Source organism: Diabrotica undecimpunctata, chromosome 4 (assembly GCF_040954645.1).
Source record: "Diabrotica undecimpunctata isolate CICGRU chromosome 4, icDiaUnde3, whole genome shotgun sequence".
NCBI classification, from domain to species: Eukaryota; Metazoa; Arthropoda; class Insecta; order Coleoptera; family Chrysomelidae; genus Diabrotica; species Diabrotica undecimpunctata.
In genome coordinates, this window is record NC_092806.1 from 24099653 (window position 1) to 24388010 (window position 288358).

The 288358-nt window shown below is 33.3% G+C and overlaps 8 protein-coding genes across 9 annotated transcripts in view; 6 read left to right on the plus strand and 2 right to left on the minus strand.

Moving 5' to 3' along the window:
* Positions 1–266: 266 nt before the first annotated feature.
* On the minus strand, positions 267–49736 carry pns (DENN domain containing pinstripe). Its single transcript, XM_072529166.1, has 19 exons — positions 49409–49736; positions 49247–49356; positions 46823–46999; positions 40890–41131; positions 39480–39552; positions 39196–39418; positions 37588–37722; positions 34096–34295; positions 27113–27418; positions 24887–25268; positions 24497–24693; positions 19297–19670; positions 16932–17182; positions 16702–16841; positions 5055–5173; positions 4007–4218; positions 2567–2746; positions 2318–2513; positions 267–1344 (listed from the first exon to the last, which is right to left on the minus strand). The coding sequence occupies exons 1-19, from the start codon at positions 49482–49484 to the stop codon at positions 1146–1148; spliced, it is 3792 nt and encodes a 1263-aa protein (XP_072385267.1). The 5' UTR covers positions 49485–49736; the 3' UTR covers positions 267–1145.
* Positions 49737–51758: 2022 nt separating this feature from the next.
* On the plus strand, positions 51759–86331 carry pasha (microprocessor complex subunit partner of drosha). The gene is made up of 4 exons (XM_072529160.1): positions 51759–52562; positions 68159–69003; positions 77925–78140; positions 80364–86331. The coding sequence occupies exons 1-4, from the start codon at positions 52333–52335 to the stop codon at positions 80723–80725; spliced, it is 1653 nt and encodes a 550-aa protein (XP_072385261.1). The 5' UTR covers positions 51759–52332; the 3' UTR covers positions 80726–86331.
* Positions 86332–89872: 3541 nt separating this feature from the next.
* On the minus strand, positions 89873–162496 carry LOC140439321 (G1/S-specific cyclin-D2-like). The gene is made up of 4 exons (XM_072529161.1): positions 162195–162496; positions 161172–161387; positions 139174–139330; positions 89873–97148 (listed from the first exon to the last, which is right to left on the minus strand). The coding sequence occupies exons 1-4, from the start codon at positions 162390–162392 to the stop codon at positions 96856–96858; spliced, it is 864 nt and encodes a 287-aa protein (XP_072385262.1). The 5' UTR covers positions 162393–162496; the 3' UTR covers positions 89873–96855.
* Positions 162497–185806: 23310 nt separating this feature from the next.
* CCT4 (chaperonin containing TCP1 subunit 4) lies at positions 185807–201389 on the plus strand. Its single transcript, XM_072529162.1, has 10 exons — positions 185807–186047; positions 186184–186236; positions 186295–186384; positions 186442–186609; positions 187930–188083; positions 189133–189440; positions 194236–194467; positions 194958–195250; positions 200653–200832; positions 201241–201389. Exons 1-10 carry the CDS (start codon positions 185939–185941, stop codon positions 201256–201258), a joined length of 1605 nt encoding a protein of 534 aa, XP_072385263.1. The 5' UTR covers positions 185807–185938; the 3' UTR covers positions 201259–201389.
* Positions 201390–206039: 4650 nt separating this feature from the next.
* TBC1D23 (TBC1 domain family member 23) lies at positions 206040–217126 on the plus strand. 2 transcript variants are annotated; one of them, XM_072529163.1, is made up of 5 exons: positions 206040–206195; positions 206325–206433; positions 208484–209498; positions 214888–215345; positions 216639–217126. In XM_072529163.1, the coding sequence occupies exons 1-5, from the start codon at positions 206167–206169 to the stop codon at positions 217029–217031; spliced, it is 2004 nt and encodes a 667-aa protein (XP_072385264.1). In that variant the 5' UTR covers positions 206040–206166; the 3' UTR covers positions 217032–217126. The 2 variants fall into 2 exon arrangements, with proteins under 2 accessions (XP_072385264.1, XP_072385265.1); XM_072529164.1 differs by lacking the exon at positions 206040–206195 and having other exon boundaries at positions 206353–206478.
* Positions 217127–229264: 12138 nt separating this feature from the next.
* LOC140439324 (uncharacterized) lies at positions 229265–239539 on the plus strand. Its single transcript, XM_072529165.1, has 4 exons — positions 229265–229419; positions 235547–235669; positions 238090–238265; positions 239302–239539. The coding sequence occupies exons 1-4, from the start codon at positions 229347–229349 to the stop codon at positions 239401–239403; spliced, it is 474 nt and encodes a 157-aa protein (XP_072385266.1). The 5' UTR covers positions 229265–229346; the 3' UTR covers positions 239404–239539.
* A 6994-nt stretch (positions 239540–246533) lies between these two features.
* LOC140438171 (uncharacterized) lies at positions 246534–267841 on the plus strand. The gene is made up of 4 exons (XM_072527882.1): positions 246534–246707; positions 255647–255769; positions 264067–264242; positions 267644–267841. Exons 1-4 carry the CDS (start codon positions 246635–246637, stop codon positions 267740–267742), a joined length of 471 nt encoding a protein of 156 aa, XP_072383983.1. The 5' UTR covers positions 246534–246634; the 3' UTR covers positions 267743–267841.
* Positions 267842–283953: 16112 nt separating this feature from the next.
* LOC140438173 (uncharacterized) overlaps positions 283954–288358 on the plus strand; it is an 8773-nt gene continuing 4368 nt past the window's right edge. The window contains exon 1 of the mRNA XM_072527884.1: positions 283954–284106. Coding sequence (XP_072383985.1) covers positions 284034–284106 — 73 coding nt within the window. The 5' untranslated portion in view covers positions 283954–284033. The remainder of the gene's footprint in view (positions 284107–288358) is intronic.

Sequence of the window (288358 nt, forward strand, 5' to 3'; positions counted from 1 at the left end):
TTTAGTTAGTTTTAATAGGCTCAGAACTTCTTAGTGAGTCTACCATAGTAACTTGGTAAATGCAATTAATCACATTTTGAACTTTTATCTGTAGAAAGCACTTCTTATTGATATTTTTGATGAAACCTATGTAGTTATTAATTCCTGCATTAATATATATATATATATATATATATATATATATATATATATATATATATATATATATATATATATATATATATATATATATATATATATATATATATATATATATATATATATATATATATATGTGGCAAACTCACGTCCACTTTTTTATTGCCAGAATCATCAAAATTCAGTTCATCATTTATCTTGATATCATTTTAAAGATATCCTGCTTCTTATAATATTATAATATTCTGCTCATATTTGAACGAATGATTCTGAGAAGAATATTCGGTGGTATCTGTGAAACCGATATTTAGAGGAGGAGGAGGAACCATGAGATATACCACAAATTCAAACAGATGTTTGGTGTTATCTCTCATAAAAATAGGCAGACTAAGATGGACAGGACATCTAGCAAATCCTTCTAGATAAATCGGTATTGACTGAGGGAAGAATATGGAGCCAGGCTGACTGGCAAAATAGATTTGGGGCGGTACAGCTTCTACTATAGTACTGTAGCACCATTGATGATGATGATCATTTTAAAGATTTATAATTTAAAATATATCTTAGACAGTTGTAAGTATATTGAAAGCAAATTATATCTAGATAAGATGAAATATTACAGGACCCGATAGATAAGAGAGAAATTCCTTTTTTTCTATATTTTAAATTTAGCCGACACTATTCTCAAAAATATTTTAAAAGGATAAGACATAGATCATACTTTTAACTTGCACATAATAAATATTTAATAAGATACACTAAAACAAAAACTCTAGTAAATTATAGATATTAAAAAATATTGTATATAAAATAAATTTAAAAATCCCTCGATTTTTTCTTCCTTCCTCTTCTCATTCCGTTAAAAAAATTTAAAAGTAATTAATGTTTTGGACAAAATTTTTACGACTAAATTGGTAAAATTTAATTTAAAATATTTTCCACGTCATCACCGAATAACTTAATATTAAGAGCTGTATTTGACTTTCGAAAAATTTTACCCAACTAACTTAAATATGGGAAGACGGCGAAGATATGCCATCGGAAACTGTTTTCTCAAGAACCACATCAAGTTCATCCAATGGTAGTAATATCTGCCATAAAAACGTCAACAGACCTTTTTTCCGAAGAAACGAATTTTCCTCGTACATCTCTTGAGTTACCTTACATTTTGACATGGGCACTAACATTCGGTGCAGAAGATGTTCTCTGAAAAGAAACGATATATTAATGTAGGCTCCTTTTTTAAAAATGTATTTTGGTGGTACAAACTTATTATATTAACTGCGAGTGAAAAAACGAACCATGGAACGTGTAATGACGAGTGAAGCCTATGAGACCATAAATATGAGGATTGTAACTATGTGCATCGCCAGCTATCGCCACCGGTCTGCACCCAAGCACTCTTCTAGGCAACAGTATCAAAACAGCGTACGCTGCAAGAGAGAATCGAGTTCCGCCAGAGTGCTGATCTAGTGGGAACTTCACCGGACCTTTGGATGTTGACTGGAGTTCTATCAGACTATTGATCTGGAAAGAGCTCCACTGGCCCTAGGGTGTAGTGTAGACTAAAGGCCAACTGCTGCTGTTAGAGTGTTGATCTAGTGGCAGCTCCTTACCGGTCTTAAAGTGTTGATCTGAGACAGACCTGTTCCGTGGGTAAGTGTTGATTAGTCACTTCCCGCTCCTTGCCGGATCAAATGTTGATCGAACCATCATTCTTTCTCTTCGGCGTGTGTGTACTAACACACCGTATTTTCGTTTTGATTTTTATGGCATTCATTTTGCAGGTACTTAACAGTGAGTCATCGCATAGCGCCGTTAATGGGATTGACATTTAAATTTTGTATATATATTATATAGGATCTAATTTATTTTGTTATTTATTTATTTCGAATATATTTTTATTTAAATCAAAGCTGAGTTTTACTGAGTTTGCTGTCTAAGAGAGCTGCACGTCACAGTGCATATACACATCATCAAGCCTGGCTGTAATAGTTTTCTCTCCCTTTCGTTCTTAAATTACCAATCGGCAGAAGAAATATAGGACGACCGCGCAAAAGATGGAGTGACAACCTTCCATAGAGGTATTAATCCGCCAATGAACAAGCAGAATTGCTTATAAAGAGGAAGAAGAAGATTAATATTCGTCAGATATAAGGTTTAAAGTGTAAATACTTACCTAACACTGAGACAAATAAACTGTTGAAATTTTCCATCTTTCCCAAGAGTTTTACTGGTCTGGTTTATTTCTTCAATAAGATGGCAGTAACATCTCCAAACGGCTACGGTTTCCTGGTGATTTCTCTCCAAACTGTGCGTCCGGTTTCCAGATACTTCTTCCAGTAATTCCATTTCAAACTGTTCCTTGACTCGTACTAAAATAATATTTTTAATCAATACGCCAATTAAAATTTATTGCACAACTTACCAAAATAGTCCCAAAGATAATGTTTTCCCATAAACAGTCTCGCAGATTTAAAACCAAGTAGAAAAACGTTTTCTAAACAGAAAACTAGGCCGTTGTCACTACAAAGAAGGGCTGTTAGCGTTGTATGCCGTTCTGATGTTCTTCTATGGTGCCATTTAATGATTTTGTTTACACAGTCACCTGCAAGAATCCATCAGAATGAAATAAAAAACCATGGTAAAAAAACCAGATACTTATCATCATAAAACTCTATGTACTCATCAACGTAAACTACAACTTAAAGTATAATGTAAATAAAAATTAAACGTACAACAAATCCCAATTACAAGGTGAAATGACGTATTTTCTCCTCGAGTCGCCGGACTCCTTCCACCGACGATACGTTTGGAAGCTGGTCATTCATTATGTGGCGTGTCAGTGAAGTTTTAAATGTTTTCCCCCTTCAGTACATTAAAAAAACTTATATTACCTAGATCGTGGCTGTTTCGTGAAGCGAGGTAAACTTTTACAATTAAAATCATTATTTCAACTTTGCAACAATGCTACAAACACCTAACAGTTCTTTCTTCAAATATTTCTTTTATCACAAATTATTTTCTTTCTTCTCCTCTCCTTTCAATTTTCGCATTATTCTGATCTTAACCTCTCATCCGTGTCAATTCTAACACCGAACACCAATAATATGCTGATAGTAAAAAACCCAATATTTTGTTTCAGGTTTATCTGTCTGAATTAACAGTAACAATATAAAAAAAAAAACACAGCAAAGTCAAGAAGGCTGAAGAATACATAAAAAAGAAATACATTTTAAACTTTTGTGAATTGAATAAATCATAGTAAGACATTTTCAAAGACTACAAATTACTGCTTACAACTGATATTCATAAGAGAATCCTCTAATTTCACGTTATTTATGTTTTCATATCTTGTGACATTTACTTAGTGTGACAAATGTGACAAAAAAAGCTGTGCGAAGAAAGAAATTAAAATCTAAACTAAATACAAGTTAAAATGTATTTCTTTTTAAATAAATAAAATAAAATATTGGGCCGAATTTAAAAATTTAAAGACTAATCTATAGGGAATTGCAAGGGTTTTACAACTATCTCATTTGATCAGGATAAGGTGTCAAGGTAAAATACAAAATACAAAATCAAATAGAAAAATAAATAAATAAAATAAAATATGTCGCAGTTTCTGATCATGCCTCTGTTTTGTTTTCGTCCGACCACTCTGTATATGCGCATATTCCACATTTTTTATAAATACATGTATCATAAAACATGAGAATATTATAGCATAATTTGATACAGTATCAGAATATTACCACAATAACATTACTTACAGTATATAAAAAAATAAGGATACTGTTATACTTATTATACCCATAAAAAGTTGACACCTAGGATGTAGTGTGTCTAGAAAGGAGTTTATATCTACCTAGCATATGTTGAATCTGCGATGGTTTCATCTCACTTCTTGGAGCAATAGCCGGCGACCTGGATCTTGGAGTTGACCTACCCAAACTACCACCACTGGACTTTATCGTAATTTCTTCAACTTCTTCCTTTCTGGACATTAAACTACCAACTAGAAGTCTTTCTGTCGAGCCATCATCCACTCCTCGTCCCAACCAACGACCACACGGAAATCTATATTCCAAAGAAAAATACTGAGTATAACTTCATAACATACAAAATATATATAAAAAATAGTGTAAGGTGCCGTGGAAGACACTAAAACCTTTTTATGATCTGTATATAAAATTGAATGATCTATAACGGCAAAAATGTAAAGAAAATATTATACAAAGGACAAACACATAATAAGTAAAATAACCCGAAAATAACTAGAATGGTATGGGCACATATAGAGGATGGGAGACCAAAGATGTTCAAAGATAATATTAGAATCTAAAACAGTAAAGAAACGAAAGAGAGGACGGTCAAGAAAAAAGCTGGATAAATGGAATTATAAAAGCAGGTAAAGCCAGATTGATGAACTACACAGAAATGAAATGATATCTAGAAATAGAACAGAATGAAAAAGAGAATAGGTACCAATACAACAAATAATCTGACACCTTAGGGGTAAAAGGAGTTCAGAAAAGAAGAAGTATCATCATCATTGGCTCTTCAACGTATAGTGGGTCTTGGCCTGTTCTAGGATCAGCTTCCTTCCTATCCTTCGCCTTGGTTTTCCAATTCTCTCCTCTCCTCTTTTAAAATAACCGATTATTTTTAAAAATGTAGAAAGAGGAACATTCATTTTGCCTAGAGAAGGTTTTCTTATTCTATTTTATTTTAATATTTAAGAACATAAGGTTAGTTAATTTATTTAATGCAGTAGTTTTATTAACCAATACAGATTTATCTGCTCTTGAAAAAAAAAATAACAAAGAAAGCTCGAGCAATAAAAAATAGTCTTCTAACATCATGGACAACATAAACATTTTCTGGCATACAACAAAATATATTAAATTACTTACTTGTAAGTGTGGCCAGATATGTCATTCCTTACGATGATGTATTCAATCATCCACTTGGCATAAAGTCCTGTATTGTCATGGCCGATCCTCAATGTCGTTAGAACGCCCAAATTTTGATGCTAAAACAAAACGATACATGTTATAAAAAACTTCTGACGTTTGGATAAAATAAAATGCCATTATTTAATCGACCGTTTCGAAACTGTAAGTTCTCAGAAATGATAGTGACCTTTTAACATTCTGGGCCTTTCACCTGTGTACAAACAATTTCACAAAATGTTTAGGCAAAGCTACTTATATTGAAGAAACTTCTGCTTATATGTATGTCATTTGAACAACTAAATTTCAAGAAAACGCGGTGCAATGTGCATGCAGGTAAATTAAAAGGGATTATTGATATATTTACCACAATTGAACAAAACCTTTATATAAACAGGTTAGTATAATTAAACAAAAATTTCTAGGACTATTAGGATATCGTTGGGAGACATTGTTCCAAAAATGGCTCAATAAATTAAAAAATGGGGAAAAGAGGTTAGTCTTTGTATGTGGGTATATTTTATTTTATAAAAACCCTTAAAAGGGCAACATTACAAGCACGAACGTTTTCGGAACAACTGTTCCATCATCAGGTTAAAATACCTAAAATAAGTATAAACCATTTAATTACAGCAAACGTGGTTTAAAATTTTGACTAAGGTTAAAAAACAATAAAATGGTTATACTTACAGGTTACCATGCCTGAGCCACCAAAATATATGGGTAAAAACCCTTTAAAATGTTATGTGTTACCAAAGATTGTACATGTTGTTGATAATATTATATGATGTTTAATATTTTAATTAGATTTTACTTCAGGTAACATACACCCATGCTTAAGTGAGTTCCAGTGTCCGGAGAGTAAACCTCTTCAAACGGACTACGGCTGGTAACTGATTGATAAAATACCAATGAATGGTGTCAAAAACAAAATGTCAATGAACCATGAAACAGTGTTAGTTAAACATTATATTACTACAGCCAAAAGATTAAAAAACTTTGATGATGTTAAAATGATAACAGCAATCCAGGTGTTGGGATTTAAAAATTTTTCTATAATTATTTAATATTGGATATAAAATGTAAATTACTGGTGTTGTTTAAGGTCATGTTTAAGAGGATGACGTATGCATTAGGCAGCTTATGTTACTCTTTATCGTATGGAGTGTGGTCTAAAAGGTGTAATTTGTGAAGAATTAGCTGAAATATATAGAAATGTCCTTTTATGTTGCTTACATCTAGGACAAGGAAAAATAAATAGTATATATTTGTAGCTAATGTAAGACTTCATATGTAGATGAAATTGTTTAATACTGCTTGTATCGTAAAAAATTTTTAATATAAGTGAGTCCAATAGATTGAGAAAAGGGATTGAAAATCTTCCGGCTGAAGGAATTAAAGTTATAATATATGTGATTAAATTTTAAAAATTTTTTTGGAAAGACTGAGATCCTCAGAGACTTGGCAGGAATAAAAGTAAATGGAATGACTAAAGAATAAAGGAGAGTGGGTCAAAGGGAAATGAATGAGTTAATCAACAAAATTAGAGATGATAGAGGTCCTTCATGCTTAAAGCATCTAGCACCCTGAAACTTTAAGCATGAAGGACCTCTATCATCTCTAATTTTGTTGATTAACTCATTCATTTCCCTTTGACCCACTCTCCTTTATTCTTTGGTCATTCCATTTACTTTTATTCCTGCCAAGTCTCTGAGGATCTCAGTCTTTCCAAAAAAATTTTTAAAATTTAATCACATATATTATAACTTTAATTCCTTCAGCCGGAAGATTTTCAATCCCTTTTCTCAATCTATTGGACTCACTTATATTAAAAATTTTTTACGATACAAGCAGTATTAAACAATTTCATCTACATATGAAGTCTTACATTAGCTACAAATATATACTATTTATTTTTCCTTGTCCTAGATATAAGCAACATAAAAGGACATTTCTATATATTTCAGCTAATTCTTCACAAATTACACCTTTTAGACCACACTCCATACGATAAAGAGTAACATAAGCTGCCTAATGCATACGTCATCCTCTTAAACATGACCTTAAACAACACCAGTAATTTACATTTTATATCCAATATTAAATAATTATAGAAAAATTTTTAAATCCCAACACCTGGATTGCTGTTATCATTTTAACATCATCAAAGTTTTTTAATCTTTTGGCTGTAGTAATATAATGTTTAACTAACACTGTTTCATGGTTCATTGACATTTTGTTTTTGACACCATTCATTGGTATTTTATCAATCAGTTACCAGCCGTAGTCCGTTTGAAGAGGTTTACTCTCCGGACACTGGAACTCACTTAAGCATGGGTGTATGTTACCTGAAGTAAAATCTAATTAAAATATTAAACATCATATAATATTATCAACAACATGTACAATCTTTGGTAACACATTACATTTTAAAGGGTTTTTACCCATATATTTTGGTGACTCAGGCATGGTAACCTGTAAGTATAACCATTTTATTGTTTTTTAACCTTAGTCAAAATTTTAAACCACGTTTGCTGTAATTAAATGGTTTATACTTATTTTAGGTATTTTAACCTGATGATGGAACAGTTGTTCCGAAAACGTTCGTGCTTGTAATGTTGCCCTTTTAAGGGTTTTTATAAAATAAAATATACCCACATACAAAGACTAACCTCTTTTGTTATACGTGGTATACAGCCAGCTACAGGAATTATTTTCCTTGTGGATTTTTTTAAATTAAAAAATCGCTTTGCGCTTTTTTTGCAGTTAAAAAAACTTCATAGGTTGCATCGCAGCTTATTTTATACGCATTTTACCTTTTTTGGGAGATCCTGATAATAATGTTTCTCTCGTGCTTTCACAGATTTTAAAAGATTATTGACGAATACATTCTATGAAAACATTTTCGTTAGGGATCTTCCCTACATCTTGTCTTAAAGGTCTTTGTAATCTTTGTTGTTCTTGCTAGTTTTTATTAAAGAAAAATATGCAACTTTTACTGACATTTAATTAAGCAGTTACTTTACTTAAAGACCAATTGTCTTCTAGTTTTGCTATATACCTCGATTTTTGAGCCTCAGGTAAATGCTACATTAAAAAAAAATTGACAACAATTTTTACGACCTGTTCAAATTTCAATGCGACGAAAGAGTATCTATGATGTATAGTCTAAATTACATCATTAAATTTTGTTGTTCATATGTCGATTTCGTCAACTGTACATGTAAAAGATCGTTTAACGCCTTATCATTTGATAGCCTGATTTCTAGATCCTTAAACAAAGAAGGGATGGGTAACCAAATTGACCAAAGTACAGAGATACTTAAAGTTTAGTGAGCAGTGAAGAGATTGTTGAGTTAGCCACGTTTAGTGTTGTAAACAGTAGTGAAGGGGAGAGCAGAAAAAGTAAACGCTATTTTGCACATTTTTCGATGGGGTAAAAAAAAGTTATATCAGACATGTATTACGGAATATGCGAAAGGAAAGTATGTTGGTCAACGATGTTATTCTGTTTAGCGATTTAATTGAAACAAGAGGGGGTATAACAGGGTCAAATCGAAAGATTTCAGTCGCACGGCATGAGCTGTGTGGTACGTTGGGCCGCCCTGTTCAAACAACATGTTGTTTATGTCCATATCATCCAATTCAAGCCAAAACAGGTTGGTATTCATCGACCTATAATGCTCGCCGTGATTTGACTAACGTCGTTCTCAAAGAAACATGGACCCATAACGCCGCATGTCCAAAATTCACATCAAACATTGACTTTTTCGGAATGTATTGGAAGCTTTTGAATCTCATCTGGATTGGTGTCGTTCCAAATTCGACAATTCTGTTAATTGACGTACCCATTTTAAAATTAGGATCAGTTTCCAACTGCTCCAGAGTCCATTCAGTGAATACAGGTCATTGTATAATATGTGCTATTTGCTGGACCAGTTGAATTTTGTATGGATACATACCAGAGTGACGACGTAAAATTTTTTAAGTTAGTCTGTAAAATGCGGGGTTCTCGTGAACTACATGTGGAATCGACTGTCTCGGATTCTACTTTACACTCTCATGGACAGCGGCGATGTTTTCGACAGATCTTGCGTTTCGTCGACATACATATCTTCCGTTTCGTCGACGTACATGTGTTGGTTGGGTGTTTACTCAAGACAGCGAACTCAAATCTATTAACCACACTGCGAATAGACCTCTCAGTAGGACTATTATGGCGACCGTAAAATAGGCCAAGTGCGAGGAACGTTAGAACAGAACATCCATTTTGATAAAACAATTTTATTATTTTTTAAAATTTTTGACAACTGAAACTAAAATGTAATAATAATAATAATAAATTTTATTATTTGCACGTGTTGTGCGCTATAAATAAATGTGAATAAATTACAGCCAATTTGACAGATGTAACTTCAACAATATGGCCGCTACCAACAGTCAAAGTTCGGAAGTTCCTATTATACTCGGTTAATAATAATAATAATAATAATACTTTATTTCCTTTTTGACAAATACAATTTGTATAGGATCAGTCACAGTTTAGAAAACAAAATAAGTAAATATAAATGTAAATCTAAAATTACGCTAAACCTAACATTACAAGACAAACACAAATAGAAAATGTAAAATTACTAACATATACTTAAAATAATGTCAACTACTAAAATATTCATCAACAGAATAAAACGTATTCTGCAATAAAAAATCTTTTAAAGTTAATTTAAATATTTTCATATTCTTACATTTTTTTATTGGCTCGGGTAACTTATTATATATTCTTTGACCTATTATTGCAGGTGAGTAAAAATGCATATTTCCTTTAGAAAAAGGCACATGTAATTTTTGATTCTGCCTTGTATTTATATTGTGAATTTGACTATTAGTTTTAAATTTCTCAAGATTTGAATGAATAAAAACACAAACTTCAAAAATATATAAACACGGCACAGTTAAAAGTTTATATCTAGTAAAGTAACTCTTACAGCTAGTGATTCGAGAAATACCAGCAATACAACGGACTATTCTCTTTTGAGACAGAAAGACTTCACCGAATTTACAAGACCTACCCCAAAATACTATGCCATAGCGCAAACGAGACTCCACCTGAGCATAATACAGCATAATTAGCTGTTTTTCACTTAGTATATCTTTGAGGTTTCGAAGTAGGTAGCATGATGAGTTTATTTTGGAAATAATATCATCACATTGCCTTTTCCAATTGAGACATTCATCAACATACAAACCCAAAAACTTTAGGCAATGAACTTTTTCAATTTGTTTAGAATATATTGATAGTTCGATATCTAACAGATGTTTCTGTCTATTGTGGAAATGAATAGCATGCGTTTTATCCGCATTAAGATGTAAGTAATTCGAGGAAAACCAATTACTAAGATCACACAAAAGTTCGTTACATTTATTTTCAAGAGATATATGTGATTTATCTGATATAAGTATTGAAGTATCATCTGCATAAAGTGTAAACTGTACAGCAGAATTTATTGAGACAATATCATTTAAGTAAATAAGAAATAATATTGGGCCAATTACAGAACCTTGAGGAACACCCATGTGAATGTAATCTGATTTGCAAATATTTACTGATTGTTGGGATACATCTGTTACGGAGACATACTGACGACGTTCTGATAGGTAGGATTCTATCCATTTTAGAGAGAGATCTTTTATTCCAATATTTTCTAACTTATTAATGAGTAACGTATGATCGACACAGTCAAATGCCCTACTGAGATCACAAAAAATCCCGACAGGGCATTCATCCGTATCAATATAGTTAGTTAAAGTCTCATAAAATGAATGAACTGCTGTATTTGTAGACTTACCTGCCTGAAAGCCATGCTGATATTTACTAACAATACCTTTCTCCAATAAATAAGAGTTTAATCTGTTAAGTTATCAGTATTCGAATATTTTTGAAAACACTGAAGGGACAGTTATTGGGCGATAATTACTAATATTCTTTGGATCACCTTTCTTATGTACAGGAACGACTTTTCCCACCTTTAGATAATCCGGGAAAATACCATTGCAAAAAGACAAGTTTATTAGAAATGTTAAAGGTGATAATATGAATGGAATTACTTTTTTTAATAAAAATTGAGGTATTTCATCAAATCCACACGATTTTGAAGATTTCAATTTTCCTATCAATAATTCACTCAGCTCATTTGGAGTGTAAGGACATAATTGTAAAAAATTGTCATTTTCATTATAAGGCGGTTTCCAGTACTATTTTGATGACTGGGAATTTTAGAACGTACCTCAATTGGAGCATTCTTAAAGAAAACATTGAACATGTTAGCAACAATAGGGCATTCCTCTATTACACAATTTTCATTTGATTTTAGACATATATTTTTCCTTCTATTATTGTCAACATTATTAGTCACGTCGGCAACAAGTCTCCAGGCACTTTTTGTTGGATTATCTGATGATGAAATAATATTCTGGTAATAATTTTTCTTTGCCAAACATAAAAGTTTCTGGTGTTTCTTTTTTTCTAACTTGTAATATTCACGAAGACACGGACAGGATCTAGATAAAACATGCAAGTTTTTTAAGTTACTACTAGATAAGCGTACTTCAGTGTTTACCCATTTTTTACGATCATTTATAATATGTTTATTTTGCAATGGAAAATTAATGTTAAAATAATACGAAAAAATATCAACAAACACATTAAAAGCCGAATTAATATCAAGTATACCATAAACAAGATTCCAATCTTCCAGCACAAGACTCGTAACAAAATTATCTATCCCACTCTCGGAAAAATATCGCTTTTGACAAGACATAGGCAATTTCGATATATCGATTTCAAGTTCGACTAGGGTTCAGGTTCGCTATCTCCAGTCCGAACTGTCTAGTGAATTTAGTAATTATTTTTTTGCGAAGTTAGTTACTTTTTGACAGACTCGAAGTGGCTGGAAATTACTATACAACCAAGCACACGTACTTATAGCCAATATTAATAGTAAACAAACTAAATAGTATATAAAATAGAACTTTACAAATCACCGACAATCAATATTTATTTATTTGCACCATATATAATAATTCTGTTAATTGACGTACCCATTTTAAAATTAGGATCAGTTTCCAACTGCTCCAGAGTCCATTCAGTGAATACAGGTCATTGTATAATATGTGCTATTTGCTGGACCAGTTGAATTTTGTATGGATACATACCAGAGTGACGACGTAAAATTTTTTAAGTTAGTCTGTAAAATGCGGGGTTCTCGTGAACTACATGTGGAATCGACTGTCTCGGATTCTACTTTACACTCTCATGGACAGCGGCGATGTTTTCGACAGATCTTGCGTTTCGTCGACATACATATCTTCCGTTTCGTCGACGTACATGTGTTGGTTGGGTGTTTACTCAAGACAGCGAACTCAAATCTATTAACCACACTGCGAATAGACCTCTCAGTAGGACTATTATGGCGACCGTAAAATAGGCCAAGTGCGAGGAACGTTAGAACAGAACATCCATTTTGATAAAACAATTTTATTATTTTTTAAAATTTTTGACAACTGAAACTAAAATGTAATAATAATAATAATAAATTTTATTATTTGCACGTGTTGTGCGCTATAAATAAATGTGAATAAATTACAGCCAATTTGACAGATGTAACTTCAACAATATGGCCGCTACCAACAGTCAAAGTTCGGAAGTTCCTATTATACTCGGTTAATAATAATAATAATAATAATACTTTATTTCCTTTTTGACAAATACAATTTGTATAGGATCAGTCACAGTTTAGAAAACAAAATAAGTAAATATAAATGTAAATCTAAAATTACGCTAAACCTAACATTACAAGACAAACACAAATAGAAAATGTAAAATTACTAACATATACTTAAAATAATGTCAACTACTAAAATATTCATCAACAGAATAAAACGTATTCTGCAATAAAAAATCTTTTAAAGTTAATTTAAATATTTTCATATTCTTACATTTTTTTATTGGCTCGGGTAACTTATTATATATTCTTTGACCTATTATTGCAGGTGAGTAAAAATGCATATTTCCTTTAGAAAAAGGCACATGTAATTTTTGATTCTGCCTTGTATTTATATTGTGAATTTGACTATTAGTTTTAAATTTCTCAAGATTTGAATGAATAAAAACACAAACTTCAAAAATATATAAACACGGCACAGTTAAAAGTTTATATCTAGTAAAGTAACTCTTACAGCTAGTGATTCGAGAAATACCAGCAATACAACGGACTATTCTCTTTTGAGACAGAAAGACTTCACCGAATTTACAAGACCTACCCCAAAATACTATGCCATAGCGCAAACGAGACTCCACCTGAGCATAATACAGCATAATTAGCTGTTTTTCACTTAGTATATCTTTGAGGTTTCGAAGTAGGTAGCATGATGAGTTTATTTTGGAAATAATATCATCACATTGCCTTTTCCAATTGAGACATTCATCAACATACAAACCCAAAAACTTTAGGCAATGAACTTTTTCAATTTGTTTAGAATATATTGATAGTTCGATATCTAACAGATGTTTCTGTCTATTGTGGAAATGAATAGCATGCGTTTTATCCGCATTAAGATGTAAGTAATTCGAGGAAAACCAATTACTAAGATCACACAAAAGTTCGTTACATTTATTTTCAAGAGATATATGTGATTTATCTGATATAAGTATTGAAGTATCATCTGCATAAAGTGTAAACTGTACAGCAGAATTTATTGAGACAATATCATTTAAGTAAATAAGAAATAATATTGGGCCAATTACAGAACCTTGAGGAACACCCATGTGAATGTAATCTGATTTGCAAATATTTACTGATTGTTGGGATACATCTGTTACGGAGACATACTGACGACGTTCTGATAGGTAGGATTCTATCCATTTTAGAGAGAGATCTTTTATTCCAATATTTTCTAACTTATTAATGAGTAACGTATGATCGACACAGTCAAATGCCCTACTGAGATCACAAAAAATCCCGACAGGGCATTCATCCGTATCAATATAGTTAGTTAAAGTCTCATAAAATGAATGAACTGCTGTATTTGTAGACTTACCTGCCTGAAAGCCATGCTGATATTTACTAACAATACCTTTCTCCAATAAATAAGAGTTTAATCTGTTAAGTTATCAGTATTCGAATATTTTTGAAAACACTGAAGGGACAGTTATTGGGCGATAATTACTAATATTCTTTGGATCACCTTTCTTATGTACAGGAACGACTTTTCCCACCTTTAGATAATCCGGGAAAATACCATTGCAAAAAGACAAGTTTATTAGAAATGTTAAAGGTGATAATATGAATGGAATTACTTTTTTTAATAAAAATTGAGGTATTTCATCAAATCCACACGATTTTGAAGATTTCAATTTTCCTATCAATAATTCACTCAGCTCATTTGGAGTGTAAGGACATAATTGTAAAAAATTGTCATTTTCATTATAAGGCGGTTTCCAGTACTATTTTGATGACTGGGAATTTTAGAACGTACCTCAATTGGAGCATTCTTAAAGAAAACATTGAACATGTTAGCAACAATAGGGCATTCCTCTATTACACAATTTTCATTTGATTTTAGACATATATTTTTCCTTCTATTATTGTCAACATTATTAGTCACGTCGGCAACAAGTCTCCAGGCACTTTTTGTTGGATTATCTGATGATGAAATAATATTCTGGTAATAATTTTTCTTTGCCAAACATAAAAGTTTCTGGTGTTTCTTTTTTTCTAACTTGTAATATTCACGAAGACACGGACAGGATCTAGATAAAACATGCAAGTTTTTTAAGTTACTACTAGATAAGCGTACTTCAGTGTTTACCCATTTTTTACGATCATTTATAATATGTTTATTTTGCAATGGAAAATTAATGTTAAAATAATACGAAAAAATATCAACAAACACATTAAAAGCCGAATTAATATCAAGTATACCATAAACAAGATTCCAATCTTCCAGCACAAGACTCGTAACAAAATTATCTATCCCACTCTCGGAAAAATATCGCTTTTGACAAGACATAGGCAATTTCGATATATCGATTTCAAGTTCGACTAGGGTTCAGGTTCGCTATCTCCAGTCCGAACTGTCTAGTGAATTTAGTAATTATTTTTTTGCGAAGTTAGTTACTTTTTGACAGACTCGAAGTGGCTGGAAATTACTATACAACCAAGCACACGTACTTATAGCCAATATTAATAGTAAACAAACTAAATAGTATATAAAATAGAACTTTACAAATCACCGACAATCAATATTTATTTATTTGCACCATATATAATAAATAGTTATGTTAAATTATAACAACTAAAATATATCTTTTAAATATATATTACCCAAAATGTTATGGGTTTAGTATACACTTCCACTATTTAGAATAATTCTTCTTTTTTCAAAGAAAGAAGTCTGCAATAGTAGTATACTTGAGCTATTAATACTGAGAAGTAGGAATTGTTGTGTTGTAGGTTTCCGACAATGAATCTGTCAAAATATGCCCGAGCTAAGCGAATGGAGTTTAGCATGATTGAGTAGCATCTATACGATTATTTTTTTGAGGTATTAAGAAGACGTTTGTTGATCATCTGTTCTAAAAATTTACAATGTGATTGACCTGTAAGAGTTGAGATAATTTGATAGGAATCAGTTAATTGGTATATTAATATTGACGTTGACAGATAGCAGGAAATTCTTATTACACATCTTATAGGACTTTTCATAAAAAAATAGTGTTAGACATTTTTTTCAAACAGACATTTTGTAAACAAACAAGTTAGGTTAGTAATATAAATAATATAGATAATAAAAAAAATACCAAAGAAAGGCTAGTTATTAAAAAAAATAAACATGCAACAATTAGCAAATCAATTTTTTTAATCGATTTTTATACCTGTACGAAAAGTAACAACGAAGCAGTGTTGTTATGGAATATGTAATTCTTTATTAAATAAAAAATATTTATTTTTAATAAATATTTCTCCATAAATTTATAAACCAGTATACGTAATTGTCAAATCTGACTGTAAGAAAAACATGGCGACTGATGAAAAGCCCTATTATAAGTTCGAGTAGTTCGGACTGCATTGTATGATGAACATGTTTAAGAAATATTGACGCAATATTATTCGGTAAAAGGGAGAGTTATTAGATTGGAATGAGATAAACATATACAGTGCATTACTGTTTGAGCATTGAAGTCAATGTTTTCGATTTTGTCGTGAAAATATTGTGCGAGTACGTTAGATTTGTTGATCGTCTATAAAAACATTGGCTTAATTAGTGCGGTGATTCTAGATGTATTTATATTCTTCATCTGTATAATTTTTACTCATACTAGAGCAGAAGAGGACTCTGTTGAAATAGAACTCACAAATGTTGCACACAATGCCTTTTTGCTCTAGGTAGAATAAAATAAATTGTACAAGTTTATAATAATTATATCATATTTTATCAAATATCTTTACATATTCAGAAATAGCAGAGCCAAACACAAAACGATGTTTACTCGTTTAAGTACACGCTAGAAATCTCGAAACTGTTAAATAGTTTAACTTATTATAAATACCTTATATTCAAAATTCAACGTTGCTTTTGGAATTACGAGTCGATTCGTTTCTGAAAGAGTTCCTGACAGAACCATCCATACATTTGCCGACGACGTTGTACCTTTCTTATTTGGTACAATCACAATCCGGTAGGGTATCACTGAAAATATAAGTCAAATTTATTCCATTTAACAAATCGATACAAAATCATCGTCGTTAGAAACAAAAAATATTAAATAATTTATATTACCAGTTGTTGGGTAAGTGCAGGTGAAACAGAAATAGTCCACGGCGTTCAGAGAGAGCAAATGGTAAAGGAATTGTTCGCGTTCTTCTTCGGATCGTACGAAAGCTAGTCGTTTGTACAGGGTCCTGAGCAAACTTTGATCGGACAGTAATGTTCGAAAATGTTTAGAGAGTTGTTTCTTTTCTAGTGCTAGTCGTACCCAAGCCCTGGCCATACCTATTGCCGTTTTTACATCTGTCATAGCTTGAATGTTCCTAAAAATTAAATTGAATGTAAAATATTAAAATGAACTTTGTAATAAGACTCTTTTGTAACTCTTATATAAAGTTCCAAGATGTAAAAGTACGCAGGTGTTGATCAAGCGGTACTCATTATTTACTGAAAACGAAAACTACGACACCAAAATGAAGGTGGCGCGTTGTATACGCATCGCGGGGCTCCACCTCTCCCGTAGTACCTGTGTTGCGATTACCTCACCCGTCCGTTATCTCTTCCCACGGGCGGATAGGTGACGCAGACAGAGGAATTTCCACCTCGCACGTAGACAGGTCGCCGCCGAGGATCTCTCCTCTACCACTCTTAAATCTCCAGGCGGGTACGTGCCGAGACACCGACGCCCCTATTGGTGGTGTAAGGCCAAAAGAGGTGTGTAAGGGCCCAGCTCGTTCAACCTCGCCTGGTTCTCTTGGAATGAGAGTAGAGTGGTCCCACGAGAGTCTCGTCTCGGATACTAGGAGTGTAGACCGGTGACCGTGACGCCTAAGCGCCTCGAGTGCGTTTCTACAGACCCGACACCTCAAGCGACGGCTCTCCACCTCTCAATTCCTACCCATTACCTCCTACCATTGCCTCTTACGACAGGCAGGGCCTTCTGACCTCGGCCGTATTATTATTTCTGCGAGCCGAACGGAGAGACCCATTATACAGAGAAGAAGAAGACCCAGAACAAGGTTCCTTGATAACATCGATGAAGACATGAGAAATATTGTAAACTTGCTTGGCGGAGGAAGGCGATGGATAGGGACAATACTACGGTAAATTTAACGTTAGGAGCTCGATCTCGTCGGCTTTACGGTCAGGGAAGAAATGAATTAAGGTCGATTTATACATATCCGTGCCGTGTCCGTTCCGAGTCCGGGTATATTTAATTTTATATTTACATACAACCGCGTTGTGGCAGTGTGCGTACCGGACCGAATAAAAGAGGAAAACTTTATTACATATTTCTGTGTAAAAGATAGTTGAAAATATGGCGGCTTGGATAGAAGATCTCACCCTGGTGGCATTATTAATTGATGAAGAGGAAGAGCAAAAGCAGAAAAGGCGGAAACAAAGAAGATCAGTGTGCATGCTATGTGGAAAAAAGACAAACCGAAGGAGAATTCAAAATGTACAGAAAATTATTGGACGATGAAACAAAATTTCACGAATATTTTAAAATGTCGCAGTACTCTTTTTTTCTTTTCACTTTAATACATATACAAATCCATAACATACTAACCGCACATATCCTGCCGGTCTGTTTACCGGCACTCGCGTTCAAAAAATAATAAAATCGTATCTATACAAGTCAGTCCGGTCCGTGTCATTTCCGTGCATCGCCAGTGTCTAAAACAAAAATATCGTTTGGGATTCATTTCAGGCCGGGCACGGACGGACCCGTCCCTAAAACGCCAATATATAAATATACTCATAAGAGTACATTATTGTTTTTTTTCTGCCGGGCACTGTCATAACACGGAACGGACACGGCAAGGACATGTATAAATCGACCTTTATGTAATAATAAAAAATTTTGTTTTACGCGCAACAAGTCACTTTTCGACTGTAATGCTTAAAAGTATCTAAAAGTTAATTAAAACCTAATAATATATTCTTATTTATCATTTTGAAAAATAGTTTCTGCCAAAACTGGTGGATTATAAGCGAAAATATATTTTAGTTTTGCAAGTTTAACCCTCTGCAGTTCAGAAACGAGCATTGTTGTTAAGTATCATGTTTTTTTTAACATGATACAATTAAAAATGTCGATCGGATAGCCAAGCGGGCTGGGCGGCTGGCTTCTCCTTCGCTTCACTGCGAGAGATGTCAGTTCGATCCCCAGCTCGGTGACAGAAAACAAAAAGGCTAACGCAGCAGTTTAAAATTCTAAAATGAATCTGCGGCTTAGTCTAGAATATGCTGGTATCTGATCGGCCTATGGTGGAGCAGTACGGCAAGAGATAAGGGCTTGCGGCTCGGTGATACTCCTCCATAGATCCCTACCGGAAGGGCGTGTGCCGCCTAAATACCGGGTATATATATATATATATATATATATATATACAATTAAAAAAAAACATTTTAATATAATAAAAAATTGTCTTACGTTATATCAAATAATATAGACGAAGGCAACTCGGGTAACTCAGATCTTAATTTAGCATCTTCCAAATGTCCACTCCAGTTCTCCAAATTAGTGGTTAAACTCGAGACGTCATTAGTGCCGAAGTGATTTTCTTTCTTGTTGAGATACTGATATTTTTCTTGGTAGGCAAGTAAATGAGACCACAGCGCTGATTTGCTTCTTTTCTTTTGTAGTCCATGGGACCAAACTCTTTCCAGAAAATCGCACAACGATGTGATTAACGTACTTTCTTCCACGGCACCAAAGCTGTCCACTGCGTTGTTACCACTGGATAAAGTGACACCTTCGGCACCCAATTTGGCTAGTAGCATTCTTTTAGTTTTTGCTTTACAGTCCTATATTAAAACAAATTTATTATAACACAATCATTGTTAGTAAATAAGATAAATTAATATTCGGGGTGTTTCCAAAATACACTAACTTGCATAAATTTAGGGTCAACCCATACTTTATGATTTATTATGGGGTATATTTTGAAAGAAGTGGTAATTCACGTATTAAAAAGAATTGAAATTATTAAATAATATGTGAATTATTATTCCAGAAACAATTAATGAATAATTTGAGATTTACGAGACACACAGAAGTTATTTTTTTTTGTACAGATATTAATATTTCATAATGCGAGTACAGTTGCGCTGAGTAACGTACTGGATGCGAGTTAAGACCCATCAGCTGGGTCAATTTCAAATTACTGTATTTTCATTTAACATTATACTAAATTTTTTGGTCTTATACCATCCAATAATCGTTATCAACAAATACCATTTTTTATACCCTAAAAAGTACATTTTAAACTTATATAACTTCGTCACATCACAGAAAATAACGATTATACTGCAGAAATAAGAGTCAGAATTAAAAAAGCACGTGCCAACTTAGTGAAAATGAAAAAGATTTTATACAGCAAAGATCTGACATTGGCCCTCAGAATAAGGCTAATTAAATGCTATGTACACAGTGTACTCTACTATGGAGCTGAATCATGGACATTAAACCGAAATACAATAAATCGACTTAACGCGTTTGGAATGTGGACATTTAGAAGATTGTTAAGGATTCCATGGGTAGATAGAGTCACGAATACAGAAGTGTTAAGGAGAATAGGCAGAGAGAGAGGGAAATGGAAAATACAATAAAAGAAAGGAAATTGCAATATCTCGAACATGTGATGAGAGGCGAAAGATACAACATCTTGAGACTCATAATTCAAGGAAAAGTAGAGGGTAGGAGAAGCGTAGGAAGAAGACGCGTTTCCTGGTTGAAGAACCTGAGAGAGTGGTTTGGTTGCAGCGCAAGGCAATTGTTCAGAGCAGCTGCCTCGAAGGTCAGAATAGCCATGATGATTGCCAACCTTCGTCGCGGAGATGGCACTTAAAGAAGAAGAAGAAGAAGAACTTCGTCAAAAATTGATAAAACTTAATTTTCCAAAATTCATTTTAAAAATTATAATCATAGCTTTAAAATAAGGTGCTTTAAATATTTTTAAGTTGAGCACAAGCAAAAAAATAAATTTACAATACTTCTAATGGACCGATTTTAATTTTTCAAAGTTTGTTTGATTTGGTTTAAAAAAAAAACAAAACATGATTTGAAAAAAGGGTGGATATTTATTAGTTTATTAGTTATAAGCATTTAAAAAATTAAATTTGTAATAAAAAATTGCTGTAGACCGTGAACAGTCCTGTTTGCTATTGCTATGCGTCTGTTTATTTCGTCGCTTGTGTTTGTTGCATTTACTAGCGATCCAAGATAAGTGAATTCTTTGACTTGCTCAAAGGTATGGTGGTTAATTTGAGTTCCCTGTTGGATATTTGGGTTTTTAGAAACCAACATATAAACTTGCGTGCATAGAAATCGGCCCACTGTAAACTTTTGACTTTAACTATATTTTTTTCAAGAAATATTCATCAGATCACAAAAACAAATATACTGTTTGAAAGACAATTTAATATGCTTTAATGTGAGTATAAATTTATGAAAACTTATTTCGGATTCCTATGTTTAACATAGTGAAATGAATTCATTAAGCAAATTAAGCTTTTTTATTATTAACATAAATAGGGTTATTGACAATTTAAAACTTAACACTTAATTTTTTAATAATGGGTATGACCTCCTCTTGCCCTAATAACATCTCTCATACGATTAGGCATAGATCTAATCAAGTTTGCTATTGTTGCTTGTGGGATGTTAAGCCACTCTTCTTCTGCTGCAAGAATAAGCTCTGGGATCGAGTCTGGGGTATGAAGTCTAGCTCGAATTCTTCGTTTTAGCTCATCCCATAAATGTTCGATCGGATTTTGGTCAGGACTGTTTGCTGGCCAGTCTATAACCTGAAAACCGACTTCTGCAATGTAATCTTGCACGATTCTTGCGGTGTGTGCCCTTGCATTGTCATGCATAAAGATAAATTCGTCTCCAATGTAGTCGACGTAAGGTACCACATGAATTGCTAAAATCTCCTCGATATATCTGGCAGCCGTTAAACCTCTTCTTCCGTGAACACGGTCGTCCCTACGAATGAACTCAAGATCGGTTCGTGCTCCTATAGAAATTGCACCCCAGATCATGCAGGAACCACCCCCATAAGCACTCCGCTCTTCAAAGCAGCATTCTGCAAATCTCTTTCCTGGTCTCCGGTACACTTTCCTTCTTCGGTCGTTACCATAGAGGCATATTTTGGTCTCATCTGAGAACAGAACAGATCCCCATTGTTCCAACGTCCAATTCCGATGATCCTGCGCAAAACGCAGGCGTGCTTGCCGATGAGCTGGAGTAAGTTTTGGACCAATCGCAGCTGTTTTAGGGGTCAGGTTATTTTCCCGCAGTCTTTGTCTCACTGTCCACTGACTAACAGCCACTCTTCGCACCTCACGGAGCTGTCGTAGCACCTGAAGGGCATTAAGGTGACGATTTCTTAATGTTGTTGACACAATAAAGCGGTCATCACGAGCGGTTGTAAATCGCCGTCTGCCTGTTCCAGGTCGCCTATGAAAGGATCCAGTCTCCTCATAACGTTGGCACACTCTTCGAACCGCTGCGCGTGTCATATCCAATTGTCTAGCAACAGCTCGCTGGCTAAGTCCATTTTCGATTAGAGCAATAACTTGGGCGGCTTTTTGTGGTGTAGTATGCATTAAACTAACACACTTGAACACTGCTGAGATTATGAAAAACGAATAATATGCAAATTTCACTTGCAAAGGCAATACTTTTACAATTAGACAAATTTGTTATTTTCGTGACGATCACCACATAAACACGTTTCATTTGTTTACCGGTTACTACGCATGTAAACGATAAGCCTTCTTGATAAATTTATACTCACATTAAAGCATATTAAATTGTCTTTCAAACAGTATATTTGTTTTTGTGATCTGATGAATATTTCTTGAAAAAAATATGGTTAAAGTCAAAAGTTTACAGTGGGCCGATTTCTATGCACGCAAGTGTATTTGGTTTTTTCCTCGTTTACCACAAGTCCTAATTCACTTGCCGCGTCCGCAAGCCTTCTAAAACACTGCACCATGTCTCTCATACTTCTGCCTACTATAACTATATCGTCAGCGAATGCGAGAATTTGCGTCGATCTATTAAAAATAGTTCCATTCAATATATAATAATTGTCTGATTGTCTTTTCCAAGACAATATTAAAAAGGAGACACGCCAGCGCGTTCCCCTGTCTTAGACCATTATTAATGTCAAAGAACGTAGAGTTTTCTCCTTCAGTTCTAACGCATGAGCTTACGTTATTGCTTACGTTTTGCATTGTTAGTTGGGTTAACTTAACTAACATAGGTGGGATCCCAAAGTCTATTATTGCAATATATACTGCAGTTCTTTTCACACTGTCATAGGCTGCTTTGAAGTCGACGAAGAGATGGTGTGTATCTATGTTATATTCTAGTGACTTTTCTAGAATCTGCCTATGTGCTTGAATTTGATGTGTAGTTGACTTTCCAGCAGTAAATCATCATTGATATTGACCAACAATATCCTTTGTAAAATGTTGTAAGTCTTTCAAACAATACATTGCCAAAGATTTTATATGCAGATGCTAACAGAGTAATGCCTCTATAGTTCTTACACTCCAGTTGATCACCCTTTTTATGCAACGGACATATTATTCCCTTTGGCCACTCTTCTGGTACCAACTCATTCCCCCATATAAGTACTATTAGTTTATGGATTGCTGCAAAAAGTTGATTACTACCTTTTTTTATACATTTCCGAACAGATTTGATCGATTCCTGGCGCTTTATTGTATTTGAGTTTAGGATGGCATTTGACACTTCTTCTCTTGTTGGGTCTTCACTGTGTAGTTGACGTAGATTTTGTTGATTGTCTATGTTGTAACCTCCTTCAATATCGTTTATATTTAGATGATCGCTGAAATGTTGGAACTGAGTTTTTATTATGTAGACGTAGATTTTCACCGTTAGTGTCTTTATAAATTTTTAATCGTGGTTTAAATTCTCGACGGCTATTATTTAACGATTTGTAGTATTTCCTCGTTTCATTGTTATCGAATAAACTTTGTATCTCATTGAGAGTGTCCTGTTCGTATTCCCTCTTCTTACGTCGGCGTCGATGGATACGTTTTTCCTCTCTTCTAAGACGTCTATACTCTTCTTTTTTTCTCCGTGTACAACCTGCGTTAATATGCTGCGTTCTTTCTATTTGCGGCCATTTCGCACTTATGATCAAACCAATGATTTCTTTTTTCTGACTTGGTTTTACCCAATAATTCAACCGATTTCTGTAATAGACTATGTATCCTGTTGTGCTGGACAATTTCTCGATCTAGTGTCCCATTTTCCGTTATGTAGGATCCAAGGTATTTAAATTCTACTTGTCCTAATTTTCCCCCAAACAATGTCCCCCACCATTCCTGTTACTCTCAACTACAGTTACTTAGTTTTCGACCTGCTAACCTTAAGTCCTCCCTCTTTAATAGCCCTTAAGGAGTCCCCTCTCTTACCCCTTTTTCTTCATAAAACGTGTATTCTTGATATTCAGTTGTTCTAGTATTAGCTCATTTTATGTTTCATCAAAATATACATCCTATACTCAGATATTATGTTGTATAACTGCTTTATACATGAAACCATTAAATATAATGAAAGAAAAGATATACCAAAAACATTTTATACTTACTTTTAAAAGTTTTTCGACAAATGTCCAGTTTGCCTGTGCTATCACGGCGGGTGAAACGTCTTGATTATTAGAACTTTTCAAATTTTTATCATTAGGCCCAACAGGCGGCTTAGAAAAACTAAGTCCCTTTTTTAAAGCACTAGCCCTCGGTATGCTTCCTTTGTTTACTATGGGAGTTTTGTTCAGTATTTCGTTATCTGAAAATATGTTTTTATTAAATAATTGTTTTTTTTTATTAATGTTATAGGAAGTACTGTTAATGGTACAAAATCTAGAACGGAAAAATATTCAAAAATAATTATTTTAATAAAAGTTTAGAAAGTTTTTTTTGTCTCTCGCTTTATAACGATTATCGCAATAGAAAAACAATAATTTTAAAATAATTATTACCTAAAATAGGAAACTGTCGACAAGCAATAATTCTGGAGCTCAGTATCTCCCTAGGCAGTGGAGACTCGAAATCGGGATACGCCAGTCTTCTATCAATCGGTTTTTGAGTATCGTGAGCGTTAATACAGGGCTCGTAGCATACCGATCTCATTTCGTTTCCAAATCGTTTCTTGAGTACTTTTATTCTATTATCGAATATCGTAAGGTTACAGTCGACTTCTCCCCATATAGACAGAATTTTATTATCTATAAGCGTTGCGAACATTTGAGATTCGAGAAACCTCCACAAAAACATTCTGTCTTGCTCGGGTTGATCTGATAAAAAAGAAGCTTTGTCAAAATTTTGCATGGAGTCTCTATTATTAAACCAGTCTTCTTTGTCCTATAATAAAAAGATTCATGAGCATTCAGAAATAATATTCTAGCTGTAAACTAAACATTTAAAATATACAGGGTGTTTCAAAAAAGGTAACCCCGTCTCTAGGGTAGGTAAAAAACTGAAAAATAATTGGGGTTTGCTTAGTAAAAAATTTTTGTAACGCCATCCGTTTTCAAGATACAGGGCGTTGAAGAAAAAAAAATTTACGCATTTTTTTTAAGATTTTGCCGAAACTACTGGCAACATTGTAATTAAATTTTATACGAATATGTTTTGGAAGCTGATACATCCCATGAATTTGTTTTTATATCTGATTCTCATAGAGGGCGCTAGTTACACGGATTGTACTAAGTATTAGTCAATATAACTTTTTTAAGAGTATAATTATTAATCAAAATTTCAAGTAAACTTAAACATCATTCAATTTTACACGAAAAAGGTACTATTGGTAAAACTCGATACTGTGTACCGTTTTCGGAATATTTTGATTTGAAAATTATGAAGTAATAATTTATGCTGGTAGTAATGATAACGTTCTAATAGGTATACCTCTATTTTCTCCAAGTGTGCCATGGAAATCTGGCATTTATTGATTGTTATGACGATAAATCAACAATAATTAGAGTTTTGAAACCTTGTTATTTGTAAAATCAAATCAAAATGTACTCAAATGTTGAATACACTGACATGTTATTAACCTTAGGCGAATGTTTAGGATGTTCTAGTGCAGCTGTGACACGTTATGCAGAAAAGTTTCCTAGAAGAAACTTACCAAGTAAAAAAACATTTAGAGCCGTTGAACGACGTTGTCGAGAAACTGGGAATGTGAGACCAAATAAAATAAATTCTGGTAAACCAAGAACAACAAGAACAATTAATAAAGAAAATAATATTTTAAATTTACTTGATCAAGATCCAACAGTTAGCGTAAGGAATATAGCAAGACAAACAAATACTTCTTCTTCAAGTACTTGGCGGATACTGAAAGAACACAATTACATCCTTATCATTACAGACAAGTCCAAGAGCTCTTGCCAGATGATCTACCGGTTAGAGTGGATTTTTGTGAAACATTGCAACAAAGGACAGCCCACAATCCAAATTTTTTAAAATGCATTCTTTTTACGGACGAGGCCACCTTTACGCGACAAGGTATGTTTAACTCCCATAATGCACACTACTGGTGTGATGAGAATCCACGAGTTAAAAGGGTATCACATTACCAACACTCATTTAAAGTTATTGTTTAGGCAGCAACTTTAGGTAACAAATTAATAGGTTATCATATTCTACCTGGAAATTTAAATGGTGATATGTATCTTGATTTTTTAAACAATTCCTTATTCGAGATATTAGAAGATTTAACGCTAAACGAGCGAAGATCTTTATTTTTTATGCACGATGGAGCTCCACCACACTTTGATAGAAGGTGGCGTAATTGGTTGAGTAATCATTTTCCGAATCGATGGATTGGTAGAGGTGCAGAAGCTCCGATTCATTGGCCTTCCCGGTCATGCGATTTTAACCCTTTGGACTACGCAGTTTGGTCGTATATTAAGGAAAAAGTCTATGCTACAGAGGTAAATTCACGCCAAGAATTGGAAGAAAGAATTCAACGTCAATTTAATGACATCATAGCTGATCCTCTACCGTTAAGAAGGTTAATGGAATCTTTAGAAAAAAGAATAGACTTGTGTATTCGCGAAAACGGAGGGCATTTTGAACACTTACTGTAATTTTGTAAGTTTTCGAAAAACTCATTATTTGCAATGTATTCTCATTCCAAGCCATAATGATATGGCTTTAATCAAACTTAATATTTAATAAATAAAACATATACAGCTTACCTGATTAGGAAATATAACAAAATTCTCATAGGATTGAAATATGTGCACAAATCTATTTAAAAATATCTCTCTAAGTGCATTGTTGAATCTGAGATCTTCAAAATAGGAATCTGAGGGTTGATTTGTTTCGTTTGGCTCTAAAGTTACACCAGTCCTGCGAACTATGTCCGCTATTCTCTGCAGAGCCTCCGATCTGGCTGAACCAGGAGGAGAAGGAGGCCGTTCGTTATCTAGAGTATCATGAATTGACAGTTTTCGCAGGTTGTGTGGACGACCCGGTAATGTACTGCTTCTTGAGATTATTTCCTAAAAGTAATAACTTATATGAATCTGATAGTCGGGAATATACTATAACAAACTTTTGTTTGAATACATGACCAATAAAAATAGTATGAACTATTAGAATTACAGTTATATCGAATTTATATTGAAGGTAAGAAAAACCGTAAATAAATGCTAAATCTACACAATTTGCACCGGAAAATGAAAAAATTAAAACAAAAAAATAATTAACAAGGTGAAACAAATTGTAATTCGTTTTATATAGAGCGGATTATTAAACACCATAAAGCATCCATGTTCGCTATAAAAATCTTTTGATACTACATGTTTCGGTCTACATTGAGTCTCGTTAGGTAGCGGTATAAATCAAAGACAGCCTCTGAGAGATAAAGACATCCATTCCGTTTAAAGACACCCTCTTTAAAGGGAATTCCAGAAATGTTTCTGGAATATATATATATATATATATATATATATATATATATATATATATATATATATATATATATATATATATATATAAATATATAAGATATATATACTTCAGCGGTTGATAAGTAATTGAGAGACACACAGGATCTGTCATCCAAAGTAGATGCCGCTGCGCAGTGTGTCCGTTCTGTACAGTGAGCCTCTTGGATAAGAATCCTATATTTTTCTCTCCGAGCCTGCCTTCGATTTTTATCTCTACCTGAAGAGACCCAATATACACCGAAAAATTTATTATAAATGAACAATTTGCTTTTAGAGAGAAAAAATAGTTACTCATACTTTCAGATGTATAACACTCCGTATTTTATAAAGATAAATAATAAAATGATATTCAATGATCTTCAGCAGGCATAAAATCGAGTCTGTCGAGAAGTTTTGTAACAAGCAAGAATCAGAAAGAAGTTTTTTTAAACTTGGCATACTACTTACTACAGTATACTCCCTCTATAACCAACACGGTTATTACGAGGTTTCGCTTATAACGAGGTATATTAGATGTCCCGTGAAATTTCTATTGAAGTATAACCCTCTATAGCGAGGCAAATTTGGTTATAACGAGAGAAAATATAAGATCGAGAAACGTGTTTTTTTACGTTTTAGACCCGGCCGTGGTTATAAATAAATACTCGTTTTAACTGCCCCGCAATAAACTTAACTGCCACCCGCAATAAACTTCTTTACAATAAATACAACTGTTTCACATCTTTAGAAAATATGATAGATAGAATAATACTGGACAATTTAAAGCAGTCAAAAATGACAGACTTCTTCCAATTGCAGAAGCAGTAGTTTATATTATCCTTGAAAATACACGCTTTATACAGATTTTTTGTTTTAACGTATTTCATTGACAATAAAAGTAAACAACTTTTTTTCAAAACGCCATTCAAACAATATTTATTAGCATCTTATATTGCTCCGAATGGCTTCACTATAGGAGGTTAATGTTTTAAAAAACTACATATTCATATGTATGCACTGATTATTATTGTTGTCTGATATAACGAGATCGGCTTATAACGAGGTAATTAGTCTGCCAGTTCTCGTAATTTCAGTTCTCGTTATAGAGGGAGTCTACTGTAATTTCTGTTAAAAAATATTATTTTTTGCAGCATTAACTCGAATTTCACACACAGTGGCAGTTCACGATTATTTCACGTCTATAGCTCATCCAAAACTACAGCTTGCCGCTCTATTTTCATGGAGCACAGTAAAAAATAGCTCACTAATTTTTGGTCGAACAAATTTTAGGTAAAAATTGTGCGTTTTGACACTCATATATGGATGCTTCAGAAGTCAAACGGTGTAAGTCACATTCTCCCTAAAAATGACTTATGAGATGTAACACATATAAAATGGTCAAATGTTTCAGTTGCCCATACACATAAGTCACTATTTTAGATTTTATTGGATAGATGGCGGTATCTGTTCTGCCATGATATTCATTTTCTAATATTTTCAAAAGTCAGATTAAGGAAGTCATTATAATATAATTAATAAATTAATTTTCTAATATTTTCAGAAGTCAGATTAAGTAAGTCATTCAAATTTAATGACTTACTTAATCTAACATCTAAAAATATTAGAAAAATTATTTGATGCCATAACAAATATCGCCATCTACCATCTATCGACTTGCATGAAAAGACCTGTGAAATATTTGGATAATTGTATTATCAGATTGTGATCCCTATTCCGATAGTGGTTCAGAATATAAACCAGAAAGTTCTTCTAATGATGGTAAGTACTTATTTACTAAATTCTAACCTCAAAATTGTATGTAAACTTAGCACTTAAGTTAAGATTTGACAGTTTTAGATTATATTATTATTGAAATTCGATATAAATTTAACGTTTTTTCAGATACTTCTCAAGTAAATGTAACAAACCAAGAGGACGTTGCAAATGATTTGGAAAATGTTGAAGAAAATGGGCAAGATAGAGTTCGAGATAGAAAGCGTAAGCGTAATGAGAATGAATGGAAAAGAACAGTTAACAAATCTAAACGAAGTTGTGGCAAACAGTATGTAAATAGAAATGGCAATATTGTGAGTGCCAAAATATTCAAAAACGCAGATTTGTAATTGTGCAAGGCGTTGTTTTCAAAATGTTAACCCAGAAGACATATTATTTTCAAGTCATTTTATGGATTGGGTAACAAAACATTTACCTTCGAGGAATCGTTCACACTACGAATATTAAGCAGCGCCGTGCAAGGAACTGCTCCAGGGTTCCAAAAGCAAAATCATATAAATATTTCTTAACAACAACCAACATGTCTATACGTGTCTGCAAAAAATTCTTTATGGACACATTTCAGGTTAGTGATCATCGAATCTATAAAATATCTGTTGTTCGGAAGTATCAGGGTGTATTGATAAGAGCACCAATAAAATTGATGTGTCAAAAGTAAAAGGGCATATAAAGTTATTTCCGGCATATCAGAGCCATTACACAGGATCTGATACACCCAACAGGAGATATCTACACTCTGACTTAACCATTAAAAAAATGTATATGTGTATGTAGAAAAGTGTGTACAAGAAGACGTAGTTCTTGTTAAAGAGTTTGATGTAGTACCATGTTTTCTCTACTCAGCCCAATTTGCAATTTAAACTTCCATCAAAGCATACATGTCAGCTGTGACATTCACTACAGATTAAGTTAATTTTTAAGCAAACTGAGAAAGAAAAAAAGAGTAGCAAATTTAGATAAAGAACTACATTTGCGGAAGGCAGACAGTGCAAGAAATTTCTTAAGCGGAGATAGAAGTGAAGAAAATTACGTTTTTACGTTTGATTTAGAAAAAGCACTTCCTTTTCCAAAATTGAGTGTGTCAGTGGCTTATTACAAACTGAACATGTATGTTTACAACTTGGGCGTTCATAGTTTTAATGATAATAGTGGTTTTATGTACGTGTGGAATGAAACTGAGGACTCTAGAGGGTCCCAGGAAAGAGCAGCATGCCTTGTAAAGCACCTTAAGCAACATGTTTCTAAAGATAAACACATAATCATGTATTCCGATTGTTGTACAGGCAGAATCGAAATATAAAGTTATCCTTAGCCCTCCAGAAACTTGTACAAGACACTGACATGAAAGTTGATTATATTGATTACAAATTTCTTGTCAGGACACAGCTATTTTTCAAATGATGCTGATTTTGGTGTCATTGAAAAAAGAGCAGAAAAGAAAGAATTTATTTATGGTCCAAATGACTGGATTGATATTGTAAAAAATGTTAAAAACAAAAGTCCGTTTCTGGTCACTGAAATGAAGAGAGAAAAATTAATATAAATGGTCAAAAAGTGAACTTGTTACAAATAAAATGGTTAGGGTACAGCAAACATAAACCAAACTCTATATTTTATAAACAAACATTGCAGGTATCGTTCATAAATATAAATTGATATTTCAAAACCAGCATCAAAGGGAAGGCCTCGAATTTTGTTTAATGTAGTTCAAGATCTTTTGTATTCTGAGCGTAGACCAGTGAAGCAAATTAAAAAGAAAGGCATGATTGATGTCTTGAAATTTATTCCACCACATTATCACTCATTCTACAGAAAGTTGCCAACAATAAATCAAACGAGAGCTGCATCAGCAAGAGAAAATGATTCAGAATTATCAGATGCTGGAGAATATATCAATTAAACAATACGTACTCAGTTATATTGTTCTATTTCGTGTGGCTGTTTAAGTTAAGTCATGAGAATATTTAATTTTTTTTTTGAAGTTATACTTCTATACGCACGGTCGGCGTTGGAAATTTGCATGAGAGTGAATCTGTGAAACCATTACATATGTAAGATAATGAGTAAGAGAGAGACAGAAGATATATTTTCTCTCTCTTCCTCTCTCGAGAATAAAAATGTTTCTTTTGTATATATATATATTTAATATTATATATATTATATATACAATATTGTATATATATATATATATATATATATATATATATATATATATATATATATATATATATATATATCTTTAAGGAATATGACCGTTTAATTTAATATAAAAAAATGTGCACTCGTAAGTGAATGGGATGTTTTCGGTCAATTTGGAGATAAAAAAGACAAGAGTTGTGCTACTTTATCTATTTATTGAAGACGTTTCGCCCATTGTTCAATAAGCATCATCAGTTCATCTAAAAGAGTGTTATTAGCGATACATCTAATATGAAAAACAATTAAGTAAATGATCTTACCTTTAAAAGATCTGTAGCATTAAAATGTGGTTATTGCAAAGAAACATCAAAAATTAATATACTAAATATATCAGCAAAAACACAGAAACACAGAACGCCGGAAGATTCCCAATTTAACTAATTTTATATTAATTTGTTTTAAATTTCACTTTTGAAAACATTGATTAATTAAATCTATCAAAAAATATAATTGTCAATTTTGAATTGTTATATTAACAACGGCACGGCTAGGGTTCTTGACTGTTATGATCATATCATGGAAATGAAGTATTTGAAAGCTCGACTGTCAGAAATGATAATCAGCTGGTGAGATTGAAGGAAAAGTTTTATAGATGTCAACATAAATGTTATGATATAATAAAAGAAGTTGAAGAAGAAACCAATAATTAAAAGTAGAATACGGAAGAATCAATTTTGTAGTATTAGTGCATGGTAAATTTGGCTTAAGTTGCTGATATCAGTTCTCTTATTTAATGCATTAGGTTGTTTCAAAATATGACACATCTCCATAAATTGTCTCTTATTAAGGTTACGTTCTCTACAGAGAATTCTAACATCATCAAAATTCACAGTATGTTTGGTGTTGATTGCATGTTCTGCAAGGGCACAAGTATGTTTAGAAAGTTTAATGTCACTACGATGTGAAGTAAGGCGTCCTTTAAGGGAACGGCCAGTCTGACCAATATAACATGCATCACATTCAGAACAGGGTATGTGATAGACTACATTCACTTGTTCCAAAAGGGAAAGAGGTGTTTTAATTTTAGAAAACAAGTTCCTGACAGTCTTAGCATTATTGATAGCAATCTTAACCGGGATATTGTTCTGTTTGTACAATTTAATAAGCTTTTCAGTAACATATGGGAAATAGGGTAGTGAAGAGTAATGGGTGGTGGAAGTTGCAATGTTAGGAGAAAGTAGAGTACTGTTGTTAATAATATTATTAGAAATCATTCTTAGTTGATCACCATCAGGTAAATCATCAATAGAAGACCCAAAACTTGTTGAAAAAAGGTATTTATTTATGAGAGATGTAGGGTAAGAATTGTCAGATAGTATATTTCTGAGTAACAAAAGAGAATCCCTTTTGTTATCAGGATGTGTTAACCTATGTAGCCTACAGCTGAGTGCTTTTATAAGATTTATTTTGTATTTGAACGGATGGCAAGAATGATAGTTAAGAAACCTATTACTAGCCATAGGAAACCTATTATATATATAATATAATATTATATATATATATATTATATATATATATATATATATATATATTATATATATATATATATATATATATATATATATATATATAATATTATATATAATATAATATGTATTAATATTATTATTTATGTGATATGTTTTGTATTATTTAAAATTAAACGTTTCAAATTATTTTAGGCTTTTGTATTTCAAAATAATCACTGTTTTACCGAAACAGTGATTATTTTCTTTTTTTTTTTTTTTTTTTGAAATATTTAAAAACCTCACGTTAATCTTATTAAATATATGTAATATACGCAAAAAACATAAATTTTAAAATAAAATTAAAATTTACAACATATATACAACGCTCTCTCTTACCTATAGCATTACATATGTAATGATTGTGCAGATTGACGCCTATATAAATTTTTAACGGCGAACGCGTGTATAGAAGTATAACTTCTACCGGCAGTCCCACTGAACTGCCACACCTGTTTTTTTTTATTTTCGATGGACATTTCACATAAGTCAATATTTTTGGTGAAAAGTTGTTATTTTTCAAAAAGAATGAAAGTTTTTTAATTTCCTTGTCTGTATTTATAAATATAACACTTATATTATGACAAATAAAGACTGCTTATTTATTTCTAATGACTTTTTATTTTTCTGCAACTGCTTTCACAAACATCTTATTATCTCATTTTAAAGATTTATTGACTTACACCGATTGGCTTCTGAGGCATCGATATAATATAACACATGTAATAAAATATAGTCTGACTTGTATACCTGAGTATTTCTGGAGAATTCACTGTTAGGTACATGCACGCTGTACTTATCAAGAACAGACCAAATTTCAGCAGTGAATGGCTCTAAATGCGGAAATGCTGCCATCTCTTCGGGTAGCTGTACTTTACATTTATCTATATCTACATAACACAGATTAGCCTCTGACGCCACTTTGAGATTTTCCGATGTTGCATACAACCCTAAAACAATTACTTTTGATTAAAATCGTTTGTGATAGTAAAGTATTTCATAATATTACAATGTTGCAGTTTCGCAACGATATATAAACATTTATATAATATTAACAGACTTTGTGGTAGTTTTGATTCTCCCCGTATATCAAGATTCCATGTACAAGGGTGCATCTGTGTTAAAAACTACTAATTTACGAGACGGGCCATCTGCAAAATGACACAGATGTGTATTTGAGATAAGAATAGTCATAGTCGAATTTTATCTTCGAACCAACACAGATGTGTATGTGTGCGTTTGGGTTAAGAGTACCTGACACTTGGTATCGGTCTTGCGGCCGAGAGAGTCGTAAAAATGCAGTAAGGTTGCATTATCAATTTTGTGTGGTTTCTGTGCGTCGCTGAAGACGATTTTGCGATAGCGGTGGTGCTATCATTTCATGGGGCAAAGTACACCTTATAATATTTGTTGCCAAAATTACATTGCTGCATATATCGAGTACTGTTTACTGGTATATGCATATTGTTAAGAAATTCATCTTGTGTGCTGAATTAGCTATTTCGTATTTGTGTCGTGATTTGAACTTTTAAAATAACATTTTACGTATATATAAACATTCATTTTAGCGTGTTGCGTGTTTACTGTATAGTTTAATTGTATATTTTATTTTACTATTAATTGATATGTGTAACTATGCTTATTACTTATAATATTGTCTGGTTTGTTTGCCTTTATATATACACAAAAGTATTCTATTGAATTGACTTTGGTAGTGCCTGTCGTATCGTATTCTAGCATATTCCTGTTTGTGTGATGTATAGATAGATATCCATCGTACCATATTTAGTTCCAAACAGTGTGTTTTTACGTTAATTCGTTCACCATTCTTAACGCACTTGTCACGCGTATTTTAAATTGAAGATATAAGGGAGTTGTTGTAATTAAATGTATATAATTTGTTTACTGATTTTACTTATTTTTAAATAGAATTTCATACGATCGTCTTGCTTATTATTTCTATGGGGATTTACATACACAATCCGAAAGGGGGAAATCAGCGAGTTCTAGATTGAACAGAATATCTTCTCTCCCCTTCAGGATGACCCCAATTGTTATATTGAGGTCATCGTATGTGCAGAACGCAACATTTAATCAAAATATATTTTTATTTAATTTTAATGATTTGTCTTAATTAAGTCATGTATTTTTATAACAAGAATATCATATTACTGGTTCATGTTGGAATCGGTTCTTCTTTTTATTGAAGTGTCATTAAGTTAAACAGTTTTTGACTGTTCAATCAAAATATAAGTTCTAGATATCATTTGTATATGTACTGTTAATTTAAAGAACAATCTTCACAATCCAATTTTGAGCAACTTATAATACAGTATTGTCTAGTCATCTAAGATTTTATTAAAAAAACAATGTGATAGATGCATTTTCTTTCTCTTTTAGTACTTAGTACTTTCATAGAAAAATAGGAGTTGGCTAATTGAATCTTTTATGCAGTGAACCTTTTATGCAGTAAAATGGGCAATAAAAACTTTCGAAATCTATGAATCATCTGGATTATATATACAATACTTCTTCAGAAAGGTATGGATCTTCTAGTGACACCTCTTACGAGGAACTCCACAGGGCATCACTGGACCTAGGACAATCCAAAAACAATGTGATAGATGCATTTTATTTCTCTCTTAATTTCTTCCATAAAAGAATAGTGTTTTGAATTTGTGTTTTCCACCAGCGTGATGGTGAAACTTTCCTGACAGGCTTTGCATGGTCCTTCCAAGATGTTATTTGTGAATATTGATGCAGTCTTCAATTAATGGTCCTCTTCTAGCTGCTGGAGAGTTTCGGGTGAATTTAGGCAATTCCAAGTACATCTGCCCAATAAATCCCACAAGTCGGACGCAAGATATGTTCGCCTAGAACATTATAGATATACTGTTGACCCTTTAGACTTTTCTGGGATACTACAAGTTCGGTTTTTCCTTTGAGACGTCCGACCACAAACCGTTAGAAAACTTTGAACCTATCTTATTGAAGCATCAGAGTGGTGTTTGTTTGGTGCAGGAAGTTTGTAAACGTGTAATCGAATATTATAACGTATAAGGCGAAATCCGTTTATCGAATAATCGAATTAATCGATTTGCAACCCAAGGAGCAACATAAGTTCCACATTTTTCTTCTTCCTTCTTGTATATAGGCTATAAAGCCTGTTCCTTTTTCAATATTAGCCTCCTAAATTGTTTAAATTATCGCACCATCTTTTTCTTGGTCTGCCAATACTTCTTCGTCCATTTGTTGACTTATCTCGTGCTATTCGTACTATCCTATCCTCTGCCATTCTACTAATGTGTTCTTTCCACTCCTGTTTCCGTTTTGTCACCTATCCATTTATGTCTTCTATATTGCACGCTCTTCTCATCTTTTCGCTTCTCTCCCTATCCAACAGACTTTTCCCTGATAATCGTCGAAGTATTTTCATCTCTGTTGTTTCTAGTAGTCGTCTCGTTTTAGATGTATCAGGTCTTGTCTCCGCCGTGTATGTTAATATACGTCTAATTGTTGCTTTATAGATTCTCCCTATTCTCAGAAACTCGGTTTCCTATTTGGGAGTTCATTTTCATAGGACTCTAAACTGGAAAACTGACATTCAAGATACCCTAGACAGGGTGAGAAAGAGGTTTAATCTCCTCACAGTGTTGTCCGGTAAACTGGGCAAGATCTCATCCAAAACTTTATTGCACACCTATAAAACAGTACCCCATTCCTTGAAGAGGCGCAAGCCTAAATAAGGTTAAAACCCCGGCTCCAATAGATTCTTGTTTTTGTGTCTTGTCTTAGGTGTTTGTTCTTCCAGATTGTGTCATTAAGAAATCCCGCCGCTTTACTTGCTTTTAACCTTTGTTGTCGTACTTCTTCTTCAACATCTCCGTAATTAGTTATATCTATTACCAGACATCTAAACCTTGCTTCCTGCTTTAGTATTTTCCCATCAATTTCGATTTTAATTGTGATTTAAAGTTCTTAATTGACTTTTAGAGCGATTTTATGTTTTTTTCTTATATTGAAATTTCTGTTATTGTGTGTATGTGTCTTCTTTTCCTCACAGTGCCTTTCTTCTTTCTCTTCTTCTCTCTGGTCCTCTTTTGCCATAAACTTTGCCCCAAATAATAGCGTGTGTAGTTTACAGAATTTACAGTAATAAATTATAAAGAAAATTGAAAGCATTATTTTCAGTGTTTTGTTTAATTGAAAAGTTAAGTAATAATTGATTATTTAATTACTTACCCATTAAAAAAGGTACAGGTGCGTCCAGAAAATGATGCAAAGATGCTGGCATAATTGGCACATATACATGGGGCCACGTAAACGGAAATAACAAAGAAGTGATGCCTTCAGCCACAACCATTAGTTTTTGAGGATCTAAAAAAAGTGATCTAAATAAAAATTTTAATAAAAAGGCTAACTAAAAATTAAAATGTTTACAAAAAATATTTGTAAATGTTTAATAGTATTACAGTTACTATAATAAATTAAATTGTTCTGAGTTGATCACTTGACCATGGAAAATAATGTATTTAAATTACTGTATAGAAGGAAGTGATGGATTACTTCGACCCAGCATATTTTTAGTAGTCTGTATCCAACCATTTAAGCATAGTCTCACTTAGAATCGACTCTTCTACTCCATATAGTAGTTCTGGAATGATATAAAAATACTAGGTCGATACTACGAACGTGGCTGCAGTGGACGTTATCCATTTTTACCAACAGTGCTCGAACTCACTCTATTCAGGTTTTAATTTCTATGGTTGGACCCAATACTGCCTCTCTATTCTAATACTGTATTTTTCTTAAGTTTAAATTTTAATTCATTGATCACAGGCGTAGTTATTTTGTTCATTAGATTTTGAAGGATCTCACTGCAGTTAGCCACTATTAAGATTTAAGCTATCGTTGGCATATATAATGTTGTTCATGGTTACACCACTCACTGCAATTCCTTCTGTTGCCCCATTAAAGCTTCCTTAAATATTTCCTCTGCATAAAAGTTGAAAAGTAATAATTCTGTCTAATAAGCATATTCAGTCCTCTCACTAAGTTTTCCTGATAAAATGTAAACATTGAAATACATGTAGGAGAATGGCGAGAGACTTGAAGTGAATCGAAACACAACCATCTGTACTTATTTTTGTTTTTACTGCATTCAATTTTGTTTCCTGAACGTCCTTGAATATATTTTTTATTCTCTTTCAATACCTTCCTCTTTGCTTGGTGTTCACTTTATTTTTTATTGTAGTATGCTGGTTATTTCTTGTTTGATGACATCATTTGCCATCAGTTCTCTATTACCAATACTTGTTGGCTTCTTTGACCTTGTAATATTTTTAATCTCATTCTTATTTTTCTACCAAAAAATTGTGATATATCGGCGTATATCTGCAGTTATATAGGTTTTGACTACTATTTAGTCCTGACTGATGATTTTCCCAGAAAGTTAACCATACAAATGAAACTGATCTGTTATATAACACTAATAAAATCTGTGTTACATATGAAGCAGAAACGTAACCACTTATAGTCTAACAAGTAATCTAAGAGACTCATTAATATTCAGCTCAGCGTGGATCTATTGCTAGAGCTGTGAAATTACATAAACAAGGGATCATTTCATAAAACAGGTAGATCCCTTGTTTGTGGAATTTCATAGCTCTTCTGTGGAATTCTTGATCCGGTTTGACTGCCTTTCGATACCGATAGATTTTGTGTTAACGATTAGTGATACTATACTCTTCGATTTAATTGAGACAAATATGTTTTTCTGGTCTGAGTTAGTATTGTCCCTCTGTACTTTTTGAGCAAATTGTTAAATAAAAATATGGAATTCCGACTTACCTGTACTCCTCAAGAGTACCTGATACTCTAATAATAGACAAGTAAATAGCTGCACAGCGATGTCGACTCCTAACCATAAAAACAGCAATCTAAGAGGGTAATCGTGATGTGGTAGTTCCAAGGGAGGCAAAGAATTTTGTATTATAACGTTTGTCGGTGGTAACTGAGGATCTGACGGTGGCAAGTGAACCAACAGGCTTTTTCCGGGTGTAGGTAATTGAACCTTAAATTATTTTTATGAAAAAAATTAAACTAAAAAAAATCCAATATTATGGTATGCTTACTTCGTATAATAAATTGAACACATAACTTTCCAAACTTAGAGATCCAGCTGAGTTTGAATGTTTTGGAACACATCTAAAATTATAAATATTTTATTATTATTCAATTATTCAAAGTTATTATAGTATATGTATATATATATATATATATATATATATATATATATATATATATATATATATATATATATAGTAACATAGTAGATAGAAGATAAGTGATAGAAGCACAGAACCGTGAAGAGTGGCGAAAGATGGGAGAGACCTATGTCCAGCAGTGGACAAAAGTGGTTGCATGATGATGATGATACATAGTATCAGTATGAGGTCTGAGCGGGATCGGTTGGCACGGGGGTCGCTGAAGCAGCGGTAGCCATGTTACCGGCAGTCTTGTAGCGTCATCGCGCATGTTTAAGCTGTTATTGCGTTTTTCAATTTCCATGGCTTCAAGGATAATTTTCGATTTTAAGGAGTGGATAGGAGAGATGGTTTTTGCTTTTTCGAAATCTATTTTGTGACCTGTCTAAATATGATATTGGGCTAGGGCTGAAGTAGTATCGGAATGTTTTACAGAAATAAGATGTTTGTAAATACGGTTGTGGATTCGTCGGTTTGTCTGCCCTATGTATGTATGTGGGCAACTGGATCAAGGTATCTCGTAGACACCATGGTCTTAATTAGGGATTTGGTCTTTTACGGATCTAACGAGATTGGACAACTTGGAGTGAGCAGTGAAGGTGGTTTTGATGATTAGAGGATTAAGAGTTCTACTGATCTTCTCAGTTTGATAAAAGGTAGAAAGATTTTTGGTTGATCGGGCGGCAAAGTTTCTTTTTTGGATGGAATGGGGTTTAGATGTTTTTGAATGTTCCTATTGATTTGGGTTTTGTGGTAGCCGTTTTGTAAGAGTGTTTTCCTTATTGAATTGGTTTCAGATGATCTGTCATTGTCGTCACTAAGTCTTATGGAACGGGAAACAACAGTGTTGATAACTGAATTAAGCTGAGCGGAGTGATGATGTGCCTGGGCATTGAGATAACGCTTTGTATGTGTGTGTGGGTTTCTAGTACACTGAATAGAAAAAAGTGCGAGTTGAGTGTTTTTGATAAGAACATCAATGAATGGAAAAGACGCTTCAGACTCAACTTCCATCGTGAATTGAATACTGGGAGAACTGTGGGGTCGGTAGAAGCACGACATATATTTTTGTAATTTTCTGAAAATTTTTGTTTTGTACTTGCACAACTTTTTGTACATCAGGTATGACCAATTTAAAAAAAAATTAAAAAAAAAAAATTTTCGCTCCACCCTAATGTGCATCATTTATAAAGTTCTCGATCTAATTGAATTAAAAATGAAAGTTTTAGTTGACGAACTTGTGATTAAATAATATATGTAAATGAAACTTTAACATACCTGTAAAGATTCTCCAAAAATATCCGCATAGCATGAACATAGCCATGCTGGCTAATAAGTCCAATACTTTTTGACACATACAATTTATCCTTAGAAATATCATAGTACGTTAAAGCTGCACCACTGGGATTGTGACTTAATTTGAAATATCTGGGTAAAGATTTTGACTGAGGTCCTTGGTTTTGGCTATTTTGTAGTGATCTTACTCGTAGTCCACTGGATAGTTCTGTGATATACATTGACTACAAACAACATATCTATATAGGGTATTTACTTTCAAAATTCAGTTGTGTATTTTTTTAATCCATGTGCCCCAACATATGTACAATTACAACATATAAGGTTAGAATATAATCCACGTTTTTATAAAGCGTGTAATGTATTTTAACAAGGTATATGAATAAGAATAACGTTTTTACATTTAAATTTATTTTAAATATTATAATTGGAGCCGATTCGTCTCTCTTTTCTAAAATTTTCCAACTAATCATATAAGGTTAAGATAGATAGAATTTTAAGTTATCTGGTAGTACAAAGTTGTTATATGTTGAAAATAGGAACGGAAATTACTATTTATTGTAGGATTCTTTCTATTTAAAATTAATATAAATAAGTTTAAATCTAAAAGTTAATATACTTAATCTTAGTAACAGATTAAATATTATTTTTGAACTGTGTTTTCTTATCTTCAACACAAATTGGTTTCAATACACTATAAATATAAATAACAAATATATTTATTACAAACTGATAAACTAATTTTAGAATATCGATCAATAAGTCTGTGGTATCTATTAGATTATTAAGGAAACTACAAAAAATAATGGATTAAATGAAACTGGACATAAATATTTTTTTCCTTCATGACATCAATAAAATTCTTTGGTTTTTCTAATTTTATATTTCTACTTTTGACATTCTTTTTTAATACAATAAGATAAAAAAAGGTGGCTCCTGGTCTTAACGGAAATGTTGCCTTAACATTTCCCTTAAGACCAGGAGCCGTTCTCTCTCCTGATGCCAACCATAATATCTTCTTTGTCAACCATTTTCCATCCACTCCTGAATGTAGGTCTCTCCCAATTGCTTCCATCTTTCTCTATCTTCATCAGTTGGCGCTACAGCCCTTCGTGAGCCTTGGCCTGCTTCAAAACATTCTTCCATCCTTCCCTATCGAGTTCTTCCGACCGGCCTGTTTAGCATAGTTATTTTAGTGGGATCACTCTCATCCATTCGCATAACGTGGCCCACCCACCTTAGGCGGTTTATTTTGATGGTCTTCACAATATCTGCATCACCAAAAAGTCTATAGAGTTCAAAGTTTCTCTATCTTGCGCCAATCTAATCCACTGTTTGCCTGCCACTGTTCTTATGTCATCTACCCATCTTTTTTGAGGTCTTCCCATGCTTCTTGTTGTCGTCCTTGGTCTCCATTCTAGAATTCTCCTTGTGTCCACCTGTTGTCATTATATCGGGCTACGTGACCTGCCCAGCGCCATTTCATTTTTGCAATTTCTTCCACAATATCCCTAATCTTCGTTCTACGTCTTATCTCGGTGTTTCTAATCTTGTCTCTTAGTGATATTCCAAGCATGATTCGTTCCATTGCTCTTTGCGTTAAGAGACCATAATGTAGCTTTTCTAACGCAAAGAGACCATAATGTAGCTTCGCCTTTTTTAAAAATTTTAAACTGTCCTTGTGTAGTTTAGTGTAATGTACAATTTTATGTTAATGACACTCTCAACAGATTGTTGGATAGGCCAAAATTGACGAAGTAAGTCAAAACGTTATATCACATAAAAACTTTTATCAACCATCAACTTCGAGTTTTTTATCGAAGTTAATTAATTTTCTTCAGTTAAAAAACCGTTTCTTGGCTTATTTCAGAGACCCCTGAAGATGCTCTAGGAAGCGAAAGTACTTGAGCAATATTTAATTAATAAACTGTGCTCGATATCTGCCTTTCATTTGATCAAAGTTCATTTATTCGAGCATTCAACCTTATATCAATTTAAAATAAAAATAGACTAAGATGGTCAAAAGAGCATAAAGATTGGATCAGTCGCAATGGGATTCAATACAATAGAGTGATGAATCCAGATTTGAAGTGTGTGTCGGAGACAGTAGGAGTCGCGTCATTCGCAGGAAAAATAAAGCTTTCCATCCCGACCGTCTGAAGGGAAAAGTCAAATTTCCTGTATCTGTCATGATCTGAGGCAGCAAGTCGTCTAAAGGTGTGTGAAAGTTACATTTTATCGATGGGATTGTAAACACGGACAAATATTTGAATATTTTAGAAGAATCTCTTTTACCGATTATGGAACACCGTTTAACATCAGCAGAAGATTTTGTCTTCCAACAGGACGGCGCAGGTTGTCATACCTCAAAAAAGAGTTTAAAATGGATTGAAGACCATTGCATACCACTGCTGGAATGGGTTTCTAACAGTACCCACTTGTCCCCGATAGAGAATCTGTGGCGAGAAATGAAAAAAGCTTTAAGAAAACATCCTGCCAGGTCCGTCAACGAATTGAAGGAAAAATTGCAAGAAATATGAGATTCGTTTACATAAGAATTTTGTAAGAACTTGGTAAAAACTATGCTTCAAAGAATTGTGGATGTCATTAAAAATAAAAGGGATTTAACTCAGTGGTAAACTTTCACATTTTTTTTTTGTTAATATTACATATTCTATGTGTTTTTTTTTTAATTTCTTGTTATTCGGTTTAATCAATAGTTTTCATTACGTTATAAAATATTTTCTATAATTAGGAAATTCAAAAATGTTGTTCGATGAATTAAAACTTCTAAAATTTACGCTGCGCTTTTATTTTTGTTCTCTAAAATTTAATTTTCTTATCAATCTAACGTTGGGCTAACTGATATGGGAAGGGGCTCTTATATACTTGTCTCGCTGTTCGGAATTCTCCAGAACTCTGTAGATTTTTTTCGGTGACCTTAGAACAGCTAAAGATCGAATCGTCGCGTAGCATATTTGATCAGGGGCGTAGCAAGGACTTGGCGTAACAGTATAAAAGTATAGCTATGGAGATACATGATCACAAATTGTGACAACAGATAGCAAAGTGAAGAGAATAGCGGTATATCTTACACATACAATCTGGCACAATAAAAATCTATGAATAGACACATGGACAAAATTTATAAAGCGGAAGTGTGGCGGGCTATGACGTATAATACAGAGACAAGACTCGATACCAAAAAAAAAACAAGAATTATTTATTAATAAAATCATGTGACATGAAGATTCAGATATTCAGTCAAAGATATAACACAAAAAACACTATGGGATAGACAATGTCATAGAGAGTTCAAGCAAAGATGTAGCAGATAACTATAGTAACCAGATACTAGACAGACCAATGAATGGAACGGCAACATAAGTAGAATAAAAAAAAACACAGAATAGTACAAACAACACAAGGTAAATCTACAAACGGCCGAAGAAGTATAGGAAGGATAAGAAAAAGATATAGTGGCAATCTGGACATTCAATAAGAAGCCATTCGAAGATAGAACAGGCGCATACATAGAGAAAAACAATATTAGAAATAGAATTAGTATAATTGCCGAAAGGAATAGAAAAAAAGTTGCAAAAGTTATATGAAAGATTGGCATGCTGGACATAATAGGGAATTGACGGATTTATTATGGGATATCAGATTTTGGAAGTAGAAATGACAATTATAATAAATATAGTAAAAATGATGAAATCAAAACAGATTCTGATAAATTCCAAAATATTTACAGATCTTAATATCTGGGAACACACGTCATTTGGCTATAAATTAGTATAGTCATTCCCAATTAGTATATCCGTGTATATTTGATTGACTAATACGTGAATATGCCGTATAATTCCATGTTCTCTAGATGTATGTTTTGTTTTGTTGTTCAGTGACCTCTACAGTAATTATGTAAAAGTCAGAAAACAGATTTGTATCTTTGTGATTCATAATTTTTTGTTGAAGTCTAAATTAACATTATAAATATTAAATCAACATCAAAGATCTAAAATCCGGCGACCTGACTGGACATTTTGAGATTTTAGGACTTGGAACAATGCAATGCATCAAGTTCACAGGATTTGTGGTTGCATGCTTATTTTCATATACTTTTTCAAACAGCGTTTTCTGTTCTCCCAACAATATTGATATCATCAGCATAGGCAAGGATTTGCACTGATTTATTATATATTAAACCAATTGTGATTTGTGACATACATATTACTTTTTCCAGAGCCAGATTGAACAGTATACAAGAGAGAGGGTTTCCCTGGCGCAGTCCGTTATTTGTTTGAAAAGGTTCAGACAGTTCCCCTGAATTCTTACTCTACATTCAACTTTTTTAAGAGTTAGTTTTGTTAAATTTACCAACTGATTTGGTATTCCTAGCTCTTTCATTGCTTTGAACATTTCTTCTCTATTCACAGAGCCGTAGGCTGCTTTGTAGTCAATAAATATGTGATGAGTATCTATGCCATATTCCAGTGATTTTTTTTAATTTGTTTCAAGGTTACAGTCTGATGAATTGTTGATTTACCACCTCTGAAACCAGCCTGGTATTTTCCTACTATCCGTTCTGCATAAAATATGGTGCCATACAGTAACATAGTACTGTGGAAAATATTTTATACACTGCATTTAGAAGCGTAATTCAGCTGTGGTTAGGGCATTCAATGATATCCCCTTTTTTGTGTATGGTGCAAAGTATTCCAATCATTGGGGAGGGATTTCTGTGTCCATATTTCTTTTATAAGCTGCTGTAATGCCATTATGGTATCATGCTCACCTTTTTTATATAGTTCAGCTGGGAGATTATCCACTCAGGGTGATTTGTTTCTGACTAGGTTTTTAACTGCATCTTTAACTTCAAGAATCGTTGGTGGTTCCTCTTCACTCTCGTCTATTACCTTTACCTCATTTCTTCCGTCTTCCAGGTTTTCTTCTTCTTCCTCTATATTAAGTGCCTGGTTAAAGTATTCCACCCATTTATTCAATACATCGCCATTCTAACTTCTGCATTGTCTTGTGGTTGCCTTGAATTCTTTTCTATTGAACTTTCTTATATAATGCTCTGAATTCTTTCTCTCTTTTGAGGTTTTCTATATATTTAAGTTCCTTATTTAAGTGGTTTTGTTTTTCTTTTGTGTACCCTCTTCTCTTCTCTTTGTCTGGTAATTCTCTACAGTTGTTCTAGTTCGTCAGGTAAGCATTACCTGCTTTGTTCAAAATTGGAATTCTCTTACACATAAATGAAACACTTTTATTTCATGATCTTTAGCTAGTTCATCAGTAACAATTTTTTTTTTAATTCTAAATTTTGCTTCTCCCAAGAAACCTTTAATTGTGAAGACTACATTTCTAGTAATAGCAAACAACAATTGATGTGCAAAGCATCATATGTGAATTTCACATTCAATTATAAATTAAGTATGCTATTTATAGTATAAACTAAATTTATATTTAGATAGGTGTTAATATTCATTTATTCTGGAAATTAGAATGTCAATATTGAAATTATCGATTTAAAAATGCTTCTAATTAACACTAAACTCGAGAATATTCCATCAACAAGAGTCCCATCTTCGTTTTTCTACAAAGTTGAAATACCTATTTATTGATGCTGACATCACATTATGTTTATTATCCAAATACAGTGGTAATTACTACATAAAATGGAAAGTATCTTACAGGAAACTGTACTAAACAAGTTAATGAATAAAATCAAATGAAAAGAAATAGTGAATTATTGTTTCTCTAACTTTAGTATACATATTCCATTAAAATACTATCCATTAAAAAACTTGGCAATCTTGAAATTTCTCTTTATACCTAGACTAGACAGTAAAGATAAGCAGAAAAGTTCAAAACTACATTATCAGCCAAATTATATATGTTATATACTATACCTGCAGTGTGTGCATTGCTTCCTTAATATCCCTACTTTGCACTTCTTCATAAAAAATAAGACTGAATCCAAAACACCTCTTTCCATCTTCGCGTGTTATGATATAGGAATGAAAATTTGGAGCTTGAGTCACTGAATGTTTCTGAGTACGAAATTTGAGTCCAGCTGGTAATGAAAACTATTAACAAATAATATAAAAAAATATTAATAGTAACACTTGTTGGCTACAATAATGATTGTGATATTATTTCTTTCACAGTTTTTCCCAGTACTAATAATTGTTCAATTTTTTTAAATTTCAATCATAATTTATTACTAGATTTAAAGCTTTCTGAATAGATAAGAGTCCTAATAGGAGGCAAGAATAGATGTGAAAGAGGACACAAATAATCTTGGTCACTAATAGAACTGAAGTAATTTTATAATACATTACACACTGAATTATAATTAGGGATTATGTCTTTTGATTTAGTAATCAAAAGAGAAAACATGATCGAGATTTTTAAGTTCTACATGCATGAAACACTTCCTTTTGATAACATACAAAATACGGAACATGTTCATGGGAACACTAAACGAAATTCTTAAGAAGAACAACATTCCTACAATACCATAATTACTGATCTGACTAAGAAAAGTAACCTTGACAATTTTGAAAAACTTATTGATCTAGTATAAAATAATTAAATTTGTAGTCAGCTGGTGTGTAAAGTATCCTCTATTATATTTCTGTACAAATCATAAGAATCTATATATTTTTGATATTCAAACTATGCTAATGGCATTAAGGGCATGTACTATAAGTCCAGCTTAATGTGGTACTTAATCTAAGTCTAACAACTCGACATATTGTACCTAATTACCCTTATGTATGATGATAAGTCATCATACATACACTCTCATGATGATAGGTGCTCAGGAAGGAAATTCAAAAAGAAAATAAAAATAGTGGATCATCAGACCAAACTTCAGACATTACTTTTACCATGAGGCACCCAACTCTTCTGTAGAGTAGATAACATAAATTCTCTTTAAAATATAATAGCAGAAGCTATATGGGCTAACTTTTCATATTAAGACAGACCAAGCATTTTGATGTAAACCTTAAAAATTATTTTTAGAAAGATCTTCAGTAGACCTGAAGAATGTTTGGCTATACCTCATGGAAATATTATGTACCTAAGAATATCTACATGAGGGTACATGTTGGTTTTGAGAAGAGAACAATAATCTTGAGAGTCTTAAGTAAGATCATAATAAGCTAGAAATAGTAGTAGCTGTCCAAATCAGATATTTAGCTTATATCAGTAGTAATTTAACCCTTATTCACTGATAAAAAGGAGAGATCTTTTAACAAAAATGAAGAATTCCATGCTTTTATGAGAATACCATTGGGAGTATAAGAAAAAAGGACCTACCTAATTTGAAGCAGTAAAACAATTCAATGTTTCTAAAAGACAAATGAATATAAGAGTTACCAAAATCACTTATTTATCAATAAAATGCAAGTGAACGAAGACACCTTAAGGCACAATAGTGTGATACATTATAATGTTATATTGATTCACATCAGCTCCCCAACATACATTAAGTATATTAGTTTTATGCTTACTTTTAGTATTTATAAAGGCAATGTGTAAGCTGGTTTGTATATCTAGCAAAACAATTCATTATTACATGGAGACTTCATATCATTAATAATGACATAAAAATATCAGGTTACAATGTGTTTCTCATCTATATAAACAATGTACTAATTGCAATAATATACTTGTTTCTTAACAAACCTATATAAATAAATAAAAAATACATACAGGATTTTTTATTAATTTTGTTTTAAATCACTAGATAAGTACAGAGGAAATCAAAAACAAAAAAGTAACAATATATAATGAAGAGAAAAGTTCCTTATCTTTATATTCTATGGTTTAATAATTCCCCCACCATTGTCACTCAACGTGTACTATAATAATATTCTAATAATGAATATCTTTTCTTTGGAGATTAAACTCTATTAAAATAATATAAGTAAGAATAATCAGTTTACATAATTATTATCATCACAAATAAATATTAAGTTATAGATATTAATATTTAAAAATATTGGTATAGCTTTAGGATTATTACTTTTAATCGGAAAATTAGAATAAGTTATAGTTAGTTCTATGACAATATACTTTTTATAATTAATAATTTGAAACAGAAATAATAAGAAAAAATATGTGTCTACATTTACTTTACATGTGTGTTTCTCTAAAATACTTAAAATGTTTTTATGATATAATGTTTACTGAACATTATATTTTATAAACATATCATGCAAGTTTCTATCTACAATTTTATTATAAAAAGCAGATTTAGATAAGGATTTATATTTTTAAAAATATTCATGACTACTAAACATAACATATACAATTTTAATTACCATGCATACAGCTGATTCGTCAAACGGATTTGTCTGTACATTGTTAGGATAGTGCGCTAAAACTTTTCCTTTATATGATCGTTCCAGTGGAGAGACATGTAGGTTGTCCTCTGAAAAGTAATTTAAAATAATAACATACACAACAAACTTCCAACGACTTACCTGTAAGTTTATCTGGTTCTAAACCAGAGCTGTAATCAAGACCACATATTACAAAGTAATCAATCAACTTGCTCATTTTTTATGTTTAATCTGATATCAAAACTGTAAGGAATTGAGTAAATTGAACATCTTTTATAACACTTGATGATTAAACTTTGATTTTATTCTGTGTATGCTCATTGAGACTCGTGTCAGTTTCAACTATTTCTAATTTAATTCATTATGTGATTTATAATCTCATTCAACATAACAATCTAAAACCAGATTACCCAAACAACCTTTCTCTTGCCTTTCACCACATTATCTTTCATTTTGCTGTCGCTGTCATTGTCAAATTGGAACTGTTAAAATTTTGAAAGAAAACTGTCACATCTCACATCACGTCACATGTTATGTGCACAGAAAAATCTAGGTAGGTAACAAGAATAGCTAAGGTCAACGCACGTTTTTATTTATGCACCCTTACGTTTGGGGGCACTACTAGTCTCATTCCAGCGCATGGAGGGATGGAGGTAAGAAACCAAGGTTATTAAAAGACAGGTTGCATCTTATATGTCACCGTGACGTCACCCAGGGAGTCAATGTTGGGAATTGTTTGAGAACAAAATAGAATAAGTGAAGTGGTTTGGAGAATATATTTTGTTGTTAAATATCGTTAGTGTTTTAGTTTATGTTTATATCTTAAAATATAATATGTCTATAGATATCATTGAGTGTTTTTTAGTATATAACTTGAACCTAAACATACAAGTGTTAAGATACATTTAATGTGGTTGTGTTAAATACCTACTTACTGTATTTTATTTCTGCTGTATTATTATAGTAAAGGTAACATTGGGATTAATGCAGGAAAATGTTTAACATAAATTAATTCAATTTTTTTGAGACTATATTCAGCCTGTACTTTCATTAAAGTTAACTCATGGATATGGATACTACTAGCAAAGAATATAGACGCATACTAGCAAGCAAATTCCAAGAAATTATATGGATATGTATGATAAATTCCTGAATGCTGTTAAGAGCCCTAAATTAGAGAAGACAAAAACTATTTATTATACCAATTTTCATGTATGCCCTAGTCATTTTAAAGAGAGGAGGATATAATCAATGTTGGAAATTGGGGCATTAAGAGAACAGCCGTTCCGAGTTTATTTTTACCACGACAAGGACCAGGTATTCAGACCAAGACCAGGCTTGTATTCATATAAAACTTAGCATTAGAATGACAAAACAATTATTTAAATACTGACAAGTTCTTCTGACAACATTAAGAACAGTAAATTATACTGCACTTTGCTTGTATTATTAATATTTCTTGTAACACATACTTATAACATTTCTTGTAACATTTCTATAAATAAAGAATTTATTCTATATTTCATTTTTTAATTTTTTTAACCACTTTGGCATTTTAATGTAATGGAAAATAAAAATATAACCTTAACAAGAAAAATCAAATAGTATACGAAAAATATATATATTATCGTATATTAATTTTTCCTTACTACTGCCACAGTATATCTTTTTAAGCAATATACTGTGCTACTGCCCACAAACCATACATTATGGTTTGTGCTACTGCCCCTAATCTTTTAGATATGTACCCATGGAAAATAAAAAATATTACATTTTAAAAACATGTTAAATATTTGCTGTTTAATTTGTTTATAATATATTATGATGCTCATCCATGGGCATTTTTTTTAATACCTATTTTATATAAATATACATGCTTTGATATACATATAAATAATTCAAATTAAATACGGATTCAATATTAAGATTCATGTCACATCAACTCTTTTCTTCGATGTTTGTTTTCAGAAGATTCAACGAACATATTACCATTGTATAGATGAGCATTACATTTGGTAGTATTAGTATCAATCACTTGTAAATATTGTTTTATCCTTCATTAAATTTTAAATATTTAGATATAGGAGTAACATCTTAATTACTACTGAACAGAAACAATCAACACATACTTACTAAAATTTAAATCAATTATATCAAAAAACAATTTTCTTGTTTGAAAAATAGTAAATATTTAAGTAATTAAAAAAGATTATTTTCAAAACATAGGGATGTTAAAAATGCATCCCAGAATTTTAATTTTGGGAAAACTGATTCTGAACTTGTTGCATGTTTAAGTTAAGTTATGTTTTTACCGGATTAGATCACACTTGATTGTAATGAGAATTACGTTCTATATATATACATATTTGGACATTTCGATGATTTACTGCATGTATAAATATAGTTACGCACCCTGGCACTAGGTGATGGGCTAATCGTCGTTTTACTTGTTAACATGGGACTAACACCGCTAGGTGGGAGTGTGCTGTGATGTTCTGTCAAAAATAACTGGCTGAAATATAATTTCAGAATTTATTATTACATTATTACTTTATTTGAGTAACCTCAATTTTCATTAATATATTTTCACGGTTTTGTTTAAAGTACTTTGAAATACGTTGTACTCTTTTATTTTTTGATTAATTTTTTTGGGGATAGTTAACTAATACTGTATAGACATCTGAGCGCAATATTTTCTCGCTTATGTTGGCAAAAAGAATTGGATATGGATGGTGTGCCTGGAAATTTATTATGCATGCTTATGTTATAGAAATATGTTAAAATTGATTCTAATTAATTTTTATAAAATACTATTTATATAAATGAAAACGATGCTTTCATGTTTTTGAAGTTTACAGTTTATGCCCTAGGAATAGGGTAGTGATAGTGGTACAACTGATTGGAAGAGCTGAATAATCATTTTTTAGGTATTATTAAAATTTTTACTGTTTTCCGCGGTACTATTCAATTAATATTTCAATTCTTTGTTCGAAATTGGTTGGAATATTCTTTTGATCGTTACCGTGTGAAGACTAAACATCAAATTACTATAAATCAATATCACCATGAATGGAAGTGCAGAAGTAAGCCAAGACTCCTCAAGCTGCCCCTTTTTTGGGAAAAATATACAAAATGGTACTACTGAGCTTAACAAATTTCACATTTTGGATGAAACCGAGGGAAACGATGACTCTGAGAACTCAGCAGACTTCGACTCTGATATTCCAGATGATGAAATTGAAAAAATGTTGGAAGAGGCTTTAGAAAAACGAAAGAGAAAAGCAGCAGAAGCCGGGTTAGTATAATAAACTAGTGTTTTTTTAGCTATTTTTTAAATAACTTCTTTAGTCTAAAAATAACATAAGTATTTGTGTTGTTTTTGGAATTGTATAGAAGAAAGTGTCTTGTCACTATTTTATTCAGGAGGGTGAATATACAGCAGTATATTAATGAAACAATAGCTTTATTTTTTGGTTTGAAACTAGTATAATTTTAGTAAAATTTTAAAAATATTTAGTACCAGTTTTCCTCTTGTAACACAGTATGTTCCTAGACAATTGTATGTATGAAATTGTGTTATAGAAGGTACAGAGTAAATGCAAAATGTGGGGGTACAACAGACAACTTTGTCAGAAAAAAAAATACACAAATTGCGATATACTAAATTAAAATCAGCTAATAAACAAAAAAGTTGTGAAATGAACAAAAAAATCAGTGTTTTTAAATATTGTTAATACCTTTTTTACTGTTTATTAAAATTTGTTTGAATGCAGCTGAACTTCAGCTCTGTTTGAACTGTGTGCAAAAGATGGGCCAGATTGGTTAAATAGTTTTTGCAAAATTTAATTTGTTTATAAGATTTTTTGAAAGAGCAGCTAATTTCTAACACTGGTCCAGATAATTTGAATGAATGGATCTCAATAATTTGGGGCTTTTTTTCATTATTAAGATGTATCATATTGAAAAAAAGTTTAAAAAAATTACATTTATGTACACAAAATTATTTAATAATAAATAGAACCTTTTAAGCTTATAATCAATTACAATAACTCCATAGAATTAAGTTCAAATTAAATGGCAAAAAAATATTCAGAAAGCTGTTTCTAAAACACAACTTTTTAAAAAATAAAAAGGTTCTAAGACCCTTAGGAGCTAAGATAGCCCAGATAGAGTTCTATTTTGAAACTGTGTTGGATTGAAGAGTGCTATTGACCATTCACTCACTCCTTCTACTCTAGCCGGAACACAAAGTACGCTTTGTTTAAAACACTCCTGTTTAAACAATTTTCAATAATTTTGTTTGTTAAAAACTTTGACTTTTCAGGCTACAGCAAGTTATCAAAATTGTCTTTTAAACTTAAATTTTGTTTAGTGAATTCCAATCAAAAATACTTGGTTGATCTATATATTAGTGATAATAGGTCTAACATTGGTTTGTATTTGTAATTTGGTGTAAAATAGCTACTCAGTCCAAATTTGTTAATAAATTTTTTTGTCAATATTGTTGCATAACCTGATAGTATGCAGTAAATATTTTCTGATTACTTGTGTCCTGCTAGGGGTATCAGTTTATGCTGTGAATTGTCTCTTTTCTACAACGTAAGTAGCGAACCAAAGGTTTGAACTGGCTAATGAGCTGGTTTGATGAGTTTAAAGCACTCATGTAGCACAATTACAAAAATATCTTGTTACAAAACGTATTTAACTAAAGTTAGCTTAGTTATAATCTGAAAATTAGATTAGTGAGATGTTATGTGTTCTCTACTCTTTGGATGGTGTCGAAGGTTGGACTTTGACGGATACACTTCTCAAGAAACTGGAAGCCTTTGAAATCTGGGTGTATCGGAGAATCCTACGAATAAGTTGGGTGGATAGAGTTCGTAACGAAGTTACGGAAAGTTACGGAAGTCGTCAAAACAGTTAAAAATCGCAAACTTGAATATTTTGGCCATGTTATGCACCACTCAGAAGCGCTCTGCACCCAGCAACGCTCGATAATCGAGCTCGGCACATGAAGAAGAAGAAGTTATAAGTAGTATGCATATAAGTTGCAAAATGGCTGAGATTACACTGTTGTGTTGGCGGGAGAGTGTCTGGTTTGAGATGCGAACATATAATGCCTTTTTTGGGTGTACTGCCCAGCTTGTGGTTTCAACGGCTTGTAAGGAATAAACCATTTTTTGTCATAATATTTCATATTATGAGAGAATTCATAAATAAAACAATAAAACATAATAACGGTATTAGATTTTTGTTTTGATACAAGGCAGCGACAAGTCGTTTATATGTATTTTAAATGAGGATTCTGAAAACTATAAAACTTATTGACCCACTTCTGAGTAAATGTTAATACCTGTTTTTCTAGCCAAGGGAGTCGGATATGAGTAAGAATATTTTATGACCAGATGTTAAGTTGTAAAAACGGAAATTTTTGACTGATTTTAATCTGATACCAGGTATATCAAATGCAAACATTAATATAGAGATCATTTCTGTTTCTGAAAATAAGATATAAGTGAAATGTACCATGTTACTATCATATCAGATGATTTTTTCTAAAAATTTAAATATTTCTCGGCAACATGTTTTTTACCCAAGTTGAAGAACTATATCTCATTTGTTAATATATCCGAATCATCTGTTAATCTCTTTGTGAATAGCTCTCAAATGGATTGCTTTTACACATATTCCTCAAAGACGTATGAGAGTAAATAGTTTATATTATATCATACAATTTGCTTCCTTTAAATGTTCACAGTTTTAGATTTACAAGAAGACTTTAAATATTAATTGTTCTAATTAGTAACCATAGTATGTATGTAACCTTTTTGGATATCCTCTAGTTCACTGATAGATCATTTAGGGAATGCTGAAAGAATATATAAGAAGAGGCTTGTAGGAAAGTTGATCTGTTGTTGGTACTGTTCACTGATTCTGGTCTTAGTCGACTCTTGTTTGAGAAGTATAGATTGTTGGAATCTTAAATACTTACATGTATGTTTTGCCCATCTCCTTAGCCTGGACAGTATCTCTTCCCTCTAGAATTTTCCTCTAACTGATCATTAGAAATTTACATGTTTCTATACCAAAATTCATATAAATGTCCACTGAAAAAGCATTGGTAATTTGAGAAGATAGTTAAACATGTTTTAATTCCTGCATACAACTTGTATATTATTCATATAGAGGTTGGAATGATTAGATACATGATACAAAATCAATGTGGGTTATCTCCTTAACATATTCCTCTACACAGATATTGTATTGAAGTGAAGAGAAATATAAAAGCCAATATGAATTGAGTGTCAACAAAAACTATAAAAATTTATAAAGTAGTGATATGGTAAGATGAAATACAGAGGACAACCATACTGTTCATATTGGATTGCAACAATAAATAGGCAGAAGGTTGTTAAGATGGGTAAGCTAGTGCAAACCGGGTTAAAAATCATAAGATAAACTTCCAGGCTAGTCATATGTGAGATATATGGATAATAATATTAACTATTTCAAAAAAACTAATGAACCAACGAAAAAATTACAGTAAATACAAGATATGGTTTCAGCAAGACGGAGCTTCAGCTCATTTTGGTGTAAATGTTCGGCTTTATTTAGATCGAGACATTTCCCAGATGATGGATTGGTAGATTAGGTAGTATTGAATGACCTCCTTGTTCACCTGATTTAGATCCTAAAGATGATGTTTATTGGAGATACTTGAAAAATAGAATTTATAGAACTGAATCGGCAAGAATTGCAGAAATAAGGCAGATAATTATCAATGAATCCACATTAATTACTAGAGAAACATAGAGAAATTAAATAGATGCCTTCTACCATCATTTAGGATACTGTCAAATTAACCATGTAGGACATTTTGAACACTTGATTATGTTAGACAGTAATTTTGCAATGTATTTAACTTTTAATTATTGTGTTTAAATTTAGTTGTACATACTTTGAATCAAAAAATTTATTAGATTCATCACTAGATGATTATGCATTTTTAAGCTTTTGTTTTATGTTTTTAAGATAATCCTGACTACATAAAATCGAAAATATCGTATATGATTGAACTTTTATTGAAGTGGAAGTTTGAATAAAGGTAAAATATACATTGTGTTGTATTTAAACCAAAGTTAAATACAACTTCATATTTTTTTTTTTTAAGTGATTTTTGTACATTTATCACTGTAACATTTCTCTTTAGCCACTCATATTTTTTTCTGATTTCTCTCTGTGCGGCTTTTATATCTCCCATATAAAAATATATGGGAGATATAAAAGATTTAAATACAGAAACATTCACCATTTTAAAACTTAATGTATACACGACGACTTTTCTTAAAAAGTACTTTTCTATCTTGAAAGGATAAATGTAACAAATTAAGTACATTTGAGGTAAAATGTAACGAAGAATAAAAATCGGTAGAAAATAAGTTCTTTTCGGTAGATGAATTGTCGAATTGGCAGATCTATCGAACAATCGGTAGAGTATGTATGAATACGTCATATGAATACAAAAATCTGTTGTAAGTTCGCGAAACGTTTTGGTAATAAACATGAAAATTGTAAATGAAAACAATATCTGAAAAAATATTTCCGTACTTAGTGCTTTATTTTATAAAACTAGCCGATTCACACCGTGAGTAAAACTTTCATGCTCGATAAATGAGGTTACTTCTTAGATAGCGAAAACCATCAGAACAACTGAAATGAATCCCAGATGACTCCAGTTTACACACTACAAAAATGTTTCCGTAAAAAAATTAATATAATAAATAGTAGGCATCAACATTTATCTCTCTCTCTCTCTCTCTCTCTCTCTCTCTCTCTCTCTCTCTTCTCTATCTTTCTATCTCTCTCCAGTAACAAAAAAATTTATGTCTTAATATCAGATTTGCTACATAGATAAATATAACATCCAGTAAAATACTGAATTTATTACAATTTTTTCTATATATGTCTGTAAGGGTTAGGTAAGTAATTGATTAAATTTTCAGAAAAATCCAATGGTTGGAAAAAATTAATCATATGTTTGGCCTACACGATGTCTTCTGCACTCAAAAATACGTCTACTTAAAGTGTGTGAAATGTTAACAAAGGCTTATGGTAAACATGCTATGAAAAAACAAGTGTTTACGAGTGGTATAAGCATTTCCAAGATGGCCATGAAGACGTTGAAGATGATGAACGCACTAGACGCCCCAGCACATCAAGAACCGATGAAAACGCAAAAAAAAGTCGCTGATGAAGTTGGCATATTAATTGGCTAATGCCATGATATTTTTTCAAACGTTTTGGATATGAAACGCGTGACAGCAAAATTTGTTCCAAAATTATTGAATTTTGAACAAAAACAGCGGCGAATGGAAGTTGCTAAGGAGTCACTAAATGACGTAAACGACGACCCAGATTTACTCAAAACGGTTGTAAAAGGTGACAAAACATGGGTTTATGGATATGATGTCGAAACTAAGGTTCAATCGTCCCAGTGGAGGCATTCTGGTTCGCCAAGACCAAAAAAGGCTCGACGAGTGCGGTCGAACGTGAAGGTTATGCACATTGTGTTCTTTGATTTTAACGGTATAGTGCACCATGAATTTTTGCCACGAGGTCAAACGGCCAATAAAAAATATTACCTACAAGTTTACCGCTGTTTGCGTGAAGCAATCCGAAAAAAATACCGGTTTTGTGGAAAAACAACTGATGGCTTTTGCATCACGACAGAGCACCAGCTCGCACTTCATTGCTTGTTCGTGAAAATTTTGATTATTTTAAAAAATAGATAAAATAGAATATAATAACAAAACAATAGAATTTTTAAATATTCAAAATATTTAAACGTTACACAAAGATCCGACAGAAAAGTATCAAAAACAAATTAGCTAGCTAAATCAAAATCAATAGTAAATCCAGTAGAACAAAAATACTTTAATATCATGAACCCACAGCCTCCTAAATTATACTCTTTCATTAAACTACACAAACCGGATCACCCAATAAGACCTGTAGTTTCTTTTTATACAGCTCCGTCATATAAACTTTCAAAAAAACTATTTTAGAACACACTACATTTTCACCTAAATTTACCATAAAAAATACAATAGAACTAGTTAATAAAATACAACATTTTCAATTACCTAACAACTCCAGATTAATTTCATTTGACGTAAAAAATCTTTTTCCTAGTATCTCTCCTACAGAAACTTTTATTCTAGTAAACAACTTTTTAAACCAAAATAGTACAAATCCAATCATTACATCTGAAATTTTACATCTTGAAGTTTGCATAAACCAGGACTACTTTGAATTTAATAATGAAATATATACACATAACAGTGCAGGACTTATAATGGGCAATCCTCTAAGCCCATTGCTATCAGATATTTTTATGGATCATCTAGAGACAAAGATTTCAAAACATCCCATATTCAAACAGTTTTTATATTGGTGGAGATACGTAAACGACGTACTGGTATGTTTCACATGAACTAACAGGCAACTTGACCAATTTCTATCGTATATTAATTTACTTCATAGTCATATTGAATTTACAATAGAAACAGAACAAAATCAATACATAAATTTTTTAGATTTAAAAATTATCAGACTTAAAAACAAACATGACTTCTCCATATTTCATAAACCTATCCATACTGACACGACTATACACAATTCATCACACCATCCCACACAGCATAAACTGGCAGCCTATTATAGTATGTTACCTAGATTAACAATAATTCCGATGTCGAAATACAATTTTGAGACAGAATTAAATATCATTAAGCAAATAGCAGTAAACAATGGATACAACGAACAAACACTTAATAAAATGTTAAATCAAAAACTACACAAGAAAGCCCTGAAATTAGTATTTCCACCACCAGAGAAAAAACCCAGTACCTTCTGCTCGATTACATATACAGGCAAAATATCAACAAAAATAGCCAAACAAAAAAAAAGAAAGGAATAACACCAGCTTTCAGAACAAATAACAACCTAGGCAAATATATTAAAAACAAAAAGAGCCAAAATAAAAAAACACTTACACAGTGGTGTACTTAAATGTGGCGACTGCCCAAAAACTTACATCGGTCAAACAATGAAATTTTAATAAACGAATAGCAGAACATAAAAGGGCTTTCAATAATAGAAAAACAGATTCTACATAGGCACTTCACCTTCTAGATCATAATCATTCTTTTAATGACGAATTTAAAATTCTTCACATTCAAAATAAATGCCTTAAGCTATCTTTATTAGAATCTATGGAAATCAACAAATTAAAAACACAGATATAATTCTGAATGACCAAATTGGGACAAACAGTTCTCCCCTCCTCAACCTATTTCATTAGAGACTATAGAGTGTAAACGCATGCCAAAAATAGATCACTTGAGAAAGGCAATCAGCCGAAACATCTGTAGTGATAAAAGTTTAAAATAAATTTTGTGGAAGTTTTGAAAACAAAGTTTTCAGTGTTTTAGTGTTACAAATATATATTTATTTGTAACAAATATATTGTTATGTTTTTATTAATTCTAATTTATTTATTATTTATTTATTAAAGGTTCTATTTATAACCCTTATAAATTTATTAATGTCTTTATTACTTAATTTATTTACACAATTATACAATTTATTGTACTATGGGCGTTACATTTTAATTTACGCGGCGCGAATCTTCAGAAACTAACTGTTCTCTTTATTCGAGAATAACAGTGAAGCGGCGATCCCCCATCGAAGAAACCAGAAGCTCAGACTGGTTTTATTCGGCCTACTTGGAAACCTCGAGTCGTGGATGACTCATCATAATTCAGGTCTAGAGGTTTCTGGTAAACAAACGCCGAAATGACTAGAACAAAAACAGAATTAGTCATAATATATTTACAGTTTTAAACGCCATAATTATCGTAACATTGCCCCCCTCTTAAAAGATGGTTCCTCCTGGAACCTTGTCGGAACTGGAACGGTATGCTGGTATCGGCAACTGGACCCTCTTTTACAACTTCCAGTTGTATAAAAATGACAAGGGACGGTTTTCTCTCCGCACCAGTAACTATGCGGATTGCAACAGACTAACACCTGGACTTCGGTGTCTCTAAGGATCTTCTTCACCATACTTCGGATAACCTTCCAATCTAATTGGCGGCACTCTTGCATGGCTAACTTTTTGCACGTCGGACTCTAGTACGTGCTCTCTCAATTGAAGTAAGGCTTCCCATACATCTCGGTAGGTAGGTTGGCCACGGGCAGTGTCTTTTGTTACCAGGTAGAAAAGGTAACGTGATGCTTCTAGGAGTTTCAAGGCTTTCCCAGGAGCTGTCACTTGGCATTGAAGTTCTGCAACTCGACCGAACTTCCTTCGAAATACGGATGCCAACCCTGGTGCGTCTTTGATACTGGCCGGGATGGTAAGGGCCAGCGAGTAGTCATCGGGAAGCTCGAGTAGATCTTGCTTTTCTTCAGTGGTAACACCATATCTTGCTTTACCGGTACCTCCATAGGCACCCATGAATTCCTCAAACGTGAGGTCAGACACATCTTGGACTTGGTTTACTTCCACTTCTTCATCTACGTCGTGGTCACCTTCGAAAGACGCCAGCCGGTTATGGTGTACTATCATCGGCTTTCCCCTCGGAATCTTGCTTATTCGGTAGGTGACATCGTTGATCTTCTCCATAATGAGGTATGGACCTTCCCAAAACTGCTGCAATTTGGGAGAACAACCTTTTCGCTTCTTGGGATTATAGAGCCAGACTTTGTCGTTCTTCTTAAAGCAACCCTTTTCGGCTTGTGTATCGTAGCGTTTCTTCATTCGGTCGCTAGCGATCTGAAGGTAGGAACGGACCAACTCATGTACATCGTCCATTCTTCTTCGTAATTCGATCACATAATCTTCACCTGCTACATCTTCTCCAGGTCGACACCCAAACTCTAGATCACAAGGTAGTCGCATTTCGCGTCCGAATAGGACTTTGGCTGGTGTCTGGCCTGTTGATTCGTTAACAGCAGATCTGTAGGCCATTGTGAAGAACGGAAGATATTGGTCCCAGTCTCGCTGATGATCGGACACCATCTTTGTCATATACTTGCCCACTGTCCTATTCATTCGTTCTACCATACCATCCGATTGCGGATGATACGCGGTAGTTCTTGTTTTCTTCATGCCTAGTCTATCACATATTCCTTGGAATAGATCGCTTTCGAAGTTCCTGCCTTGGTCACTATGGATCTCCAAATGCACTCCAAATCGGCTGATATATTCTTGGATCTGCATATATCTGCAACGGTGGCGGCCTTCTGGTCTGGAAGTACGTAAATCTCGACCCACTTAGTGAAATAATCCATTACTACCAACATGTACTTGCCTCCATTTTCACTTTCTGGAAATGGCCCAGCGATGTCCAAAGCTGTTCTTTCAAACGGGCTTCCAACATTATATTGTCTCATAGGAGCTCTCCTTTTTAGGTAAGGCCCGTTACTCGTAGCACAAATAGTACATTTCTTACACCAGTCTTTTACGTCGTCGGAACTGTTCATCCAATAAAACCGTTCCCGAATTCGCTGAAGGGTTTTCTTTACACCAAAATGCCCTCCTGATGGACTGTCGTGTAAATGACGAAGTACTTCGGCTATTCTGCTCTTTGGGATCACCAACTGTCTTCTCTTCTCTGAACCGTCATCATTTTCCAGGACTCGTTTGAGCAAGCCATCTTCCATGATAAGTGAGTCCCACTGGGCCCAATATGTCTTAACTACTGAGCATAGGTTTGATATTTCTTGCCAAGGTGGTCGACGGTTTTCCTCTTTCCATTTTCGAATTTTCTGTATAACTGGATCTCTTTCTTGTTCTTCTCTGATCTTAGTAGGCGTCCAGTCGTCGTTGACCATCGTTGTTCTTAGCACTGCTGCTTCCTTGGATTCCGTTTTGTTGCAGTGGGAACACTTTGCTGGGCATGGCCTTCTGGAAAGAGAATCAGCGTTTCTGTAGCTAACTCCGGCCCGATCCTCAATCTTGAAATCGTATTCTTGGAGTCGTTCGATCCATCTGGCTATCTGACCCTCTGGATTCTTAAACTGCATCAACCATTTAAGGGCGGCATGGTCGGTTCGGATTAGAAACTTTCTGCCATAGAGGTATTGATAGAAGTGCTCTACTGATTTAACTACTGCTAGAAGTTCTCTTCTCGTGACGCAATAATTCCGCTCAGGTTTTGAAAGAACTTTACTAAAATATCCGAGGACTCGTTCCTGTCCTCCTTGAATCTGAGACAGCACTCCTCCAATTCCCACATTACTTGCATCTATATCTAAGATGAACTCTCCTTCTGGCAGTGGATACCCTAAAATTGGTGCAGTGATTAAATGCTTTTTTAAGGTCTCAAAAGCATTTTGGCAGTCTGTATCCCAGCGGTAGTCTCTTGCTTCCTCTGTAAGTCGCGTTAATGGCTTAGCGATATCTGCAAACTTCTTAATAAACCTCCGGTAGTAAGTACATAGTCCGAAAACTTCTCACTTGATGTTTGTCCGTTGGTACTGCCATTCCTTAATGGAATCGATTTTTCCCTTATCCACGGCCACTCCTTTACTGACTATATGACCCAGATAATTGACTTTATCTTGAAATAGCTGGGACTTCTTGGGGTTTAACATCAATCGGGCAGCTTTAAGTCGATTAAAAACGTTTCCTAAATTCTTCAGATGATCTTCAAATCCTGTGGTGAAGGCTGTCTTCTCTTAATCTACTGGGTCCATTTCTACCTGCCAGTTTCCAGACTTCAAATCCAAAGTAGAAAACAATTTACTTCCAGCCAATGTGTCCAATGTATCGTCGATCCGAGGCAGAGGATAACTATCTTTCTTGGTAACGTTGTTCAGCAAACGGTAATCCACACAGAACCTCGTCGTTCCGTCTTTCTTCTTAACCAGGACCACCGGAGAGACCCATGGGCTCGTAGAAGGTTCTATCACCCCGCCTTTCTTCATTTCTTGAACAATTGTTTCAGCTTCCTCTCTTTTCGCCTGTGGTAATCTTCGAGCTGTTTGACGAATTGGCTTAGCATTACCAGTATCAATTTTATGCTTAACAACGGTAGTTCTTCCCGTCTTTCCTCCTTTCGGTACGAAAATATCACGATACTGCCGAAAAAATTCCCTTAATTTCCTTTTCTTAATCTGATTCAGAGACTGTCCAGCAACTGCAACCATTTGGTCAAATTTGTCGTTGGAATTATCAGATGTTGTCGTCTGACGGACGATGGATGTCACAGGTACACAAGTTCCTACTTTTGTCTCTTTCTTGATGGTCACTGGGTAGTTATTGACATTGATAAGTCTCACAGGAATTTCTTTAGCCGAAGTCACCAATTCCTTTCCAATTATGATTCCACGGCTAACTTCGTCGTCATAATTCCAAAGCTCCATCATAACAGGTGTTCCTTCGTCCACAATTCCCTGTAGGCGCGCTACTATTATCGTTTCACTTCTCGCAGGCACGACTGTATCTTCTTTAACGGCTGCTTGCATAGTGTTGTCATCATGTGGATGGAGAAATACCTCCTCGTTACCAACTTTGATTACCTTATTCTTAAAATCCAATCGGAATCCATGCATATTCATTACGTCCATTCCTAATATAACATCCTCTTCGATGTCAGCAACTATAATAGTATGGACGAACTTTTCTGCTCCAATTCCCAATTGTACCTGGATTTCTCCATGAATGTTGACATTTTCACCTGTAGCGGTCCGAAGTCGCAACCTCGTTGGTAACAGTTTCTTACGGCTGTTTATAACTGTCGGGCGTATAATGGTTCTGGTCGCTCCGGTATCTACCAACAATGTATGCCTTCTATCATTTATTTCTCCATCTACATATACACTATCTTCACGACATTTCAAAGAAGCTATTAGTATGAGAGGGTCTTTGGAAAAGTTCCGGGCCGAAGCTGCCCCCCCCTAAGGCCAAACCGTTCTAGTTTTCCTGGTGGTGAGTTTCTCGATTTGCGTCGTACCTAGGGTGCTTACATGAACTTCGTACGTGTCCTATTTCGCCATAATTCCAGCATCTTATGGTCTTCGTTTTCTTGTATGTCATACTTTTCATCATATTAACGAGCTGGTCAAGTTTATCTTCATCTCCTTCCTCTTTTATAGTCCTAACTTTACTGTACCCGCCAGAGGCCTGCGTAGCTGACTCGTATTCGAGGGCGGATAAGACATCAACCAGCGTCTTGTGACGAGCTAATCGCAGTGTTCTCTGCATTTCATGATCACGAAGACCATCAATAAACGTTTGAATGGCCAATTTTTCCATCATGTACTCGGGAGCTGTTGGATAAGCATATCGTACTAATCTGGCAATATCTACCTCATATTCTAAGAGCCTCATCTTTCTTCTGTCTTCGTTTTTTAAGCTGCGACTGATATACATGCTCCAAATGTTCGTGGCCATATCGCATATTTAACCTCTTTTTAAGTTGTTCGAAATCATCTGTCTCCTCTACGGCTTTGGTCTGAAGCACATCTAAAGCATCTCCTCGAAGAGCGATAGTCAGGTTTACAGCCTTTTCTTTTTCAGACCAGCTCTTGCGGCTGATTCGAACTGTTTCATGTAGTTGTTCCATGATGATTTTCCGTCGAAAGTTGGGACTTTAACATGAACAGAACCTCCACTTCCTTCAAATTTCGGCCGTATTTCCAACTTACATTTCGTCTCGTCTTCTTTTGTCTACTGTAATCGGATTGTTTCCTCTCTCTGCTGTCCCTGTTTCTTCCATTTTCCTTTCCATCTCTTTCCATATCTTTTCTTCGAAGGCCAACATATCGGCAGCAACTTGGTCTTTTAACGAAGATATTCTATCGTCGAGGGCAGACATCTCAGAAGTGACTTTAGAGATTTCCGAAGAGATGTTAGCAGAAACTTTGCTTTCTAGAGAAGAAATCTCGTTAGAAACTTTGTCTTCTAAAGAAGCGATGTCGCCGGAGACTTTCAAAATATCACCGGAAACTTTGTTCTCTAATGATGCGATGTCACCAGAAACTTTGTTCTCTAGTTTCGAAATCGACGAGATGACAGCATCATGTTTATCTTCAAATATATACGTTTCTGGATTAAACCCATCTTCCTCCAAAGCGTTCTTTAGTCGTTGGAGTAGCTCAGCCTTTTTTCCGGTAGAAGCTAATTCTCTGTCCTCGAGATGTCTTCTTAAATTCGTCACTGTGAGCTCATAAATCGTAGTCATTTTCACAATTTAAAAATATTCACTTCGGAATAACACTTGTTATATTATTATAAGTCTAATTTATCTTCTATTTAACTTCTGACACCATTTGTTATGTTTTTATTAATTCTAATTTATTTATTATTTATTTATTAAAGGTTCTATTTATAACACTTATAAATTTTAAAGTCTTTATTACTTAATTTATTTACACAACAATTATACAATTTATTGTACTACGGGCGTTACATTTTAATTTACGCGGCGCAAATCTTCAGAAACTAACTGTTCTCTTCATAACAAAATTCCTCTATAAATATAAAATCCTGTTATTCGAGTATAACGGTGAAGCAGCGATCCCCCATCGAAGAAACCAGAAGCTCAGACTGGTTTTATTGGGCCTACTTGGAAACCTCGAGTCGTAGATGACTCATCATAATTCAGGTCTAGAGGTTTCTGGTAAACAAACGCCGAAATGACTAGAACAAAAACAGAATTAGTCATAATATATTTACAGTTTTAAACGCCATAATTATCGTAACAATATGTTGATTTGGGCGTAGGATTTTTTTGGTCCTTGATAATACATTTCCTTATTTTGGACATTGTCAATGTTGAATTAGTCTGAATGTTTATTCAGCATTCTTAGTTACTTTATTTGGTTGAGTTTACCGAAAGTACAAGCTGAATATAGCTGCAAATGTCAAACATGAAATAAAATATTTCGGTTGGGCAGTGTTGGGATGTTTTTATAATGCATATGTTGTATGCTTCAAATATAAAGAGAGAAAGCTTTTAAAAAGTACATTTTGATTATATTATTTTATAAATTCTGCAATGTTTAATTATATGAAACAATAACGAGTAAATATTTGTCTCTTTCGAGATTAATTGCAAACATCTGTTGCAATCTGGCAACTGCTGATTTGACGATTGCCAAATCTATCCCTAATCTATCAAAGGGCAATTGCCAAAAAAAATTCTAATAATTAACAATTAATCTCCAAAGAAACAAATATTTACTCATTCTTCTTTTATATAAATCAAACATTGCAGAATTCATAACATAATAAACACATCAAAATAATCTAGGGGACACCTCTATTAATAGCTTTAAATCAATGTTAGCTGCAAATACAAAAATAAATTTATGTTTTTAATCTCTTTACACAGTGGCGTGCTATCGGGATGCTTCAAGTTGGCAGAAGTCAAAGAACGTTGCTGAGGTCCTCTACACGAACAAAAGTGTCAGTAATCGTTTGTGGTTAAGGTGACAAGAAACTGGTGATGTTGCTGAACGTCATACAGGCCGTACCAGGATAACCAACCAGATTGAAGACCGTTTTATTAGGTTGCAGGCTTTGCGAGTTCGCACTATAACTGCATCACAATTACAAATGAGGCTGCAAGAGATCCATCAGGTATTTGTAAGTGGCCAAACCATTAGAAATAAGACTGCATGAAGTAGGGTTAAATGCTCGAAGACCTGTGAGAGTGAATGTGTTATCCAGAGGAAATCGCGCTCATCGACTTCAATGGGCACAAGAACACACAATCGGTTAGACTTGAGTGGGCCTCTATTTTGTTCACAGATGAGTCTTGATTTGGATTTGCACCAGATACAAGACGGACAAGAATTTGGAAACGATCTGGCAATGCTGAACGATTGGCCAATGTGCAGGAGGTTCATAGACAGCAAGGCGGCAGTATAATGGTATGGGGTGGCATCACTCTTGATGGAAGAACCAATCTCGTTTGTCTGGAACGGTTTTTAAATGCAACGGACTACCGCGATATTATTCTTCAATCTACTGTTGTACCCTTTGCACAACAAGCTGGTCCCCAATTTCAATTAATGCACGACAATGCGCGTCCGCATACTGCCAGGGTCGTGCTAACATTCATCGAAGATAATGAAATTGAGGTTTTACCATGGCCTGCACAATCGCCAGATTTAAACCCAATTGAGCATGTATGGGACATATTGGAAACGCACCTTACAACAAAATATTGCGTTTAATACAAGAGAGTAACTGTATGAGGGCCTTTTAATTGGAGTGGAACAGAATACCGCAGCAAGACATTAACCATCTGATCATGAATTTGCCTTACAGATGTAGGACAGTAATCAATAACCGTGGAGGTCATACACTTACTAACTTAACCTAAAGACTACTTTGTTGGGAGTTGAGGGGCAACAAATTGGTTTTTTATTTTTTTTTTGTTACCATATTTTTACTTATGGAGTTCTCTTTTAATTTTGTTAAAAGCTATGGCGATAATTCTAAGAAAAAATGTTTAATTTATATTCGGGACACTTGTTTATAACTTTTTATTAAAAATATGTGAAATAAATTATTTGAAATCCTTCTGTAATCTCGCATTTTGTTTAGATTATTTTGATGTGTGTATAATCAAAATGTACTTTTCTAATGATTTATCTCTTTATATTTGAAGCATACAGCATATACATTATAAAAACATGCCAACACTGTTAAACCGAAACTTTTTGTATCATGTTTGGCATTTGTCGCTATAAAAATGTAATGTAAAAAAATGTAACTAAAAATAATTTAGTGTAGGGAAAAATATTGTTAATCTTATTAATACTTTTTAATATGTCAAATAATATTAACAAACTGTTTTTATATATTTCTAGTTTAGATGAAGAAGAAATTCCATTTGAAGAAAAAAACAAGATCCTCTTAATTGAAAAAGGACAAAACCACTTCGATGTTCTTCCAGAAGGGTGGATTCAAGTAACTCACAATAGCGGAATGCCTATTTATTTGCAAAAAGTTGATAGGGTTTGTTCATTATCTAGGCCTTATTTTCTAGGTCCAGGTTCAGCAAGAAAACACCATATACCAGTTAATGCCATACCATGTTTAAACTACAGAAAAGCTATAGAAAAGGAAGAATCAGAGTCCAAAGAACCAGAAACCAATAATCATTGCGATCAGAGCTTTCCAAATGCTAAGATCGAAACTGTTCAGGAGAATCTTCAAATGCAGAACCTCCCTCCTGAACAGGTTAGGGAGTATTGTGAGAAACTATTTAAATTCCAAACCATGAAAGTATTGAGATTTAAATCTTGGTCCGAAAGGAGAAAATTTACAAAACGATTAAAACAAAAAAAGCAGTTGCAACGACTTACACTTCCAGATGGTACCAAATTAATTACTTTTCCAATCAGAAAATCAGATAGTTCGGAAAATAACACAAGTTCTAAAAAAGAATGGGTCATGAATCCCAATGGAAAATCATATGTGTGCATTCTGCATGAATATGTTCAACATGTTTTGAAGAAACAACCCACATATCAGTTTACCGAACTAGAAAATGCCGCAACTCCTTATGCTGCTACAGTTATTATTAAAGATATGCGATACGGAGTTGGATACGGGACCAGTAAAAAGCAAGCCAAATCTGACGCAGCCAAGGCTACCTTAGAAATCCTTATTCCGGAAATGAAATCAAAAATTGTTCCTGATAATCAAACAGGTAAATAGTATACGGCAATTTTTCTAAATTTACTACTTTATTTCAACAGTTAACTAATGAGTTATTAACTTTAAGGGCTACTATGATAATATATCCATATCACATATATTTATGGGCTTATAGTATATGCCCGAACTCTAGAGAATCACATCTCATTATGAAAATGGATCTTATAGAGCATCAAATATTAAACATTTGCGTTTAAAAGAGATGACTCCAACGCAAATTAATAAAGATTTTTTAGAGCATTCAAAGATATCTCCTTTTTTGTGTAAGCATTCCAATATTTGGTGGAAACATTTGGGTATAATAGCAGTATCATATGTCATATTTAAAATGAGATGTCGTGAGTTTAAATGTGGTAGACAATGCTAATGGTGTTTATGCCAAATTAATTCCAAAATTACATAACTTCATAAAAAAAAGGTAGAGAAAAGTTGTTTAAATGTGTTCCCTTATATCAGGATAATGCACCCAGTCACAGTCTGTCATTACAGCTGTCATCGCTAAAGCAGAGTTCGAATTAGTTGAGTATCCGCCTTACTCTCCAGAGTTTTCCCCCAGCGATTACTGACTGTTTCCAAAACTTGAAGAACACTTGCTTGGTAAACGATTTTCTTTAAGGCAGTTTTCCACTAAACGGACAGTTTTGTTTGTGTTTTCTAGTACCTGAAAACCAAAACTGGGACAAATTCAAAACTCGTGATTTCATCAAGCATTCCATTGATTGACACGAGGAAGTCAAAGTACAGTTTTTCTTCAATAGCCAAGCATCATGTTTAGAGAAGAAGATTTTTTATTCTTAGTTGTGGCTGGTTGATACTGAGGACCTTGTAAAGAAGGTTTTATTTCTGCCATGCATCTGTCCTGCGCCAGATATTTTCTTTTTGTATAATTCCTTCTTTCACGTTGATATTGTGAAATTATGTTTTTTTTTGTCAATTTCTATCCAGTTGGTGTCAAACAATTGGGCAGTTTCTTTGTACAAATCCCTTTTTTTAATTCTATTTTTATAACTGCCATCCTCTGGGTATCACAAATTTCCATATTCCCGGAAGGTTTCTATTACGGTGCAGATTTCTTCAGTAGTCCATTGATTTTTGGAAGCTTTACTGTATTCAGACATGATCCGTGAAGTTTCATTAAAACGTGTGGGTGGTGTGGAGAAATTCTCCGAGCCAAAACTACAAAAAGACGACAATAGAAAACACAACATGACTGTTTCCACTAAACATACTCTAGTTTCAAAACACGTCAAAATTCTTTGATGTTACCGCTTCCGAGCGAGAGCCAAAAAACAAAACTTCAACTATCGCAAATCACGCTAATCTTCAAAAATTTTGCAAAAAGTTGCAGTTTTGTTTTATTCGACAAGAGTTTGTATTTTGTTTTTGTTTTATCTGTTTAATGGAAAACCGCCATTAGAAATATTATGTCATATGTACGGTAAATCAGTCGCTTGTAGAAGCCGAACGATCTTTCTTTCGGAAAGCGTTAACCTTCCCAGAACATAAATGGCAAACGTGCTGACGTAAAACGTAAAAATGTGTTAATCTTAATAGAGATTATGTTGAAAAATAAAAGTGACTTACCAATTTTTTATTTTAAGTGGATCAGTGGTGGAGAAAAGATCCATGTAAATCCTACAAAGCACTTGTAAATGTTTTATAAAAACAGCATCACAAAAATATGAAAATTAAAAGTTTTAACTCTCTGTTCGTGAGCTATTGTCAATATAAAGATAAAATCGATTAAATTATATTCTATTGTAAACTGCAAGTTTCAATAGATATAATTTCTGACAGTAAATAAATGTAGTGTTCTGCAACAGAGTGTAGAGTATATCCGCGCCTTATACTATAGTACCACAAATGGAGCGAGTGAGTCATATTTTCAATGTAGACCTTTGCGGGACTGAGAGGAAAGAAAAAGAGTCATAGGCGTGCGATTATTATTAAAAAAATAATCAATCTTTTAGAACAAATTGATTGTCATAAAAATCATTTTCTTATTTTATAGATGCCCTAGATCAGTCGCTAACTAAACAGCGAGCTACCCACACGGAAGCCACGTAACGCAACGTAAATGAAATAATCCACAGTTAATCTATCATTATATGTATTTATTTTACTGTTTAACTGGTAATACATAATACATAGGTACTAATAATAAACTAATAACAAAATAACTAATATTACTAGTACGTACTTGTTCATAGCTACATTCCTACCTATCAAACGAAGGTATTTGAAAAATAAACACAAACTTTTATCCAGCCACAACGGCATGTCACGTATGATTTAAAAATAGTTAATAACAACAAAAAAGTAACGCTCTATCATAAACATAAACATTGAAAAATAAAAAAGCACGTTCAATGAGAAGGCTGACACTCAGACTCATCGATAATTTTTTTAATGTTTGCAGTATAATTTGATGCAGCCATTCGAATACAATTATCCAAATGTTCATCTGTAAGTCGATTGCGATATTTGTTCTTAATAAACTTCATATTGGAAAAAGAAGATTCACACAAATAGGTTGAACTGAATAATGCTTTCACTTTCAAGGCAACACGGCATAGAACTGAATATTTGTCTTTACTTACAATAGGAGGCCAGATACATTCAGTACTTGAGACTAACGATTTTAAGGCTAAATCATTTTGAAACTCAATGACTTCCATTTCTGTTGCAGCGATGTCTTCGCCTAAGTTCTGCATAACACAAGCTGCAAACTGCTGGATATCAATTTCCATAAAGGATGAAACAACAAACTGCGCTACTAAAGCCATTTCATTGAAATCCTTAAAACGATTTTTGAAGTTACTCTTCAGGGTAGAAATTATTTCTACATGATATTTGTTGTCATAGGGTTCTAATGGATTTTGAGATATTTTTTCTGAAAGAATAGGAAAATGCTTGGAATCGCTGTTAATTAGGTTTTGTTCCCAAAACTCCAGCTTTTTGATAAATGCTTTTATATCAGAAATCATTTCCGCTAGTTCTTTGTCTCTCCCCTGAAGCTGCAAATTAAGTTCGCGTTTAATTTCTCTGTAATGTCCACGAGAAAACCAAAATCTCTAAGCTAGATTGAATTTTCTAGTTCCGGAGTCGGTTCATCGCGTTGTTTGAAAAATTGAACTATGCCAGATAGGACATCATTAAAACGTTTCAGCACCCGTACTCTACTTAACCATCGGACTTCAGAGTGAAGGAGTAGGTCCCCGTATTGACAGTCAACTTCATCGGCCAAGGTTCTGAATAATCTTCTTTGTAACGCTTGAGCTCTAATCTTGTTCACAATTTTTACCACCAGTTTCATAACGTTGTTTAGTTTCAGGAAATTTCCACATAATGCTTGCTGATGGATAATGCAGTGGTAACAGAGAAATTGCGGAAAAGTTTCATCTTTACGACATAACACCACCAGACCCTTATCACAACCCACCATAGCTGGAGCACCATCGGTTGTCAAGCCTACCATTTTCGATATTGGAATTTTCTCGGAAGAAATAATATTTTTTAAATGAGAAAACAACTCCTGTCCAGTAGTGTGCCCTTTCAGTGGAATGAACTTCAAAAGATCTTCTTTAATCGTAAAATCACTAAAAACCATCCTGACGAACACGGCCATCTGGGCAGTGTCAACGACATCTGTTGATTCATCCAGTTGAAGTGAAAAATAAACACAGTTATCTAAGTCAGTTCTTAACTGTAAAAAAATATCATTGCTCATTACTTCTACACATCTCATCACTGTATTAGCAGAAAGTTGCATAGATTTTATAGCTGAAACTATCTCGTCTTTATTTCTAAAGTTGGAAAATAACGAATCAGCAGCTTCTAAAAACGCCTGTTTTATCAGTTCCCCGTCTTCATAAGGTTTCTTTTTTTGTGCAATTATCTGGGACACACGGTACGATGCTTCAGTTGCAGCCTTATTTTTGTCGACTGTTCTTAAAAAAATTGATTGTTGTCCAATTAACTGTTTTTTTAACTGTTTCAGTTTCTCCTTTCTGGCGGCAGAATGTAGTGGATTAGAATGTACAGTTTGATGATGTCTCTCAATATTTCCTTTTTTAGCAACGGAGACCGAAGTATTACATAACAAACACACATTTTTATCTTTAACTTCTGTAAAAAAGTATTGTTCTTCCCATTCTGAATGAAAGTGGTATGTCTTTACCTTTTTACAACTGCTTGCCATAATATTATTTTTGTTGTTCTCTACTAACCCAACCGCTGGACGTTGGTTACGCGTTCAGTTTTAAACTAAGCGCAATGTCGCCGCGCCGTGCGTATTTATCCCGTTCAAAGCAATCCAGATCGTTCTCGAACACCAACGCGTTGGTCCGGCTGGTCGGTTCTATAAATAGCCGATTGTAGCTTGACGGCAGTGTGGCCAGATTTATTTTCCTCGTGTCGCCAATCCAATCTCAAAATGTCGCCAATTTTAGACAGATGTCGCCACTAGTAGGTACCTTTAGGTATGATTTATAGGAAAATTTTTTAATAGGACTTTTCATCGGTCGCCATGTTTTCGTACTGTTTTCATCAATGACGTGATACGTCACTTGTGTTTAAATAAATATTTTTTATTTAATAACAAATCTTTATTTTTTTATCCTAATTATATGTTAACATTCACTTTATTGTTATTTATATTACTAATCGATATATAGAATTCCGATATAGCTATGCGTTTATACTATATTACGTATCTACATATATGTGCGTTTTCTTTCAATAAACCAAAACAGTTTTTTAGGTTATGTAGCAACGAAGGTTGCCGTCTTTACAGGTGCATAAATAGATGACTTTCTTTACAACACGTTTTCGGTTGGCGGCCAGTTAAATCCGATTAATTGTGTAGTCATGTTGTTGACGTCAGAAATTGCAACAAATGTAATTAGATGAAAATGTGAAATCTATAACTATGTATGAAAAAATGACTTGTCCTAAAAAGTATAAAATCGCCCAATTTGCGACTTGCGATTTTCTTAAATTTTTTGTCGCAAAAATTTGTTAAAAGTAGCCCAATTGGCGATAAATCGCCCAATCTGGCCACACAGCTTGACGGCGTCAGGGGCAGATCGCTCACCGCAACGTTGCCGCTGTTTATGTGTAATATTATGACAATTAGATTTTTTTGTGGAATTTTCGGAAGCTTCTCTGATTTTTGCAGTTTGTATTTTTTAAATTAAAATCGTTGTGAGAGCTACCAGAATTGCCTCCGCGAGCTACCGGTAGCTCGCGATCGACAGGTTGGCGACCACGGCCCTAGATGAAGAAAACTAATCCTTGTTAAGTATATTTTTTTTGGAAAAACCCCTTTATCCGTTTAAACTAACAAACTTATGACTGATTCAAGGATTAAATTTAATTCCTGTTGTCAAATGAGATTTAATGACATGGGCTTAAAAAAGGGTCGTCTAGTAACCTTTAACACAGGTAAAACTAAATTACTTAAACAATTCTTGGTACGAAACAGTACTAGTAATAAATGGTTTACCTTAACCGAATATTCATTTCCATTAAAATATAAAAAATCTGTTCAAATAAAAATTTAAATGATATTTAATCTAATCTGAGTCATCTGTCATCTTCCGATTTATCAGTAGTATCTTCGCCTAGATCCGCAACAACTGGTTCCATGGTAATTTCAATGAAGTTATCAAGGTTTCACATATTTTGCTCTTATTTCACTAGGTGCTCGATACATTTTATTCACGACCGTAAGATCACATTGCTGAAGGCATTATTAAGCAGATTGTTTACATCATTTAATTTGAAAGTAACACTGTTCGTTGCTGCTTCATTTTTTATTTGAGCCTATATAAATTCTATCGGATTTAACTCACAGTGGTATGGCGGCAATCGAACTACAATTACGACACCGTGCTAAGTTTAGTAATTCGAGTTTAAAAAATTGGTTCAGTCAATTTCATATTTTTTTAGCAAGCCAATCCGCAATCTCCGTTTTTCTCCATTTAGTGGTTGTTAACTCTTCTACACGTCAGTAGTAATATTTTATTGCAGCATTATTGTTATCCATAACAATAACAGATACTGGTTCGATTTTTAACAGAATATCTGAAAACTTTCATAATGACCTGCATCCATTTCCTCATGGTAATCTCCAGTCTTTTTCATCAAATCCTGAGTTGCTACCAATATGGCTAATAATAAGGCGTCTTCCCTTTCCAGGTGGGGCTTTTAAACCTGTCTACAAATCATCTAGAAAAGCTTGTTGTTTCTTTCTCACATTTAAATCCTGCCAAATTTTTGTCACAGCATGACCTTCATTTAACCATGTTTCATCTGTATAATATATATTTTTCTATCTCTTCGAAATTCTGCGCCATAAAATGATTTTTTTCTTTTTGAATAAGGGTACTATTCCTCTTTCTCTTTAAGTACCCAAAGTTTCATCATCATTCAATCTTCGCTTTTCCACTGCTGGACATAGATCTCCCTCATAATTTTCCATCTATTTCGATCTTGTGCCTCTTGCATCCAATTCCTATGGCAACGTTTTAGATCGTCAGTCCAACGTGTTGGTGGACGACCTCTGTTTCGGTAGGCATCATCTCTTGGTCTCCATTCCAGTATCCGCTTTGTCCATCTATTATCTGTCATTCGAGCCACGTGACCTGCCCAGTTCCATTTCAGTATTGCTACTCTCTCTACTGCATCAGCCACTCCTGTTCTTTGTCGTAGCTGGCGATTTGGGATCTTGTCTCGTAGTGAAACGCCCAACATAGCACCAATAAACCTAAAGTTTATTTCACGTAAAATAAATAACAAAACACGTCTTGATATTTTTGGAATATTTTCATTAGACTAAAGAGAAGTAGCAATTTTTTTAAGTTGGTTATTTCTTTTTGAAATAAAATTCATGTACTGCACGATGAATATCCTGTTTGGTTGTATCATCCAATTTTATTTGTTTCCGTCCTCATGCCTCAATCTTCAAAGTATTATTATCGTTTGTTTCATCTTCTATTTTAATTTCTCTGTACACACTAGCTTCTGAAACTTTTGTCAAAATACTACATAATGTAACTACGTCGCTTACATTCATATTTTGTTCTCTGTGTCGAAGTCCTTCGAACACATTTCCTATCATAGTTTTTTCTTCGCGTGTTAAATTGTGATGTTACTTTTTGATACACGGTTCACTATTACTACTGTCTATTAAACTAAATTTCTCACAATTCACAAAAATTAAACGTAAAAGCCCCTTTCACTAAAAACACTACAAACAATAATTTTGTTCTCTGTTCTATGGAAGCCCTGCCAATCCGCTTATGAAACTGGCTTACACATAGCTTATAATAAAACAACTACACGAACAATGGCGTTGTTGCCAGTTACATCGCCTTAATCTGGAACGATATTGTTGAACATTACAGATAACTTCCAGTTGAATCATACATGCTGACAACGTTAAATTTTCCCTAGAACCCAAATCTTTGCCAAAACATTTGAACAGTTTGAAAATAGACCACTCAAATTATTGAAAGGTATTTAAAAAAAATATATGATCTCTTTCTGAGCGTATATTTGAACAAACAGAAGAATAAGGTTTTTGTAAATTTTTAAGAGATTAAACTGATTCTGAAATAATCCATTAACTTGTTTATTAAATAATAATTAAATTTTCTCCTTTTGTCGGAACAAAAATATTTTTTTCTAAAGAGCAAACGTCTAATTTTACTGGCCTCTAAAAAAACCATTTAATAATTCAAGGCAAGGTAGACGGAAGAAGAGGGCCAGGTCGAAGAAGAACGTCATGGCTTAGAAACCTGAGAGATTGGTTTAACAGATCCTCTGCATCTCTTTTCCGAGCTGCCGTCAACAAAATTACTATAGCCAATTTGATAGCCAATGCTCGATAATCGAGCTCGGCACATGAAGAAGAAGATAAAAAACCATTAAAACATTAGTCACTCGCTACAATTGTGGTAGTTTACTGTAAATTAAGATGATTTCGATGGGCTGGTCATGTAGTGAGGATGGATGACGACAGGTTGACAAGAGGAACCCTAGACAATAAGATGCAGGCAGAACACCAAAACGAACGCCACGGAAAAGATGGGAGAGTGACGTGGAAGCGGACGCGTAAAAGTTTATGAACGTCATAATTGTCGGGTGAGCAGCTGGAGCCAGAAATGTGCCAATGGAAGAACACAAACGTCTAAAGGGGATAAGCATAAGAAGATCGATCGTCTTATGTTTACGTATTCAAAAGAGCTTTTTCTCACTTCTGTGGATCCGTAATATCCCTCGCACTAATATTGATTACCAAGTTAAGGGGTGGAATCCATATAATAATTCCATATTTACGTCCACAGTGATACGATAGGAACCGATAATGCACATTTCATTAATTATATCTAGTTTACAAGTTGTTGGTCTTCTTTTTTCTCGTTTAGTCCATCATGCTCTTGAAACATAGCTGACTCTGGGTCGAACTACTGTAGTATATAGATTAGAGGGAGTTACCGAGTAGGGGAAGCATATCGTCTACGCACGGAGCTATTGCTTTTAATTTAATTAAATTCGATGTATTTTAATTTATTTTATTTTGTTAAGAAACACGCATGGGACTGCGTTTACTACTCGATCTAATATATGATCGCGCTATCGTTTCAGTCGGTTTTATTTTTTTCATAACAATTCGTCATCCACCGCTCCGTCCGTAGCCCGCAATAAGAAAGCTATGCTTCCAAAACCTGCAGTGAGCCATAGAGCAAAACGAAAACAATTGATAGTAATAGTATTTATTAAAAAAAGAGGGTACAGATATGTAAGTATACATAGCGATGGTATTACGTATAATAAACTTGGAAATTTCTTTTCTCTAATAGTATTGTTATTTCGTAAAACAGTGTATTTTAATTTGTTGTTTTTAAGGGGACTCTACGAAAAAAGATAAAGATCAAGATCTGTCTTTCTTTGACGAAATACGAGTAGAAGATCCCAGAGTTTTTGAATTTTGTGCCAAAACTACCGAGCCAGCTCCTTACGACATACTTTTGACTTGTCTTCAGAGAAATTTTGGCTTAGACGATCTTCAAATTAGTTATCAAGGAAATACTACCAAGTCCCATGAATTCACCATGACTGTAGGTAAGGAAACTGTATATTACTACTACATATATGTAACTAGATAATTAAGTATTAATCTTAATAATTTCAGCCACATTTTCAAACCGTAAGGTTTTGTTTAAATCATTTGAAGGCTACCTACTGGCGGAATCACTTCGTTATGAGTGGTATAGTAGGTACTTTTTTTAAACCACGTTCTAAACAGACATTTTTAGAATGTGGCTTGAAATTCGTGAGAGAATTCGAATTCATCTGTAAAAGATATGAGTCTCATGACTCAATCCTTGATTCATACAGGCGTAAGGCGTTAGAAAACGATATTTAAAATAATTTTGACTGAAATACGAACATATAGTCAGTAGAAATCAAGATTACGTGTGACATTCATATGGTACTGCAAGTTGGATAAAGGAAAAAATGTACATAAATACTGGATTAAATTAATGCAACTTCTCTGGTAAAAGCGAGTCGTTCTTGTCCGGACCTCTACAGATTTCTGTCAACTAATCAATCATTCTGAAGACCAAACTCGAACGACTCTGTAAAGAGGACATTCTTTGTTTACAGCAAAGTTCATTTCTCATACTTTAAAGGTCATTACATGTGTGTAATTTTCTCGAAGTAAAAGTCCTAACACTTATCGTTAGATTTGAGGAATGTAATCTTCTTACGGTTATTAACTAAACTATTTGCCCTTATGTCCTCAAAAAATGATTTTGCATATATTGATCTTCGCCGCTGATATAATTTTGGGTAGACGGTTCTTAGCGGTGATTCTCCAGTTTTTTGGAATCGATAAATTATTTTTCTGGCCCCAAGTCCGTGGTCATATTAAAACGACACTCGTTTATACATAAACGATATATACCAAAAGCCTCTATAGAGATTATACTTGACTGCCCTCGATTACATATATGTGTCGCTGGCCTGAACCCTCGGGAATGAGGGAAGGTGGTCCAGTCGCACTATCCATAGCTGAAATGGACCGGAGCAGGTAAGGGTCACGGTCCGTGGACATATAGGTCTTATAAGCCCACAAGCTAGAGGGAAAATACTTTTTTAAATAAATGGAAATAAATGTTTACTAACACTAAGAATCTGCAACTAAAGTGTTAATTAGACTTAGAACTAAGAATCTGTAAGAGAAAGTTATTAGTTATCACACCTAAGACTAATTAATACAAAAAAGTAAAAAAATGAAAAAAAAGAAAAAAAAAAGAAAATTTTTCTAACGAAATATCAACACAAAGCAAGTTATTCGAAGTCGATGAGACCTAAAATGTAGAAAAATATTTTAAGTTATTTTTATACCAAAATATTTCAAAATCCATAAAGAGAAATAAAATATTAGAGATATTTCAAAGTCCCTGAAAGAGAATAAATATTAGAAAAATATATATAAAAAATATATTAAAAAAATAATAATAAAGTTATTTTACATCCGAAAATAAATATCTTACCAAAATTTCTTCTAAGTCGAAAATACCCTGAAAATAGAAGAAAAATATAAAATCGGACTAAGTCGAAAATACGATTTAATTCGAAATAAAATATTTCACGAGAAATATCTAAGTCGAAAAAGCTGAAATAAATACAATTTAAATATAAATTAGACTAAGTCTCGCTAGAGAACTTAGAAAATCCTGTAATAAAAGGATAGCGGTTAGGTGCAATAAAAAGCAGAGTTTCTGGGAACTAAATCAACCAGAAGGTCTCTAATGCCAAGAAGGCTGGTTCTGCGGAGCCCTGTCCAGACCAGAACGAATTTTTGGCCGTCGTACACCTATACTTATATGAAATTAAGTAGGTCAAGTGCTCCATGGCGCTCTGTCATTGGAGCTTGCACTACAGCTAATGGTATTGCCCGAAATTATGGTTGCAATTTGACCAATCGTAAAGTCGGAATTGAGCTATTGGCGACATATGGATGGTAAAGGAGGCGAAAGTAGGAGCATGAAGAAGGCGGATAAAACGCCAGGAGCAAGGCGAAAGGATACCGGGATTATTAATCAAAATTCCAAGTGAATGAATTCCAAGTGACTTACACAAAAAGGTACTCTTGGTAAAACTCCATACTGTGTACCGTTTTCGGAATATTTTGATTTGAAAATTATGAAGTAATAACCGATGCTAATATAAAGTTTCATCTCAAAATGTACTCAAATATATAGGAAGCTAGTTATGTTTGAAGGACATTTTGGTATCCTATAGTTTTAGATAATATAATAGTTTTTATATTTACAGGTAAGCACACTGCGACTGTATCTTGTAAAAATAAAAGGGACGGAAAACAGAGGGCATCTCAAGCAATACTTCAAGCCCTACATCCTAGCATTACTTCATGGGGCTCCCTTTTGCGGCTCTACGGAAACCATTCGATCAAGAGCTTCAAGGAGAAGAAATTAGAGGAGCAAGAGATTACTTCTCTGCAAAGTAAAGCGGCTGTAAATCAACCAAACTATGCCATTTTGTCAAAACTAAATATAGAACTAGGTAAATTAAGGGAAAAGCGTAAGGCCATACAGCCGATCGGTGTATTAGATACCGATGGAACTGAAGTAGTTGCGCCATTGTCTACTTCTAATTTGCATAATTTAGCTGTGTAATCCTAGACATGGTAGTAGGTCGCCCAAAATATAATTGGTAAATATTCGAAAAAAATCAGTCACGAAACAAATACCTATATGTAATATATTATACATTCCAAGATCTCTACTCATAAAAGCAACATTTTCATGTATATTATAACACAACTATTAGTCAAAAAAACAAAATCAACTATTCTTGAGATCTAAGAGATCATTAAAACGTGTGTTCTGATTTCAAATCGCCATATATATTTGTTTTTTTTGAGATTATTCTCTAAACCTATTTCTGATGTCTAATGTCTGAACTCTCCACAGGGCGTCATCTTGTGTGTTTTTATTTTTATATAAAATGAATTTGTGTTTACTTAAAATCTAACTTCCCGATTTAGCCCGATCAATTTTCATAACAGATTCACCATCTACATGTAAAATACATCTAAATATGTAATTTTTTATTTTATGTGTGTTCCAAGGAATATACTTTGGGGCCAGAAGGCATTCTTTTTTTCACATCTCATACTTTCTGAAAGCTGCATGATTTGTTGCTCTGAATATTTTTACTGTAACAATCATAAAAGATGTGCTGAGACTGTGTGTGAAATCTATCATTTCTCTGTGGACTAAAAATATTACAGGTAGAATATGGAAGTAAGTCGAGGTATAACATTTTAGGACCAAAAATTTTACGTTTGCGGATTTTTTTCAATTTATACCATAATATTATTGGACATCTACTTAAATTATTTTCAAATTATTATCTTTTTAACTCACCTATACAGTAGTTTCGTTATAAATTCCTGGATAAAATATAAGTATCACTCATATAATATGTGTACGAAAATTTATTTGAAATTAAAGTGAAACAAATTATAGTAAAATATTCAAAATTAGGTTGATATAATTATCGGAGAAAGAAATCAAGCTTATTTTAAACTATTTAACAATCATTTTGTTAATTAAGAGTGACATCTAGAAGCAAAAATATAAATTAAAGAATGGAAAAAAAAACGTATTTTTGAAGTGTATAAAAAATTTAATTCCTAGCTGAGCGCTTTCGGCTTACAAAGTCATGCTTAGAGCTATGGTCAAGTTTATAAAGTACCACTACTAAAGAGGGGTCCCATTGGTGGAAAAATATAAAATTTTTCTTAAACTCTCGTTCACGAATTAAATTTCTTTAAGCTAAAATAAGCTAATTAGTTTTACATTTTCAAAATGCACAGTTTGGGAACTACAAGATGTCCTTATTTGAGGATATCGTGAGCCAATGGAGTAAAAATATTACGGTAAAAATGTTACGAACGGCCTCTTTTTCTTGTATGCGTTTTCATGTTTTTCAACAGAGTTTCTGAGACATTCTGAAATTTATAAAATCTAGAATCCTTTTCTTCTTAATCCCTAAAGCAGCAGCCTTTTTTAAATACAGTAGCCAAGCGTTGGGACATAATAAATCAATTGCATGGTCAAACATTTTTGAAATAGAAATTCTGTACAGCGTTTTAAGGTAATCTAATTTATCTACGCCTCCCATGTATGTATTGTAGTTTTTGATAACCTCAGGTCGTTGTACTTGAACATATTCTTTGTGGATTTTGTCCCACCGTGTGCATTCATATTTTTGCCAATGCCAAACAAACCATTTTGTCATAGTGAACTCTCCATCACCACTAATTAATTCCTGGCATGCTCTGATCTATCATCTCTACCCATCTTCTTCATTTCGCTATCTGACAAAAATGGGGGCTTCTGGAACCTATCATGCGTTTGGTGCTCTCAAATATTGCAATACATTATAATTACTGAAGTAGTTGTCATAGTATAGCTGAAAACTAAGTGTGGTTCTTCTTTTTGATAGAGCCGTAACCACAGACCCGCCCAACCCGAATATAAGCGATTCTGTTTCATCCAATTTAGTAGTTGCTCTTTGATATGCTATGAACAGCCCAGTGCTCCTGGTTAAAATCTTTAACGCAACGATTTTAATACCTAAAGGTTTCAGTTTATTTTTAACATATTGTTTTATATTTATTTGTCGCTTGAATGGCACCATCTGTTCATCTATATGCATAGCTGCATTTCTAGAGGCAAGAAAAGGCACTTTGTTCTTATACAATTATATAGTGGCCTCACTTTCCACAGTCTGTTTCACAGTTGTCACAAAATTTAAATTTTGGCGAAGTTCACAGAATCTGTTGACAGACCTGTTGAATTTGTAGTTTAGGTTCCCAGTAACATCTAATTCTAGGTTAATGCAAGTTCCCCATAAAAATATGCATGCCTAGAAATGTTTCCATTTCCTCGGCTGAAGTGGAAGAAAAACTATTGGCTCTTGTGACAGCATACTAATTAGTATATGTCGCCATTTCTTCATAAAGCTCATCAGTAAAATATTGATGAAAAAAATGATAAGGACTTTAAAGTTCAAAGACGTTGGAAAGGTTTGTTTTGTTTAAAAAGTTTATAAATGGCTTCCTCGTGCCAATGTATATCTGGGGTTAAGTATGTAATGATCTTTCTCCACTTGATATCTCCTTTTTTTGTTAGATCGTTATTTTCCATAAAGTCATTTATTCTCTTCATTTTACTTTGTTTTGAAACTCTAGGCTGCGGTTCTTCTTCAACTTCTTCGTCGTGAACAAGCTCTATTGCTTCAGATGCTTCAGCTTCCTGATCTTCAACATAATCTTGCAATTTCAGTTCTGTAAGCTGAATTATAAGAATAAGCATTTGCTTATTCTTCCAACCACCATCTTCGGCTTCATTGCTCATATATTCGATATCAGATAACCCTTCTTCGATCAACTGCAACTGCTCCTCGTCGGTTAAGGGCTTCCTTGAACTCATTTTTCTAGTCCTATTCTAAAATATTTAAATTTTTTATAATATGCAACAAGAGATGAGATTATGTTGTATGTACCTAAAAATTAATTTTTCCGTTGACTCATAACGTCCAAAAACGAGTACACACTTTTCAGAAAATCCGTGGTAGATAATTTTAAGCAAAACCGCTATGACGAAGTTTTTTCTTTGTTGAACAAAAACAACGTGAATTATTACAACATTAATATTTTTTTAAGCCAGCTTTGGCTTTAAGCAGTGCAGCCACTCTCCTAGGCAAGCTGTTTATGTATTTTCCTGAGATTTCTTTTAAATTTTCGATGTAATTCCAAGGGAAAATGATTCCTTCTATCAACTGAACCTTATTGATAATTATTTCCTTGGCTAACTCTCTTTTTAGGCACTCCCAGATATTTTCAATGGGGTTTCTGTCTGGTGAGTTGCCGGGCCATGGTAAGAGCGGCATTTCTTGTTCTAACAAAAAATGTTTAATACTTTTAGCCTTATGGCAATGTGCTCCATCCTGCATAAACATCTTATGGCTGTTACCAAACCATTCGTTCATTAATGGAACCAATCTTGTCTGCAAAACCCTTTTATATTGGTCTTGTCGCATGGTTCTTTCTACGACATGCAAACGTCTCATACCTTTGCCATTAATCACCGACCATGTCATTATAATTATAAAGGGCGAAAATAAAATGATTTGTAATAATTTACCTTACGCCAATCATTAATAGACCATTCATTATGGATCTCGGCCCAAGCTAAGCGTTTTTTGAGCATTTGTGGTGTTAGTTTTGGCTTCTCAACAGGCCTGCGACATTTGAAGCCCATGTCATATAAATTTCGGTGTACGGTGGCCACCGATACTGAGCATCTTGCTTCTTCCAACTTATTTCTTTAATCTCTATGGGTAGCCCTTCTGTGTGTTACAGCTAAATTTTTTATAATTCGTTGCGCCCTCTTGGCAACTGAAGGTTTTTTTTCACACCGGCCCTTCCGAACTGACCTCACAGGTCGCTTCTCTTTGAGTTTTTGACTCAATCTCCTCACTGACAACTGGGATACACCATATTTTCGTGCTATCTCTCTCACTAAGTGCTGTATGCTCTAATAGAGCAGTAATGGACGAGATTTTCTCAACACAAAGATCTTTATTGATCCATCTAAAAATTCCAATCCAAGAATAAATCATCTTGTTTTATGATTAAGAATTAATCAAAATCAAAAGTAACAATATTATGTCAATGTTACGAGTGTAAATTTTAAATAAACTAACCATAAATATATGTGTTTAGAGCGTAGGCGCAAAATTTCGACCCAATGCTTTTTAAATGCATTCATTTTTTTCGAATCCCGAGAAAACTAATAAGTATTTTTGAAAAATTTAAACGCAGAATGAAAGATTAGAATATTACCAAGTGTCGAAAGTCCCTGAAAACTTCTATAATGTTTATTTTAGTAAGTTACAAGAGTGAAAAAGAAGAGAAAATTAAGTGTGATTTTTAATTTCAAATATCTCATTCAAAAGAAACTTTTGTTTATTCTAAGGGACTTTCGGCCCTCGGTAATAATGTAATCTTTCATTCTGGCTCGAAATTTTGCGCCTACGCTCTTAAGTAAAAAACTCAAAATTTAAAACAATTAGTTGCTTCACACTTTGAGCACATTCTACTGCCATCTGTAAATTTTTAACAATTCTAAGAAAAATTTATACCATTTTCTAAGTAACTATGTACCCAATAGTTATGCAACCCATTTAACACCTTAGTATCTAAGTGAACATACTTTCAGTGCAATTGAAATAAAAAAAACTGAAATTTTTATGGTAAGTCTAATAAATTGAACAGGGACTGTAGATACCGAAATAATTAATAACTTTACCTATTCGAAAACAATATTTTTTAAGGTCCATTTGATCTACATTTCAACTCAGCTGATTTGAAACGTGACTGCTTAATTTTTGTCCAGGTGTTTATTTCGATTGAATCATTGTAAATAATTTGGCCTGTTTATTGTTAATTGATGTACCTATACATAAAAATTATTATATTTCTTTGTAACATACAAGTATCACTGTACTATTATATTACATAAAGTTGTGGTGGGCACTTTTCGATTATCACTATCTTGTGTAATTGTACATTTTTTACTTCTGATATCAGTGTCGTATTGTGGAATACCCAGTTGCCTAAAGTGGAAGTAAATATATTTATGTATATTCCCAGTCTATTCCATTTCAAAGTATAACATTACAACCAATGTTAAATCGTATATGATCAGTTCTTCCAGTTCCGAGCCTGTATTTGATGTTTCTCCGCACAGTCACTTATTCTGACGTTAGAAGAAACAAGTATCTTAATAATAAGTGTCTATTACAATTTTTTATTGCGCCTATAAATCAAAAGTACTGACATATCTACAGACTGTATCTTATGAGAAAATATTGACCGAGGTTGACTTATTTCTGTTGGTGGTTAAAAAGATTTCCTAGTTAATTTTTAAAAAATTGGTTTTGTTGTTTAAAATTTAGAAATCATTATGAAAAATTATTATTTTCCGACATAAAATGTTCGGCGTATATAGAATCTACTCTAGTGCTAATAAAGTTTCTTTTTTGATGATATAAACATAAATATTTGTTTCAGCCTAATATCCTATTCACATATTGTAACTTAGTAATAAGTAATGCCTTTTGTTATCACAGATATTTTTGAATTATTGACTGATGGCAGCTCTTTTAAGTTCTTCTGTGTTATAAGTAAATAAAATCTACATTGCAAGGTATTGTTTTATTTTAAGCGCCTCTAGTAGAGCACTATTATAACGACAGCGACTTATCAAATCCTAGATGTATAAACAAATAATTACTGTATGATGCATATCTGAAAGATTATTAACGTTCTTGAGAAAGCGGAACGGCTACTAAATGCCATGTTAAGAATTTTAGAAATCTTTTAATGGTTAAAGGGGAGAAAACTCCATTAGAAAAACTACCAAGCGAAGAAGCCTAAAGATGATCCCATGGATATCCAGCTACAGCGCCAACTGGAGTGGCCCTAATGTTCTGGCGCATCTAGCAATTGTTTAAGAACCGTCTTTAACCCTGTCTAGTGATGTGCAAATCAGAACTGACCCGATTCAATGAGCCGAATCTTCAGAAAAATCCAACTGACCCGAATCTCAAAACTAAACCTAACGGATCACGGGTCAGTAACAAACACATATGACGCGCGGAATGATGTAGTTCTAAGCGGAAGGAAGGAGTCAGCTGAACACTGAATCCCAAGTTCTTATAAACAGAACTGAATCTTTTCAAATATTTTGCGTTCTTGCTCGTTTGAAAGGAACGTGAATCGTGAACTGATTGTCCGGACGGGGATATTGGGAGAGCAAAATATTATTTATTTTACTGATAATTACAAGGTGTAAAATATTCATTAAAAAATATAAGTACTTATAATATAAATTATCGGCAAAAAATATGTATATATTTGTTGGCTATCCACGTGATTATTTTGGTTATTATATTTTTTTTCTATTTTTGATCACAATGGTATTTGTTCAGAGCAAGTACAATTTATGGTATTTTCCGAAATATTTTATGGCATGGCGTATTATTGGTTGCATAATAATAATTTAGTAAAAGACCTACGAGATCTTTTGTACTTTATACATTAAAGAGACCTTAGATAGGTATGCTTAAATTAGCATGCTTAAAAAAACGTTTTGGTGATGATATAATAATATTGATGATGATAATATATAATTAGCTTAAAAAAAAATAAATGTGAATTTTAGTTAAATTAGGTAAAATTTAATAGATCAAAGTAAATTTTTGGTTGCCATAACATTCACTTGTAAGATTGAATAACAACTACATAATAACATAATGCTCTTACACTCGATTATCCACCCACCGCCTACCGCTAAAATTATAGATTTGGTTTGCATATGATCTGTACTGACCCGTGACCCGACAGAGTGATCCGGTTCTCTTAAGTGAACCGGAACCGGTGACCCGAATCTTAAAGATGACTCGAAATTCCCGTCATCCCAAATTATTATTTTTTTTTTCAATAAATTTTATTGAAAAAAAATGTATATTATAGGAAACGATACAAGAAAAAATAATTGTTGATAACTTATAAGTATTCAAACTCAAAAAAAATTGATCCAATTTGGAATCATCTGGCGTTAGTGGTACCTGAATTATCCATTTATAAAACTTAATATAGTGGTCTGGTAAAAAATTGACTACAATAGGAAATACGTTTATTATTGCTCTTATTCGCACCTTGTGCGATTTTGATCATGTAGTGGCGCGGCGCATACTTGTTTCTTATTTGGTGTATTCTCTTGAGAAGGACGTCCTCGTTTTCTCGTGTCAGACTTTCCAGCTTTCAGTAACGCATTTCCAACTTGAGATTTGAATTGGAGAAGGGTGATGTGTTTCACTTGTTTTTATTTGCAGCGTCTTCGGTACAGCAACCAGGAGTTGACAATACATGTATCAATAAGATTAAATATTATTCTCAAATAGAATCTTTTTGGTTTGATTTTGATTCTATATAGTTCCATAAGCATGTCATGCAAATCCACGCCCCCATCGAAATATTATATTCTTTGACAATTGCTGGTCGTTCGATCTCTACATAGGTTTTGCTCTTGTTGCACCATCTCTTCACTTTATCAAGAGGATATTTTCCTATATAGTTCGATGCTAATATGACGGACTTATTGTTATACCATTTGAGAACAGTAATATTTTTTTTGCTGTCTATTTTTACATCAGAGGATCCACGACCTTTTGCCATTAGAACTTTGTTTTCTGAAAAAAGACAACCTGCCAGCCGCCCACTTATTACAGTCCCTGAAGCATGGAAGCCCCGTTCTTTCAGACTAATAAGTAGATTATAAGATGTGAACCAATTATCCGTGAAAAATCTTGAAATTCATGTGGTTTGGCAGATTTGTGACCAACTTCAGTACTAATTCCAAGACCTGATTCATCTTGGACTGTTCTTTTCCCACATGTCTATTAAGGTATATCGATAAACTCTCCACAGATATTACTGATCTTTCTCTTTTCTCTGACACTTCCAGCGGACAGAACCGGAATCAGAATATTACTGCCTTGCTTATGTATTTAGTACAAACAAAACCCAACTTATCTGTGACAGAACAAAAATTTCTCGAGAGTGGACATAGTTACATGGAGGTAGATAGCATGCATAGTGCTATTGAAAAGGCGCAAAAGTATGTTCCAGTTTACACCATGCATGATTGGCTTAATATTTTCCGTATGGCAAGGACGTGTAGATCTGGTAAGAAGCCTTATATTGTAGAAGAATTAAAGTATAAGGACTTTTTTGACTTAAGAGGCACTGTCAAAACTAATAATAAAAAATAGGCCAAAGAATACAAATAATGGAGAAAAAGTTAACTGGCTGAAATATTTAAAATCCAAACCAGGATTGTGTTGTACAGGTACGATCACAGTTCTGACTACAAAAAAATAAATATTTTGGGTAAAGGTCCTGTTAATCTGAGAAAACAGTTCAATCAGTTTAAAAAAAAAACAGGATCTATTAAAGCTGTGCCAATCAGGAGTCATTCCAGATGAATTTCATCAATATTATTAGTCGTTACCGACCTCGAACGACAGTATACCTGAGCCTCATATTGAGGAGAGTCATGTTCAAAGTGACCTGGAAGATGACTAACTTTGTACAGCCAAAACCCTACAAGTGGCGCAAAAAATGTTTTTTGTACTTTTTGTTAACTTTCACTTCATTTTAATAATATTTTAACAAAGTGATTCGTTTATAATGTTATTTACTTTAATATTTTTCAGTCATTAAATCATTTTTAAATTCAGACGACTTTTCATTTCAGATTAAAGTTTAAAACGTAGATTCCTCAAAACTTTAAAAAGTGGAGTTAGTTGGTTTTGGCATAAGCCGACGATATCTGTCTCATCGAGGTAAACAATCTCGTATCTTAGTTACTACCATGTAATGGCCGCTGCCTATTTCAGGTCCTCTGTATACTTTTGTATCCATTACTTTTCTTTCATCATTGCTTTCAACTAGTACATAGTCAATTATGGATTTCTCATTTAGACTTTTGACTTTTCTAGAATATATGTGGATTTTTTATGCTTAAAAATTGTATTAATTATTGTCATATTGTTTAAAGCGGAAAATTGTAGCATTTTCCTTCCATTGTTATTTCTGATGATTTCTTCAAATGATCCTGTCTGGTGTAGAAGATAGGTAAAATATTAGAATATTTTAAATGAAAAATCCCTTTTATACAGGTTATAAATGTTTTTATTTATATAAAAATGTCTATATACAAAAACTATCTATTAAAGTCAATACACATAAAAAAATAAATACAGTCAAAACGCAATCATTCCTGAAAACTTTGGTTTAAACATATTTTTACATATATCCTCCAATAATTAAACGTTGTATTCTGTACAAATGGTCTAAAATATCCGCTTTAGAAATAAAATTCGTTTATTATAAATTTAAAACCAGATCGACAATATCACTGCCCCTAGAAACTATCAAAATATAATATACGTCAGGTATAGTTAAAAATACACACATAGGACAGAAAACACATAAAAAACTTTTCAAAAGAAATTGTATATATTAAAAAACTTAAAAATATATTATTTAAAGAAGATGATGCCCACATCTCGAAGAGCAGAGTGATAATTATTGGATTAGGATCAGGGTCTATATAGAATTGAGGATAAAAGAAACATACAGTTTCAAAAATTGTCATTACTATTACAATACAAAGATACCATTATTGCCCAGTAAAAGATTAGTGTCGCTAAAATTAACAGTTAACAAACACACTGTACAACAAACGCCAATAATTATGATGAGATTGCTGTTAATTATGCGAATGACGTATTTTCGCCTAGAATCACCGAACTGCTTCCACCGACGAAACGATCGGAAGCTCAGCATTCATTCAGTGGCGTATCAGCAAAATATTCGTTACTGCTAAGTGGTAATGTCGCCAAAGAAAGAATAATCGACAAATATCTAGATGAGATAAAAGGTTCATGGAAAAGAGGACTCCTGTTAAATGGGCATTGTAACTAACAATAGTGATAGAGCAGATACTGCGAGAAGATTTCATAGAACAAAAAACTGAACAAATTTTAGATTCTAAAGAAGTTAGAAACGAAAAGTTTTAAGAACTAAATATATAACCAAAAAGTTAACCAGAAACTGAACTTAAAATTAGTGTGAATGAAATATATTCATAAAAATTATAATTCAATGGTCGTATAAATTTAAAAAATACAAACTACTCATTATATACTATACCAATTAAGAAAATATACACCAAAAATAAAAGAAACCAAATTGATTTAAGAAAATTGTTCACTAACACAAAAAAATTAAATATGTTTAAATATTCTGGTCCGTAAGGGAGTTCTTATAACAAACACTATTTACACGTTCAAAGATTTAAAGATTAAAGACAAATCGATTTCTTTTAAAACCTTTGTTTCCATTTGTTTATTACACAAAATTATTCGAGGATTTTTAAAATAACTTAAATCATACAAATACAAAACTAAAGACTAGATAACAAAACCAATATAACCAAAAGGTGTCCCTAACAGTATTTGAAAAATTTTAATGGCAAATTGAAAATTTTGTCGGTTTTGAAGATCACAGGATCATATTTTATTATGTACTAAGTGCCAAGGAACTGGAATCATTTTTTTGAGTATAGTAAAGTAGCGTTACAATAATTTGACAAAATACCTAAATTCTTTTTATGATTATGATTTATTACATTAAAATTATTTTGAATTATTATCAGACCATTAGGCTTTAAAAAAGAAAATGGAGTTCAGCTATATACTGAGACTGAGAAGCAGCTGTTTGATCTTAGGAGCATATTTACACATCACACAGTAAGTTCTTGTCGTAATTTGTAGATGGCGACTCTAATAAATCAAAATATATGAGAAAACACAACCTTCAAACATCACCTGTCAAAGTTTGAGTTCAATCGGAGCAGTAGTTTATAAGTTACAGTGGTTTAAGTGACACTGCATTTGGAATTTTCAAAACAATGGAAAATCAGATTGCTTCCGCAGATCAGTCATGCGAATGGCTTGAAAGTATTATTCGGACTCTTGTCATCAAAAACAACAGTTAAGAAGAGGTGAGTTGACTTCAAATGCACACAGAAATCATGCTGAGCACTGTGATTGCCCAAATTCGACACTTGTCCCACGTTAGGAAGTCCCCAAAAGCTGTGTGAGAAGCAAAAGAGTTGAATGGATTATAAAAGATTCTATTCAGTATTTTTAACGAGAAAGATGTGTCTACAGTGGGTTAAGCAAATGTTCACGGTCGATCAACATATAGACGATCTAGATCATTGTTTAGAACTGTTTCAGGAGTTTTTGCGTTGAACGGTCAAAATAGATGAAACGTGAGTCAAATCTACAATCAACTGAGTGGACAGCAGCGGGTAAAAGTCATCCAAACATCAGCTGAAAAGAATTTGGCTTGTTTGAGGAAACATCAATAGCATTATTACATATTGCTATGGTGCTTTTGAAAAAGAAACTGCTAGAAAACGGATACCAATGAAGAAGAAACCAGGACAACTCACTGTATCTTCGAATCAAGCATATTCTTCAGATCTTGCTCCTGCTGACGTTAGTAGACCTCAAAAAGATAACACCGGAAAATAAATTGGGATTAAATCAGGAAGCAATTGCGGAAATTAAGTCGTATTTTGAGGCCAAAGAAAAATCGTTATACAGAAAGGTATACAACTGTTAGAAGAATATTGGAACGAAATATTCCTAAGAAAGGAACGATGTTGATGAATAAAGTTGAATTTTGCCTAAAATTTGTTTTATTAGTAAACATTCTTAAGCAAAGTTATAGTATATATGGATAAACAGCTCAAATACCAGGATAAATAACTCAAATGAAGAAGAAATAAATTAGGAAAAACTAAATTTGAGTCTTCTCATACTCTAGAATAATAATTGATCAATGAAGTGTTATAATAAAGCAAAGAAGAAAGTTTTGGTATAGATATAAATGTTTGTAAACTCAAACATCATTATTTATATAAAACACATAAGTAAATGGTACCGTTTCCTTGACGTTCCTTGTAAAAGTAAACATCACAAAAATTTGTATACTCTACAACTTTTATCACTTGTTTTAAGTCATTTACAATGATATTTTTTATTTAAAAAAACAAGAAAGTTTTTATAAAATAATTATTTAAAAGTACGGAAAAACATACCAGGCGACACCGGTAAAATAGTAAAACAATTTCATAAAAAATACCTAAATTTAGAGTGGTTAGTTAGTCAATCCCTAGACGAAATATACATTGTAAATAAGAAAACCACTTTTCTTAACTTTCTTTACTTTTAAGAAATAAAACATCTAGCAAATGATAAAATATTTTTGTGATGCCGTTACGCTAACATAAGGCACTTATTTATTTGAGATCATACATTATAATCTAGCTAATTGTTAAAAAATAACTACTGGTAATTGAAGAGATCAAAAAGTAAATACTTTCGGCAAAATCAACGAATCAGCGATTGTTTTTGTTATTAAAACTTCGTATTTAAGAAAATTTAATAGTTTTGAGTAAATTCGTTAAGGTAAATTGAAAAATTTCGCAAACAATTATCAACTAATTTTTGCAAGTGTTCCAAAGCAGTGTGCTAAAATCATTTCTTTACTTATATAGTGTAGTAAGAACCTACAATACATTTATATTATTGTTTTAGAAGTCTTGGATTAATTGAGATGATATACTGGTTCATTTAAATCAACCGGCAACAGCGCGTTGTGTGAAGTATCACATGTGTTTATCCCGGTTTTCTGAAGAAGTAGTGAGAAATAAATTTCAAACTATACGAGAAAAAAAATAAGAGCATAAACTCTCTGCAGTGTGGCAAAATGTGCTATAAGTAAGTTTTACAAACATTTTATTGTATTAAAAACAAACAACTATCAAGAATTCCAGTTCTTTACAACAAATAAGGAAATACGGTGGGTGGCCAAATTATTAGGGACACTACATACATTTTTGTATTTTCTACTTTAAACGGTTTTTTTTTTACCAAAAAAATTGGTGTTCATATCTGTATTATATTTGACAGTTCTTCTGGTATGATTATTAAAATTTTAGAGTGCTTATATATGAAATAATAATATCTGTAGTAGTTGCATCTCAGTTGGTCGTCGGATGTTAACGCAGTCAAGCTTAAAAATATTTGCAAGTTGTTTAAAACTTTTTTAAAGTGTCTCTGCTAGGTTTTCTATAGATAGAATTATAGATATAATTAACAGGTAAGTAATATTTGTTATTTAGTCATTTTTGCTGCCTTAATGACACGATTTTATTTGAAAACATTGTTCAAAATCAAAATTATTTTTTTGGTATGACCTTCGAAGACTGGAGTCGAGTAGCTACAACTTTTTTTAAGGAATGGAGTTCGTGAACAACGAATATTTTCATTTTTTCACGTATGCTTCTCCGACGAATCAACATTCCAGATTTTGGTGGACAAAAGGGCGTTCGTCCTTCGACATCCTGAGGAGCAGTTCCATCCAGAGTTTGTAGAGAGGGTTAAACACCCGGTTAGTGTCATGGTGTGGTCTGTAATCTCGGCCAAGGGTATGGGACGCTTATACATCGTGGAAGGAACAATGAGAGGACCAGTTTATGCGAATACTTGAAACTCGGCTACTGCCCCAGCTCAAAGAATGTGTAAAAAATTACACTTTTATGCACGATTCTGCACCGTGTCCCAAAGCTAGAAGTGTAACTGCATTTCTGTTCAAAGAAAATATTTCAGTTCTGCCCTGGCCGGGAAACTCACCTGACATGAACCCCATAGAGAGTATGTGGGAGTTCACCAAACGGGAGATCGCCAAAGATGTTATTACAACGAAGCGGTAGTTGGTTGAAGCTATTATTAAAGAATGGCATAACCAAAAATTAAAACACAATGCAGAAATTTGTATTCAGAGGATGCCCCGACGTGTAGAAGCTGTAATTGCAGCCAAGGGTGGCATCATTAAATATTGAAATTAGTGATTTTATGTAACAATTTCTTTTGCGAAAAAAATAAATGGTTTTACTAACAGAACTCATTGTTTTTGTGACCTTAATACAACACTCGTTTATACAAAAAATAAGTCTTAAAGCCAAGAACTTACTAAAAAAATTCAGTTAAACTAGAAAATTAAGAAATCATCGTACTGTCCCTGATAATTTGGCCACCCACTGTAAGTCTTGACTAAATTCAATGTGGCGTTGCCGGTTGTTCAAAAAAGTTTAAAAAATCAAGAAATCAAATCAGATTTCTTATATAATTAACTAATTAGAGAAGACTGCAAGCAGCACTAAAAAAACTTGGAGACGACTCGTTTTTTTCGCGGTGATACACTGAACAATGAATAATAAAAAGAAACAAATACGCAAATAGACAAAAAAGACGATGATATTAAAGAAATTGGAAAGGTACAAAAGGGAATTAAAGAAGATTTACTATAGAAAAACCACAAAAGAATGAAAAAGAAAATCAAGAAATTCGACGACAAATAAAGGACATCCAAAATAGCATGGGAGAGCTCGAGAAACAAAAAAAAGAGAAAACTATATCGTAATGAAAGGCCTAGCAATTGACACACCAGACACAAATGAACTTAACAAGGCAATGAACAATTTCTAGGGATTAAAATATTTGCCTGGGGGAAATTGTTGCCTGATGGCTATCGAAGAACCGTCTATGACCAACATATATTCTTACCGGAGACCGGAAGTACAATAAAAACTTTAAAAAATAAATTACTTGTTCGTCGTAGATAAAATATAGTATGCAACTCGTTACGGTTTCCACCCGTAAGACAGTCTCAAATCGTTAAACATCAAAATATATCTGTCATGCTTGTGTCCTATCCTCCGCGTCAGTGTAGTTTCGTTCTGACATTAGCTACGGAAAAGAAGAATTGACAGTTGACAGACGAAGAAGAATTGACGGACCGAATCGAAGAATAACGGACAATTGACAAAATGGTTCCGGTTTTGGCGAAGGTTCATGCTCGGCCGGTAATGCAGATTCAACCCTTACCGACAGTTAGTTGAAATGTCCCGTCCTGTCTCGCCCAAGTGTCCCATACTCTGCTGTATGGGAGAGTGATGTATACGAGTATGAAAAACTAGGGGAAAGGCCTTGCATAATTGAACTAATTGATAACGAGACTAAAGAAAAAATAATGAAAAATAAACAAAAAGTTGAGGAATAGAAAACATAAAAAATATAATAAACAATCATCTGAGTAATGCAGAAAGAAAAATGCAAAAAAGTATTAGAGAGAAAGCTTGCGAAGAAAGACAAAATGGAAAAACTGTTAAAATAGGTTTTGACAAACTGACAATTGAAGAAGTTTAGGAAATCTAAACACTAGAAACATAAAAAACTGTTAGAAATAGGAAGAACGGACGTAGAAGAAACAGAGAGGCAAAGGAAAAGGACATAACTACAAATAACTGAAAGAAATCTGGCTTATGTTGTAATATAAGATGAAAACATTTTGAGGATCCTTTAGTTATTAATGGGCTAATTCTATTGAGTCGGATCTCGTCAGTTTCGTTTTGTTACTCTTCTGCCACTGTACTGTTGCACTCTTTATCCTTTTGTAAACTTTATTTTTATACTAAATTCAATTCACTTATTGATATACGTAGTACGTATAGTTTGCTGATTCGTCAATTTTGTCGTAAAGGTTATATAAAAGCTTATTTCGGTTATCAAACATTTTTCAATACACGCTTAACTTCACGAATAAAATAATTAAACATTAAATAACACAAACAAATTTGCATTCCGCAGTCAACGAGTAATAAAAGTTACAATAAACCAAACGATGTACCGGTTTGTTCACTCAACATAAATTGTTTAAATCTATCGACATAAAAGAAGCTTTGGATAAAGTATATTTGGTTACAAAATCAGTCTTTTAAAGCGAATTTTTCATGTTTACAAGAAAAGTGTCATAATTTGTCAATATTAGTAAATATTTTTCTTGGTAGTAAAGTAAATCCTTACAATTTATCGAACACGCGTAATAATTTACGCAGTTCTACGTGTTTAAACATGTCGGTAACTTGGTACATCATTTGATTTTCCACTAAACTGTTTTACACAGTTAAATAACAGAAACGACATTTCTGTCTGCAAAGTATGAACAATATATCTATAAAAACAACTAAAATTCAATGTTCTCCACTTCTGTGGGCGTTTCCGGTTGTCCATATTGCGGGCTTTCGTATCCCTGGATTGTGTTTGGTTCTGAATCTGGTGTTGTGGATTTAGGTAATACTTTTGCAACTGCGCTGTCAATTACTGCTACTACCACTTCGACGGCCTGGGGATTGACGTTAAGCAAGCTGCACACGTCTCTGATTGCTATTTCTGAAAACATGAGCTTAAGACCTCTTACTGCGGAGCTGATGCAGGATGCTGCGATGACGGATGGTGGAGTCTGAATCAAATTAGGCTCTGAAACAATAAAAAAACGTTAGAATTTACAAAATTTACAGAAATAGGTAGAAAAAAAATTATTTTTCTTCTATATGATGTAAGATGTTCATTGTAATGAATAATTACGACATAAACATTGCGGAAAATGAAGATGACTTGCAGATGCAATTAGAAGAAACGTCGCTCTAATATAACATCGTTATTTCAACTAAACTAAAACGATCTGTAGGTATCTGTAGAGTAGGGAAGGCGAGTTAAGTTCCACAGCACTTAGGCCATAATTGACCCATTGTGCATCTTCCCAGAGAGCTGTCATCCTTAGCTCATTGTCCATCCTTCCATTTCTAGGAAGGTGGACAAGTCACCAGGACACATCTCATTTAAGTGGGCCAGGACTCGCCGAACGCGTACTCTCGTATTAACGATAACTCCGAGCATTAACATAGGAGATGCTCTACAGTTTCGTCTTCTCGTTCACACTTCCTACCTAGAGGTGTGTCTACTAGCTTAGTTTACAATGACCAATTAAAAAACCAACTGTCAAGCGTAGGTTTTTCCTGGTCATTCCCAAGTACTTCTTTGATGCTGACTTTTCAAGGTTACTTAGTGTTACCCTGGCAAGTCTACATCCTTGCCCTTCTTCCCATCTTTTTACGGTTTGCATATGGGAGTGACATTTGACAATTTCCGCGATTGTTGTAGTTGACCAACCAAAAATATGCTCAGGCCGTAAGAGTCTTAGCTCTGCCACCTAAGTGTGAGTTCCATGTTAACTTCATGTCAAGGGTAATACCAAGGTACTTCACCTTGTCAGAAAAGTTTAGACTGTAGATTTATAGATAGTGAGTGTTGCTTGCACCATGTTTCTATTAGTCGGAGAGCAACTTGTAATCTCTCACATAGTGTGCTCTCAAACTTACCGCTTTGCAGGATAGCAATATCGTCTGCATAGGCTATTGTGTACAACCCGTTGCTGCTGAGTTGGTCAACTAGGGTGTCTAGAACTATGTTCCAGAGGAGTGGTGATAGCACCCCTCCCTATGGACTCCCCTAGTAACCATGCCTCGAACAGAAACGTCTTCTACATTTATGCTTAGCATACTGAATATCCATTCGCTAACGCCCAGAGGAACATTCCTGACGTTGAGCTGTTGGGTGATGGTTGGGAATGTGGTTTTATCAAACGCTCCCTCAATGTCTATGAATATACCCAGGGTGGAATCTTTATTGTCCAGCGATCTTTCAATTCTTCCCACTACATGATGTAGTAGTGCAGAATCGGTAGATCTTCCCGAAGTATATGCATGATGATTTGGGTGAAGTGGATTATGGACCAGAACTTTATCCCCTATGTACCTCTCGCATAGCCTTTCCATCGTTTTCAAGAGAAAGGATGTTGGGCTAATTGGTCGGAAAGCCTTTGGTAGGGTGTAGTCCATCCTACCTGGACCACACGTACCTCTCTCTACTTTCTAGGAATATATCTCAGAGTCAAAGAGGCTCTGAATATTTCCAGAAGGTGCGACAGAAGGATATCCAGTCCCAACCATAGTAGGGGCTAGATATATGCCGTCAGGCCCTGGTGATTTGAAAGGGGTGAAGCACAATTTACCTTTTCCTCATTAATCATTGTTCTGGCGAGATGCCAGCTGTTTAGTGATGGTATGATTGCTTTTTCCTTCCAGTTTGGTGCTGTTGAGGTGCTAGAAGAAGGAAAGTTTGTTTTCATCAGGATCTCAGCACTTTCGCAAAGGTTTGGAAGTTTTGTTTCCATCTTCCTTCGTTAATATGCCGATATGCGGATGTGGGTCCTTTGAGAGCGCTTTTTGTAGCCTGGAGGCCTGCGGGAAATACTCGATTTCCTCACAAAAGATTCTCCAAGTAGCTCCTATACTAAAACGATATTGATATCGTCGAAGCCAAGACGTAAATTGATTTTTAACAACATATTAATAGAATATGTGATGGAAGTTGAATATTTCGGAATCAGCTTCACGTTGGAAGAAGTAACGAAAATAGACGAAGAAGGCGAACAGAGCAGCGGGTGGCTTAAAAATTACGTTAGGGAGAAACAAACATCACAAGAGAAACAAAACTAGGATATCAAAACTACAATAAAGTCAATGATAACACTGTGAAAGACGAGCAAATGCCATCTAAAGGCATATATTATTGGAGACAGCGGCAACGAAAAACCTACGAATGATAAAACCAAACCAAACACTGAGAGACAGACTAACAAATAAGAAAATAATAACGAGATGCGGGATACAAGAAATAAAACTGAGAAAAAATTATTAAAAAGTTTATGTTTAAATATTGTAAAATAGGTTTGCAAAAGTACTGAGACAATAGAAAAGCTATTGATGATATCCAATGGAGTAAGTGTCACATTAAGAAAAACAATATCAAAATGATACAAAAAATTAAGCAAAAAGCATAAGGAGGACTGAGGTACCCTTCAGAAGGTCAACTAATTTATAACACAATAGAACTTAATAGTCAATGTGGTAATAAAGTATCAGTATTAGAATAAAAAATTCATTCGGGTAATACCATACCTAGTTAATTTTCTGTATTATTTTTTGTCTTGTAGAAAATTGTAGACAATTGTTTTTATAATGGTTTTTATTACTACAAATTATAATATTTTTAATTTCATAAAACAGTATTTTGAATGAATACATTCTACAAAACTATTGATTTTTGACAAAATACTATTTTTTTATCGTAATTTAATCTTCTACGTGAAAACCTTATTTATTTTAAAATTAATCTTATTTCTTATTGCAATTATTTGTGTCTAGATTGCTCTACCCCTTTTCTTATGTCTAGAGATACTTCTATCTGTACTACCGTATTTTTGCGCAAGATGATCAAATAAACCTTTTACAGAAATCCGGGCGACTGTAAAAATTAACAATATCTTGAAGGAAACGTGAAATAAGCCACAGAGACACAACAAAGTTCTAAGGCAGAACACAAAAGGAAACTCGCAGCTGTTGCTTTATCAAAAAAATGTAGACCAAATCGCTAATTTGATGTGCTTAGGCCTCGATCCGTCGACGATTCCGCTCGGGCCGCTGTGTCCTTATTTTAGGTAAGGTTACTTTCTTGAAATTTATTTTTCAATGTAGTTCGAGGTCTATTGTCGACTTTTTGAGCATTGTTGTGCAGCTTTCTTGGGGTCGGTCGGGTCGTTATGATTTATTTGTTACAGCTTGTAGTAAGAAGTTTGTTTTTGAATAGAACCGGTGTCAAATCAATTTTCGATTTGAGTTCATGGAGTTCATCGATCTATTTATTTGCTTAATTTTGTATTTGCTTACTAAATGGTTTGTACCTATCTGCCTTTAGTGTAAGGCTTTTGTGAATTTTTTATTTGTCCTTGTCACATTGATCTTCATCTGCCTTTTGTTTCAGATAATTTCATTAGTTCTTTCTCGTAATTTTATTACATATTTCATTATAAACATAATTACTATTTAACTGGGAATAAGCCACAATTAAAGGTTAAAATACGTTTATTGACGTTTCAATTTCCACTTCGGAAATCGTTCTCAAAATACAAAAAAAAAAAAAAAAAAAAAAGTTTTTTTTTTTTTTTTTTTTTTTTTTTTTTTTTTTTTTTTGTATTTTGAGAACGATTTCCGAAGTGGAAATTGAAACGTCAATAAACGTATTTTAACCTTTAATTGTGGCTTATTCCCAGTTAAATAGTAATTAATTTAAAATGCCACAAGAAAATAGCTTCAGAACAATATTATAAACATGTCATAACATTTATTGTTATCTAATAGTATAAGTAGGTATTTATACGCTTTTCATTACAAACTCAAACATTTTATTTTTCGACTGAGAAAAAAGGTTGAGATATGAAAATCCTGGTAAGACACTGTTTATATAATATTTTTTGTATATTGACCAGTATTACTTGATAATACAATAATAGTAGCAGAATAATTCAAACAGCTTGTTAATTCTGTAATAAAAGTAAGAATAAGAATTTAAGCATAAGCGTACAAGATGTTTTGACAAAATCAATTCATAACATGAGCATTAACAAGAATGTTAAACTGACCAATATGATGAATATGGCATCCTTTGAACTCTGGATATATCGTAGGACATTAACACGTTGACTGCCAACTACGTAGACTGCATTCTTTCCTAAGACGCCAACTACGAGTTATCTGGTCCTGCCATTTTTATGCAGCTACGATTAAACTCGGAATAATATGTCAGTGCTAATATCGATAAATGGCTTCTGGCAAAAGAACAAAAAATCAATACTGACTTGCATGAACAGAAAATTTATTCAAAAACGAACAAAAAATATAATTATCAAAAATTAATTCAAATTCAAGCAATAAAATAATATTTTATTGTTTGTGGAACTTCTTAAAACCATCTTTTAAACAAAGAGCAGACTGCTCTTTACAGCCTGAACAGAAATAACGCGTTTCTCGGCATTTTTTTCTTGGGTACATCTCGTATACGACATGGCTTTGCCAGACGCTGTTTTTTTTTTGGTAGGTGGTAGACTTTCTAAATAATGGAGTTCTTTCAATCTAATTTTTTTCGAAACTGATTGAATCTCTCCTTCAATCAACGTAACGACGAATTCTCTTAACTTTATCAGTTTTATTCTAGAAGTTAATTTTTGAACATAAAATGTGAGTATTGTGTATATATACCTCTATAATATATAGTGCAATCTTTTTGGACCATATAATAATCTTTCTTAGATATGAGTAACACGAAAGCATTTAATCTGATCGGTCAATGCCAGATATTGCATTATTTTACCTTAGATTGAGCACCTCTACCATTTAAATAGCATGCATGATTGAAATGCTAAGGACATCTCGTTTGTCTTTCCATTTGCATACAGTATCAAAACCATTTTGTAGACAATTACACTCCCTTTTTTTCATTTTACGATGTACTACATCTCTGGGGTTTCCTTGTTTTTTTTTTTCGTATGATTCCACACACATAAGTTTTTCGTGTATTTGGCAGTTTTGTAAAATAACAGAATTATAAAAATTATCCATGTTAACCGTGTATTCTTTATCGAGATAAAAGAAATCGAGTCCTCAAGTAAACGTGAATCAACGTTAATAGTGTGACCTACATTATTGTAAGTTTCCTCAGATTTTTCATTACAAGACTGTCGGGCTCACAGAGTTCATACAGTTTGATACCATATTTGTTTTTTTATGTATTGGCTGAAAAGAAATCTTCCCTGCCATAGCATCATGGATTCGTCAATACAAATCGTACATAGTTTTCACGCAATAATATTACTTATTGAAATGATTTAGTACTGGTTTCACCTTATATAATACCTGTCGCCAGATGGTATTAAGTTATCAACCAAATGGAAATAACGAAATAACAACTGGAATCGATTTCGACTCATATGTGAGCACCAAAAGTTTACATTATATATCTTGTTTGGGTTCCAGTAATGTTCAATTGATGGAAAGGTACAAGATCTCATTTGCAACAAAAGTCCAATCAAAGTTTTCATCACTGCAGCACTGACGTCTTGCCACTTTGACAGCCTATTCGATTGTTTGATTGCTTTGCGTTTTTCAATTCCTTGCGCAGCAGATAAATTATTCTATTACACCTGTAAAGCAAGAAACTCATAAAAAAAATTAGTCCACTAACATTGGTACTGTAAAATTTTGACGTATTCAATTTCACACCAACATTTTTTTTTTGAAAAATAAACAATGCAGGATTTTGTTGAATTTCTGCCCACAATTATCATTCGCACTTGATGTTGTTGCTGGAAAATCATCGTCATTATCCGCAGGTTTCCGATCAACTTCAGGTTTACAGACGACTTCATCTTCACTATCACTTGAATTCTCAGAAGGTTCATAATTTCTATTCTACTGTCGTTACTCATTACCATTCTCGCGAAAAATCGCGTCAAATTCTGAATCACTTGGATTTGCGTAGTCTTCAATTTCATTTTGAGTCAGTGGTGTTTTCTTATCCATAATGGGTTCTTGATAATTTAATTATAAGAGTTATAAAACAAAACACTCAAGAAAGACGTAAATGAGATACTACTGACGAATATTGACGCGTATCTGTGATTCAGCTTTAGCGAAGCGACATGTCGAAGCATATCTGCGTGCAAATAAACTCCTACTTGGCTTCCGCGAAGAGATTTCTGTTACAGAAGCCAATTACTAGATAATTCGTAAGATGTTTTTTTTAACAAATTTTTTAGTTTCTAATATTTTACTATTATATCTAATATATTCTAATACTTTAATAGTTAATGTGATTAAAGGTATAATAAGTAACTTATAACTTGACGAAAGATAAATGAAAGATCTTCTGCTTCTTCTTCCTACTTTATAAATAGGCAAAATGCCTGTTTTACTTCGGTTTTTAGCCTCAATTGACGTTGTCTGACCATCTTTTCCTCGATCGTCCCAATGATCTTCCATTTGGCGATTTGTCTCTTGCAATTCGTACTATTCTATTTTCTGTCATTCTTTCGATGTGTTGATTCCATTCCACTTTTCTTCTTTTGGTCCACGCGTTTATTTCCTCTATACCACATCTCGCTCGTATTTCCTCACTTCTTACTCTGTCTCTTAGAGTTTGGTTTGTTATTTTTCGTAAGACTTTCATTTCTGTTTTTCCAGTAGTCTTTGTGTTTTCGCCGTATCTGCTCTTGTTTCCGCTGTGTACGTCATTATCGGTCTTATTGTTAATTTATATATCCTGGTTTTCGTTTCCGTTGTGAGGTATTTGTTTCTCCAGATTGTCTTGTTGAGACATCCTGCTGCTCTGTTTGCCATGTTCACTTGTTTTTGTACTTCTTCTTCCACTTTTCCGTAGCTTGACAATTTTATTCCCAAGTATTCAGTTTCCATCACTTGTTCTATTATTTTGTTATTTACGACTAGTTTACATCTTCTCGGTTCCGCTGATATCACTATCGCTTTAGTGTTTTCTGTTGAGATCTCCATGTTGTATATGAGCGCCGTATCTTCGAATTCTTTAATTAATCTTTGTAGGTCATCTTCATTTTCGGCTGTTATTATGGCGTCGTCGGCGTAGCATATTATCCTTATTTCCTTTTCTCCCATTCTATATCCTCTTCTTTTTTTAACTTTCTTTATGATTTCATCCATTATCAGATTAAATATTAATGGGCTCAGCGAATGTCCTTGTCTAATACCAGTTTCATATTTGATAGGTTGCGATAGTTTTCCTTTACATCTTACCATAGCTATGTTATCTTTATATATATTCTCAATGGTTTTTACTAAATCCAGTGATATTCCCTTTTCATATAATAAATGTATCGCGTCCCGAATTCTCACTCTACCAAACGCTTTCTTCAAATCTATCAGACACATATATGCTGGTTTGTTGTATTCCAGCCACTTTTCTTTTATTTGTCTTATTACAAAAACTGCATCCGTGCATGATCTTCCTGTCCGAAATCCTTGCTGTTCCTCTTGCAGAGATATTCGTTCGTTTATTTTTGTCGCTATTATTCTTGTTGTCAATTTGAGTGTTGTATTTAATAGATTTATTGCTCGATAATTATCGGGGTCTTTTTTATTCCTTTTTTGAAGAACATCACCATGATCGCTCTCCTCCATTCATCTGGTATTCTGTTCGTGGTGATTATTTTATTAATAAGAAGTTGCAGTTGTTGTACAAGGTGATCACCTCCATATTTTAAGAGTTGATTTGGTATTTGATCTTCTCCTGGTGACTTTCTGTTTTTTAATTTGTTTATTCCTTCTTTCACATCGTTTTGGTAGATTTCGGTCTTTTCCTCAGTTATTATATTTGGCGTTTCTGGTAAAGGTTCTTCGTTTTATTTTTTAAACATTTCTGTCAGGAAGGCTACCCATGTATCCTCTTGTATGAATGAAAGATCAATAAGAAAAATATGGTTTAACACCATTAATAATATATCAGTAGTATTAAAAATACATTTTAGTCTTGATACTTTCTAACCATCTAAACGCTTAATAACAATGCTCTAATACAAGCTTTGCGAAAGGAAAAGTTTTCTGTGCGTATCCTAAGGAGGATATAAATTATATAGTACACAAACTGAGAGAATAATATATAAAAAAGAGGATTATGTTTGCTGATACAGATCTTTTAATATCACTTATTGTAGCAATGTCATCTACATATTTTAGACCTATTAAACTTGTACGAACGTTACCTTCAACTTTATTTGTTGTGTACTACTGTGAAATTTTTTTAGTAATATTCGGATTTATAATTCTTCCTGAAAAACAAAAGTTGAGTGTAGCCCAAACAGTTCAATAAAAAGTCAGCATCGCGATACTATTATCACGCAAAGAATAATTATCAGAACATAGTAATGATTATGTCCAGCTGCATCGCACACATCTGGATCCGGGGTGTTTGGGGTGTAACTCGCAGCGACATTGCTGAACTTGAACTTTCGCCCCACCTGATGCATTTTGATATACATTTTACGCGTTATATCGGCGACGAACCGATCACAGTCCATTTATTCCCCCTAAAATTACCAATTCACCCACGCACCTAACGCTACTTGGTCACTGACGTTTTTAACTTTTAATGGTAATTGGTTATAATGGTAGAGTAATAAGGAATTTATAGATATAACACGTGCTACTCGATGACCCGCACCCTAAACTGCAATAAAAAGCCAACTAAGAATTGGAAGATGGTAAATATTTACTGATGTTTGATAGTGACAAAGCAGTAATAAATTTTTTTATCTTCGGCCAATAGTAAGATTTTTGTAGTAAAGGTGTTGTTCATTCTTCATTCTGAACTATAACTGGTGAAACATTGTCCTGTAATCTTTTTAAAGGATAACTTCTGATTCTTCTTCTTCTTCTGATAAAGTATTCTGATAACATGTTGGAATAAGTTCACTTTTCTGTCTTTTTTCCAATTACATATTTCGGATTATTGTTCTACCTTGTCTTGCAACTATAAATTCGTGTCCGACGACAATGCATATTTAATTAAGTTTGAGTGGGACCACAGCATCTTTAAAACAGTTAATATTTGGCGATTGGGCGTAGCTTTTATGTTTTATATTCTTGTTTTATATATATACATCACAATTTTTACCGTTCACTTTATCACATGCGAAAAACAATATTATACACTCGCGATCATCATAAAATCCGGGTCACCTTGAAAATCACCGATATTTCATTTTTAACGAGCTTTATCGTAAATAATAATAACACAAATACAAACTAATGCATGTTTCTGAGAATTGTTGTCGGCTTAGCGGTTTCATTTGCAACAAAGAATTTCAATAGTGCCGTTTTCGCGGAAAAGTGCACACTTCCCAAAATGAACGGTTCCTGTAACTGCCGCTTGTTTTAAATGTCTCATTTGTGCTTCGACTTCAAACGCAACGAATAAACGTTTATTATTGCCACCATTAGTGTTTATTAGTGCCATTATTAGTGTTTATTATTGTTTATTTTTTGCCAAAAATACCCTTGACTGTTGTTGAAACGGCACAAATTGTTGCGCTTGTGGAAGACCGTGACACTCAACGGCAAGTCGCAAGAACTGTTGGCGTAAGCCTTTCTACGGTTCAACGAGTGCTTCAACGCTTTCAGGAGAAGGGTTTGCTATCCAGACGACCTGGCTCTGGACGAAGAAGAATAACCACGGTACGAGATGACCGTTTTCTTGTGTTTCAGGCTTTACGAAACTACATTTACAACTACAAAATCGTCTACAGGAAGTACGAAATCGCAATGTTAGCGTTGCAACAGTCAGGAGAAGATTTCGTTCTTTTGGACTATCTTCTCGGGTAATGGCTACAGGACCGCCACTTCGCCTGGAGCATCGAGTTGCACGACTAGCTTTTGCTCGACAATACGCGCATTGGGTAATTAATGATTGGAGCAAAGAGTTATTCCCAGATGAATCCCGTTTCTGCCTAACTGGATCCGATGGACGTGTAAGAGTTTGGAGGAGAACCGGTGAATGATTTTCACAAGCTTGCATTGCTCCAAGAATGCCATTTGGTGGAGGCTCGGTCATGGCTTGGGGAGGTGTATCTTCCGACTTCCGCACAGAATTACCCTTCATCGAAAATGGGTCCTTAACTGCACGAAGGGACATTACGGAGATTCTGGAAGAACATGTTATGCATACCATGGCAAGGCTTGGAGAAAACGTCGTTTTTATGCAGAACAACGCGTGAACGCACGTTGCCACGATCAGTATGCAATACTTGGACGAGGTTGGAATTACGAGATTATCCTGGCCAGCTAGGTCTCCGGACCTGAATCCTATCGAACATATCTGGGACGATTTGAAAAAACGTATTCAACCCCTAACAACGCACAGGAGCTTAAGGATCTGTTAGTGAGAGAGTGGAATAACATACCACAACATGTAATTCGGAGAAAAATTGAGAGTATGCCCCGTCGTCTGCAAGAGGTCATTAGAGCAAGTGGAGACAATACACGATATTAGTAATTGAAATTTCACTGACATTTTACCACGTTCTGTATTTTCCATTTTTTTCGTATGCCTGTTTTATCAACAATTTTCAATAAAAACAATAAAAAACCGTTATTTTTCTTTCAAAACAAACATTGATGACAAATAAAAAATACGTTAGCCTAAAAAAAGGTTATTACTGCACCAGAGGCAAAAATATTCCAGAAACTTGAAATTTTCAAGGTGACCCGGATTTTATGATCGCGAGTGTATTTTTCGATGTGTCGCTCCTATAATTCTCCACCTTATGTAATGATAACGTTGCTCCGAATTGCAACACGTAAGAAAAATATACGCGAAAACAGAATGTTTTACAACAATAGAAAAGGAGGTAGAAGATTTACAAATAAACGATACCGCAATAATAAAAGGGAAAGCTAAATACAAGTTCAAGTACAATTATATATCATCGTTTACAATAACGAAAAAAAAAGCGAGATAACGAAAAAAGATAGTATAAAATGAAAAAGAGATTAAAAATGGGCTAGAAAAAAAACAAAGAGAGCAATTAGACAACTGAACCCTATCTGGTGGGATAGATACCTGAGCTTGAAAATAAAAATGAAGATACATATATAAAACATTTTAAACTCATCATTAATTAGCATAAATGAACTCGTAGACAGTACAAACTCATCACCGCAATAAAATCAGGATTTTAAAATAGATCTGGAGATTTGCAAACTGATCACTGGCCTACTTGCACCCCGTAGCAGGTAAAGATCATAAAATGACCTTTCACCATTTCTAAAAGCCAGAAAATTGCACTAGATCATTTTGATGCATTCTGACATAATAAATAAATTGTTAATTACCTCAAATTTAAAAATTCCCGCCAATTATGTCCTGAACTGTTTTTTCGTGTGTAGAAAATTAAGTTTCTTTCCACTTTTATGCAGTGGTGACTTAATCAAGTTTTTAGCTTTACCTATTTCTCAGATCTACAACATCTAGTTGAAAGTATGAATGAGATATGTAATAACTACGGCATAAGGATGAACGTAAAAAAAACAAATATATGACTTTCAGTAAGAATGCAATACATGACACTAGTATCGCAATAAACGGTACCCAACTCGAAAAAGTAAGCGAATACAAATACTTGGGAACCCTCATCAATGAAACAGGTGACCAAAATCACGAGGTAAAAAGACGTATTGAAATTGCCTGGTCTACCTTTATAAAAATGAAAAAATTATTTTGTAATCGTGATATTAGTATTCAGCTACGAACTAGAATGTTAAAATGCTATGTATTCAGTACTTTGCTTTACGATGTTGAGGCATGGAATCTTAAACAGAGGAATGTTAAAAATCTTGAAAGCTTTGAGATGTGGTGCTACCGCCGTATACTAAAAATAAGTTGGGTGGATAAAATTACAAATGAAGAGGTAATAGGTACTCAGAATAAATAACGATCCAGAAGTTATACTGAATATAAAAAAGAGAAAACTTGAATACTTAGGCCACCTGATGAGAGGACAAGAGTACACATTTCTACAAAATATAATGCAAGGAAAAATTGAAGGACGCAGAAATCCAGGCCGTAGAAGAATGTCCTGGATGAGAAATTTAAGAGAGTGGTTTGGCTGTACCACTAACGAATTATTCAAAACAGCAGTAAATAAAATTGATAGAACAGTAAATAGAATCGCCCTAATGATATCCAATCTCCGATAGTAGAGGAACTCAAAGAAAAAGTTTCTCAGATATTTTGAATGTATCAAGTGTCCAAAATCGCCTTTATTTCCAAAACAGTCAATAACTCCAAAACCGACTTTGACCGAATGTATGCCGAACAAAGTATGTACCCCTAGAATTCAACGAGAAATTGACAAATGCAAAATGCAATGCAAAGCAAATAACGAAATTATAGACTATTTCTGGTATAACCGGAAAACGTTCACTATCGAAAACCTATGCAACTAAATTTTCAGACCTCAATATCAGTTGAATTTGAAATATGCTGGTGATGAGTTTACCTATTTGAGGTGATCAGTTTACAGATTTCCAAAGGATGCCAGTGACCAGTTTGCTAGATTTCGGAGGGTGGCATAATTTTATGGGAACTATAAGTGGTGAGTTTGTACACGTATAAAACATTAGGGCATGTATTGTGAAAATTGGAACGTAAATAAAAGAGAAAGCAGTAAGATAGCTGCAACGAAAACGGAATCCCTTCAAAGATACGGTGGATGATCATAGAGAGAACAAGAAATGAGGAAAAAGATTATATCTTTAAAAAAAAAACAACCCCGAGAACTTGAACCCCCCGTACAATTTGAAGAATGTTTTCAATGTTCATATAAATTAAATTCGAGATATTCTTCTCGAATTATATTTTAATCTATAATCTAATCATATTAATACACAACTGCAAACATTTTTGTTTATTTTACTTTTATTTTTTAATCGACTGCGAAAATCAGAATGGCAAATTAAAACAGATTTTAATGATAAGAAAATTTAAAATAGAAAGACAATCATTACAATAATTTTATTGTGACAACTTCCAGGTGCTCGGGGTTTTTATACACTCATGCATACACATAATTTTGTAGAGCAAGTTCTACGACTTTTAAAGTAAAGACAAGAGGTGAAGAAACTATAAGCATAGCAGCATATGCCATATATCGGGTGCATTGTACCTACTACGATTCTACTATAGGGCAGGTGGTTGAAAAGCGTCTTTCAGTATATCTGATGTTACCCTCGAAACCTGTTAGAGAAGCTCCCTCGATTCTTACTTCTAATGTTTTTTATACACATCTCTATTATTTTCTATGTAGCTTCTTGCGACTCCACCATATGTCAGTTAATTAAACATTTTTTAATAGTTACGATCATTATTTTGGTCAAACCCTCGACAATTTGAACTTGTTTGTAGCTGTGACTAGAGAAAGAAATTTGAGTGATTTTAATTTAACGGATTTAAAAGTTATTTATTTTTTATCTTCTTGGGGTTGCTACATTGTTATAATTCGGGTATGAACAAGGGGGAATCTACATAAAATATCTATACACTTATTAATTTGTTCTTTTATCAACACAGCATATAAAGAGAATGTTATAGTGTGCTGCTTTTAAATTGTATAATGTCTTTAGTTTATATATCTTAAATCTTTTCGAGCACGAGTCTACATTTACAATTATTATTGAACTAAAGACGGGAGTTTTATGATACGTGTTAAAACGGTGTATGAGTATCAAATATTATATCCAAAAACATTTTTAATATTATTCTTCTAATGCAACTAACACTTTATAATGACATATTTTATATTCCGATTAAAATTTCGCTCAAGATGCGGATAGTTATCACGTGACCACTGTGACGTTACATATTCCTAACACGTGCACTGGTACAGTTATGATAATTGATAATAAAGTTTTTCCGTAATTCTTTTAATAAAAGATGAATGTAAGTTCTATTATTATTGTTGTACAGTGCCTTTTTGTGCAAGTACTACAAAACAAACACCTGAAAAGTTAGATCTTGAAAGATCTTTTTCGTGCCATTATTTTTAAATTCTGAAAGATGGTAAAATTGAAATTTTTAGGCCAGAAATAAAGTAAACAAAGTTGGGAAATAATGTTTTGTATTTGTTAGCGTCTTTTGTACTAGGACAAATACGTGTGATTGCTATTATGATTGTCTAGAAAAATAAGAAATTGAAAATGCAATAAAAATGGCAAAGCAAGTGGACCAGACGAAATCACTACAACCTTTGTTAAAAACATGAACAGCAAGAACATAACTTTAATAGTACACATTGCATCCTTGCTGGAAAAGTGATCCAACTGGAAAAAATAGATTTTCAGAAATTGCGAAAAAATGGTTCTGACAACGGAATGTTTTAGAAGATTCAAAAGCAGCTGATTTAATAATTGATGTCTCAAAGTAAATGACTTAAGCGTTATTTAGAATTAACTAGCTTTTAACCCTTAAAAAAACCATTCTTCTGGCTCTCACGGAATTGAAGTATTTTGAGTTGTGACGGTTTTGATGATTTTTTTAAGCCAAAATTGGTAATATGACATTTTTGATGATATAACAGGTATATTTACCGTCTTCTTCTTGATATGCTTATCCGTTACGAATCTTGGCGATCATCATGGCAATATTTATCTTATCTGCAGCAGTGCGGAAAAGCTGCACAGATGTTGTATTGAACCAGATTCTGAGGTTCTTTAACCAAGATGTTCGTCTTCTTCCTGGACCTCGTTTTCCAAATACTTTTCCTCCTCATTTGTGACTCGGTCAGTTCACGAGATCTTAAGTATTCTCCTATATAGCCACATCTCAAATGCTTCCAGTTTTCTGCACATATCTTCGTTCAAGGTCCACGATTCAACACCATAAAAAAGGACAGAGAAGACATAACATCGCAGCATTCTTACTTTTGTATCAAGAGAGAGTTCTTGTGACTCTTGAAGAAGGCCCCCATCCGATTGAAGGTGGATCTAGCTTTTCCGATCCGTGCTCTACTCTCCTGGTTGTTGGACCATTCTTTATTTATTATGGTGCCAAATTGAGTCCATATTGTTGACTGTAATACGTGATTTTGTTCATAAGAACTTGTAGGTCTTCTAAGTTGTCCGAAATTACTACGGTGTCATCTGCATATCTGATGTTTAGCTGGTAACCATTTAGTAGAATACCTTTTTCAATTTCGTGCAAAGCTTCGATAAATATTCTTTCAGAGTACATATTGAAGATTAGAGGACACAAAATACAGCCTTGCCCACCTTGGCGTGCTGTACTCGATCAAAGGCTTTCTCGTAATCAACCAGACATGCGTATACGTTGACGTCTCTGCATATCTGGAATAAGACTTGTACTGATAACAAAGCCTCTCTAGTACCAACAGCATTTGTGAACCCGAACTGGTGGGGGAAATTTGACTTTCACACAGCTTGTAGATTCTCTTATGAAGAGAAACAATTTTAGGAGATGACTCATGAGGCTTATAGTACGGTAATCTTCGGTAATCTATATTTACCGTAATCAGCTAAAACGACACAAGTCAAATTAAAAAAAAATGTAGTTTTAGATATTTCACCTACAAAACTGCCACAAAACAAAATGAATAAGCCAAACAGGTGCAATTTCCTCTTTAAAAACGACACAACTGGAAAAATATTAGTCTTGTGTAATTACTGTAACCACATCCTACACCAACAACTCTAAAGGCACAACTATCGTTGTAATACTTCAGTAGAATAATATTATACTATTGCTAGCTCGCGGTCAATAGATGAAGTTCATTTAATACACTTTCGGTGTGTGATTGATGCGTATATCAATATGGAGTCCGTTAACATCATTAATTCAAATATAACCATTTTTGAGTTGTGTCACTTTTGCAGCAAGGGTGTGACATGGTTAACACTAGACGAAATATTGGTATTATACCTTAAAAATTACTGTTATCTGCATTCATCACAATACCTAAACAAGTTAATTCAAAAGACTGTTCTGATCACCGAACAATCTTGTTAATGAGTCATTTGTTCAAGAAATTTCTTAAAATCATTCATAGCCGCGTCTACCAGAAACTGGTACTTGATATTAGCGATACACAGTTAAGGAATTACTATTTTAATGGGAATAAGCTACAATTGAAGGTTAAAGTAAGTTTATTGACGTTTCAATTTCCACTTCGGAAATCGTTCTCAAAATACAAACATTAATAAATTAAACAAATTTTGTTTTTTGTTACTTGGTGAAAAATTCTTCTAATAATTGTGGCTAATTCCCATTAAAATAGTAATTACTTTAAAATGCCACAAGAAAATAGCTTCGGAACAATATTAAGAAACACAGTTAAGATTCAGAAAAGGGTTAGGCACTAGAGATACTCTCTTTACTCGTGTACTCACACAGCAATACTTGGATGTTAATCAACAGATACACACCAGTTTCATATACTTTGAAAAGGCTTTCGGCAATATAGTGCACGAATAGGTCACATAGCAGGCGAAATAAGAATAAGATGGGAAGTGAGACAGGGTTGTGTACTGTCGCCACTGCTGTTTAACGTATATAATGCCAGGAAGTCCTATCACACGCAAATGAAGTAATAATCGTCAAAAGAGAAGTAAATAACATTCGATACGTAGACGATACTGTGCTATTGGTAAGAACATCGACGGATCATCAACTTTTACTACAAGAAATACAGAACATGCAATAATTACGGTATACAGATTAATGCCATGAAAATTAAATATAGGACGTTTAATAAGAATCCATTTCATCACAGAAACATTTCTTTTCGTAAGCCTTTTGTTTTGATAACCCGTCGTTATTCTACATATTCCATTCGTGAAAAGTTCTGGCTCAGATTTTAGTGTTAACGACTACTACGTAGCCGTTACCGACGACTTAACGTGCCCTCCGAAGCACGGTGGCGGCTCAGTCAAAGAATTAAAAAATTTCTGGCATCTGCGCCGGGGAGTGAACTCGGTTCCCCAGCCAGTCACATACCTGAAGAAGTACAAATACTTTGGAGCTTTAATAAATAAAAAAGTGACCAAAACGTTGAAATCCAACGTATTGAAATTGGAAGGTCTATTTTCATAAAAATTGTTGTTTCATGGAAATTGCTTAATAATTGTGACATAAATCTCTCCATACGAATAAGCCTGTTAAGATCTTATGTGTTAAGTACTTGATTGTACGGCGTAGAAGCGTTAACTCTGAAGCAAAACAATATAAAACACATTGAAAGTTTGAAGACAGCAGCAGAACGAATGGTATTACATATACATCAAAATAAAACCAAATTTATGCTGACTAACACAAACACAATAGCTGGAAATGCAGCTTTAATTGTCACTGACCCAGACTTCGAAGAGGTAAAAGAGTTCATATATCTAGGGGAAATAAAAAGGCGAATCATAATTACAAACACTGATGTCTCCCTTTTCACATATGGATCAGATTTATGGAACCTAACCAAAACAGACGAATCTTCTATCGATTTTTCAAAGAAAGATACTACGCAAGATATTTGAAGCGATCAACAGAAGAAGAAAAACTTCTTAAAATAATTTTGAACGAGGTTTAATCATTAGTAGGCATAGATAATGATAATTGCACAGAAATCATACTATTAGCCGAACAATGTAGAAAGCACTGACAGCGATGATGTTTGTGAACAAGTGACGTCATACATTTTGATTGGGATCTCAATCAGAGTGACTTAAGAGATTCAATTACATTTTAATTATTAAATAAAAACTAAATTTCTTTAAAATATATTGTGTTTTTAGGTTTTCTACTCTATCCCTAATGAGTCATGCCGCTAAGATTTTTATGCGAATAATTTATAACCGAATTCAAAATAAGTGTGAAGAATATCTGAGTCGTTCTCAATATGGCTTTAGAAAGGGTACAGGCACTAGAGAAGCAATTATGGGATTGACACTGATGGCGGAAAGGTATCTTGAGGTTCAAAAACGGCTGTATGTGTGCTTTGTCGATTGTAGAAAGGCCTTTGACCGCATCAAACACGGAAAATTGATCGAGGTGCTAAAAGAAGTACGGTTGGACGGACACGACATAGCTATCATAAGTAATACATACTGGAACCACACAGGATGCGTTCGAACAGAGAACGGAAACACCAAGTACATCAACATAGAACGAGGAGTGCGTCAAGGGTGCATTTTATCCCCCCTATTATTTAATGTATATGCCGAACATACAATCAGAGCTTCTCTTGAAGATCGCCCTGAAGGTGTCAGAGCCAATGGAATCATCATTAACAATATAAGATATGCCGATGACACCGTAGTATTAGCAGAAACAGAAGACCAACTAAATATATTGATGAACATATTATCAGAAGAAAGTCACAGGCTGGGCTTGGACATTAACTTTTCCAAAACCAAAATTCTGGTATTCCACAAAAACCCCCATGAACAAGTTACACCTAACATACAAATAAATGGTGTCACCCTTCAGAGTTCCCAAAGCTTCATATACCTGGGCAGAGAACTAAATAGTCAACTAGACCACTCAAAAGAAATTAGAAGACGCATTGAAATAGCAAGATCTGGTTTCATGAATATGCGTAAAATGCTCTGTAACCCCAAGCTATCAGTCTCAATAAGATTGAGAACACTAAAGTGTTATGTGTGGTCTCTATTACTATATGGCTATGAGACCTGGACATTAAAACAGTATGACGTCAACAAATTAAATTCATTTGAAATGTGGATGTACCGCCGAATACTAAGAATAAGCTGGACCAGCAGAACTACGAATGAAGAAGTACTGAGAGCAATGAACACACGCCCTCATCTGCTCAATACTATCAAAATTAGAAAGACGTCATATCTAGGACACATAATGCGCCATAGTGAATTTGACCAGCTCCAAGTAATATTAGAAGGCAAGATTGAAGGTAAAAGGGGCATAGGACGAAAGAAAAAATCTTGGCTACAAAACATCGGAGATTAGACCCACACAAAAGGATATGAATTAATTCATCAAGCCCAGAATAGAGAGAAATTTGCCATATTGATCGCCAACCTCAACAGAGAAGGCACTTAGGAGGAGGAGGAGGTTTTCTACCAAGAGAATTACACGATTATTGACGATCATCTCTTGGCAAGATGGAATACTTTATATTAACATTTTGAAAAGATTAGAAAAAAAATAAAACTCATTGTAGGTACTGTACAAAAAGTTGTACTAAGAAGAATTTGATCTTTATTTAAAAATACATTTATTTAAAACATCTAAAGTGCTCTTACAGCTATAAAAATCAGCAACATTGCGATATCGCAGGTGAATTTAGGAAAATCGTCTTGGATTAATAATTGATAAAAGAATATATCTCTTTTTAAAACTAAAAATAAAATTCTTTTACATTTTATACGCACTCCGTGCCTTAAAACAATTAAAACCAGAGTGTCGTGTCAAAGGTAACTGGACGGATAAAATTAAAACCGACAATAATTACTGATAGAAGCAGGTGGCAGACAGGACGAGGGCAGGTACGAAGTCGATATCCTACTACTACATAAGGTACCTACTACTCTTTACTACGATTGTACACCTTGCCATCGCGTTTCTTCCATCCTTCTTCCTCCCTTCGCGAGATGCTTTAGGCATGATTAAAACAACTTTTTGTTTTGTTTTCTGTCGCTTAACATCTGCCGTGTTTTAGTTTCGAGTGCACGGTGCATCGCAGATATTCTTAGTTGATGATGGACCACAACGGCGCAGCACCCACCATGTGCCCCACGCTTTTGACCCGCGGCACCGATTGGGTTGAGATTTGTTTTGGTTTCGACAGAGTGGAATGATCGTACATTCAGGAAAACACTGATAGAATTTATTTTGCACAACAACGTCTGCTCAATTTGAGTTAATTTTATTTTTTAATTGGGTCGCTGAAGTAAATTTAAGGAATACAAAAAGCCTTTGTTTGCGACAATTGGGTTTTATATGAAGGTCATACGATATAATAAAGGTATTGTTTACAAAACGATATGTTTACCCTTCTTTTGCCTTGTCTTTATCATGGTTATTTTATTCAAACAGTAGAAAGGTGTTCCGTTTATATCTAATAATTAAGTCGGCGAATATAAAAACAATTATGTACAATAAGGATGAGTGATAAGCATTAAGGAATTTATTCAGTCGTAGTTAGTAAAAAGAATATGATTATAATTATCTACTTGTTTTTAAACTGAAATAGATATTTTGGGAGTATTGAAAATATTTCCTTTGTCTTTTCCTCTATAGTATGTCTGGTTAGATATATTCAGAATTAAAATACAGATAAAAAAATATTCAAAAGATAAAAAGCTAACACAGGCAAGAGCTAGGGAAACAGACAGTTGAATTAGAAGACTATATTGAAAGTATACATATAATGTAAAAAGTTTCACATATTCAGGAGTTGCATTAAACATGGATGGAACAGAAGGACTAGAAATTCGAAGAAGAATGATAAAGAAAAACAAAGCTTTTTTTTTCACTCGCTCATGTGTTCCGGTTCATAAACACACACTGGAGATCCAAAAACGATGTCTGCTATTGGCATGTGTCTACAGATGCCTTGTGAGCCATCACTAGATGTGTTCATCTGCATGTGTTAAAATTGGAAAGAAAAGGGCTAGACCTTACTACGGCCGAGAGAACACAGGAAAGGAAAAGGTCAAATGAGAGATGGCAAGAAAAATGGAACAACACGGAGGATGTGGTACAGTGGACAAAAATGCTGATCCCGAACCTAAGAGATTGGATGGACGATGGTGACAGACGACTGGATTATTTCCTAATGCAGGTGCTCACAGGACGTGGGTGTTTTAGGGCCTAACTCTCTGAGTTCGAAAAGACTGACATGGATGAATGTCCATACTGCGGATACCCGGACACTGTAACACATACGATGTTGGAGTACAACAGACGGATAATAGAAAGAAACAGAATGGGAAAGAGAGACAGGTGTGAATTTTGTGACAGTGAGAGAAATAATTGAGACAAATATGAAGGTATAGGGAATAAATTTTGATAAGAGGCAAACAAGTGAGTTAGATTGAGGGGAAGGAGGAAATGCTCTGCTGGGATCGATGCCGTTTTAGTAGCGATGATGGTCTTCCACGCGCTATCAGAAACGGGATTCTTGAAAAGAACCCCATTTTTGGAAAGTGTGCAGGCCGTTTAAAACTAGTTTTAGATCACAAGTTACAATTAAAAAAAATCGTAATTGATGAAATAGTTAAAGGTCGTAGGATAAAAGTGCTTAGTTTGCCGCCAAACAACTGTAACTTCTAATGTTATTGAATTGATATGGACACAAATATACAAGACTATGCATAAAAAACTTAAAATGAAAGATATTTATAACCTTATCAGGTATATGTATATATTAATGACACTTGCTAATGACAACGATAACTGCAGAAAACGGAGAGATGATGTGAACCCTATATTAAAGGACAGCACATGTGATTTTTGGATAACATCATAGAAAAGGCAAATAATGAAAAAAATAAAAAAAAAAAACAGAAAGAAATATCATTTTCAATCTACAGAACCATTCGCCGGTGTCGATGACACACAATGTAGTCAATAGTTAAAAACAATAACGTTAAGGTAAACGTTATTCAGATATTCACCTGCAGCTTTAATAACTACAATAAAATTCACCCTCTGCGTTATATTTACGATACGTCAGTTGGTCATAGTGTTTTTATATATCAACGATTATTTCTTCAACAGCCACCTGTTGCCCTCTTCCTCGGTTCCTCATTATGTCTAATAAGCTCATTATAGGAATCATGGGCACCTCGAGTCCTTTCTTACATAGAGAAAAGAGCATTATAAAAAGATTAATATGGTTTTGTGGTACACGCAATACAGAAGCAGCGTCTTCGAAATATATCGTGAGATATTTTTCGAACGGGCACGTACGAAAAAAACAAAATGGAAAGCGAAAAAAAATCGTATTATTATGCAATTTTTTTGGCAGGAACATGGAGATTTATGTGATTTCTTTTAAAAATATTAAAGTCTATTTTAGAAAAAATACCGTAATAAATTTTATTAAAATAAGTTCTGAAACTGTTTTCTTGCAGCATGTTAGGTTAGATTTTGTATTTATACGGGATTAAATCACAATTGAATGTAATGAAAAAACATTTTTCGTTTGTTTTGACGTTTTGATTTCGAAGATGACAATAGTACCATATGTAAAGGGCGTATCCGAAAAATTAAAAATAAATCAATATAATATCACAACATAATTCAAAACAACCAATAAACTGAGATATATTCTGTTCAAAACCATACCTAACAACATACAAGAGTATTAAAGAACTGTATGTTGAAAATACCTTGTAAATAAAACAATTTTTATGTGAGAGAAACCTCAAGACTGCTAGGTGTTAGGATAAACCTGCATGAATCATGCATCAAAAACACATACTTTGACAGATCCCAAACATGCAAACAAAACCGGAACGAGCAGAAGACATCAATAGTTATAAAAGAAACAGAGAGCAAAAAGAGAATAATCAAAGAAGCAGCCCTCATCTTAGTTAGTGAAGAAAAATATGTGGCAAAGACATTAACAGAATGCAGCAGGCTCTGGTTACCAATCATGAAAGAAGTCCGCAATAAGAATCTACCAACAAACATGGCTAATTGCCTACAAGATCGGGGCCGGACAAGTACGTCAACTGTCAAATTGGCTGTTACAAAGCGCCAATTGGTAAAGATACAGGTTAACAATTTCTTATTTATAGTATTTTTTGAAAACGATTTCCGCAATGGAAATCGAAACGTAAAAACAAATGTAAACTGTGATTTGCATTACAATTAATTGTGCCTAATTCCATATAAACACAATATTTTTAATTTAATAAAATAGTTTAGGTTTAGTTCTTTAAAAAAAGAAAATCAGGTTCAATATATTCTTAGATGTGGGTGAAGGTTCATCTCACAAATTAAATAAGACAGAAAGTCCGGGTACAGTCTGTCAAAACTAGGAAAGACAAATCCCACAATCGGCACGCACACTTGATGCGCAGTAACATTACCAGAAATTATCTTAGTAAGACAAGTCAGCTCGAGCTGTAAAGTTCGTTTAAAAATCAGGTAGACGATGCACGGCGTTCATCCATTTCCTTCTCCCCGAATACTTTATCTATCTGCTCTCTGCGCAGATGGGTAAAATTTCGAAAGTCGTTCCTTGCCATAACAAATAATAGGTATGTATTATCAATAATCATCGAAAACGATGTACAAATTTCAATAAAACAATTCAAGATTTTATCTACGTATCTGCTAAGGTTTATAGAGATATTTGGCATTCGAGTATTAACATAATTGCAGCAGTCAACTTAATTAATAATACTAGATACCAGAAAACATCATCGATAAAATCTGCTGTTGCTAAAACGGTGACATCCATTTGGATATCAATCTTACGAAAATGATCAAAACTTTTCTCTATTATTCAAATTTTTAAACATACGCTCGTAGAGGCTAATCAGTTTCTCGATACCAGCTACTTGTTGATCAAATTAAAATGCAAATAAATGCGCTAGGGTTAAAAAACAGTGCAGCAGAAAGGTTCGAGAGGAATTTAGACTGTTATGTTATTTCAGTTGATGCCTAAATAACGGAGTGACGACCAACTTATCGTAGCAAAGCAAAACAACTTGATTTACAATTCAATTTCTCCATCGCGTGATATGCAGTATCAAGATGCATTTGATCAGTCGTAAAATTTTTGACACTATATAAATCTAATAACTTATCGGACACTACCTATCGTTGCTCCACCTTGCCATTCCTCAAAAACTTGACGCATAATATGTTCACTATATATATTGAATAGAATAGGGGATATTATGAATCCCTGTCGAACTCCAGATTTTATTTTGAAATTTTTCGAAACCACATTAATAACTCTTACATTTAAGAGTATTATTTACATATAGTTTTTGTAATAAATAGATTAGATGTTCTGGCGTATCCATTTCTCTAAGTATATGCCGCATTTTATCCCATTTTACGGTATCGAAGGTCTTGGAATAGTCAACAAAACATAAATCAGCATAGTTGGTTTATTGGGTTGAATTTGTCTGTCTGTGGTTAAGTTTCATATCAGCTAATATATTTTTATGTTTCAACAATTTTGTTGTTTAATTTTGGACCTTTTTGGTAGGGGTGGGGGAAATTCCCCATTTTCATTCCAAGTCTATTCACCACTGATGTATATACTATATAGTTTATTGTGTTCAACAATTTATAAAAAAACAAAGGCAAAAAAGTATCAATATTTATAGTTTTCCTGCTTTGACGAGTCTTGTACAAAGACCGTTGTAATCTGTCATAAAAAATGTGTATGGCTTGACACTGTGTTCTCCTTTTTTAATACAGCGTGTTATCTTTGTAAAAGAATTAAAATTCACACATAAGAATTTTATATTCGCTATCCAACACCATTTTGGCAACTCATGAAGATGAAGATAGGTTTTATTTACACTTAAAAATCGTACAATGAATCGTCGTACTATTTTTTATGTGAACTACACGTTTTTAGAAGAGTCCCTTACTTCGTCAATACATTTTGTTTTTATCCTTACTCGTTGTCTAAGCATAACATTTTCGCTAATCTCGTCGGTGCGCTATGTTTTTATCCTTGGTCGTTGTCTAAGCATAACATTTGCAAGATATTCGATATTCATCGCAATACATACGCACAAACTAGCATATTTGAACTACCACCGAAATAACCCATTATGTTTAAATCTCTTTTGAAGTTATTAACATATTTTTAATGTCCTTTATAATGATGATCGTTCATGTACGTATATATTTAAATTTTTACACATCAGTTAATGCTATTGTCAATTAAAAACTTCTGTTTTGCTCTTTACGTTAATCGGAGATCGCCGACTTCCGGCTGGCACGCGACCCTTCCAAAGAAACGATATGATAAAGAGTTCACGCAATTTTCGGACTGTCTACTATCTAAAAATGCTCTTAATTATTCCTTGTAGGCACGAGCTCTTCCTTTCTATCGGTATCGAGCATCAGGAATCCAAATTTCCTTCTGTTGGGCTTCACGGTCGGCCGGCTCGGCTCACGACATATTGGCTTACGGTTTTTTAGAGGTCTACAAGACGTTCAATTAATTTCAATAAGAAACAACAGTTGGTACAACCGGTAGGACCTAGGTACCTTCGGCGAGTTGACAGTCTATATAATAGGGTTGAAGAACCTAAATACCCCGCATATCGCTAGTTTATTGTTACTGGGTTATTTACCTATGTATACATATTTTGTAATGAACGTAAACTTAACGGAAAATTCATACATTTGAAAAACGTTATTTTGTGAACAAGTACGCATATCTAAGGAAGTAAAATTTTCACTGCCTTTTTGATTTTGTATAAATCTTCTAAAGTTACGTCAATTAAGATAAATGTGTGGAACAGGCAGAAAGAACTATAGGGTGTTTTTTGAAAGTATATAAGTTTAAAATGAATCAAAAACAGATCAGTATATTAATTTTATTGACGTTTCAATTTCCACTTCGGAAATCGTTCTCAAAATACAAACATTAGTTTATTAATTGTCACAAAATTGGCATTATTTGATAAATATTTTTTTATAATTTTTATTTGTTTTCATTTGAACATTAGACTATGGTAAACAAGGTTAGCTCGGATGCAGCACAATAGGGAAGGCCAACTATAGATCACTTTTTGCAGCATTTCGGATCATATAACGGTAATAAACGACGAATATTGTCTTCCAATAGTTTATATAGCGATGATCTATACGAGTGCCGTATAGATCATCGCTATATAAACATGATAAAATACATCTATCAAAATGGGACAGCAAGTGTGAAACTGGCAGATAAAAAGACCAACGTATCTAAAATAAAACGGGGAGTGCGACAGGGAGACACAATTTCGCCAAAATTAAAAACATTATTAGAGCATATGTTTAAGAACGCAAATCTGAGTGAAAAAGGAATTAATGTCAATGGAGAAATGCTTAGTCATTTGAGGTTTGCTGACGATATTGTCCTTTTTGGTGACAGAATCGATGATGCAGTAACGCAACTGGAGAAACTATACCTAGCCTCGCTACAAGTAGGATTAAAAATCAACCACACAAAAACACAAATCATGACAAATCTTGTGTTAAGCGAAAAGATTTCAGTAAATGGCATGCATATTGAAGAAACCACCTCATATAAGTACTTAGGACATGAGATACGCATAGGAAGAGATAATTAAACGTGCGAACTAAGCCGCCGCATAGGACTCACTTGGGTGGCATTCGGCAAGCTAAGCTATGTTCTTAAATCAGAACTGCCTATGTGTCTTAAAAGAAAAGTCTTTAATCAGTGCGTGTTGCCAGTACTTACATATGGTGCAGAGACATTAACACTAACCAAGAAAGTAAGAAATAAAATTTGTGTTACCCAAAGAGCCATGAAACGATCGATGTTGAGCATTTCTCGTAGGGATCGGATCACGAACAAGGAAATAAGACGGAGAACAGGAATGACAGATGCCATAGAAAGAATTTATGACCCTTAAGTGGAACTGGGCGGGGCACATAGCTAGAAAGTCGGATAACAGATGGACACAGCGAATAATACAGTGGAGACCGAGACAAGAAGCACATCGAAGTAGAGGTCGTCCACCAACAAGATGGTCTGATGACATAAAACGGATCGACAAAAATTGGATGCAAACAGCACAAAACAGAAATACATGGAAAAGACTGAGGGAGACCTATATCCAGCAGTGGATAGATCCGGGTTAAATGATGATGATGATTGTCTTCCAAGTCATTTATCGTCAATGGATTATACTCTATAAAAATTAGTACCTACATCGGGATTAATTCACACGATCTTAAGACACAAAAAACAAAATTATGCGGAAATCAAATAATTCTTCAATAGATTATGGCATGCGCTGTGATACATGTTGAGACACCTTGTTGAAACCGCAGCTCACCGACATTTCAGTTCAATTCAGGAACTAACAAGTCATTGATCATGGCTCTATAGGAGTCACTAGTAACTGTAATCTTCTGGTAGGTATTGTTTTTGAAAAAGTAAGGACAAATGAGTAAATTCGCTTATAAGTACACCAAATAGTCAACTTTTGTGGATGTAGATAAGCAAAGATAAGCTTCTTCGCTACCAGTTTTCGAAATAAACCTGAACAATTTAAAAGTTTTCCATCGTCAGTACATTTATGATGATCAATCAGTTCAAAATACTGAACATAAATCAGCTGTGAGTTGCAAAAATTCAAACAGTATTACCAACTTACAAGATTTATTCCTTATTAGGCATTTGCGGAAATGTTTAGTAATTACCAACAGAAATTATTGTCAACTAGCAACTAGGTTACCCAGACATGGAATGGTTGATTGGAACCACAAACAATCTTACATCAAGATTGAAAATAAGGATATAAGAGATTTAAAATCACAATTGTTCGAGAACTCCACCCCCACCCCCAATGAACAATCAACTTGCCACTGGTCCTTTTAGGTAGTCACTTTTATTTTCTATTTTCTTTTTATTATATCAAACAGGTGAAGTCAGCAACAGAAGCTTCATTTTTATAATTTTCCGATGTGAATCCTTTTGAGTCACAGAATAAAATCCTTTTTGGGGACATTCGCTAAAATTATTTTTACAGAGGTTCAAACCTTTTGTGACAGTGCAAAACTATATATTATATAACAGACAGGTAGTCAACACCATATTGTATTTCAGACACAACAGAAACCTTTACGTCTGTGCGGTAAACAATTATTCTAAAATTTGCAGGTGGCTGCAAGTATGTACCATACAGGTAAAATTCGCTATGCGTGGGAAGCGGTCCCAAAAATTGAAGCAATGAGTGTTTTGAGGATAAAGAAACGTATCATGACTAGAAAAAACCAGTTTTAGGTAAAATGTGAGGGGATTTGAAAATAAATCGATTGATAATAAAGGTCATTCAGCAACTCGGCTTTCCCAATAAAAAAATCATTGGGTTTATATACATTCTTTAAAAATAATTAGTTTTGATTGAATAAAAATCAATGTTTGAATTTTTCCGAATTGGGAATGTGTTTTCGGCTTAAGAGGTCTTTTGTGCTCTATTAACTTCATGTTATACAATAGTTTGAAAATTATGATAACCTGATCTAAACTACATAAATATAAGTAAAAATTCAAATTCAATTCTTTTTTCAAACTAAATTAATAGAACTAAAAAGTTCAGAAAAAGTTGTTTCTATATGGATCTTGAACATGAACGAAAATAAAGTTATCGCGTGTTTTACGGATTATTGGGAAATAAAGATTAAAATTACAAGATTTTACAAATAAATAAACTACAAATAATCCATTGAAATATTACATTTTTTATACCAAAAAAATATAGGCCCAAAAGAAAATTTGTTCAAAAATTTTTAGATATTTTTGTTTATAACTTTTTATTTTTCATTTTACGATTAAAAGTAGTACAAATACAGTTATAGATATTTACATTTTAATTTGCTACAAATAATGTCTAATAAAATTTTCTATAGGGTTGCTAGTTTACGAGATACAGCCCGAAAATCATTCGAACCCTTTTCTCCAAGATGGCGGCCAGGGGACAAGGGTGGCGACCAACAAACTTGAACTTAAGCTTATTCTAATCCCCCCCAACACACAAAAAAATCAAAATTGCAACCCTAATGTAACTTTTCGATGGACTAAAAAGCGTGATTACGAGAAATAAGTTTTGAAAATATACATATTCCACGAAAATAAAAATTAGGTCAAAAGAGCAATTGAAATAATATGGAATAAACACCAAAAAAGTTTTAACATTCAATAAAGCAATTGTTTACCGAAAGTTTTGGCATGGAACAGAATTATCAGGGAATCGAAGTCCTGGTAACAATTTTTGAATAGTTAGTAACAATTTTTGAGTTTTGAACCATTTAATAATAGTTTAAATGGTATTAAATATTTTTATGCAACGTTATTATTTATAAGCATTAGAATCCACGAGGCATTCAGTACAAAGCTGTTCCTTCCTAATTATTATAATAAAACACATATACGTCGCAAATTGGCGTACCTACACCCTTTGACAGCGAAATAAATAGACTAACTATGTCATTATAAAGTCTAATCGAGAAAAAGTTCTTTCCCTAAGTTGAAACCGACCGAAGCAGCGACATATGTACACGAAACAAGAAAGCAGACGAAAAAATTTAACGGTAGGTTTTAGCGACTTGGATGTACTTTTTCAAGGGCGGCAAACCAGCTTGTCGTGTAGGAATTATATACCCCTCGTATCCGAAAGAAAGCAATACTGTCTTCGACAATAGCCCAATCACAATTGAAATTTTCTCTACAAAGAACGCAGGGGTAGTTAAAGTAAACGACCCCGAGTTTTTTCTTTAAGACTTTTTGCCTGGTCTGGGTTATGGTTCAGACGGGGAGTTGTAAAGGCCGTAGGGGTTTCTTGCGAGAGAAACACACCTGGTCGCGCACGAGACAAAATCTTTGTAGAGATGGTTTGCTTCTAACAACGTCTTAACACATAACTTGTGTCTACCTGTGACGTGTGCTCTTTTATCTACAGAAGGAAGTAAATCGGAATAAGAATGAAAACATGATTATGCAGGCCCTCCCCCGGTAGATAGTACAAAGAATAGCAGTCATCAATATTTAAAATGGATATAAACCCCAGTTTTGCCATCACTTTCGGTTGAGGTAACTAACCTTTATGCCAAATACAAGAACCCACTCAAAAGAGTTCATGAATACAAAGAAATCAATTACTAAAAACAAAGGTACCTTGTCCAATTACTAATCCATATATATTATAATATACATAAAGCTTTATCATTTCGCAATTATGTATTATATTTAATAGACTTACAAATATAAGAAACTAGCCGAAAATAAAAATTTTACTTGTGTGTAAAATGTATTTTTGTTCATTTTAAATGAATCCTGCAATTTCGGACAATAATGCATCTTCAATTTGAACTTTTAGTCGAGGAAAGGAAACACTACCAATTTTCCGTAAACTAAGGTAGATTTGAATGTGGTTTAGGGCATTCAATTCGTAATAATCTCTACAAACTTTTACTCGTATATTTTGAGTATTAGAAACCAGTTCACGAAAGGTTCTTGCCTATATATTCGATATGTCGTGGAATGCAATTTTAGATTCCCCATGTCGTTCCATTCATCGTCTGTTTGATTTGAACATTGTAAAAGGAAATCTTCGGATTTCTACCATTTGTTTTTGATCTCTACAAACTTTGTAACCTTAACGAGAACAGGGTAGTCTGGAGGCTTTTTCAGCGAGTTCAAAAACTCTCAAATAACAAAATTGGACTAATTTTTATCAATATTCACCGAGTTATGAATTTTTTAACTTTGAATACTTAAAAATGCACTTTTAAAATGCATTTTTCTAATGCCAAAATGGAGTTTTTTTATTTATTGATAATCACATATGGTCGCAAAGTTGTAGAGATTATTACGAATCGAATGCCCAAAATAGCAATTTAATTTACTTGCACATGATATAATTTACCAAAAACTTTTATTTAAAAAATCCTTTATAAAAGGTATATATTCTAAACATGCCCTTTCGGGTTACATCTCTGAACGTTTTCGGACTATTAAGTCCATCATCACTGCAGTTACTAGGTATATAATATGGTAAAAACCCTTTTAAACGCTCTTAACTTTGTTCAATAATACATATTTGTTGATAAATTTAAATGATGTAGTTTTAAACAGACGAACATCATTTGAAGTCGCAAGACGAAAAGCAGACAATATATGTAGAAATAAAAAAAGAGACTATGAAAACGGACAAATAGAAAAAATGGAGGAAAATGTCAAAAACAACGAAATTAGAGGGGCTTACGAATACCTAAAAAAGATAAAAAGTGGGTATAAACCATAAACAAGTTTACGTAAAGATGAAAGTGGGCAGATAATCAGTGACCAACAAAAACTCACAGAAACCTGGAAGCATTATTTTCAGACACTACTTGGTACACAAGTAGACATGGAAGATGAAATGGGTACGAACTACGAAGAAGAGAATGAAGTAGAGAATGCTAGAGAAGCTCTAACCATAGAGGAATTTCCCGAAGCTATTAAGGCCCTGAACAACAATAAAGCCCCGGAAGTTGACGAAATACCAGCAGAATTGTATAAGGTAGGTGGCGACGACATAGCAAGTCACATCCACGCACTCATCAAAGACATATGGCAAGAAGAGAAAATACCCGACGACTGCAAGAAAAGTATAGTATGCCCGATCTATAAAAAAGGAGACAACTCCAGTGCAAAATCTACCGTGGAATTCCCACGGATTCCCAGGGGTTGCCAACCCAAGCGAAGGTCTATGGCAACTATAGTAAATCTCAGTTGCTATCTTAAGAAAAAAGTATGCTCACATCTTAAAAAAATATTTTCCTGAGATAGACGCGGCTCAGATTCTTTTTGACCTTGTGTCATCTATTCGTCTGTCTGCATTTTTGTGTGATAACTCCAGAATGAAGTATCCTTTTGGGGACTTTTCCACCCTTAAGGAAAAATGAGTCTTGAAACTCAGTAGATAGGTTCCCCTAGATCCAAGGATCAATAGTTCAGAACCTCTCCAAAGTTGCAGTAAAAATCGATCGACTTCAGAGGGTCCGCAAAGTATGTAGTTTTGTTCAAGAATGCCGACATGTCATTCGATACTCACTTTATCATGTTTATTTTCGTTTTTATTTATCGTTTATATGTACCAGTATATTTTGAATGGCTTTTTGATCCGTGTTCTTTAGATTGCCATGACTATTATTTTTTTCCTCTGTCGGAACTCCTTGTTCTGTTAATGTTATCATTAATTAATTCTTTTCCGAATATAATTGGGCTATAGAAATATTATACTATCAGTAAATACCGATCATATAGATATAATTTGTCAATGGAAGCTTCAAAAAACCGTAATAAAAACAGGTACGGTATTTGAAAGGTAATCCTTTTCGGTAATTCGACATTGAATATTGTTTTAAATCACTTCGAATACATTTATGTATTTGAATAAATATCTATTGAAAATGTAAACATGAAATTTTTGTATTTTTATTATTGTTTTTCTTGGTTAAACTTCAAATCTTTTCGACATCAACTTAAACAAGAACTAAATTCAACATCGCTTTCCATAATTTCTTTCCATTTCTATAATTTGCCAAATATTTAACCTGCTTTGCTTTTTATCGCTTCTTTTTAATGTTTTTTGTAGTGGTTTGCACTCTTTAATCTTTATTCAAAACGGATATTCGAGAAGAATTTGGAAAATGTGTCATCATCATTTCTAAGGCCTTCATCATCATTCCTGATGAAATTTGCCACCTTTACTTAGAGCTCGCAGATTCGCTTATTGCGGTGAACACTCCGCATTCTTCTTGTGCATTGTCAGAGTTTGTTATATGACTTGGCTTTCGTTACAATTTTCCTTCACTCATTTCGATCTGTACATAGTTTCCTCCAGTTTCTCACCTTCAGGATTTTGATATCTCTCATGACCTGGTCCTCCCATCTCTCTCTGGACCTTCCTCTTAATCTTCCAGTTTCTGGCTTCCATCTGATGACCGTCTTAATCAGTAGGTCGTTTTGCCTTCTATCTATGTATGCAAACCATCTAAATTTCTGTGCTTTAATAAATCTAATGTGCTATGTGCTACTATTTGTGTTGAGGAGTGGACTATAGTTTCTTTAAATCCGCTAGCCTTGACTGTCCCTTCTACTGCCATGCTGAATAATGTGGAAAATGTATAGCTACCACATTTTCTCTATAGTTCAGTTATGGTTAGCAGGTCCAGTCTTCGGCAAACCACCTAATGCACCGAGCACACGTTTATTTTCGCAGAACCAGCAGTAAGACGTATACATCAAAATTTAAACCCACGCTGCCCTTAGAATCTAGTCCCTTAAAAGACCAGCAAAGCAGCATCTACGATTAAGAGTTTTTTATTACAAATATTAAAACGACTTTCGAGTGACACTGTTTTTTATTTTACTTAATTTGTTACCGTGCTCATTGTTTATGTTTTTTAAATTATTATTTACATTCATATTAATGTTTATTTCAATGTTTGTCAATGTTTATTTCAATGTCTTCTAAAAACACGATTATATACATCTTGAAGTTTATGCTGATTGTCGCTCAAACTCGTTTTAATAACCATTGAAAAATAACGGTAATCGCTCTAAAAATAAATCATATCAAGAAACAGCGGTGTTGCGATCGTAAAGAACAATACTGTCTGGATTGCAATTCTGCAGATGACCCTTTTAAAGGGCAAGGGCTGCTGATGCAGACACGTGACATTCACCGAATCGCACGTCAGATGGCAAAATAATAGCGCCCTTAGACCTTGAGACATTGATTTTTCTCGAGATTGGCAATACCGAAGAAGTTAAGGTAGATAAGGAATAAGCTACGGGCGATTGGATGGTTATTGTCCCATTTTAAGACGCGGAAGGTTCGCCTATTTTAAATTCGGTAGTTAGGAGGGTGAGGTAACAATAGAATAGGGCGAAGAAAATAAATTGTAAAGGAAACACTGCCATTGGCACTTATCGAAAGATTTGTAGCTAATAATTATTGAAATCAAAAATTCCGTTAACTACTGAATTCAAGAATTGAGGGTTACCAAATGAGGGTATGACTTTGTTCCTTTGTAATCGATTTATTTAAAACGCAATCCAAATTTTTTCACTTTCAAAAAATCATTAATCAGGACAATAAAAATAAAAAATAAAAATTTATATCAATTAAAAAATAAAGGTAACGACCCAAAAACTACTATGTTGTTCTGAAGATATTGTTTGTGGCATCTTAATACAATTTACTATTATCCGTGTCGAAATACTATCATGAGGTTTGTTCCTGGTTATTTTCTCATGATTTACTTACTATGGATTCACTAACAGGAGCATTAACTGTCATCATTGCATATGGTTGTCTTTTTAAAGACAAATGACGAGTTAAATTTCGCTTTCCGAGTTTTGAAATCGTCTTTGTAACATGTTCTTTAAAACTTAGAGTTTTTTATCGAATGGGTCGACTGTTAATTGCTAGTTAGCCAGCCTGTTTCTTCTTCAATATTAGCCTCCTAAATTGTTTAAATTATCGCACCATCTTTTTCTTGGTCTGCCAATACTTCTTCGTCCATTTGGTGACTTATCTCGTTGCTATTTGTACTATCCTATCCTCTGCCATTCTACTAATTTGTTCGTTCCACTCCAGTTTGCGTTTTGTCACCCATCCATTTATGTCTTCTATATTGATTGCTCTTCTTATGTTTTCGCTTCTCTCCCTATCCAACAGACTTTTCCCTGATATTCGTCGGAGTATTTTCATCTCTGTTGTTTCTAGTAGTCGTCTCGTTTTAGATGTGTCAGATCTTGTCTCTGCCGTGTATGTTAATATAGGTCTAATTGCTGCTTTATAGATTCTTGTTTTTGTGTCCTGTCTTAGGTGTTTGTTCTTCCAGATTGTGTGATTAAGAGATTCCACCGCTTTACTTGCTTTTAAGCTTTGTTGTCGTATTTCTTCTTTAACATCACCGTAACTAGTTATATCTATTTCCAGATATCTAAACCTTGTTTCCTGCTTTATCATTTTCCCATCAATTTCGATTTTACATCGTAGTGGGTATATAGATATTGTCATACATTTGGTTTTTTCTACTGGTAGTATCATATTGTATTTCTTGGCTCTTGTATTGAAGATGTGTGTTAATGTTTGGAGCTCGTCTTCTGTCTCGGCGATTAATGCGGCGTCGTCAGCATAACATAATATTTGGATTTCTTTGTTCCCCATTCCGTTACCATGACCTTTACGTACTGCTTGTATTATTTCGTCCATTATTATATTAAAGAGAAGTGGGCTTAACAAGTCACCCTGTCTGACTCCGCGTTGTACTGGTATATACTGTGTTAGTTTTCCATTTATCTTTGACTGTATTCGATTATGTAAGTAGATGTTTTCTGTGATTTGTCTTAGTACAAATACGGCGTCTACGCAGGATCTTCCGGATCTGAATCCTTCTTGTTCATCTGCTAAAGTTGTTAGTTTATTGATTTTGTTGGTTAGGACTTTTGTGGTAAGCTTAAATGCGGTGTTCAGTAGATTTATACCTCTATAATTGTTGGGGTCTTCTGCGTAGGGAATCAATCGCATTAATTTATATATTACCCCTTGTTTTCACACGGTATCGTATGCTGCTGATAAAACAGTGAAAACAGTAGATATTTTTAGTTGTTTTTTGAAAGCCAGTTAGTTTCTACATAGTTAGTCAGTGCTAGGACTTGGTCTGTGCTTGATGACGAAATTTTAGAACCAATGATCTAACGGTTTGAAAAATTTTAAGGTGTAAGGACATATCCAGATCATTAAAGGCTTGTTGCCGATGCGTGGTAGGGCCTTTTTAAAAATTTAATTAATTGTCTGCAATGTAATTAACACTTTGTTTCTGTATGTTTTCAATGAAACACTTTGTATGTTTACGTGTGTTATAATTAAACCTGGACTAAATTCCAAAAATTTAAACATAGAACGTCAGAACGTCGCGTATGATGAAGTTAATGTTGTGGAAAGGTAAAACGAAGATCTCAAACAAAAAGACAAATATGACGAATCGGTCGCAGTTACACAAGAGTCCTATATTAAGAAGCGAGTGTAAGTATTCAATTATCACATATACAAAGGTTTTCCTAGGATCTAAAAGTAACAGGAGATATTGTTTCAAGAGAGGAGTTTTCTATATAGACGATTGCTTTAACCTCAGAAATAATATTCGACTGTAATTAGAATATGTACAGTCCATCTAATTTACAAACCGTTGCACGTCATCGGCGTCATAGCCCGTGACGTCACATGATACCAACACGAAATATTTAGGCGGTAGGTGTGTTCTTTTTTAGAATCACTTTGTCGAGTACACTGGCATTACAGCCACTAGACATATTTTACTATATACGCCTAGAAATAATATTTAAAGATTTCTATTAATGTTAACTTAAAGAAATACACAATAATATGTTTCATTTAATTTGTATAAATGCATTATAAAGCGTTTTTATGAAGAACATTTGTTCGGAACACACTGCAACTTTAATCGAACGAAGGTTAAATTTTGGCATCAATTGGTAACACTTATTTGACAGTTGCGGTGTTGACACTTTAGTTTTGTTTTTATTATTTACTATTAATTAAACTATGTTGTTTTTTAAACAAGCGGCTCAAATTGTTTTTAACAAGATTATTTTTTAACTCTGGTTTTGTTTCTATTTATTTACATTAAATATTAATTTATTTTGTTGTATACTGTTGTTGTACACTTTTGCAATAATTATGTGACCTATTTGATTTAAAATGGATTCAGGAATTTTTTATACTTTGACAGCTATGTCAACTTCGATCTCTGACGTAGATAATGACGTGCAACGGTTTGTAAATTAGATGGACTGTATGTGGTAAGGACAATACAAATAATAAACTATATAATAGTTGTTTATATCCTTCTGGATGCTGGGACTTTAATAAAGAGTTATTCTAATAACGAATTAAGCAGAAAATAAAAGTAAGTTTAAGGACAATGAAGATTGTGTTTATTTAACACCTCTGTATATTATAATTATAAAATATTATTGGACGTGCGACATACGTTTTTAATTTCTAAAATTAATCGACAATGGTATTATCTCGGCTTCCTGCTAAAACCTGCATTTAAAAACCTTTACGCAACCATTCATTGAATGAAACTACAACAAAGGCTCCAGTCCTTTTAAAAATGGCGAATTTAGAGTAGCGGCATGTGCACGCGAGCACCTGGATCGACACCGCGCTCTTTCGCATTACAAAAAAAACATGTACAATAAAATAATATAAAACCAAAATGCCCTGCTAGCATCTGCTGCTGCTGGCCGCTATTTTCGTGGTCGCTGAACTGGTCCTGCTGATATTGGCGTAGCGCATACGTTCAGGTTTTAGTTTTGCATGTGCAAGTGAGTTTTTTGTTCTAGTATGTAGCCACGTGCTCTAATGCATAATGACGCTTAGTTGAAGGGGAATTTAACTATTTTTTAAAAAACAGAATGCCATGCTAATATTTATTCTTTTGTGTGTAATAAGAGGATTGAAAAACGAAGTATTTTGTTATTTGCAGACGAACTGTTTCTTTTTTTATATATTATGATAGTACAGATATATTTTGGTTGCATTTACATATCAGAAATTTGATTTTCTTATTAAAAAATAAAAGGAAACAAAACAACACTTCTGATTGGAAGAAATCAGCGATAAGAAAAGAAATGTATCACCAATTAATAGAGTTTATTGTTTGAGAAGAATATATCGACAAAAGATATGAAAGAGGTGGAATTATTAGTGGAAAACAAATCAAATACTTACACTAATATTGGCCTGTGACTTTTGGAATAATGGGAGATGTCATAATATCAAATCGAAATCATGGTCTTACATTATAAACATCATAAATATTGTTGGCGGGAGTATTCGTTGAAAGCTTCCAAATTTTCTTGGATATCCCGTAAAAAAAAAAGGAACGAAAGGATGGAACGTAGACTAACAATAGCTCGTAACAAAAACTTTAACTCTTAATATAGAATTATTCAGAAATATATTATAAATATTAATTTTATATTTTAAAAATTATGATTGATCATAAAAAAACAAAATTCTGTAATACTGTTAGATCTTTAAAAGAGAGAAAGAGGAAAATATATGGAATAGAAGACGAAACAAATACTGTCAAGTTTGAAGTAGAGGACATAATTGCGATGTGGTCAAAGTATTACATAAATAAGTTTGACAAAAAGGAAAAAACAGTGAGGCAAAACTGAAGAAAATAAATATGAAGCACTATGAAAAACTACATAGCCATTTGACTTTTGACAACAAGTTTTTAGGTATTTCCATTCCTCTACTTCAAAAACCCAACCAGACTTTATGCTCTTCTGACAGAGTCTTCCGAAACTCTCCCTTTAGCATTTTCACAGATTTCTACTAAAGAAACGAATGATGGCTATCTACAATCGTGTCAGCGCATCCTTACAGCAAGTTGAATTTACAGTAGATCACGTCAAACAACACTTAATTAAAGTTCACATAGCGATGTCACCTGGTTTAGATGGTTTAACACCAAAATTGTGTGATTATTTCCTGGCAGATCGACATTACAAAGTTAGCGTTGGCGAATCTTTCTCACAAGACAGGTTAGTGGAGAGTGGAGTGCCTCCTTCTATCCTTGAACCTCTGCTTTTTACGATTTGTACCAGCGACGTTCCTTATTATGTTGCAAGTAAAATATCGTTCCATGCTGATGACACAAAAATATATGCCAATCCAATTACAAACCAGCTAACCCTCCAAATGGACATGGACTCTATTTTAACTTGAGGTTCCCAGTGGCTACTACCCTTAAATGCGGAAAAAGTTTAGCTTCAAATTGGTAAAAATAACCCACTTGTGCCGTACTTTGTTAACGGACAACCATTAGATTCTGTGTTCTCGTATAAAGGCCTTGGTGTTATTGGAAACAGCAGTCTAACTTGGTTCGATCATTATCATCATTACTTTTATTATTTGTTAACGTGCGAACTCTAGACTATATCTTATTCGGAGGTGTTTTTCGAGAGTTTCAATGCAGTCATTCTGTAAAGTTTACCCTCTTTACGTAAGACCCATTCATGAGTACGCGGGTCCAACGTGGTATCCTGATTTGATTCGAGACAAAACTCTGTTAGAAAACGTTCAAAGAAAAGCCACTCAAATTCCTTTGGGACCGAGAAGACCTTCTTATGCAGGAAGACTTAGTATGGCTATCCTAATTTCTTTTGAACTTCGCCGACAACGTGGATACTTAATTACAACATTTAAAATATTAAAATTTAATTTCGGAAATCTTTACGAAGTGTTCACCAGTTTAAACTTAAAAAAGAGAAATTTTCTCCAAGATCAAGACATAACTTTCTACCAAATAAAGTTTTTGAGAACTAGAATAAGCTTAGTAATAAAATTGTCTCTGCTCTCTCTACCAACGCGTTCAAAAACAGACTTGACTGTTTTATGTTATAGTCAAAATATTGTTTTTCTTTTAAACCAAAAATTGTAATTTTGATATTTACTAATGTAATTTCTTTGTTTTTGGGCATAATAGGCACTTGTCCCTCTGCCATATAATTAGCAGTTAGAAGGTCTAAAATCAGGCCACTTTAGACAGGAAGCAGGAGTCAAACAAGCAGATTATCTGAGTCCATTTTCTTTTCATTATTTTAATTTAGATAATCATAAATACCAGGAAATGTTTATATTCAAAATCAGTTTATATTTTTCTTTCTTTCCTAATCCTGCTGTTGGCGCCTTACCAATCGCAATACGAATTAAATTAAAAATCTTACATATTTAACATTTTAAACAATTACTCCATTGTTATTACGTTCAGGTGGAACAAGTTTCACCCTAACAAGAGTACTTGAAAATGCGTATCATATAGGAGCATATCTACCAACAAGATCTACAGCTGTATTTGGGGCACGGAATCTACAGTACTGAACCCGCGTATTTGCAGAGGGTGTAGCGTGATACAATAAATAATTCTACAACTGTTGACCTTTTCTTTAAAAATAAAAAGACCGCCAACTCTATGTCTTTCTCTCTCATATAGAGGTCCGATATGTTAATGGGGGCGTGAAGAATTTTTGGTTCTAAAATTTCTTGTTGAGTCTCTGGTACTCATGTACTAAGCGAAAAAAAAACGAAAAAGGGGAAAGAAAAATATTTATATTGCATGTTTATATACATAGTTATTGAACGGCATAGTTCACAGATATAAGTTATTTTGGATTTTTTAGAATGTACATATTATTTTTATATATCGAATTTTTGTCATGTGGAAAATATCACACTTTTCTACAAAAATGATAACGAAATAACAAACCATTGTCCTCAATGCAACGCAAATGTCAAGAAATCAATACATACATCGGAGGGAAGCAATGTACAGAGGTATGGAATTTTATACAATCAGTAAAAAATACAGGAAAAGACAAAGCACACATACACACCATAAAACCAAGACAATGGAAAGATCACTATGAAAGCTTGCTGACAGAGACAAGACAAGAATACCTAGCGAACTCCCCAACACAGTCAGTACATATACAAGAAGAGGAAGCGAGGGTAGACATCGAAACAGTAAGGAAGGCTGTAATGACCCTAAAGAATGGTAAATCCGCTGGACCTGAGCGAATCTATGCTGAAATGCTTAAGAATGGAACTCATAAACTATTTGAAAAATTAACTTATGTGATCAATCAGTGCCTAAATGGACACCCAGTACCAGAACAATGGAGAACGGCATACATGTCCTCAATACACAAAAAGGGGGGCAAAAGGAATTGTAATAATTATAGAGGCATATCGGTAACCAGCACCCTGAGCAGACTGTATGGACGAATTTTGAGAAATATGATCGAGGAAGAATATAAGCACAATGAAGAGGAAGAACAAAGCGGGTTCCGTTCAGGAAGATCGTGCACCGATAACGTATTTTGTCTTAAACAAATAATAGAAAAAATATCGGCTAAGAATCTAGAAACTCATATTACTTTTGTAGACCTGCAAAAAGCATATGACAACATCCCCTTAGCAAAATTGTGGACAACGTTGAAAAGATCTAACATCAACCACACATTGATAAATGCTGTACAAGAACTATATAGAGACTCAAAGGCACAGATAAAAACAGGAAAATATCTAACGGAAGAATTCCTGGTTACAAAAGGCTTGCGACAGGGATGCTGTATCTCACCAACCTTATTCAAGATATATGTTGCAGCAGCATTGGAAATATGTAAAAGAAAGGTGCATAGGATGGGTATAGAGCTTAGCAATGAATGTATATATACACTCCAGTTTTCTGATGACCAGGTAGTACTAGCGACCGACAGGGAAGACATGCACACATGCTTAGAAAACTGATAGAAGAATATAACGACTGGGGAATGAATGCCAATACAACAAAAACCAAATATCTTTGTACTGGAAACGAGTCAGATAACATATACCTCGAAAACGGACAACATATTTCCTGCTGTCAGAGCTATGACTACTTGGGTGTTGCCTTTGACAATACAGGAACTGATACACGGGAAATAGAAAAACGAATCACTCAAGCAAAGAAAGTCTTAGGATGTCTCAATGGTATACTGTGAAGTAAAGAGATAACGAAAGGAAGAAAATTTAATATATATGAGATCATGATTAAAACTACTCTTCTTTATGGCGCTGAAACATGGAGAATTAGTGAAAAGAACAAAAAGCGAATAGAAGCAGTAGAGATGGATGCAATGAAAAGATCTTTAGGTATTTCCAGACGAGACCGAATCAGAAATGATGTAATAAAACAACCTATGGGAATAGAAGGAAATATAAGAAAGAAATTTAACAACAAGCGACTGCGAAGATAGGAAGAGATGGTGTTTAGGTATCGGACAACGTCGAAAGACGTTCTATATATATATATATATATATATATATATATATATATATATATATATATATATATATATATATATTAATCATTACTGGATAACATCTTGATTTCCAAACAAATTAACTATTCTAATTTTGACAGTTTAAAATACAGAAAAATACTTTTGAGATATTTTGTATGATATTTTCATTATTTAGTGAATACGTTTAACATTTATCAATAAAGACAAACTATGAGGTGTTTGTTGTTGTTGCTATAATCACAAGACCAGATATTAAAATCGAGGTAAACTTTTTTCCAAAACTTATATCCCATTAGTACTAGACTTGTAAAAAAAGCAAGAAGTACAGTTATTTTTTGTTTGGTTCCTAAGCAAAGATGTAATAAATTTAACACTTACCGGTATAACAAATCGGGATCAATGTGAGGGCGTGTCGTCGTAAAAGTTGGCTTGCGTGTCCCCATGAACACCTTTCCAGGACTTGATCGATGTAGTCAAAGCCGGTGATTGCAGATGCGTTCCACTGCAGTTTGGACAACACAAGCAGTTCCCAACTCTGGAAAAATTAAAAAGGGGTTTCTTCAAGATAATATAGTGGTTTTTTATAACAAAGACCTTCATATGAACTATCTTCAGTTACGTTTGAAAAATATAAATAATTTATATTATAAATAATATAATACAAAAACAAGAGATGCATAGGAAGAATATGATGACAGGTTATATATAAATTTACTTTGTTTTTAAGACAGAACTGGTAGCTTGGCTACAAAAAAAATTGCAAGAAAGCGTGTATCAAATGTATCTTCTCTGTTTTTTATCGATATAAAATGTGTAACTTAACTCAGAGTGATTTTATAATGTTTAACTATTAAGAAAATGTTTGTTTTCGATAAAAATAGGAACCCCACGAATTGCATCACAACGCAACAAATCCGTCCCGTCTCGGGTGGTGGTTTCCCTCCGTCACCGGTCTGGATACTCCCAAGGCGAAGGGAGAGAGTCCATCTCCGCCGTTAAGAGGGTCGGGTCCAGACAAAGGGTTGTCTGTACAATAGAGTCTGTGGGAAATGAAGGAGGAGAAAAAGGTCACTGCCAAGTGTATAACCGCGTCGCAGACGGCACCGCGTCTAGCTTCCGAAGAATAAGAATAAACTAATTGACCCTTTGCGTACGAGTACTCGAATTCTCTTTTTGCAAATTAGTCATTCATAGATGTCTATTATTGTTTTCGCACAGGATAGGGCTCCATAATACTACTGACTAGTAGAGACTAGTAGACAAAAATTGGAAATGTATAATTTTTTGTTCACAAAAAAAAATTGTATTTTTAAAAACTAAATAATATTTTTAAAACTAAATAAAGTAATTCTATTATTTTTATCATTTTTTTTTATAGGTTTTAATAAAATTGAAAAAGTTTACATGTTGTATAACGGACTCTCCTCATAGCGTAAATGGACTCTTCCAACTGTTTACTGTGTCGTGGTGCTACTTCCGTGACGCTCGCTTCAGCATTTTACTATAGAGAAAAAGTAATACAATGCTAGTATAGAAGTTTCGCTTCAATAGTTTATGGTCACCACAGGTCACTTGATAGATGTAAATAATATTTAAATAGGTTATCATTTTTTACTTTATACCCGCATATTTTCTCCGTTTAACATTATAACGCAGTTTTATAAAAAAAATTAATTGCAATGTGAATGTGTAAACACCATCTTCATCTTACATTCTATGAACTAACGGAGGTGGTATCAGTAGTAGCCTTTCTTTGTTTATATTCTCGGGATGACTTCGGATTTCTACCACTTTATTTTTTTTTTAGAAAAGAGGTAGAGATTTTTGGAAAGAATATAGATTTTTACACAATATGCAATGTCCTGTTTCTTTACAATGTTCTGTTATTGCAGAATGCGAGAAAATACCAGATATATGGCATCATTGAACTTCTTGTAATGGAGCAACTAATCTCACCAATTGTATAATAAGTGACCACAGGAAAAATGGATGGAATAATATACTAGTAATGTCATTCCCAATTAGGCGAGATGAAGATACAACGATCAGAAAAATTTTCGACCGAAGAGGACCAGTGGGAAGACGAGCCAGAGGAAGACCAAAACTTATGTATCAAGATAACATAGAGGATGATCTAAAATCCATCGGAGTTGAAGCATGGAAAAGAGTTGCCAGAACAGGGGCGAATGGAAGATTGTTCTGAAGAAGGGTTTGGCTCATAACGAGCTGTAATGCCACTGATGATGAATGCCATTCACAATGGTATTATGCCCTATAAGAGTGTCAGATGGTGCTGGCGTCTCTCCGTCTTTTACCTATTTCTTCCACGTCTTCCGGTCTCCTGTCATTTCCTTCAGCTGTTGCAATGTTTTCTTTTTCTTAATCCTGATTTCTTGGATTGATTCCATCCATCCACCCTTTTCTAGGGGTGTCCTTCCTAGACTATTGTCAAAAGACAGTAGTTTACTTGTCATTCCTACCCAGCTTCGTCTTCCCAGCTATTGTTATCAGTTGCTTTGTTTTCTTACCACTGAAGACAAAAGGCCAACCTCTACCAACATCAAGAAAGGTAATGTCCGACTTCCTAGCAAGCACCCCCCATTCTGATCAAAATCGGCAAACATTCCAATTATAGGATCGTTTCCACGTCCCAGATGGAACTTCAGGAAAGCTAACTGGTCTGCTTTCTCTAGTAATATTGATAAATTGGATCCCACCAAAAAGTATAAACTATGAGATATTGACGAGAGCAATAATAAAATCAGCAAAAGCAACGATTCTCCTGGATGGTCTAAGGAGAGCGAAAAACTGTATGAATCATTGCAGACGAATTACTCCAGTACATTGATACCGCCAGGCGCGAGAAATTAGACTGAAGCAGTTAAAAATCTAAATTTCAACAACTTGAGTAGACAAGTCTTGTCACTGATTCGAAAACTTGGAGGAAGTAACCCACCCGACCGTTCAACCAATCTAGAAACACTAAACCAAGTGGCGTCCAACAAAATATCTACCTCAAGAGCACCCAAAACTGCTTAAGTACACAGAATTAAAATCCTCAAAACAGGTCCACTTAAAACAGAGTATTCCAACCCTTTCACCTGTGAAGAAATCAAGGAAGCTCTTAATGAAATAAAAACGATTAAAGCCACTGGTTTTGACACCATTCATGCTGAGTTTCTAAAACGAAGTGGCAGATTTACTAGACAATGGCTTGCAAATTTCTTCTACGACATACTTCAGACGTGAAATGTTCCTCATCAACCAAAAAGAGCAAAAATCGTCGCCATTTTAAAACCAGGGAAAGCTAACGATTCACCAAAACATTAGTTTCACGATTCATCAAAACAAAATTAGCCAAATAATACCCCAACATATACCTGTTGAACAAGCAGGATTTGGACCGAACCGCAGCTGCACAGACCAAGTCCTAGCACTGACTAACTACATAGAAACAGGCTTTCAAAAACTACTAAAAATTTAATGATATGCTATACAACAGAAGTTTCCAAGTTATCATGGGCGATAAGACTAGTACGTAGTACCCAAATGAAACTGAACAATGGCCTCCCACAAGTATCGGTGCTGACCCCCCCTACTCTTTAGCCTTTATATAGCAGACATGCCCGAAACCACAACAAAAAAGTTTGAGCCATCCATTGTTCTATTTGTAATGTATTGTCTTCTTGTACTCAAAACTTAACTGCCATGTAGCCATACGCTAAATGAATTTGGTTGCTTCATTTATAGTACTTTCGCTTTTATTTAGAATCCATGTCACCCTTGCATATGAGAGTGTTGGTGCTGTAATAATTGCAACCTGCAATTTTGTCCTTAAATTGTGTATTTTTCTTTTGATATTACATAATGATTTATAAGTAAAAAATTAACGAAGGGAACAGAAAAATAAAAAAGCATAATTTGGCAATAGCATGCCGAAAAAAGCATAAAAAAAAGGACTTAATGAGCGAAAATTTTGACGTTAAGACAGAGCATTCAAATCAAAAAATATTGATGTAACAATGTTAGATACAATGTACCATCATGAGATTCACAAAAATGAATAAACAGCTACAACAGAGTATCCAATGTCCACTTTATTCGGAGTAATCTGTAAAGTTGGTGAACGACGGCCATTTATCCCAAATTCAATAGATTCTTCTTTTGACTAAAAGAAATTTATTTGTGTCACATTTCAAGACTTTACCACTTCAAGAATTATCGCAAAGTTATCGCAATTATCGCAAAGAATTATCTCATATCAAAATGCTTTGCTCCAAAATAAATTTACAATAAAAAAGTAAGATGTATAAGTTTTAATGTCTTACAGAGACTGCAACATGATAATTAAGTGTTCCGAGTAATACACTGATCGAAATTTCAACATAAGAGCTGAGTCCGGTCCTACAAGTTTGCGAATAGACATAATAGATCACCCTATTATTCCTTGGAGGGAAATTCTCCTAGACAAGATGAATTTCATTCGGTTACTGTAACAGTCTGTGCTTCTATGAAAACAAAATTACCATATTAATATGAAAATGATTCTTCGGAAAGAATAGGAAACGGAATATCGGCATGGACCCTTTAATATGGTTAGAGAAATTTCGTTAGTGAGATTGTAGTTTTGCCAGAACAAGATATATGCCCTCGTAATTTTTCATAACAATAGCTACATGATAAATAGTTAACCGATGATAATAAATATAAAGGTGGTTAGTAAGTTGCGAATTATTTTATTGGACAGCCCTTACTTTGACATCGTTTTTTTGTGGTTTACAACGCGTATAAACAAACTGGATTTTTAAATATATTTATTAAACTACAAATGTAATAATCGAATTAGCATACAAAGGACGTTCATTAAAAAACCTTACAAAAAAAAGTTATAGCAGAGCACCTAGGAAAAACCAATTATTAACATTTCATACTCTCCTGGGGAACTTTTTGAAAGGAATACAAATTCTGAATGATTGAACGGAAACTCGATGAGGATCCTGAAGAAATTGTTTTGCAAACAATTAAGCTTCAAAATATGAAAATGGTTAAGTAAAGAACGAATCGCAACTTAAATGATAATAGAGAAAACTAAACGATTTGAAATAACTTTAAACAACTTCAAGGACAAAGGTTTTAGTTTTTACTTGAGGTAGTATTTTGAAACTCTCGCTTCTTATGTTTTGCTACATATCTATTTTCATTACCAGTCACTTACTGGCGAAGAAAAAAATTTTTGATTACATTTCACTACCCACTCGAATAATATTACATATTATAGATTTCCATTGTCTACCAATGATCAAATCAGAAAGATATATATCTTCTAATTTAATTACAACATACGACAAAATGACATGTAATTATTATGTCCCCTTAGTAGTATATTGAACGTAGGGTTAAAATGCTGTTATTTTAGTGGTTTTATCTATAGCGATTTTCGTGATGCGACATCATTAATGATCTGTGCGACCTGAATAACATCGCATTCCCATCATTAGCGGTTTGGTTTTCAGATGACAAAGAGGAAATTGATGACTATGCGTAATTAGAGAAAAATGACAAATTTAAGACGCAAAATGTGAGGGGTTTTATCTCCTGAGTTGTTGATTGGAAAAATGTTCCCGTATAATACAAACTGATATTAAAAATCAAGAATTCCTTAGAATTGGATATTTTTGATTTGTAATGTCGAGTATTTTGAAACGGTTGGTATGGGGTGAATAAAAAATAGATTTGAAGATTTACGGCATTCATAAATGGTGATTTTTTTAAATGATACAGAGTAAGTATAAATATTGGTACAATATTTCGGTAAAACCAATTTAAAATATTAAATGTGTCATCGTCTGCTAGTGTCAATGAGGAGTTTTATTAAAAAATTATTAGGGTGGGGATGAGGAGTATGTATCACTAAAAATTGGTTTGTTTACTGTTTTGAAAAGTTAGCTGCTAAAACCTCTGATAACAAATTTATATCAAACATTGTTAATTATATATACAAGGTAAGTTATTAATATGATTCGTCAATTTAAGTTATTAGCGCAGAAAAATTAAGATGGATCATAAGCATGAATGCAAAAAAATGTTAGTCTGTCTGATAAAAAATCAAAAATCTAGCCCACGTCTGATATTACTGTTATCTTCTTCTTGAAGTGGCTTCTCCGTTATTGAAGGTAGGCGATAATTTCGGCAAAGGACTCTCTGTTTTCTGCGGTTTTTTATTATGAATGGTTGACCATGCCTAGTCTCTTACATTCTTTAACTACGAACATTTTCTTCTCACTGGGACTCTTTTTCCTTCAATCCTCCCTTCCATTCAGAGTAGTAGAAAGTTGTGTTTTTTTCCTCTATAGAAAACCTATCTATTATAATCTTAAAAATCTTCTGGAGCGATAAAATACTACTCAGAATTAAAACGAGAAAGTTGCAATATCTGGGTAGTATCTATTTTACTTGTGGATATAAATAATTGCTACAATTGATTATGCATTGGAGGATTCGGTGAAGTGCAGGATTGGAATGAGGTGGGTGTTTTGATTGAGAAATCTCGGCAGCAACAGTTCGCATGAATTCCTATTCAACTGTTCTCGAGCGTTATAAGTAGAGCGCGGATTATATGCAGATTGCATATACCTGCATATTTTATCAGTTTTTGAAAAAAATGCATATTTTGAGAACATTTTAATTTACCTGCATATTATGGTCATCTTTACACCCAAAAATTATATTTAACAGTTCGCTCTGATAAGGTCGAATAATTTAAGGAATTTACAAGTTGAATGGTCGTATTCAGGTAATTTTTTTTAACCCGATTTCACTGTGGTCATTAGGCAACAATAGAGTATTCACAAGGGACTATTTATTTTTATTACTGTTATCTAAATGATTTTTATAATAATGAATGAGACACTGTATTTGTGAATAATTCTACTATTGTTAGAAAATGGACAATCCCATACCATATTTTTTTAAGGAGGCTTTTATGATCTTATAATACGGTTGTTGCTTTGCACATCAAATATTGAGTAGGCATAACTAGACTCAGGTTGAGGTTAGTATTTTGCAAATTTGCAGATTTGCAAATGATGTCCGAAACAGGTAAAATCTTGACCACTCCTTCGTCGATAGAATATTTTTTACGAAAGGAGCTAAATTTACACATCATGGTCTTTTTAATTTAAAGAAAAATCATTTCTGAGATACTACATATCCTCATATAAAGAGAGAAAGGCATTTTCAACATAAATTTCAAATAAACGTATGATTTGAAACCATTGGTAATAATTTTTTACGGACATGCGAATTACCTTGTAATCTGAATGGAGAAATTTATTTACATTTTTTACGAAATGATTTTATTGATTTGTTGGAGGAATTTTCATAAAACTTAAGGCAAAATATGTGGTTTATGCAAGATGGTACACTAACACATTATAGAGAGAGACCATACATACTTAAGTACAACTTTCCTGAACGTTGGATTGGTCGTGGTAGTCATATTCCTTGATCATGTGGTAAGATATTAGTAGTACATAGTAGATAGATGTGTAGTAGATAGTAAATATCCCAAAAGAATACTTATTATTTTAATTATAATACTTATAATAAATACTGCAGCAGTTTCTTTAGAATCAATGACGCTATTTAATGTGACACGATCTTTTATGGAATGTATTGACAAATGAAATAAAGAAAATGGTGGACATATCGATCACTTACTTTCACAAAAAGTTTAATGTTATTTAGTTTAACTATTTTTAATTTGGTTTGTAAATAAAATGTTTTGGTTATGACTATAATTTAATATAAAATGTAAAATGTGTGATGTAAAATCCTATTATTCTGTTATTTTGTCAAATCCTATTATTAATTATCCTGCTGATATATTTATTTTATTTAATATTTCGGTAACTATTACCTTACGTTAAAGGTATTTCATACCAAAATTCAGAAGTATTGATGTTTTTGTCTATTTTTCCTTGGTTGCCTGGAGTAATTGCGTTAAATCATAATTATGCAGCTAATTTGTAAAACGCGATTATCTCGAAAACTGTTGAGTTTATAAGTTATTAACAGGTATACCTTTTTTTTGTTAAAATATTGTATCTTTAATTTTTTTTATTAAAATTACCGGTAATTTAAATAGCAAAAAAGTTACGAGCAACTTTATGTCACATATGTAGCATATGTGGCGCCTTTATCAGATACATCAAAGTTTGCACCAAATTATAATTTCCCATGTTCAAAAGTACTCAGTTGTAAATTTTTATACATAAATGTTTACAAACATGAAAGTTAGAGCGAAAAATAAAATTTTAAATTTCCACTTTAACACGAAAATGTACCATGGCCTTGTGTCCAAAAGAATAACTCCTGATCATAAAAATTAATTGAGTAATTATATTAAAAAGATTTTACATGACTTTTAACTGTGAATAAAAAACCCTTTACAACTGAACAAAATAGTCCTTTTTTACTTTTTATTCTTTTATTAAGTGATCTTTTTAAATTTACCAATCAGTATTACCTAAATCATTATTAAGTCATCCCCAACGGCATTTATCATTTTTGATAAACATCACTCATATAAAATTCACCTTATTCAAACTACCCCCGAAACGAGTTCAAAAATCTTGCGTATTATGGGAAAACCACCCCTTAATCGCACCTTTTCTCATGCAATACTTTTGTTCCCTGCATAGGCATGTGTACGCCTAACTGTGAGAAACTAAAAAATCTTTTGTTGTACATACGGGACCTGATTCCGATATGGGCCATATTTCTTTAAGGGAAACTACCCTCGAAAGGGCGCGCAAACCGGAACTAAGTTCAAAGATCTTTGCTCTTCCAATTTCAATAGACATGATAATAGTATGGATTTAGATTATTTACTAAGGGTGCAGGATGAGGAAGGATGTTGAGGTTCATCTCTGAGAATCCGCTTCCTTTTTTATAATTTTCAATTCTCATTTGCATAGAGAGTTGTTGTCAGTTATAAAATACTTAATATATTCAAAAATCAACTTAAACTATAATTTAGATGAGAATATTGCTGTATATGCCCTATAAACAAAGTACTTAATATTAAACTCTTCAAATACAGACTAATTTAATTGGTCATGAGTGTTATAACTGTTACAGAAATTCCGCCGATTCCAAAAAGGTTCAGATCACATGAGTCTTTCACTGTTTATTGAAATTAAATTGAAACTAAACACAAACAGAAAAAATAGGAAATTAAGATAGGAAACAAACAAAACCGGATATACACTAGCAAAGCTATATCACGCCATATCATTATAGAAAGAAATAAGAAAAAATCAGAGGAAAAAGATTGGAATTACAGAAAGATGATTTTCTATGTATTTTTGGTAATAAGTGTGTAAAATCTTTATGCTTATGTTCCTAAAATAGTATTTTATTTAACGTTTCCACTTCCAGATTGGAATTCCAACTGAATCAAATAGAGGGGATGTGACGAAAAAAATCAAAAACATTATAAGAACCAAAATTAGTAGTAAGAGACTGGATGAAAGACCAGAATTTAAATGTGGTCTTTAAAATACACAAATAATCAGTAAAGCTATATATAGTTGGTACCGTATAAATCCCGATACACGTCATCCGCGTCATAGTAAGTGACGTCACATGATACCAACACAGAATATTTAAGTCGTAGGTCTGTTCCTTATTAGAATGCTTTAGCCAAGTACACTGACGTTACAGCCATTAGACATATTTTACTATACAAGCTAGAAATAATATTTGAAGATTTCTATTAATGTAAACTTAAAGGAATATACTATAACTTGTTTCATTTAATTTGTATAAAGCGTTTTTTTAAAGCACACTTGTCCTGATCACACTGTAATCAAACGAAGTTGACATTTTAGCATAAATTGGTAACACTTATTTGACAGTTGCTGTGTTGACACTTCAGATTTGTTTTTATGATTTACTATTAATTAAACTCTGTTTTTTTAGAATAAAATTAGAGTGATTTAATTTAATAAGTGTTTTTAAAACTTTTTGTAAACTTTAAATTATAAAACGTACACTGGACAGTTAAGTAACATATATTGTAATATATTGAACAAAATTTATAAATATTCAAAATAGCCAACAATCACTTTAATAATTAATCAAAGAAATATCATTCTTCTAACGTTTCTTCTATTGTTAATTTTTACATTTGGAGTAATTTTACTTGTTTTATCTTATTACTGTAACGAACGTGCTTAAGACAGTTTAATCTTAACATGAAATATTTTACATACTTTAATGTCAGTTTTTATTTGTCAAATATTTTAATTTCTGAGTGTTTTTAAATCTATATGTACGTCATTTGTTTGTAATGTTAAAATTATTTTACAGTGTACTCATGAGGAAGCTATTCAATAGAAAGCGAAATATAGAGTTCTCTCTCTATCTATCTATTATATATATATATATATATATATATATATATATATATATATATATATATACATATTCTATACAAAAAGGAAAAAAAGTTTAAGTAACTAACGTGTTCTAAAACCACAAAGGCAACAAGTGGTGAACGGGTGTCCATTACTAACCCACTTCCCGCAATTGAAAAGACGGCGTAATTACACAGAAATCATCCCGCAAAGAAACGAGGACACTCGATTGATATATTCAGGATATTCTTCTTTTTGAAACAGGATGTAAGGTGGATGAACACCCTTAGAACATTTGAAGCAATTTGCGGTAAGACGTTATCACTGGCCAACAAAAGGGAAAACAGTAATCAAAATTTAATGAGACCTGACCCTGTAAGACAATGGTAGTGGACGAAAAGATCCTCAGATAATGTTTACAATATTATCTTTTCCTTCCGGACGTGTGCGTCTCAATGTCATCAGAATCAGATATAAAAACTTCTTATTGCGTCATCCGCCGATGTCTAGTCGTTTTATCGCCGGGTTTATGTACGACACGTGACACACATTGGCCTAATTTCGGCGTAAAGCAGAACCCAGTTTTACATACTTAATATTCGATAACTTATTGATTCAGCATTAATTATTATCCTCACAATTTCTGACCATGAAGAAAAATATCTTTATCGCATAATAGTTATTAAGAATGTTAGCAAATCTCACAGAAAACCAAATAGTGAGATCATTTGTCGATACAACCTAAATCGCCTTAGACAAAACAGAAAAACAAAGATAAAAACAACAATTATATTAATCATTGTATGGGTGTTTTTTCATTTTCTATACAAAACTGCCTTAAGCAAATTTTATTAAATGTTGAGAATGTTTGTTGATAAAATGAAGGGCAGTAGTGAATTAAATTTTATATATCTTTAAAAAGCCCACACCTTTTCCTCTTGATTTTTGAGTTATGGACAATTTTATACAAACCCGTGACAGGGGACTGTTGTAGCCATCCAGAGGGATGCTTTTATGGACAAAAACAATTAATTTTATTTAAGTTTAATTTGACAGTAAATTTTTGGACATCAGTCATAATAAAATATAAAAAACTACAATGTGGTTGTGGTATGGGATATTGTAATCAGTGTTCGCCATATTTTACTGGAGTGTCCTTTATATTGCATGGAAAGGTTTCAATATAAATTACAAGATACCTACAAGCAATATTAAGTGACGGAACTGAAATGAAAAATTTGTCATCATACTTATATTTTATATTCCATAAATGGTGGAGAAATCATAAACACCATGAGATTTGCAGATGACACGGTAAATATGGCTGAGAGTATAGAAGAACTACAAACTTTCCTAGATGCAATAAATAGTGAATGCATTCAAATGGGACTTGACATCAACACAGATAAGTCCAAATTTATGATAGTATCAAGGAGTCCAATAAATAATGAACAACTAACTCTTGGTGGACAGCAAATAGAGAGAGTGACAAAATATAAATATCTGGGAGCTTACATCAACACAGAATTAGATCCAGACCATGAGATCCGGGTACGAATAGAAATGGCAAGGGCAGCGTTCTTAAAATTCAAACAATTATTCTGTGACAAAAATCTGAATACTGCGCTGAGACTGAGGTTTGTTGAATGTTATGTCTGGTCGCAACTATTGTACGGGGTAGAAACATGGACACTAAAAGCGCAAATATTTAAAAAGATTGAAGCCTTTGAACTTTGGATATACAGGAGAATGTTGAGAATTCCATGGACTGCCAGGGTCACTAATGAGGAAGTGCTGAGAAGGATGGGTCGAGACAAAAAATTGTTGAGAACGATAAAAGTACGCAAGACTGCATACTTTGGACACATACTAAGAAATAATAAATATAGTCTTCTGCAGGTCATCATGCAGGGTAGAGTCGATGGCAAAAAGGGAATAGGTAGAAAGAGGAAGTCATGGCTGCGAAATATTCGAGACTGGACAAACATGACTGTAGACGAATTATTCCACGTTGCAAAAGACAGAGAAGCTTTTAAAAATGTGGTCGCCAACCTCCGTTAATGGGGACGGCATAGGAAGAAGAAGATATTCCATAAATGATTTAAATAAATTGTAAAATTTTAAATTGTACTGCGCCAATGACTCTTGAGGTTGAGCCAAAAAAAAAAAATTACTTCTGCTAATTAATTATCACAACCGATATTTTAGGTTGACATAATACTTTGAAAAATTGGTGATTTTGAAGTAACTATGCCAATGAATGACCTTACGTTAATGACACTAACAAACAATACCCGTGATGGTCTAGTTAGAGAGTTTTCAAAGCCTTAAATCTGGAAACTTTAACTAAGGTATGCTAATCTTATACAAGATCATCAATATACAAGAAAGGAAATAGAAAAAACTGCGAAAACTATCAGGGAATCAGCATTATATCGTCTATAGGCAGACTGTATGGAAAGACCATAAAGGAAAAATTAGAAATATACATACAAAATAAAATCGGAGAAGACCAGGCAGGTTTCACAGCGGGGAAAGCATGCTTAGATCACATTTACACGGTCGAACAACTAATAGAAAAAAGAATGGCCAAAAATAGATCGGTCCATCTGGCTTTTGTTGATCTTAAGAAGGCATATGACTCAATACCTAGAACCAAGCTATGGGAAGCAATGGAAGACATCGAAGTTCCACGAAGATTAATAAACGCGGTAAAAGCACTCTACAAGAATAACGAAGTAGCTATCAAAACGGGCAATAGAATATGCAGTCCATTTAAGACGACAAAGGGACTACTACAGGGTTGCTCCACATCCCCCACCCTGTTCAAAATATTCCTGGAAAAAACCCTGAAACCATGGAAAAGAAAGTGCGAAGGAATGGGTATACCAGTAAGGAACGAATATCTATATACGCTAAGTTTTGCCGACGACCAAATAGTGATCGCACAAGACGAGGATGACCTCAGTTTTATGATGAGAAAACTGGAGCAGGAATATACAAAGAATGGGATGGAAATAAACCTAAAGAAAACTGAATACCTTACAACGGAGATAAAACAGCTGGAAATAGACGAAGGTAAACAAATCAAAGGAACAGACAAGTATAAGTATTTAGGTTTCATAATATCAAACAAAGGAACAACGGAGGAAGATATAAAAAATAGACTAGGACAAACAAGAGACTGCATACGAAAATTGAACCCGGTACTATGGGATAAGAACATCAGCATGAAAACAAAGAAAAAAATATATAATACCATGAAAAGAAGTATCCTCACTTATGGGTGTGAAAATTGGACAATAAATAAGAAAACCAAAAACAAAATAAGAGCAACAGAGATGGAATTCCTAAGGAGAAGCTGCAGAGTAACAAGAAGAGATAGAATAAATAACATGGAGATTAAGAGGAGAATGGGAATGAACTCCGACATAATAGACTACATCGAACAGAAGAGGTTAACCTGGTACGGACATGTCAGAAGAGCAGACCAAAATCGGTGGATAAATAGAATAACAGAGTGGGGCCCGATAGGAAGAAGAAAGAGAGGCAGACCCCGAAGATCTTTCAGAGATGAAGTGGACGAAGCAATGAGTAAAAGAAACCTACAGGAAGGGGACTGACTAAACAGGAAAAATTGGAGAAAACGGTTGAGTGAAGGAATACAGTGAAAACTGTGGAAATCCTTGTATATATATATGCTAATCTTAACAGAAGAGTTCCTGGTACTCCAGATTGGTGGTTGCGCGTATGGGGTTAACAAGCCTACCATTTCAGAAACCCATTTTTTACGAAATCAAAACTTGAAAACATCAGACAATATTCATTACCCATGATTTCCACATTTATCGTCTGTCGGTATTTTACTATTTATATTAAAAGGCGCCTTTGGTTGTAAACGAATATTTACTTTTGCTTACAAATATGATTTATTCTTGTGACTAAGAATGATTAGATCATTTACTGCTAATTAAATTAACGGTTACTGCATGGATTCTTTTCCCATAACAAATCGGAATGTAGATGAGGATGCCTAACGTAGGAGCGGGAAAAGAAATTGTTGCGAGGACATTCTCACGAAAACGATACTAACGTAAACAAAATATAAATAATTACTTCTCGAAATTGATTAGGAAAAAAATAATATATGCTACTACTGGTTAAATTAATAATTGTATTATTAACGGTACGTTTTTCATTTTTTTTTTCACTTATCAATTTTAAGTTAGGTATATGCTAATACGCGATCTTACCAATTGTGTACCTCAATTATTTCTTTCTTTTTTACCATCACTTTTTTATCTCCTTGTCAAAAATGCTCTTGTATTAAATAACACGGGAAATAAGATTTAATTAATTAAAAAAAAAAGACGCCAAAATATCTGCCGAAAAGTTTTCTTTATAATAGGCCTAGAATAACTAAAAATTTTTTTAGATAATGTGTAAATGTATTTTTTACAGTCCCGGACAGTCTTTTTTGCTTATTTTCCTATAGTAATATCATACATTATCAATACTGACGCAAAAAAAACAGTTTCAGAATCTCTTTACACAGTATAATGATTATGCGTTTTGGTCAACGCTGAGCTTCAAAGATTAACACACATCTTCAATACAACAGCCAAGAAATACAATATGATAATATCAGCAGAAAAAACCAAGTGTATGACAACATCTAAATACCCACTACGATGTAAAATTGAAATTGATGGAAAAATAATAAAGCCGGAAGCAAGGTTTAGATATCTGGGAATAGACATAACTAGTTACGGAGAAGTACGACAACAAAGCTTAAAAGTAAGTAAAGCGACGGGATCTCTTAATGACACAATCTGGAAGAACAAACACCTAAGACAAGACACAAAAACAAGAATCTATAAAGCAGCAATTAGACCTATATTAACATACACGGCGGAGACACATACAGTCCATCTAATTTACAAACCGTTGCACGTCATTATCTACGTCAGAGATCGAAGTTGACATACTTGCCAAAGTATAAAAAAATCCTGAATCCATTTAAAATCAAATAGGTCACATAATTATTATTCTACTCTTTACAACGACTATTTAAATTCTTACGTGACATTTTTGAAATAAAACACACTAATTTTGTTCTAAAATGAACAGATTTTATTAAATAGGTAAAAATATAAAACAAGAGGTATTCACTTTAAAATTTAAAATAACAAAGTACAAAAAGTGTCAACACCGCAACTGTCAAATAAGTGTTACCAATTTATGCCAAAATTTCACCTTTGTTCGATTACAGTTACAGTGTGTTCCGAACAAATGTTCTTCATAAAAACGCTTTATAATGCATTTATACAAATTAAATGAAACATATTGTTGTCTATTTCTTTAAGTTAACATTAATAGAAATCTTTAAATATTAGTTCTACGCGTATATAATAAAATATGTCTAGTGACTGTAATGCCAGTGTACTCGGCAAAGTGATTCTAAAAAAGAACACACCTACCGCCTAAATATTTCGTGTTGGTATCATGTGACGTCACGGGCTATGGCGCCGATGACGTGCAACGGTATGTAAATTAGATGAAGTATATACACATCTAAAACGAGACGACCACTAGAAACGACAGAGATGAAAATACTTCGACGAATATCAGGGAAAAGTCTGTTGGATAGGGAGAGAAGTGAAAACATAAGAACAATAAACATACGAATAACACGAGAAAGTCACCAAATGGACGAAGAAGTATTGACAGACCAAGAAAAAGATGGTGAGATAATTTAAACAATTTAAGAAGCTAATATTGAAGAAGAAACAGGCTTTAAAGCCTACATACAAGAAGGAAGAAGAAGTCAATGCTGCTATTTAGCTTCATTTAAACTTATTTAATAATAAATATTTGCTAAAAATGATAAGAAAGATAGTCCAAATATACGAAAAAGTGTACAAACTGTTTCGAGGAATTCAAAATTTTTAACAAATATAGTCCCTTCCAATTCCTGGTACGACAGATGAAAGTGACACAGAGATATAATATCGATATCATCGTAAAAATCAAATTTTTTGTACTGATTATTGTAAATTCCCTTTTAATACAAGATTTACAGTTAATTTTATAAAAGTTCAATAAAAGATGCAAATAAATTGATGTTTTTTCTATGAAGAATATACAATAAAATTTTGAGAAACAAAAATTATTCTCGAATTATAATCACAAATGCAGAACGAATGAAATTTTATTTTAGGCGAGCGCCCCAAAAAGATGACTACACTGTAAAAATTTTTTAGTAAATCTACCGATTTAAATACGGTATATAGGAGCATATATAGGCGACAAGATGAAATGCACTAACTACAGGGGAATCACGTTATTAAATACAATGTACAAAATATTAACTAATTTGATCAGACAAAGAATAGAAAAAGAAACTAGAACAAAAATAGGTGAATACCAACATGGATTCAGAGAAGGTAAGTCAACAATAGATGCAATACACATTGTAACGCAAATCGTCGAAAAAAGTTACGAGCACGGAATAGATCTACATATACTGTTTATTGACTACAAGCAAGCTTTTGACAGTGTAATAAGGGAGGAGCTAATTAAGGATATGAATAAATTAGGCATCCAAGAAAAACTAATAAGTCTCACGAAAATGACGATGAAGGAATCCAAGGCACGAATCTTAACAAGGGAAGGCCCGTCAGATGAAGTACAAATGGAGGTACAAACATTATTTAACATTGCCATAGAGGGGACAGTAAGAGCAGCCAAAATTATGGGAACGATTATCGAATCTTCAGCCCAACTGATAGCGTATGTAGACGATATTGCACTGGTTTTATTATAGAGATTTAAAAACCACGCAGAATATAATAATAATACTAGATAAAGAAGCAAAGAAGAGAGGGCTAGTAATAAACCAAAGCAAAACGAAATACCTCAAGTGTTCAAGAGAGAATACGAACGAGAAAGAAATTAAGCTTGGTGCATATACGTTTGAAAGAGTACACCGTTTCAAATACCTGGGAGTGATGGTGAATGACAGAAATAATAGAACGGATGAAATAAATGAACGCATCCTACTGGGTAATTAAACCTACTGGAACTACCAAAAATTCCTGAAAGAAAAGCACATTAGTAAGAAAACCAAATTAAAAATTTACAAGACTGCAATCAGGCCAGTGATCACCTATGGTGCAGAGACGATGTGCCTAACACAAAAAGATGAAATGAGGTTGGAAATCTTAGAGAGAAAGATAATTCGACGAACAATGGGACCGGTGAGGATAAGTGTAGGCGAATTTAGAAGATTAACCAATGAAGAAACTAAAGAAGTCATCGAGGGTGAAGACATAATCAAGTTCGTGAAGACGCAAAGGCTCAGGTGGCTGGGACACACAGAAAGAGCTAACCCAGACTCTACGCTAAAGCGAATAACTGGATGGAGACCAACAACAAAGAGACCAAAGGGGAGACCCAAAACAAGATGGAGAGATCAAGTCTTATGAGACATCATAAAGAAGCTGAGAATCTACAATTGGAAGGAGCGCTGTAAGGACCGGAAAGAATGGAGGAAAATTGTAGACAGGGCCAAGTCACACACGCTGCTATAATAATAAAAAAAAAACAACAGCGGACTGATTCTCCGCAATAAATGAATCAGAGAGCCCAAAAGGGCGGCAAACACTCCGCCAGGAGTGAATAAGCCATGATGATGATGATATAGGACACATTGTAACCCTCATTAAGAGGTAAAATCGTTTCTAATTAGAAATTTGTATCACAAAACACATTTAAATAAATTTGGGAACCACTGACCTAGAAAACTGCAGTGAATATATCGATTACTCATTGAAGATCAGTACTATTATCTTGTTTAACACAATCTTATATTTTAAATCATAAATTTTATAAATCATTAGACACCAAACAATAATTTTACTGGTTAACCAAACCTTCAATTAATACAAACGTATTATTAGGCGGTAATTATCGAGTTAATCCTCAATATGGTAAGTCCGTTTTCTTTTGGCGGTAAATTATTAGAAGACCCTCTTCAGTTGAAGGATACGCTCAGTGGTTTCAGTGCTAAGTCAAGTGGTACAAAATCGTACAAAAATATGACGAGCGACATAATTTTTTTTTTCGTGTAAATTTAGAAAAAGAAAATTTTGAATTTTGGTAAAAAACTTTCTGATCTTGCATTATGTTCTAAAAGCTACTAAAATAGTCGTAAAAGTTGACTTATTCAACATAAATTCAGAACCTGGAAAAGAAACCAATTACTTTAAGACTTTTCTTATTTTGGGCACTATGTAAACTTCATTTTTATAAACTTAATTGATGTATCAGATTAAAATGAATACAGACTTGTCAGGAATGACACATTTTTATTGAGATTTGAGAACTCTATATTAATTACAATGGTACTTCATTAATTTTATTGTAAATCTGATCAAACTGTTCACAGCAATGGCCGGTATTTTGAGAAATATTTAGAATTGATTAGAAACATCATAAATTCGGTTTAACCTTGAATAACCTTGTTCTTTTTTACATTCCTGCCACAAACTTTTCCTGCAAATACGAAAAAGGTAATACGTATATGTATTTTATGTAAAAGAGACACTAAGATTCTACCATAACTAGCTTTTATTGCACAGGTTCCTCTAATTTTACTTCCAGTACTTTTTTTACTTTCCTTTTAGTACTTCCGCACTACACTTAATTCATTCATTGGTTCAAGCCTACACCAATTTGGAGGTGATTATATTTAAACTCATAAAAAATGTACTGGTGCAATAGACAAAAAAATAGTTTAATGCATTTTTTTAAGGTAGGAAAGGATATTAGCCGTTAGACATAATAAGGAGATTAATAAACAATGAGATGGACGTATGTTGCTGCAATGGACGTCGTGGGTTATCCTCTGGTCACGCGCCAACTGTAAATTACCTACGCGTGTCCGAAAAACGAACAAACTACCATTGTCGACCAGTATAGGCAATAACGAACCCCATTAACCCCATAAACCATATTCCATACTAAATACCCAATTGACCACCAACTTTTTAAGAATTTTTTTCTATTAATGTTAAAAAACATTCACGCTAGAAACACGTATTTTCTGATAACAATAAACATATATAACGGAACCGCGCAACCATTTTCAATATGGCTGTCTAAGATAGATATATTATAAACAAAATTTTCAGAGTAATCAATAAAAACTGTGGGAAAAACGTATAAACAATATACTTAATACCGAACATTAGATATCAGCTTCGAATAGAGTGCTAACATGACTTAAATTTGCAACGTAAATATTCATATTTATGTAACATCAAACGCATAATCGACAATTTTGAAATCTTGTTATCTTCTTTAATAACGAATTATGAAAAAAATTTAATGGAGATCCCAGACGATTGTCTCGTAATAAAAAAGTAATGGCCTGTTTGGGTTCCAGAATTAAGTAATGTATATGATTTCATGCTTTTTGGTAAAACATCGATAGTTAATCAACGAAGAGTGGATTTCTATTTCCTCTATTATAGAAAATGTTATCCTTATTGGACTGAAGAATAACGAAAATGGATAGGGGTCGTCTGTTTCCGAATCAGCGTTAATTTTAATGACTTTATTCTCAGTAAGGATGGTTTATTGCTGTTATTCCTGCTTTAATTGTGATCTACAGCTCTCGTAATCAGTACAGCAGGTCTGGACTCGCCCAAAAGTTAAAATAATAGGTAAAATAAGTACTTGTGATATACATTAAACATTGTCCATTACGTTCAATCAGAGCCGTAGTACAATCCATCTTAACAAAAAACAAGGAAGTGTTTAACTTCCGTAAGATCTATGGGATGGAAAATGAACTTATGATGAATGCAATCATTATTCATTCACTAGTTTCTCTTGGAAAACAATGGGACCATAACAAACACGAACAAGGAGAATTCGCCAACTCTCTGGGGCATTGTTTAGCCAATACTTTTCCTCCTGTGCCATGCATCCCATGGCCATGACGGCGTTACATCTCGGGATTTAGAAGAGTAGTAGTACAAATATCATTGTATGATAAGCGAATTCTGATGGAGCTGTCTAATGATTATTGACTGATTGAGCAAGGTGTAAATGTGCATATTTTTCGTGTGTGTGTCAGATTCAATCTACAAGTTATGGACATAGGAGCTGCCTCAATGGTATACTCTCCGTTGATCCGCGGTGTTTATTTAGTTATACTTTATTCACATCTGTTCTATAGTGCTATATATCCATAGAACATTTCCTACTAGCCATTGGGACACAGTGTAGAGTCCAGCTCAGAATAGAGTTCCTTCCTGACAGTCTCAGACCAGGACCGACTATTAAAAAAAGGTAATAAAACTCAGTAAGGACCAAATACAGAAGAGTGTGGAAAGACCTATGAGGCCATACGACCCCTTTATCGCCAACATATATGTATGTAACGACATATATATATTCTATGCCTTCTCTCCAGCTTCTCCTTAGTCTTTCATGTTTTCTGCACCCTGGTGGTTTGGTGGTCCATCTTCTGTCATCCTCTGTACATGGCTGTATCATAGAAGTTGTTTTGTCCTAATGTCATCTACAATTGCATGACCTATTTTAATTATTTCTGATAGGGTCATTTGTTATTCGTTCCCTCCTGGACTTTCACCAAAAGTTGATTTCTGTGGCTTTTGGCATTTTCCCTGTTCTAGTTTTTATTCCACTGCCATAGTTATAATCCTCCGGGTTATGATGTTTATTGGCTTTAAATATCATCTGATCCTGCTCCCCTAACCTGTATGTTTCTGTATCATATTCTGTGGTCTATTATTGTGCCATCATTCGTAATATGCAAGCCTAGATATTTATAGTTTGCACAAGGCCTAAGCAGCTTCCCTGCTTTGTAATATTAGGACCTGTTGCATTGACCCTATGCAGATAGTTTGTGTTTTAAGTTTACTTGTATTCCTCATTTACTGTATTTTTTTATGTTCCCAAGTTCCCTTGTCATTGTAACAACATATAAACGTTGAGTTCTTTTTAAAATAAAAATTGTTTGAAATTACCTATCATCCAATTATGGACAATTTTTCATCCAATATATATTTAGGCCTTCTATGTATGTACCTACAAATAAATGTACAACTCTGTCATATAGGATCTATGGTATCCCCCTTCCTTAATATGTTTCTGATGAATTCTGTAGTTGTTCTAGAGGAAGCTTATTTTTGTATTGAGATGATTCTTTTCTTTTTAAGTCTATATACTGTGAAATGTGGAATCCGTTAAGATATGAGAACTTGCACATTCTCTTCCAATGTTAGTATAAATCTGATTGTTATTTTGTATTCAGTTGATAATTGGTTACTGAGATATACCAAGATCATTCATATGTAATAATTTGTAAATTATTCTTCAGGATGACTCAACGGTTCTCATATAGTGATAGCAACAATACTTTTCTTAAAATAGTAGAATGAAAGAAGAATATATTTAAAAGAATAGTCAACATAACTTGACAACAAAAACTGAAAAATTTGCTAATAAAAACAAATATGTTACTGGTCACTAGATCTCTTCAAAATTAAATTGATACATTTTACATGATTTGATGTTTTTTGGGGACTATGAGACATACACATCAAATGTAGTATTAAAGTATTAAAAAATATCTTATTACCAAGGATATTAAATAGTTTCTTGAGGGTAAGTGGAATAAATAATTGACAGCATTAACAAATTTCTTGAAGAAGTAGATTTCAAGAAATTCTTGAAAGTTTGTATTTCGACCAAGACAAAATGCCAGGGTATTGGATTTGTATATCCATAGCTTCTAATAATTTGCATTTTTGAATTTGTGTAACACAATAAAAAACATATCCACATTTGTCACCTGCTATACACAATGATTGCTACTGTCTACAACTATTTAAGTACATATTATTAAAACATTTCACTTACTGCTATGTTTTCATAAGAGACACTGTAATCAGTATAGGCACAGAGAAGATCAATGGGGAGCAGATTTGTACTTCTAACCTTGGAAGCAATCAGAAGGCAGGTGGCACCAAGTAGTTGCAATTGTTGTCTCTTGATCTCACAAATACACAGAAATCTGTCCATGATGTTGATAGCCAAAGGCAAGACCTGGTCTTCACACATCTGCTCTTCACAAACCTGAAAAATTAAGTTAGTTGACAGTTAATGTTTTACTTGGCAATTAATTATTAAGGTCCAGTCATAAAACACTATTTCTCAGCAAACAAGCAAAAAGAAAATACTACTACATTGATATAGGTTTACCCATTAGTAGGTATATAGCATATTTATGATATGAAAGGAAGTAGTAGATACAATGACACAATATGAACATGCAACAACTTGTTGGTTGCAGACATTTGTAACATTTTATCAGACAAAAATAAGTAATACACATAATACTATTTAATCAACTATTGTAAATACATATGTATTTATTGTGGAAAATAAAAAGAAAATGTTTGGAAACATTGGAATAAAAATATCACCAGATTATTACTTAACAGAAAAGGATATACCTACTGATTGATACCACTAAATTTATATTGTAGATTAACCACCTTTGAGTAATATAAAAATCTTAAATCCGAATTAAAATAAATGGATAGAAAACAATATTTACTGAGAAATTTTTTGATATATTCTTGAATATTCGTTGGTTATAGAAGTAATTACTCTACACATAATGGAAACCTTGTTTTGACGAAATTTGTTGTATTTCTTTTAAAAAATTAATTGACAGCCTTAAATATTAAAACAATTAAGTTGTACTTTTAAAATTATATCGTAAAAATATTTGAATTTATAAAAAATATTGTTAAAAATTGCGCCAATTTAACGTCTGCGACATAAAACAAAAGACAGTCGAGACTGTCTATAGCCAAGAATATTAAGAAATTCCTATTTTATAAATATTAACGGTAATAATTTAAAATAGTTACTTACCTCCAACATCCAAGTAGTTACCACTTTTCGCATGAAGGGTTGAACGTCATTTTGTACCTTTTCAAAATAATTACACTTTGGAATTGAGAACACTTCCTCGTTTAACAAATTGTTTAGTACACGAATATCATGAAATATAGCTTTGTCTCGCGTAGCTCTGCAGGTATTCTCGAGATTTTCAGTACAAATAAGTTCCATGTTCACTTTTTAAGATAAATAAATCAAAATAGTCTTTGATATTATGATTTCACGCCGTACACTACTGTATTGCAGCCGGTAACAATCGTCACAATAAACAGCAAGCAGACTGACTTCAGAGAAGGGCAACAAGTAGTTTTGTTCGGAGAATCGAAATGCGTGTCATGCGCGGTAGCGCTCAATTTAAAAACACCTGGACTATCAGAATCCTGCGTTTTCATTCCTGCACCCTTTAAAACTTTGTTATTGTACTCTATACCTGCTTTCTGCTTTAAATTTTCTGACATCTGCTGTTTTTTTATACCGATTAAATAATTTTTGTTGGCGGATGACTTTTCTTGGTACAGTTGGGTTAAAAAATCTGTCTTGCAGGTAATTTTTGTGATCGCAGGTAAAACGACACGACAGCAGGTGAACGTTGCAGGAGATGATGCTGGTAGGTAGTAAATATAATATAGTACCTATACAGAGTATAATTTCTATATTTAAAAGTCTCTTTGTTAGGAAGAAAAATACCTACTGAAAATAAATCGTAGTATACCGCTGTACAATATTTTTATAACAAAAGTGGAGGAATAGTAATATGTAAAAATAGTAAATAATTACTAAAACATATGAAATATCAGAAATCGTTTAATATCTTCGTTTATAATCATTTTAAAATGTATGTGGATCCCATAAATGATATATAGACAACAACGCATCACTTGACGGTGAAAGTCCTTATCATAATACTTCGATGATGACAACAGTTTTTTTTGTGTAACATTGGTTGTAACCAACCATAAAACCGACGTAATATTGGTTGGAAAGAGATGCATTTCTGTTATCTTGTTGATGTTATTCGAAGACCGGCTAGCCTTCCGTAGTTTCCGTCTCCTACGCATATTCTACTACTTCTTCTATTTCTTCAGGTTCCATCTTCTCGACGGAGGACGGAGGATGAACTTCAATACGGCAATCTTTATTTTATTCGCATCTGCTGTAAATAAATGGTTTAATATTAACCCAAACCAATCTTTTAAGTTCTTCTTCTTCATTGACTCCTTCTATATTTTATTTTATCTTCCAATATGTTTTGTAGAGCGAATACTTAAGGTCCTTTCACAATATGTCCATGTTTTATTGGGTGTTCTTTACTACCAAAGTGTGTACTTTACTACTTCATCATCCAGCCTCGAACGTTCACTGCTAAATATAGGCCTCCTTCCCTTGCCGGTGAAGTTGAAGTGCCGGTGGTCGTTCGACCATCTTGCCGATGGTCCATCGCCAATTGTCATCATCTCTTCTTCTTCTTCAAGTTCCGCTCCTATAGGAGATTGGAAATAATTTTTTATAGTTTAAAAAGTGTATTAGCTATTACTAATTCTTCCATCTGGCAGAATTGTATTAAACGGTCACCACGTTCATTTCTATTTCCTAGACCATATTCACCCACATATCTATTCACTCTTATCTGGCCAACTTTGGCATTAAGGTCGCCCATTACTATTGTAGTGTGATGTTTCTTCATTGACTTTAATACTTGTTCCAAATCGTGGTATTTCGATTAGGTCTTCATCTTTATCTGCCGTCAGAGCATAAACTTGAATAAAATTCACTTTACTTTTCTTAGAGTGAAGTTGTAATGATAAGATCCTATCAGAATAAGGAATAAAACTTATTACAGAGTAGTTGACCTTTTTTGCAACTAAGATAGCAACACTATAGCGATGATTGACCTCGTTGTTAACTGAATAATACGTGGTTCCGTTATTTGTAATGTTTGTTTGCCTGAACCTGGCCACTGTACACGTCACTTATACATAGAACATCAATTTGGAGGTTTTCTATGTCAAGGGGTACATTCGCTAGTTTACCACTTGCATATAGACTTATGACATTCCAGGTTGCTACTTTTAATGTCTTAAATGCACAGGAATTTCTCTTGTTTACAACCTGGAACAGCTATTCCTCCCCTGCCGGATCTTGGATTCCGTGGTCCATAATCAGTAAGTTGCCTATTCTAAGGTTAAATTGAATAGCAACGGTTAAGGGATCTCCTTGTCGAAGTCCTGATGTTACACTACATGGCATCGATGTTCTGTTTCCTATCTTTACCTGTGCATAGGAGTCAGTCTTCTGTCTGTCCACATCTTTTTATCGAATCATATGCTTGCTGGAAATCTACGAAAATTTGGTATACAACTCGGTTGAATTCCCATTTTTGTTTCTAATATTTGTCGGATGTTAAACTTCCAGCAAGAATGCAGCATTAGTAGTCGCCTAGAATATCTTCCAAATACGGAGTGGGTCTCTTTAGCTTTATATACTGAGTTAATAAGCGATCTACCTTTATAGTTTCTCCTCTATTCTTTATCTCCCTTCTTAGGTATGGGTATTATAACTATAACGCTTCCATTCCATTCCCTAGGCATTTTCCATAAATAATATGAGATTGTGTAAGAGTACTCTTTCATTAAATCGTTGAAAGCTATAGTTAAACGTTAATTAATAAAAAAATAGCAACAGAATAACTTTAATATTGCAAAAATTACCATTAAAATACTAAACTAATTAAAAAATATATTGCATACTTTTACTCATGGATAAGTTCTTACAGTGTTTTCTCCCACTATAATAAATCTACATGCCACCATTGTACTGCACTCGTCTTTCATAGCAGATCCCTACGTAGTATATGCTTTTGAAAAGATAACCTGACAATCCAACTGAATTTCGAGTAGGTATATAATGTTTTCTGGATAAAGAGAGAAGTTTTAGAAAATGTTCTTGGATGGGTTGGTTGTCAGAGTGATAATTGGATAATTACAGAATAGGGAAGGGATGGAAATTTCAAATTTAAATTTCTTAGTGTTATTGTTAAATCTTAATCCGTCTTACCTATTAAGAAAAGCAAATTACTTTGAAGTTTCATCTGGCTTGGGATTTGTTGGGATCCAGTTGAATAAAGAGCCAGTGTTCCAAACATTTTTTTATTAACCAAACTTTTATTACTACCTATCCATACAATTTTAACCTAAATGTTTAGGTAAATAATAGATAATAAGTAATAGGACTGACAATTCAAGTATTATCGCATGTAGAGAGACATCCAGTGATGTACCATATGGCACCAATTTATACTTTTAGTATAAATCAATTAATTCTAACGGAACTTTTTGTTTTAGCCTTCGAACTCTATGCGGCTTATTTACTAAACTTTTTGCGAACACATTCGGAGAAATTTTAAATTTTGTATGTTTTTTAAACCGCCGCCGTCGAATGACTTCATTGGTTATGAACCATGGAACTCCTAGTATTGTTCTTAATATTTTGGATCTTTAAATTATAAATCTTTATATTATTTCAATATTGGAATGTTCTGCGCAGCAGCGCACCAGGAAATTTGCCTCTAGGGGGGGGGGGGGGGGGGGGTTTGGTTTTGGTCACCGAATTTTTTTTTATGATGCTACCTCCATTTTGAGTCCTTAAAATGTGGGAGTAACAGTGTCGGAATAAGGTCCTGGGGGGGGGGTTTAACCCCCATTTGTTATAAAACAAATTACTGAGAAATCACTAGAGTGTAATAGTAGCATTTTTGTGTCTGATTGACCTAAAGAAAGCGTTTGACAGAGTAAGACTTAAAGATGTAATCCATCTTCTGTATAATAGAGAAGTTCCCCTAAATATTATAAAAACTATCGAAAACATCTACCAAAACAACAAAATGGAAGTCAGATTAGATAAACAACTTACAGAACCTATAGAAATAGGTAGCGGAACAAGACAAGGGGATTCATTTAACAAGCAGAATTGCTTATAAAGAGGAAGAAGAAAAAGAAAAAGAAATTTAATCTTCTCTCCAAGTGCACACCTAGATATTTGGCTTCATTCCCTTGTAGGATTCCTTTACCGTTTAAGTATACAGTCAGCCATGTTTCCCTACGCGTGGTAAATGTTAGGTGTAGTGATTTGTTTTCATTTATTTTTACTCTCCATTTTATCATGGATTTTTGTATTTTATTTAAGTTATTTGTAGGATTTCTGAGGCTATTTTGGGATTTTTGTTAGATGATAGTATTGCCGTATTATCCGCAAATGTGGCTGTGGTGATATTTGTATCTATCTAAATGGGAATAACCCACAATTAAAGGTTAAAGTACGTTTATTGACGTTTCAATTTCCACTTCGGAAATCGTTATCAAAATACAAACATTAGTAAATTCTTCTTCTTCTCATTGCGCCGTCTCCTTTCGAAGGTTGGCGATCCAAATGGCAATTGTAGTTTTGGAAACTGCTGCGCGAAAGATCTCTGCGGATGAGCGGTCGAACCATCTCCTCAGGTCTTTCAGCCACGAGTTCTGGCGTCTTTAATTAGTAAATTAAACAAATTTTATTTTTTTGTTTAATTTACTAATGTTTGTATTTTGAGAACGATTTCCGAAGTGGAAATTGAAACGTCAATAAACGTACTTTAACCTTTAATTGTGAGTTATTCCCATTTAAATATTAATTACTTTAACATGCCACAAGAAAATAGCTTCAGAACAATATTTGTATCTATCATTTGGTCAGTAGTGAATATAAGGTTTAATAGAGGTTCTAGGATGTTTCCTTGGGGCATCCCAGCGAGATATTTATGCCAGACTTTATCAAATGCGTGGCTTATGTCCAGGAATACCGCTGAGCAGTACCTATTATTTTCAAAGTCTTCATTGATTCTCTCTACAACTCTATGCATCTATTGTATTGTTGAATGTATGATATAATATATTATACATATATAAAATATATGAAGAATATAAAACAAAATAATTTTTTTTTTACATGTAGTGACTTAGTGGGTATGTCCTATGTTTTTAATATTATTTTAATTGTGACGTCTACTTGTTAGTAACGAATTTTTACATGCTTGTCAATATTACTTCTTGAAAAAGGCATAGATTTCCTGCCGAAACGTCGAAAAAATATATGAAAATGTCTTAGTATCAAATCAAATTTTTTTATGAACCTAAGCCCAAGAAAGTCCACTAAAAATATATATATATATATATATATATATATATATATATATATATATATATATATATATATATATATATAATATATATATATATATATTAGCACTTTTTTAGATTATGTTTAAATCTTCTGAATCTTTTTCTTCTTCAAGTGCCCTCTCCGCTACGGAGTTTGGCAATCATCATTGCTATTCGTATCTTTGAAGCTGTTGCTCTAAATAATTGGTTAGATGTGCACTGGAACCAGTCTCTTAAATTGCGCAGCCAAGATATACGTCGTCTCCCCACGGTTCATTTGCCCTGAATCTTTCCTTGGATAATTAACTGGGGCAATCGCTACTTTTTCCCTCTCATCACATGACCAAAATATTCCAACTTTCTTCTCTTGATGGTGATCAACAGCTCCCGTTCTTTGTTCATTCTTCGAAGAACTTCACTATTTGTTACTTTGTCTGTCCAAGGTATTTTCAAAATTCTTCTGTATATCCACATTTCAAAGGCCTCTAGTTTATCAATATTGCTCTTGTTTAAAGTCCAAGTCTCTACTCCGTACAGCAGTATCGAGAAGATGTAGCATCTAACCAATCTCATTTTCAGGTTTATGTTAATGTCATGACTTCCCAGAATGTCCTTCATATTAACAAAAGCAGCTCGAGCTTTTCCAATTCTAGTTTTTATTTCTTCTGTGATGTCATTGTTGTTGTTGTTGTTATTGTGAATGTACAGGTTTACATTCAATCTTTGTTTTTTTTTTAATAATCATGAATTTCGTCTTCTTGACGTTCATTGTTAACCCTTTCTCTTCACTAGCTGTGACTACCTTGTTTAAAATGGCTTGCAGGTCTTCTACTGTCTCCGCCATTAAAACCGTATCATCTGCGTATCTAATATTATTAATTGGTTGGCCGTTAACTTTTATCCCAATCTCTTCTTTCTCCAATGCTTTCTTCATAATTTCTTCCGAATAGAGATTAAATAGCATTGGTGACAGCACACATCCTTGTCTAACTCCTTTTATAATTTGAATTTCATTTGTTGTGCTATTTTCGATGCGTGCGACTGCTTTCTGATTATAATACAGAGTAGATATTATTCTTATATCGCGAGTGTCTAACTGTTTAGGTTCCAAGGTTTAAATCTTCTGAATAACTAGTCGTAATTGTATAGTAGTTTTAATATTATTGAGTCCGGCCCTGATCCCACCGCCATATTGGTATGATCGTTAACCACGCCATCTGACGCCGTTTTTAATATACACGTTAATATGCCCATGCAGCAGAGGACGACCACGAATGAGATGGATTGATGATGTAGAAGAAGACCTACAGATTCTAAAGGTTAGAAGATAGAGGGAAGTTGCCAGAAATCGACAGGAATGGCGACTTCTTTGTGAGCAGGCCAAGATCCACAACGGATTGTCGAGCCACTTATGATGATGCTGAATATGCTCATAGCTTCTCCAGGACAATACATATCACCGGATCCTTTCAGAATTGCCAGTTTTATGTGGATTCTAAATAATGTTTTGAAATGTTGTTAAATAAAGATGTTTCTAATAAGTTATCTTCTTGTTTGTATCTTTACGCCAGTGCGGGCCATAAAGTACACTTTATGCCCGCGCGGGCATAAAGTACACGATTACGTAGTTGGTAACTAAGCAATAAAAACACAATAATAAACTAGTATGACATAAAATAAATAATAAACTGTACGCCTTTAAACAGTATCGATGCCAAGAAAAATTTAGTACATATCGATGGCGTCACGACAAAAAGGCATAAGCGCCAAAATTTATGTTTTGGTATCAAAATAAAATACATTTTACGTCCTATCGACTATTAAAATGACACAGCTGTAAAAAATTCCAACTTGACTAAAACAAGCTTTGAATTTTCTAACCGCCAAACGAGTTTCTTAAAAGATGAGACACCGAAATCAGTAAGCGACAAGATCCGTAGTGGAAGGTGGTGCTTACGTCTTGGGTCTGAAAACGTGGTTATATCAATAAGGTAAACAATAATTTGAAATATTATCAATATTTAATTTCTGTTATCAAATTTTGATTTGTATTTTATTTCTATTAGTTTTATAATACAACTTAATTAGTTATCAATGTAGTTAAAATGGTACGTTTTAATAGTTTTTGTTGTTTTTTACTTAATATAACGTGATAATTATATTAACTTTATTTTTGTATTTTTTTTACACCAATATAACTCTAAGAAACTCATAAATATATTTTTGTGATTGTTTAATTTGTACTATTTTTACTTAATTGTTATGCTTTAAAATGAAAAGATTTATTCTCCATTTTTGTTATAATTCCGTAAAATTAAAAGGCGTACAAGTTACTAAGCGACATTTTTTGATCAAAATACTTTTTTCCAAATATGGTAACCGAGTTTCAAAAAGGCTTAAACACCACAGAACCTAACATTAAAGGCGTAAGCACCAAAATGTTAAATATCTCATGTTTATAATAATTGTTTTATAACTAACATATGGTAAGTCAAAATGCCTCAGTTCGATAATAATAAAATGCCAAAAAAATGTAAAAAAAGAAATATTAAGCGATATTAAACGTTTTTTGTGTCTCCTGAAAAAAACTGTCAATGGCGCATATGCCTTTTTGTCGTGACACCGTCGATATACATGTATGTATTCATTTTTTATCATTTTTCTTGCTTGGTTTCTTATCAACCTGGTGGTTTATTTTAAAGCTCTTTTGTGCCATGCAACATTTTTTATGTAAATTGATTTTCTTGTATATAATTTCAAGCAGGATTGCTAATAAAGCGCATACGTAACCAAACACTAGTAGCGCAAATGCTCCCTGTATATCATTAAGAGATAAAGATTTTGGGTGATCGAACGATTCATGGTATTTAAATTTACTTAGTAAGATTTTGTTTTTGTATTTCCTCCAGTTGTAATCTATAATGCCGTATCTAAACATCTTAATTATAACTTTTTTAAAGGGATGGCTAAAATAACTTCCTCTCCTTAACAATATGGAGAGCATGTAAGTATTAGTTGGTTGTTCAAAAATATAAACTTTTGGTTTACCATCGTTGTCTACAGTTACGTTGCTGTCGATAGCAATAAGGTATTTTACGTAAGTTTTGCTTGCTACTGTACAAATGTCTCTTTCTTCCCCAACTCGATTTAGCCAGTACTCTACACTGTCAATGTCTGGAGAAACAGTTTCGTAACCCTCGTAAATAGGTTTGTTCCTATGGAAAAACTGTTTATAAGTGGAAAGTCCACCAATTTTGTAATTTAAATCGCCACTGATGTCAAATAGTTCACTGAATTCAGAAACTTGATGTTCTTTCATGGGATTTTTCAAATATTTTAAAATAGAGGAAGTATATGCCGAGGATAAAACAATGCTGAGTACACTTAAACCAGTGAAGAATATCTTATGAACATTTCTCTTAGGGAATTTATCTACAGAATGGCTAATTATAATCTGCAACGCGGTCAGAAAAGAATGTTTACGATTCCCAGATAAGTAAAATGAGAGTGCGAAGAATATAACAGTACCTGCACAAACGCCCCACATTTCTACGGTGAATATTGCTGTTAAAATTCTCCATCTGGGAACGTACTGAGCTATAGGTACTACCAAAACTAATGACTCTAGTTGACTGAACCCAAAAAAAAATAACTTTTGGTCAAAAAATAATCCATACGCAATATTTCCAACTCCAAGATATCCGTCATTGTAAATATATTTAACAAGTCCTACCCAAGTATCGTTTATTTTTGTACCCCAGGAAGTTGATACAGTATCCACTGTGATATTTAGTTTAATGTTCAAAGTAGAAGCTACTACTTTAATCAAATCGATTTCAAAACCTTCATTTTCGTTGATGACGAACGGCTGGTATGGTTTCGTTATTACGTTTAGTATGCAACTGGAAAAAGTCTTATCTATGGATTTGTTGAAATAATTTTTTAAAGGGTTTTTCGTTTTACCTAAAACAATTTAAAAAATTCATATCAAATTTTCAAAATTTTCAAAAATAAAAATATATAAATAGCTTATGTTATAACAAAACAAGAAACACATACAAGTAGAAGACGTGCATTAAGAGGATCGGAATGCAGAACTGACCACTATATGGTAAGATCAAAATGCTATCTACAGTATCGACCGCGATCAGCAAGCAAGCAATTTAATTTAACCCAGCCTGTGAGACTTGTACACCCCTTAAAAATAACGCTCGGGTGTTACAATAAAATTCATTGGGGCGAGGACGATTAACTCTTGTACTCAGGAGTCACTCCACCGCGCCCCAGTGTTCCAGACATCCCTTTCCCCCCTATAGCACTCTAATGCGCGATACGGGCACAACTATCAGCAAAGTGCTTGTCGTGCGAAAGTCCTGGGTACAAGAACTCCAACACGATATCCTATCCCGATTAAAGCAGGTTAGCGTAAAGCGCTCTTTTCCTGCTATCTCTGGTGACTTGTCATCGAATCTGAAATTACCCAATTCGGCGAATTGGCGCTCGAGGATGTGGGGCTCTCGTGCCCGGGTTTAGGGTTTTTTGTAATTTTTTTTGAGAGATGCCTGAAAAGTAATATCATTAGTCATCATAAAAATTCCCAGTACTATGTGCTGGGTTGTCTTCTGGGTTGTCTTGACCAGGATTTGCTGTTTTGGTCTTTTGTGCTTCCATCGATGGAACGCATCATATCTTATTATCTCTCGCAGTATCGGGCTTGGGTGGTTCTCTAGCTCAGCAAACTTTGTTCTGGCTTTTTCTTCCATCGTGTCTGTCACTCTAAGTTGTTTTAGTTCTTTGAGTAGGAAACGTTCAGAAACGTATCGGGGTAGATTTACCGCTTCTCTGAGGCTGTTATTATGTGCTGCTTGATTTACTTATGTGTCCCCATGCGAGAGATTCTTCTTCTTAAAGTGCCTATCTGTTCCGGATGTTGGCGATCATCACGGCTATCTTTACTTTATTTATTGCAGCGTGGAACAGTTCAGTGGTAGTCGTGTTATACCACTTTCGTAAATTTTGAAGCCAGGAAATGCGTCTTCTTCCCGGTCCTCTCTTACCATTTACTTTCCCTTGGAGAATCAGCTGGAGAAGGCCGTAACGTTCTTGATTTCATATTACATGTCCTAGATATTCCAACTTTTTAGTTTTGACGGTCATGAGAATTTCACATTCTTTCCCCATTCTATGCAGGACTTCCACATTAGTAACTCTGTCAACCCAGGATATACGTAAGATGCGCCTATAACACCACATTTGGAAAGCTTCGAGCCGATTCATAGATGCAACAGTCAGTGTCCATGCTTCCATTCCGTAGAGCAGAACTGTGAATATGTAGCAGTTCAATAGACGGCATTTTGTTTTTAATGATATGTCTCGACTGTTGAAAATGGTTCTCATTCTAACGAATGCTGCTTTTGCTTTTATTATTCGCTGTTTAATTTCTGTTGAGTGGTCCCATAGGCTATTTAAATTTGTGCCTAGATATGTATATTGCTCGACTCTTTCGATATTCTGTTGGTTGATTGTAAGTTGAGCGTTTAGTATTGGTTTTTTACTAATTGTCATAAATTTGGTTTTCTTTATGTTAAGAGCTAGTCCGTATCTGTTGCTGACTTCTGTTATGCGATTTGTTAATATCTGTAAGTCATTCAGATTATCGGCAAAAACTATAGTGTCATCTGCATATCTAATGTTATTCAACCATTCACCGTTTATTAGTATTCCTTTCGCACAACCGTCTAAAGCTTCCTTAAATACCCATTCAGAATAAATGTTGAAAAACAATGGAGACAAAATACAGCCCTGTCGTACTCCACGTTCTATTGCAATTTTATCAGTTAACTGGTCTTCTATTTTGATTTTGGCCGTTTGATTGTAGTAAATGTTTCTGATAATTCTAAGATCTTTGTTGTCAATTCCAATTTCTTGCATTAGAGTCATTAATTTGTCATGTTTTACTCTGTCAAATGCCTTCTGGTAATCTATAAAGCATACGTATATGTCACAATTCACATCCCTGCATCTCTGAAATAGCACCTGTACAGCAAAAAGGGCCTCCCGTGTTCCCAGAGCATCACGAAATCCGAATTGTGTTCTTGTTAGTTGTTCCTCACATTTTGTATATATTCTTTTGTGAATGACCTTTAGAAATGTTTTAAGTAAATGGCTCATAAGGCTTATAATTCTATAGTCTTCGCACTTTCTCGCATTGGGTTTTTTTGGAAGATTTATAAAAGTTGACACTAACCACTCGAGAGATGCATATGTTATTATTGGAAGTATGATGCTGTTTATCACTTTTATTTTCGTTTTTGGTCTTAATTTGCTTTTTCGTCCTCTTATTACTGCTCTGGCTGTGGTTGTTTTTTGGATGGTTTGGTCCACATGTTGCGTGAAGGTTAGTCCTTGATCCATTGTGACTCCTAGGTATTTTGCTTCTCTTTTCCATTCGACGGGATTGCTTTGTACTGTAAGCTATTTGTCTGGGGTTTCTCTTTTTTTAAACATGACTGCTTGAGTTTTTTTTGAGTTGATGGCTATTTTCCATTGGATACTCCATTCTTCTATGTTATCCAATGCTGTCTGTACAGTTCTTTACAGCTTCATCAATGTTTCTGTGTTTAGCCGCAATTGCTGTGTCATCTGCATAAAGACTGATAAGTGTTCCTGGTATTCCTGAGAAGTGGTATTCTTCGACTTCATTAATGAAGTCTTCGTCTTGGTGATAATTTAGTGTACACTCTCTCTCGAGAGTCCTCCTCATCACCTGCCATTTTCTCCATGTAAAGGGGGGATGGGTTTTCTGTCGTTCCTTAATGTTCTTTGAAGTTTCCAAATATTTTGCATATTTAGACCCTGTTCATCCATTCTTTGACGTAGTTGTCCCACCTTTGGCTTCCTATATTCTGCCAATGCCGTTTTCACTTCTCTGTTTAGACGGTTTGCTCTGTTTTTGTCTTCTTGGTTGCTTGTTCTTCTGGCTCTCTTTTTGGCTCTATTTTTTCCCTAATCATGTCTTTTGTTTCCTGGTTTATATCTCTAAACCTTCTCCTAAATTTTAGGACTTTTTCTTCTATTTCTTGTGGACTGTTGATGACTGGGATGTTGTTGATTCCAGTACTCACAAGTCTTTTGTAGTTTGACAACTTCTTTTTTTTGTTTTTGTGCTGTTTTCTTCCTATGTTCCTTATTCTAGTAATATGGGGTTGTGGTCTGCTGATCCTTCGTTTAATGTTCGGATATCTGTCTGTAGTCCAAGGTTTTTAGCTACTACTATCTCTAGATGGGTGGGTTGAGCATCTCCTTGGAAATGAGTTGGCTCGATGGGACCTATTACCATGGTATCGTCGTTGTTTGCTAGATAGTTGTTTAGTAGTCTTCCATTTCTATTCGTAGCTCTATCATTCCAGTTTGGGGATCTTGCGTTTAGGTCTCCTATTATTATGGACGGCTCTTCTATATTCAGGAACGCATTTAGATCATAGTCGTTTATTGGATCTCGTGGCCTTACGTATGCGGAGGTGATCCTAATTTCTCCTTGCCTCATTTTTACTCTGATTGTAGTTGCTTCCATAGTGTTTAGTGCTGGTGTGTATTCTAATATGTGGTATTCCTCTTCTCACTAGGATAGCAGTGCCTCCTGACCTTGCTCTATGGTCGTTCCTGTAGAAGCCGTAGCCAGGAAACTTTATGTTTATGTTATTCGTCAGTTTGGTTTCTTGTATTGCTACAACACTCAACATAATTTTTATATAAATGACGGCTTAGCCAAAAAAATAACAAACCTGATCTACTTTTCAACCCCGATCTAACGACCTAAAACATTTAAAACTGCTTTTCTCCGATTACACAAGTACTTTTATTAGTACTAGTTATAAACTAAGATAAACCCACCTAATAACGGCCCAATTATGGAATATTTGATTTTAGACCTAAATATTAAGGAAACGAAATAATAGACAAAATGGATTTAAAGTATTTATGATAGCTTGAGGTTTTCTTTATCAAAATAATTAATAAAAAATAAATAATGTGTTTTATACGCAAAAAAATTATTTTCACTAAAATGCAAAAAACTTTAATTCCAACCTACGTTGAAAAGTTAGTGGTAATTCCGGCCTAATGGTGATCTACTTCTGGCCTGCATATCAAAAAATGTAAATATTTATTTTAATATTTTTAAAGTAGGTATAATAAATAAAGAAGCATAAAACCATAATTTTTATGAAGAAGACACGTAGAAGACGTAGAAAAAGATGTACATGTACGTAATACATTTTGAACCTAAAAAAAAAACAATAAAAAATACTCTCATAAGTTACTTAACAACAGTCTTTTTTTCCATTTATTGTATAAGAGCAAAGGGCTATAAAAGACCTACAAATTATTTATCAAGTACAAGAGAGAGACTCCTTTTATTAATGTACTGAGGCGGTGGAATTAAACAAACAATTTCCCCTGGATCATAACAAATAATAATCTGTCTCTAGCCATTTCCAATGATATTTTATTTTTTCTATAGCTTTGATTTTGAATTTATCTTCTGTTATTTCTTCTAATACTCCTGGAAAATGTTTCTCCTCGTAAGCTATAATGACATAGTCACCTAGTTCGTAGTCGCTCTTTCATAGAATTGTTAGCTTTCGGCTTTCTAGTTCTTTCACCTGTTTTTCTGCCAGAACCAACATTTTTGTTTAAATTTCTTTCTTACTTGCTCCATCTATCTCTCCTCTTGTTTTTCTTCATTATCAATGTTTACGTTCAATTTGACAGCTTTCGAAATTTTAATTTTTTCTGTTTTCTCGCCATCAGATTCTGCATTTTTCTTCGTGATTTTAGGTGCTTTTTTTCTTTTTCTTCAAGCTTTTGTTTTTTCCTTGCTTCTTTTTCATTTTTTTTCAAGTTCTGCTCTTCTGGTACTCCATTAAATCATCAGCAATCATTACTACAGGTGTTAATTTTTTTGTAGAGTTTCTTTTGGACGTTTGAGATATTTTTCTGGGGAAATAAAATGCATTTTTAAATGGCGTTGGAAATTTTGGAGTGACAAAATAGGATTCAGCAGAATTTATAGGAGAGTTATTTTCAAAATAGGTTCAGAAATCATGAACTATTTTGCGTCATGTAGCTTTGACAGGTCGGAATATATCAACATCAAGCGGCTGCATGATATGTATGGAATTTGGAACCAGTGCTACCAAAACAATTCCATATTCACGACAAAACTCGCTCAGTGCCAGAGATATATGGCTAACATGTTCATCCAAAAATAACACGATAGGTCGCTTAATGTTTTTTCGTTCAACCATTTATTAAAATAGTTTCTCAGTTTACTCATAAAACGTTTCTGTATTCATCCATCCACTTTCATTGTATCCGAGACCACAACCTATTGGCATAGTTGGAATGAAATGTTTTGGTAGCCTTGTATAGGGCAACAAAACCATTGGTGGTGGGATATCTCCACTAGCGGATATTGTTGCTAATATGGTCAGACATTCTTTTTGATAGTTAACAGTTCTGTTATATGCAGTTTTAGACCCTCTTTTTACTAACACTTTTTTGTCCTGTGGAGATATGAACAATGTTGTATTACCAATCTCTTATCCTTTTCTCTGTAACGAAGGAACAGCTAGCTATCAGTTTTTCCGATATACGAGGTCTTACTCCCGGATGCAGGGTTAGGAAATGTTGGTACCGTCTATTTCCAGAAATTCCATTCTTAAATGTATTGGCTCTCTTTAGATTTTTAATGAGCACTGCTACGGTGTTATTAAGCTGATAGCTTGTTATGTGAAAACCCGCGGCAGCGCGTGTCACAGGAAAACCTGCGACACCAAAAAAAATATCTATTTTACGATTAGTTTTTCTTCATCACTAGTTAAAACTGGTTGTTTTCCAATATTTTCGTGTACATACTTTTGCACTCACATCTATCAATGGACTTTTTGGTATACCATACATCTTGGATGCTTTATAGGCAGACATGCCACTTTTCATGTCATTTAGGGACCGATCCAGTAGCTCTTGTGAATATTTTTTTCTTTGCATTGGCTTAGGCTTTTTAGTTCTGACCATGATTCTAGAACAAAAATCAAATGTGAATAATGGAGTCTTTTTTTGTAGATACCATGTCAGGCTAAATTTTGGTTAGGCCGAAATTAGAGCACATACGAAATATAATCTAATACCACCCAGAATAAAATAAAGTTATTTTAATTTTTTTTTTGTAATTAATAAATTGTCAAACTATATATATTTTAACTTAAGTAAGTTACAAAAAAAATTTATTTTTTTTAGGGTTAATATTTTTTTGGGAACAAATTCGAGTTTTTTTTTTCAATTTTCTACGATTAGAAATTAAAAAAAAATAGTTGGCAAATACCAAAGTGGCTTCTGTAGACAGAAGTCAACAATAGACCAGATATTTGTTCCGCGACAGATCCTCGAAAAAACAAGTGAATATAACATCGACACACATCATCTCTTCATAGACTTTGAAAACGCATACGACAATATAAACCGAGAATTCTTAATAAAAGCAATGAAAGAATTTAATATACCAACACAACTAATAGAACTGATAAAAGAATCTCTAAAAGTAGAAAGTAGAATCCGGATACAAAATGAATTAACGGAAACAATAGACGTGAAAAAGGGACTACGCCAAGGAGATGCTCTATCATGCATCTTGTTCAACATCGTACTCGAGAAAATACGCATGTTGACATAATCGCAAGATCAAGAAGAGAAATGATAGAGGCATACAACTAAATAGAACGAGCTGCACAAAATAGTGGTCTTAAAATAAATCAGACCAAAACAAAATATATGCAGGTAAGTAAAAAACGCAGAAATAAGGCAGCCACAAAATATAACAATAGGAAAATACAACATTGAGGGGATAAAAAACTTTATATACTTGGGATCCCTAGTCACGTCTGATAATAACGTTGCAGAGGAAGTGAAGAGGCGAGATACCAGTAGGAAAAAGAACAAGAGGAAGACCGAAGCTGAGATACTTAGAACAAACAAATAGAAAATGATATAACAACCTTAAAAACAAAAAACTGGAGAAAAAAAGCACGAAACAGATCAGAATGGAGAAGAATCCTGGAACAGGCCAAGACCCAAAAAGGGTTGTCGAGCCAGTGATGATGATGATGACCATTAGAAATAACTACCTGACTTTCATAGTTGTAAACTTCCTTTTTTGCTTTTATAGAAAAAAAAGTATGGGACAGAATTTGATAGTTCCTTTTTGGTAATATTTTGGTTTAAAGAATATATTAATCTTTTTAATAATTTTTGATATTAAAGAACAAAAACTTGAATTGAAAAAAAAAGACGAATACTCGCCCATTTCGCTGTAATTGGATTAGTCACTAAAATTGTGCCCTAATACCGTCCTAATCTATTTTTGTAAATTCTACTATGATTTAGCCCAAAAACTAAAGTGTTTTATAAACAATACAACTATTAACTATTTCTAATGAACAAACCACTGCATGTAGGTGAAAAAATATTTTCTGTAATAATTTGCAATCAAATATTGTAACCAATGAATTTCTCAACGCTTACCTGAAACACTAAGGATTGACGACCGCTCTCGAACTGATTGCGCCGCTTGATTAAATCGAAGTGACTAAAACAAAAGCTAGAACATGTCACTCCATCATTTATACATAAAAAAATGGTCTAATAAATTTCTCACTAGGATACACACGCGCTGTAGTATTAAGTTTAACCAACTTAAACGTATTTACAAAAGAATGTCAATTTTTTTAATAGGCCGGAATTACATCACGAATTTGTATAAGCCGTTAATAGGTAGTTTTACCTTACCTACACTACTACTTTAGCTATAAAATTGAACCAAATGCCGTCTTCGCAGAAGTATTTTCCGTGACGTGCAATCGTTTGTAATGTGAAAGTTTAAATTCGTCGTTTCATATGCCTCACATTTGTTGCTAAAAACCAAAACCAGAATTTCATGCCATAGATTTTGAAGACGTGGCTTTAACAATGAAAATTCCATTGTGACCGGTTAATGCAAAAGTGATACATTTAATGATCTCATGAGAATCGTAAAAAATGGTACAAATCGCGCAATGTTTATTTATTTAACACTTTTATATAAACTGACTTTAATTGTGACAAAATTCAAAAATTGCATAAAAAAACTGCACTCTTCACCTTTAAAACGATTTTTGATTTTTGTCGATAGGACACTCTGATCAAAAGATATTGAGTTTTTACCGTCGAATTGATACAAATTTTATTTTAAATTGATTTCGAGCGCGTAGCCGCGCCGCTTCAAGTGATATTTTTGAGAGAACGGTTTATTTTACACAAAAAGTGCTAATGAACATTTTTGTTCAAAATTGCCTCAGCTACATTTTTTATTTGAAATAGTTTTTTCTACGACGGACAGATTGGTGGTAAATCGATTTATTCGAGAATTCGATTTTTTTTCTATTTATGCAGGAAAACTAAAAAGGAAAGTCGTATAAATTAAAATTATGTATATTTTTTTCTTATACTTCTATCATTATACTGTTCTCACATGTTTTGCTATTTTATGTTTTGTTACTTTTTGAAGTCAGTCTCACCCGGTCTATAAGTTGGTGGTCACTCTAACCCGGACATGCGGGTGAGATCGACCATAAAATGTTTGAACTTTGAATTTAAAGTAAAAATGTGTCTTCACATTATATTATAAAGTTTAATATATAAACTATCCTAAACCTTTGGGTAGTGCTTCAAAAGTTAAAAAAATATATATCTCAGGAAACAAAACAGTTATAAGGTTCTTTCAAAAAGTGGTCGATCTCTCCCGGACTTACCCCATATATAAAATTGAACTAACCGTTGAAACATTGGTCTACAATATACAACTCGGGATTAACTCCACACACTTGGTTCGGTTTGCCTGTGATATTTAGTGTATATAAATTAAAAGTGTGTTCTTGTGAATGAGTTAAAACAATTGACTTAAAAAAGTAGTTTTTTGAAAAATATAGAAGAATTTTGTACACCACATCCTCCTGTTTCATCTGATCTAATTCAATATATAGCAACATTTTAGCGCGTGCATTGTACATCTTCCCTCTGTCAAACTTTTTCACTATCATGTCGAATCGAGAATTTTCATCAAGAAAAAGTAAGTAGTAAGATATGTCGTAGCCTTTGTAACTAGACTTTAAAATAGTAGATAATGATATAATTTTTATTGTAAATAACTTATTTTTAGTATGCATATTTTTTACAACATTATTTTGTATTTCTGCTGCAGGAGATTTAAGATAATTATCTATAACTATGATAATCAGAGCAGTAGTTTCCTCTCTCTTTTTGGTAAATTGATTGAATATAATATCCTCTATACAATTAGTAGCAACTGCTTGATACGAATATCTTTTGCAGTTTAAACTACTAGAATAACTCGTTAACAGGAGTATCACGACCACAGAACAGACAATAATATTCATTTTGACTGGATTGAACGTTACTGACATCCAAACTTAGTAAAAAAATCAGTACATGCATCGTTGCGTGTTAACATAGATAAAAAGACATAAGAATCATTTTATGCAATGAATTTACGAAGCCAATTGGTATTTTATTCACAAAAAGAGTCATTATTAACGCCAGTTTCAGAAAAATATAGAGCATGTTCATATACTTTTACGTTGATTGCTATCATAGAGATATGGTGACATTTGATTATTTTTACGGTTTCTAATTATACTTAATTTACAAATAATCAGATACGCCGAACTGGAGGAGATCACTTTGTTCTTTCTTTTACACAATATTTGAAGTCTACCGAAATATGTTACTATCGAATACCAAGTATAAAAATATATATTTTTTTGAATTTTACTTTAAAAATTGCTTAATGACATTTTAAAACTTCTTACTTGTTTCTTCTTCTTTAAGTGCCGTCTCCCGATCGGAGGTTGGATATCATCATCACTATATTTACTCTATCTTCTGCTGATCTGAAGAGTTCTATAGAACTGCATTTAAATCAGTTTCTTAAATTTTTCAACCATGACACTCTCCTTCTTCCTATACTCCTTCCTCCTCTTATCTTTCCCTGTATTATCAGCCTTAGCAGTTCATATCGCTGTCCCCTCATTACGTGTCCCAGATATTTTAACTTTCTTATTTTTATTGTATTTATTATTTCGCATTCTTTGCCCATTTCTCGCAATACTTCCGTGTTAGTTTTCTTCTGTGTCCATGCTATTCTAAGCATCCTCCTGTAACACCACATTTCAAAGGACTGTAACTTATTTATCAAACAAGCGAAGAAATCAAAAGACGAATAAATCTTACAAATAAGGCATACTATGGACTCCAAAAGCATTTCCACTCAAGAAACATTCAAAGAAGAACTAAAATTATTATATACAAAACATTGCTGAGGCCGGTCCTCACATATGGAGCAGAAACATGGACTCTAACGCAAAAAGAAGAAAGACTTTTGGGAATATTTGAGCGTAAAATACTCCGCAAAATATTTGGAGCTATAAACGACCAAGGGCAGTGGCGCAGAAGATATAATTTTGAATTGTATCACCTCTTTGATGAGCCAGATGTCATAACGTTCATTAAAACACAGCGACTTAGATGAGCTGGACACATAATACGAATGCCAGAAAATACGATTGCTAAAAAGCTAACCACAGGAACACCCGTAGGAAGGAGAAGCAAAGGCCGACCTCGAATTAGGTGGTTAGATGGAGTTGAAACCGACTTACGGATATTAAAAATCAGAAGATGGCAACATGTTGCCAGAAACCGAACAGAATGGCGACGAATCTTAGAGCAGGCCAAGATCCACAGAGGATTGTCGAGCCAAAGATGATGATGATGTAACTTATTTATGTGCTCTTGCTTTAATGTCCAGCTTTCAAGTCCATATTGCAGTATCTAAAACATCTCAGTGCTCTTACTCTCAGTTCTAATCTAAGGTCTTTGTTGCAAAGAATTGTTTTCATTTTTACAGACGCATTTCTTGCTATTTCTATCCTGGCTCTTATTTCGGTTGTTTGATCATTATTGTCTGAAATCCAGGTTCCTAGGTATTTGTATTTATCAACCTTTTCTATCGGTACATCTTCCAAATGTATGTTTGTTGGTATATTTGCTTTCTTTGTTATTATCATGTATTTGGTCTTTTTTGTATTCATTTTTAGTCCATATTTATCACAGAAACTGTTTGTTTTGTTTAGTAGTAATTGGAGTTGTTCAGCAGAGCTTGCCATAATCACGGTGTCATCTGCATATCTTATTTTGTTAATAGTGTCTGTTATTTTCTTGTTTAATCCTGTTACTTTTTTAATATATTGTTTATATAGATGAAACTGTCGAAAACCGGACCCCCATTTAATTATTAGATTAAAAATATGAAAAATAATAAAAAATGTTTTAAAATTTTTATTTCATCATCTTAGAGTGTATTTTAAATGTAGTGGCGGAAATTTCTCTGAACAGTAAAGCCTGAACGCAGTGGCGTTCCAAAAAATACTTGAGGGAACACGGAGCGGAATGGCACGTCTAATTTTGATGCCTTGGCAAGTCAACAAGTTTTTATTGATAATGAGAACAAACTGCAGAAATTAATTATTCAATTATTTCAACAAAAAGAATGAAGATACCAATTATTCATTCTCCTCCTATCAAGTTGGAACACGGCAACTGGGCTACGAACAAAAAACAGAACGATTTGCAGATAATTTAGAAAGCACGTTCAAACCCAACGACAATGATGGTGAAGAATTGAGATGGGAAGAACCATTCCAAACTGAAAAAAGAATAACGTTCACATTATTTAGAGAAGTATCAACAGATAAAAGAGAATATAAATTCTAAGAAAGCTCCAGGATATGATCTCATAAGAGGAGAACTATTAAAAAATTACCAAGAAAAGCCATAGTTAAGCTGACACACCTAATAAATGCTGCTTTTAGATTGAGATATGTTCCCAGACTCTGGAAAGTAGCCGAAGTCATAATGATTGCCAAACCAGGTAAACCTCCTAATGAAGTGACATCCTATCGACCTATTCACTCCTTCTCCTATTCACTCCTTCTGGTGATGTCAAAACTATTCTATTAAAAAAATTAAAACCAATAATAGAAAGAAAACATCTTGTACCAAATCATCAATTTAGTTTCACAAATAAACATTCCACTATAGATCAAGAACACAGAATAACGAATATAACAGAAAAAAACATTAGAAGAAAAGAAAGTCTGCTCTACAATCTTCTGAACGTAGCACAGGCATTTGATAAAGTCTGACATGAGGGTTTAAACTATAAACTAAGAACGTTCTTGCCTAAACAGTATTCAGAAATCTTAGAATCACACATTGCGCATAGATATTTCAGAGTAAAACAAGAAGTGTACACTGATTTAAGGGAGATAAACGCTGGCGTGTCACAAGTGAGTGTATTAGGTCCGGTCTTGTACCGGACGTGTGACATTCCAGAGCTAGAACAAAACACTATTGCCACCTTCGCGGATGATAGCCATACTTGCGATAGGAGACACTAGTGAAGAAGCGACTGATAAGTTGCAACTATCGGTAAATACAATACATACCTGGACCAGAAAATGGCGAATAAAATTAAATGAGACTAAATCTGCACACATTAACGTTACAAATAAAAAAATAGAAAATTTCCCAGTTAGAATAAATGATACCCAAGTTCCTTATACAGCATCGCAAAATACTTGGGCATCACCCTAGACGCGAGGCTGCGCTAGAAAGTCCACGTCAAAAAGAAAAAAAGGGAGCTTGATATTAGATATAAGAAATTGTATTGGTTGATTGGAAAAAATTCAACATTATCCATTCATAATAAATTATTATGAAGGATAATGTACTCAGGAACATTGTTGATGCTTCTTGGTGTATCCGTAACAGCAACCTCCACCAGGATCTTGGTATGGAAACTATGACCGAAGTAATCAAGACAACAGCAGCAAGTCACGAGCAGAGACTACGTAGACACGTGAATGTCGAGGCAATCCAGCTTCTGGACAACACTGAACTAAAGTGTAGATGTGTAACAATAGAAGTCTTGGTAGTATAAACACTGGGCATCATCTTCAGAGTCACTGGAATCAGAGTCTCTTTTCTTGTCTTTTAGATGTTTATTTAAGAATACCCTCTTCTTTTTAATTATTAATATTTTATATTATAAATACCTATTAATTACATAGATTGTTTTTTCTTTAAAACGGTTATTATTTATATTATTACTCACTGAAACTTCACGATGTTAAATAAAAGAATATACGAAATAATGGTAATAAAGTAAAAAAATTCCAGGGAGATGCGCTATCATGCACATTGTTCAATCTAGCCTTAGAAAAATTTATGAGAGATTCGGGAATAAACTTAACAGGTACAATATATGCCCGTAGTATACAAATAATGGCATATGCTGATGATATCGTGATCTTTGGAGGACCAGAGATGAAGCAGTTGAAGCTTTCACACCTATTAATAACGCCTTAGAAAACATCGGACCTCCGATTAACTCACAGAAAACTAAATATATGCCGGCTATATCAAGAATGCAACAAAATAACTTAAAGATGCAACACGAAACTATAGAAACGGTGGGAGATTTCTGCTACTAAGGGTCACTGGTTGACTGCAAAAACAACAAATCCAAAGAAATAAGAAAAAGAATATCCGTGGCTAACCGCTGTTTCGGCCTAGGTCCTGGATTTCCGTGTCTTTCCTTATTTTAAGAACTTTGCTATAAGATGTTCGAAATAGACTTTCTTTGTGAGTTTTGTTTTTTCCATTTGGGAAATAGATTGACCCACTTTTTACAGCTATTTCCATTTAGTTTTATTTAAACGAATGGTTGTCTTTTTTTGGGAACTATTCAATGTCTTTCTTCGATAAATCTTTTTCAACCACACACCCACTTTACAACACACATCCATAGAAATTTTACCACACCCTCCTAACCACTTATTAGGCAACCATCATTATCAATCATTAAATAATATTAATCATAGGTATTATATTGTAAATCTTATAATTTATTAATATATATACTTTATTGATAAAAATCTTAAAAATAGTTAAATTACAATAGATAAAAAATTTAATTGAATCAATTTAAAATATATTTTTTTTAATATTGTTCTGAAGCTATTTTCTTGTGGCATTTTAAAGTAATTACTATTTAAATGGGAATAAGCCACAATTAAAGGTTAAAGTACGTTTATTGACGATTCAATTTCCACTTCGGAAATCGTTCTCAAAATACAAACATTAGTAAATGTTTGTATTTTGTATATTTTTAAAATATTTTTTTTGTTAGTGACACTAAATCTTAATTTGGCAATACTGCTTGAGTCATGCTCTTTTGACGTTTGACAGCACCAAAATAATCCAATTTTAGGGAGTGAAATTTTCAACAATTTAATCTGTAAACATCCATTGAAGTAATATCTGTTTTAAATAAAAAAAATAATAAAATCAAATATGACTGCCCCTACAGCCGGTGGTGACACAAATAGAGGAAGAACGGTGGCATATAAGGACAAAAGTAAACCTGCTGATGTTAGGACCAGTAATATTAACGCCGCAAAAGGTTTGTATTTAAAAATATAATATACTAGTACTGCAAACATAACTCTTAAACTATTTTATGGCCCTTCTATTGATTACATGCATTGTTTTTTTAATAAAAGTACTGTCACATCTTAAAAATTGATCAAAACTTTCAGCTGTTTGCGATGCTATTCGTACAAGTCTTGGTCCTAGAGGAATGGATAAAATGGTATGTAATCCAATATAATTAAATAAAGAGTTGTCTAACTAAAACTCTTGTATTTTAGATCCAGGCTGGAAATGGCGAAGTGACAATTACCAATGATGGAGCTACAATCTTAAAGCAAATAAATGTCATACACCCTGCTGCTAAAATGGTTGGTATTTTTGGGTTTTGTGCTTACTTTTATAGTACAACCTACATTATTTTCTAGTTGGTAGAATTATCAAGAGCCCAAGACATTGAAGCAGGAGATGGTACCACTTCTGTTGTTGTAATTGCAGGAGCTTTGCTGGATGCTGCAGAAAAGTTATTACACAGGGGAATTCACCCAACAGCAATATCTGAATCTTTCCAAAGAGCAGCACACTTGGCAGTTGATGTAAGTAAAAATTTGTTATTCTCCTAAATGGTCACTCCAAATGGAAGTGGAAGTTTTCAAGATGTTGCTTTACAGAAGAATCCTGAGGATATCTTATATAGACAGAGGGGACTTTTTCACATTTGGTCCCAGTGAAGATAGCTGCAAATGGGTTTGGCAGAATGAAATATTGGTGTTTGGCAATGTTGCAATTTACATTACAAATGAAACATAGGCAATCAAAAGCAATAAGATATTTAAAATCTAATACTTAACAATTACCAAAAAAAGGAAAAGTAAATAGTTTTAAAACAGTTTTTAAAAGGAAATAGTAAAATGTCAGTATAAATAATAAAGTTAAAAAGACATCTGTTGCAATCTGGCAACTGGTGGTTTGAGAGTTCTGAATATATTGCCAAATCTATCCGCTAACCTATCAAAAGGTAATTGCCAAAAAAATTTCTAATAATTAATTGCAATTAATGTCAAACAAAACAAATATTAATTCATTAATGTTTTATATAAGGTATAAAATTGCATAATCCTTAAGATAATATAATAAAAATGTACATTTTAAAAGCTTTATCTCTTTGTATTTGAAGAATATAACATATACATTATAAGGACATGGCAACACTTCATCTTCATTGGGACCAAATGTGAAAAACATCCAGACAGAGGCATGTTTAAAGAAGTATTGTGAAGACTTTCAAAAGAACAGAACTAAGTAATGAAATAAAGATATGAAAGCTGCAATTCCTTGCCAAATGATGAGAGGAACATAATACCAGCTATGTGGAATATCATATAGGGAAAGATTTTAGGAAAGCGTAGTGTGATAGAAGCTTGTCTAACGATCTTAGAGCAGCAATGAACATAGTACAAATAATCATGATGATCAGCAACCTTTGAAATAAGAAGATACCTTAAGAAAAAGAAGAGTCATTACTATATTGTCTGAAGCAGTGAAGTAGTACCACCTGTGTATATAAGATTATCAAATATATAGCCCATTTGATAGTTTGCAATAATGAAAATTTTTATCCCAAATTGATGCTTCTTTGAAGGAATATATTGACAAAGAGATTTTTCATTTCTTTGAAAACCATGACTTTCATCAAATATGAGGAGTTTTAAAAAAATTATTGAATAAATATTTTCTTTTGAAAAGAAGGAAAAATGATTAAATATTGTACAGCTTTAAATATTATTCTATTACTTTTTCTTCCATAAAAAATCATAAAACACTTTATTTTAAATATCTACTGTGACTTTACACCTTAAATAATTATATTTACCCTTGTTATTTAATAACTACCTTTACTTTTTTTTATTTTGTAGATTTTATCAGACATTTCCACTCCAATTGAAATTACTAACAGAGAATTGTTGATTAAAAGTGCCTCCACTTCACTAAACTCAAAAGTTGTTTCCCAACATTCAAGTCTTTTGGGTCCTCTTGCGGTTGATGCAGTTCTTAAAATTGTTGAACCTGGTAAGTAAACATCAAGAAGGCATATGAAATTCATTGAAAGCTTTTTACATTCATATTTTTGTTACATTGTGCCATATCTGAATGTAGAATTTAAAACATAATCTCTTGGTTGTATGTAGAAACGTAAGTTTTTCCAAATCTGTAAATGTGTTGCTTCTAAAGAATGATCTTAAGGTTGCTATTTTTTTGGGGGGAAATCAATATTCTTGTCAACATTCAACTGCCCAACAAATAATTTTTAGCAAAGTTTTGATAATTTTAAAATTTTCTGGATATCGTCATATTTAAAATTTTAGAAACATGCAATTTACATCAGAACTACATTAAAAAGATTTATGTACTTTCCTAATTCATGGCGAGTTTCTACAGCTGGTGCCATTTCTCACATCCTAATTTCCAGAATTTTCTATCAAAGCAATCTTCATTCTCTATTGCTCATCGTATCTTCAACATCATGTCTCCATGGCTCTATTGGTCATCTATTTTCAGGCATTCTCTGCATGTGCCTTGCACACAGTTTAGTCTTTTGGCTTTAATTGTGTCTAATATGTTAGACATTAACTAACATCTAATCAATTTCGATTTCTATTTAAATATCTTTGTTCCTCATCCCATCAAGTCTAATGAACCTGCAATAGTCCCCAATGGTTCATTTGATAATGTCAATGAAGACATGAGAAATATGGGAATATATGCTTGGCAGAGGAAGGCGATGCATAGTGATGACTGGAGAGAAATTCTTAAGGATTCTAGGACCCACGCAATTCTAGTTTCTATGCAATAGCCTTGCTTTAGGCCCTTGTTAATAGGAATTTCTCTGGTTAATTTGTTGTCAGTTTTAACATTTGCTGTCATATTTTTGTAAAACTGTTGTACTGCTTTTTTTTGTTTATTAATTGTTTTTCCATTGCTACTTAGAGAATTGGAAGTGGTACACCAATGTACCAATTACTAAATAATAAACAATATATAGTACCCAAGTAAATAATTAAAGACATAATAATTGTATACTTCAATGATCTGTCCATAGATACACTTTTTTATTTTAGGTAGGGAACAAGCTTGTAATTTATCAGATATCAAAGTTATTAAGCAACTGGGAGGAACAGTAGAAGATACTGAATTAGTGGAAGGAATTACTTTCCCACAAAGATCTGCAAACGTGTCTGGACCAAAAAGGATTGAGAAAGCTAAAATTGGTTTTATCCAGTTCTGTATTTCACCTCCAAAAACAGATATGGATCACAATGTCATTGTGTCTGATTATGCTGCTATGGATAGAGTATTAAAAGAAGAGAGAGCATATATTTTAAATATCGTCAAGCAGATAAAGAAAGCTGGATGTAATGTACTTTTGGTAAGTAATATATTATCAAAAATTGTGATAAGTTATGATATTCTTAAATTTTTAACTTCTTAGTTCTTTTTTTATATATGATTTCCTGATTGATTGATAATGAACAGCTTCTATAAACATAAAGAAATCCACACTTATACAAGGGCATGACCAACAAGACTACAACAATCAATAATTGGCTTTAATCATGCAACTTAAAAGCAAAACTTTATTTTTATTATATTGTATCTTATTATATCAGTTCAAGAAGAAGAAGAATAAACTGAAAACGGAAATATATAAATAAGAAAATATGCTGGACAGAAATCGAAGATGAAGTCAAAATAAAAAAAAGTAAATATACCAAAAAAGTCTAAGTACAAAAAATGAAGTAGATACGAATATGTTAGACAAAGGAACTTGGCCAATAAAATTATCTTAAAAAATAAGAGAGAAGTATTTGACAAAAAGTTTATGGAACTCCAGACACACTTAGGGAAACAAGATGCATAGAAGCATGAAAATCTATAGACAACACTAAAAAAATATATATAAACTCCTGGACAAAATTAACGCACCACTTAAATTAATCTAAATATTTACAATATGAACCCAAAATAGAACTAAGTTACTTTGAGATAATAATAAACACCTACAAATAAGTCCAACATGACTTAAATAAGCCCATCATGACCTTAATTTGCCTTATTGTTTCTTTAAATATTTGTTTTTGCTGGAAATGTGTAAATAAGCTAGCATAACTCCAAATTACAAAAAGAAAAAAAAATAGTAAAGTAACACCATAAAATGCATTTGGATCTACACTAATACCGTGTAGGCCCTCCCCTACTTCTTATGACTGCATTTATGCGTCGACGCATGCTTGATATCAAATGTTCAACAAAAAGCCTGCGGAATATTCTCCCATTCTTCAATAACGGCCTCAATGAGTTGGTTATGATTGGCAATAGGGGGTCTACGACTTCGAATCTTTTTTTTTGAGATAGTCCCATAGATGCTCTACAGGATTCATGTCCGGACTGTTAGGTGGCCACTCTAATAATGGAATATCAACATCATTTAGGTAGCCAATAACCTGTCGAGCCACATGAGGACGAGCGTTGTCTTGCATGAATAAAAAATTAGGCCCAAGAAACGGAGCAAAAGGCATTACATGTTCGATAATAATGTTGTCTAAGTAATAATGGGCATTCGTAGACCTGGTACGTATGGGGACCAACTCCGTACGAGCTTCAAAGCAAATTCCCCCCCAAAACATTTTAGAGACACCACCAAAAGGTACTTTAGGAGAGATATTGCAGCTGGCGAACCGTCCTCCTCGCCTTCGCCAGAAACGGTCACGACCATCTGGAGCTTTTAGGCTTACTCTAGTCCCATCGGAGAAAAGAACTCGTTTCCAATCATCGATGGTCCAAGTTTGATGCAATCTTGCAAAATTAAATCTCTGAACCCTGTATTCTCTGGTAAGCAAGGGTTTTTTGGCCGGTTTCCTGTTGCTTAATTCTGCTTCATGTAAACGTCTTCTAACTGTTCGAGATGATATCGCGACATTTCGAACATCTGCTAGTTCATTTTTTAGCAAATTGCTGGTGACTCTCCTATCTCTGAGAGCACGTTGTCTCAAAAAACGATCATCAATTTGATTAGTGTCACGTTTTCGCCCTTGCCCTGGTCTTCGATGGTACGACCCTGTTTCATTATATTGCCTCACCTTGCGACTGATGCTGGAATGATGTCTTCCTAACAAACCTGCAACGTATCGCATTCAATATCCTTCATCTAGGAGAGTCGATGCTCGCACTGCCTCCTCCATTGACAAATTTCTTTGGCGGTTCATTTTTTTATTTGATTTTTATGCAAATGAACTTTCAAACATGCATATGATGAAAAATATCACAATAAAAAGCTTGTATGTCCGAAGCACTTTGTTTTAATCGGCACTTTTAATGAAAAATTTAACTCGCTTTTAGTCTAAAACGAAGTTTGATACAAATTATTGTTAAAACAAGACTATTATTAGCTTACATAACAACTGTCACCGTCAAACAAGGTCCATAGGCAACTTGTCGTACAGTAAATTATCAATAAATAAAAATTATTGAGAAAATATGAGTGGTGCGTTAATTTTGTCCAGGAGTTTATATATCAAAGAACTGTTTCAAGACAATCAAAACAAATTCCACAACACAGAAGAAATACCAGAAGAACCAATAGAACTAACAGTGGATACACTAAAAGCAGCTATCAAAATTCAAAAATAGAAGAGCAAGTGGACAGGGTAATATTATGGTAGAACTGATAAAACATGGATTGGAAAAATTGAAAAAAATGATAAAAGACATGTTTAACAAATGTATTAACACAGAGAAAATACCAAACGAATGGAAACAGGATACGTAACACCAATACATAAGAAAGGAGATAAAACCATAGGTGATAACAGTGGAGGCATTATAATAAGGCAAACATTCAGCAGGTTGTATGAAAAAGTAATAAAATAATTAACTGAAGATGAATGTAGGTATAGAGAAGCAGAAGGACAATGTGGGTTCAGAGCAGGATATTCCTGTGTGAATCATTAGTTTACATTGAAGCAAATAATAGAGAAGAAAGTAAGGAGGAGGCATCCATTAACTTTCATAGATTTAGTGAAAGCCTATGATAGTATACTGATTACGAAACTGTAGAAAGCAATGGAGATAAGCAATCGAGCAATTTAATATATCAAGGAAATATATAAGAATTTTTATAACAATCAAAATAAAAACTTAAACAAGACAGTAAATGTATTTCACACAACTAAGGTTCTCAAACTAGGATGTTCCCTTTACCATTTAAAATATTGAATATGATTAATTGGAAAAAAAGTGCCATGGAATAGTTGTACCATTGGACAACACAGAGCTATATAAATTACAATTCTACTCAGCTAATTCAGCTACTCTCCAAACTCTCTAATAATATCCACATTAAAGCCATCACAGCCTGGAGATTTCCTTTTTTTAGATTTCTTACTACCTCTGTAATTTTTTTTCCAAGACTTGTTACTATATATATATATATATATATATATATATATATATATATATATATATATATATATATATATATATATATATATATATATATATTCCTGCCTCTATATTTATTGGAAGTTTTGATTTAATCAATTAGATATGTCCTCAGCTCTATTGAATATAGAATATTGTAACTCATGAATTGTTACTGTCTTTTTTATATGTTTTGAAATGTAGATAATATGATTTAAGTGTAACCATCTATTTTTGCTGTTGTTTTGTGCCTCTGATAATTTTTTGAGAAATAATCTTTTTTTGCTTTAGCCACTGCATCAATTACCTCTTTTTGTGCAGATTTATAGGCATCCTGCAGGAACTTGCTATTTGTAAACTGTTTATGCCTTCTATAGTGGAAATCTGGTTTTGAAACAAGGTTATGTGATGCTGTGATCATATTAATCATGCATGTGATGATATTAAGCCAAGTTACACTGTTGTATCGGAAATGTTTTTTTTATTGTTTTTGTACTAAGGATATTTAAATAAATTCTTATGATTTCGTTACATAACGAATTGGGATCACACCAGAATCATGATGAGTTTAATTTTAATAACTGGGTTTAGTTAGAACCTAAGCCCTCATCCACTATATAAAGCTTAACATATATATATATATATATATATATATATATATATATATATATATATATATATAATCATAATTTAAGGTCTTGGTCACTATATAATCAATACAACTGGGTGAGTGATAATCAGTTCTCGTAGGAACAGTTTTATTCACTATTGTAGAACCATTGGAAGTGATTGCTTGCCTTATTAATTTTTCTTGTAAATTCTCTTGAATTTAGTTCTATATAAAACAGTCGCCAAATACCCAGATGGCTATTGTTTTGTTCATAAACATGTTTAAGGACATATCCACTACTCCCAAAAGATCATTGTTATGGACATCATGAGGTCTATATATTCCCCCTACTATCGAATGCATATCAATCTGTACGAAAAGAATTGAACATTTTGTGATATAACTATAGACTTCAGAATAATCTAAACAGTTCTTAATAAATATCACTACACCGCCACCTTCCTTGTCTCTACACTGTACTATATCCATTCACATTAAAATAAGGTTCTTCACCAGCTTTCAACCAATATTCAGCCGCTACAACTTTGACTTAATACTACTTTAGTTGTATTAACTCAAAGGTGGCATATGTAACAGTAACATCTCAACTTTTGGTATTTTTCACTTTCCTGAATCATAGTATTTTTATTCCATAATTTATAGTATTCTATATATATAGTATCTTTCTTCTTAACGTGCCCCATCCCTAAGGACATTGGTGATCATCATCGCCCATTTGACTATCTGCAGCCGATCTGAAAAGTTCTATTGACGTTTTCCGACTCCATTGTCTCAGATTCTTCAGCCAGGACGTGCGTCTTCTCCCCGGTCCTCTTTTGCCTTCCACCTTCCCTTGTATAGTATCTTTGCAGTTCATTAATTTTTTGAGTTTGTTTCACAACTCCATTTTTTTGAAAACAATATTAATTTTTATACATATTTTTCTTTCTTTCTTGTCTCTTTCTATTTGTGTCTATTGGCAACTATTAAAATTACATAGTTTTCATTTTTATGCTATTATTGTTAATCATTTCAATTGTTTATAATCATTTATGTTCTTCTGTAACAGTAACGTAGGCACTTACGCTAACTGTGTCAGAAAAATCAATATATATTTATTGACATTCTATTGTAGGTTCAAAAATCAATTTTGAGAGATGCAGTTTCGGATCTTGCCTTACACTTTTTGGATAAAATCAAGTGCATGGTTATTAAGGATATTGAAAGAGAAGATGTCGAATTTGTATGTAAATCTTTAGGATGCCGTCCTATTGCATCTTTAGATCATTTTGTTGCTGAAAACTTGGTTACCGCTGATTTAGTTGAAGAGGTTGGAGTGGCAGGAAATAGAATGGTCAAAATTACAGGTTCGTATTTTTTATTATTAATGTGTTCAGATTCTAGTCTTTACAATGGAAAGATTAATAACAAGTAGTTACAAACAGTTGACAATGTTATGAAACATGACAAAATTATGAACAGTTGTAGTATTAACACCTAGGTTTTGCTTCCTATGCAAATAAATGATTTCAAATAGATAGAATGAATAGAAAATATAGATACTTTGGTTCAATAATACTTGTCAATAATGATAACAAGATAGTAAGGGAAAAATTACGAAACATTCAAAGAAGTATGGCCGATTGTTCAATAGTTGGGGTCAACATCTATAGATGCATCAATCCGCCAATAAGCAAATATAACTGTTTATAGATAGAGAGGGAAAAGAGAAAGTATACAACAACAAAATCAATATAAATTTTCATAATGCATAATTGACTTATTTCACACTTCAAAAGTTTAAAATGTGTCACATTTTATGATTTATTATCATTATTTATCACAATAATCTTTCAGGTGCACAAAATGCAGGCAGGACAGTAACTCTACTGGTTAGAGGATCCAACAAATTGGTTCTTGAAGAGGCCGATAGATCTCTCCATGATGCTCTATGTGTAATTCGTTGCCTTGTTCGCAAGAAGGCACTTATTGCCGGTGGAGGAGCACCCGAGATTGAGGTGGCTCTTAAACTAGCTGCCATGGCCAACAAACTGGACGGTATTGATGCTATTTGTACAAGGGCATATGCGAATGCTTTAGAGATTATACCGTTTACTTTGGCTGAAAACGCAGGATTGAATCCCATACAGGTTAGTATAATCTAAAAGCTATTTTTAAAGATGGTTCGCTACAGGTATCAGAATAAGTAAGTGAAGGAGAATTTTTGCTGCTCTTTGAAGGTTTTTTTTTATTTTTATTAGCCAATTTTTGTACACATTCATTGTACATTTGTGCACAGTTATTTCCCTTTTATCATTTGTCTATCATGTTATTTTTATGTTGTGATCATTATTTAATTATCATCTCTTTAATATCTCCTATTATTTAAAATTACTTTCTCTTTATCGTATTATATTTCTTTCAAATATCCTTAACTTCTACTATAACTCACTTAATATCCTTAACTTCTTCCATTCTTTCTACATGTCCTATCCAACGCAGCCGTCCGTTGTATAGTTCAGAGTTGTATCTTCTTCGCCATATTCCGTTTTCTTTTGTGCCCTTATATATGTGTCGCAAGATTTTTCTTTCGAAGGTGGCTAACAACGTTTCCTATCTTTTAGTGAGTGTCCAGGTTTCTGAGCCGTATGTGAGTACCGGTCTTATTAGGGTTTTATATATTTGGCATTTTGTTTTTCTTGCGACGTTATCTGATCTTAATTGCCTAATTAAGCCATGGTAACATTTATTTGCAATAAATATTCGCCTTTTCACTTCCTCCGTAACATTATTATCAGACGTGACTAGGGATCCCAAGTATATAAAGTTTTTTACCCTCTCTATGTTGTATTCTCCTATTGTTATATTTTGTGGCTGCCTTATTTCTGCGTTTTTACTTACCTGCATATATTTTGTTTTGGTCTGATTGATTTTAACCACTATTTTGTGCAGCTTGTTCTCTCACACATACTCACACACATCTGTCTTTGTAATATATATGCTTGTTCAATTGAAACTCATCTTTGGTCAGGTTATCCTTGGAAACGTTGTAATCACTTAACTGATGTTCTTCATTGTTAGTTATATTTGTAAACATCACACTGATCAGTTCCTATCATTTGTATTTTACTGCGGTTTTAAGTATTGTGACTAAAAAAACAATTTTTTTTCAACCATGAAGGACCCTTGCTCATAGAGTTTTCAGAACCTAGCGTACATATCAACACAAACCTGTATAATGAAACATTGAACAGGTTCCATCAAGCAATAAGACGAAGACATCCAGGGAAGCTCTCATGTAGTGTAATTTTTCTGCACGACAATGCTCGGCCTCAGGTTACCAAAGTATTCAGATAGAGATTATTAGAGCGTCCACCCTATACTCCCGATTGATTGCCTTGCGATTTTCACATCTTTGGGCCACTGAAAAAGGCATTCTTGGCAATTGTTTTCACTAGGACGAAGAGGTACACAATACTGTAAAAGAATTCTTCAAACAATGGCCACAATAATTATTTAAGTAGGGTATACATCGGTGAGTAAAACAATGGGAATTGTAATGGTAATTAGTTGTGGATATAATTGCCAATAATTTTTTCTGCATCAAAAATGTGTTTCAATTAAACAAGCCTCAAATAATATATTCCATTTTTCACAGGTTATATTGACTGTTTTAATCTCAGACTCTATTTTATGGTTGGATTATCAGTAATTTTTCTGCTTGATGGTGAGCTTTATAAGTTCAAATTTTTATAGGTTTCTCTTTTTCATTGTTAGGTCTATAACATATGAAACAATTTTTGTATTACATATCAATGGCATGAATGCCCTTGCTTTCTTTTTAAAGTTTTGTGCTCTAAATTTACTGTGTATTCTCTCTTGTATTATTAATTGCAGCAAGTAATAATGCTAGCCCCTCATGTCATTTCCCAGATATTGCAATTTTGCAAAAAACAGAAAACAAACCAAATTGTTGATAAAACAGACATAGGAAAAAAATGGAAAATACAGAACGTGGCAAAATATCAGTGAAATTTCAATGACTAATATCGTGTATTGCCTTCCCTTGCTGTAATAACCTCTTGCAGACGACGGGGCATACTCTCAATTTTTCTCCGGATTACATGTTGTGGTATGTTATTACACTCTTTCACTAACAGATCCTTAAGCTCCTGTTCGTTGTTAGGAGGAGGTGTATGGGTTTGAATACGTTTTTTCAAATCGTCCCAGAGATGTTCGATGGGTTCAGACCCGGAGACCTAGTTGTCCAGGGTAACCTCGTAATTCCAACCTCGTCCAAGTATTGCATACTGATCCTGGCAACGTGCGGTCACGCGTTGTATAAAAACGGCGTCGTCTCCAAGACCTGAAATGGTGGGCATAACATGTTCTTCCAGAATCTCTGTAATGTACCTTCGTGCAGTTAAGGATCCATTTTCGATGAAGGGTAATTCTGTGCGGAAATCGGAAGATACACCTCCCCAAGCTGTGACCAAGCCTCCACCAAATGGCATTCTTGGAGCAATGCAAGCTTGTGAAAATCGTTCACCGGTTTTCCTCCAAACTCTTACACGTCCATCGGATCCAGTTAGGCAGCAACGGGATTCATCTGAGAATAACACTTTGCTCCAATCGTTAATTCCCCAATGCGCGTATTGTCGAGCAAAAGCTCGACGCAATCGTAAAACTCGAAGCGTCCGGCAAAGTGGCGGTCCTGTAGCCAATACCAGAGAAGATAGTCCAGAAGAACGAAGTCTTCTCCTGACTGTTGCAGTGCTAACATTGCGATTTCGTACTTCCTGTAGACGATTTCGATGCATAAGGAAACGGTCTTTTCGTGTCGTGCGACTTGCCGTTGAGTCTTCCACAAGCGCAACAATTCGTGCCGTTTCAATAATAGTCAAAGGCATTTTTGGCAAAAAATAAACAATAATAAATACTAATAATGGCACTGGATATATGGACTTTCACTGAACATTAAGAAAACAAAATGTATGATGATCTCCAAGAAGGAACAGCGAATTGAAAGAATCGGTGTGAATGGTCAACCAATAGAAAGAGTAAAAACATTCACCTACCTTGGTACGAACGCCAATGAAAATTGGGACCATTCCCTAGAAATAAATCGTAGGATAGAGAAAGCAAGATCTGTATTTAAAAAAATGGCTAAGCTATTTAAATGCCATGATTTATCAGTATCCATAAAACTCAGGTTACTACGATGTTATATATTTCCTATACTGTTGTACGGAGTTGAGTCGTGGACTCTCACATACGCTACCTGCAAGAAAATTGAGGCTTTCGAAATGTGGCTTTATCTTCGAATCCTGAAGATATCCTATACCGACCACGTTATTAACCAGAACGTTTTATTTAGAATGCAAAAAGGAAAAAAGAGTTGTTAACTGCAATAAAAACAGCAAAAATCGAATAGCTCGGTCACATCATGGGAAACAGAGAAAGATCTGTATTGCTGCAATTAATTCTTCAAGGAAAAGTAGAAGAAAACTAGGATCAGGACGGCAAAGGATTTCCTAGCTGAAAAATCTATGTATGTACAGTATGTACAGTTACAGGTACCGTTTACTTTAGGAAGTGTGCACTTTTCCGCGAAATTGGCACTATTGGAATTCTTTGTTACAAAGTAAACCGCTAAGCCGACAACAATTCTCAGAAACATGCATTAGTTTGTATTTGTGTTATTATTTTTTACGATAAAGCTCGTTAAAAATGAAATATCGGTGATTTTCAAGGTGACTCGAAGTGTATGATCGCGAGTATATTTAAAACCTTTTTCTCTTTTTCCATTCTTCTTAACACCTCAACGTTCTTGACGCTATCGACCCAACTTATTCTTAATATTCTTCCAAGTCCATAATTCAAATGCTTCCAATCTGTCTGAAACGTCCATCGTATTTCTATCTCCGTTCTTTCGTCCTTAAAAAGCTATTGCATATACTTACTACTGCCATCTTTTAAGCCTTTCCCAAATTTTTTTCTTATTGTTTGTATCTGTTATTTCTCTAATTTTTTATGAAGATTCAAGTCATCATATTTCTCTACCAGCTTACACTTAATTAATACTGTAATAAATTAATTTTCTGATATTTAATAAATGATCTTATGCCTTAGTATGCAGCGGTGGCTCGTGGCCTAAAAAAGTGGTGATGATGAGGAAAGCTTGCCGGAGCCAAAAAGAAGTTTTGGTACCTACTTCGCGCCCAAATCTCATTAAAAATTCGTTAAAAAAAATGTATAGAGTTTAGGGCCCTAATAAATTGAAAACAGTTTTTTAGGGCGCTTATACTAGATACGATTCGTTCTGCTTGCCTGGGGTATTTTAGTTCTGAACCTTGACATTTCATTGAGGGTGTTTTGGCGATTAAAACACCATGCCTGCTAAAAAGGGTTGGTGAGTTTCGATTCAGCCGCCCACTCTGAGTCAGATGCTGATTGCAGCTGACCACTCTGAATCAGACGCAGATGTTTAAAATACTGGTTGGTCGACCATGCAAAACAACATCCCTTTTATCTTCATTTTTCCAATGCCTAAACGGAGTCTCTAATATATTACACACCAAGTCATTAATTTAGCCACCATTTAATATAGTCTTCTGCAGGTCATCACGCAGGGTAGAGTCGATGGCAAAAAGGGAATAGGTAAAAGAGGAAGTCATCGCTGCGAAATATTGGAGACTGGACAAACATGACTGTAGACGAATTATTCCACGTTGCAAAAGACAGAGAAACTTTTAGAAATGTGGTCGCTAACCTCCGTTAATGGAGACGGCATAGGAAGAAGAAGAAGAAGTCATTAATTGGATTCATGTCTGTCTAAAATTATTTTTGTCCAAACGAAACACACGAGAACACTTTATATCCGGAATCCGAAACAAACCACAGAGAAATGTATTAATAAAGTGCACTAAACAAATAAAATTAATACTGTGACTAAACTAAACTAATAAATACTATACTATATAAAAAATAGACTATATAATAAAAAATCTAAAAAAATCTATATAATAGACTAAATTTCAAAATATTGTCGCTGAGAGAAATTTCCGAAAAATAGGAATACCAAATACACATCCAACAGTGGGTGAAGACGGATAATATATTTTTAGACGGAACTGCACTCACCAGTTAACTCAGCTATCACTAAGGATAGGCTGACGTCACGTTTCCATGGCAACCGTGAACGCTTATTCAGATGGATTTCAGATGGATCAAAAATGATATTCACCTCACCTATTCCTGAATCCTACACGGCTAGTGACACAGGTCAGGACTTGACCGTCAAGTACGTACCGCTAATAAAGCTAGTTGTCTTTTTTAATTTTTAGATTAATTAAAAGAGAATAAATATATGATTTCAGAATTTAGATATAATAATGTCGCTTTCATTTTTTATTTATTTGTCTCAATTTAATTATATTTTTTTGGTGAACCTCACCTTCATCTACTTCACCTGGCTGGCCGCCGCTGTTAGTATGTACATTGTAATTCATCTCATTAATATTTATAAATATTGTATATTAATTTGTTTTAGACTGTTACTGAACTAAGAAACAGACATGCCAAAGGGGAAACATCTGCTGGAATAAACGTTCGTAAAGGGGCTATTACAGATATTCTCGAAGAAAATGTTGTTCAACCACTTTTAGTTAGCACTTCAGCATTGAGTTTAGCTACAGAAACTGTGAGATCGATCTTGAAAATCGATGATATTGTAAGTATTACATAAAATATAAACTACACTTAACTTTTTTATGGAGAGTCACGCTAAGTCACGTATTTTCGCCTCTATAAAGTTTCCTATTTCATGTTATATTAGTCGGCCGATTCAAAAATGCACGCCTGGAGAATATCTTAACTTTTTTTACAAAAGATTTTTGATTTTAAAATGTTTTCATATAAATAATACAAATTTTCCAGTCGATAAAAATGATAATTTTTAAAATTAAATAAAGTAATTATATCATTTACGCCACCTGTTGAGCATACATTGTTTACTTCATATAGTATCATAGAAATCATATAATATCAAATGCTCAAAGCCGCTGTAAACAAACCAATGGAGATCATTTTATTAAAATTTAATATCTTTCATGTATATTAATATTTTTTTTCTTTTTAGGTTAACACATTCACATAAGATCTGCCACCTCCCAGTGATCTATTTTAACTTTCGAACACATCTCAGCTTTAATTCGTTTCATGTATTACGTATTTTCATAACGGTATTTAAAATCTTCATTTTATTACATTACTAAACGTTTATTTCTTGTTCTTGTTTTATTTATTTCCTTGTCCTTTAGATACAACAAAATGAGGCCAGTTCGATATTGACAAAAATAATTGGATCGTGCACAGTTGAAGTTTTTCCCTTCAGCTTATGATAAAAGTGAAATGATTGAGTTGTATATGTACGAGGAGAGATTGATATTAAACTAGCCTTTGATAGATGGCGCTACTTGATACCGAATTGGTTTGGGTGTTGACATTTGCCATTCATGACATGACGTCTGTTAAAATTTTATGTTTAAAAAACAATTAGTTTGTTTTAAAAACAAGTCGAGTATCGTTCAGTGATTTAAGTTCCTCCACAAAAAGGGTAAAACGAATGTGCAAATCAAAGCCGACCTGGACGAAATTTATGGTGAGGTTGCACCTTCGTTAGCAACAGTAAAATTTTGGAAAGCTGAATTTGTTAGTGGTCGTACGAGTGTTTTTGATGATAAGCGTCACGGGAGGCCAAATGAAGTCACCACGCCGGAAATGATCAACAAAGTCCATAACATGATTATGGCCGATCGTCGAACTAAGCTACGCGAGTTAATAGAGGTCGTAAACATTTCCTACGAACGTATACACATCATTGACCATCAGTTGAACAATGAAAAAGGATTTTTTTCGCCGATTTATCACCGTTGATGAAACCTGAGTGCATTATTTCCGAGTATCGAGTTAAAAGGGGACTATGTTGAGAAATAAATCGATTTAATTACAAAAAACTTGTTTTTTATATCAAAGGCTAGTTTTATATCAATCCACCCTCGTACTGTGTACGGGTAAACGTAAACTCCTAGAACGTAGGGAGGAAATACAAACTATGTCTAGGGTCTGCTAACGGAGCAAACACAAACAAATACAGTCCATGCAGTAGCGGATTTGGAGATAGTAGAAGATCAGAACTATTAGAAATGACCCAAAAACTAAAAAGCACCGCAGTGTAAATAAATAAAGACGGAAAAGGTAAAGAATAAGGAGACAACTATGGAAACCAAAGGGGTAAATGCAAAAAAGGATAGAAATTAAGGGAAAACCACCTAAAAATAGCCACGTGGAATATTAGATGTATTTATGAAGAGGGAGGGGTGAAAAACTTAATCAGATTCTTTAATCAATACGAACTGAAGTTTCTTGCTCTCCAAGAAACAAAACCGGAATATCAGAAGTTGATAAACCAATCTTGTTTAATAGTGGTAGGGCAAATAGATTGCTGGGTACGGGGTTTTTAATAAAGAAAAGTCTCAGGGGAAGTGTAATAGACTTTAAACCAATCTCGGAAAGGATCTGCTGTTTACGTCTGAGAGGAAAGTACCGTAAACTATCTATAGTTAACGTACATATACTGTGCGAAGATAAAGGCACCGATATAAAAATGAATTTTCACCAACAATTAGAAGACCTTTTAAACGACCTACCGAACTGCGATCTAAAAGTAGTAATTGGCGACTTTTGCACAAAAATCGGAAGAGAAACATCTTACTTTAGTCACTCAGGCTATTCACCTCCCAATTTTATTGGATTGAACCAATTCACTTGAAATTTAGTAGGATAATGGGAAAGCGCTCAAATAAAAATGGCACCAACATTTTCATTTCTAAAAATGATCGTCAAAAACCAGTTAAAACGGGATATAACAAAAAGATTAGAAGACACAATTCCAAATGAAGATACTGACCAAGAATGGACACAGATAGAGAAGATAATAACAGAAAAGACATTAGGAAAAATAAGCAAAGCAAACAGTAAAGATTGGTTCGATACACAAATACCGGCATGATACTCAAGGAATAGAAATGTGTACTCCGACGCGCATGACGTCACCTACGAAGCAACAATACAGGGTACTACGGTGTTCGAGATGTAGGATCCCGTGTCCGTGTCCCGGTAGTTGTATTTGTGCATCGTGCGGTAAATGAACTGTTTTTACAAAGCCTCTCGTTTCGATCTCTTTCTAGTGTTTAGTCTGTTTAGTTTAGTTTTTGTGTATCATCGACAAACATGCCGGGTTGTGCCTTAGATAATTGTAAAAATTATAATAGTTTATATTTAGAACAAAATCGAGATCGATAAGAAAAATGAACAGATCATAGGACCTCACAGATCTTGTCAAACTGTTTTGGTGCTTTCAAACTGGAAACAACCAATATACTATAAATTTTCTCAGCCAATGCTAAAAAATCTTAGTGAGCAAATAGTATATGAATTGTTCACAGCCAATTTCATTGTAGTAGCAATCACCAGTGATATGGGTATTGTAAATACTGCCCTTTGGTCTCATCTGAGTGTTGGATATGACAAAAATTGTCTTAATAATCACTCCTAAACTAAATTAAATATTTTTGTTTTTGCACATCCTCCATATTTGCCTAAACTTGCCCAAAATTATGTAATGAATCATGGTTTTGTTATTGGTAATAAAATAATCATCAATGATTACGTTGAAGGGCTATGGGGAGAAAATGGACTTATGCAAAAAGATAGTTACTGGTAAGAAGCTGCTGTAATTGTTCCTTACCTACACGCAAAATACAACGTTGATTACATTTTAAATTCGAGGTTGAATCAAGACATGCTAGAGAACTTTATTTCTTATATTCGAGGAATAGGTACTGCAAACGATCATCCTTCATATTTTAGGAAAACATTCGGAGGCCGATCTTTACAGAATCTCGCAATACTATTGAAACTAATTAATCTTGCGTAAGTAACAGTTCACTAGAAAGTTCTTAAAATTGCCAGGCCATATTTCGGCGTCAGAAGGTATTTGCTTGACATTAAAAATGTTATCTAATTTGGTAGAAAAAACTGACGGTTTTAAAGAATCTCAGTCTGAAGAGGACAAAATACTTCAAAATACATTTACAGAAGCTCACTACTTGGAGGAGGATCATATAATTGACGATGACATTTTGTCATCGTCATCGAAAGAAAAAAATTATCGGGACTCTTTGAAGTATGTTGCTGGTTTTGTTGCATACAAATTCAAGAATAAATATAGTTTAGGAAACCCTACAAAAACCTGAGACACATATGGAATCAGATTGGCTACAGACAGTCTCCAGTTCTACCCAAACGAAGAATTGTGGGCAGAATATTTTGAGGAACTCCATGAAATACAATCACAAATCAGAACGGAGCAAAGCAATAATAAGGCCGAAATAAACGAACCATAAGGTCAGGAGATAGAGAAAATCATAAAGCAGCTGAAAGCTGAAAAATAAGAGTCTAGGAGACAACGGTATAACAGCAGAAATATTTAAGGACAGGGGGCAGTTATTACTCAAACCAATTTGGAAAAATGCATCCATATGTCCGATCCACAAAAAAGAAAGATAAAAGTCTATGCCAAAATTATAGAGGAATTGCTTTATTGGAAGTAGCATATAAGATATTAGCTTTATTAATAAGAAACCGACTAACAAAATATGAATCTGAAATAACAGGACAATATTAGAGAGAGCTTAGAGAAAGGTCTACAATTGATCAGATTTTTACGATGAAACAAATATTGCACAACAGCTATGAACAAAATCTAGGTTTGCACATTCCGTTTATAGACTTTAAGCAGGCATACGACTCAATTGATACAGAAAGACTATAAGAAGCAATGGGTCTGTTAAAAATACCTACCTACCAAACTTATTAAGTTAGTTGAGAGCGACCGAAGAAGCCATTGTAAAATTACAAATAATCGCTTGGTTCTAATAATCTTCCTCTTAAACCCTTTAAAAACCTTTTTTTATAAAACGACACTTAAGTTTTAGAAAAAGAGAGACATGATAATGTGTAATTACTAAGGGCATCAGCCTACTTATGGCATATAAAATACTGTCAAATATTTTGTACAACAAATTGCTTACCTACGCCGAATAAATAGAGGAAATAGTAGTGAAAAATTGTTATATTTACGCGGTATTTTATATATGCAGTTCTTTGATCTCTCCTGTGTGTTGTTGGACAGAATAAATCTCAATGAAATGCCCGAAAAAAGAGATTTGAAGAGAAAAACAATACCATAGGTATATTAAAGAAAAAATATATAAATAAACACTAAAAAGATTAGGAAAAAATACATCACAACTAATACACTGAGATCTGTTTTTTAGACAATCAAAAAATAGACAGATCCCAGATATAAAAACATCTCTACTCTGCTATATTTGCGTTTATTTTTTACCTCGAAATAAAAAACTCTTTCTACTTTAAATATAAATATAGTTCCCTGTATTATATTGATTGTTGATTTTAGATTGGTATCCTAATCTCGGCCCATTAAACTATTAATTTAAATTTATAGTAAATATTTTAAAAGAATATTTTGATTTCAAATTAAATTTAGTTATAGGTCAATTGCAATTTATTTCATCTACGTTTTAAGACCCAGTTCAATGAATTGGAAAGAAAAGAACAAAATGTTTTACACACTTTTAAAGTACTTTTCATTTCATTCATTATCTAGCTAAGTGGAGATGGCTTTGCCCAGTTCGTCGAAATAAAAAAAGGACCCACAGAATAATTTCTTGACCGCCTATGGTGCCTTGAATATTCATTTATTTTCATCTGGCCCCTTACCTTTATACCGATAAGCGATAACCAATTTTGACTGATTATGGATTAGGTTGGTAATACGATATCCTTGAAGGCATTGAAACTGCAAACTTCACACCGTAAAAGTAACTCAGTTGATTTTTGTCATAATTGACACGTTGTTTTTTTAGAAGAGTAAATAAATTAAGAAAGTCTTAAATATTAATAATTTAATTATGATACAATGGCTGGTCCTATGGAAGAGAGTCATTGGTAAGTGAACATTTAGATGAACATGTCGCAATTAAGCCAATTATATAAGATTTAAGTAAATTTCGTAAATAGAACATTTTTCTAAATATGGTTTGTCTATACTAGAAACTAATAGTTTATTTATTACAGGATTAGTGATCTTGAAAATGCCTTATTAGAGGAATGTTCAGCAACAGACGTTTATTGTATCTGTAAGGGCAAAGCCCTACCAGAAAATTTAAGATCTGATGTGTGGCAGGTAAACTAATACACTAATATGACTCATTATTTATCATATCACAAGGTAAATATTACAAAATTTACAGTGCTGAAATATATTATTATCGGAAATTGAAGGATTACCAAAAAACAGCTTTGCATGTATGAATTTATAGGACACAAATCAAACTCTAACCTGTGAGATCTATGTCTTCATCTCCTTACAAATTTTGTATAAAATGTCAGTAGATTGTATTAATTCATCTATTTATGTTTTGTATTTATGAATGATTACGAGATTACCTTTAAATTCTTTCATGTATTCAGTATTCAACTGCTAATTTAACACCTTAAGTCCCATGTACACCACACTGGCACATGTCATGATTTTATTACAGACTATGCATACAAATTTGGCGCATAGTATATTTGATGTAAGTGACTGTAGCAACATTTGGTCTGAGATGAAAGGAACCTGTCTATGCTTTGGGGCTTAATGTGATAAAACAACATAACATAAGTAATAATAATATAATAACTGCTTGTAATAATATTACAAGTAATGTAATAAGTTATTAATAATGATGAAAACATAGATTAGAGGTTACTAGGATCCGTTTCTAAATTGAAGTTTTGGAAGATTGGGTTGACCCAATAATCCTTCAGAATTACCTTTTATTTATTTTTGGAAGCTTTAGATGTTCATTCTTTCTTCTATTCCATGTCCATTGCAATGTGATCAGATTCTTTACAGTTTAGGAATAAGTGTAAGTGTAAGGGAAGGTTTTTTCTTGATTTACAGTAACCTGAGGGTAGTTATATTATTGTTTATTGCCTGTTTTTGTATGGTTGATAAATAATAAATTATGAAAATGATTTTTGATTTGATTTCCTCATAATAATTATAATTATCATATAATAATCATAATAATAATTATCTCAATCCATCTAAATGTTCTTAATATGTCTTTAATAAACACCTTTTGTGTTCTAAAAAGCAGTTTGCTATTATAGATAACTTCTTCAACCACAACAATGCAAGCTCACACACAACAGAGTTTTTGACTGGCCAAAACATCAAATTAATGGGTCATCCGTCATACAGTCCTGATTTGGCACCCAATGACTTCTTCTTATTCCCGCACATCAAAAATAAATTTCATTATCATTGATTTTCAATGCCTTGGTTCAAACACATGCAAAAGTGTATTGATTTTCATGGAGAGAATATTTTGAAAACCAATAAAGCCATTTCCAACCATAAATACTTGTTTTTTCATTGTTAGGCCAGAAATATGAATAGCAATCTCTAGGGTTGCTGTTCAAGATAATCATATAGGGCGAATATAGTAAACGTAGTGAAGGCACAAGAGTTAAGGTGATATGTTAGCTAAGATATCTTGGTTAATTGTAACGAAAAAGAACAATGGATACTGCTAAATAAATATAGTAATTACATAAGGACAAGTAAGACTTTAGAATAAATACTTTTAAATTACAAGGAAGATTTGGTGAAAATAGATGATGGCATCGGAAGGAATCTGAAGATATTGAGGTCAGAAACTAGTAAGATTAAAAATGTTTTCTTATGTAAGGCAGAAAAAATATTTAACAACAAAAATAAATTACTACAATAATATATTAATAATAATAAATGATGAAGACTAATATCAAATCCAAGACTTACATCAAATGAGTTCTATTACTTTAATATCATCTATTGGTCAGTGACATACTTTTTACCAACAACTGTCAATTTTAATTTTTATGTGATACTTGTTAAAAACAAAATATAATTCTATCAATGGATGCATTTTTGGGAAAATAATTTCTCGGCAATGATGTTAACTAATTGATTTAATGATTTTAAAGTATTCATTTTTTAAATGAGAAATTTATGTTTATTTTTTGGCACAATGAATTTGGTACTTTGAATTAAAATCTATAATGATCCTTAATTTATATTAGTAGAACCCACATCCCATTCCACAATCAAAATATCTTTGCTAAATTTTTGCTAAATATTTTTGCTAAATTTGCTAATTTTGCTAAATCAAAAGTTGTAGGATTATATTTTTAAAATGTTTCAGATATGTTTAGATGTGAGGGACAAAGGGAACCAGTTAGACCATTTTAATGAAGTATTCGACCTGCCAAATCAAACTGTACTTAGGGAAGACTGTGCGGCTTTTGTAGCAAAACTAGGAAACGAAGAGGATGATAGACTTTCCGTTATTTCAGACTTAGAATCAATTATAACGTTTTATTGCAAAAGCAGAAATATTCAGTATGTTAAGAAAAATGGTTGGTTGGAGTTATTGGCTCCTATTTTAACTCTGAAAACACCAAAGTCTACAACTTATAATTTGTTCGAAGCAATAATAGATACTTATGTACCCCAAAGCAGTCAAACTGATGCCCATGCCTTTCATGTTTTAAGATTATTGTTACTTTATCACGATCCAGAATTATGTTCTTTCTTGGATACAAAAAGAATAACACCAGAACAGTATTGTCTTTCGTGGTTTCAATCTCTTTTCGCAGCCACTTGCAACTTAGAAGTGGTTATCAATATGTGGGACTTCTATTTCCAACAGTCAGATCCATTTTTCATATTTTTTCTATCGCTTATAATGGTAGTTAATGCAAGAGATCAAATAATCTCTATGAATGATGAAAACCGAGATAAAATAATTGCTAGTCTTAATAACATGCCATGTGGTCTTGAAGCTGATGATGTATCTGATTTTTGCACATTAGCACAATATTACGCACTAAAAACCCCAGTTTCTTTTAGAAATGATCTTATGCAGAGTATTTACAGTGGAAAAGGTGATAGTGTTGCAATCGTTTCACAAGCTTTATGTCTCCCAGTTACAGTACATGAATTAGTCGAAAATACCACCCATGAAACAATCAATGTTGATGCTGTTAGATTCTTTCTAGTCGATTGTAGACCTATTGAACATTACAATGCTGGTCATTTGCCTACTGCCTTCCACTTAGATTGTAATTTAATGTTGTCAGAACCTAGTGCTTTTGCGACTGCTGTTCAAGGATTACTTAGTGCACAAAGGCAGGCCTTACTACATAAGTCACATGCTGGTAAGTATATTTGCGCTTACTTTAAGTTTTGAGATTGATTATTTTAATTATTCAAGAATTTAATACATTCTTCTTTATGTTCCATGTGCGTTAAATTCTGGCAGGTTACTATTTTGATACAACTTTACCACTACCACAATCGCAGATTGTTATAATTTTAAACAAGTCAGTGCTAATGAGTCTTCTATTCAGTTACGATCATTGCCGCAATAAACTTTCATAATAAAGTTAGTCAGTTATTTTCAGAGTTTGGTCAGTTAGAGGTTAAAGTTAATTTTTTATTAAGGGTTTAAAATTTTTAAGGGGAAAAAAAGATTGTACCTCATTGACAGAAATCTATAAAACAAATGACTGTATTCGATAGAGATTAAAACGCTAACAACTGGTCAGATATATTGAACATTTGGTGAGTTTGTTATTGCCATGAAAATAATTAATAAAGTTGCAATAACCTTAGCACGCACGCGCAGTCCATTAAAAGTTTAAAAAAACACCAGGATTGCAGTTCCTTGCCGCAATAAAAATTTTAAAAATACTAGGAAAACAGTAGGTTCCCGCGTTTTCCTAAATCATATATTACAGCTAGTATTTCTGAAATATAATTATACCATCTGAAAGGTCACAAATTAATATGTCGTTTCCAGAAATTGGTCAGTAATAAGTAACTTTTTATTAATTATTGAAACATTTTCAAGGACAGTGTGATGTTAGCTTCTTATCCAAATTCTACAAATATTACGAAATACAGAACACATACAGTGTTGCCCGATTTTGAATAAGTGATGAATTATAAGTTTTCACCCAGAAACATTCCTTAGATTGTAATCACAAGAAGCGATTATAGTAAAATTGGTTGATATCTAGACAGTGTAACAGTTGTTAGTGATAATACGCATTGTAATATATTTCTTTGTTTTGGATATTGGGACGCGATTAATACTAATATATTCCAACGGGATTAACTTGGCTGATAGGTTTGGCAAATAAGCATCCTAACACACATGTTATCAAATACACACCGTTTTCACGTCTAGAAGTTAGTTTTTTTCGTCTTGTTATATTTTTGTAGAATATTCAATTTGTGCTTTTAAAATCTGATCTGATTTTTGTGCTATCATTTTATTTATTTTTTTATTAGAAATATGTAAAAAATATTACTTCTTATCTTCTTCTTCTTTTTATGTAGATATGACAGACAGAGTGTCTGTTTTTCAATGTGCCCCCAGTAAGTTGTTGTCCCATAGTGTATTACCATCAATTTTTTTTTAATTGTTTTCATCTCAGCTGTTTCTAACATCATTTTTGTCCTCTCTGTGTCAGGTCGTGTTTCTGCTGCTTATGTCATTATTGGTCTAATGACTGTTTTGTAAATTCTGCCTTTCGTTTCTTTCCCGATATTTTTATTTCCCCATATTGTTTCATTTAGACAAACTGTGGCTCTAGTCACTTGATCTTCCACTTGAGTTTCGAGCTTTCTGTAGCTAGATAATGTGATGCCTAGATATTTTAACTGCATCACTTGCTCTATTATCTTACCTTCCAGCTCCAATTTACATTTTAGTAAATTTGCTGTTATAACCATTTTCACTCTGAGAGAGTAGTATTGCGTCGTCTGCGTAGCAGATTATTTTAAGTTGTTTTTCTCCCATTTGGTATCCTTTTTAGTTTTACTTTTTTTATTATTTAATCCATAATCAAATTGAACAATAGAGGACTCAGGGAATCTCCCTGTTTTATCCCATTGCCAGCTTCAGCAAGGTCAGTTAGTACTTCTTCTACTTTTACTTTTATTGTGTTGTTTTGGTAGATATTTTAAATCGTTTTAATTTCATTCAGTTTATATGTTATCACTTTTGTTGTTAATTTTAGTGTTTTCTTTAGTGTGTTTAATAAATTAATTCCTCTGTAATTTTCCGGGCCCGATTTGTCTCCCTTTTTGAAGAGAGGTATTAGGATGCTTGATCTCCATACTCAAAAACCACAAAAACTAAATGTGTGATCGGATTAGTTAATAGGGCCGTTTTTTGTGGAAGGAAATTTAACAAATGATAATTCTGAAATGCTACTTAGAAATGAAATTGTACCTGCCCTGAAAAACAAGTTTGCAGCCAATTTTCGGAAACGGTTTCAGCAAGACATAGATTCAGCTCATTTTGTTATAAATGTTTGGCGTTCTTTAGATGAGATATTTAAATGGCCTTCTCGTTCACCCGATTTGAATCCTAAAGATTATTTGTATTGGGGATACTTAAAAAGAAGAATTTATAAAACTAGCAACTGTTGCAGAACTAAGGCACAGAATTATCGATGGTGAATCAATATTAATTTCTTGAGAAACCTGGAAAAATGTAATAGAAACATTCTACCATAGTTTAGGATACTCACAAATTAACAACGGAAGACATTTTGAACTCTTAAATAGGTAGATTTTAATATAACAATGTAGAAAACTTTTAATTGTTATGTTCAAATTTAGTTGTACATAGTGTGAATAAAAAAATTTATGGAGACAATTAGACGTTTCTAGGCTTTTGTTTTATCTTTTTAATATGTTTCTGACTACATAAAATCGAAAGTATAGTATACGGTTGAATGTGTACTGAAGTATAATAATATTGAAAGGGCAGTTTTCAATAAAGGTACAATATATAGGGTGTTGTATTTAAAAAACCAAAGTGACTAATGATATCAGAAAAATGATAAATTTGGCATTACAAATATAAAATTTCAAATCTTCTTCTTCTTATAAAATTGCACTATTTGGAAGAGTGATTTCATCGTTTGAAGGCAGAGAAGTGGGGAAATACGCATGAAAATCCAATGGCGTACACTCACTTTCATTTCAACGTTAATTATATTATGTCTTTTAAATATTATTTGTTCGAAATAGGCCACAATATAAATTTATTTACAGGTTTTTACGGACGTTTCGATCTCTATATCCAAAGACCGCTTTCAAAGATATACACGATAGTTACATTTATTTTATTTGTTTATTATTATATATTTATATATTATTATTATTTATATAATCTTATATTATTTATTTTCTTTTTTTTTCTAACTTTAAAAACGGTCTCTGGAATAGAGATCGAAACGTAAGTAAATTAACCATGTAAATAGATATATTGTGGCTTATTTTCAAAATTCTTCCTAAAAATACAGAATTCAACAAGCAAAAAGCTATAAAAAATAAATATATCCATCATTTATGTATTTGAAAACGGTCTCTTTATAGAGATCGAAACGTCAGTAAATTAAACATTTGAATATATTTTGTGGCTTATTCCCTACATTCCCCTAAAAATACAGAATGCCATAAGCAAAAAGCTATAATTAATGGATTCGACCGTTACTTGATGGAAATTCATTTTATGTAACAATAAAAAACACTGAAAACTTTGTTTTCGAAACTTCCACAAAATTTATTATAAAATCTTATCACTACAGCAGTTTCGGCAGAGTGCCTTTCTCAAGTGATCTATTTTTGGTATGCATTTACACTTTATAGTCTTTAACGAAACCACTTTATAGTCTTTAACCACCTTGAGACAAACAGTTCTCCCCTCCTCAACCTATTTCGTTAAAGACTATAATGTGTAAATGCATACCAAAAATAGATCACTTGAGAAAGGTACTCTGCCGAAACAGCTGTAGTGATAAGATTTTATAATAAATTTTGTGGAAGTTTCGAAAACAAAGTTTTCAGTGTTTTATTGTTACAAAAAGCTATAAAAAACAAATAAATTTGCAGAAAGCTTATTGATGCTACCCGGCTGTCGCGGAAGTTACGCTAAAACGTCTATTGACGTGACCTGACCAGGTTCTAATTTTGTTAAGATTCTCTTAAACCAGCACTCAAATACTTCGGAAGTCATTTCTTCATGATAATCTCTTGTTTTTCTTGACTCATATTGAAGCAAACCATTATCAAGGAACCCTGTATCACTTCTTATATGAATAAGGATTAGTCGTCCCTTTCGTGATAAGGCTTTTAATCCTGTAAAGCAGCCTTCTATAAATGCTTCGCGTTTACCTTTGACATTTAAATCTTGCCAATCTTTTCGCACTGTATGACCTTCGTTAATCCAGGTTTCATCCAAATAATATGTTTTCCGTTCAATGCTGCGAAGTGTGCGTATTTCTTTAAAATATTTTCTTCTTCACACAATTTTTTTTCTAATAACACACTTTTTCCTGTTTTTACATATCGAAAGTTCATTTCGCGCATAGTTCTGATTAATACTCTACGAGATATCTTGGGTAAAAAGTAATTGTTTTCAGTAATAGAATTTTACTCCGAAAATAAAATGTCTTATCTCGTCATACAAAACAATGTTTTTTCTACCTCTAGTTTTACGTTTTACTTTTACTTGCTTTTTATTTTCCGATGTATTTTTAGGCACATGATAAATACAGCTAATGGATACCTTTGTTAAACCGCTACAAATATCGACCGCTTGGCTAATATTTGATGCCATTTTTCTGCATCATGCAATTCAATTCCTTCATATCGTATCACTACCTTCTCTTCTGACGTTAACATTTTGCTGTCTTCTCTTGGAACAACTCGGTTGTTCGTCCATTATATTTTAATAATCACAGAATATATTTAAAAATTTACTATAAAACGACAAACTCTAATAACACTAGGATTATCACCACAAACTTCAACCGCAAAAAAAAATAATCACAAAAGGCAACAGAAGCACTCCCGCCAGCACCGCCTATGTAAATGAACGTTTCTTGCTTCGGCAGTTGCGGTGGTATTACCGCTACGATGCTTTACAAATTCCCAAGTTGCCAAGTTTTTGAAACGGAATGGGAATGAAATGTAACTTATCAATTTTTATTTTATAAACTTAAATATGTAACAAAACTGAACATGTAAATAAAATTTATTTCAATACAATTTTGTGCTCAACTTTTACTATTGAAAAAACTCATTTTTTTGGAATTTTTATGTCGGTAATAATCGATGCGTCGAAAAATTCAGATTTCTATGACCATAACTGCTACTTGTGAACAAGAATCGGCTACACTGTACGGCATCTTGTGGTTACGTCTGCTATAGAGAAGCACAAATAAATGTACTAATTATACATTCTATGATTTCTGATGAGAAAACGCACATTAAACGGGTAGTTTTCGGGGGCCGCTGAGTACATTTAAATTTAAGGACATTCGGCGTTTAAACGATGAAATCACTCTTCCAAATAATGGAATTTTACTATACGTGTATCCCTGTTTTTTGTATAATTCGGACCATCCATTTAAGAGATAATTAGGCGTTTCTAGACTTTTGATCCACTCTGTATATTTCATATTAGTTGTAATACATATTAAAAATCTAACAAACTACAATTTATTACATGCTTGAATTTTGTAGGAGGTGAACATTTGTGTTTCCTGGGTTCTGGCAGAAACGAAGAAGACCAATACACACATATGGTAGTTGCGTCGTTTCTTCAAAAGCATACACAATATGTCTCGCTACTGATGGGCGGCTATATAGCTGTGCACAACTATTTCTCAGACAACGTCGACGATTTTCTTCAAGATCATAACCCCAAGAGCTGCATCGTGTGTGCTCCTACGTACGCTTCAAAAATGCTGCAGTCTAGTCAGAAACCATCGCAGTCGAATGACCTCTTTGGTAAAATTTCAGCAGCCATGAAATCAAAATCTGCGGAAGTAAAAGGGAGGCTGATAGATTATATTGTTAACCCCAATGGAAGTCCAGTGCCCGAGAGGCATGTGTCTAGTACTGATAAAATAGGCAAGAGGTACAGGGATGTTGCACCAGTATTTAGTATTGATGATGATCACGATAACGTAGCAAATGAAGTAAGATAATGATTTTTTATATTTATAATAATTCTATTTGCTTTTATCACTACTACTCAAATGTATTACTCTCGTCTACACCTAAAACTAGATGTAATTCCATCATAAATATCTCTCAAAATGTGTACCGGAATCTTTTACATTTTATGGTTTGTTAGTATTTTATTGTTTTTATCTCAGATTCATCTAATCTGGTTAAAATCTTTTGTTTGTATTGCTCTGTGTTGGCTATTTTATGTGTCTTACCTTTGTGGTTCTTTTGGTGGTGCATTTCAAGGAAAGCGTATATTTCTTGCAGTAATTGGAGTTTACGAGACAATACATCCCCGCGAGAGAGGTATCGTGAGTAGCAGTAGTACAAAAAAGATGTGTGTAATCAGCTTCCATCATCATCATCATCATCATAATCATCATGCAGCCTTCATTTATCATCATTCTAAATTATTTTCAATCATAAATATATTCAGGATCTCGAACAAATCCTGAGCTTTTGTACTTCCAGTAATAGTTTTACAAAAGGGAAGGTCCTCAGCGATTGAATTACCATTAAAGAACCGTACGGAACAATTCAAGAGTGCGTCTTTATTATTATCTGTTGTTTCATTGAGTTGTAATCGACATTCACTTACTTTTAGTGTCTAATGTTATTGTTAGACAAAGGGACTTTTTAAAGCATCGACTCGCCAATGATAATGTTCACTAAATCTACAGCAGTCGGTAGAATGAGTTGCTCTGCGATGGTATGGGTCTTTTTAAAGTTATTACTAATTATTGGTTGTGATATTAACTAATATTTTGACGTTTTAATTTTCACTCCGGAAATCGTTATCAAAAAAGATTTTTTTTGTGTATTGACATAATGTTTATAAATACATATTGCCTTTTTTTTTTTTTTTTTTTTTTTTTTTTTTTAAATTCAATTAACTTCTTGGTAAAAAAGTGAGGTTTACCAGCAAAGTTCGAATGGTTGGTTCTAAATGTTGTTTTAACTTACTTGGAGGTATACTTTCTGCTGCCAAAACTTCGAGGATTTTTACGACGAAAGTTTACGAGAATTAGAAATTCCAAGAATATTGCCGAAATGTTTAATTAAATATTTCGCGTCTCCTAATGACGGCACCGCGGCGCACACTTTGGGAATCACTGGTTTAGACTAGATTCATTCCTACTTGAATTCGTATTCTTTATTGATGCCCCTGATATATATTTTCTTTGTTATAAATAACATTTTCGATATATCAAATCTAATACGATCGAGAATCGATAAGGAATTAATATTATTTATTATTTTAGTACGTTGGGCCTGAAGACAAACAAGAACTGGTGCAAATTCAGGCCTACCTAAAACAATCAGACGTCATCGAACACTTCCCGTGCCAGGAAGTAAAATTGAATGGATTTATGTATAAGAGTCATCTGATTGTTACCAGAACCGAATTAATCGTATTACGAGAAATCCCGAATATTAAAGGTGCTGCAGAAGTCATCGTAAAACGGCCTTTGTCGGCAATAGTGAAAATCACCGCTAGGAAACGCCATCCCGAATTAATCACCTTCAAGTATGGCGTACCCGATGGTGAGAATTTGAAAATATCGGACATGGATAGGTTTTTGATACCGAACGCGGATAAAGCAACGAAAGTAGTGTCTGATCAAATTCTTAATCAATTAAAAGCTAAAGAGTGACCTTTTTAGAATAAGCAAAACTTCTTAAATATTTGTTAATGTGCATTATGACTTAAATAATTTAATATATTCTAAAGTATTTTAACTGTGTTAAATATTTATGTTTTATTTATCATACCTCTCATTTCCCAGTAATGCATAATATACAATTTGAAAATTCCACACTCTCCTATAATACAACGCCAAAGTACCCAGGGGTGACCTTCGATAGAACCTTATCCTTCAAAGAGTATCTGATAAAAACGGAAAAACTGAAATCCAACTTCAAAGAGTATCTGATAAAAACGGAAAAACTGAAATCCAGAAGTTGTGTGGCACAACATGGAGAGCATCAGCATCCACCTTGCGATCATCTGCGGTGGGCCTAGTCCTCGTCAGCGGAATACCGTTCCTCAGTTATAGCTTAACAGCCCACAAGTACAAAAAATAGATGTCTAATTAAACAACACAATGTGAATGATGGCTGGTGTTGCCAAATCCACTCCCGCGCAATGGCTTCCGAAGAGTTCAATCTTATAACGGCGTAGACCTGAGCATGGAGTGAACAACAAAGTGGCAACATGTCTTGTATCAGCCAAAAACAGCCAGGGTTCGATTTGGCACACAACACATAGTCTATGTTGAACAGAATTAGAACTCAACAAAGACCGTCGTATTTCAATACAATGTTCTACCACGATTTTATCCTTTATGGCCTTTTTGTGTACTGAAAATGTAATTTGATAAGCAAAAAAAGGAAATATACATATGACATGAAGGAGAAAATCTCGGACATTGACTTTAAAAAAATTACATGTTTAGATAACACTCTTAGCCAATTTTTGGCTTTATTCCTCTTGATTTAAGAATTTTGTCGATTTTGTCAGTGACACCTATGATGTAAGGAAGAAAAGCTTTCATATGATGAGGGTCCGAGTCTTTAAGTTGAGATTGAGTGGGAGATTGATGTCTGTGGATGCTCCTGTTGATGTGATTTTTGCGGTAACTGTTTTGGATGAGGGCTGTTTTAAACAAGAGAGCTTAGCGAGTCTACTTGCATCATTGCAAAGGCGTATTAATCTGGAGAAAAGGGTATTAATGACTGAATTAATTTGTGAAGGTGGACGATGAGAGTTGGCATGCAAGTAACGATTGGTATGGGTGGGTTTTCGATAAACAGAGTGATAAAAACCTTGGGATTGATTTTTCTTTATGATAACGTCAAGAAATGGGATGAATCAGTTTTTACCTTCATGGTGAACGGGATACTAGGATGTATACTGTTCAGATAGGTTTAAAAAGACACCAAAGCATCTCTGCCATGGGGCCAAATGACGAATGTATCATGAACATATCGTAGCCAAGATGTGGCTTTGAGCATATATGTAGATAGTGCGCTGATCTCGGAAGTTTTCCATAAAGATATTGGCAATTACTGGAGATAGTGGAGGAAACCGTTAACCAGATAGATCACATTCTAATAGATACAAGGTATTCTTCCGACCTTATGGATGTCAGAAGCTACCGAGGTCCAAACATAGATAGTGACCACTTTCTCGTAATGGCAAAAATCAGAGGAAGAATTTCAAACCTAAAGAAGGATAAACATATGAAACAAGACATAATTAATGTTGTTAATCTGCGCATTGAAACCGTTGCGAGAGAGTAGAGAAGACAACTGGATGAGGAAATAGAGAGCCTGGAAGCGTGGGAAAATGTGGAGGAATTGTGGACAACATGTAGAAATATAATAACTGAGAAGGCATCAGAAATATTAAGGAAAACCAAACCAGTTAGACAAAATGAATGGTTTAACAGGAGTGCCAAGAAGCGACAGAAAACAAAAATAGAGCATACTTAAAGACAAATCAAGCTAGATGCACAAGAAGAGCAAAGGAGGAATACCGGACCCTAAGAAGGGAAGAAAAAAGAATACATAGGAGAAAAATAGGCAATTTGAAGAAAAGCTGTTAGAAAACATAGAATGGCTAAGAAATCAATAGGAAACTCGAAAGTTCTACAGAAATGTAAACAAAATGAGTAAATAGTTTAAGCCAAGCAATAGGGAGCTGTAAGGATGGAGAAGGAAATATGTTAATGACGCAAAAATCTTTTGGTATCTCTCATTTTTTGAAAATAGTTTGAACGGTTTAACTTTACCTTTCTGGTAAAAAGCTGCCGTATAATCGCTTTCGGTAAACCCATGGAAAGCTGGTAGACTTCAGCATAGTGTACTTCCCAAATTTTGAGCCAAAGCTGTGCAATTAATACAATCGAGATCTTTCGTATTTTTTTTTCTTATTTGTTGAACTGGCCAGCCAACAAAGTTTAATCGATAATTCGATTTTCAACGATAATTTCAACATCAATATTTGATGTTGAAATTATCGACCTTTTTCAATTTGTGATTTAAACGATTTTGCTAACATTGACTTCTCTGTTTTGTACACTGTAACAGCATAAGAAACGAGAGCAGGAAGCATTGGTGCTAGCAGAAAAGCGCAACTGCTATGCTCCGTCCTTCTTTATTACAATCAATAAGACGCTCGGATTTATATCTTTCGGAACTTGCTCCGACTTTTAAACTTTAAAGCATGGCAATAGTATTTCATGAACGGTTTATTGTAGGCAATTATAATGATGTTGTATATTCTTATAATGTTTATGGGATTGCTTCCATCAAGAGTTCCATATAGTGGCCCCCGCTTGTGGTTAATTATTCTAACTCACTAGCTACTCATAATTCATTTATTAGTTCTCTAAGTACAATAATAGAGAGTACCCAGTTGACGGATGACAACACTAGCTTCGACTGTTCTCTTGATTCTTCATTCTTAATAATAATTTAACTCCTGTGATTTCCAGCTATTTAACTCACGTACGTTTGTTTATATAATATTGTTTTACTTATTTAATTTGTACACATTATATAATAAGCTTTTGATTACATTGCAAATTTCACTAGGTCAGCGTTCGTCCTCGTTACACCTATATTTTCAATGTCATAAACAAACAATCGCTTTTCGCAATAATAGTGTAATGTTATTAAAAGGATTTTAAATTTTAAACTGAATTGAGTTACTTAGATCTGATGCTTAATTAAATCCCTTTACACAATACTACATAATCGCGTTTGTTATTAAATAATCTTTATTTTGATATATATTTTTATTGGTAATTAGATCGGTGCAGTTACCTATATTTGTAAGCTGTTTACACCTGCTTGCCCGATAGCTATGATCGTAAACACGTAGGTAATACCGCATAGACCTATTTTATATGTTTTAAATTTTTAGTTTCAATAAAATTTGATTGGTAAACAAATGGGTGAAACTTGCTAAAAAAATTGATTACTATTTTTTTTTTAATTAAACATAGCTATTAACATATTTTGATAGGCAATACATGTCAGACGTATCTATTTGTCTACGTACGAAATTTGAAAAAAAAATGTTTCTTTCGGTAAACAGATGGATGAAGGTCGATCTAGATTCGGATCTTAGAGCAGTGGCGGATCTAGAAATTTTGTCAGGGGGGGTCATGGGTCTTGAGGGTGATTTTGATACAGGATTTAGATTTCTGCACCTTTACGATTGATATGATTTGTGCCTCATGTAAGGGAACCATTTTCTCAATAATTATTTTAAGCGATATATTAAACCAATGAGAAGTTATTAAAACCTAAATACCCTACGGGTGCAAAGAAGGGTACAACATTAAGTGGTCTTAAACTTAAACAAAGAAAATAATTTAAACCCACATACTCAGTAAAATCAAGTGTACAAGACTATTAAACAAAAGGAAAGTTATTAAAATATAAATAATGAACAATCAAAGACTGCCAATTTAAACTAGGTATTTTAAAGACAATTAATTTAAACCCACCTATCCTATAGCTACAAAATCAAGAACAAACCAAGGATAAATAAGTATAAACCAAAGTTAAGTAAATTAAATGCAATAACTCAATGTAAGTGTAAACATTAATGAATGTATTTAACACTTCTAATTAACTCTATCTTATCGTTGGATATTCGATATCAGTTTGTAACAACATTCATTTATTCCTTATTGCTATACGGAGTGGAAACATGAACTCTCGGAATTACAAGTATGAGGCATAAAAAAGTGACCAATAACGAGGTGCTGAGAAGAATGAGGACTTAGAGAGAACTCCTAAATATTGTAAACAACAGAAAAACGAGTTATCTAGGACATATTCACAGAGAAGAAAAATATAACTTTCTACGACTCATAATGGAAGGGAAAGTAGAAGGAAAAAGAGGTCCAGGAAAATAAAATGCTCCTGGCTGAAGAATGTTAGAGACTGGACAGGCATGGACACACATTCGATACTAAGAACAGCTCAAGATAGAGAGCAATTTGCTGTAGTTATAGCCACCCTTCCGTATTGAAAAAGAAACCTTAATAATAAGTGTAAACAGCATTTTATTTAAGTTAATTTATTCAACAAAAAACATAATATAATTAAGGAATAGTTATTTCTATAATTAGGCATATTAGGCTATAAGTGCACAAATCGTCAACAACAGCCGGCAACGAGTGGTAAATAAAAGTTCAGTGATTAAAAATACTATAAGAAAAGTAAATATTATATAATTTTATAAAAATGTATTCTTTTCGCCTATCCGATTTAGCAAATCGCTCTATGATTGCATCAACATCTAGAGAAATTTCAAGATGCACATTGATGAGTGCTAAACCAGTTAACAGAAGTTCTATTTCTAAGCCAAGTCTGTGGACGTTTAAGCGTAGAACGCTCTGTTGTTGCTGCACTGACTGGCAGTGTAATTAATATTTGCAGAAATATTCTGATATTTGGATGGAGTTGCCTTTCCTATGAATATCGCAGTTTCCTTCTAAAATACAATCAGGAAGTTTTCCATTATTTTGCACGACTCTATTCCACTTTTGAATCCACAGTGAAAACTCTTTTTCTACTGTGGAATATGCAGTAAGTAGTTGGTCCAATAAAATCCTGGAATGTGGAAGTTAAGATATTGTCTAAAAGGGGTAAATAAATAGATCTTTGGAAATATTTTTCGCAAGAGTTAAGATTGGTTTTGACGACAGGTTTGACGAGAAACTATACGAGGCATCTTCACTTCAATGTCTAGTTGTTCAGCTATTTGTTAACTTCATAGTAAAGTTTGCTAAAAACAGATTCAGCATTTGATCTTTTATTTTAAAGAATGCATTTAGTGTCCTCTATGGCCTCAGTAGCCTACTTAAAATCTAATTTTGGTGACTGAAGAAGACGACTAAGTGATACAATTGTACCTAAAACATGACTAAGACAAACTACTGTTTCAGAATTTCACAAATACCTTGGACAGCAGCCCCCAGTTCCTTTATTTGTATTCACTAACGTATCAGACAGAGCTAATGCAAGAACAATATTCACTTTGATATTTATTATAGATAAATTATAAAATGTAGCACACAGTCTCAACAATTATAATACATATTCAAATTACAAACAACCAATTCGTAGACAAAACTGAAGATAAGAAATACCTAATAAAAAATAAAAATGTGCTGATTTCGTGCGAAAAGTCATGTCATGTACATTGAATGAGCAATAATGTGTAGTCGGTAATTCTATCTTATCGATAAATCGAACGATTCTCTGGCACCCAAATGACGAATTGTCAAAATTTGAAAATCGCGTAACTCTGAATTCGCGGAAGTCAGGTTGTTAATCGAGGTATTGTATTTAGAATTGTTGACTTTTTTTAAAGAGCAATTTAAAAAGGCTTCCGTATAATTCTACACTTACCCCTACAATAAATGAGTTTGAATCATTTTAACTCTCGACTTCCTGCTTATAGGTTGATGGGTTTTAAATTATTTTTTTTAGGATTATTTAATTGATATTTAATTTTGTTTTGGGGGTGGACATGACCCCCGTGACCCCTCCCCTTGGATCAGCCACTGTCTTAGAGTATTAGTAGTTCACAATTTTTTGGAAATTCATTAATAAGAAAAGGACATCGAATAATATTCCAAAAAAAAATTAAAAAAAATGTTGATTTATTTGCTACTAACTTTTTTACAGTATATTAAAATGAAAAAATCTGATGACATATTTGATTTGATAGACAGATAATGACAACCCCATCTGAAAAATCTTTTAATCAAATAATCATTCGGCGGGGAGGCTGGAGACCTGGGAGCTCTGCCTAATATTTTAATTATTGGACATGATGTAACCCCAAATATTCTGTTAAAAATGTAGACATTTACTATCTCAGCCATTTTATAAACTTTTTAACTTAACCTTTATTTATTATAAGGTTTTATTTCACCTATTTTTAAATTAGGATCAAGAAATGATGTAAACAATTATCGTAGTATGTTCATAGTATCATTCATCCCTAAGATTTTTGATAGTGTCATGTTTAACTACTTGAATTGGAATTATAAAGATATAGCTATTGAGAAACACAATGGTTTTAGGGGGGGTCGGCCCACTTTAAACGCATTTACTCGTTTACTATCATAAGTTGTCAGATCTAAACTTTTATGTAAAGTTATTTATATTTAGACTTCATTTATATATTAAGATAATGATATCTTTCATTAAATTGGTTATCGCATATATTTTATCATTTCATTTATGAAATTGCTTTGATAATTAAATTAAAAAATAATATTATCCTTCAAATATATTAATAAATAAGATTGAACGTAAGATAATGATAATTTTAATTTAAAGCGGTATTTAATAAATAATTTCGTATTATTTCAGGATTCTTGGAGTTTATTGATTTAATCATATTTTTAATAATTATTTAACAGGCTTTATTTTTAATAATGTTTTAACTTTTAACAATTTTAAAAGTATTGCTTAATATTTTTTTGTTACTATATTTTGAGAGTCTGTATTAGCAAAATAATTCATCACATAGGACATAGGACTGAAACAGGGTGATGCGCTGGCGTGCCGCCTTATTATGAAAAAGTTTGAAAGATACAGAAGTAAACAAAACAGGCTAAATATTTAACAAATAGACCCAAATATTGAGATATGCAGATGACTTTGATTTTATTGCACTCACGACCCATAAATCCAGAGAGATGTTCACTTCACTTCTCGACCCAGCAGAGGATATTGGTATGGTGATCATTGAAAATAAAACTAAGCTGATGGCATTTTAGGAGATACTCCAGCATAAGAAGTCAACTAGGGCTCAATCCTTCTGATACCGTATGTATCTGGGATACATGGATTAAATGAGGCGCATGGATTAAATTTGGATAATAATTAGAACAACTTCCGAGTACATACGAAGGGTAGTACCAATACATCGTGCATATTTTATCTGTCAAAAATGGCTACTAGGCACTAAAGGAACTAAATACGTACGCATGTTCGCCCCTAACTATTCATTTGGTGTAATTTTCAGTGAGATGTACAAACACAAACACTGTGCCTTTGTGAGAATGTGGTGTTACAATCAAGAAGCTTTAGAGAACGTTAAACAGTTTGGTATTTGGTAAGCAGCTATTCATTCTTTGTTGTCACAGCATTTGGTCCCGACTCGTGGTAATAAAATAAACACGGAGACGAAAAGATATGGCCCAGAAAAAGACTCAGTAATGCATGAGTGTTATGAGTTTGCAAATATATTTTTTAAGCCCTTTCTCTATTCGGATTGCCGAATATAGGTCTCTCCTAATTCTCGCCATTCATCTCTGTTGTCTGTAAGACGTTTCCACATTGGCCCTGCAGTTCTTTTAATATCGTAGCTCCATCGCATTTGCGGTCTTCCTCATGGTCTTTTGGCTTCATATGGCCGCCAATTTCCGATTTCTTTATTCCATCGGCCATCCGTAAGACGTTCGTTATGTCCAGCCCATTTCCATTTCAGTTTAGCTGCCAGTTCGACAGCATCTTTTACTTTTGTTCTATTACGAATGTTTTCACTGGTTTTATGGTCTTTGAGTGAGATACCCAGCATCTGTCGTTCCATAGCTCTCTGAGTTTTTCTGATCTTCTCCATGTTTATTTTAGTGAATGTCCAGGTTTGAGCTCCATATGTAAGCACAGGTAGGATACAGGAATTAAATACTTTGGTTCGCAATCTTTGAGGTATATTTTTATTTTTAAGTATGTATGAGAGTCTTCCTAATGCTTCCCATCCCATTTTTACACGTCTGCTTATTTCGGTTGTCTGATTTTCTTTGCTTACCTTGACATTTTGACTCAGATATGTATATTCATCTACGTGTTCTATCTCTGTCCCTTCGATGTTTGTCATAGGTTTGTCATCTTTGTTTGACATTAGTCTAGTTTTGCTGAAATTCCTTTTCAGTCCTTTGTAGTAAAAAAAGGACCAAACTACATAAAATAAGTTCCTTTATTTTTCCTAACTAGCGGATTTGTTGGGTTGAATTTGTCTGTCTGAGGTTTAAGTTTCATGTCAGCTAATATATTTTTATATTTCATTAATTTTTTTCATTAATTTGGACCTTTGGGAGGGGGATTTCCCCATTCCCTCCCGTGTATTCGCCAAGGTTCTCTTTCGTATTATATTTCTGCCTCAAAAAATCTTTCTAATTCCAATCAGGATTCTATAGGCCAGGGTTGGCAACTGTTTTTTGATGGGGCTAAATTATCATTTTCTGTCCTCAAACATTCCCAATTATTACTTGTAGTCACTTCAATACTAGGTTAAACATCTTATTAATTATTTATAAGCACACCATTACCTAGATCGCGCGATTCATCACTTACAAAAGGCCGTCACAGTGTCGACATTTTATAATCAACAATAAACACATCAACTTACCACACGCACGACACTGAAGTGAACTAAACATTTTTAAAAATTACCTAATGCCTGTAATTACCTAAGCGACGTTGCCTAACAAAAAACTTTTACCTGAAAATTAAAACTGAACTAATAATAAGCTTTCAAGTACAACTGCAGTTATATATTTTTTATTAGAACAATAATGTTGAAATAATCAGTATAAAATTAATTCTACAACCATTTTTAGGATTGTTGCTTAAAGTCTTTTGCCCAGTGGCGCATCCAGAAATTTTTGTCAGGGGGGGTCATGGGTCTTACGGGTGATTTTGATATAGGATTTAGATTTTTGCACCTTTACGATTGATATGATTTGTGCCTCATCTAAGGGAATCATTTTCTCAATAATTATTTTAGACGATATATTAAAAGAATGAGAAGTTATTAAAACCCAAATACCTTACAGGTACAAAGAAGGGTACAACATTAAGGGGTCTTAAACTTAAACAAAAAAAAAATAATTTAAACCCACATACTTTATGACAGTAAAATCAAGTGTACAAGACTATTAAACCAAAGGAAAGATATTAAAATATAAATATTGAAAAATCAAGGGCTGTCAATTTAAACTAGGTATTTTAAAGACAATTACTTTAAACCCACCTATCCTATAGCTACAAAATCAAGAACAAACCAAGGATAAATAAGTATAAACCAAAGTTAAGTAATTTAAATGCAATAACTCAATGTAAGTGTAAACATTAATGAATGTATTTAACATACCTAATATCTTATCGTTGGATATCCGATATCAATTTGTAAAAACATTAATTTATTCCTTATTGCTATAGAGAGTGGAAACATGGACTTTTGGAATTAAAAGTATGAGACGTATAGAAGCCTTTTAAATGTGTGTTTTTCGAAGAATGCTAAAGATTTCGTGGACAGAGCACGTGATCAATAACGAGGGACTGAGAAGAATGAGGACTGAGAGAGAACTCCTAAATATAGTAAACAACAGAAAAACGAGTTATCTAGGACATATTTAGAGAGAAGAAAAATATAACTTTCTACGACTCATAATGGAAGGGAAAGTAGAAGGAAGAGGTCCAAGAAGAAAAAAATGCTCCTGGCCGAAGAATGTAAGAGACTGGACAGGCATGGACATGGACACACATTCGACACTAAGAACAGCTCAAGATAGAGAGCAATTTGCCGTAGTTATAGCCACCCATCCGCAATGATGAAGAAACCTTAAGAATAAGTGTAAACAGCATTTTATTTAAATTAATTTATTCAACAAAAAATGAAATTCAACTGAAAGCTACGGAAAAGGATTTTCGGAGAAGAGCTGCAGGAAGATCTAGAAGAGAAAGGATTACCAACGAACGCATTAGAGAAATAATGGGAATCAAACGAACAATCACAGATGACCTAACAACAAAACAACTTATCTGGTTCGGACACATACAAAGAATGGGTGAACAACGAAGACCAAAGGAAATATTAAAATGGCAACCAGAAGGAAAGATAAAACGAGGTAGACCGAAAAAAAGTTGGCAAAGTAGACAATCAATAAAGAACTGAGAGAGAGGTCCATAGAAGAAGACCTATGGAACAACCGAACTAAGTGTCAATTGGAAGTCGGAAAACGGCGGAGAACGTTATAAACCTACATGTAGTAGTAGTATTCAACAAAAAACATAATATAATTAAGGAATAGTTATTTCTATTATTATGCATATTAGGCTAGGTATAAGTGAGTAAAATATTTTTTTACTCGTTATTTGAAATTTTCTCACGAATTGTCAGCAACAGCCGGCTACGAGTGGTAAATAAAATTTCAGTGATTAAAAATACTAAAAGAATAAGATAAGTAAATATTATAAATTTTATCTATTTCGCCTATCCGATTTAGCAAATCGCTCTATGATTGCACCAACATCTAGAGAAATTTCAGGATGTACATTGATGAGTGGTAAACCAGTTAACCTTTCTATTTCTAAACCAACTCTTTAGACGCTTAAGCATAGAACGCTCTGTTGTTGCTGCACTGACTGGCAGTGTAATTAATATTTGCAGAAATATTCTGATATTTGGATACATATGAATATCGCAGTTTTCTAATACTTCTAAAAACAATCTGGAAGTTTTCCATTATTTTGCATGACTCTTTTCCACTTTTGAATCCAAAGTGAAAACTCTTGTTCTACTGTGGAATATGCAGTAAGTAGTTGATCCAATAATATTCTGGTGTCAACAGTTTTTTTAATGCAACTTTATCTTCTGGTATGTTATCAGTTTTAGGTAAAACGACTTGAAAATTAAATAGATTCATAACTTTTGGTGAAAGTCATTCTTCTAAATCATTTAAGATATTGTCTAAAAGGGGTAAATAAATGGATCTTCGGAAATATTCTCCGCAAGAGTTAGCAGATTGGTTTTGACGAGAAACTATATGAGCCTCTGGCACTCAACTGACGAATTGACAAAATTTGAAAATCACGTAACTCTGAATTCGTGGAAGTCTTAGTCGAGGTATTACTGTATTTAGAATTGATGATTTTTTTAAAGAGCAATTTAAAAAGGCTTTCGTATAATTCTACACTTACCCCTAGAATAAAAGAGTTTGAATCATTTCACTCTTGACTTCCTGCTTATAGGGTTGATGGGTTTTAAATTATTTTTCTTAGGATTATTTGATTAATAGTTAATTTTGTTTTGGGGGTATTCATGACCCCCGTGATCCCCCCTTGGATCCGCCACTGCTTTTGCCTCAGATTTCGAAGTAAAAAAATGAAGAAATTTATTATTTATTTAACATCTGGCAACACTGTGCTTTGGTTTAACTGGAACAAGAGAGACGGAACATCTCAATCCCTGCAGAGACAATATCTTGCATAGCTTAGTTAAGTTGCATACAGTGCTTCGTGTAGTAAAACAGATCTGATCAGATAATATATTTGAACCTCCTCGTAAAACTTCAATTTTCAATTAACTTTGGATTAACTTTACTTGTGCTAGCGTTTGAAATAAGAAGAGAAACGAATCTAAAACATTTCTTCCAATTCGTTATCTCTTTAATGTTCTCATTTGAGACAGCCCTTTTATGACTGCCTTGCATGGTTGATTTTTTTGCTGTCTGGAGATTCACCAAGTATTCATCAAGGAAAGAATTCATACTGGGTCTGATGATGGAAAATACATTGTGAGTCCCGAAACCGATGGTTCTTTTTTATCAATAAAAAATTATTTTGGTTTGTAAAAATTTATCTGTACACTTGCTTGTAATATTTACAGCTGTAAACTTATACACACTTATCATATTAATCGACAATAAATCTTCATAGTTTTGAGCTACACTCAAGTACAAGTTATGTTTTTGAGAACCCTTTATCAAAAAAATAATGTTATACCGTAAGATTACTTGAAAATAGTCACCTTATCTGTTTTTGCTATAGATTGTGATCACTTGATGCTATCTGCATATTTTAAAAACCTATATAAAATTAGGTTTTTAGTCTATTTCCTAGTTTATTTAACAGTAATAACAAAGAAAATGCAACACTTTTTTGTTATAAGTTTTGTAGTTATATTTATAGGCTTTGTCGATTCGACCCTTGTGAGTAAATGTAAGTATTGTTGAAGAATTTAGTAAAAATTTTGCGTATAATTTATTAAGGTATGTTTTTAAATCTTATATCTATCTACGAACATCTATGGTTCATGTCAAATGATTTTATTCTCTTCTCTTCTTCTCTGACCAATGGGTCTAACAAGGAGCGTTTTTCTAGCTATGTCATTTTGTTTCATCCGCATTAGATGCCCTATCCACCTCAGACGTCCTATCTTAATAGGTTTTACGATAGCTGGTTCCTGGTTTATTATATAAAGTTCGAAGTTGTATCTCTTCTTCACACTCCATTGTCATTTCACCGCTCCATAGATTTGCCTTAGTACTTTTCTTTCGAAACATCCTAACATGTTTTCATTAGTTTTTGTTAAGGTTCTGGTCTCTGAACCATATATTAGGACTGGGCGTATTATTGTTTTGTAGAGTTTTATTTTTGTATTTCTTGGTATAATTGTGGATTTAAGAAGGAGATTGATCCAAAAATAGCATTTGCTGGTCGTACAAATTCTGCGGTTTATTTCCGCGGTAATATTATTTTCAGTATCAACGATCGCTCACAGGTATACAAATTCGTTCACTGCTTCGATGACGTCGTTTTCTATAACAAGTGGGTATGGGATTTGTGGTTGCGTGCTTATTTTCATGTACTTCGTTTTGTCGGTGTTTATTACTAAACCCATTTTTGTCGCCGATTCTTTTAGTGCTACATAAGTCTCATAAATGGTTTTGGTTTGTGACATACGTATTACTTATTCCAAAGCCAGATTGAACAGTATTCGCGATTGAAACTGAATGTAGAGGTCAGGTCGATTGCAGTGTCATGGCCGAAATAAATGGTATAAACAACTAATGTTTACCATTGCTTTTGCATGTTTAGTTTGGTTTAAGACGAGTTATTTTTATCATTTAAAAATGGAAATTAGTCTAATGATATCTTTGAGTATTGTGGTGAAGCAAAGAGACCATTGGTTGAAGGGGAAGCAGTTACATGAAATCAACCTTAACTTGGAGAGTCACCGGTCAAAAAAGATCATAGCACATGATTTGTATTTAAAAGATTCCGTAATAAATCATGAGGAAAAAACCTCACGATACTATCCCAACATGGTAAGTATTTGTATTCCTGTTATTCAAGAAAATAAATTATGTATTCTCATTATGTTATTGACTTAATGATAGTGGTATTTTTTTTTATTGATTTCCTCTTTTTCCTCAAGTTTTCCAGTTTAGGAAAGAGAAATAGAGAAATATCTTTTGTCGATCTTGAATTGCATTGAGGAACAGAACAATATCGATTTGATTTAAAATACTTTAACGTAGTCACAGTATATTGGTTTAAAAAGAATATTCTTTGGCAATATACTGTGACATAGTCATAATGCTGAAATTTACTAAAAAAATTTAATAATTCTATTCAAATCATCAGCTGCCTGGTTTGTTTATACCACTTTTTGTAGTTTAAATTTATTCCGCCAGAGGTCAGATACTTTGTTTTCAATCGCGAATACAGGAGAAATGGTCTTACTGGCGCAGCTCGTTATTTATTTTAAAAGGTTCAGACAGTTATCCCTGGATTGGTACTCTACATTAAACTTTTTCAAGAGTTAGTTTTGTTAAATTTACCAACTGACTTAGTACTCCTAGTTTTTCATAGCTTTGAACATTTCTCTTCTGACTCTTTATTAGAATACATAGGATATGATAACTTAAACAACTTTTTGAATAATGTACAGATAAATTAGACAATGTAACCTCAACTAAATTTAATAAACTTAAATTTAAACTGGATAATCTTATTAAATAAAATTCAAATTCATTGAATCATGTCAGTAATATTAACAGGTCAAAATTCTCTAACTTTTCATTTCACCTTAGGCTTAAAAATCTTTCCTAAGTTGTCTTTGACAAAAAGGAACTAGATCTATTTAATCTAGGTGTCAAATACTCCATCCCGAGAAAGGTTTCTGAAAAAGACCTTCAGAGTCTCTTCATTGAGCTAGATATCATCATCCAAAATCTTTCTGTCCTATTAAATCAGAAAAATTCCAATAGGAACTCTTGTTTCAATACCATCAATAAATTTAAAAACAAAACTATTTCTTCCCCACTTGTTTGTCACATAATATTACTAAGTCATCATCCTTTAATCAGTGGCGGATCTAGAAATTTTTGTCAGGGGGGGTCATGGGTCTTGAGGGTGATTTTGATACAGGATTTAGATTTTTGCACCTTTCAGTGGCTGATCCCCAGAAATTTTTTGTCGGGGGGGGGGGATATCAATTTGTAACAACATTCATTTATTCTTTATTGCTATACGAACATGGACTCTCGGAATTACAAGTATGAAGCGTATAGAAGCCTTTGAAATGTGTGTTTTTCGAAGAATGCTGAAAATTTCGTGGACAGAGCACGTGACCAATAACGAGGTGCTGAGAAGAATGGCTGAGAGAGAACTCCTAAATATTGTAAACAATAGAAAAACGAGTTATCTAGGACACATTCATAGAGAAGAAAAATATTATTACGACTCATAATGGAAAGGAAAGTAGAAGGAAAAAGAGGTCCAGGAAGAAAAAAATGCTCCTGGCTGAAGAATTTAAGAGACTGGACAGGCATGGACACACATTCGATACTAAGAACAGCTCAAGATAAAGAGCAATTAGCTGTAGTTATAGCCACCTTTCGTAATGAAGAAGAAACGTTAAGAATAAGTGTAAACAGCATTTTATTTAAATTAATTTATTCAACAAAAAACATAATATAATTAAGGAATAGTTATTTCTATAATTAGGCATATTAGGCTATAAGTGCACGAATCGTCAGCAACAGCCGGCAACGAGTGGTAAATAAAAGTTCAGTGATTAAAAATACTATAAGAAAAGTAAATATTATATAATTTTATAAAAATGTATTCTTTTCGCCTATCCGATTTCGCAAATCGCTCTATGATTGCATCAACATCTTGAGAAATTTCAGGATTCACATTGATGAGTGCTAAACCAGTTAACAGAAGTTCTTTTTCTAAGCCAAGTCTTTGGACGCTTAAGCGTAGAACGGTCTGTTGTTGCTGCACTGACTGGCAGTGTAATTAATATTTGCAGAAATATTCTGATATTTGGATACATACCTATGAATATCGCAGTTTTCTAATACTTCTAAAATACAATCAGGAAGTTTTCCATTATTTTGCACGACTCTTTTCCACTTTTGAATCCACAGTGACAACTCTTGTTCTACTGTGGAATATGCAGTAAGTAGTTGGTCCAGTAATATCCTGGAAGGTGGAAGTTAAGATATTATCTAAAAGGGGTAAATAAATAAATCTTTGGAAATATTCTTCGCAAGAGTTAGCAGATTTGTTTTGACGATAGGTTTGACGAGAAACTATACGAGGCATCTTCAATTCAATGTCTAGTTGTTCAGCTATTTGTTTACTTCATAGTAAAGCTTGCTAAAAACAGATTTAGCATTTGATCTTTTATTTTGAAGAATGTATTTAGTGTCCTCTGTGGCCTCAGTAGCCTACTTAAAATCTAATTTTGGTGACTGAAGAAGTCGACTAAGTGATATAGTTGTACCTAAAACATCACTAAGACAAGCTACTGTTTCACAGTTTCACAAATGCCTTGGACAGCAGCCACCAGTTCCTTTATTTGTATTCACTAACGTATCAGACAGAGCTAATGCAACAACAATATTCACTTTGATATTTAATATAGATAAATTATACAGTCTCAACAATTACAATACATATCCAAATTACAAACAACCAATTCGTAGACAAAACTGAAGATAAGAAATACCTAATAAAAAATAAAAATTTCATGCGAAAAGTCATGTCATGTACATTGAATCATGATACTATGAATAACAAGATAGGATCTTCCCGTAGCACAAAATCGGTCGTGTTCGCGCATGCCGTCATTGGAGACCAGAATTTGAATTCTTGTTAAAGTTAAATGGGATTTTTATACATTCTGTGATGAAATTATTCGATTAGCAAAATAATAATATTAAAAAAAGGTTTAATAATTACAATAATCGTACACAAAAGGATATCTCCAAACTATTAAAGATTGTTTATTGACACATACAAAAAACTGACATTACGAACGTGCAGGTCTCCAATTACGTCACGACTTATGCGCAATATCTTATCTTCTTAATCATAGTATCATGCATTGAATGAGCAATAATGTGTGAACGGTAATTCTATCACATCGATAATCGAACGATTCTCGACACTCAAATGACGAATTGTCAAAATTTGAAAATCGCGTAACTCTGAATTCGCGGAAGTAAGGCTGTTAATCGAGGTTTTAAATTATTTTTTTTTACGATTATCACCCGACACACGAAGAGGTGTGTCGGGTGAAAATTATGTCATCATTATTAATTCTGCGACAGACTATTTCAGCCAAATTAAAAAAAAGTAAGTTTTTACTATGAATTTCAAATGGACTCAATTTTTCCGAGGTTTCCCATATTTCCCGGACAGTGAAAACCATGTAGTTATTCATATTTCGACGAGCTACCGCAGATTAAAAAAAAGAGGCTTCTAGCTGCAATGGAAGCCGGGATAATGTAAATTTTTCCTACTTGTTTCAATTCCGATCTCGAAAAAAAAAAACGGAGCTGAAACAGTTATCCCCTCCACTTTCCTATGTCGATCTTTCGAAAGTACCTTCGTTTCGAAGGGCTGTAAGTTTCGAAAAATTGGATGAATTTTATAGCTATAAATTTCAATATAAAGTTTAGATTTTCATTCAAAATTTGTGCAAATTTTACTTCTTAATGTGTATAAACAATGGAGATATGATTTTTAAAAAAATAGTCCCTAACTTCGTTCCTATTGGTCATAGAAGGTTTTTTTAATGTGAGTTTTTTTACCAGCTATACAATGGTTGTACGTACAAGTCTGTAGCTTGAAAAGTATAGAAGTAATTACAATTGTTTATAAGTAAAAAACATACCCCTTTTTCAAACGTTTATTTTGTAAATAATTTCGATGAAAACGCAATATGCATTTAACTTCTGAGATAGTTTAAGTCTTAAATAATCCTATGAAACTTGCTAAATGTGTCTAGCATCATTAATAGGACAAGTTCAATAGTTTAAATATTTAGCATCAGGGATAAATAAATTAAATAACTTTTAAACTATTTGACCGATCGGGGGGAATTTTCGCACAAATTTAAAAGACGGTAATACCTCGATGTTGAAATGTATTAATAACATTTTATTTTGTTAATAAAAAAATTAATAAAATTTATAAATTAGTGGAAAAACCTGCTTTTTTGCAAATATCTCCGTAAATTATTTATCAATTTTAATTGAAACAAACGGGAAAATAAAGATATTTTTGATATAAAAAATGATATAAATATTGTTTATGTAAAGTATAAGGGAAAAAACTTATAGACAAAAAATCAAATTGAAACCATAAATTATTGTTTAAAAAAAAACGCAAGGTAAAAATACGAGTACTTTTTTATCTATTCGTCATCTAGTAACCCCCACCTTTATCTTAAAAGCGTCAGATATCTGCGAAAAAATTTTCCAACTTTTTTTTTAACCAGACTGGTCTAACAATACAACTGGTAACATGAGAGGAAGTAATATCATTATGATTTAAAAATACACTCGTATAAGTAAAATGATTATTTTTCAGCCAGGAGATTATATCACTTAAAACTACTTACCCAAAATTCCATATACTTATCGCTGGAAACAATTTCAAACAATGTTTACATTTTTTTGTCCCCTTATTTTTGTCCATCTAGTGGACAACAGGCGCATCAAACGTTAAAATCGACTTCACTTATTGTCCTCCAGTTCTAAATTAATCTAGTTTATTATTACTACATCTAGTACTACATCTTTGATCTCTTTAAAGTATATAGTTTGTACCATCCGTATATTTTAAAATTTGAGAGATATGGGATAATCCTACAATATTTTTTAAATTAACACGATTGATAAATCTATGCTGCGAATATTTTGTCAAGATGAGGATTCTATTTTAATTGAAACCAAGATATATATGTACCCCTCTAAAAGTTTTCGATCTTTTTTTAAATTTTTTATATTATGTAGTATATTTAAATATAACATTTTTGTTTCAGGTAAAGATGGCGGCATAATACCACCAGGTGTAAATTTAGAATCAGATTATGAAGTTTGCAAACAGTCTCCTTGTATAGTATATACTGGTAGCACTTGTTATTTCAACGTAAATTTCACCTCACGTATGTTTTAAAGATATTTTTTTTTAAAAATAAGTTCCAAAATTTTATTCCAATATTATGTACATAGGTATGTTACGAGCAAAGCCCGAAATTGGACAATCCTAGCATTGTACGAAAAATCTTGTCCACTTCCAGCACTGTATCCCTTTACTGTACAATCTCCGAAATAGACATAATCGTCGGTCTTTGTATAAAAGAATTGCTGTACCAATGTTCGAATTTCAATAAATAGCCATGCTTCAAAGTTTGGGGGAATATGACAGATATTGATTCATATCGATTTTTTCGATTATTCCCCATTTATTATTAAGGACAATTATTATAATTAGGACAATATTTTAAATTATCATACACATTTCTTGAAAATCTGAAGTTTCAAAAACATGTTCCCTGCATTATCACTGAATAGTTACGTTACAGAATAAATAACAATTAGAATGCCCACTCTCAGATGCCGCCTTTGAAGTTTGTCAGCACGCGGTCGCCATATTTTAAACGGAAACAGACTCGAATTGAGAAATTTCTGACCAGCTACGACAGAACTGTAGAGATTAATAGTTTAGTACATTTGAAACAATTTAATCTATTCTTCAACTAAAAGTACGAATAAAATAGTGCATATTATGTCTAAGTATAGTTGCCGTAAATAAATTAAACCTGGTTATTTTTCTAAGCACACAAGATAAAATGTCACTAAACAGCACTGGTTCCGACTAAAACATGGCTGATTCCGTCTGCGCGAACGAGATGCAGAATGGGCATTCTGATTGTTTATTATACTGTGGTATAAGGTACCATAGGCCAGAACTTCATATTTTTTAAGTATTCATCTTTTTTCAAAAATTTTGACAGGTAGAGACAAACTTATCAAAGTTAATAGTTCATCATTTACACATTATAATCTATTGAAAACTTTTGCACATGATGAATAGATAACGTTCTTTCAGGAATTTACATCGAAATCGAATTTATAAATACAGGGTATTCACAAATGATACGCTAGTTCTTTAAACTTCAAACCAAAGTAACTTAATAATTTTAAATGAAACACCTTGTATTTTATAATTTTAATGAAAAAAGAAATTAGTTGTCTTTCAAAGTGAGTGCCTTAAGAACCGGCAAAATAACGCAAAAGATGGAAAACATAATACGCTGTGAAATAAAAAAAGATGAAACTAGTAGAGGTGGGAAATTATCGATAGAACCCTATAAATTTAAATTACATTACTTTAGGACTATCGATAGTTTCGCACCTTTAGAGGTTATTACGCATTAGTAGTAATTTTTTATTCCAAAATTAAATTATTGACCAAGAATCATTTCTACTATGATTTGAGACGTAGCATACTCTCTTGTCTATACAGAATAATTATCAATGATTAGTGATTTAGTGGTGAGAATATCGTACTTTCACGCGGACGCTCAGGGTTCGAATCCCACATGAGATTTTTTTTTGCAGTTCTTAAGGCACTCATCTATACGGTCCAATTAAGTCGACACCATAGGGAAACTTTTTTATTTTTAGTTTTATAAAAAAAAGTTATTCTTTTTAAAAATTTCTGCATGTTCCAAAACCTAAAATACAATCATCAAATATTAATTTTTTTCCGTAATATACGCGGCTTGTCAAAACATATGAATTGTGGATATTGTTAACTCTTCATAAAATCACTTAATATTAATAAAATAAGGCTAGAGAAAAACCTTTGTAGGCCCAAAACCATTCTGTGGCATCACTAACGATGCTACAAAAAACGAAGTTCAGAAGTTGCTGATAAGGAATCATCAAAAGAAACGGAGTGCTATTCAAGAGCAAATCAATAAAGGAGAGATTCAAACAGTCACTTTTAACCAAAATCAAATATAGAACTATACATGTATACCTATGTACTTTCTTTCCAGACAGGGGCTGCAACTGCACCTCCTTACACCCCGCTGCCGGCGCCTATGTGGTGACTAGACATTGCCGTTTAAGAAAATACCTATACCAACTAGGTAAGGTAAACAATCATGGTGTAGAAAATGCAAAATGGAAGATGAGACCTCCATTACACATCCGATGTCATTGCAATGTGCTAAGTGATGTGATGCAGTAATTTACTGGTACTGGTCAACTGACGATTGAACCAGAAGATATCCTAAAATTACCAATAAGGAAACTGTTGTCATTCATTGAGACCATAGGATTTTAGAATTTAATGGAAAAAACAATTTATGGTACAAAGATCTTACGACCAAGTGTCAGAGATCAACGAGTCTCGCCTGAACTAAGAAAAGGACGAGGAAAATTTCACCCCGAATTATAACGATATCCATAATGAAGCAAGGGGGATGGTGTGTATGAAACCTAAAAATTACCTACACTTATTAATATAACAATATTTATCCTATTATTATAAGAATAAATATTACAATTGCAGCTGGATACGTACCATCTATAACTCCTAAGTATAAAGCAACAGCACTGGGGATGACTTTAGACTATCCATGCGAGAAAGACGCTTGCACAGGAATCACCAATACAGTTTGCCCTCTAGTGGAAAATGAACGCGTGTCTTACACATGGATTATGTATCTCCCAAGTTTGTATCCAGAAGTAAGTATTTATAATTTGTAATTCAATCTTGATGCAAACTATAGAATACAAAAATAGGTCTAAAAATAAAATATAAAAGTTTAAACAATATATTTTGTGTTATACCAGGTTTAATCATTTTTTTTCTCTAAAACCAAAAAATCTGTATGATCGCTTGCATACTCTTTCCAATACCTATTTTCTTCTTGAGATATTTTCTGTAAAATGGCTACTTGGTTTTGAATAGCTTTTTTGGTTTCTTCCTCCTCATGTTCTGGGGCGCATTACTCGTCCAATTATCTCACTTCTTCGGTTTTTAAATCACTTAACTCTTCTAAATCTAAAACTTTTCTAAATCAAACAGTTTTGGTTCGTCTTTATCATTTCGCAACATTTTGTAATATTTACTGTAATTGCCATAATACTCTTGTGCAATTTGAGGTTGTTGATCCAAAATTTCGATGAGGTTATCAGTACCCCCATCAAACAGAGGATGATCAATATTGGAATTTCCAGAAAGTGTATCAAACAGAGACTGTGCCTTGAATGAACGTCATTTTCATCAGATATTAGCATGGAGGTACATATTGATCAAAACTGGTAGCCTGTTTTCATAATAAATGAATACTATACCATATTGTTTAATCACGTATACAGGGTGGCTGAACGAAAGTAAAACAGAGGCATTATCAGGAACTACGATAACATTTTTTTGAAAAACCCAGTGACACAGTAACGAATTTATATTATAATCGCCGAGCTCATATACGCATTAATGCACGTAGTTTAGAACTGTTCGAAACGATACCTATTCGTACTTTACAAAAACTAGACTTTACCACATAGTCACTCACCAAGATTTGAAGTGCATTAAAAATTATATTCACTTAAAATTCCAATAATATATTAAGTATAAGTTAAGCCTATTTTAATGATTAAAATAATTTAAATTTAAAGCAAAATCATTGTCTTTTTATATTAATTGTGTACTTATTTTCTTAGATATTTTAGGTTAAAATTTAGCTTTACGCTAATGTTATATACTTTTTATTTGTAGTGTCTTGTTGATCTTGAAGTTTCTTTTACCAACGACGATGATAACTCGCTCATTTTCTGCTTTAGCACACAGATTGAAGTAAGAAAACCAGCTAATAGATAGGAATTTAGGATTATATTTTTAGTTGTAAGTCAAAATTAAGTATTACTAGTAATAAGGATTGTATATATTATAAATTAATATCCTGTATAATAAATTAACATAAATAGTATAAATTAAATAAAATAAGTTTTTTTAATTTTTTTTTTCATTTCTTTTCCACTAGAATCGTTAAATTTCAGAATGCCGTTTTTGATTGTAAAACGAAGGATATTGTAAACTCTACACAGGGTGCGGCATTATTGTGAGGAAGTCCAATTACTTATTTGTCAATAAGTAATTGATACAAGTAATTGATACAAAAAAAAAAATAGGTAAATGTTGGAGCATAGAGCCCGATACTTTAAAAATATTTTCAAATATAAAGGGCCGTCCATATTAACAAGGTGGAACAAACAAACTTATCCCATTTTTTAATGGAACACACTGTATATTTTTACATTTTTAGACTCTTCTGGTTGTTCTCGTTTTTGCGATATAAGGTTTTGCAATGTTATAAGAGGTACTTTAGAAAGTAATTACGTTATTTTATCAATGTCTTAGCAGACAGTTATACGCTACTGCCAATATGAAGAAAGAAGAAATAAAAAATTTTTACACTAAACGTTAAAAAATCACAACTCACAAAATCTGAAGATATAACGGTAATTATTGTAAATTTTAACACCAAAAGCGGTAAAGATTAATGTCTATCAATAGTAGAATCATACCGATTTGGTGTTCGGAACGACAGAGTAATGATTTCATATAGAATTCTGCCTAAAACATGACAGCAGTAAATAATACCTTTTATAAGTTATCTAGAAACAGGATAGTAATATAGTTGGAAATCACATGGAATATATTCTTACGATAAATATTATGAGTCATAAAACTGTAAACATATTATTTCTAATTCTATCTATTCTAGTAAGTTCGCCGCTCAGCTGAAAAACCCGTTTGCCTTCCATCCTTTTCGGTGTGGGTCGCCGTCCGAATTCGAGGGCATTCTCGATTAACGGCATTTTATATTTAAAGAGGGAATTTTGTTGAGAACAGTTAGTTTTAAATATGAAGTAGAGTTTTTAGTCCGAGTAAATAGACGACATAAATTAAAGTAGTTGTGTTCTAGTTCTTAGTAATAAGTGAATATTGTAATAAAGACTTTAATAAATTTGTAAGTGTTATAAATAGAAACTTTAATAAAAAATAAAGACAATAAATTAGATTAATAAAAAATACTACAATATCCAAGACTGGATTCATAGACGGATGCTGATGATACCTTGGACAGGATTTGCTAATCTAAGAATGCTTTCAATTCTTATATCAACTTCATTAACTTCATTAAGAAGGATACTTTGGAACCATCAATAAATCTGGATCCTTGAACCCTACCAAGAGTTAGATTAACCAATAACTCGAACAGTCGATATCTTGTAGCAATATTAAAGGAACCGGATATCTTAAAAACCATTAAGCTACATCTTGCTTTTTTACACTGTAGCGAAATATTTTGCCTACCACATGGGGTATTACTAAGGGGGGTTGAAAATTGAGAACAGAAATTATTGGGGCAAGCAAAATAAACGAAACATATGCGAACGGCACTCAGGGTTTATTTGGAGTAGCTGGGTCGTGGATAAGTTGAATGGCAAGGGGGTTGGATTGGGGCAACTACAAAAATGAAACAAAGGGGTACTTACATAAATCTCCTGAAACAAATGGACAAACAAAACAACAGGAAGAACCTCTAGAAAAATAAGGACGCCGCTTCGAGGTGACAAATTGTAAAGACATATGTGAGAAACAAATTGTTTTGGGGAAAAATTTTAACGAAAATAAATTAGAAATGGTTTAGGAAAAAAACTTAAACATTTATTGTTGTCTCAACAGCAGCAACTATAAAGAAGTTAGCGGCTCTAGAAATGTGGCTGTATCAACGCATACTGAGAATACCTTGGACAGACAGAGTGACCAACACAGAGGTATTAAGACGAATGGGTAAAGAGATGGAATTGTTAACAACTGTTAAAAGGAGGAAAGCGTCATACCTTATCAAGCTTATCGTGGAAGGCAAAATTGAAGGTAGAAGAGGTTTGGGTAGAAAGAAGAAATTCTGGCTGAGAAATTTGAGAGAATGGTTTCAAATACCAGAAGCCGCGAACATAATACATGCGGCACAAAACAGAGAAACCTATCGTTTGATGGTCGCCAACCTTCGGTAGAAGACGGCACATAAAGAAGAAGTTGTCTCACCACAAACAGTTACAAATACAGATAATGCAAAAATAATTACTATATAAATAGTTACAAAGATTAATACCAAAATAACAAAGAAGAAAAACTTACATATCCTATGCATTTACAACATCCGTTTAGAAGTGGGAATTGCTAAAAAACTTAAAAAAAATTGTTACTGGGCTATAAACTGTGGCAGAAATGAATTATTACAAATAAAGAAATATCTTTAAAATGAGACTATTCATATTGGTTAACCTTTTTCTAAAAACAAAACAAACTAATGTCAAAAAATAAAACCAGCTGTCAGATGTCAACACTTAAAATTTAAAACTGAAAATAATTATGACAGCTATGGCCACGCCCTGACACATATAATTCTAATTATAACAAATTCTTAAATTTCAATGAAAGCAATTATTATTATTAAAAAAATGTCTATCTTCACTTTAAAATTAAAATTTAAACACTAAAAAGTTACCTGAGTTTTACTAGATTACACTTGAGTTGTAAATTGGACTTCACTGGACTTGAAAATTTCTGGGAGAACTGGACTGGGAATCTCTGACACATGAACAAAAAAACTACATCTATAGTCTGTAACGACGACCAGGGACAAACAAAACAAGGATGGAAACAACGATTCTTCCAAACCTCACTTAAACTGCAACTGCACATTGAACCGCTACTATTAACTGCCACAAAACTACTTATTTTCCATAAAAAGGAACAAAAAACGAGAAAACATTTCCAATTTGACGTAACATTTGGACAAACGCTGAAACGAACCGCTGTTGACAACGCCTCAGCGAGAGTGATCGAATTATTTTTTAAATTCATTCGCCCAGCATGAACAAAACATATAAACTGGAATATTTCTATCTATTTTCAACACGAAAAATATCTCAAAGCGGCTTCGATCAAAGAATACCGAGGAAATACAAATTTATGAAACATAAACAAACTTTTAAAATGTGTCCATTATTGACCTCGGTGACGCAAAAAGGAATTGAAAGAATCGGTGTTTTAACTTGTACGAAAGGAAACAGAAACACACTGAAATTACACTTCAGTATTTTAATACATATACGAGGGGATTTCAATATATACTAAGGAATTTACAAATGCTACAACACGACCAACCTGTTTCAGTATGTTACAAAGGATTCACCAACATGATCTTGCTGCTTTTAGGTCCTTTCTTACTTCGGAAAGAATTATTCATCTGCAAAAATCAAGGGAAAGTCACCGAAATTACTATTTCGTTGCCTTTCCAAAACGAAATTTTGAAATAATATGACGTGTTCTGTAGGACTAGAAACCTCAAATTATTTTAGTGATGACAACTTTAGCATGGTTCTGATCAATATTCGTTCTATAAGATATAAAAAAAGAATTAATTTTTGTTTCTAGACGAATTAGGATTTCCCCCCTTTTTTTGTAGAAAAATATAACACAATTGCTAGGTATATTCGTCCAAGTTCAGCTCATGGTGTCACATAATTCTTTCTACAAATAATGATTTCTCTCCTATAACAAAATATGACTTTCTGTTAAATGAACCTTGTTTTGTGTTTTCATTGGTTTATAACAAGAATCTTAATCTATAAATTCTTTGCATTTATAGATCACCTGATTTTTGTACGGAATTATTTTTTCAGAACCTGCTAAATTTGTTAGACGACCTGTCCAATAAAAGCAGAAAAATTCTATACGGTGACTTCAATTTGAATATTAATTACGCTGTTACTTGTGCTACCCAATTATCATTGGTCAATATATCCGACTGGTACGGTTTCACAATACACGTTAATTCTCCTACAAGAATTACTAAATCATCTACCATAATTGACTATACTGTCTCAGATTTCTCGCCCCTTGATGTACGCTCTACAATTATTAATGCAGAACTATTTCATCATAAAGCAGTATATATACCAAGTTTAACACTATCAACAAACCATCCTCGAAAACCCAACACTTAGGTAGGATTCTTTCCGCTCAGAACTTTCGTAAATACCAAAATTTGTGCTTGACTTCTGGGTGGCACTTTCCCTTTTTGGACGACGACTATAATTTCAGTGATTTTTAGATAGGCTTGTCTGTATTTTAAATAAAGTATTTCCTTTAATTACAATTAAGTCAAAACATCACAAACCCTAGTCTACCAAAAGTATCCGCATACCAGCCAAGAATATGCGTTCACTACTGTACATCAAGAAATTTACTATCAACGTCTTTGTCACTGAATATATCACCATGTACAGAGGAACCTATCTAAGACTCATCAAAACAGCTAAAAAAATGTACTATCAAAATTCAATTATACTTCAAATATACTCCATGGTATACTCCATCCAATGGCAGTAGCCCAAGTCGGACCTTGACTCCCTTTAGTAAGTTTCTCAAAGGTCTCAATCTACTAATTTTTATTGCATGGACGTGTTCTTAGGATGTTTTTGGCATCCTCGTCTACTTCGCCCTCCCATCTTTTTGTGGTGTTCCAACAGGTTTTTTTCCCTGCATTCTTGCGATTAGTAATTTTCTGTAGATTTTCTTCTCATGCATCCAGACCATTTGTCTTGTCTATCGTAGTCGCTGCAGCCAAATATATTGTGCTAGCGTTGGTTCTACTAACTAATTCGTCAGTTGTTATTTTCACTGATTGGATCCAGTATCCTCCGAAAAATTTTACACACCCATAACTTACTATGGATATAATTATTGTTTTATTGACTCGGATTTTTTTTTATTTTTCGGTGTATATCTCGCGATTTGAAATAGGCTATATTGGCCAGCATAAGCCTTCTATTTATTTCAAGTTAATTCCTGAGTATGTAAATCTGATTACGTGTTCTATATCATCTATATAGTTTTGTTGTTCCGTTTGCCTGTTAGATCTGGTTTGTACAAGTAATTATTATTTATTTACAACTTCTGCACTTTGTTTCAGTTCAACGTAAGTTTCTTCCGCCGCATCTTTTGTTCGGCTCATTATGTTGATATCATTGGCGTACGCTGCCAATTGGGTAGATTTGTTTATAAGTATGTTATTTCAGCTGGCCTTAAATCATTAATTACATATTAAAGAACAAAATTTAAAAACGTTGGATCTAGTTTGTCGCCTTGTTTCAGTCCTTGCGTTATCATAAACGCTTTAATCATCTAAAATACATATATGTATCAGAGTTATTATTATTAAAGGACTAATATTCAAAAAGCACGTAGACGCCACAGTACAAAAAGCCAACATGGCATAAGCGTCAATTAGAGGACTCACAGGTAGAAAGAGCAAGTTAAAAATAAAAACGAAGATAAGATTAATAAATGGCATCATATTATCGATACTAACATATGCATCTCTCGCATGGGGACACATTTGTAACACATCAAAGAAGAGGATACAAGCGACTCACAATAGCAGCTTAAGAGAAGCAGTCAACGTACCGAGATACTGAACGAGTTCTATTCAGGGAACTGCAGGGTGACCGACATAATGACTGAAAAAACCAGAATAAAATTTGCGGAACTAGAGAACCACTTAAGTATCATAATGCGAGAGATAATAAGATATGATGCGTTCCATCGATGGAAGCACAAACGTCCGAAACAACAAATCTTCTTAAAGTGCCTATCCGTTCCGGATGTTGTCGATCATCACGGCTATCTTTACTTTGTTTATTGCAGCGCGGAACAGTTCAGTGGTAGTCGTGTTATACCATTTTCGTAAATTTTGAAGCCAGGAAATGCGTCTTCTTCTCGGTCCTCTCTTACCATTTACCTTCCCCTTGAGAAGGCCGTAACGTTCTTGATTTCTTATTACATGTCCTAGATATTCCAACTTTTTAGTTTTGACGGTCATGAGAATTTCACATTCTTTCCCCATTGTACTCAGGACCTCCACATTAGTAACTCTGTCAACCCAGGAAACAACAAATACTGGATTAAAAATAAAATGGTACCCCGGAGAGAAAACATAAATGAAAAATCAGAGGATAGTTTGTATCTCTATTAATGCAGACAACCAGAAAATACTGTGTATGCCCCACTAATAAGATTTTTCTTTCAGGACATCCCGGATGTCATAAAAAAACCCGGACAGGTAGGGCACAAACCCTTGAGCACCAAGTCTCCGAACTGAGCATAGCTCAGAGCGGAGGCCTGAGACCCAAGCAAGCAATTTCAGTTTCGCGGATAAGTTACTAGAGGACAACAGGAATAAAGCGTCTCAAGCTAGCCTGAATTTTGAATTGGTTAGGGAACCATATTGGAGTTTTAGTACCCAGGACATGAAGAGCATTTTGCTGATAGTGTGCCCCTATCGCGCATTAGAGTGCTATGGGGGGGGGGGGGGGGAGGTATAGGCTAGAGCATTGGAGCGCGGTGGAGTGATTCCTGTTTTAAACACGAATCAATCCGTTTTGGATGTTGGTGACCATCATGATAATCTGTATTTTGCAATCTGCGGCTCTGAAAAGATTTGTGGTTGTTGTAGATTTTTCAGCCAGGAAATTCTTCGGGTTCCTGGTTCTTTTTTTTTTTCTTCTACTTTTCCTAATTGTTACATCCGAACGTTATTCTAAGGGGTGAACAAGTCTCACAGGCTGAGTTTAATCAAATTGCTTGCTTGCAACAAAGTTATAGGGTATCCATAAATTTTGTTTCAGGAGACAGTGGGGAAAAGTTTACGAGGCCAAAAAACCCCTTTGCATTATGTAATCTACGCCGCATGATTATCCACCGATCTGTATACAGATCAGTAGGTAAGAGACTCGTTAAAAAAAAATTCTTTTTGACACTAATCGTATGGTATGAAAACAATTTGGTCATTATCAAAAAAGACAAAACACATTATCGAAAAAATAATTAAATGAGTACTTAAAACATGTAAAAACCTTATCTGGTTTTGTCATACATTGTGATCACTCGAGACTATCTACATTTTTTTAAATACCCCCATAGAAGGAAGTTTGTACTTTTACATCCGATTTTATTATAACAAAAGCTACATAAAATGCGACACTTTTTTGTTATAAGTTTTTTAGTTAGCTTTCTAAGCTTTTTGGATTCGACCATTGTGGACAAATGTAAGTATTGTTGGAGACTATAAAAAATGTTTTTACCATTTATTAGAATATATTTCTATTTTGTATCCGTTTACTTTCAAATGGGTGTGGTTCGTGCAAATTGTTATTTGTATTTCTCCATTCTTCATTTCATTTGTTAGTAAATCTTTACCACTCTAATTAAGGATTTAATGTTTGTTCTTTTCGTGTAAAAAATAAATATCCAAAAATACTCTTGTGTTAATAATTATAGTTTTTAAAAGCAATGTGTTCATCTTGATATTTATCCGAATTTATTCTGTTTGATTTGCCTATCTTATTGAGATGATATTTTAGAATGATTTCTTCAGTGAGAAGGTCTGTTACCAGTGTTACCACTATAATATGTTTTTTTATTTATTTTAAAAAGATAATTTGCGATAATTTTACAAATATTTCGGCCTGTCTTAGTTCTGAAGTATAAAATGGGTGAGATCGTAATTGATTGTGCTTCCAGGCACAAAATTTCTGTTACGTAACTTTTAGTCAATCCATAGAAAAAAATCGTTTCCTTTATCTCTTTCATCGAGCAAAAAGACAAAAGAGGGAATCTAATCGTTATGAAAAGGAGACCAAAAAAGTGGCCTCTGATGGCGGACATATCCGGAAATGCGAATGCGCCAAATTTAAATTTCATGACACTTCACAATAATCATACAGTGGTGTAGGGGTTCTAATTTATCTATTTATTTGTTATATTACATAATATTAATATTACATAATATTAATACATAATACACTTAAAATACATTTTTTAACACTAGAACACAAAAGTTTTAATTAAATAATAACAATAATAGTCTAAAATGTGAAACAATTGTTAAAAAACTTCAATACAAATACAAATAATCTTTCATGTGACAGTTGGGACAAACAATAACATCAGCAATAACATAACCCAACTAAATTTGATTTTTTAAACAAGGAAAGAGTCTCTCTTTCCTTGTTTAAGTGGCCTCTCAAGATGGCACTTCCTGTCTAACAATATTTTTGCCACCACTACCTTTACATTCCCTCTTCTGTCTTTTTGCTCGATGATCTCTTTGTAAGTCAACATCCGTGTCAAGTTATTTGTTGGTTGCAGTCGGTTTTTTAAAAGATAATTTACAATTCCAAACTAGCAAGTGTTCTGTAAAGTCAGGTGTTCTTGTTTAGGTGTATGTAAAGTCCTTGGCAGGATTAAAGAATATACTCTGTTGAGGCATTCCTGACCGCTGATATCTATGGCATGCACTTTAGCCTCAAATATGTTTGGCTTATTCCACCTATCTTGGATGGATACACTACTTTTACAAGTACATCTAGATCTTCTTCCACTCCAGCAGTTGTTCAATAAGTTTTTATAATCACTTTAAACCTCATGTCAAAAAATTAACTGCCCTAATATCTGTTGGTTACTTCAAGTTTTCTAATGTAACCTTCTCCAGGGTCCTTAAGTGACCAACCATATTACCAGGTTTAATTTTGTTGTGTCTGATAGATGTAATATCGTAGTAATATTTGCCTGGTAACAGTATCGTAGATGCTGCTTTTTTCTTTTGCTGAAGAGAGGCTCTTCTTTGTAATATTTTAAAAAGTTACCATGATTCCAACAAATTCTTTTGCCAAAGGAGCTGCGTTTATTTGTTTTATGTATAAATACATAAAGTTTATGGGTTTTACATTATAACCTGTATTCGGTGTAGATAGTAAACAGTGTGATTAAGACACCCAGACACTGAGATACTTATAGATGTAATCTATATATCATTTTGTATAACCGAGAGAATTACTATAATCAAAATAAAAAAATTTGTTCTTAAGTAAACTTGCAACACAGTGTGCAAAAAAAGTAAATGAAAGTTTTGGAAACCTATCAGGATGCAAAATGTGCTAATATTTTGCATTCTGATAGGTTTGCAAAAAATTAATAACGTTAAGGTATAATCGTTTAAACAGTTTAGTCCTAAATCCTTATGCGTTCTAAATTTACTAAAAGAGGTTAATTGTTGAATTGCGCAAGGTTTTATTTCGTATACGACACTTTCAAGATATACTCACCAAAAAGACTCTTCTTCTTCCAGATAATTCTTTCACTTCTTTGTAAATTATAACGATCATGCCTTTTCTGCAATTCTTCCACTTCGATGCATGTTTCCATCATCCACTATTGTAATAATGTTCACATTCTCAGTGTTTTTCATTTCTGATGTTAATTTCTTCATTTCTTGATTGATACAAATTGAAGCCTTAGCACGGATTTCATTTATCTTGAGTAACTGAGTATTCACCTTAGAACTTTTGGATTTTATTATCTTTTTACCCTCAGTTTCATTTTTGAGACAAGGAGGTTATGGTCTGAGGGGACATCTGCTCCAGGAAATGTCTTAACGCTTACAATGGAATTTCTAAATCTTAGATGGTTAGAATAAAGTCGATCTGATTTCTAATACAATTTTGTTCATTATCCTGTGGTGACCTCCAGGTATACAGTCTACGGGGTGGTATCGAAACCATGTGTTCATAATCGCCAGGGATTCTTCTTGACAAAATTAAGCCAATCTGTCGCCTCTAGCATTTTTTATTCCTAAACCATAATCACCTATTATATTGTCGACTCGGCCTTTTCCTATCTTTGCATTTAAATCACCCATTATTATAGTAGTTTCTTCCTTTCTTGTGTATTCTAGAAGTTGTTTGAGTTGTTCATAAAAATGTTCTATTTCAGCTTCTGATTTATCTGCAGTTGGATCATACACTTGTACTACATTAATGTTCACTGGCTTACCCTGTATTTGTAATAATAGCATTCTATCCGAAAAGGGAACAAAATTTACAACGGCTGCTTGGATTCTCCTGGAGCTAATTATTCCAACACCATATAGATGCTCGGGTGTCATTTCCGGAGTAGTATATCGTTTTATCCATGACCAATGTTTTACCGGAACCAGGCCAGCGCATTTCGCTTATGCCTAATATTTCTAGGTTCAGTGTGCTCATTTCCTGAATCGTCTTGTGCGTCTTTTCTTGTTGGAACAAACTCCTCACATTCCATGTCCCGAAATTTAAAAAGGATATGTTCTATATATAGTTAGTTGCCACATTCGGGTGGATCCTCCTCGCGGAGATTCTTAGCACCCCTCGACCATTAAAGGTCCGTCGCGGACTAGGGGCCATGTGATTGATCGTACTTTGCACCTTCTAGCTCCAATTTATATCTTAGTAAATTTGCTGTTATAACCATACATTTTGACTTTTTTGGGAAAATTAACATATTATTTTTTGGCGGTTATATTAAATTGGTGCAGTACTTACTTTTTTCTCTTGCGTACAATAAGTGGATAACGTCCTTTAATATAACCCGGTCAAAGCCTTCTTAGGTCCACGAAACATAGATATGCCGGTTTGTTGTATTCTAATGATTTCTCTTGCACTTGTCTCATTATAAATATAGCGTTGGTGCATGCTCTTCCGGACCTAAAACCGTGTTGTTCTTTTGTTAGTGTTATAATTTCATTCAGTTTATTTATTGTCACTTTGGTTGTTAATTTTAGTATTGTTAATTGCGTCCGGCAACACCAAATTTAAATTATGAGATGCACAATGGATGTATGCAGCTTGGGGTTGGACGTCTTTAATTTTCTTTTGCACTCCGGAGTAATGGCCACTCATATTTGCTGCACCGTCATAACCCTGTCCGCGACACTTTGCAACTGATATACTATGTTCTTTTAAGAAAGATAAAATTAAATTTGAAATATCTTCTCCAGTTTGGCTATGTATATCACAGAAACCTAAGAATGATTCATTAATTTTTATATTACTAGGAACATCAGTAATTGGATCTCTTTCAATAAAAACGTACCTAATTATGACTGATAATTAATCTGTTTTAGAAATGTCCTGTGTTGTATCTAATAATATAGAAAAAATATGTTTTTTTGAATATTAATAATTATAAGAATTAATAATTAAGATATAAGAATAATTGAATTTCCTAATAAAGTTAATAATTCATTTTGAATTTTTGGACTTAAATACCTTGTTTGATATTTCGGTTTTTGTATTAATTCGCCTAAGAAATTGTCGTATTTAGCCAATAAATTTAACTATTCCTAGAAAATTGCCACTATTTGCATCACTAACTATTTTCCTATGTCCTCAATGGTATATTCATAAGCGCTAAATTTAAAATTATAAATCTACTATCCTAATTAAAATGTTTCTCCAAAAAGATTTTTTTCTTCTAAATTCACTCTCCGTACAATACAAAGATTTGCTATTTTTGTTCATGTCATAAACAACCGAGGCGTGGAGGTGAATTAAAGATTTTTCATGAACCTTAATTTTTTTTTAAAGACCCTGCCAATCCTTCACTGCTTTAATCCATGCGGAATTATATAACTGTGCTTTTCTATCGGCAAAAAGCCAGCAATGCTCGCAATATGCAACATCGTTTTTTTGCGAGTCGCAGAACCAGTAACGAGGTAATTCAGTTCCAGCAGGAGATTTAAAACAATAAAAGTTTTCCGAAAAAGAACGGTTATTGGCGTCTTTTGGGAATGGCCCTTTAGGTTTAGATGGCCCCTGCTGTAGTATTTGTTTTTTATAGCAAAATCTTCAATATTGTCATTATACAACCCTTTATCGGAACAGTGATAAACTTCATGGGAACTAAAAACATTTTTTTAATTATTAGTCTATCTACCCGAATAAAAATGAAACATTACCTGGAACTACAATAAGCGTAATTAATCTGCTCGACGTCCAATTCTACTTCTGGGTTGTCATTTTTATTTTGAGTAGGATTAGTAATTATTGTTTCCTGACTAAGACCAACTGAATCTATTGATGCTTCACCAGCTTCACTAGGCTGTTGTTTTAATTCACCAGTTGTCATAAAGAATGAAGAAATTTTTGGTAATTTTTGTTTTTGTTCGGATTTTTGAGCACGTAGCTTTCGCTTTTCTGAACCACTTTTATATTCCCTCTTAGAACTCATTCTGTCTCCTGCAGATATATTACAATAAGAACGTTATTACATGTGTAAGTGTTATAATTTCCTTATCTTACCGTTTATCTGTTGAGAGATTGTCCAATGATAACACAAGTCATCAATAATTGATAAATAAGTGCGTACCAAATTGATGCAACTAAACCGTAAAACAACACAAATAACACAAAATACAAACAACCAAACAATGTAAGGATATAATAATACTGCCGAATATCATATCGAAATACTAAACGTAAACAGAAAACGCATTTCTAGATCTAGAAAAATATTGTTCTAAAATTCGCAAAATTGCAATTCTCAAACCTTTCAAATATTTCAATAGTCACGTACAAAGCATTATAGTTTATAGTCGTCATCATAAAAGGTCGGGACACCGGAAAGGATTAAGTTTATGTTTATGGGGGTACCAGATATGAGATGATAGTTGCCGAAATTCCGAATATGCCTGTTTAAAAATTTGCACTCTTAAATTTAAACTTACAGGTTTTATGTTAGTTAATGTTTTTATGTTTATGTTTTTAAGATTTCCAGGCACTGCTTAAAAAACGTTGCGTCTGCATGCGTAAAATAATATAAAATAACACATTTTTACATATATTAGACGATAAGATGGGGCCCCTGATATATTGGGGCCCTCCCGCAAGCTTCATGCCGCTTGTTAAATGTTACATACTTCTGCAAAACATGAATGTAATTTTGTGATCAGACTCTTGTGGAGGCCAAAACCGCAACATCAAAATAGTTTTGATTCTGAAAACGATTTTGGAAACTCATCCTACCATTGAAAAAATTACATTACGCTATCTCTTTCCTGGTCACAGTTTTTTACACAATGATGTTGATTTTGGAGATATTGAAAATGCCCTAAAATTACAACAACGTTTATATACCGTTGATGATTACCTAAACGTGATGAAGAAATCCCGTAAAAAGAACCCACTATAAGTACCCACTTATAGTAGTTCACAGAATTGAAAAAAGAAGAATTCGTTGGAACAAAGAAGTTGGAAACTATGATTACAAATTGTAAATCAGACATAGAAAACAGTAAGTTAAGCAGGCTTAAAACAAGAGAAATTGAAATAAGAAAGGATAAACCACTGGGTATTTTTATGAAAACTGATTTTAACATTAGTGAAGTTTAAGTAGATCTTCACAAGAAACTTCAAAAAGGATGGCCCGTTGCAATGCAATGCCTAAGTAACCACTTGATTCCTCTTTGGCCCACAGGCAAGCCACTTTCTGTGCCTAAGCTTAACGACTTAAGATCTTTAATGCACCTAATACCAAATGATGCAAAACCTCTGTATCGCTCCCTTTTCAGTAACAATATAGTAGAAGATGACATTGACGGATTTGATGGAGACTTAGACTTTGACATACGAGATAAGTAATGTTTATTTACCATTTTCATAATATTCAGAAAATTGTACCGACTGTTAACACTGAGTTTAAGTTTTTTTTTTATATTTTTGATTAATTTCTTAAGTAATATAAAATATTCAAAACAACGACTTTTATTGTCATACCCAAAAAAATAGCTTGTGGCCTACTAATCATTCACTAAAAGTGATATTTAAGTTACGCATCACTAGACCAAACGACCTCTATGTCGCTTGGTCTATTGATGTATAACACAATTACACAATGTGGCGAAAATCGTAAGTTGGCCAAAAGCCTTTTAATTTTTTTTTTCGTTTTTCTTTAATATTAGCAAGTTACTATTTCGCACTTAAAGAAAACATAAAAAACTGTGTTCGAAAACAAAAAATTACGACTATTGTAACATATACTGAATTTTAAGAGAGTGAAAACTTTGAAGTCAAATATCTCAAAATCAATTTTTGGCGCTTGGTCTAGTGATGCATAACGCCGTCCATATTATAGCAAGCTATACACAGACACACGTTTGAAATAATATTACTACTGATAATGATAAAGAATAAATGCATTTGACATTTTAACGTGTTTTACGACAGTAAATAAGCAATAACAGAAAAAGTCCCCAACAGAAAAACGTACGACTAGAAATTAATGAGGGTTATGCATACATGTAACAGAATCTACTAGTTGTATGAGGTTAAAATCAAATACGTCGTTTACTAATCAGAAAATCAAAATAATATGGATCAACAACATCGTAATAGCTCTTCGTATATATATATATATATATATATATATATATATATATATATATATTTCAATAAATAATATTCTGTTCTTTACAATGAGCCAGCCATAACAACATATAAGATGAACTTTTTAGCAAATTAAAATTTGGTCAGCACAAACTAACCGAATCCTTTATTATTTACCACTATCAGTGGTATCATGTAGGTATCTTAAATATATTGTCTATATCGGAAATTGAATTTGCTGAGAAATTTATTTAAAAAAATGTAAATAGATATATAGTTCTAATTAAATAATATATCATATTGCCAAGCTTTTCCAGCTGTATGTCCAAGTCCAGTTAACTTTAGCGCCCAACATTGATGGTTTCTCTTATTCCTTGCATGCCATCTTCCATTGTCGGTAATTACGTTTGATTTATGTGTGAAAATTATTTGCATTTTATATGAAACTTTAAACTTTTTGGAGTGGGCATATCTATGTCGTTATGTATGTCGGTTCTTTATAAAGGATTCTTATCTCAAGAGTGTTTAATTTCAAATTTACATAGAAATGTTTAAGCAAAATTGTCAAACATAGATTATACTCGTATTACTTTAAGAAATATTGCTGAATTATCCTATAAATATTAAATTTGAAAAAACACGGACCCTACAAAATTAAAATAATAGAGAAGAATTTTGTAACATCATTATTTGTTTTATAATAAAACAAAACATAAAAATATAACACTGTTTTGTAATTTCCACAGAATATATTATATTCTGTGGATTCTGTGTATTCATAAATACATATATTTGTTTAACACATTTTTTAAGTTTTCCTGGATATATAAACATTAAATTCAGATTAATTTGGATTAGCACATTGTTCTAATAGTTTTGTTTCAGTTCTTAAATGTTTCTATTTTCGTTATTCAAATTAAGAAGAATTTTCAAACAAGATTAGTATTGTCTCTACACTTTGTTCTTTAGGTATCATTACCTCAGTTTAGGCTGCAAATTCTTCTTTACTTTGGGCTGATTATATGAGTTTTTTAAGGTTTAATCCTGTCCATTCTTTGATGTTAGATAGCCAGTAACATTTTTGATCTGCCAGGACAGCGTTTGCCTTCTAACTTCGTTTTCATTAAAAGCTGGAGAAAGTTATATCTGGCATGTCTGAATATGTGTCCGTGGTAAGATGTTTTGAGTTTTTTTTGGTAATTTGTATTTGTTTACGATCGGTATTCATACACCTTATATATTATATGTTATATATTATGTGTTAAAACTCCGTCCTAACTGTATTCATTTTGTATTTATGATATTGAAATGGAGTGATTTCAAGGCAGGCGGTAATGTCGAGTATTGGGAAACGACCTTAAGAAAAATGTAATTAAAATAATTATGCGAATGTAAGTAATGTCAATGTTGACAAATTAATAATTTTCATGTTGTATATTGTATTTGGTTTGTTAAATACCTTTGTATAAAATAAAGCTATTTGTTTGTATCTTGTTGTTGATACATTATACAGTTCATTTCATGATCATTTGGACGCATGGCATAGTAAAGAGAGGAGATAGTTGAATCCAGACAAATAATTTCTATGCGAGAACGCCATCGAAAGCAACAACAGTTGTATAGCTGAATAAACACGATAAAAATATTTTGTATTTAAAAATCCATGGGAAACATCCCAAACATTATATATATATATATATATATATATATATATATATATATATATATATATATATATATATATATATATATATATATATACACACACACAAATATTTTCGTTTCAGGTAGAGATGGTGGCATAATACCCGCAGAAGTAAATTTAGAGTCCGATTATCAAGTCTGCAAACAGGCACCTTGTATAGTGTATACTGGTGGAAATTGTTATATTGACTTAAATTTTACTTCACGTAAGTTTTTGAATATGTTTTAATTTTTTCAGTGCCGTAAATGTTAAAAGATTTTAATAAAATTAAAAATGTTTACATATTGTATAACGAACTCTCTCCTCACGTAAATGGACTCCACCAACTTCGTGACACCCATCTCAGCATTTTACTACAGAGAAAAATTAATACAACGCCAGTATAGAAGCTTTGGTTAAAAAACTTGATATATATACATATATAAGTTAAAAGACCTTGAGTCAAGTCAAGTCAAGTATATCAACAAACCATAAAACATGGACTGACTATAGAAAATGTCACACTGAGAGTGCAGTACGGGTAAGATACGGCAATGCTTTTCTTATGGAGAATAAACGCGCAGGGTTGACGGTTTTCTCCAGCTGTTGATTACTCATTGTCTCACAGGACCGGCTTGGATAAAATGCATCTGCCGGCAGTACGAGTAAAATATTTTATATCATGAATACGTATACAGTAGAATAAAAAGGCATTGATGAGTTATTGACAACGAAAACTATGAATTTTGCATATAAAACGTCAATATGAGATATACAATTGAATCATATTCATAAGAGTAACATTTGAACACCTCTTTACAAGAACAACATACAATAACTGTAGTTTTAATGTTTTACATAAAATAGAAAAAACCTACATAATTTCTAGGAAAGAATTTGGAAACTTGGAAATGATATTATTTATAGATATTATATATAATATTCAAATTTCCAATTCTTTCATAGAAATTAGATTTTTTCTATTGTATGTAAAATATTAAAAATACAGTTATGTTGTTTCTATAAATAGGTCTTCATTTCTTTTGTAAAACTTCTGCTACAAATTACCATCATTAACATAATCACCTAAATATGGCCATAAACTTGTTTGTCATAATTAGTATTTGATAAACTCCAAGCTTTCCCTATTTCACCCCCTACCCATCCTTAGTGTGAAAGTGCTTTTGGAAAACGAAACTACACTTCAAAATTTAGTCCGAGTTTCAACAGAGAGCATGGAGTCCCATAAGTTTAAATCCGGTGAATTATTTAACGGTTGCGCTAAACTCGTAGTGTTAAATGTGTTGTGTTTTTTACAAAATACGGAACAACTTAATGTAAGTGCTGCTGTAAGACGTACTTCGTTGATGACTGGTGTTAGCGAAAGAAGCATTTACAATTTCAAAAAAGAAAAAGAACAGAGTGGAACGTTGAAATCGCCAGAAAAACGTAAAAAACGAGTGTGTCAATCAAATTCTAGAATATTCACATATGACGAGGGTGTAAGAAGTATTCTACGGAGAATTGTTCATTGTGAATTTTTCATGAAAAATTTGCCGCCATTCTTAAAGCATATACATAACTTCATACAAGGTAATAAGAATATACAGCCGTTGTCTCTTTCTACTTTATACAGACTTCTGAAAGATATTGGATTTGTTTATAAGAAACGTGGCCGAAGAAGCATCATGGTGGAGCGAGAGGATATTATTCATTGGCGCCATAATTATTTGAGAACTATACGACGTTTGCGAAAAGACCATTGCAATATCATATATTTGGACGAATCGTGGGTTAATGTTGGCCAATCTATAAATTACGAATGGTGCGATACTACGATACAAAACAGTCGTGATACTTTTCTCAAATATTTAAGTACTGGCTTAAAAGCACCTACTAAACGAGGTCCACGATATGTTTTATTGCATGCAGGTTTTTCAGGAGGTTTCCTTCCTGGCAGACAGCGTGTTTTTCTGGCAAAGAAAAATGATGGCGACTATCATGATGAAATGGATGCCACATATTTTGAGTCGTGGTTTAAGGAGACATTAATATCAAATTTACCAAATAATGGTCGCAGGAATGTCATTGTAATGGACAATGCATCGTACCACTCCCGTAAAGGGAGATTCCCTAACAATTCCTGGAATAAAGCTGCAATCAAGGAATGGCTAGTGGAAAAAGACATTTTTTTCGAGGAGTGTTATTTGAAATCCGAGCTATTAGAAGCAGCGCGTGCTTTTAAAGATCAATACGATAAGTATCATCTTGATGAGTATGCTTCACAACATAATGTCTATATTTTAAGGCTTCCTTTATATCACTGCGAATTTAATCCTATAGAAATGGTGTGGAACCAAGTTAAGCGATATGTAGGTACCCATAATACCACTTTTAAAAACGACGAGGTACGCCAGTTGATCGACGACGGTTTCGCACGCGTCACAGAGCAAAATTGGCGCAATTATGTCACTCATGTTGGTGAGAAAACGGAAACTAAGATGTGGACTGCGGACAACCTGCAAGATGACGTAGACCAATTGATAATACACGCGAACACAGGGGAGAGTAGCGAAAGCGAATCCGACATCTCGGATGTAGAGGACGACTTTAGTATAATTAATTGAATATCTGTGAGTAACCTCGATTGTTTTACACTGTATAACCAATAAAATGCATTTACCACTCCAATCAGAGTATGGGCTTTTCGAATATTGGGCTGGGTGCACGGAAATCCAGTTACCGGAGGTTCCACCCGGTATATTTATAGCTATCAAGAAATGTAATTTAAAATACATTTGTTAGTTTAATAATGTATACAGTTTTATATTAAAATTCTCGCTAAAAACTTAAGGTCTTTTTATTCAAATTCATGCTTCTTATTTGGCTACTTGAAGTCAATTATTTTATCAATATATTATTTTATAATAAATAACAGAGCCCGGCGTAGAGATCTGGGTACGGTTCTGTGACTACCACTTGGACCTGTTTGTATCGCCAAGCACAAGACGTGAAATCCGGCAATTGTGCATTCCTATATTAGCGGTACTGCACTCTCGGTGTGACATTTTCTATAGACGAGATGATTCTTGGTTAAGAGCTTAGGCGCAAAATTTCGGGCCAATGCTTTTAAATACAATCATTTTTTTCGAATCCTGAGAAAACTAACAAATATTTTTGAAGAATATGAACGCAGAATGAAAGATTACATTATTACCGAGGGCCGAAAGTCCCTTAGAATAAACAAAAAGTTTTTTTGAATGAGATATTTGAAATTAAAAATCACACTAAATTTTCTCTTTTTTTCACCCCTGTAACTTATTAAAATAAACATTATAGAAGTTTTCAGGGACTTTCGGCCCTCAGTAATAATATAGTCTTTCATTTTGCGTTTAAATTTTTCAAAAATACTTATTAGTTTTTTCAGGATTCGAAAAAATGAATGCATTTAAAAAGCATTGGCCCGAAATTTTGCGCCTACGCTCTTAAGCATAAAAGTCGAAGAAAAATAAAAAGAACTAAGAAATGGTGGTAATAAGCCAGTGAACAATATAGTTGCAAAAAAGCCTAAGTGCAGTAAAATAAATATTTTTGCATAGTTTGTAAACGAAAGAAACATCGCTAAACTGAAACTGATGAACACACAAACAGCAGCATCGTCTTTTCTTGTATTCAGTTAAGGAAGCAAGAAAGAACGTAAAGGACAAAACCATAAACAATATGAGAAATTATGATTAGAAGAGTTGAAATAATATAGACAAAGTGTAAATGTGAGACTCTTCTAAGTAAATTAGAACATTAAAGAATGGCGGTCATCTAAAGTCTAAATATATTAAGCATAGTGAGAGCGAAGAGATAGTGCAAAGGTGTATATAATTGTTATTGATTCAATATTATTTTTCTCCTTTTCCCGACAATAGAATGGCGCTCCCCAACATCACAATTTTGAAGAAATCTTTAATGAATGCGAAGAAAATGATTTCGAAGGAAAGGATATGGTAGCTATAAATGAGCCTTGTGGTAGCTATAAGTGAGAAGACATTCAACAACCCAATTTAGATCCACTATGCCTGCTATCAAAAGTATCTTCTTCTTCACGTGCCATCTCCGCGACGGAGGTTGGCAATCATCATGGCTATTCTGATCTTAGATGCTGCTGCTCTGAATAGTTCAATTGATGTTCATCCGTACCATTCCCTCAAGTTACGCAACCATGAGATTCTTCTTCTTCTTACACTTCTCTTGCCCTGGATTTTCCCTTGTATAATCAATTAAAGTAGGTTGTAACTCTCATTACGCATAAAATGCCCCAGGTATTGCAGCTTTCGTGTCTTGATGGTTTGCAATACTTCCATTCTTTTGTTGATTCTTCTCATGACTCCGTTGTTTGTTACATGCTCGGTCCATGATATCTTCAGGATTCTTCAGGATTCTTCTAATCAAAAGTATAAAAACCACAAATAGCTAGGAAAAGATGAAACTCCGTTGAAACTAGAAGGCTTAATAATATATACAGAGTGGCCCAAAAGTCTGGAAACGACAAATTATCTCGTAAATTGCCAATCATAATTTTACAAAATTTGAGGTACACCTATTTTGGGATACGGAGATTCCATATTTTTTATTTGCAATATTGCCAGATTTGCGGTTTCTCTTATATTATTAGTTACATTGGTTTTTCAAATTCATCACACTGTGTATTCAGTCATTATTACTCTATGTTAGGGAAATACTCCCTAACATAGAATCCTTCGAAGTAAAACAATCTATGGCACAACTAAAGGACAATAAGGCTCCGGGCCAAGATGGAATACTTGTAGAAATGTTGAAGGAGGAGAGTGAAATTATTCTCGAAGAATTGAAAAACTTTTTCAACGAATGTCTTCACAGAGGAGAAGTCCCAGATGATTCGAATGAAAGTTTGACAATACTTCTCTTTAAAAAGGGAGACAGGGGAGATCTGAAGAACTGTAGGCCAATCTCCCTGCTGTCCCAAATGTACAAACTGTTTATGTGAGTAATAACTAACAGGTTAACGTCGAAGCTCGATAGCTATCAACCGGTGGAGCAGACAGGATTCCGTAAGGCTAATAGAGAAAGCCAATGAATATCACTTGAACTTATACATTGGCTTCGTTGATTATGAAAAAGGCATTCGAGTCCATAGAACTTTGGGCAATAGAGAGAGCTATGAACATCTGCAGGATAGACTTCCGCTACAGAATGCTCATACATAATATTTACAAGAAAGCTACAATGAAAATACAAATAGATGCGAAAACCAAAGCTATACCAATCAACAGAGGAGTTCGCCAGGGAGAAGTTAGTGGATCTTGAAAAGCACTAAAATAGAACAATATTTTAAAACCAGAATTTACGATCAGTGTATCTTCCCTATACTCACGTATGGTTCACAGAGTCACCAAGTCTAATATGGATAAAATAGTAAAAGCACAAAGAGCGATGGAAAGATTAATGCTCGGGGTGAGACTTATAGACAAAAAAAAAAAACAAACAAATTGATTAGAACCAAAACCAAAGTAACAGACGCAGGAGAACATGCTGCCAAATTAAAATGGAGCTTCGCAGGACACAATGCCCAACTAAATGATAAAAGATGGAACCACGAAATACAACAATGGAGACCACGGTTAGGAAAGAGAAGCAGAGGAAGACCACAAATGAGATGGGCTGATGACATTAAGAAGATCGGAGGACACAACTGGAAGCAAATGGCGCTAAATAGAAAACACTGGATTGATTTGGGGGAGGCCTATGTCCAAATTTGGATTACTTAAGGCTGAAGAAGAAGAAGAAGAAGAATGCTGTAATTTTGACATTTGTTCACCATTTACATTATTAACTAAAACTGACAGCAGTTGTGTTTCGAAAAGTTATACAAGATAAATTGCTTCTCTAAAATTGCTCTTAACGAGAAAGAACCATCTTATTATGAAGTAGCCAACTTGTTCAATGATATTTTCCCAAAACGTTCCTCTATTTATTAAGCGACGGTACAAAAAACTGTAAAGCGATTTGAGGAATCTGGATAAGTAAAAGATAGATACCGATCAGGTAGACCGAAAAGAGTTATGAATGACAACAAAACTTTAGATATAATGCAAAGTTTTGTTGAAGATCCACATACATCCTCACGCAGGGTTGCACAAGTACATGATGTAGGTCGTTCTTCAGTCTTACGTGTATTTCGTAAGAATAAATTCAAACCATACAAATTTAACAGATTGCAAGAATTAAGTGAAGATGACTTCGATCGTAGATTAGAGTTTACTGAAGTAATGATGCATAAAATTGAAAATAATGAAAACTTCGTTAACATAATATGTTTTTCCGATGAAGCAACCTTTACATTGTGTGGAAGTGTAAATCGACACAATTTAAGGTACCGGAGTGACGTAAATTCACACTGGATTCATGAAAACCATACTCAAAGACCACAAAAATTAAATGTATGGTCAGGTATAGTAGGTACTCAGTTAATCGGGCCATTTTTATTGAAGGAGATTTAACGTCAGATAGTTACGAAATGTTACTTAGAAATGAAATTGTACCTACACTGAGAAATTTGTTTGGGGCCAATTTTAATCAGATATGGTTTCAGCAAGGTGGAACTCCAGCTCATTTTGGTGTAAATGTTCGACGTTATTTAGATGAAATATTTCTCGGACGATGGATTAGTAGACGAGGTAGAATTGAATGGCCTCCACGTTCACCTGACTTCAATCCTAAAGATTATTTTAACTGGGGATACTTGAATTATTCAGTTTACAAAAATAAACCAACAAGTCTTGCAGAGCTAAGGCAACGAATTATCGATGAATCTCGAATAATTTCTAGACAATGTGGGAGACGCATTCTACCATCGATTAGGGTACTGTCAACTCACAAATGGAGCACATTTTGAACACTTGATAAAGTAACCATTATGTTAAAAAATGTTGTAATCTATCAAATGCTACGTTTTAATGTAGTTTGAAAATAGCTAGTATTAAAAAATTTATTGCGACAATTATGCGTTGCCAGATTTCGGTTTAATGTATTTAAGACCTTCCAGACTACATAAAATCATAAGTTGAATGAATATACATACTACATATGGTTGAATTCGTATTAAGTAGGAGATTCCAATAATGACTGAATATACAGGGTGATGAATTTGAAAAACCAAAGTTACTAATAATATAAGAGAAACCGCAAATCTGGTTACATTACAAATTACAAATATGAAATCTCCGTATCCCAAAATAGGTGTACTTCAAATTTTGTACAATTATGACTAGCAATTTACAAGATAGTTGGCCGTTTCCAGACTTTTGGACCACTCTGTATATCTGGGGTAAATTATAAATGCCAGAAAAATAGAACACTGCAATAGACTACAAGATTTTTGGTATTACATTTTCTAAAAAGTATTGAAACACTGAATCAAAATAATACAGCTATCTTAAGAGATGATCAATATACCATTGTGATATAGGTCAAACCAATCAAAGAATCCAAAACAGAATCTATGCACATTCCATTTTCGTTTATAGTTGCGATTCAGTTTCAGTCCTAGGCCAATATACCCATGCGTTTCTATAAACCAAGAATTATCTATTGAGATCTAAAACGTCCTAATTGTCTCAATAAAAGATATGGCAACATCGGTTGTCTTTATACTTCTATGTATACTGTATATCTTCTATATTGACATTGTATTACTTTTTCTCTGTAGTAAAATGCTGAGGTGAGCCTCACTGAATTATCGTCACGAAATAGTTGGAAGAGTCCATTTCCGCAACGAGGTGAGTCCGTTATACAACATCTAAACATTTTCAAGTTTATTAAAATGTATAACTAAGTTCTTAGTTCTTGGTTCTTTTCGTTATTTATTTTATTTTATACAGATTTTTATTTGTGGCATTTTTACGCCCCAAATTTGTGTATTTCTCTCAAAATTAAAATTTTATTAAATCAAAAGATGAACAAGGGAAGTATTTTTGAAGTGCGTAAAAAATTTTAATTCCTAGCTGAGCGCTTTTGGCTAACAAAGCCATCTTCAGAGTTATGTAGTTCCTACAATAAATTGTCGGGTACTGACACCCGTACCATAACCAAATTTTTGAACGTGTTTTTTGTGCAGTCCAGTGTACAGTCCTTTTTGTGTTTTTTCATTGGCAAATAAGAAAAAAATAAATAGAACCAGCATTTTTCTGTTATTTTTTTGCCATCTCTCCTAGTAGGATACTTTAATATTTGACCATAGCTCTGTAGATGGATTTGTAAGTCGAAAGTGCTCAGCTTGGAATTAAAATTGTTTACATACTTCCAAAATACTTCCCTTCTCCATCTTTTGATTTGTCATAAGTGTGTATAAAAACATATCAGCCTTTTCATTAGCATGTTATTAATTTATTCTTAGAAACACAAAATTGAAAGATGAGTCATATTAATGTATAAGTGTATAATATATCACGCTATATCACACATAACATTAAGAACAATAAACATGATTTGCAGCTGGATATGTACCATCTATAACGCCTAAGTATAAAGCAACAGCACTGGGGGTGACATTAGACTATCCATGCGAGAAAGACGCTTGCACAGGAATCACCAATACAGTTTGCCCTCTAGTGGAAAACGAACGCGTGTCTTATACATGGGTAATGCCTCTACCAAGTTTTTATCCAGAAGTAAGTATTTTGTTATACCATATGAAGACTTGACGGTATACTGAAATATGGTATATGTTATATATTTTACCACCAGAACGACCGGTTTCGCTTACTACACTTTGCTAAGCATCTTTAGGTCTAACGGTATCAGGTAAATTAAATGATGTCGGTACAAGAATTATTAATTAATGATTCGTAAAATATAGTTCAAAATATCCTGGATTGCTGGTGATGAGTGATCATCTGTTTTATTATAACTGTTTGATAGTTAGCGGGGAAGTTCTTGAGAGGGGAGAGATTAACAAATGAAATAGGAATAAGGTATTATGTAATTGGTTGTTAAATGAAAGTCATGTTTTATATTTTTTACTAATTAAAAGTTATTTACATTTATTCCATAGATATATTTTAGAAATATATGTTAATTAATTGGATTTTTTAATTAAAAAGGATAGTTATATGACAATGAATGATGTCAGATGTACAATTTTGTGGCTGAGCAACTGCTTTTTATCAAATTTTGATCAATTAAATTGGGTTTCTGTTTTGGTAGAAAATTGTGATGTCAGATATATTAAAATTATTAAAATTAAAACATTTAAAGACAATCAAATACAATTAGGGACAAACAGAACACAATTAAAAAGACAAAAGAGACATTAAATCAAAAAAGCGTACTACATCACTTGTTAGGAGAGGAACGTTCCTTCTATTTGGAAGGAACTTCGGAATTTGCATTCTCATAATTCTAGTTCTTATAGTATTGAGTTTTGCATTACTATAGAGAGTATTTAACAAGGTGTGACCATTTTTATTTCGAAATTCCTATGAAATCAACACCATGTATATAAAGAAGTAACGCATAAACAATTATTTATTTTATATAATAAAGTAAACAATATATTGTAGTTTTTAAATTAAGTTTAATTAAAACTATTGGCAACAATTTCTAAACAGGGTGAAATACAAATTACAATTTCTTAAATTTCTTTAAATGGATCACCCTATATTTTATTTTTTAAAAATATTTATTTATGATACTCTTTAATTTTTATAAGTATTCCCTATTCCTCAACTCATTACTTTCCGAGATATTTTTAGTTTTCTTCAAATTTCGGAAATACATTCAATTTTTGTAAGGAGAAATAATTATTGAGTATTGAGTGATAATATAATTGATAATAACAAAATTATTTTATATAACAAAATTTTAAGGGGGGTGTGCAGCCCTAAATCTACCAAACTTTGAATACGTTCAAATCAAATGAATTTTGTGGCATCATTAGTTTAACACATTATTTTAAAAATTTTTTGCCTCTTATCCCTTTTTTCCCTTTTATTCCCTTTTACAAAAACTCCCTATTAACCTTTAAAAAATTACGTGCAACTAAATAAATGGCTTAAATGAATTTCCAACAAAAAATGTCTATAACCTTTATAAATATGATATAACAATAAATGTTCAAAATGACCCGCATTTTCTTCAATACACATTCGGTATCGTTTTAATAAGGAAAACCGAATGCGCTGAAAAATCATATTTTTCTGACAAAATTGATTTGCAGCTTCAATTATTTTAACCCTCAATTGTTGTTTGTCCTCTCTTGTTACAGAATACACTTTCTCGTTCATAAACTCCCAAAAGCAAAAGTCCATTGGACTTCTGGGTGGACAAGAAATAGGTGCGTCACGACTCCTTCCAATCCACCGACCAGGATACTGCCTGCAAAGGTATTCTTGGACTTCATTACTGTAATGCGGTGGAGCGCCATCTTGTAGAAACCACATATTTTGCCTTATTGCAATATTCACTTTTTCCATATACTCTTGTAAATCGTTAGCCAAGAACTGCAAATAATTATCACCATTTAAATTGTTGAGAAGAAATACTGGGCCTATTAGATTGTTATCCGCAATTCCTGCCCAAACATTAAAGTCCTTTGAAAGTCCTTTGGTGATGAGTCGTTTTTTTGGCGTGAGGATTTTCGTCGGCCCAAATGTGCTCGTTATGATGATTTGTTATTCCATTTCTACTGAAGGTAGCCTCGTTGGTAAGCAAAATATTTATAATAAAATTAACATTTCGATTGTTTTTTATTAACAACCAATCGCAAAATCCAATCCTTTTAGGATAATCTTCAATCAATAACACTTGAACCGTTGTTAAGTGATAGGGTTTAAGCAGCTGATCATTCAAACACCTCAAAACTCTTAAGGAACATTTAGTTGAGCAGCTATTACCCTTGTACTTGTTCCAGAGACTTCTTCAATGATTTCTAAAATATCTCCATCAGTTGCATCCATTATTGGACGACCACTATTGCCAGCAACTTGCGGTTGGAATGTACCCGTTTAACGTAAACGACGATCAATGGTCAGAAATAATCGTCTATCGGGTGTATTTCGATTGGGGTATTTTACTGCATAACGCCTTGCGGCTGCTGCACTATTTCCTTGACATTCACCTACGATATTCCCGATAGTTTATTGAAATCATAATTAAATCTGATCCAACTTATGAAATATCAAAATTTTTAATATTAATCTTATTCACACAGTAAACGATAGCTTCAAATTATTGACTATTATTGATGGAACTGTTTGTAATTATTGTATCCGTAGAAACTAATTGTAATTTTATGGCCAACTAGGAAAATACTAGTTTTTCGAAAATGTGATAAGAGGCAAAAAAGTTTTAAAAATAATGTAATTCATTTGATTTGAACGTACTCAAAAGTTTGGGGGGATTTAGGGCTGCACACCCCCCTTAAAATTTTTCTGTGCGCTTAGATTTTATTGTTTCTTTTGTATGAAAAATGCTTACAGAACAAGAAAGTAACGTCTCCATTTTTATTACAAAATGTCAAGTAGTTTAGGAGATAATGCAAAAAACAATGCACAATTAAAGGTTAAAGTACGTTTATTGACGTTTCAATTTCCACTTCGGAAATCGTTCTCAAAATACAAACATTAGTAAATTAAACAAATTTTGTTTTTAAAATGTATAATGTATGTCTGAATTGTCAATATAGATGAGTCAGATAAAATTAAATAATTAGAAGAATTTTTCACTAACAAAAAAACAAAATTTGTTTAATTTACTAATGTTTGTATTTTGAGAACGATTTCCGAAGTGGAAATTAAAACGTCAATAAACGTATTTTAACCTTTAATTGTGGCTTATTTCCATTTAAATAGTAATTACTTTAAAGTGCCACAAGAAAATAGCTTCAGAACAATTTTTATTTTGTAACTTCAAAGGCCTGTAACTTTTTTTATGTACACTTTTGTACTAAGATAAGCTGGATTCAAACAATTTATTTTTGTCCCTGGAATGCGTGATTTAATTAATGACATAACTTTTTAAAACACCCTGTATTTAATGCTTTTGTAAAATAATACATATTTTTTATTTGTAGTGTCTTGCTGACCTCGAAGTTTCTTTTACCAATGACGACGATAACTCCCTTATTTTCTGCTTTAGCACACAGATTGAAGTAAGAAAACCAGCTAGATAAATTGATAAGATGGACAAAAAATTTATTTTTAAGTTGGAATTAGGTATTATAAGCACGAAGTATTATATAAATATATGTGAAATAAAAACGAGCTTTTCTTATTCTTTTCTATCTTTTTTTATATTATCTGTCTATATAAAAGCTAGGATAACAAATCACATTGTTTTTCACACTATATTATAATCTGTTCTGGGCTTCCATATCTGCTGGAATCAGCAGAGGCTCCAAATCTGAGCTGCTCCTACCATTTCGAACGTCTAATGGTTAAGTAACATTCTGTGGCCCCACAGAAAGGCACAAGTCTCTTTAGAGGTAACTCCTTCATTTGGCTCGGTTGCATAAAGATCGAACCCAGATTTCCTTCTCCTCATTACATAGTGGGCTATCCGCCAATTTAAGCAGATGTAGATGCCCCCTGAGTCTACAGGGGTCGGTAAGCATACTGACCTCCAGAGAATATCTTCTACGGTTGAAAAGGAGAAATTGTGCTGTGGACTGTAAGACATTTTAATGGCCCCACTATGTGGAGCCTTGACGATCTCATAGCTCCACCACTGGCCCAAAATTCCTGGAATCTTCGTAAAAAAGCTCCTTAAGACTATCTCGGCCAGTACTGAAGGGCACTCCAATCACAGGTTCGAGTCTCACAGGCTGACTAGATGAGCTCTATCTTGCTAGGGCGTTAGCACGTTCGTTCCCTGTGGAACCTGTGTGTCCCGACACCCGTATCAAGTTGACCCTATTGGTCAGCGCAACATCAGCCAGTGCTCTCTTTCACCTACGAACCAGCTTAGAACTGACTTTAAGAATTTTCCGAGCCCTTAACGCTGCTTGACTGTAAGAGCAGATAGAGATGGTCCAACCTGAGCAAGCCCAATCTATTATCTCCTGAGGCATCTAAGCTCGAATTAAAAATCTTATTTTCCATAACAATGATAGCTCCTTTCTAAATCAAACGTAACAAACCTTTTCTTAAATACATTCCTTTTTAAAACATTTTAAAATAAAAATTACATTTTATACAAAACCTGAAGCTATTTTCTTGTGGCATCTTAAAGCAATTACTATTTTAATGGGAATAAGCTACAATTGAAGTTTAAGATAAGTTTATTGACGTTTTAATTTTTTTTTGTTAATACAAAATTTGTTTAGTTTATTAATTTGTTAAGTTTGTATTTTGAGAACGATTTCCAAAGTGAAAATTGAAACTTCAACAAACTTACTTTAACCTTTAAGTGTGGCTTATTCCCATTAAATATTCCTAATAGTAATTATTCTACAAAACCTCTAATTATTTTCAAGTAAAAAGCAGACGTAGACAAAATTAGTACCTATCTACATAAATCAAAAAATATCTCAAACACTACCGGTTCAAAAAGCTTATTCTTATTCAAAAGCTTATTCAAAAAGAAATACAATAAAGATAAACAAAATTCTAGAACAAAAATATTACTTACTAGTTAATAAAATCTTTAAAATGTCTGTGGCCACAATTGTCCAAGTTACTAACATGCAGATACTGATAATAGAGATGTGGATATGTGGCAACCTTGGGTGTCTAAGGTTGCCAAGCAAATATGTGAAAACTTCTTACACAAGCTTGCTGGCTAGACAAAAACAAAGTCTTTGGGTACTACAAACTTGGGAACCAGAGTTTTTACTTTGTTTAAGCTTTGCGCGACAATCAGATATTGGTTTAATCGGTTATAATACTGCGGTGTGTAAGGCAAGGAGAAACCAACACACTAAATATTCTCAAGATGTTATAACTATAGCAAGTTACGGAAAACAAAAGGCCCCTAGTCCGTGGCAGACCTTAGATGGTCAAGGGGTGTTAAGAATCCCCACGACAAATGCTAGGAACCACCCGAAAGTGGAAAGCAAAAACTACAAGTTAAAAATTGGAACCTGGAATGCAAAATCTCTCTTTGTGCCAGGAAAATCTCATAACATCGTGAGAGAACTGAAAGGAATGGGAGTCAACATTCTCGGAGTCAGTGAAGTTAGATGACCTGATCTGGACAGACAAACATCGATAACCATGTAATATACTACGCTGGTAATGACGATCCTCATCATTATAACGGAGTGGCATTTATAGTTGACCAGAAAAGCAGTAAATGTATAAAGAACTTTATACCTATATCTGATAGAGTAGCTATGCTGCAAATTAATAGCACTCCTCGTAATTATAACTTAGGTGAAAGTAGGTGAAGGGCGGACCGAAGACGTAGTTGGAAACTTTGGTTTGGGCTAAAGAAATGATAGAGGAGAATTACTGGTCCAATTTTGCTAAGAAGAAAATCTAATGATCGCAAACACCTGGTTTAAACAACCAAAAAGAAGATTATATACATGGAAAGCACCTGACTATAATCAAAACCGCATAATATCTTCCCAGAAGACTGGCTTAGATCGACATTTATACCTATACCCAAGAAAAATAAAGCAAATAGATGCTCACAGTTCAGATTAATTAGCCTGATCAGCCATTTTCTGAAAAATTTACTCAAAATTCTACATCAACGAATATACATCGAGAATGCGAAAGAAACCTGAGCGACAATCAATTTGGATTCCGTATGGGGCTTGGTACAAGGGAGGCATTATTTGGCCTCCAGATATAACTACAAAAATGCCGAGATCAGCGAAAAGACGTGTTTCTCTGTTTTATCGACTACGAAAAAGCGTTTGATCGAGTAAAACACACAGAAATAAAAATAGAAACCCTAACATGGTATAGACCATAACACTGTAGCAGTTATTAAAAAACTATATAGTGATCAAATGGCGTCGATCAAAATAGACAAGCGTTTGACAGCAGAATTGCCAATAAAAAGAGGAGTTCGTCAGGGCTGTGTAGTTTCCTTACTGTAATTCAATATATATTCCAAAAAGATCTTTCAAAATGCCCTCGAAACTATTGAAGAAGGAATAAAAATCAACAGAGAATACGCAAACAACTTAAGATACGCAGACGACACCGTCATTATTGCGGACAGTGCTGAGAGTTTACAACGACTTTTGAATGTCATAACCAGAGAGGGAGATAGCTTGAGACTAAATATAAACACAAATAAAACAAAAATAATGGCTGTTACATGTGCACCAAATGTCGACATTAATATTTGTATCTATAACAAACATATAGAGCCAGTACAAAGATTCCAGTGTCTTGGTTGCTGGATAACAAACGATCTTGACCACGAGGTCGAAATACGTGCTAGTATAGAATATGCTAGGTCCGCATTTCAACAAATGAAAAAATTCCTAATAAACTCTACGTTATCGTTGGATATCCGATACCAATTTGTAAAAACGTTTATTTCATATTGCTATACTGAGTGGAAACATGGACTCTCGGAATTACAAGTATGAAGCGTATAAAAACCTTTAATATGTGGGTTTTTCGAAGGATGCTGAAAATCTCTTGGACAGAGCAAGTGACCAACAACGAGGTGCTAAGAAGAATGGTTACTGAGAGACAACTCCTAAATATTGTAAAAAAACAGAAAAACGAGTTATCTGGGACATATTTACAGATGAGAAAAATACAGCTTCCTACGACTTATAATGGAAGGGAAAGTGGAAGGAAGAAGAGGTCCAGGAAGAAGAATATGCTCCTGGTTGAAGAATGTAAGAGACTGGACAGGTATGGACACACATTCGATACTAAGACAAGCTCAAGATAGAGAGCAATTTGCTGTAGTTATAGCCAACCTTCAGTAATGGAGAAGGCACCTTAGAAGAAGAAGCTTAGCGCTTCTTAAAGGATGGAGATTTATGTTTTGGTGCAGTTTGCGGGTGTGGTTCTGTTGACTAAGACCGGGTGCCGCTGCTGTAGGCAGAAGTGTCAGAAGAACTATAATCACCTTGTTAGAGCCGTGTGGACCAAGCCCGCTACTAAATTCAAGTTCCTTGGAAAACGGTTTCTTTCAGATTGTTGGCCTTTGTTTGTTTGGGTTGAACACGTGGAGGATAGCTGTGGCTGTGTCCTCGCCTAGGATCAGGTATCATTGTGCAATGAGATTGGGAAACCAGAGAAAATCAGTTTATATGGGTTCTCCAGAGATTCATTGCCACTAATATCATACGTTCAAAAAATTAATAATAAAACTGTTTTATTGGTGTATTTAGCCCATATTGCTAAAACAACCGACCCCGAAAGGCGTCATACTCTTGACATGAATTGCGCCAATTATTATTTCGGTTGTCGTACTTATCGTTGGCTCCCAGTAATATTTTATAGATTCTTAATTCATTATTACAAAGACATTACATCAAAGTTTAGACCTCCATTTATTATGCAACTCACCAAGTCCCATATAACAAAAAGGGTTGAAAATCCAAAATTAAATAAAGAACTTCAAGCCGTTATCAAAGGTACTATTGGTGTCGACGATGTTAGGAACGAATTATTTGTTGTTGTACAATTCAGTACTATAATAATTATTTTGTGTATGTTGGCATCACGTTTTTTTTTGTTGATGTGTGATGTCTAACTTGTCACTTCTCACCAGTCTCTGTACACTTGTAAAACAATAAAACTTATTGCTTTTCTAATTAAGTGTAATACCATTGTTTAAATAGGACTAGTTAGCCAACGCAATGTATAAATTTGTTTGATTCTAATTGAGACAGTCACTAGATGTCACCACTCTTTCTGTCTCAATAGATTTTAATATACCATTGTTTGTTTGATATACATTATACTAGATGGTGCTATGTGAAAAAAATAAGGACAAAACTAAACGTCCATTTTTGATCCACTGAATTAAATTCACCAGCGTTGCAATATTTCACTGACATAGTAGCAACAGTTTTACTTACAAATGTTACAAAAAACAGACCTTGAATCACTTAAGATATTCATTTAAAATAGAGTTATTACTATCAACTAGTAAATATCGTGTCAACTAAAATTGTACATAAACGTACTGTGGCTTCTAAATATTCCTATATCTAAATAAGTTTAAAGAATTTAAATATTTTATTTTATTTGGAAGTGTATTACAAAAATTTGGTCCGAGGTAAGTAAAACATTTTAATTATATGTGTTTAAAACATAAAAAAACATTTTATGAGAAAACAAATTAGGTATTTAGAAATAAATTTTACCGGATACTACATACATTCGATAATATTTGAAAAAAGTGATTTTTTTTTTTTTTTTTTTTTTTTATTTCAACTTTAACGTGCTCGGCTACTATGGCCACTTACACAGGTACTATAACATGAATTTTCATTACACAAACATTAAGTGTTACATTAAGAATATGTTACAATAATACGGAATAATAATAATATGTTATACAATGTCTAAATTAAAATCTAATTATATTTTTTGATATAAGTGTTCATCTCTAAGGAATTGTAGCACAGCTTTTATTTGGTCAGGGTTGTTTAGGATATCTCGTACTTCACTTTTGAGTTTGTATTGTAATCTTCTGGCCAAATGTTGATGGCATTCAGTGAGAATATGTTTGATTGTCAAATATGATTGGCAGATTTGACAGGAGGGACGGATGCTAGAGGACATTAGGTAGCCGTGTGTGAGTTTTGAATGTCCTATCCGAAGTCGTCTTATCACAATGAGATCTCGTCTTGAGAGGGCTGAATAGTCAAATGTAGGCTGACTGGTTATTGACGGTTGTATTTCGTGCAAGATCGAACGGTTAGAGTTCCAATGCTGCTGCCAAAGGAGTCTGGTTCTTCTTTTAATATATGATTTTAGGTCCTTACAAATTTGAATTTTATCGGTGATTTCAGGTGATGCTGTAGCAAGTTTAGCATAGTGATCTGCAGTTTCATTGCCTTCTATACCAATATGTGATGGCAGCCAGATTATGGTAACTGTTATGTTTTGGGACAAGATAATTTGGTAAGAGTCTAGGATCTTTTGGACGATTGGATGATCAGTAAATATATTTTTGATAGAATAGATTGATGCTAAAGAATCTGTGCATATGGCAACCTGCTTATTAGGTGGAGATATATGGTTAAAAGCTTGCAATATACTAAATAATTCGCCAGTATGAACGCTGCTGATGGCTGGTATAAGTGATGACTTAATTAGTGAATGAGAGGTTGTAACAGAGCAGCCTACTCCTGTGTCATTTTTTGAGGCATCCGTGTATAATATTAGGTCGTATTTATTTGTATCTATAATGTCTTTAAATGCATTTATAATGATCTCTTTCGGATGTTTATTTTTATCGAAGTTGGTGAGCGAGGTGTTAAATTTGGGCGTGGACATGATCCAAGGAGGAGATGGAGGGAGATAAAGAGGAAGGGTATGTGTAAGAGAGATATCATTAAGTGTCTGTGCTAAAATTAGTGGAATAGGTTTTATTGGTGGTAAGAAATTGGTATTGTGTAAATTATACGTGGACATTACAAATAAGGGATGCACTGGATTAGAGGGGTTAGCTGATACCGATGCTGCATAAGAGAGTAGCAGTTGTTTTCGTCTTATACAAAGAGGAGGTTCGTTAGCTTCGCAGTAAAGATTATCTACAGGACTAGATCGAAAAGCGCCAATACAAAGACGAAGGGCTGTGTTGTGAATTGAGTTTAGAAGGTTAATATATGTTTTGGAGGCGGATATATATATGTGACAACCATAATCTAGCTTGGAGCGTATTAGTGATCTGTATATTTTAAGAAGTGAGTTTTCGTCAGATCCCCAATAATGATGTGATAGAGTTTTTATTATGTTTAGTCTTATGCTCGTTTCTCTTTTTATTGCAAATATATGTTGCTTCCAAGTTAGTCGTGAGTCAAACGTTAATCCGAGAATTTTGCATTGTTTAACAACAGGAAGAGGGACATTGTTGATCAAAATAAGTGGAGATGGAGAAGGGGGACGTCTACTAAAGTTTATAATTTTAGATTTTACATTGGATAAAGATAACCCCATGTCACTAGTTTTTTTTAAAAGTGTGTCAACAGCAGTTTGAATAAGCTTCGAGGTGGTAGAAGAGTTTAGTCCATGACAGTAAATTACTAGGTCATCAGCATACATGATATGTTTAATAGGGGAAATGAGGTGAGAGCATAAATCACTTATTGCTAGATTAAAAAGTGTAGGACTTAGTACCGATCCCTGAGGTACGCCATCAGTTTGAGTATAAGTAGAAGATAAAATACCGTTGACAGAGACTCTGAACGATCTAGAAGATAGAAAATTTCGTATGAAGTTAAATATATTACCATTAATATTAAGAAGGATAAGTTTGTTTAATATATGTTGCCTACTTATAGTGTCAAAAGCACCTTCAATATCAAATATTGCAGCTACGACTTCTTGTCTTTTGTTTAAGGCCTCTGATATATGAGTTTGGAGGATTACAAGGTTGTCTTGGGTTGAACGGTTCTGACGAAATCCTGACTGTTCACTAGCAAATATCTTATGTTTTTCAATGAACCATAGGAGTCTTTTATTAATCATTTTTTCGAATATTTTGCACATCGTACAAGTTAGTGATATAGGTCTATAAGAGTTGGCCAAGGAACGTTCTAGGTTAGGCTTTTTAATAGGTATTACGATAGAGGTTTGCCATTGATTGGGAAATTGGTTAGATGACCAGATTAAATTATACATCTCAAGTATTTTGAGTAGGCTACAGTTTGAGAGCTTTTTGATTAATATGTAAGGAATGTCGTCAGGACCAGCGGCATTGTTTTTACAAGTTTGAATAACTGATACTAGTTCTTCAAAAAGAAAGGGAGAATTAAGATGTGTGATGTCCATTATTGTTTCGGGTGAGGAACAGGGTGGGGCGTTAGGTAATGGTTTTCGTAAGGAGGCATCTATTTTACTTTTGAATTTAGTGTCGAAGTGCGTTGCTAGGGTTTCACCGATTTCTTGATTGTCAGTGATTGTAGTGTTATTTACAGCAATACTAGAGATTTTGAGGTTGGTGTTGTTTCCTTGGATTTGCCTAATCTTTTTCCAGAGGTCCGCCGGATTGGTGTTTGAATTAATAGAGGATACATATTCTCTCCAAGATGATTTTTTACTTTGTTTTATAATAAATCGGGCTTTGGCTCTAGTTTTCTTTAGTTCAATAAGATTCTCCAGATTTTTGTTTTTACGGTAATTTTTAAGAGCTAATTTTTGTTGTTCTGTTGCAGTTTGGCAAGATGTATTCCACCAAGGTACTGCCTTTCTTTTATGGGAAATACTATTTTTGCCTATGTGCAAATTTGCAGCTTTAAGTATGGAATCTGTGATTAATAATAGATTATTGTTAATATTGTCGGATAGGGATAGAGAAGGTAAGGTGTTATCTGTTTGTGAAGTATAGTCTATCCAGTCGGCATTTTTTAGCCGCCAGAAGTTTCTGGTTATAGTTTGTTCATGGTTGGAGATATCAGATGATACAAATATTGGAAAGTGGTTGCTGTCATATAGATCATCGGAAGTTTTCCAAGTTAGTGAAGTATATGTTTTTGGGTCGCTAAAACTAAGATCTATCGCCGAAAATGTACCAGAGGAAAAGTTCAGATGCGTATTAGAGCCTGTATTTAGTAGACAGGAGCCTGTGCAATTGATAACGTTTTCTATAGTTTTACCTTTGCCATTAGTATGGTTTGACCCCCACATAAAGTTATGAGCATTGAAGTCACCTACTAGAATATATGGAACGGGGAGCTGATATATAAGATTTAGAATTTCAATTTCTTTAAGGGGGTAGTTAGGAGGAATGTAAACACTGCATATCGTAAGTTTATTAGGACACCAAGTAGTTACGGCGATAGCCTCGAGTTCGGTGGTGATGAGAAGATGGGATGAATATATTTCACTTGAAATAAAAATAGATGTCCCACCACTGGCTCTGTCACAATTAGTTCTGATATAATGATATCCTTCGAACTTTTTTAGTGTGGGAAGCTTAGATATTTTTGAGTTCGTTTCTTGTAGACATATGATATCGGGTTGTTTTTCTGTCACTAGTTGTTGGATTCTTTCAATACGGGGAAAGAACCCATCGCAGTTCCATTGGATTAAATTGAAGGTGAATCTTGAGTTGAAGGGGTTAGGGGCAACTGAGATGGTTGTTCTGGCTGTTGGGAGATAAGGATTTTGGTTTCATCATCGGTTAGGAGTTCAGATGAGTCGCTGATATTATCAGAGTCATCTGAGTTTAGCTGTCTTTTGATTTTCTTTTGAAGTCTCGTAAGTCGATTTTTAAGGGATCTTTCCTTAGTTTCTGAATGGAGAACTGTTATGTCTTGTAATAGTCCTTCAATATTTGACGTAAAAACAAAAGCTTCATTAAGTGGACTAGGATTACCATGTGTATTTTCTAGGAAAGCAATAAACTGAGTCTCGGTCAAAGTTAAACCAGATGGATTATTTTTATAAATGGCCGCTACGGATTGTAGTGAACTAGCTGTTAGATTATGTTCCTCTGATTTTGTAGTTTTTGCTTTTTTCTTGTGAGGTTTGGAGATAGTGTTTGTGTTTGTGGATGACGGAGGAAGCATTTGGTTAGACGCTGGTTCGGGTGTACTTGCTGAAGATAATAGAGAGGGAATATCAGAATTGCTGTCTGTTGATATAGCTCTTTTTTGTCCTTGTGTGGGTGGAATTGATGGGTGTATAGTTTCAGTATCTATTTCAGTGTGGGTTTCTGTGCAATTTAAAGTAGTTAGGTCTGATTGAACAGGAGTGTTTACGTCAGAAATTGTATCAGTAATTTCAGATGTAGAGGGCTCTAGATGGGGTAGTTCAGTTTGAGAAAAAGTAGTTGGATTATTGGTACATGAGTCAGCGGTATGTCCGACCTCTTTACATAAAAAACAATGCAATTTATCCGTAGAAATAAATATTCTATAAGGTGTGTTTTCGTATGTAATAACGAAGTTTCTATCTATTGAAAAGTTCTCTTTATCGGGGATAATATACGTTACTCTTCGGAAGCTCATTATGTGTGCATAACCTTCTCCGAGTGCACCACATTTCACAAATGACACAGGAGAGACCAGCTGTAATCCAATATCTTTAAGGGCTTTCTCAATTATGGAATGTGGAATTGAAGGAGATACGTTAGATATAAGAAGGCGTTTAGCTGGGGTGATAAGTCTTCTGATGGGAACTACTGTAGAGTTGATAGATATATTTTGATGTGTTTTTAGAAGGTTATCGACAACTGTAGGCGAGGAAAGATAAATACAGATGCGGTTATTTGGAATACGTGATGCAAAGGTAATGTTTTTTGGGATAACAATGTCCCCTATAGCTTTAACATAGTCAAATAAAACAGTATTTGGAATAGCGTGCATTAAAATGGCTTGCTCCTTACGTGGGAAAGTAGGAGGTGGAGGTTTGGATAAAGTAGCAGCGACATATGATTTTGTGGGGAGGACTTGTGGAGTTGTGAGGTTTTGATTTGAGTTCATTTTTGTGAGTGTTCCTGGATACCAAAAACACTTCACTTAATTTTTAGTATTGCAACAGTCGTCCTATTAGGACACTGTGGATAAAATAATAGGAATATAACAGTTACCTGTATCTGCAGTTTTACTTCAGTTGAATATAATAATATTATAGTCCAATAATAATTGCTTTTTCCATAACACACAAAATAATTCGAATTATCACATCACAAGGTAATGTTTACTCGTTGGCTACATCAATGGGAATCTTGAATACTAATTAATTGTAATATAACTATTAAATACTGTTTAATATACACACAATTATTAAAAATTAATAGGAGAACTTTTAATTATCAAGTTTAACTTTGACAGTTATTTGACAGATTCAAAAGTGATTTTAAATTAAAATAATGTTACTTCCATAATAAATAAATGGTTTTTTACAGATGGCCGGAAATATTTGTTGTTATTACAAATGTGGTTTATCACCATACAATATTCATGGATTAAGAATGTTCAGATTTCCGACAAAAATCCTTCGGCTTGTCAAAGATGGATATTACACTCTGGTAAGTAAACAGAAACTTTTTTTATATTCTTTTATTTTATACCGTTTCCGTTACGTAATTAACTTGAAAAAATGTTTAATTTTTTTTTTTTTTTCATTCATCATTTTTTATTATCGCCAGGGTGCACGCGTCATATTCGAGATGCATTAATTTGAATTTTACGTTTTCGTTGGTATTATAATTATGATATAATAAACTTCGGAAAAACAAATTAGTGAATAAATATCAAGTTAATAAACAAACAAAGTATTAGATATTTAAATATGTATTTCTTTAGCTATTTTTAGTTATTGTATTGAAAAGTAGAAATAAGTTCATCTTTATCGGAGAACTAATTTATACAAAGGTCCATCTGGGAAAAAATTATTGGTTTCACGTAAAAATTTTATACAGATATTTGAAGGTTCTAAAAGATATATGAGGGTTAGTTAATAATAAATCTGTGAAGACATACAGGTGATTTTGGCTATAAATGTTTTTTATCCAGTTAGAGAAAAATAGTTAAAATAAAAATTGTAGATTCAAAAAGTTCTTCCATTTGTGAGTTTCTAAATTAAAATATATAAAGAATTCACCAAAATAGTTGCAAAAAACCCTTGATTTTGCAGAAATTTATAAATTTTAATAACTTTGTTTTTGCATAATGGTATGTAATGTAACTAATAAAAATAGTAAGGATTTGTTTATCGTAGAAAGCGATTATGTAAACAACTTTTTGTTGACCTATCCCAGTTTAAAAAAAAATTATGTTTTACGTGCCACAGAAGCCAAGATATTGCAAATTCTGCAATCGCGCTTCATTTTGAAAAAGTTCAAATCTAAAAAAAAACCGAGCTCAAATGGTTCTCCATTCTACTTTTCCGAAGCGGAATTTTACGAATACCATCATTTTAACGGGTTATAAATTTTTACTTCTTTACCGCATATACCGCATTTAGGAAGTGCCAAAACTAAATCATCTACATATCTTTAAAAAAAGGAATGAAAAAAGTGCAATTGTTGATACAATCACTGATAACATCATCCTTGATATAGCTACTTAGAATGGGTGAAAGACTAGATCCCATACCCATACCCATACTACCAAAAAAATTAAAAATATGTTGGCATAACTGCCAAGTTATTTATATTTTGAATACAGAACTTAAATTGTTTTTTTACTTTATTGTGCAGAAAATTGCCTTTTTTTTCAGTTGTGTTAATAATAATATTGTTGTAGGTAATGCTGCATTGGAAAGTCTGGAGCTACCCGATTTAAAAAAAAAATTTCTATGCAGTAAGCATTTTGACCAAAACTATCTAAATGCAAACCAAAAAAATATAGTGAGGTAGAAGAGGAAGGTTTGTTAACGACACCACGCGTTTTTCATACGTTTTCGATAGCAAAACAACCATCCACGGTGCCAATAGTGTTTCGCACTACATACATTGCTTATTTTAGTTCATGAAAACAATGTTACAATCAATTTTTATCACTAATTGTATCTCTATCACTTTGTAATTTAAAATTATTTCATTAATAAACAGCTCATTCATTTAAACTTCTCATTCATATAAACAGAAATACAAAACTGGTGTTTATATTATAAAATACATAAATAAATAAAATAAAGGATACTATTTATTAAAGTGTTGTTAATTATTATTCCTTTTATCCCAACACATAGATTAATTTGTCCCTAAATATGTGTTGCCTCTTGTTGTGGCATATCGATGTGTTTTTTTTATATTTACTATATTTTCAAACGTCATTTTAAAGATTAAAAGATTGAAAATTTAATTTTCTCAAAACATACATAAAACCATTGTTTAAAAAGATTTTATTTTTTAAACAATGATAAAACTTAAATCTTGACTAAAAAATAAACCTCCGCATGAGTGTTCTAAGACGATAGCAATCGAGTGTATTTCAATTAAATATTAATCCTTTTCTAGCAAATCATATAACCAAAATAAATATTTGATAAACTAATAAAAATTAAAAAAAAGTCAGCATTTACCTACTTTATTTAAATGGATTACTAACCGATTTAGGTTTAGCAAGTCTCAAAGTATAAAAACAATTTGAAATATTCTCTCGAAATAGTCAAGTTATCTTTCACTAGACGCATACAACGATAATAACAATAAGCATTTTATTAAAGTCTTATATTTTCTTCACAATCTGGCATCCGTGTACAGGTTTGCCTTAGTCATGAAACAGGTAAAAATATACTCGAATAGAATCCTGCCGAGAATTAAGTTTCTGTTAATAGTTTTTTAAATTTATGACTAGAGGCCGCCATATGACGGCAGAGTAAAAGTCAAACGTTTGTTCCATAAGGATTGTCTAACTAGTCCTATTTAAACAATGGTAATACATAATAGTGATATTATTATTAATCTGCCTAAACAGGTTATAAGCTCAGCTGCGGAAATTTAGAAAAGTGTTAGAAAAAATATTGGGTGATTCCATATAAGTTGGGTTGTGTGTATTTACAATATGCTTTTACTTTTTTATAGCTACATAAAAATTCAGTGATTACAGACCGATTACTCGTGAATATCGTAAAATTAACGAACCTCTCGAGTTCAAGATATCTAGTCATATTCATAGATATCTATTTGCTGGGAGTCCGATCATCAAAGGAAATAATTGTTGTGAAAAACTACACATACATACAAACTACAGATGTCGCCCAAATCGCTTTATCGGATTCCATATAATATAGTTATGAACATATAAGTAAATAATTATAGTTATATACAAATTAAGAAAACAATTTCTACTAGATAGTACTATAATGATTAATTAATAATTAATTCTTACGTAATGAAACATTCTTCGTCTATTTAACTATTTTAATTAAAACAATTTTCTATATTATTCATTACTGACGACAGTGACATCTCTGAACAACGTCTTAAAATAAATAGTCCAATATATTGAAAATCGTGTAATAAACAAAATACCTGTAATTGCTTTGCGATTAACGAGTGAGCAACTAATTATTATAGGTAAGTGCAAATAGATGTCACTGTACAAATTCATTTGAATACTTTTAAAAATAAATAAATATTCTTAATATTGGCATTATTAATTAATTAATAAATTATTAATTAATTTTTAATTAATTATTATTAATTTTTTTCCAAAGTAACCTTATAGAGTTTCCGCGGTGGAAAAATTTTCCGTGTAAAATTTAAAAAATCTTGTTATGTATTTGAACTTTTATTGCAATTTGTTTTTAAATATTATTAGTATTCCCATCCTATGGTACGTGGCTCATAGTGGAAATAGTTTTTATAATATTTAGGGCTACTTCTCTATTATACAGAAAATGGATTACATCTTTGAGTCTAACTCTGTCAAACGCTTTCTTTAGGTCAATCAGACACAGAAATGCTGGTCTGTTATACTCTAGTGATTTCTCTGTAATTTGCTTTATAACGAATATTACATCTGTACACGATCTTCCACTACGAAAACCCTGTTGTTCATCTGCTAAACTTATCCTTTGATTTATTAGTATGCACTTGTAAAATTTTAGTTGTAAGTTTTAGGGTAGTATTTAACAAGTTTATACCTCTGTAGTTTTCTGGCTGTTTTTTATCTCCTTTTTTGAATAGTAGAATTAGTTCGAATACTGAGGTCAATACGGAATGAGAACAAATGCTGAGGTCAAGCAGATGTATAGAGCGAGTGATATAGTCCAAGAGATTAAATCCCAACGTCTAAGATGGGCTGGCCAAGTCAATAGACTACCTAATAACCGTCTTGCCAAGTTAATATGGGAGGAGGCCCCCACAGAAAGAAGGCCCTTAGGACATCCACGAATGCGATGGAGAGACAATATATGGTCAGATCTAAGAACAATTCCTCATCTTCTATTGTTGATAATAATAAATTCCATGAGCTTATCGTGCTTGATTCTGTCGAAAGCTTTCTTGTAGTCGATAAAGCATACATAAATATTGCAGTTGACGTCTCTGCACCTTTGAAATAATACCTGAACCTCGAACAAGGCTTCTCTTGTACCTAACGCATCCCTGAATCCAGACTGCGTTCGTGAGATCTGTGACTCGCATTTCTGATAAATTCTTCTGTGTATTATCTTTAAGAAGGTCTTAAGAATGTGGCTCATTAGACTGATAATACGATGCTCTTTAAGTTTTTTACGTATAGCAATAAATGTAGATTTTAACCAGCTCTCTGGGATTTTTCCAAATCATAGATTTTATTGAGCGTTATCGTAAGCCATTTTACTCCTTCGTCTCCCATGCCCAAGTTGTCGGGCCCTAGGGCTTTACCTGCTTTGGTTGCTTTAATTGCGGCTTTGACTTGTCTTGAGTGATTGGTGGTCCTGTGTCATATTCCATAATTATCTGGTTGTTATTTCTGTCGTCATCGAATGTCTTCTCAACATATATTCCATATATTCTCTTTCATTTTGTAAGTCAACCGATTGTTAATAATTCTCATGAACAGTTTGCATACTTGACTAAGCAACGATATTGGTCTATTCTTTACATCACATGTGTCCCCTTTTTTCTGTAAGAGTATTACTAGACTCTCGTTCTAGTCTTTAGGCATTTTTCTACTATAGAGACATTCATTAAATAGCTCTATTAGTATAGGTCTGTCTTGCCTGTTTTTAAGAGCTCGGCAATTATACCTTCGAGTCCTGAAGCTTTGCTTATTTTTAGCTCTTTTAAAGCTCTTTGTATTTCAAATCCCTCTATATTTGGTAGTACCTCTAATCCCACGTTTCTTTATTTTTCTTTTAACGTTCTCCTTTGTTGATTCATTAGGCTGGCTTTGCGAGCTGGCTGTACAAGATTCTGTAGAAGTCTTCGACTATCTTTGTTCATTTTGTATTTGTCTTCTCTTCCTTATTATTGGTGTCTTTAATTCTTGAACCATTTCGAACTTAAGATTATTTATACTAATACTTTAACTTATTAGCCGTGCGTCAGTTGTTGAAATGACCAGTTAACAAAATTCTGTATTATAATGTGTACGAAAGACATATTCCTTAAAAAAAAGTTAAAAAACTTTAATTTTTTCTGTAAACAAAAAATACATTAATAATTTAGTAATTAGTATTAACTATGCCTTTTTAGTAATCAGAACATTTTAATTAAGGAACATATTTCGATTTCTATCATCTATTTAAAAATGAATAAAATATCTTTGTTTGTCTCGAGCGAAACTACATTTTAATGTTTGTTAATTGAGGTATTAGCTATATTACACTAAATCTCTATTAAATTGTTTTTTGTTTATATCTTAAACGAAAAGTATAAAAAACAAATCGTAGCATTGTTTAAATTAGTTTAAAAAAAGCTTGTCAGCCATGAACTATTATAATATTTTAACTGTTTTAGTTGTACTCGTTGGGTACTCTTCCTGCACCGTTGTTAAACAATGTAAGTAACCATTTACACATCTTTTAAATTATTTTTCTATAATATTTCTTTCTCAATCGATTTCTACGATAATTTTTTCGATTGTTTCTTTTATGTTCAATATATTGTCTATACAACCGCCATGAAAGATCATGTTATTAACAAAAATCAGTCTGAATCTCTTTGATCTCACGAAAAAAGTAATTTTATATTATATTTTTCTCATTTATAGCATTTACAATTTTTGTCAAGAAATTCTCTGGAGTTTCTGTATTGTGTTTTTCACTTTTTTAATATTCCTACTCTCACATTACGCTGACTAAAGTTTATAAATTGCATGCTTTTATATTTTTTGCTGTTCTTTTATAGATGAACTTACCTTAGAGACTCTCTTATCAGTAAAGTGTTTGTCATGTGGAAGTCCAGGGTATAAGGCCTTCCACATGAAATCCTACCCCGAACAATGCAGGATAGCGTAAGACGCTTTATTCCTGCTATCTCCAGTGACTTATCCTCGATCTGTATTGCTTGCTCGGGACTCGAGTCCCCGCTCTGGACTACGCCCAGGTCGGTCGGTGACTCGGCGCTCGAGGATGTATGCCCCTCTTGACCGTTTTTTGGGTTTTGTTTGTATTTTTTGTGGCTTGCGCCTTTTGTTAGTGTTTTTTTGGGCTGTCTGAAACATATAAAATCACCATCAAGTAAATACACTGCTATGCCAAAGGTGAGCGCGTTTTCTTCTTTTGATACAACTACGATTATCTTATTGACTTTACTATATGTACGATTATTGACTTTACTATATGTTTTCTAATGTTTGCTATTTGGGTCTTATGTTCTTCCATCTATGGTACACACCATACCTTAATATCTCTCGCAGGATCCGGTTTGTGTGGTCTTCTAAGTCAGCGAATTTTGTTCTGACTTTTTTCTCCATCATATCCTGTGCCCTTATTTGTTTTAGGTATCTGAATGTGAAACGCCTAGTGACGTATCTGGGCACGTTTGCAGCTTCTCTAAGGCAGTTGTTGTGTGCTGCTTGACTCTTCTTTATGTTGCTGTGACTTGTGTGTCCCCATGTAAGAGATGCATATTATGTAATTATTGGTAGGATGATCCTGTTTATAAAGACTTAATTTTGTTTTCATTGCTAATTTGCTTCCTCTTCCTATTGCGGCTCTGGACGTTGTTGTTTTCTGGACTGTCGCGTTAACAGGTGGTGTGAATGTTAGACCTTGGTCTATTCTGACTTCTAGTTATTAAGCTTCGTTTTTCCACTCGATAAGTGTGCCTTGCACTGTTAGCTGTTCTTCTAGGTTATCTTTTCTCTTTTTGAAGATAACCACTTGGGTTTTTTCTAGATTTATTGCTATTTTTGATTGGATACTTCATTCTTCTATCGTATCCAGTGCCGTCTGTAGATTTCTTAAAGACTTATCGAGGTTCCTAGTCTTTTAAAGATTCCACAACCCCCCTCTGTAAAGACGAAAAAAAAAAAGGATCCCGTAATCAGATAAAACGGTCATGAGCCCGCTGCATCCATAATCTCTCATTTTGCATGCCACACTCTGTCGAAGGCTTTGCTTACATTCAGGAAGGCTGTCCCTGTATATTGCTTGTTACTGAATCCAGCGGTTATGTATCCTAGTATTCTGAGTACTTTTAGTTCGCCTCTTTCGAAATGACGCCAGAAGTTGATAAGGTATCATTTGAATATTTTTGATTCTCTTCATTGTTTCCATATATATTGTTGTGTATTTCCGCTTGTTCATCCGTTACCTATTTTCTTTCTCTTTTAGACCCAATTTTTAAGTTATCGTTTTCTTTCAATAAGTTGCCTCTAGGTATTTTTCTCTCGATTGGAGAGCATAAACAGATGTCATGGGTTAGACAGCTTGTCTCAAGTACCCAGAACCGGGTTATGCACACTCTAGTGAGTTGTTTAGTTGAATTTGAGGGCATTATTTTTTTATTCTCAATTCGGGTGTCGGATTTTTTAACTAGCAAATTTTACTTTGTTTATAAGTTTATGGTGCCATCCATCTGGTTAAGATTTCCTTGAGCTTCTCTTTCTACGGCTTCTCTTTCCGTTCGTATCTTTTAGTACGGGATAGCTGCAACCTATTTACAGGAGCTAGTATCCAATATATTCCAGATTAGCATTCTTTGTTTAAATGGCGTTGTACAATCTACTAATAGATGTAAAGTACATATTATATTATAAAGTACATATTATAAATCATCATCATCGTCATCACTGGATCGACTTTTTGGGTCTTAACCTGTTCCAGGATTATATATCTCCATTCTTATATTTTTCGTGCTCGTGTCCTCAGTTTTTTTATTTTTACCTTTGTTTTATCATCTTCCTCTTGTTCTTTTTCCTACTGGCAGTTGTTTGCTTATTTTTCTGGGTATTTCATCTTCTTTCATTCTTTCCATATGTCCCATCCAACACAGCTATCCTATTTTAATGAATTTTACAGTTCAAGTTCAGTTTTATAGTTCAAAGTTCTATCTTCTTCGCCAAATTCCAATTTTTCTTGTGGTTTTAAAGGTGCCTATTAATCTTTACTCAACTTTAGGGAGTGTCTAGATTTTTAAACCATAAGTGAGTACCAGTCTTATTAAGTGCAGCAAGACCACTATTTTGTGCAGCTCGTTCTCTTTGATTGAATGTCTCTATCATTTCTGTTCTTGACCTTGCGATTATGTCAACATCATCTCCAAACGCTAGTATTTGCACACTTTTATTAATTATTGTTCCTCGAGTATTGATTGTTGCGTCTCTTATTTTTTTCGAGCATGATGTTAAACAAGATGCATAACAGGCTTCTCTCTGACGTACTTCATTTTATCACAGCTATTGTTTCCCGTAATTTATATGCGCTTTCGAAGTCTATAAAGAGATGATGTGTGTCTATTTTATATTTACTTCTTATTTTACAGAATCTGTCATAGAAAAAATAGTTGGTCTATTGTTGACTTCTGTCTGCAGAAGCCATATTGGTATTTACCAACTATTCCACGGTAGGTTCCACATTCGAACTGCTCTTCTTTTTCATGTAATGGTACAAAAATACTGCTATTTCACTCTGCTGGTAACTGCTTATTTAACCATATGTTTGTTATCAGCTCATGTATTGTTTTTAGTAATCCGTTTCCTCCTTCATTCAGTAGCTCCGATGCTATTTGATCCCATGCTGGTGATTTATTGTTCGTTAATTTGTCTACTGCTGTTCTGATCTCGGCTATTGTTGGTGAACCCTTTTCTCTGTTATCTACTTGGTCTTATGCTATATCAGGGTTTGTCTCCCTCCTATCTTCCTCAAGCTTTTCCTTACAATGTTCTGTACGTCTTCGTATCTCTACACTTCGTTGTTTTCGGTTTTGAATTATTTTCTGCTTTTGTTCAGTCTCTGGTAAAATTTTCTTGTCTCTTTTGGATTACTTAGTTCTTGTAGTTCTTTGTTCAAATATTTTCTCTTCTTTCTTCGGTGGATTTTCTTTTTTCATATTCCTCCTCTGCTTTTTGGGTTCTGTGACTCTCTTTCATCAGCAAATATGCTTTGTTTTTTTCTTATCTTATATTCTGACATTCTTTGTCAAACTAGTCATTCGTTTTTCTTTGTTTACGTTCCGTGCCTATTACTTCTTCAGCTGCTTCTTTTATAACGATTCTGTCCTCTTCCAATTCCTCAATTATGTTTGCGATGAAAAAAATATTATTTTAAACTTTTAATAGAAAATGTTTCGTAAAGTATTTATACAGTCCTTCAGTTTTAGTGATTATTAAGTAGCATACAATCAAAGTACAGAGTTTAAGATGACAAAAACATTATGTTAAGAATAGATAAAATTGTCAGATGATACATATTGTGATAGAATGCAGATGATATTAAGTAGAGTGGAAAATTGGAAACAATTGAAAAAGTTCCTATGGAACTTTTTCAATTACTTTTATTGTTTAGTCTGTGAGAACCACGAATTTGTCTAATTGTAGATGAATGGAGTTATTTTAATATTTAACCCAGATTATGGATTATTTTGTGGTACTGCCTGATCAATAATGCTGAGATTATCTATGTTTTATTGTAAACTTTAGCATTAAACATAACTCTTTAAATATATTAGATTGCACTGTGAAATTTGACAATGTTTAAATAAAACTTTTGTAATATTCCGATATATATATATATATATATATATATATATATATATATATATATATATATATATATATATATATATATATATATATATATATATGTAT

Excerpts from the sequence above, each read along its gene's own strand:
- pns (XM_072529166.1), bottom strand. The coding sequence starts at position 49,484 with ATGAGCAAGTTGATTGATTACTTTGTAATATGTGGTCTTGATTACAGC. Across the intron at positions 24,694-24,886 it reads TCGACAGTTTCCTATTTTAG|ATAACGAAATACTGAACAAA; the intron begins GTAATAATTATT and ends ACATATTTTCAG. Across the intron at positions 2,514-2,566 it reads TTATCTTTGGGACTATTTTG|TACGAGTCAAGGAACAGTTT; the intron begins GTAAGTTGTGCA and ends ATATTATTTTAG.
- pasha (XM_072529160.1), top strand. The coding sequence starts at position 52,333 with ATGAATGGAAGTGCAGAAGTAAGCCAAGACTCCTCAAGCTGCCCCTTT. Across the intron at positions 52,563-68,158 it reads AGAAAAGCAGCAGAAGCCGG|TTTAGATGAAGAAGAAATTC; the intron begins GTTAGTATAATA and ends ATATATTTCTAG. Across the intron at positions 78,141-80,363 it reads TGAATTCACCATGACTGTAG|GTAAGCACACTGCGACTGTA; the intron begins GTAAGGAAACTG and ends TTATATTTACAG.
- LOC140439321 (XM_072529161.1), bottom strand. The coding sequence starts at position 162,392 with ATGGAACTTATTTGTACTGAAAATCTCGAGAATACCTGCAGAGCTACG. Across the intron at positions 161,388-162,194 it reads TAACTACTTGGATGTTGGAG|GTTTGTGAAGAGCAGATGTG; the intron begins GTAAGTAACTAT and ends TTAATTTTTCAG. Across the intron at positions 139,331-161,171 it reads TCTCTTATGAAAACATAGCA|AGTTGGGAACTGCTTGTGTT; the intron begins GTAAGTGAAATG and ends TAATTTTTCCAG.
- CCT4 (XM_072529162.1), top strand. The coding sequence starts at position 185,939 with ATGACTGCCCCTACAGCCGGTGGTGACACAAATAGAGGAAGAACGGTG. Across the intron at positions 186,048-186,183 it reads TAATATTAACGCCGCAAAAG|CTGTTTGCGATGCTATTCGT; the intron begins GTTTGTATTTAA and ends CAAAACTTTCAG. Across the intron at positions 194,468-194,957 it reads TAGAATGGTCAAAATTACAG|GTGCACAAAATGCAGGCAGG; the intron begins GTTCGTATTTTT and ends ATAATCTTTCAG.
- TBC1D23 (XM_072529163.1), top strand. The coding sequence starts at position 206,167 with ATGGCTGGTCCTATGGAAGAGAGTCATTG. Across the intron at positions 206,434-208,483 it reads TAAGATCTGATGTGTGGCAG|ATATGTTTAGATGTGAGGGA; the intron begins GTAAACTAATAC and ends AAAATGTTTCAG. Across the intron at positions 215,346-216,638 it reads ACGATAACGTAGCAAATGAA|TACGTTGGGCCTGAAGACAA; the intron begins GTAAGATAATGA and ends TTATTATTTTAG.
- LOC140439324 (XM_072529165.1), top strand. The coding sequence starts at position 229,347 with ATGCAACACTTTTTTGTTATAAGTTTTGTAGTTATATTTATAGGCTTT. Across the intron at positions 235,670-238,089 it reads CAACGTAAATTTCACCTCAC|CTGGATACGTACCATCTATA; the intron begins GTATGTTTTAAA and ends TTACAATTGCAG. Across the intron at positions 238,266-239,301 it reads TCCCAAGTTTGTATCCAGAA|TGTCTTGTTGATCTTGAAGT; the intron begins GTAAGTATTTAT and ends TTTTATTTGTAG.
- LOC140438171 (XM_072527882.1), top strand. The coding sequence starts at position 246,635 with ATGCGACACTTTTTTGTTATAAGTTTTTTAGTTAGCTTTCTAAGCTTT. Across the intron at positions 255,770-264,066 it reads TGACTTAAATTTTACTTCAC|CTGGATATGTACCATCTATA; the intron begins GTAAGTTTTTGA and ends CATGATTTGCAG. Across the intron at positions 264,243-267,643 it reads TACCAAGTTTTTATCCAGAA|TGTCTTGCTGACCTCGAAGT; the intron begins GTAAGTATTTTG and ends TTTTATTTGTAG.